General features: G+C 44.0%; 1 protein-coding gene across 1 annotated transcript; it reads left to right on the top strand.

The window, feature by feature from the left end:
- The first annotated feature begins 53,833 nt into the window (after positions 1 to 53,833).
- Positions 53,834 to 226,545, top strand: LOC129709446 (E3 ubiquitin-protein ligase DTX1-like). The gene is made up of 9 exons (XM_055655850.1): positions 53,834 to 54,121; positions 131,958 to 132,639; positions 204,930 to 204,991; positions 206,854 to 207,015; positions 209,704 to 209,765; positions 217,578 to 217,736; positions 221,445 to 221,606; positions 222,966 to 223,055; positions 224,668 to 226,545. The coding sequence occupies exons 1-9, from the start codon at positions 53,863 to 53,865 to the stop codon at positions 224,890 to 224,892; spliced, it is 1,863 nt and encodes a 620-aa protein (XP_055511825.1). The 5' UTR covers positions 53,834 to 53,862; the 3' UTR covers positions 224,893 to 226,545.
- The last annotated feature ends 355 nt before the right edge of the window (positions 226,546 to 226,900 follow it).

The raw sequence follows: 226,900 nt of genomic DNA, 5'->3' as shown, positions 1-226,900 counted from the left end.
AATTCTCCGTCCTGTTCCCATTTTAACCTTCCACGTCTCTTCAACCTCCTCACTTTTCCAACAATGCTCAACAGGAGTTTGAGGAACTGTAGAAACAAAGAACTGCGGGTGTTGGTTTATACCAAAGATAGACACAAAGTGTTGGAGCAACTCAGTGGGTCTGGCAGCATCGCTGGAGAAAATGGACGGGTGACGTTTCGGGTCGGAACCCTTCTTCAGACTTCAGGAGTCTGAAGTGTCAGGACCCTTCTTCATACTCCTGAAAGGGTCCTGACACAAAACACCAACCTTGCTGCCAGACCCACTGAGTTACTCCAGCACTTTGTGTCTATCAGAGGTTTAAGGAGCGCCATTCCATCTTTTTTGGCTGGGCATGTTACAATATTCAAGTCTTAATACTAATTTTTGCAGTTTCTCATTTAAAACTATTGCATTTCTCATTAAATGAGGAGACCAAAACTGACCAAAATAGTTTAGTTTAGTGTAGAGATACAGCACGGAAACAGCCCCTTCGGCCCAACGAGTCCACACCGATCATCGACCACCCATTTCCACTTGGCCTGTGTTATCCCACTTTTTTACACACTAGGTGGTAATTTACAGAAAGCCAATTAACTTCCCAACAAACACATTTGTGAGAGGAAACTGGAGTATCTGGAGGAAACCCACGTGGTCGCGGGGCGAGCCTGCATATTCCACACAGACAGCAGTTTAGTAATTACAAAATCTCCCAACTTTTATACACCATCTCTCTTGCCATAATGCCAGTATTTAATTTGCCCATTCTTTTGTTTCTCCACAAATGTGTTTCTACTCTCTATTTCACTTTGTTCTTTTGTTCTCTGTCTCTAACTACTGTTTGTAAATATAATTGTTGCCTTGACACCTTTGGTCTGCAGTCTATCACAAACATTCCCTTTGTTCTCCTAATCTCACCCACCTTTCTCTGTAATTTAAAGCACACTTGGTTTTTGACTTTTCTTGTGACAAAGGCTCCTTAACGATATTCTGTTTAACAATATCCTTAATTCTGTTTCTCTTCACACTGATGCTGTTTGATCAGCTGAATATCTTCTGATTTTGCTTCTTATTTCCGGCATTTACACTTGTTCATTCCAGAACTGCAACATTTAACCACCTTCACAGATCTGTAACCAACCATATTATCCTATTATATTGTGCTTATATGAGGTCTGAAGAAGGCTCTTGCCCCCAAATGTAACCTATCCATGTTCTCCAGAGATGCTGGGGGTGGGAGATTGCAACCTTCACGTGGTCCGCCCTGTTTCGACGAATGCAATCAACCCGGTGTGCACAATCAAATAAGATCAAATAGAACAAGTTGTCCTACAACTTTAGGCTGTGCACGCCATATGCAAATAGAAGAAGAAGAAGAGACGCTGCCTGACCCGCTGAGTTAATCCAGCACTTTGTGTCCTTTTATCCTATTATTTGCCCAGTATGTGATATATTCAGGTATATAATCTTTACAATATAACACTGGTGGGATAATCTATGTTAGGTTACTGCTGGAAATCTTAAGATTTTTGCTAAATAAGACTCAAAGTCTAGCTTAGTTTATTAATATTATTATTATGACGTGTATTGAGGTACAGTGGTATGCTTTTGTTTGCGTGCTATCTAATCAGAGAAAAGACTACACGTGAATACAGTCATGCCGTCCTCAGTGACTTGAACATCCGGGGGCGCTGCATGATGGCTGCCTCTGCCTACAGTCTGTTTGTTTTTCTATCTTTTTTTATATTTAGTTTGTTTAAAGTATGTTTTGGAGGATTTTTTTCAGTATTTTATGTGGGGGAGGGGAGTAGGATAAGGGGGAAACCGTTTTTCAGTCACTTCTTGGTGAGGATGCGACTATTCTCCGAGTCGCGCCCTCACCCCCCTCCTTGTGGCCTACCAACTGGATTGGCACTGCCTTTCCTGCCCGGGGACCGAACCAGAGCTTCAGCAATGGCGGCGCAGCGTTGGATACATCGGGGAGCGGGCGATGCCTCACCTGGGATCGCCGTTTGAAGCTCTGGAGTGTTGGGCCTGCTGCATCAACATCGCAGAACTGTGGTTTGCAGAGCTCCCAGCGCGGGCGGAGCTGACCAACATCGCGGAGTCCTGGGACCCTTTGCCGAGGGCCGCCAGCGTTGAATCTCTGCCCAGCTCGGCCTGTGGACTTCGGGAGCTGCGGGCTCCGGTCGGAAGTAGCCGATTCGGAGGTCCAAGCCACTGAGGATGTTCTTCCGTTCCGACGTCGGAGTTCGATCATCCCGGCGAGAGGGCCTGAACATCGGGCCACCCGTAGCGGCGACTGCGGGGGGCTCGGGAGGCCCCGACCACAGGTGAACATTAAAGAACATCAAAGAATATCAATGAGGAGGTTGACTGAACTTTGGTGCCTTCCCTCACAGTTGGAAACGTTGATACCGCTGTGGGGGTGTTTATGTCATAGACTATTGTGTTCTGTGCTTTTATTTTTTTTATGCATATGGCTGTATGGGAAAACGCATTTTCTTGTCTCAGTACTTGTACTCTGCACAATGACAATAAAGTTGAATCAAATCAAATCAAATCAGTGCACAGATAAAGGATAAAGTGTACACCAAGTACTGGAGTAACTCAGCATCTCTGGAGACTATGGATAGGTGACGTTTCAGATCGGGACCCTTCTTTATAAATCCACTGTTTTGTTCATATTTATCAATTTTGTGTGTGATTGTGTTTGTTTGTAAAGTTTGGATGATTAATGTAATGATGGGATCCAGTCTTTGCATTAAACACCAGCACAGCCTGGCTAAATATATCAGAGAAAAGAGTTCACGCTGCAGAAACCAATTCCTCTAGTCTGCAGTTTTGAGTGCTGGTACTATTCTGTGTACCATTACGTTTAATCTGTTAACCAGATGTGATTTCACTTTTCATTCCACATCTGGTCTAAATTCATTAGTGACTGTGTCGGTCATAAAATCTCTGCGATTCATTTATACCCCGAGCTTTTCGTGCCCATTATCAACTTGTCCATGAAAGAAAGCCCTCTGCTGGACACAAAGTTGCTGGATTTCCATTTACACAACGTTCAGTAAGTTAACATGCAGTTACAGCAAATAATTAGGATGGCAAATTTTTAGTAATTGGAGTGTAGAGGATTGAGAGCTTTTTTGAAGCATATACAATTCAGAGAGAGCTTGATGGTAGCTTACAACTCAACGGTATGAACATTGAATTCTCCAGTTTTAGTAACCGACTAATAAACATCCCAGGTAGACACAAAAAGCTGTAGTAACTCAGCGGGTCAGACAGCATCTCTGGAGAAAAGGAATAGGTGAAGTTTCAGGTCAAGACCCTTCTTCAGACTGAGTCAGGTGAAAGGGAAACGAGTGATACAGACGGTGATATAGAGAGATACAGAACAAATGAATGAAAGATATGCAAAAAAGTAACGACGATAAAGGAAACAGGCCATTCTTAGCTGTGGGCTAGGTGACAATGCGAAAGACCCTTTTCCGCACTGTATCTATAAACTAAAACTAAACTAAACTAAAGAAGTCTTCCCCTCAAAGGTAGAACTAGGACATAGCTTCAGTATGAGATTAAAATTAGGGATTTTTCTTTCAGTGAATTGCAAATCTTTGGGGGTTTTTTACCAATGAATGTAGTGAAAGCAGAATCATTGATTATGTTCAAGGTCATAGTCGACATATTTTTGATCCAAGAATCGTCAAGGGAAAAAGGAAGGAAAGTGAAACTTTGGACCAAGATTAGATCATTCATGGTCTTATTCCATCACAGAGTAGGTTTGAGAGGTTATATGGCTCAGTTTTACTGCTATTTCATGTCCTAACGTGCATCAAAATTCTCTTAAATCCTTCAATATTCATAAACTGCTTTCCGTCACAGGAAGACTATGCTGCTAACACATTTGCTTTTACTTAAGTTGTAATAATATTGCACGGGTCAGCCATCACTGGTTGCCATATTTTTGCATTTTGAGAACAATGCGTTGCATATTTGAAGTCTGGAAATCTGTGTAAATATTCACATGTCACTTATTGTAAAGTTCTAATTGACAATAAAAAAATATTTCTTGACATTCAAATCTCTGGTCATGGTTTTCTATCAACATTTGCCTTTGTATGTTATGTCAACATTTCCCATTCAATTTTGCATTTTCTACTCTTATTAGATAGTTAGCACTTGGTTAGCTGTGTGAAATCCAAGTCGACATATTTAATGTAACTCAGAGATACAGCATGGAAACAGGCCCTTCTGCCCATCGAGTCTACACCAGCCAACTATTATTCGTTCACAATAGTTCTATGTCATCCAACTTTTCCATCCGGTCCCTACACACCAGTGGCAATGTTAGATAGGATCAATTAACCTACAAACCCATGTGGCTTCTGATGTGGGAGGAAACCGGAGCACCTTGAGGAAACCCACACGGTCACAGGCAGAACGTGCAAACTCCACACCATTAGCAACCAAGGTTCTCTGGCAATGTGAGGCAGCAGCGGAGCCACTGTGAAGTTCCCAAGTCTATATATTGACAGTAAAAGATCCCAAGATGCTTTCTTAGCAACAGCAAAAAATCATAAATATATGAACAAAGATGGCAATAACTGTGATAAATATGCAATACCTGATTGTGAAGCCTTCAAGAGTCAAGAGAGTCAAAAATGTTTATTTGTCATATGTACTGTTTATTTGTCATATACACTATGTGACTGTAGCAGCATAACAGGTCTGTAAATGCAGTGCTCATAGATAACATAATAAACAAACAAATTACATATTTTGTTGTGCTGCAGCAAGCGAGAATTTCGTTGTCCTATTTGGGACACATGACAATAAAACTCTCTTGACTCTTGACTTGAAATTAAAAAAATTAAAAATAACATTAGTGCAAAAAAAAAATTGTCTTTAGTGCAACCAAGACATTTTGTGGTGCGTAGTTTAGTTGGTGTTGATTGTGTTCAAGAGTGTGATGGTTGTTGAGATGAAGCCATTCCTGAACCTGGATTCAGGGTTCTCAGACTCCTATACCTTCTTCACAATGGTTGGAATGCAATGAGAGCGTGGCCAGGGTGGTGGGGGTCCCTGATGATGCTGGCTACCTTTTTTTAAGCAGTGCTTCCTATTGAACCCTTCATTTTGATACAACTTTACTCCAACTATCATAACGTCTCTGAGGGGCAACAAGCAATGAATGCAAGAATAAACCGTGATCAATGTTGTCAAAAGGTCATGTGCGCCATTTGTACTTATTATGTTGTATCACTCACCAAAGGACTGCATTCTGTGTAGAAACTGTCGGTTTTAGCAGCACAAAGCTCCTAGCTTGAGCTGTCAATTTGAATCTGTGTTGGAAATAAAGCTCTGGGAACAAGACACAAGACTAAAAGGACACAAAGTGCTGGAGTAACTCAGCAGGTCAGGCAGCATCTCTGGAGAACATGGATAGGCAATGTTTCGGGTCAGGACCCTTTTTCAGACTAATTGTGAGGGGGGTAGGGAGTTGGTTGGAAGAGAGGAGAGATAGGACAAAATGTGACAGGTAACAGTGAATACAGAATGTAAAATATCAGCTCTGCCATTGAAATCCATGCGGCACTTACAAAAGGCTTTAATTACAGTAGATAGCCCCTCTGCAATGTTGGTTGAGTTTTACGGTGTAGTGTATAATTACAACCCGGTAGATGAAAGTTTCATAGATATTAATATGGAATTTGAATCTTTATAATCACAGGTGGCTCAATTAACGTAACACAGGCATGGTAACAATTATCAGGAAAATATAATCACAATACCAATTACAAAATTAATACTTTATTGATACCTACTGTGTAAGACTAATCAGATGTGATGAAACCCTTAACAGTATTTACTCGTAAGATGAATCACTGCCATAGTGAAATACCTGGCATTGTGTGGCTCTCAGTCTGATTCCTTTCACAGTGGAATCATCATTAATTGAGTAAATTTTATTGCTTAAGGCAAATGTTCCCGTATTTTAAATGGCAAATGCACTATCATGACAATTTTTGGGAAATTGACTGCACGGTTTCCAAACTATGGTTGGTGCATAGTTTGCATGAGATTTTGACTTGAGATATAGAGCATAGAGCATAGAACCATAAAGCACAGGAACAGACCCACAGTGTCCATGCTGAACATGGTGCCAAGTTAAACAACTTTCCTCTGCTTGCACGTGATCCACATTCCTCCATTTCCTACCTGTCCATGTGCCTATTTAAAGCTTCTTAAATATAATAATCACTAGACTAGGTGGGACCCGTTGGGTCCCATTGTCACCCAACGCAATATTCCACCACTCACGCATAGCCCCCAACTGCGCAGGCATGGCTGACGGGTTCCCGTTGTGACACCCCTGACCCACACAAACCTCCCAACTCCACAGCCCATATCTTTCACCCCCCCCCCCACCTCCTCCCCCTCCCTCCCCTTCCCCCCCCCGTCCCCCACTCCCCGCCCTCCCCCCCCAACCCCCCCCCCCCCCCCATCCACTCTTAGCGACTCTCCAGCGGCCCAGCCATTCACGCCCATCGGGTTCCCGTTGTGACGTAGAACACGTAGGTATTACTGCGCAGGCGCAGTTGATAGGCACGGTAAGTGGAAAAAGGATTTATTAAAGCTTAAAATGTGAATAACTCTTAAAATATAACAACAAACCTTACAGACCTGCATTAATCCATTAAAACACTCCAGGAGGTGGTGAACTTCTGTACCTCTGCCTCCACTTCCTGCTCAGGCAGCCACTCTCACATTTGTGTAGATTTTCACCTCAGCCCCCACTGGATGGAAGACTACCAAACAAACGGAAGAGTACGGGCAGCTGGAAATAACTCAATGTCATCAACATTGAATTTTCCAATTTTAGGCAACCCCCATCTTCCTGGGTTCCTCTTTATCTCCCTCCCTCCCATTCCCTTTCATTCCTATCATCCTCCATTCTCCCCATGTAAGCTCCCATCTTGCTATCTCAGATTCTGTCATCAGAGCCCACTTTCATCCCCCTTTCTCCCTTGCTGGTTCCACCCATCTGCTACACATACATTGCACCCACCAGGTCCCATCCTCCATCTTCCTTTCATATATCTCGTTGTTCCTTTAACACCTTGCTCAGTTATCAGGTTCCAGCACCGATGGTCTTTGAGTCCTGTTTGTGTTTTTGTTCCTGTTTGCAGTCTTCGTGAGTCCGTGTTGGAATACCTTTAACATTTGATAGCTCATATTTGGTACGATGGCAGCACCAGCAATGGTTCAGGGCTTTGACTTCATCCTAAACATGGCTGATAATTTTACATGGTTCCAGGGTATGTGAAAAATAGGCAACTATGCAGGGACCGGTGAAATTATAAACAAAATGAATTTACAGGAACAGAAGCTTCCAAAATCAATGATTGATTGGAGTTGTCAAGAATTAGGTATTAAAATTGTCATTTTCCATCCGATCCCTGACATAACGTGTGGCCAGTTAGATTTGATGATGAATAATACAATTTTTATTCTTGAAGATGAAACCCTAATATATAGACCAGTAAGTGTGACTCCAGTGGTTTGATCTAATTGGCAATGGTCCACATATCATGTCAGAATGGGTCGGGCAGGATGGCCCCGTGTACAGTGAGGATGTATAAACACTGGGATCATTCGATTCAACCTCCCCCATTTCACATCAAGGAATTACAACAGAAATGAACGGCATATACATTTATTATTGTTAAGAATATGTTAATTTTAATATTACTACTACTACTCGAAAAAAAGTAAAAAATTAAAACACAGCAGCTAAAAATTAAACATTGCGGTCTGAAGAAGGGTGTCGACCCGAAACATCGCCTATTCCTTCGCTCCATAGATGCTGACTCACCCGTTGAGTTTCTCCAGCATTTTTGTCTCCCTTCGATTTTTCCAGCATCTGCAGTTCTTAAACAGCTAAACTAAAAGATGTTTGCACTCGCATCCTCTCCATCGATCAGCTTCTCTCTCATTTATTTATCAAATTAATGTAGCCAGGTCTCCAGGTACTGAATCCAATTGCAATACATTGCAACTGGATACTGTGCTTCACTGTTCCTTTGAGCACTGATGTCTGCTTTGTCGTGGGTCAGTAGAAGATGGCGGGATTTGGTTTTGGATGCTCATTCGTGGTGGTGCTTTCATCTATTCGCCTTGAAAGTGGAGCGCAGTTCGATGCTGCTCTCCCCAATTGTTGGTGCGTTTGGTCACTGTCCCTGCCAGTTGCTCCACGATGTCACGTTGCTTCCTGGGCTGCAGCATTGGCTCGGCAGAACGTTCGTTGGCTTCTCTCATCTCCAACAGTTCAATGGTTAAATAGTGTACACCAAATGACAGAAAGCCATTCTCAGGCTAACCCTCTGCCATTGGCTTTGATGGTCCTGCCACCTCCTGAGGCATTTTTGCATTGTCTCCAACTGCCGTGTTTTCTCCACTCTCCATTGCTGGATTGCTGCTGCTGGGGAGTGGTGTTGTGCTGTTCAGTACTTGCACCCAGTACGATCTTCCCATCGTCAGGGAATGCGGTTGCTTCACATTCACAGCGGCCATCAGGTACGCAAGCCAAGAGGAGAAAATCATCCCCGATGTTTAGTGACACAGAGCAGGGATGGAGCTGTGTCTGAATGCAGGATCTTCAGCTGTTGCTGCTATTTATTGGTTGGGGAACAATTCCATTGTGATGAAGTTTCACATTGACAATGGTCACCGTTGATCATATTTGGTATTAAGGCATCACCAGCAATGACATTTGATAGCTCATATTTGGTATTAAGGCATGACCAGCAATGACATTTGATAGCTCATATTTGGTATTAAGGCATGACCAGCAATGACATTTGATAGCTCATATTTGGTATTAAGGCAGCACCAGCAAGGGTCAGGGCTTTGACTTCATCCTAAACATATGGCTGATCATTTTACAAGGTTTCAGGTTATGTGAAAAATAGGCAATTATGCAGGGACTGGGGAAACCATCAACAAAATGAATTTACAGGAACAGAAGCTTCCAAAATCAATGATTGATTGGAGTTGTCAGGAATTAGGTATTAAAATTGTCATTGTCCATCAGATAGATCCCTGAAACAAAGTGTGGCCAGTTGGATTGGATTTTTATTCTTGAAGACCAAACCCAAATATATAGACCAGCAAATGTGACTCCAGTGGTGTTATCTAATTGCTAATGGTCCACACATCATGTCAGAATGGGTCTGGCAGGATGGCCCCATGTACAGTGAGGCTGTATAAACACTGGTATCATTCGATTAAGTAACAAACAACCTCCCCCATTTCACATCAAGGAATTACAACAAAAATGAACGGTAAATACATTTATTATTGTTAAGAACATGTTAATATTAATATTATTACTACTATTCAAAAAAATGTAAAAAATTAAAACATAGCAGCTAAAAATTAAAACATGGCGGTCTGAAGAAGGGTGTCGACCTGAAACATCGCCTATTCCTTCGCTCCATAGATGCTGACTCACCCGCTGAGTTTTTCCAGCATTTTTGTCTCCCTTCGATTTTACCAGCATCTGCAGTTCTTTCTTAAACAGCTAAACTAAAAGATGTTTGCACTCGCATCTTCTCCATCGATCAGCTTCTCTCTCATTTATTTATCAAAATAATGTAGCCAGGTCTCCAGGTGCTGAATCCAATTGCAATACATTGCAACCGGATACTTTGCTTCACTGTTCCTTTGAGCACTAATGTCTGGTTTGTCGTGGGTCAGTAGAAGATGGCGGGATTGGATGCTCAAACGTGTCAGTCACTGTCCCTGCCAGTTGCTCCACGATGTCAGGTTGCTTCCTGGGCTGCAGCATTGCCTTGGCAGGACGTTCTTTGGCTTCTTTCATCTTCCAACAGTTCAATGATTGAATAGTATACAACAAATGACAGAGAGCCATTCTCAGCCTGACCCTCTGCCATTGGCTTTGATGGTCCTGCCACCTCCAGAGGCATTTTTGCATCGTCTCCAACTGCTGTGTTTTCTCCACTCTCCATTGCTGGATTGCTGCTGCTGGAGTGGTGTTGTGCTGTTCAGTACTTGCACCCAGTACGATCTTCCCATCGGCAGGGAGTGCGGCTGCTTCACATTCACAGCGGTCATCAGGTACGCAAGCCAAGAGGAGAAAATCATCCCCGATGTTTCGTGACACAGAGCAGGGATGGAGCTGTGTCTGAATGCAGGATCTTCAGCTGTTGCTGCTATTTATTGGTTGGGGAACAATTCCATTGTGATGAAGTTTCACATCAACATTGGTCATCGTTGATCATATTTGGTATTAAGGCATCACCATGAATGACAGGCTGGTTCAGGGCTTTGACTTCATCCTAAACATGGGTTTTCAGGGGATGTGAAAAATAGGCAACAATGCAGGGACTGGTGAAAACATCAACAAAATTAATTTATAGGAACAGAAGCTTCCAAAATCAATGATTGATTGGAGTTGTCAGGAATTAGGTATTAAAATTGTCATTTTCCATCAGATCCCTGAAAAAACGTAAAATAATCAGCCATGGTTAAGATGAAGTCAAAGCCCTGAACCAGCCTGTTATTCATGGTGATGCCTTAATACCAAATATGATCAACGGTGACCATTGTCGATGTGAAACTTCATCACAATGGAATTGTTCCCCAACCAATAAATAGCAGCAACAGCTGAAGATCCTGCATTCAGACACAGCTCCATCCCTGCTCTGTGTCACAAAACATTGGGGATGATTTTCTCCTCTTGGCTTGCGTACCGCTGTGAATGTGAAGCAACTGCACTCCCTGCCGATGGGAAGATCGTACTGGGTGCAAGTACTGAACAGCACAACACCACTCCAGCAGCAGCAATCCAGCAATGGAGAGTGGAGAAAACACAGCAGTTGGAGATGATGCAAAAATGCCTCAGGAGGTGGCAGGGCCATCCAAGCCAATGGCAGAGGGTTAGCCTGAGAATGGCTCTCTGTCATTTGTTGTACACTATTCAATCATTGAACTGTTGGAGATGAGAGAAGCCAAAGAACATTCTGCCAAGGCAATGCTGCAGCCCAGGAAGCAACGTGACATCGTGGAGCAACTGGCAGGGACAGTGACCGACACAAACGCACCAACAATTGGGGAGAGCAGCATCGACTGCGCTCCACTTTGAAGGCCAATAGATGAAAGCACCACCACGTTTGAGCATCCAAAACTGAATCCCGCCATCTTCTACTGACCCACGACAAAGCAGACATCAGTGCTCAAAGGAACAGTGAAGCACAGTATCCGGTTGCAATGTATTGCAATTGGATTCAGCACCTGGCTACACTACTTTGATAAATAAACGAGAGAGAGAAGCTGATCGATGGAGAGGATGCGAGTGCAAACATCTTTTAGTTTAGCTGTTTAAGAAAGAACTGCAGATGCTGGAAAAATCGAAGAGAGGCAAAAATGCTGGAGAAACTCAGCGGGTGAGTCAGCATCTATGGAGCGAAGGAATAGGCGATGTTTCGGGTCGACACCCTTCAGACAGCAATGTTTTAATCTTTAGCTGCTATGTTTTAATTTTTTACTTTTTTTCGAAGAGTAGTAATAATAATATTAACATATTCTTAACAATAATAAATGTATTTACCGTTCATTTCTGTTGTAATTCCTTGATGTGAAATGGGGGAGGTTGTTTGTTACTTAATCAAATGATCCCAGTGTTTATACAGCCTCACTGTACATGGGGCCATCCTGCCAGACCCATTCTGACATGATGTGTGGACCATTGCCAATTAGATAACACCACTGGAGTCACATTTGCTGGTCTATATATTTGGGTTTCTCAATGGGGTTAGGTTAGGTAAGGGGGAGGTGCAGCGAGACCTGGGTGTTCTTGTACACTGGTCACTGAAAGTTGGCTTACAGGTACAGCAGGCAGTGAGGAAAGCTAATGGAATGGTGGCCTTCATAACAAGAGGATTTCAAATTAGGAGCAAAAGAGGTTCTTCTGCAGTTGTATAGGGCTCTGGTGAGACCACATCTGGAGTATTGTGTACAGTTTTGGTCTCCTAATTTGAGGAACATCCTTGTGATTGAGGCAGTGCAGCGTAGGTTCACGAGATTGATCCCTGGGATGGCGGGACTGTCATATGAGGAAAGATTGAAAAGACTAGGCTTGTATTCACTGGCGCTAGAAGGAGGAGAGGGGGCATCTTATAGAAACATATACAATTATAAAAGGACTGGACAAGCTAGATGCAGGAAAAATGTTCCCAATGTTGGGCAAGTCCAGAACCAGGGGCCCACAGTCTTAGAATAAAGGGGAGGTCATTTAAAACTGAGGTGAGAAAAATCTTTTTCAGCCAGAGAGTTGCGAATTTATGGAATTCCCCGCCACAGAGGGCAGTGCAGGCCAAATCACTGGATGGATTTAAGAGAGAGTTAGATAGAGCTCTAGGGGCTAGTGGAGTCAAAGGATATGGGGAGAAGGCAGGCACAGGCTATTATTAACAGCCATGATCACAATGAATGGCGGTGCTGGCTCGAAGGGCCGAATGGCCTACTCCTGCACCTATTTTCTATGTTTCTATGATGTGTGGGACCATTGCCGATTAGATCATACCACTAGAGTTGCTGCCTTAAAGCGCCAGAGACCTGGGTTCAATCATGACTATGGGTTCTGTCTGTTTGGAATTTGTACATTCTCCCCGTGACCACATGGATTTTCCCCGGGTGCTCCAGTTTCATCCCACACTCCAACGACGTGCAGGTTTGTAGGTTAATTGGCTTTGGTAAAGATTGTAAATTGTCCCTCGTGTGCAGGATAGTGTCAGTGTACTGCGATCGCTGATCATCGCCGACTTGGTGGGCCAAAGGGCTTGTTACCGAACTGTATCTCAAACTAAAAACTGAAAAAACTTAGCCTGATACAATATGAGCTCCCAACAGTGAGTGTTGGGAGGTCATATTGTGGAGATCTCTCCAGTCATTCCCAATCCTGTCCTCGACATGATGCCAAGATTAGATCGGCACAGTGGGGGGCAGCTGGTAGTGTTGCTGTCTCACAGCACCAGAGACCCAGGTTTGATCCTAATCCCGGGTGTTATCTGATGCCGTGAGTTTTCTCTGGGTGCTGCGGTTTCCTTCCACATCCCAAAGAAGTGCGGATTTGTAATGTAATTAGGTTCTGTAAAATTGCACCTAGTGTCTAGTGTGGATGTGAAAGTGGAATAGCATAGAACTGGTGAGAATCGGTGATCGATAGTCAGCATGGACTTGGTGGGTGCTAGCGCCTGTTTCCATGCTGTGTCTCTAACTATAATTAGTTTAGCCTGGTATCATGTTCGGCACAGACACGGTGAGCCGATGGGCCCGTGCCTGAGCTGTACTATTCTATGTTAGGCAATGTATGCAAACATGTCAGGGATTGAAGGATCGCCATAATGATGAGGAATCTTGGCTGTATTTTTCTTTCTCTAACTTCAGAGGCCCAAGGGCAATTTATGAAACGCAACACGCAGCCCTGACGAAGCCCAACTAACTCAACCCAGACCAGAAGTAGACTGCAGGGTTGCTTGTCTTGATGCCTTATTGCTACAATGGGCAGGGAGCCAAATGCAGTTAGCATCAGTTTTCCAGATTATCAGTCAGCTGGCACGGTGATGCAGCGGTAGAGTTGCTGCCTTACAACGGTAGAGTTGCTGCCTTGCAGCGTCAGAGACCTGGGTTCAATCCTGGCTATGGGTGCTGTCTGCATGCAGTTTGGAAGTTATATCTCCATCTTCTCTTCTTATTTCTTTTCTTTTCTCTTGCACTTCTTTGTGTACTTAGAGGTCTTTGTCTTACTTTTTCTTATTTTACTTCTCTTTCTTCATTCTCTTTTAATTCTCTCTCTTTCTTTTTTTTTTGATTTAGGTTCTAACGTTAAAAATGAAGCTGTGCAAGCTGTACAATAATTGTATAACTGTTGTGTTATGTTGATCGCCTATCCTTCAACAATCGCTTCTAATAAAATAAATTCCAAAAAAAAAAATTATAAAATGCTTTTATAAGTGATATACTAAAATTTTATATGTAGTTTATGAAGTTTTTAATATGCAATGCCTTTTATGTAACGTTGCCCCTTGTCTGGACCTTGAGTCCGAAATAAAGTTTATTATTATTTATTATTTATTATTTATAGTCGTACTGTATATCGAACACAAGATGGTAGAAGTTCCATCTGTTCGCTATCGGGAGCCACAACCACAAGATGGAGCTCTAACCACAACAATCATTTTAGTGCAGCAATGATGAATGAATACATTAGCTAAAGTAATTTAAAGTAGATGGTCTTCCATGTAATTTTTTTTTGGATTGACTGAAAGATACAGCATGGAAACAGACCCTTCGGCCCACCAAGACCAGGCCGACCATCGGTCATCTGGTCACATTATTTCTATTTTATCCCACTTTCTCATCCACTCCCTACACGCTAGAGGCAATTTACAGAGGACAATTACCTTAAAAATCTGTATGTCTTAGTGATGCGGGAGGAAACCGGAGCATCCGGCAGAAACTCACGCGGTCACAGGGAGAACATGCAAACTCCACACAGACAGTACCCGATGTCAGAATTGAACTCAGGTCTCTAGAGCTGTGAAGACTCAGCTCTATCAGATGTGCCATTGTGCCACACAGTACATTTAGGTTTGTTATTGTCATGAGCCAAGGTACAGTGAAAAGCTTTGTTTTGCATGCTAACAAACAATTATGCTGGCTGCAATTATAAGGCAGCATGAATTTCCCAATTATTAGCATTGCATTTACCTTTGTAATTATGTAGGTATCTCTGCTAACCATTCATTGCTGACTCTCTTTCAATCAGATAAGGAGGACCTTTTTTAAAACAAAACATAAAGTGCTGGAGGAACTGTGGAAGGAATCGTGTTGAGACACTTCTTTGGACTGAGTCCAGTGTAAATGCAAGTCGCAGTAAGTCATGTTGGACCGATATTCTTCTCACACTGCTTCCAAGAATAAAATTCTTCAGCAAAAAACAATGTTTTTTCAGACCGAAACTTCGCAAAATCCGTCATCCATCTATTCCCTTCACAGATACTGCCTGACACACTGAGTTCCTCCAGCACTTTGTATGTTCCTCAAGATTTCAGCATTTGCAGTTCAAGATTCAAGAGATTCAAGTGACAAGAGACATTTATTATCACATGCACCAATTGGTACAGTGAAATGTGTGGTCACCATACAGCCACACGAATAAAAAAGAACACAGCACACGATAGTCTTTAAGATAAACATCCCCACACAGCGGAATCAAAGTTTCCCACGGTGAGAGAAGGCACCAAAGTTCAGTCATCCTCCTCTTTGTTGTTCACCCGTAGTCGGGGCCTCCCCTCCCGTGCCCTCCCCCCCCCCCCCCCCCCCCCCCCCCCCCTGCAGTCGCCGCTATGGGCGGCCCAATGTTCAGGCCCTCTCTCCGGGATGATGGAACTCCGACGTCAGAACGGAAGAACATTTTCAGCGGCTTGGACTTCCAAATTCTCTCCAAGAATCAAATCTGTCTGTTCACTCAAGGTAATAAATTGTAATGTATCATACTTTTTTTCCCCACAAAATAAACTTTATTCAAAATAATAAATACGTACAAAACAAGAACAATGCAAGAAAATTCTTCTGACATTCTCAGCAATTATACATTCATTAGCATTATATTCAAAAGTGCTCACAATCTGTTCTTACACCAAGCATCCTGGCCACTCATTTGGCCCCCTGGGTTGAGATCCGTTCCCTTGTTTGAGAGGTATCTCCACCAGCCCATACCACTCAATGTCCCGTTGCAGAAGGACTCTAGATTGTGGTGCTCCTCCACAGATTAAGGTGTCATTGATGGTAAGACTGCATCCTCTAATACAAAATGATCTGGCTTCACGATCCATTGCAGAGATTTCACTTTTGGGTTGACCTGAGATGAACCGTGTTACATAATTAGAAATCTCTCTTGGTCAGGCAGTATCTCTTGAAAACATGGATAGCTGATGTTTCGGGTAGGGTCTGAACAAGGGACTCAATCCGATATGTCACCTGTCCACATTTTCCAGAGATGTTGCCTGATCAGCTGAGTTACCTCAGCACTCTGTTGGTTTTTTTTTGTACACCAGCATCTGCAGTTCCTTGTACCCTGAGTTTATTGTGATATGCATATGTACGGTGAGGTGCAGCTACAATGAAAACCCTGCTTGCAAGTGTATCATAACCACATAGGCTCAGACAACACTCATAAACATAAATGATGCACAAATCTCACACACATTCTGCAAGACAGTAACAGAACAAGACCGCAAAAAAAAAGAAATGTGTGCAAAACACAACTGGAAAATCAAGACCATGGTAGTACAAGAGATGGTCTGTAGTGTTCTGTTCCTGAGGTAGGGTTGTGGTTGTCATCATAATCATAATCATAATAGTCAGTTTTGCAACATACAGGGAATTTGATTTGCCATACAGGCATACCAATAAAGAGCAACAAGACACCCAAATAATTGTTTAACATGAACATCCACCACAGCGACTCCCCCACATTCCTCACTGTGATGGAAGGCAAAAAAAGTTAAATCTTCTTCCCTTCTTTGTTCTCCTGCGGTTGTAGCACTCGAACCTTCCATTGTCGGGGCGATCGTGGCTCCCGCAGCCAGTGGTTGAGGCCTCCGTTTCGGGGCGATCAAGCTCCCGCATCGTGGGGGGGAATCTCAGCTCCCCCACGCCGGGTGATCGGACCCTGGGTCGGGCCTGGTCGAACCTCCTGCGGCTTGGAGCTTCCCGACATCAGTCTCTACCCGAGACAGCGAGCACCTCGATGCTGAAATCCACAGGCTGCGGTTGGAGCGTCGATCTCAGGCCAGGGATCACATGCTCTGATAGTAAGTCTACGGCCCCGCGGTGGGGCTCAAAGTCACTCAAGCAAGGCCTCCAGCTCCATGTTGTTAGGCCGCAGAGCGACAGGAGATACGATCCAGAAAACAATCGCATCTCCGGCAAGGTAAGTGATTGAAAAAAGTTTCCCCCTCCCCCCCTCCCCCACACCCCACATAAAATAAACCAGAGAACATTAACACATACTTTTAAAACATACTAAAAATTAACAAAAAACACAAAAAGACAGAAAGACTTGACGAGGCTGCCATCGCTGACGTTCGGTTCTAAAACTTCACTTTAGACTTTAGAGATACAGTGTGGAAACAGGCCCTTCATCGCACTGAGTCCACACTGACCATCGATCACCCATATACTAACTGTCCTATACATTGGAGACAATTTACAATTTTAATGGAGCCTATTAACCTACAAACCTGTATGTCTTTGGAGAGGAAACCGGAGCACCCAGAGAAAACCCACTCGGTCACAGGGAGAATGCACAAACTCCGTACAGACAGCACCCGTAGTCTGGATCAAGCCCGAGCCTCTATCGCTATGGCATCAACTGTGCCGCTCCTAAAGAACCTGATGGTTTCAAGAAAGTATCTGTTCCTGAACTTGGTGGTGTGTGACCTCTGGCTTCTGTACCTCCTGCCCAACGGTAGCGGTGTGAGGAGGGAATGGCATGGACGGTAATCTAATGATAGATGTCACCGTCTTGAGGTGACGCACTCATTTAGATGCTAGAAGGAGGAATTTCAAATGTAATGATTTCAAGACAGATTTTCCTGATTAGGAAAGAGTTATATTCTGTGCAAATGGCAATTGGCACTAATATTATACATTTAGTTAACGGCAAGAGTGCTGAGTGGGAGTTGTATCATATACAATTTAACATTGATTAATATACGGCCAGGTTGCCAAAAGTATGGTCAAAGGATTGAGCTTTAGGGAGCATATTAACAGAGGCAGAAGTCAGAGAGGTTGAGGGAGTTGCGGGGAGTTTGAGTACCAAAAGGCATGGGTGCGATAATGATCCAATGAATGTTGGAAATATTGAAGAGGACAGAATTATGCATTTGCATATTCAGAACTAAAACAATTTGTAATTCCTACCCCATTTCCCAAGTGAACTAATTAAATCTTGACTAATTATTAACTTTAAGATTTAGAATCATTTAACGAGACAGTATTTCTAACTTCATTAGACAGGAACTTGCTTTGGAGCTGGAGCCATTACATAACGGAGCCTATTCTGTGATTAGCGTAACATTTAAGAGAGGTTAAATTCAGAGTACATTATGATATTATTTCTTAATTTTTACCTTAAAATTCTTCAATTCTAAAATTCTTCAAGATGCTTTGATTCAGTATCCAAGTAAATGAAAATATAAATAAAGACTTTATTCCTTAGGACTTTATTCCTTAAACCGCAAGAGGCTCAGGAGTGATCTTATGGAGGTGTATATGATTGGGTGTAGATGGGGTGAAAGCACACATTTTTTTACGGGTAGGGGAATCAAAAACTAGACAGCATAGGTTTAAAGTAAGAGGGGAAATATTTAATGAGGATCTGAGGGGCAACTTTTTCACACAGAATACGAAAGATGTATGTAGCAAGCTGCCAGAGGAGGTAGGTGAGGCAGGCACTGCAACGATATTTAAAATACATTTGCACACGTACATGGATAGGGAAGAGGGATATGGGCCAAAGGCAGGCAAATGGGACTAGCCTAGATGGGGCATCTTGATCAGCGTGGACAAATTAAGCCGAAGGGCCTTTTTCATGCTGTTTGACTCCACATCTATGTATGACTTATATATATATATCAGAAGTCACATTATTTACATTTCCCGGTTATCTTTAAAACAAATTCTGAAATAATTATGTTTTTTCAAGAAGATAAAGAATGTTAAGAATAACATCCACTTTTTAAATATATTAGTCTGAAGGAAAACTGGGATAATCTCGTAAAACTTTCCGGTTGTACAAGTATGAAGAATGATCCCTACCCAAAACATCACCTATCCACGTCCTCCAGAGATGCTGCCTGACTTGCCGTGTTACTACAACACTGTGTTCTACTCATTCCAGCATCTGCAGTTCATTTTGTTCCCAGTATCAGCATGGACAACTGACCACCAGTGAAATAAGTCGTTGTTCAGGAAATGGAGGTAACACAAAAGCAAAACGATTAGCTGATGCTTCATTTTTCAATGCATCTGCAAGAAACCAAAACAAGTCATAACAAAGCAACCTGCTAAAATATGCCTGCATAATTTTAGAGCCTTGCGATACAGCATGGAAACGAGCCCTTCGGCCCACCAAGTCCATGCCAACCATCAATCACCTGTTCACAGTAGTTATCCAACTTTTTGTCATCCCCTGGGGGCAATTTACAGAGGTCAATTAACCTACAAACCTGGATGTCTTTAGGATGTGGGAGGAAACCGGAGCACTTGGAGGAAACCCACGTGGTCAGATGGAGAATGTGCAAACTCCACAAAGACAGCACCTTGAGGTTAGGATCGAACCCGAGTCTCTGGCTCTGTGTCAGCGGTTCTACCAGCTGCACCACTATGCAAAAATATTATATTAAATTATATTATATTATATCATATAAATGTAATAATATTAAATATGATTTAATGTTATAGGACAGGATGTTAGTTTTTGTTGAACGGTACATAGTTCAATCTCCTGAATTTCCTTGTTTTGGTTCTGTTATCATGTCATCATGTAACTATGATTCTGTCTTCTGCCCAGGCAGCTTGTTTTGATCGCAGTGGTGCTATCAAGGTGAAGTGTCCAAGTCCTGGCAGGGACAGGTGTCTCTCCACAGGAAGGGAAGGAATATTAGAGGAGCAACCTTATGATGCTTATTCTGTGCTTTATCTGCCAACGGCTGCCTCAAACACGGCATCAGCAGAGGTCTAGGAGTGAAAAGCTTTTCTGCCCTGACATGGCTTGAACAGGAAGGTGTTGAACGAGAGTAAAAATAATTTAAACTACAATCCATGCAAAGCGAAAAGGATATTTGTTTTTCTATTGTGCCACAATGATTATCACAGGACTGTAACAATTTCCTTCCTGGAGCTGATAATCCCGTTCTGCTCTGTTTCCCAAATCTGCCTGCATTTCCCATCACTGGGATGAGTGAACAGGTACACCAGCAGTCCTGAGAAGATTCAGTTGTGCTTATGTGTACATCAATGGGCCAGAGACAGCTAGAAGAGTCAATTCTCCATTGACTGCAAATAGAAAAATAAGGGAAGTCATTTTGACGGCACAACATGCATGGGGTGGGGCAGCAGAGTAGCGCAGTGTCAGAGTTGCTGCCTTACAGCCCCAGAGACCCAGGTTCAATCTCGACTACTGATGCTGTCTGTACGGAGTTTGCACGTTCTCCATGTGATCGCGAGGGTTTTCTCCGGGTGTTCCTGTTTCCTCCCACATCCCATAGACATGCGGGTTTGAAGGTTAATTGGCCTCATTAAAGATAGTAAATTGTGGTTTTGAGGTTTCATGGTCTGAGTCAAAAACTTGACTGGACCCTTACTCAAAATGCAGGCATGTGGTGCTCCCCATTGTGAGACAGAAGTAAAAGAGTTTAGAACACACTCGAAAAGAAAGTCAGAAAACTGCAGATGCTAACAATCCGAAATAAAATAGAAAACACTGGAAACACTTAATAGCAGCATCTGTGGAGAGAGAAACAGTTAACAGTCTTAGACAAAGTAATACTTTTTTTAATGTTTAAAGAAACCATTAAAAACGTTAATACCATGTCAATTTTTAATTAACATTTTATTCATTAAAATTAAATAAATGAATGGCATTTATCTAAAATAGATTGATTTATTTAGCAAAGAATTAGCTGTGGTTGTTTCACAAAAAAAATTATGAGATATAATGTAATGTTGCTGTAATGTTCTGTGTTTGGTCAGATAATTGAGAATAGACCACCTTGATGGTCTGTCGCCATTGTATCTGCAGTGTGTTACTGGTGAATACTAAGTTAATTCTCTGTGAAACAGCCACAACTAATTTGTTGCTACTTTAGTCTAAGCATTGCATGCAACGTGAACTGTGTAGTTTATCATGGTTTGAATACCATGTCAAAAACCAATTGTCTCCACTCTACGTAAACTTAAGCTCATCTGAAACTCTGCACTTTGCCCTTTGGCACTCCTCCCCACCACTCCACCATTGCTGATCATGCATTCTCCAATTCTCAGTCAATGCAGGTACAGCAGGCAGTGAAGAAAGCAAATGGCATGTTGGCCTTCATAACAAGAGGAGTTGAGTATAGGAGCAAAGAGGTCCTGCTGCAGTTGTACAGGGGCATAGTGAGACCACACCTGGAGTATTGTGCGCAGTTTTGCTCCCCTAATTTGCGGAAGGACATTCTTGCTATTGAGGGAATGCAGCGTAGGTTCACAAGGTTAATTCCTGGGATGGCGGGACTGTCATATGCTGAGAGAATGGAGTGGCTGGGCTTGTATACTATGGAATTTAGAAGGATGAGAGGGAACCTTATTGAAACATATAAGATTATTAAGGTTTTGGACAAGCTAGAGGCAGGAACATGTTCCCGATGTTGGGGGAGTCCAGAACCAGGGGCCACAGTTTAAGAATAAGGGGTAAACCATTTAGAACGGAGATGAGGAAACACTTTTTCGCACAGAGAGTTGTGCGTCTGTGGAATTCTCTGCCTCAGAGGGCGGTGGAAGCTGGTTCTCTGGATACTTTCAAGAGAGAGCTAGATAGGGTTCTTAAAGATAGCAGAGTCAGGGGATATGGGGAGAAGGCAGGAACGGGGTACTGATTGGGGATGATCCTATCCTATCCATGCACCTGTCTAAATGTTTTTAAAACGTTGTGATAGTACCACAACTCAACTACCTCCTCCAGCAGCTCGTTCCAGACACCCACCATCACCTTTAACCAATACCCTCTGGTTCTTTATTCCCCAATGCTGGGCAAGAGACTCTGTGTGTTTACCCAATCTATTCCTACCAAATGGAATCTGAATGGAGGAGAAATTTCAAAGATACAATGTCTCAAAAGATCACTTGACAAAGCTTAGAACATAGAACAGAACAGCGCAGGAACAGGCCCATTGTCCCATGAAGTCTGCGATGATCATCATGTCTCATTAGAAAAATGAAACTGCAGATGTTGGTTTACAAAAGAAGACCCAAAGTGCTGGAGTAACTCAGCAGGTCAGCCAGCATCTCTGGAGAACATAGATGGGCAATGTTTCGAGCCAGAACTCTTCTTCAGAAGCAAGGTCCTGGCCCAAAACATCGCCTAGTTCCACTGTGACGCTGCCTGACCTGCTGAGCTACTCCAGCACTCTGTGTCTTCCTAGGATGTCTCATCAGCTACATTAGTAAAAATAGCTTCTTATTTGGTATTGTAGATGTATGCAACAGTAGTTCAGATGATATCACATCATTTTAACTCAGTCACAGGCTGTGACATTAATTATCCAACCGTCATAGTGAATATGAATGTTGCTTAGTCACTGAGGAATATTCCCACTCCTTAATTATTAAAATAAAACACATAAACATATTGATGTAAATATAAAATTAACACTTGGGGAAATTGGGAATCAGAACATGTTCTGGAGAAAGCTGTAAATGTCACAGCTGTCTGGACAAACTGTTTAGACTGACGTGCTCTCTGAAGTTGAAGCTCACAGATTGGGGCAGCACGGTAGAAAAACAAGGGAATTAATTTTGATGGCACAGCATGCAATGTCGAGGGGCGGCACAGTGGTGCAGCGGTAGAGTTGCAACCTTGCAGCGCCAGAGACCCAGAATCGATTCTGACTACGGATGCTGTCTGTACAGAGTTTGTACGTTCTCCCTGTGAGTGCGTGGGTTTTCTCTGGATGCTCCGGTTTGCTCCCACACTTGAATGACATACAGGTTAGTGTACCATGATAGAGATTGCTGGTCGGCGTGAACTTGGTGGGCCGAAGGGATTGTTTCCGCCCTGTGTCCCCAAAGTCTAAATGCAGAGCCCCTTGAGATTTTCCAAATCCTGTTAACACCAATATCCTCCAAGCAAGCAATCTTAAACAAATATAAATCCTAAATGAAATGAAAGATAATGTTTGACTTCAGTCGGCAGACGCACAGCTTATGCAATCCAGAAACCTCACCAAAGATGTTAGTGCAATGGTACACAGGCAGGAGGATGTAACCCTGGGTGTCCTTCAAATTAATTCCAGACCGCAGGAAGTCTCATGGCATGAGTACAAACAGGGGAAAGGGAATTGCATGTTGATTTCCATCTGCAATTCTTATTCCGCTGTTAAATCAATGTTACTCCATGTTGAACAACATTTGGGTCGGGATCCTTCTTCTGACTTCAGTCTGGAGAAGGGTCCCGGCCCAAAACGTCACCTATCCAAGTTCTCCACAGATACTGAAGAAAGACACAAAATGCAGGAGTAACTCAGTGGGAACAGGCAGCATCTCTGGAGAAAAGGAATGGGTGACATTTTGGGCCAAGACCCTTCTTACCAGCGAGAGAGGGTGTTGCAGAACTCTTGTTGGAGAGAGGCGGAGAACTTCTTCAAAGTAAACATACCATGAGGAAATTTCGCAGCGGAGCAGACGAAATGTGTAAACCTGCATCTGCAGTTCCTTCCTTCGCCACAGATGCTGCCTGGCCCGCTGGGTTACTCCAGCAATTTGTGTCCTTTGTTGTAAACCAACATCTGCAGTTCCTTGTTTCAACATAAAACAACAATCATCTGTTTGGCATGCAGCGTCACATACTCGAAATTAACTACGCTCTCCAAAGTTCTTGAATGATACAGGATGAATATAATTTCTTCAATCATCTATACATTAATAGTCACCAACTATTGAATTATAAATCTGGATCCGTATGTTATACCTGCATCTGAAATTGGAAGCTTTAGGAACCACTTACATTTTCAGAAGCTGTAAAATTAGGGATGAATAGCCACTATCAGTCACACTTATCTTAAATGTGAAGAAGTTTAAAATGACCCACTGCTTCCTGTGCTTCTGTTAAGTTTTATAATATTCATAAATTTACATCACGGCAAGTTTATTAAAAAATGAGCTTCATTTATTTCCCTTATCTCTATCTCCAGACTTTGATTAAGGGCATGTATTATTTTAATTCTATAAGCTTTTAGAAGTCAATATAATTAACTTTTAAAATACAATAAGGCATTCATTGTTACTGGTCTTGGTTTATTTGAGTCATAAGTACCGAGGTATAGTATACAACTTTTGTTTGTGTGCTATCCTATTAAACCAAATCGTACAATACTCGAGTACAATTCAGTCAAGTACAAAGGGGAAATTGCCAGACTGCAGAATATAGTGTTTTACCATTGCAGCATTATAGTTGCAGAGAAAAAGTCCAATGTCTGTCATGAGGTAGGTTGGAAGATTGGGACTATGCTATTTTATGGGAGGAACCTTCAATAATCTGATTACTGTGGGGAAGAAGCTGTTCCTTGAGACTTATAAAGTGTACTTTCTTAAACTCTGATTCTTTTAATGCTGCAAAGATCTTCAGTAGTCCCTCTCCATATTTTTTAACTTTCCAAAATACTGGAAAAAGAATCTGTATGTCTGTTGGATAGCTACTGATATGTCAAAAAGAAGTTCTAGGAGATACATTGGTTTAATTTTGGAGACTTGAACAAAGTGGAGATGCTATAATGTTGGATAGAAACAAGGAACTGCAGATGCTGGTTTACACAAAAGGACACAAAGTGCTAGAGTTTTACTCAGCAGCTCAGGTAGTATCTCTGGAGAACATGGATTGGCGATATTTTGTGTCAGTTCCCTTCCTCAGTCTGAAGAAGAGTCCCGACATGAAGCTTTACCTATCCAAGTTCTCCAGAGATGCTGTCTGACCCACTGAGTGACCAGCATTTTGTGTCCTCTATTACGTTAGGTATTTGGTGCCTCTAAATGGGGATAATTTGCACACATTTAATGTGCTGTAAGGTCAGGATACAGTTCTGAATAAGGTGGTGGAAAGCCTTCACAAAGCCTTGCCAAGGTATGCAAAAAACCACCCATAACGGGCACTTACAAAGTTACAAATCCCCCCCTCCCCACCTCCGCGCCAGTTCCCCCTTTGTTTCCCCCACCCACACACACGGCAGTCCACCCATGCCGAGCCCTTCTTTGTTCCTGCCCTTCACAGTGATGTCCGGCAGTGAGGACATCACTGCCGATATAAAATGGGGGCTTGAATCCACATCCATACTTCACGTGTCCATACTGTACTTCTCTATGTTCAAAATGTAAATCACAATATCGAACAGGGACCTGTTTCTAGAATTTCCTGCCAGGCCTTTTGTACTTGTACGAAAAAATACCAGCTTCTTCGCTGTTGATTGATGGCAAAGTCGGACGTTTGGCTCCGTCCCCTCTTCCTCGTCAAATCTGGCAGTGTCGCTGCTTCCCTGATTTCCAATGAGAGAGAAGCAAGAGAATAATTCATCTCAGATTGGCAGTGTGAAACAAGTGATGTGGGTTCAAGCCCCCATTATTATCTCCTCCATATTCAGTTGCGTAGCTGAGGGTTCTTAATTCCCTCCTGTATGTCTTGGCAATGTGGGACCTTAACAAAATTGGAGGGACTCACTCTAGGTTATGGGTGGCCCAATAAGAGTTCCTGCCACATCCCAATGACTTGCAGTTTGGTAGGTTCATTGGCTGCTGACTCTATCACTAATATGATACATTGGCCAAACAAGATAAAGACATTACCGTACCATACGTGGTTTTACAGTCATCAGATTCCTTCATAACTGACAAAATCTTTCTCTTCCAGATTTATTTGCGTATTGGAGAGACCACTCCTGGAGCATGGTGTGTTGTGGTCACCTGGCTTGAGGAAGGATCATGATAAAGCTTGGAGTGTGAGCTGAAAGGATTGACGAGGATGTTATGAGGACTCCTGCACCTATTGTCTATTGTCTATTGACTCGGGCTTGAGGTGTGAGATGAGACCGGTTAGGCTGGTGCATAAGAGGCAGAAGGGTGACCTGATAAAGATACATAAAATCATGACAAGCCTAGAAACAGTAAATGGTCATAGTCTTATTCCCAGGTTAGGGAAGTCTAAAATTAGAGGGTGTAGACTTGAGCTCAGAAGAGAAAGATGAAAGGGGGATCAGAAAGATAGGGTTTTCACATAGAAGGTGGTGAGAATATGGAACGAGTTGCCAGAAGAAGTGGTAGAGGTGGGTACAATTCTTGCATTTTGAGGTGTATGCGCGAGACACAGGCCAACGAGGACTAGCTTAGGTTGACAACTAGATTGGCATGGACCAGTTGGACCAAAGGGCATGTTTCAATGTTGGGTATAACTCTATGATTTTATTTAATGGCCTGAATTTGAATTCCTAACGCTGAATCATGATCACTACGTCTGGATAATCACACCCATACTGTACTCACGTTACCACAACTTACAGGTGTCCATTACTAAGCAAGGGTTTTAACAGTGGTGACAAAAAGAGGTTTGTGTAAGTATTTCTGTGAGAAAAAATGCAACATCTAGCAGTTCACACACATATTTTCCTGAGCTTCTATATCGACTGCGAAACACCATCCATGTAATATCTTATTGATTGATAACAATGACATAATTTTTGGAAGGTTTCTGCCAATATTAATCCAATGGGCAAGATGAAGCATCCATAACATTATTAACAGGTTACATCAACATGCCATGTGGCATTTAAATGATTGATTGTGTTACATTTAGCTTTTTTCCATGGGGATGAAGGGGAATTTCATTGAAACGTTCGGAATAATGTTTCCAGCAGTGGGAGCGTCTAGATCCAAAGGGCACAGCCTCAGAATAAATGAATAGAATGGAGATGAGAAGCAATTTCTCTAGCCAGAGGGTGGTGAATCGGTGGAATTTATTGCCACAGACAGCAGTGGAGGCCAAGTCGTTGGGTATTTTTAAAGCAGAGATCGGTCAGTTCTTGATTAGTAAGGGTGTCAAAGATTAAGGGGAGGAGGCAGAAGAATGGAATGGAGAGATGAAAATAGATCAGTGCTGATCAAATGGCAGAGCAGACTCGATGGGCCAATTGATCTCCCCTGTTCCTACAGTGTGTCTTATGGTGTTATGGTCTAAATGTTTGATTGTGTAATATTTAGCTTTTTCCACAGGGATGCTGATAGCATTTGTTTGCATCCAGAAATTGGCCCACATAAACTGTTCGAACATGGTGCCGTGTTTATTGTGACTCCACAGACAAGAGACTATGTTTCAAACTATTTTCTATTTTTTCACGCTTTGCCAAACATGTGGTGCAGAGCCATTCAATGGAGATTAACTGTGGATTCCTAGTCACCTCCAGAGGCTGAAAATCAATCATTGGCAGCGGAATAAAACAGTGGCAGAAAATTAATCTTCCCCAGAGCCTTTCAGCTAGACATTTAATGATATTCATTAAAGAATCTCAAGGAGTCAATACATACTGTACTGTAACAGATCATATTTTGGAAAATAACACAAGAATTACATTTGGCACCTTCAGATAAAGTGCTTTTGTTATTGTCTACTGCTCTGATCTTGTATTTATGCTGCAATGTGAATTTTTATTCCAGCCAGCTCCTCACTGACACATATTGTTTCCCACTTGAAGATCTTCGCTATCATGAGGGCAATATACAATTCTCTGCTATTACAGTAATAAAGGTTTGCTCCATTCTTCTTCTTCTTCAGAAAATAAGGCTGCAAGCAGCATACAAATGTCAAAATTATATATGTCTTTCATCATCTTTGGCCGTTCCCAACATGAAGCAAGGAGCCGTTCACTGAGATTGCGGTGATTAATGCTTTTACGGCTCAGCTTGTGATATGGTGATGGTGCAATAGTCCACCTACTAGTTGAACTGTTGTTAGACAAATATTGCAGCTGACCGGACTATCAAACTGATCTCCACACCGCGGAAGGAATCTACAGGAGGCGTAACTTCAAAGAGTCAGCCAATGTCATCAGAGACCCACACTACCCTGGCCACGTTCTCATTTCGTAGAAACAAGGAAATGCAGATGCTGGTTTACACAAAAGGACTCAGAGTGCTAAATAATTCAACGGGTCAGGCAGCATTTCTGGAGAACATGGATAGGTGACATTTCAGGTCAGGTCTGAAAATGGGTACCAACCCAAAACATCACCTAACCATGTTCTGCGGGGATGCTGCCTGACCCGCTGAGTTTCTCCAACATTGCTACCATCGGATAGAAGGTACAGGAGTCTGAAAATTTTGACCAGCAGGTTCAAGAACAGTTTCTTCCCGACAACCACCAGACTCTTGAATACTGCACAACACAAACCTCAGCAACTATAACCTTTACAGGACTGTGTCTTTGATCGCACTACAGACTTTGTTTTTGGCACAATTATCATCACCTAGTATTATGGTTAAAGTTTTTTGTATTATTGATTATTAATCTGGTTATTGCATTTGCAAGCCTGTCATATTCAGCAAGGAAGAATTTAGTTTAGTTTAGCATAGTTTAGTTTAGTTTGTTGTCAGATGTACGGAGGTACAGTGGAAAGCTTGTTGTTGCATGCTAGCCTGTCAGCTTGCAATTACAGTCGTGCCACCCACAGTGAGCAGATACTTGATACAGAGAGATTAAGAAGACCGTAGTTAAAGTAAGAAATGATCTTCTGCTGCTATGTCAATGATCTGCCCTCCATGACAAGGTCTGAAGTGGGGGGGCTGTTCGCTGACAATTACACAAAGACCCAGTGGGTCACGGCCTGTCGGGGGAAGCCACCAACCCAGCCCCTGCTCATCATTCTGAAGGCCGGAGAGAAGGAAGCCAGCCACGATGGGCGCGAGGAATGCGAGCCAGGGTTTAGCCTTCGAGATCAGCTGCGGGAGATGTCCCGGGAAACAAAGGTGGATGGGCAACGAGGCATGGACTGGACTTTGGAAATGGTACCAAATCCAGTTGCCTCTTGCCCGCAGTCTCAATGGACCATTTCTGCACACTTTGCTATTCGGAAATTGTGCTTAGGCATGGCAATATGATTGTATGTCAGAAAAGAATTTCACTGTGCGTTTGGACATGTAAGAATCATGCACCGTTGATATTTGCTTCCTGCACCACCACCCATCTCCCTCCCCAGGAGCAGGGCTAACAAGGTGCAGGTGAGTTGATCCAATAGACACTAATTGGACACAGCTGTTTCTCCTCTGACTGTGACCTCAGCTCAGTCCGGGGTTCCGGAGTTTTCCGGCAGCCGAGCGCTGTTTGTGGCGCTGCTCGTATGCTTCTCCTGGCCTTCACGAGCACCTTCCACATCCGTGATCCCCACCACCACCTGCCGGTTCCCCTCCAAGTTGAAGGTAAAATGTTGTTCCTTTATCATTGTTGTATGTAAGTCCTGTCTATTCCCAGCGTGGTGAGAGTGCCTTCACCAAAATGTTTTGTTTAGTTTTGTTTAAAGATACAACGTGGAAACAGTCCCTTCAGCCCACTGAATCCATGCCGACCATCGATCAACCATTCACACTAGTTCCACATTGTTCCACTTTCCCATCCACTTCCCACACACTAGGGGCAATTTACAGAGGCCAATTAACCGATCAACCCACAGGTCTTTGGAATGTGTGAGGAAATCGGACCACACGGAGGAGACGCACGTGGTCACAGGGAGATCGTGCAAACTCCACACGGACAGCACCCGAAGTCAGGTTTGAACCCTGGTCTCTGGTGCTGTGAGGCAGCAGCTCCACCAACTGCACCATTGTGGTGCTCTGCGGTAATGCACTCGCATCTTCTGTAGCTATAGGCTATACAAGCTGTCTTTACCAGCTATGCCTATATCCTGCGAGATGAATAACTTTTTAAAAAATGGTTACTTTACAGTCTCAACATAACCTGCAATTTGAATTTTTGAAATAAAAATTATAGTTGAATAGCTTGCAGAACAGAGTGAATAGTTTTGTATTGTCATTATAATTCACCCACATTTACTTGACAATATTATTCATTTGTTACACATTTTATGCTAATTTCCTATCACAATGGCTGCGGTGATTTGTAAAAATGAGTAGAAAAATGTCTTCCGGGAGGTCGGCAAGACACAGCTGATGTGCACATTGTTTAAAATGGGGGATGTTCGAGGAAAGACACAAAGTGTTGGAGGAACACAGCGGGTCAAGCAGCATCTCTGGAGAAAAAGGATGGGTGATGTTTTGGGTCGGAAGAAGGGTTCCAACCTGAAGGGTCACCCATCTTTTTTCTCCAGATATGCTGCCTGACCCGCTGAGTTACTCCAGCGCTTTGGTATAAACCAGCAATTCTTTGTTTCTAGAGGAATGTTAGGGCAGAAGTGATTCCGATGGGTTTGAGCACATCTGTAAAATAACCACTTTGATTTGTCTTCTGTTACAGTAATTCAAATAGAGAAAACATTGAATCATTCCTTCCAAGCAACTTGAATTGATTTAAAGATACAGCATGGAAACAGGCCCCTCGGCCAGACGTGTCCACACACAGACCATCGATCACCAGTTCACACTAGTCCCTATACACAGAGGCCAATTAACCCACAAACCCTGCAGATGCTGGTTTTTCCCAAAGATAGGCACAAAGTGCTGCAGTAATTCAGCAGGTCAGGTAGCGTCTCTGGAGAAAAGGATTAGGCGACGTTTCAGACTGAAGAAGGGATCCGACCCGAAACATTACCTATTCCTTTTCTCCAGAGATGCTGCCTGACCTGCTGAGTTACTGCAGCACTTTGTGTCTATCTTCAATCTACAAAACCGCATGTCTTTGGGATATGTTTTAACTTTCCCAATGAATCAAGATTTGCTATGGCAAAGTGATTCCAGGAATGTGGATTGATACCATTGTTTAATCTCCAATGACATGACACTTATGGAATCCTAGACTTGAGTAGGATGACTTGTTTCTCTCCTAGCAGTGTATACAGCATGGGTTTTTATCTAGTTTTTTGGTAATCTTTTTGTCATGATGGGATTTAAACTCAGTCATTTAGATCTCAGAATATTAGTTTGACAATTTAACAATGCACTTCCATGGCCCTCTTTCTATCGTCAAGGGTCAAGAGCCAAGAGTGTTTTATTGTTCAATGCTTTGAAAGGGAACAATGGCATTTTTACTTGCAGCAGCACAACAGGACTGTAAATTCAGTGCTCATAGATAGCATAGACTATAGTGATACTGCGTGGAAACAGACCATTTGGCCCACTGATTCTGCGCCGACCAGCAATCCCCGCACACTAGCATTATACTACACACTAGGGACAATGTTACAGTTTTACCAAAGCCAATTATCCTACAAATCTGCATGTCTTTAGAGTGTGCGAGGAAACCAGAGCACCTGGAGAAAGCCCACAGGGAAAATGTACAAACTCCATGCAGACAGCACCTAGAGTCAGGATCAAAGCCGGGTCTCTGGTGCAGTAAGGCAGCAACTCTATCGCTGCTCCACCGTGCTGCCCAAACAGAAGAGACAAAAATAGTTCAGCAAATTTCCAAACACCAATGTTCTTATTTTATTTTTTTTTTAAAACCCAATATTAGTGCATGGAAATTTGTGTTATAACGTCCAGTTAGGATAGGCAAGTTCCAGCACACACATGTGTGGGAAGACTGAAGTAACATTTCAAGTATGATGCGTCTTGTTCTGGTGGTTATACAGTGGAGGACTACTGGGCATTAACATTGTGTTGATACAGCACGTTGCTGTAAAGTTTTGAGAGGGTATTGAGTTCTTTCATTGCAAGGGTGGCACAGCTGGCAGAGCTGCTGCTTCACATTGCCAGAGATCCAGATTTAATGTTGACTATGAATGCTTTCTGCGTGGAGTTTGCATGCTCCCCCTATGACGGCATGGGTTTCCTCCGGGTGCCCCAGTTTCCTCCTACATCCTAAAGACGTATGGGCTTGTGGGCCAGTTAGCCTCTGTAAATTGTGTGTAACAATTGCGTGTAGTCCTTTGTGTGCAGGAAGTGGCTGAGAAAGTGGGATAACATAGAACTAGTGTGAATGGCTGATCAATAGTCGGTGCGGACTCGGTGGGTCAAAGGGACTGTTTCTGTGCTGCATCCTTCAATCATTCAATCAATATTAAATAAAATTTAATCAATTCCCATAACATTTCTTACTTTTCGTTTTAAAATAAATATTGTTTAAAATATTGAATTAAAACTAGCTTGTGCACACGTAACCAAAATTCCTTAGAGTTCCTATCTCGTTAATTCATGTGGTATTTAATAATTAACTCAGTGTGTCGGGAGTGGATGAGAAAGTGGGATAACATAGAACTAGTGTGAATGGGTGATCAATGATCAGCCTGGACGTGTTGGTCCGAAGGGCCTGTTTCCATGCTGCATATTTCAATCAATCAATCAATTGGCCCAGGAGAAAGAGAAATGTGTTCATTAAGACCCATGACAGGTAGTAGAGTATAGTATGCAATTTAGAAACAGAAATCCTGCCAGATGATTCATTACAAATTACACCCTTTAGAAATCGATGTGGCTAATTAAGAATCATCTGTATGATGATTATTTGGATAAATACAGGTGTATCTGAAAATTCTTGAAGTGGAATCCTGAACATTAGATCTTTAAGTCATAAGGTCATCAGGAATAGCAGTAGAATTAGGCCACTTGGCCCATCAAGTCTACTCCGCCATTTAGTCATGGCTGATCTATCTCTCCCTCCCAACCCCATCTCCCTGCCTTCTCCCTATAAAAAATATCCACTGACTTGGCCTCCACATCCCTCTGCGGCAACGAAATTTCACAAATTCACAACCATCTGACTGAAGAAATACCTCCTCATCTCCTTCCAAAAGGAAAATCATTTAATTCTTAGGCTATGACCTAGAGTCCTAGACTCTCCCACTAGTGGAAATATCCTCTCCACATCCACTCTAAGTACCCAGACCTGTCACATGCATGAAGAGGTGAACGGCCAATTTAATTTCAGTTGGAAGGTTACATGCTTTATCAGCCACTACAGAAGAATGTGATCATTTAAGAATCTTGCTTGTTCATTGATATGATTTACACATGGAACAGGAGGTCATAGTAATCGCGATTAAATTGTAGAACAGATGGAAACTTTGATCACACAGTTGACAAGCAAAATGAAATTGAAAATGTTTCACTAATGGCTTCCTCTAGTCTTAATGCCGTCACCCTGTCTATTCCCCCCATGATATTATACAGCTGTATAAGATCACCTCTCATCCTCCTGCACTCCAAGGAATGAAGTCCTTTCCTGCTCAACCTCTCCCTTTAGCTCATAGGGCCAGATGCAGGCAAATGGAACTAGGCCGATATTCCAGTTTGGCCAGCATGAACAAGGTGGGCCGAAGGGCCTGTTTCTGTGCTGTATTGTTGTATGACTCTCTGTCACAGTCAGACAACAATGGGCTGGATGCACAAGGAACTGCAGATGCTGGAATATTGCAGAGAACACAAAGCGTTGGAGTAACTCAGTGAGTCAGGCGGCATCTCTGGAGGACCTATGGATAGGTAACGTTTTTGGTTGCGACCCTTCTTCAGACTGTGCCATTACCAGACAACAATGACAACAATCCATCGACAGACCTGTGTGCAACTATGCCATTAAAACATGTTTTTTTGTCTCCTCTGCCTAATTAACATGACCAAAGTTTAGAGGGCTAAATGTAATAAAAAGGAACTGCAGATGCTGGTTTATGCCAAAGCTAGACACAAAATACTGGAGTAACCCAGCAGGTCAGGCAGCATCAATGGAGACAAAGGATGGGCGACGTTTCTGGTCAGAACGCTTCCCAGGGTTTAGAGGCCTATGGGCTAAATGCAGGCAAATCGGACTAGCCCAATAGACCAACTTGGATAGCATGAACAAAGTGGGCCAAAGGGTCTCTCTCCATGCCGCACAGCTCTATGACTCGACGAAAATGTAATTAAAATACCAAATGTTATAAAACAGTGGTGCCTTGTGAGAGTAGCACAGCTTATAATAAAATGCTTTGTTAATTTATCTCACAATTATTATCATGCTTTATTTTTTTTAACTTTCAATGACAAACAATTTAGTTCAATGGAACACAAAACATGATAGGTGAATGAATATGAAACTGGCAAAACAATCTGACAACAAACATCCATGGAGTTGTGAACCCATTGGCACAAACTGTGTCCTTCTGTTGTACAAAAGGTTTTCTACAAATGTAACGGCATTTTCTCCCTGTGGAAAGCTCCCCTATGTAATTCTCTTCAAACCAATGAAGTGTCCTTAATTATTAAAACCTGTTGACTGTAAAACAAGGGCATGTGATTTATTTTGATGATCACCCAAAGCATTATTTTTGTGTCATTATACAATCAGGAAAATGGAAACAAACATTTCTGAGGTTACAATGTCTACAGTTGATAATTAGCTTCAATGGTGAGGCCTGGAGGTGCAGTTTGCATGAAGTGTAACTATTCATGGACGATGCACATGGGGTCATCATGGAAATTGGATGAAAAGCAACCCTGGATGGGAACACTTTGCACTAACACAAGATGTGAAATCACAAACTATGTCAAATCTTTTCATGTGACATTTTTATCCAAATTAGGTTAAAGAGATGAAAGCCTGCCGTGTCGGGTTTTCCTTTGGAGCTTGAGGCTAAGCGGTGGCCTTATTGAGATGCACAAGCTTGAAATGATGGATTGAAAGATACAGCAGGGAAACAGGCCCTTTGCCCACCAAGTCCACGCCGACCATCGATCACCTGTTCACATGAGTTCTCTGTTATCCCACTTTCCAATCAGCTTTCTACACACTAGAGGCAAAATTAACCTACAAACCTGCATGTCTTTGCTATGTGGGAGGAAACTGGAGCACCCATGGAAAAACCCATGTGGTCACAGTAAGAACCTGCAACCTCCACAATACAAATGAGTCAAACTCAGGTTCAATAGGTAAAGCAAAGAGGAAGATAAAGAGTGCACAATAAAATTCTCAGCATTGTAGTGCACCAGTTCCAGAAACAAAGTCCAATGTTCTCAATGGGGTAGAGGTATAGGTGAATTGGACAGTACCGTTGGAAGGACTAATGGAAGGACCGTTTAGAAGTCTGATAACAGAGGGGATGAAGCTGGTCTTGAGTCTGGTGGTGCAAGCCATCAAGCATCTGAACCTTCTGGTGGATGGGAGGAGGGAGAAGAAGGAATGACTGAGATGGGACAAGTCTTTGATTAAGTTGGCTGCTTTTGCAAGGCTGCATGAAGTGTAGATGGGGTCAATGGTGAGGAGTCTGGTTTGTGTGATGACAAGCCGAGACATAAAATGCTTCTCCAGTTTATCTATTCCAATGGGACAACTCACCTCTGCAGGCATCTTCTACCCTGTGTGAACTCGGTTTTATGCCTCGCAAACTGTTGGAGTTGCAGTAACCCAGGGGGGACTTGTACAGAGGAGGTGAAGAGGCTTCAAGGCAGTATGAACAAGCTGAACAATTGGGCAAAAACAAGGCAGTTAGAATCTAATGTGGAAAGGCATGAGGTTGTCTACTCCAGAGCAGAAAGCAGAAAACCAGAGTATTTTTTGAAGGATTAGAGACTGGGGAGTGTTGATGTTCAATATGACCTAAGTACATTTGTACAAATTGTACCTAGGACCTTTTGAACAGCAGCACTCTGCAGTCTGAAGAAGGGTCCTGACCCAAAACGTTACCAACCCATGTTCGCCAGAGATGTCGCTTAACCCGCTGAGTTACTCCAGCACTTTGTGTCCTCCTCTTGTACGAACATCTCTGAAGGCTGATAATCATCCTCAGCAAGTAATTAGTCAGGCAAACACTATGTTAGTCTCTATCGCAAGAGAATTGGAATAAAGGAGGAAGCAAGTCATACTGTCATTAAATAGGGTGTTGGGGAGACCACATCCAGAGTGATGTGCACTGTTTTAAAATGATGTATTTACCACAGAGGAAGTGAAGATTCAGTACAGTAGTCCCAGGAATGGAACATTTGCAAATGAAGAGAAATTGAGTAAATGGAGATTCCATTCTTCAGAGTTTAGATGAATATGAGGAAATCCCATCAACATTTACACGTTTCTTCAGAGGGCTTGATATGTTAGATGCAGGGATTTCCCCTGACTACATAGTCAAAGAGATTCTGATTGAGAGATTCTGAAATGATGAGGCAGCAGCTGGTAGAGCCAGGAGAAATGTGGGTGGAAACCGGAGCAACCAGAAGAAACCCACACAGTCACAGGGAGAATGTGCAAACTCCACACAGAAAGCACCCAGGGTCAGGATCGCACCTTGGTGGCACTGTTTTAGGCCACAACTCTACCCCCTGCCCAACTGCGCCGCCCTGTGATATGTCGAAAACTCAGACATCAAAAAGAGTCGCAGCATGTTGACAGCAGTCACAATTGATTTTCATAAAATATTTTCATCTTCAAATGGGCGATTTGTCAAATTCTTGACTCCATAAACACATGGCAAGCTTGAGATGTCATAGGGGTCCACTAATACAGACTGTCAATGTGATTTTCCGTACTGGAAATGCTCCAAGATATTTTCTGGCAACAGGGAAACTCCCATAAAAACTGACTGAATTTTCTTTCAATCATTTCTACATATTAAAAACCAAGAAGCTCACCAGGGTCAGAACATTTTGCCCTGGATCCTACGGTCGACAGCAAAGTGATGTGACTTTAAAGAAAGCTGCACACAAAGACCAGGTGACAGTTCTGGCCTGAACTTCTCCCTTCCCGGGTATCAGGGACCATAAGGCATCATTTAAAGACGATCGCAAGCATCAAACATGTTAATGTCTTCAAGCTGGCTGAGAAGCCAAACAAATTCTGCTGCACTGTGGAATTAAAAATCCCTGATGTTCTAACAAAATGACCATTTCTGAGGTATAATTTTAGTTCAGTTTACGTTAGAGAATGTGGGTCAGTTCACATTTGAAATATTGTGAGGAGTTTTGGGCCCCATATCTGATAGGATGCGGTGCCTTTGGAGAAGGTCCAGAGAATATTTATGACAATGATCCCGGAGATGATTTGATTAACGTACGTGGAGTGTCTGTTGGCTCTGGGCCTGTACTCGCTGGATCAAGAGGGGATCTCAATGAAACATACTGAATAAAGAAAGGGCTAGATTGAGTGGATGTGGAGAGGGTTTCCACTAATGGGAGAACATAGTACCAGAGGGCACAGCCTCAGAATAAATGGATTGATTTAGAATGGAGATGAGGAAGAATTTATTTTGCCATTGCCAATTCATTGCCATAGACAGCAGCGAAGGTCAAGTTATTGAACGTTTTTAAAGCGGAGATTGATAGATACTTGATTAGTAAGGGCGTCAAAGATTACGGGGAGAAGGCAAGAGAATGGAGTTGAGATGGAAAGATAGATCAGCCATGATCGAATGTCAGAGCAGACTCGATGGGCCGAATGGCATAATTCTGCTCCTGTGTCTAATGATCATGAGATACAGCATGGAAACAGTCTCTTCAGCCCATCCACGCTGACCGTCGATAACCCATTCACAGTCGTTCTGTTATCCCACTTTCTCAGCCACTCCCTACTTACTAGGGGGAATTTACAGAGGGCATTTAATCTATTAGCCCGCATGTCTTTGGGATGTGGGAGGAAAGCGGAGCGCTCGGATGAAACTCGCAGTCAATTGGTGGGGCATGGAAAATTCAACCACATGTACCCTTCCTCAGTCACTCGTGTGTGATTTTTGCATCTGGGTCACGGAAGATTTTATTTGTAATGATCCATGGACAAGAGGTGGTCATCTCTGGCAATGCCTGCATTTACTGCCCATCTCTTAAGTAAGAATCAAAACCATCGTGAGCTTCTGGTCAGAGTGGGGAAGGGCAGCAGATTTCCCTCCCTGAAGGACATACTCAATCCTCGGACTTTAGACTTTGGAGATACAGCATGGAAACAGTCCCTTGGTCCACGGGGAGAATGTACAAACTTCATACAGACAGCACCCGTAGTCAGGATCAGACCTGTGTCTAGGGTGCTGTGAGGCAGCAACTCTACCGCTGTGCTACCCTAGCAAGGAGACTGTCTGTGTGAAATGTGTACATTTGCTCATCTCACTGATTTGCTCACAAATAAATGGTTCAATAATTCTTTATTATGTACCAAGGTTCAGTTAAATTCTTTATTGCTTACAGATCAATAAGAATATTGCCATACTTAAATGCGATCCCAGATAAAGTATTGCATGCGTAGAAACAGCCTATTGAGTCCAGATGCAATTGGTTTTCCCACCATTTTCAAAGTCCCACGTGTAGTTGTCCATTAAGTGCCGTTGCAAACATTGCCTTGATCTGTTTCACCCCCGCGATCCGTCGTCCCTCTCCACACCCAGCCACCTTCAGCCCTCCTGCCCTGGGGGCACAGCCCGCAGCCGACCTCGTGGGCACGGAAGGTAAGACCCCGGTTACTCATGCCAACCCTTTGTCCAGCGTCTGCCACCATCGGCCTCCAGCCTCCTGTCCGGTTCCCGCTCCTCGTGCGTGGGCAGGGGCCGGGCTGGGTGGCTTCCCACTCCAGGCAGGGGTTCCCAGTTTTGTGGCGGGCAGGCCAGGCCTACTGCCAGGGCATGACCACGGCCCAGGGCCCGTCAGGAGCTTCTGTCCCCACGAGCCAGAGCTCTGGGATCTCCTGGGTATCAGCTAGCCCCTCCACCTTGCTCCCACAACCCAGTGATGTGATGGCAGTGAGTTGGATTCTGTACATTGCATGTTATTGAGCACGAATGGCAAAAGGTTCAAAGTTAATTGTCCTGCTAGTTTCCTCTTCCACAGCCAACAATGGACCATTGTGGGCTCCACCTTTCCTTGATCATCGGTGCCAGCTTAATTTGTTTTTGAATCTTTCTACCTCTAGTTTCCCTCTCCCCCGACTCTCAGACCGAGGAAGGGCCTCGACTTGAAACGTCACCTTTTCCTTTTTCTTCAGAGATGCTGCCTGATCCGCTGAGTCACTGCAGCATTTTGTGTCTGTCTTGGGCATGTGAACAAGGTGGATTGATTACTCAGCTCTGAGCCAGCATGGACTCCGTGGGCCAAATGCCCACCTTGTGTGCCATTACAAGTAAATAACATATGGGTTTTTACAATTCACAAGTTTTATGGTTACCAATACAGTTTTTAGACCGAGTTAACTACTTGAATCTTCATTTCCCCATCTGCCGTGGTGGGATTAAAACCGATCAATGGTCCAGAACTCTGGCTGCTAGAATTAAACCTCCATAGGCCCTACCGGGGTATGAAGCCCCATTTTTATTATGATTTAGCATGAAGGCACAGCATGGATACAGGCCCTTCTGCCCACCGAGTCTGTGCCAGCCATCGGTAGCCTGTTCACACTAGTTCTACATTGTCACATTTTTGCATCTAATCTCTACGCACTTGGGGCAATTTACAGAGGCCAATTCTTTGGGATGTGGGGGGGGGAAACCAAGGCATCTGAAGGAAACCTATGCAGTCACAATGGAGAACGTGCAAACTCCACACAGAGATAGCACCTGAGGTCAGGATCGAACCCAGGTCTCTGGCGCTGTGGGGCAGCAGCTCCACCAGCTGCACCATCTTATGAATAACCCATGCACACAAGGGTTTGGGAGACAGTTCAGCTGGATGGGGATCCAAGTTCTAAGATTTATTCTGTTCATTATTCAAGTAGACTTGAAAGAGTGATGTTATAAGTGAAGCCAATTGAAAGCAAGATTAATTACAATATCACTTTCCAAGGATTTTTTGCAAGATATTATTTATTCCAATGCAATTGCATCCCAAGTGAAATCCGATCTACTACCCATCTGATCTTAACAAATTGCTAATACCTCAGCAGGATTAAATAACCATAGACATTGCAAAGATTACTTTTGCAACATAACTGTAAACAGAATAATAAGATGAAATGTACTGTAGATATTACTGGAGTTATTAATAAGTAATTTTAAGCATAACCAAATTATTAGTCAGTGCATCCATCATCATTGCCAACAACTTTAGAATTCATGCTGTAATTGTTTAACGAAGACCATTTTGCATCGGATTGTGAGCTCAAACTTCCATTTACAGTATTATTTTTACTAATTATTATTCACCACGGATAATACATAACATTAATTTTGGTTAATAGCGCTGTAAAGTGTTTCAAACTTAAACTGTAATGACAAGTTTCTTGTGTGATGAATGAATGACTTTGTCTTTTTCGATTTGGGAAGCTGCTTGGTCTGAAGTAGTTTGGGAAGATAAAACTTTCATTATCTGACTACTATTGATCATTTCCAGCACTTTCCAGTATATACTGTGTCGACAGCTCGTGATTCCAGTAATTCAAAGGTGAACTATCTTCCCTTCCATACATTAAGATGTATTTGGTAAAATTTGGTAAAATGTTATCCTGTCTTCAACTAAATGCCATCTTAGATAAAGGGTAGGTCCTGTTATCAGTCTAATGAAGTGTCTCGACCGGAAACGTCACCCATTCCTTCTCTCCAGACGCTGCCTGTCCTGCTGAGTTACTCCAGCATTTTGTGTCGACTTTTGATTTAAACCAAGATCTGCAGTTCCTTCCTACACCTCCTATTATTAATTAATAGGTTTATTCTTGGCTCAGGTTCAAGTTTAGGTTTATTATTGTCACGTGTACCAACATACAGCGAAAAGGTTTGCTTTGCTTGCTGTCCAAACAAATCATGGATAGATACAATCAGTTTAAACACGTACAATATATAGAGCAAAGATGAAGATACAGAGTGCAGAATATTGTTTCGTTTAGTTTAGTATAGAGATAACTCGTGGAAACAGGCCCGCGGTCCACGCCGACCACCGATCCCCGTACACTAGTTTCTATCCTACACACCAGGGACAATTTACAGAAGCCAATTAATCTGCAAACCTGCACGACTTTGGAATGTGGGAGGAAACCGGAGCACCTGGAGAAAACCCAAGCGGTCACAGAGAGAACGTACAAACTCCATAGAGACAGCACCCGTAGACTGGATGGAACCCAGGTCTCTGGCATTGTGAGGCAGAAATGCTGCTGCTGTGCCACTGTGCCATCCGCGATACGGTGTTTGACTCCTTGCAATGATGGCCGCTGTTCAAATTTGTTTTTTGACCATCAGAAGTGGTGTGATTTGATACCATATAAATGCAGGTTCTATCTTCAGAGTTACGGTTAGCGCACACTCCAAAAACAGATCTACACTGAAGATAAACAGAAGGGTAATATTCCAATGTTAAATTAACAACGGGAAGGGACACAATATTTAAAACAATGTTTTGTTCTTAATAAACTGCAACTAAGAGTAAGAACAACAAGCAAAATACTAAGCGTTCTCTTCGACCTGAGCGGAACAATTTTTCACTGTGATTATTCTGCCTGTGGAATTGTGGAATAGTTTACAGAACCATGAATGCTTAATCTGGAAGATCAAAGCTTCCTAAAACTGAAAAGGCTACATTTAATGGTATATCTAGCAATGACTGCAATGTTCTATCATACGTATACATATCATGTTCTATCATATAATACCACACAGTGTCCATGTGGGTTTCCTCTGGGTCCCCCACATCCCAAACACACGCAGGAATGTAGGTTAATTGATCCTCAGTAAATTGCCCCTAGTGTGTGGGGAGTGGACGAGAAAGTGGGATAACATAGAACTAGTGTGAATGGGTGATCGATGGTCGGCATGCACCTGGTGGGCTGAAGGGCCTGTTTCTGTGCTGTATCTCTAAACTAAACTAAACTAATCTTTAGTCTGAAGGAGGATCCCTGCCTAAAACGTCGTCTGTCCATTCCCTCCCCAGATGCTGCTGGACCCACTGACTTCCTCCAGCACAGTGTGTTTTGCTCTTTGCTCTTTGCTCTGACTCTGGATCGCATTTTTAACAGTTTTGTTTATTAAGAACAAAACAACAGTTTAAATATTGTGTCTCTTTCTGAGATTGACTCAACATTGGAATGTTGCCCTTCTGTTAAGAGTTAAAAAAAAGTTTTGAGTTTCATCTTAGCAGCAACTGGAAACATCAGCTTGTGAGGTAATAGATCCAGTAAGACCAAGCTGCATTGTAGTCTCATTTCTGTACCAGGTCATTATGTTCCTGCAATTCAATCAGTACATAAAGCTACACAGTCATATAGCAATTAAAACTCACCGCGGCTGAAGGAAGCAAATTGTTTCGATGTACGTATGTTAGTTGCCTTTTCAACACTTTGATTAACAATTTATCCTTGATGGGTGTGTTCCTGGAACGCGCTGCCAGGGGTATTGGTGGACGCAGATACGATAGTGGCGTTTCAGAGGCTTTTAGATAGGCACATGGATACGCAGGGATTGGAGGGATATGGATCACAAGCAGACAGATGAGATAAGCATGGCATCATTGGACATTGTGGGTCGAAGGATCTGTTCCTGTGCTGTGTTGTTGTATCTTTTATTTTCTTGTAATACAGATGTGATACTAACATGTGTTCTGTTCACTAAAGCTACACACGAAGAGCAAATAACCTGAAATTATCACAAAAACTTTCTTATAAAAAATGAGAAATGGAAAATCTGAAGAAATGAAAGTTTAAAATATATAATCCTGGCTCATCTTTCATGACCACAATTTACTGTTATAATAGTAAATGCCTCTGAAAGGTCTATTTCAGATTAAAATACTCAGTCCTACATATCTTGTTGCAATATATCTACCACAGATAATTGACCAAAACTCATGAAACAAGCTATTCAGTCTAAAACCCTTGTAACAAGTTGCATAAAGAGATACCTTATCATTAAAAAATCCCATAAGTGCACACACAAACATTGCATTGTTGCCTAAAGCATTCAATGCTGGTAAAAAAGTCGTTATTTGCAAAATTCATGTTGGCTGTTATTTACATTTACAGAGGCAAGGGATAGCTCCACAGCAGGACTATTCTCAGTGGAAACATTGTAATTGCACCCGATACTTTTCTCAGTCCTTCTCATCAAAATGCCACACCTCACTAGAGTGAACAAATCTACAGGACAAATGGGAAACTATGATGCCCGAACTCCCGAACCAAGGCCGCCCCAATTTCAGTCACTGAGCTGACGTATGCAGTCTGAAGAAGGGTCCCGACCTGAAACCTTGCCTTTCCATGTTCTCCCGAGATGCTGCCTGACTTGCTGAGTTACTCCAGCACTTTGTGTTTCACTGATGATGTGTACGTACTGTACATGTTTGGAGTCCATGATGACTTGTTGGCTGAGGCAGATCAAGGAATGGTTCTTCCGCCTGGAGCATCGGTGGAGCCCGAGCCTCATGGGTCAGGGTTGGAGTCGGAGCCTTGCCCGTCGATCGACCCTGGGTCGACGGAGCCGGCGGTTGTGGCCTGTATCGCAGCCGCTGAGGCGTCATGAGGGGACTCGGTGGCGGTCGTGTAGGCGGTCGGTGCAGCGGTTGAGGGAGCCGGCGGTCGAGGACGGGCCACGTGGGAGCCGGAGGTAGCGCCACCGGGAACAAAGGAGGACCCGACGGGGGGGACCACCATGAGGGAGGAGAGAACAAGGGTGGGCCTACTGCGGGATACCTTGTAACTTTCTCAGCTTCCTTTATTTGGCGACTATTGCATACCTTGGCACGGTGTGCAAGCAAAGAATTTCACTGTGACTTGTCACATGTGACAATAAAGTATTCAATTCAATTTACTTCAGGTCAACACTTAATCAGCAACGCAAAGGTTGTCAACCAACTGTTTCCTCTCTCTCACAATATCACTCCGATAATAAAGGTCCATGTTGAGGTCCAGGGAAATGAGAATCACCTCCTATGTCTTGGAAGAAAGACCAATATAGCCAAAGACTCTGTAACTGACAACCACTCAAAATGGAGAAAGAACAATCAGGATGGTCCAGAGAACCTTGTCTTTGTATGGGAATGTGACAGTGCCACCTCTAAACATATTTGTCAGAAGGTGTCAAAATGGGTTCTACTCTTTTTTCCAGAAATCATAAAATTATCTCGTGCTCCAGCTAATGTTCCTTTCTCAAATAGAATCAGCAAGGTACAATACGATACGATACAATAGAACTTTATTTATCCCCGGAGGGAAAATGGTCTGCCAACAGTCATAAAAGACAACAAGATAGATGAAGGTAGATCGATGGGTCATTCATTACATTACTACCTGTGGGATCTATCTATGGATAGCCAGTAGTTCCATCAATCGCCTCCTACTCTTCCTACAGTAGAGTCTGCAAGTATTCCCTCAGGCACCTCAGATCACACAGCATTGGAGTGGCCACTGCCCGGTCCATCACAGGTACTGACCTCCCCACGTTCGAAGGGATGTACATGTGCAGTTGCCTCAAAAAGGCAGCCAGCATCATCAAAGACCACACCACCATGGCCATACCCTCATTTCACTCCTACCATCAGGAGGAAGGTGTAGTCTGAAAATTGTAATGTTCAGATTCAGGGACAGCTTCGTCACAACAACCATGACTTACCAACTAAAGCTGTCTTAGTTGCACTGAGGACTTTTGACTTTGGTTTTGCACGAATAAAGTTTGTTTTTCAATTTATTGAACATTATTGTTTGTTGTGTTCTCTAGGAGTGCTGTGTTGACTGACCCATTCCACTGCTGCAAGTAAGAATTTCATTGTTCCAGTTTCAGAACATATGACAATTAAACCCTCTTCACTCTTGGCTCTCTTGAACCCAAGGGGCTGCCAAAGAGGGAGAGAGAAACGTATAACAGGTCTTTAACCACATAAGATGTCACTGTGGTTACATTTACAAGAAATACAATGAAAATGGTAATAGTAGAAAGAAATCGTCATGAGACAGGATCAAGTAAAGAAGACAAAAGAAGCACAGTAAAACACAAACTTCTGGAGTAACTCAGCGAGTCAGGCAGCATCTCTGGACAAAATGGATAGTTTGACATTTCGGGTTGGGACCTTTCTTCAGACTGATTGTAGTAGGGAGGGGAAAGCTGGAAAAGGGAGGTAAGGGTGGGACAAAACCTCGCAAGTGATCGGTGGATAGACACAAAGTGCTGGAGTAACTCAGCTGGTCAGGAAGCATCTCTGGAGAAAATGGATTGGTGAATGCTGGTCGTGACCCTTCTTCAGACTGATTGTGCGAGCAGGGGGCAGGGGGGTGGGACAGAACTGCAAGCACGAAAAGACCAGGACAAGTCAGGGCCAGCAACAGATAACCTCATGCAGGGTAGTTCCCTGAGAGGCCGATTGTTGGCTGGAGATGGTGTGATCCCAAGTGGGATGCATTGTTACGAACTGTAGAGCTGGTTAACTGACTTATAGTGGAGGAACGGAGGTGATAAGGGAGGGAAAAAGATGGGGAGGGGGGAGGGATTGTGGATACAGGTGAGGCACAGCTCATTGCTTTTACCCCTCCTCTGAATGATGAGGCAGATCATTGCATCTTCTGGGGGTGGCAAGGAGTGTTGGTCAACAGGGCATGTGGGACAACAGAAACTACCCTCCAGAAAATGGTGAGTTTGGCTATAACTATTGTGGCAAATACTTAAACCCAGTCCACAGCCAAGTGAAGGGCAACTCATCCCATGTCTGTTAGGATATCTTGATGGTTAATTACCTGAAGGTACTGTTTCTGTGCTGAATGACTAACTGTTCACACTAGTCCATGGAATTCCACTTTGGCATCCACTCCCGACACACCAAGGGCAATTTACAGAGGGCCAATTAACTGGCAAACCGGCACGTCTTTGGGATATGGGAGGAAACCGAAGTACCCAGAGAAAGCCTGGCTCACAGGAAGAAGGTGCAAACTCCTCACAGACAGCACCAGAGGTCAGGATCAAACCTCGGTCTCTGTTGTTGAGAGCCTGCAGCTCTACCAGCTGCACCACTGGTATCTATAGTGATCGCAAAGAAAACCACTGTTATATTGTGGGCCGGAAGGAGCTGCAGATGCTTGTTTAAAACAAAGATAGACGCAAAATGCTAAGTACCTTCTGACCCGAAACGTCCCCCTTTTCCTTCTCTCCAGAGATGCTGCTGCCTGTCCCGCTGAGTTACTCCAGCTTTGTGTGTCTGTGGTATTGTGTGGGTCCACGTTTTTGAGCCAGTCAGTGTTCACTGGCATTGCCTTGTTTGACTGACAGCATCTTCAGCCTTTCTGCTGATGACAACTTGAACACAACCGCTGAGTTGCCGTCTGTGATGTGTGGTTTGATAACAAACAGTGTTTAGCGTGGGAAAGAGAGTTTGGTCAAACGACTCTCACATGTACCTTCCACAAGCGATATGATTCTACTCGGGTTCAAACACGTATTACCTTCACTCCTCACAGAGTAAAAGGGAATGAGTTTGTAGACAACACTACGTGCTGGAGGGACTCTACATGGACAGGTGACATTTTGGGCCAGAACCCTTCTTCAGACTGAGATCCTGACCCAAAATGTCATTTGTCCTTTCTCTCCACAGATGCTGCCTGACCCATTGAGTTCATAAGCCATAAGAGCAGAATTAGGCCATTTGGCCCATTGAGGGGGGCGGAACAGTGGCGCAGTGGTAGAGTTGCTGCCTTACAGCACCAGAGACCCAGGATGGATCCTGACTATGGTGCTGTCTGTGTGGCGTCTGCACGTTCTCCCTGTGACTGCATGAGATTTCACTGGGTGCTCCGGTTTCCTCCCACACTTCAAAAACGTACAGGTTTGTCGGTTAATTGGCTGAGGCATGTTGTTAAATTGTCCCTAGTGCGTGTAGGAAGGAACTGCAGATGCTGGTTTACACCAAAGTTAGACACAAAATGCTGGAGTAACTCAGCAGGTCAGGCAGCATCCCTGGAGAAAAGGAATAGGTGACGTTTCGAGTCGAAAACCTTCTTCAGACTGAGAGTCAGGGGACAGGGAAACCAGAAGCCTCCCCCACCTTAGTCATCCTGCTGCTTACATTGTTTGCATCCATATATCCCTTCGTTATTACCTCTTCCAAAGCCAACAATGGACCATTGTGGGCTCCATCTTTCTTTGATCATCGGTGCCGGCTCTAATTTGTCCTGAATCTTTTCATACCTCTAGTTTCCCTCTCCCCTGACTCTCAGTCTGGAGAAGGGTCTTGACCCGAAACATCAACTATTCCTTTTCTCCAGAGATGCTGCCTGACCCGCTGAGTTACTCCAGCATTTTGTGTCTATTCTAGTATGTGTAAGCTAGTGTACGTGGTGATCGTTGGTCGGCACGGAATCGGTAGAGCTGTTTCCGTGTTGTATCGCTGAAGTCTAAAGGGCCTGTCCCACTTGGCCGTCATTTGAGCGTAATTTACGCAACAGCATTTACATGTGACACGCACGTGATGCGCGCATGGTGCATGATGACATAGGCAGTGACGCACGGCCGCGCGCGGCATCGCAGGATTTTGTAATGTACAAAATGTTTGCACGGCATCTATGTGACGTGCAAATGACGGCCAAGTGGGACAGGCCTTTACTTCTAAAGTCTAAAGAATTTACACCACCATTCGATCATGGCTGATCTATCTGTCCCTCTCAATCCCATCTCCTGCCTTCGCCCCAACACTTTGTGTTTTGCTTATGATTCCAGCATTGGCAGTTTCCTGTCTCTCCTGTGAGTCAACAGGCAAATGTTTAGATCCAATAGCAGTTGAGAAATATTTTTCTAAATCATTTCAAGACATTTTAAAAACCTCTTTTAGGCTTGTTTTCTTCAACTAACTTTCTGAAAAGTGTGCAAACATCACTGTGATGAAAGGTTCCCAACCGAACTATTGTAAAACTCATTTTTAAAAAAAGGTTTGCTGACACACCCAAGCCCACAGATACATTCACACCCACACATACATTGGCAAAACAGGAAATGCTAGTATTTAAATTATTTAGATTGCCAGCACATTGCAAGCCCATTGTCCATCGAGCTTTCTGTTACAGCAGTGCATTGTAAAATCATGGCACACTTGGGGGACTCATAATCCATGATCCCCTTCCAGATCTTACCTGTAAATCCACATGGTTAGTGTTCCCACAACAATATTTCTATCACTTCTATCCAGGGACCACAATAGTCCTTTCAGCCGAGAGCGAGGTTCACATGCACCTCTCCAAACCTTGCCCGCTGCAGTTGCTGTTCCCAAGCACAGACTAGGCGACCATTTCACCAAACACCTGCGCTCTGTCCACCAAGGCCTGCTGGATCTCCCGGTTGCTAACCATTTTAACTCCCTTTCCATTCACACACTGACCTTTCTGTCCTGGGCTTCGCTATTGCCAGAGAGAGGCCACATGCACGTTGGAGGAACGGCACTTCATATGCCGATGGGGTAGCTTACAACCCAGCATATGAACATTGCATTTTCCAATTTCAGGTGATACCCCCTACCCTCCCCTCCCAGCTCTTTCCCTTCCTCCGTACACTCATCTCTCCCATCCCCAAGTTCCATACTTCCTTTGTTATCCCCCACTTTCCATTCCCCTCGTCCCTTGCTGCTTATATCCCTCACTCAGCATTTATATTTCACTCCTTTCTTTAACTGACCTCCTTTTGTCTCCGTTTCATCTCAAGCCTTTGTCATTTACTTCACCCATCTGCAAATCATCTTTCCCCACCTGTAGAAACACAGAACTGCAGATGCTGGTTTATACCAAAGATAGACACAAAGTGTCGAGGAGTAACTCAGCAGGTCAGGCAGCGTCTCTGGAGAAAAAAAGAATTGGTGATGTTTCCGGTCGGGACCCTTCTGAAGAAAGGTCGGACCTAAACCGTCACCCATCCGTTTCCTCCAGAGATGTTGCCTGACCCGCTGAGCTACTCCAGCATCATGTGTCTACCTTCCCCACCTGTATCCACCTATCACTTTCCCAGGAGTTGTTCCACCCTCACCTCTCCTTCCTAGCATTTTCCCTCCTATTCCATCAGTCTGAAGGAGGGTCCTGACCAGAAACATCACCCATTCTTGTTTCTCCAGGGATGCTGTCTGATCCGCTGAGTTACTCCAACACTTTGTGTCTATCTTTGGTATAAACCAGCATCTGCAGTTCCATGTTTTTCGTGGTGGCGAAGGGTGATTGGCAGAAAGCAGTGAAATATAAAGCTGGAGGGTGGGATGTAGACATAAAGGGGCAAGGGGAGGGGGAGGGTAATGAAGGGATACAAAAAGGAAATATGAGTCTTGGGGATGGGCCCTAGTGCTTTCCTCCCTCACTCCAAAGATGTACAGGTTTGTTGGTTATTTGGCTTCAGTAAAAATTATAAATTGCCCCTAGTGTGTACAATTGTGCTGGTGTATGTGGATTGCTGGCCAGTGTGGACTCGGTGGGCCAATGGGCCTGTGTCCTGCTGTGTCTCTAAGCTACAGCTCTGTATGATCACCCCTCATCCTCCTGCACTCCAAGGAATAAAGTCGTATTGTGATTGAACATTTTAAATTCAGCAGGGAGATTGAGAGGGTTGACTAAGGAGACGGCAAGAAACTGATACCTCAGCCTGGACAGCTTGGAACTTCAGGGACATGGTTGGTCTTGGGGTACGAGCCAAATGCTTGGGCTGAAATGACAAGCAGTTTATTTACTCAATGGATTGCAACTCTTCTCTCTTATGCACTCTAGTCAGATCAGGATGAGTCACTTATTGAATATAATAAAGAATGAGCAATAGATTTTTGGGTGCCAGGAAACATAAGCAGCTACAAGATCGAGGATGAGTTTATTGATTGCTTCAAGGGCCCATTTAACCAACCCCTGTTTTTTTTTCTTCTTGTATTCATATAAAATACGCAGGTGGTTTGCTTCTGACCCATTTACCTAGAATGGATCCACAACCATTGAAGATGTGGAGACTCTTCCATTCTACTTGGCTTTTGTGGACCACAATCACCATTATCATTGTGATCGGTTTTGAAAATGGTGGACTGAAACGTCACCTACCCATGTACTCCAGAGATGCTGCCTGAACTGCTGTGTTACTCCAGCACCTTGTGTCTATCTTTGGTAGAAACCAGCATCTGCAGTTCTTCATTTCTACATTTCAGGTTGCGACCTGAATTGTCACCTGCCCATTCCCTCCACAGATGCTGCCAGACCCTCTAAGTTCCTCCAGCACTTAGGTTCAACATAATAAGTATATATCAGTGAACTTCTAACATCACGAGGAGAGGTCTCGAAGAGGAAGCTTAAGTAGGCACAGTGTTAGACTCTGCTCTTAGACATTCCTGCTGTGATATTCTTAGGCTAGGCTGGCTGACCTCCAATAACCATGGCCATCCTATTTCATGTGAGGTTTGGCTCCAGTGGTTGGGGCAGTTTTCTCCCTCATGCCCACATTCTTTAGTTTTACCGTGCCTCTGTAATCCTGCACATGGTGAAATGCTGCCTTCATCAAGAATCAAGTCAGCAATATGTACCGACAGCAAAATAATGCCATTCATTACTTGCAGCAGCTTAACTGGTCCACAAACACAGTACACGCCGAAAAACATATGAATCCAAAAAATTCAGTACTTTAATAACCTTAATACTGTGCAAAAAAACTTATTTGTGCAACCAAAGACATCGTCCATAGAAGTTCACAATTGGTGAGGTTTGTGTTGTGCAGTGTTTGAGAGCCTGATGGTTGCTGGGAAGAAGCTGTTTTTGAACCAGGTTGTCATGGTTTTCTGACTCCTGTACCTTCACCCCAATTGTCGTAGCAAGGTGGTCAGGGTGCTGTGGGCCTTTGATGATATCAGCTGCCTTTTTGTGGCAGCACTTCCTGTAGATCCCTTTGATGGTGGAGAGGACAGTACTCATGATGGACCGGGCAGTGTTCACCGCTCTCTGTGGTCCTGGACATTCAAGAGTCAAGAGTGTTTTAATGTCATATGTCTAGCAAAGGAACAATGAAATTCTTTCTTGCAGCAGCACAACAGATATGTAACCATATTACTTTGCAAAATCCTTAATAAACAACAAAAATATATCCGATGTATAAAAAAATCAAACAGAAATAAATAGACAATAATAATGCAAAGTCAAACATATGTCCCCAAGTCAACAAAGTTCAGAGCTTATTTGGAGGTTGTAGCGTTTAATAGTCTGATGTTTGTAGGGAATAAGCTGCTCCTGAACCTGGACATGACAGTTTTCAAGCTCCTATACCTTCGTCCCAATGGTAGGAGTGAAATGAGAGTAGGGTCAGGGTGGTGTGGGTCTCTGAAGATTCTGGTGGACATTTAGAGGCAGTGTCGCTTGTAAATACCTTTGATGGTCTGAAGCTCAGTACCTGTGATAGACAGGGCGGTGTTCACCAATTTTTGCAATGTTCTTCGTTCAGGTAGCCGATCCAAGTCAGTATGCTCTCTACCGTACACCAGTAGAGTTTGATGGAGTATTTGCCAACATGCCAAATCTCCTCAATCTTCTAATGCATGAATTATTACAAAATGTTTCAAACCAAGAAAGAATTTACAATATTAAAGCATACAAAGGTTTCTGGAAGAGGTTGCCAATTCAATATCACTGTGATGAATACTGAACTGATTGGTGCTGCAATTTCAGATACTCCAGGAAATGCATCTGGGGATTGCCCAACTTGGTTTAAATTGGAGTCACATATGAACCAGCAGATAAAAGGGATTTTGATCCCATTAGTGAGGGCTGGGCTGGAAGTCCAGTGGCGAATAATATGCTCCTACTCCACTGCAGCATCTATTCCTATCAGGAAATATTTCTGAGTTTTGTATTGGTATTGGTCTATTATTGTCACGTGTACCGAGATACAGTGAAAAGCTTTTGTTTGCATGCTATCCAATCAAATTAGACAAAACTATATAGTACTACAATTAAGCCATGCACAAGTTCGACAGCTGGAGCAAAGAGAAAAATACTTGTGTGCAGAATATAGTTTTACAGCATTGTAGAGTTACATTCCAAAGAAAAAGTCCAATGTTTGCAATGAGGTTGGTTGGAAGATCAGGACCTCACCCTAGTTTATGGGAGAACTGTTCAGAAATCTGATAACAGAGGGGAAGAAGCTGTTCCTGAATCTGGTGATGTGTGTTTTCAATGACCGGGTCTGGTATGTGTCGATAATTGGTTCTCCAAACACTATCTGCAGAACATGGTTCACCATTTCAGCAAATAGCTAATAGAAAAATGTGAATATATTGTCCCCGATTCTTTGATTATTGTACCTCTCAAAAATAGTTTGTAAGGGAAACACAAGAAAAAACAATATAATGTATTTTATGTATATGCTTTCCCATCTGACCTACGAATACACCCAACTTCTGCGGCTAAATTCATTGGAATGTTCCCATCTTTGCTCGTTTGTGCATTTTCTTCAATATTAATTGGAATATTGTCGCAGGGGCTGCAGATGCTGGAATCTTGAGCAAACCACAAAGTGGGTCAGGCAGCATCTGTGGAGGGAATGGACAGGTGACCTATTGAGTTTTATGAACGGTCCCCAACCCAAACGTTGTCTCCCCAATGTGGCTTCCCTCCACAGATGCTGCCTCACCAGCTGAGCCCCTTCAGCACTTAGTGTTTTAAACCAAAATAGACACCTTTTAAGATAATGAGAATGTTGAGCATACTTTTCATAGCGTGGAAACAGGCCCTTCTGCCTAACATGTCCCATCTCCACAAGTCCCACCTGCCTGCATTTGGCTGCGAAACCTATCCTATCCATGTACCTGACCAAATGTTCTGAAGCATTTTGATAGTACCTGCCCTAATTACAACCTCCGGCAGCTTGTTCAATATACCAACCACCCTTTGTGTGAAATAGTTGCCGCTCTGGTTCCAATTAAATCTTTCCCCCCCCCCCCCCACCTAAAACCTATGCCCTCTGGTTCTCCAATCGCCTACTTTGGGTAAAATACTCTCTGCATTGACCTCATCTAATCCTCTCGTGATTTATACACCTCTATGAGATCACCCCTTCATGCTCGTTCACTTCAAGGTATGAAGCCCTAGCCTACTCAACCTCTCCCTGTGGTCCCCAAGTCCTGATTCAACGACAAAGAACCTCCGCACACGATTTCCCTCAAATTTTAAACCCTGTGGAGATCAAAGATCATAGAAAACTTGCTCTTGTATCTTTGGTGGAGATAAGGTCCACTAGCTTTTGCGACCCAAAACAAGCACTTCCACCTTTACGGTGCAAGGGTGATTGGTTTCAAGAAACTCTCGCCAGCTGCAAATAGCACCTGGTTCGTTTAAATCCCCCCGTGGGCTTGCCCCGGCCTGTCTTGATCATCTCCTCTCGGTTTCCCATGACGGAGGCGTATCGGGAGGGGCTCGCTAGCTGGTTCCCCCTCCCTCCACTCTCCCTCCGCTGCTCATTCCTCGGATCCCTGTTGCTACCGCTACGGGAGGAAAAAGATCGACTTTGAGACCCTCAATTCTATTGTCCTTTCTCATCCCACTGGTTTACATCACTGCCTTGCTTTTTTTTTTAAACAAAGACCCCTCTTGCTTTCTCATTTAGGGATGTCTCCTCTGCTTGTTTTGTTTGAAAATGAAATCTCACTCGCTGCTTACTTTGTTGCCAGCGTTGACATACACATGCATCGCCAATCAATTCCACCCGAGGCCCGCCCCGGCGCGTCACATGCGGATCACAGTGTTGGAGACAGAGAGAGAGATAGAGAGAGGGGGAGATGTGCTGGCTCTAGGCTGGTGTGTGAGAGGGAGCGACCCAGGCAGACAGGCTAGAGGACTGTTCTACACGGCGTATTTACACCTGAGAGACAGACAGACAGAGAGAGAGACAAAGGGAAGACAGAGATAGAGAGCGGACCCACCTCCCCGCTGTGTGAGGGACGGCGGCGGGGAGCGGGGCAGCAAAGGGGGGAGAGGGGAGTGAGAGGGGGTGGGGGGTGGCGAGGAGAGGGGGGGTGGGGGGCATGGCTCGCTCCGCCGCCCCGGCGATGCTGTCGGCTAGCGGCTTCGGCTTCCCCCCGCAGAATTTCGCCCGGGTGGTGGTGTGGGAATGGTTGAACGAGCACGGCCGCTGGAGACCGTACGGGGCCACCGTGTGTCACCACATCGAGAACATCGTGAAGTGCAATGCCCGGGGCAGCGTGGTGCTGGGGCAGGCGGACCCGCACCTCTCCCCTTATATCATCGACTTGCAATCCATGCATCAGTTTAGACAAGACACAGGTAAGCTGAGCTTCAAACCTTCCAACCAGCCCCCCCAAAAAAGCCCTCATCCACCTCCCATCCAACAACCCCCTCCCCTTCTAATCAGCCCCCAAGTCACCCCTTCCTCCATCCACCCTTTCCCCCAACAACCCCCATCCACCAGCCCTAAATAACCCCACCCACCTACCCGCCATCAAAGATTGTTTCATTTATGTGTTTGTTGTCATTCGTTTGGTTGTAATTGCACGTCTGTGATTTTTATTTTAGCCAGTCCACACTGTGTTTAAACTGGATTGACAGTGCCAGTGCTGTCAACGGGCGGACAAACCAAATGGTGTCTCACGCACACACACACACACACAACACTCACTGACTGCTCCAGTCTTCAATAGCGAACAGGGCTCCCGGAGCTATCCAGTTGCAAACATGGCTTGCCATAAAAGACACTCACTCCATGGGTGAATGGGCGAGATTTATATCTCCAGTGCGGCAAAATATCAAGTGCCGCTTTCTCCAAAACAATCTTCCTCCCTCTTCCTCAACCCCAATTAAACGCCCCAAACCCGTATGCCCCCACCCCTTCCATCTCACTGCCTCACATACGCACACATACCCCGGTGAAAACCGCGAGCCCTGGTTAATAATGATTCGCATCCAGCCGTGCGCCCGACATCTGCAGTCACATCAACGCGTTTCCACTTCAATTGCAACGCTCTTGCCTGGAGGTGCAACGAATGCAGGGCTCGATAGGCGAGGAGATAATGGTCTAATTGTGTTGCTAGCGTTGCCTAATATCACGATGCCCCGCATTTTTCCCTTCAATAAAACCATGTGTATGTAGGCTGACGAGATTGCACCGAGAATTCCGGGGGGAATTTTATTTTGGAGGGAGGGCGGTAGACAGTCTGGAGCCGTAGACCGTGGCTGGTACAGCGTTACTGGGGCTGGATACATCCTTGAGAAATCTGGCGCAGAGGCACCGCAATGTTCAGTAAAGTCACAGGGAGATTAATTCTGTAGAAGCGGCGGATAATGGTCCGTATCTGACCTCGGTAGCAATGGTGAAGAGGTGCTCACAACAATCCAAGGCGACTGAAAGGAATTGCTCTGATTCCTTGCTCTTCCCATGCACGAAATGGGACACTGTGTTTTCTGGATAATCCACACACTGTCAGAAATATAAAATACCATGCATTCTTTGGACTGAGGTTTGACACTCTAAATATTTGAAGTTCAATCTAAAACTGTTTATATAGATGATGAGTGTGTGTTCCCAATATAATGTACAGTGACGGGAATAAGTCTTCCAAATTTATGCCAACACTTCTGGAATATTTTTGGCAGGGCCTGTTATTTTATTACACAAATCGAAACTGCCCTGTTTACCCCCAATGTAGCCCCCCCCCCCCCCCCCCCCCCCCCCCCCCCCCCCCCCCCCCCATCTAAATACAACAGCAAAACAAAGTGATGTTATTGTGGTTGACCCTTTAAATGCAAAGTCATGTTTCTTGTGCAGCTGGTACATTCAAATAGTTCGCCCACAAACTAAAATGTTGATTATCACATCATGAAACTGATAAAGCAGTGCAGAATGAATCTCGGCCATACAGTGGGTAAAGACGATTTTCATTTGAAGCCTGCGGATTTTGCCCAGAGTAGAGTGAAGTTTGTCCTGGATGGAGTGAACGTGGAGAAGATGTTTCCAATAGTGGGAGAGTCTCGGACAAGAGGGCACAGCCTCAGAATAAAAGGACGTACCTTTAGAAAAGTGATGAGGTGGAATTTCTTTAATCAGAAGGTGGTGAATGTGTGGAATTCTCAACTAAATCAGATGGTTGTAGAGGCCAAGTCAATGGATATTTTATAGCAGAGATTGACAGATTATTGATTAGTACGGGTGTCTAGGGTTATGGGGAGAAGGCAGGGAAATGGGTTGAGAGGGAAAGATAGATCAGCCATGATTGAATGGCAGAGTAGACTCGATGGGCCGAATGGTCTAATTCTGCTCCTAGAACTTATGAACTTATGAATACAAATATGATGTAAATAAAGTGATGAGAAGCCATTCATTTATCAGGCTGGCCATTGTAATGTCTCTCCTGGTATGGTTGGATCGAGTGAATGTGTGGAGGGTGCAGTGACAAACTCACCTTGCATCTTCAGCCATGAACTGATCTGATGTTGTCTCCTAGCTTTCCCTCTCCCCTGACTCTCACTCAGTCTGACCAGAAAGATCACCTATTCCCTTTCTCCAGAGATGCTGTCTACCTGGCTGGCTGAGTTACTCCAGCAGTTTGTGTCTATCTTTGATGTTGCCTGTTTGTTGGCAGCAGTGTGTAACATGCCATCTAAGGGCTAGACTTCACTTTCAACTATACAATATATCCTCACTCAATAACCGGTCTGGGAAGGGGAAGAGGCAGGACAAAGTGTGGCAGGTATTTGAATTAGGGTGCCTTTCTCCTTTGTTCCTCGTTGCCTTGAAATAAAAAAATTCCATCCTTTAGGTTTATTATTGTCACATGTATTGGTTTACAGAGAAAAGCTTTGTCCATGCTATCCAACCAAATCTGGTCGTACTATACATGAGTACAATCAAGCCAAACTCAAGTATAATGGGCAGAGTGAAGGGAAAGATACAGAGTGCAGAATTCTCCGCATTATAGAGCAACAACTTATTTTCTAATCCTTTCATCCACTGCTTTCCCCCATCTCTTTAATCTCCTCCGGCTTTGTAACACCCTGAAATATTTACATTGCTCAACACAAAATGTAATTGTTCAACTATTGACAGCTGTGAGTCTTTAGAAGTCAAGGCACACAGCTGTCCGTCTTCCCTGCTTAAGCCTTCCTGCCCCCACTCTCTCACTCTCTCTCTCTATATATATATATCTATATTTGGTGTTACTTTCACCAATTCTTTCAAGCTCATTCCTCACGCCTTTTATGTCTGAGTTTGCTTTTTGACTGATCCTTTCAAATATTTAGGCAGCTTGTTGTTATGTTAAGGTATGCAAGGGGAAAGTATACAATTAACGGCAAGACCCTTCACAGCAATGATGTTCAGGGGGATTGTGGGGTCCAAGTCCATAACTCTTTGAAAGTGGCAACACAGATTGAGCAGCAAAGAAGGCGTATGGCGTGCTTGCCTTTAGTTGGTTGGTACATTCATTATAGGAGTCAGTCAGTCATGGTGTAGCTTTATGGGGCTTTGGTTAGGCCACATTTGAAGTAATGAGTGCAGTTTTCATCAGTGATGCAAGAAGGATGTGGAGGCTTTGGAAAGGGTGCAGAAGAGGCTGACCAAAATGCTGCCCGGATTAGAGACCATTAACTACAGGGAAAGGTTGGATGGTCTTAGATTGTTTTCTCTGCAACACAGGAGGTTGATGAGAGAACTGGCAGACGGATATACAATTATTTGAGGCATAGATAGGTTAGGCAGTCAGAACCTTTTTTTTCCCCAGGGTGGAAATATCAAAGACTAGAGGGCATAGCTTTAAGGTGAGAGGGCCAAAGTTTAAAGGAGATGTGTGGATCAAAAGGGTGGTGTGGCCTGGAACACACTGCCAGGGGTGGTGGTGGTAAATCCAAGGCATATAAGAGGGTTTTAGATAGGTACATGGATATATAGGGAATGGAAGGGTATGGATCACATGCAGACAGAGGAGATTGGGTTTTCTTGACATTATATTCGGCACAGGTATTGTGGGCAGAAAGGTCTGTTCCTATTTTAGTTTAGAGATACAGCATGGAAACAGGCCCTATGGCCCACTGAGTCTATGCCCACCAGCAATCACCCCTAGTTCTATACTACGGACCTGGGATAATTTTACAGATGTCAATTAACCTGCAAACCTGTATGTCTTTAGAACCAGGGGCCACAGTTTAAGAATAAGGGGTAAGCCTTATTAGAACAGATATGAGGAAAAACTTTTTCACACAGAGGGTTGTGAATCTGTGGAATTCTCTGCCTCAGGAGGCAGTGGAGGCCAATTCTCTGTATGCTTTCAAGAGAGAGTTGGATAGCGTTCTTTAAGATAGCCGAGTAACGGGATATGGGGTAAAGGCAGGAACGGGGTATTGAGTGTGGGTGATCAGCTATGATCACAGTGAATGGCGGTGCTGGCTCGAAGGGCCGAATGGCCTACTCCTGTACCTATTGTCTAATGAAACCGGAGCATCCGGAGAAAACCCATGCAGTCACAGGGTGAACGTACAAACTCCGTACAGACAACACCTGAGGTCAGGATCGAACCTGGATCTCTGGTGCTGTAAGGCAGCAAAACTACCCCAGCACCACTATGCCATACCTGTACTGTTCTATGTTAAAGATAGTATGTAAATTGGTTTCTAAGCTTTCATGTTTCATCAGCTCAAGCTCAAGTAGTGTTCAGTGACCAAACGTTGCATCCTATTGCAGAAGGACAATAAGTTGCAGGGACGGCCTTGTATGTTATTTGGAGGTTAGAACCTGTAAACTCATCTGTTGGGTTACTGTTGTTTGACCACAGCATCCTGATTCCAGCAACATGCCTTTGAAAAGATAATCTGGCCATTTAATGCTTGGAGTGACTTGACTTAAATGCACTTGGTCGTGGTGCATGAAACTAGACCCTTAACCTAACTCATCCATTCCGACCAAATTACTCGACAGAACTAGTCCCACTTGCCTCAGCCTGGCCTGTATCCGTCCAAACCTTTTCTGTCCAAGTGTCTTTTCAATGTTGCAATTAACCTCATTTCTATCACTTTCTCTGGCAGCTCATTCCAGCTCATTCTGTGGAATTCTCTGCCACAGAAGGTAGTTGAGGCCAGTTCATTGGCTATATTTAAGAGGGATTTAGATGTGGCCCTTGTAACTAAAGGGATCAGGGGGTATGGAGAGAAGGCAGGGATGGGATACTGAATTGGATGATCAGCCATGATCATATCGAATGGCGGTGCAGGCTCGAAGGGCCGAATGGCCTACTCCTGCACCTATTTTCTATGTTTCTATACATGTACTCCCTGTGTGTCAAAAGTTGCTCCTCTGGTCTTTTTTAAATCTATACTCTGCAATGTTTAACTCCCCTACCCTGGGGAAAAGACTGTGGCAATTTATCTTATCCATGCCCCTCGTGACTATTTAACTCTATCTAGTCACCCCTCAGCTTCCCATGCTCCAGAGAAATACCACCCATGCTTTCTAACCTCTCCTTATTGCTCAAACCCTCGAGACCTAGCAACATACCCAAATCTGTTTTGCACCGTTTCGAATTTACTGACATCATTCTAGTAGCAGGGCAACCAGACCTACTCCAGGTGTGGTCTTAGTAGCATTTTGGGCAGCTTGATGTCCCAACTCCTGTTCTTAACACTCTGACTGACGAAGGCAGGTGTGGCAAATGCCTTCTTCCCCATCCTGTCCACTTGTTGGAAATGTACACATGCACTCGCATGTTTCTGTTCGACAACACTCCCTGGACCCCTACCACTTACTGTGCAAGTCCTGCCCTGGTTTATCTCACCAAAATGCAATGCCTCTCATTGATCTGAACTAATCTCATGCAACATCTTGCCTTCAACCAAATTAAACTCCATGCAGCACCACATATTTATCTGAATGAAACGCTAATGTTCAACAAAAAACAATTTGCACAGTCTCACTTTTATCTTAAAATTTATACCAAAACAATGAATTTGTGGTATTCACCACTATATTTCTTTAAATGGGATTATCCATTAAGTCACAGATGTGAAGGGGTGTTATAAAGGATTAAATTAAATTAGCACACTTTGCACCCACTTTCTTAAATAAATTGGAAGACGTGCACTGGCGAATTCTCTGCGGCTGTTCGTTGTACCAGGAAACTCAGCACTCAAGATATGATTGGCTTTGGCCAATGAAAAGTAGACTGCAGATTTCTTCATCTCGAAGTCAGATTGGCACATACTCAGCAGATTAGTAGTGATAACCCCTCCACTATCCCTGGAAGAAAGTTGGCTTGCCCAGTTTACTTATCAGCAGAATTTAAAGAGGAAAATGTTCACATCAACCCAAAGCTGTTTAAAGTTCATTATGGTAATCACGATAAGTACTTTGAAAAATTGGTGTTATTTAATATTGTGTGTTGCCATTTCTGAATTGCCCCGCGATCTTTGTAGGTGTTTTGGTGGTTTGGGGTTTTATGTGACATGTTATAGTTAATGCTGGGAATTAGGGTACAATTTGAGCTATGAAGTTTACCCTGAGCAAGTGTAAGGTGTTGCACGTTGGTAGGTCAAATGTAAGAGGGAAGGTACCTGGTTGATGGCAAGACCCACAATGGCATTAATGAGGGATTTCAAGCATAGCAACCTGGAAGTGACAAGAGTAGAAAGAGTGGTAAAGAAGGTACTGCACATGATGCTGCTTAGATTAGGGGGCATTAGTTCTGCGCAGAGGTTGGACAGACTTGGATTGTTTTCTCTGCAACGTTGGAGGTGGAGGGGACACATAGAAACATAGAAAATAGGTGCAGGAGTAGGCCATTTGGCCCTATGAGCCTACACCGCCATTCAATATGATCATGGCTGATCATCCAACTCCGTATCCTGTACTTGCCTTGTCTCCATACCCTCTGATCCCTTTAGCCACAAGGGCCACATCTAACTCCCTCTTAAATATAGCCAATGAACTGGCCTCAACCACCCCCTGTGGTAGAGAATTCCACAGATTCACCACTCTCTGTGTGAAAAAAAATGTTCTCATCTCGGTCCTTAAAGACTACCCCCTTATCCTCAAACTGTGGCCCCTTATTCTGGACTTCCCCAACATCAGGAACAACCTTCCTGCATCTAGCCTGCCCAACCCCTTAAGAACTTTGTAAGTTTCTATAAGATCCCCCCTTAATCTTCTAAATTCTAGCGAATACAAGCTGAGCCTATCCAGTCTTTCTTCATATGAAAATCCTGTCATCCCAGGAATCAGTCTGTTGAACCTTCTCTGTACTCCCTCTATGGCAAGAATGACACATGGTAGAAGTATATACAGTTATGAGAGGCATAGATTGGGTAGACAGTCAGACATTTTCCCCATGGTGATAATGACAAACACTGGAGGGCATAGCTTTAAGGTGAGAGGGGCAAAGTTTAAAGGAGATGTGTGGGGCAAGTATTTTAGACAGAGTGGTGGGTGCCTGGGATGGCCTACCGGGTGTGCTATTGGATGCAGGTATGATAGGGACATTTAAGAGGCTTTTGGATAGGCATATGGAAATGGAGGGATGTGGATCTCATGCAGGCAAAGGAGATTACCTTATCTTGGCATCATGTTCAGCACAGACTCTGTGGGTCAAAGGGCCTATTCCTATACTGTACTGCTCTATGATGTTGCAGTCACAATATTCCATTGGAGCTGAGAATTGAATATTAACTTTATATTAAAATTGAATGTTAAACGTTTGAACAATGCATGTCTGAGGTCAGTATGCTTGTCATTGTTAATTTGGTTTGGAAACTTTTCTGAAGGGCACAGTGTTTCTTCACTGCAAAGTGGTCAGGTCAGACTAGCTTCCAAGATAAACGGTTCCAAAATAATTGTAGTGAGCTCTCACTGTAACAGTTATCAGTGGATTTGGTACGTGCAATATTGCATGCAACATGGTGGAATTACATTCAAAACCAGGGCTCAATTGTTTGGGCCCTATTAATTCTGGATTTGCACTGATGTGATGTTGAATAGACTTAATTACTGATGCTTGAGGAACAGGGAGGCACAGCGATGCAACGGTGGGTCTGCAGTTTCAGCACCAGAGACTCTGGTTCGATCCTGACCAAGGGTGCTTCCCGTTTGCACGTTCTTCCTGTGACCACATGGATTTTCCCTCGAATGTAAAGTCCTATCAAAGATAGTCCGAGGGTCTCTTATGAAGTAGATAGTAGCTCAGGACTCCTCTCTAGTTGGTGGTAGGATGGTGCAGTTGCCTGATAACAGCTGGGAAGAAACTGTTCCTGAATCTGGACGTGTATTTTCACACTTCTATACCTCTTGCCTGATGGGAGAGGGGAGAAGAAGGATGGCCGTGGGTGCGACTCACCCCTGATTATGCATGTGGCCTTGCCGAGGCAGCATGAGGTGTAAATGGAGTCAATGCAAGGGAGGTTGGTTTGTGTGATGGTCTGTGCCTGCATCCACAATTCTCTACAATTTCTTGTAACATTACAAGCATGAATTTAAAGAGTCGGCTGTATCATTGTGAGGAAAGTGTAGAGGTTGGTGTTTTGGCTTGTTTCCCCACTGTTTGAACCCATCATGTGTTTCTCCACGAGTCAACGTCATTGAAAGTGATTGTATCTGGTATGCGAGTCTGCAATGTCAGTCTGTGACTGACTGAACTGTGGAACGGGAGGGCAATCAGCGAATAATTCTCCACATTCTGGCCACGTTAAGAACATTCACTTCTGTAATAAGTTAAGAAATTCTTGAGGATTTTTTAAAACAATTAATAATTGGAGCACTAAGAGTTGAAATCTATAGATAAATGGGATTGCTTTTGTGGAGATAAAGATAGTCTTTATTTATTTTGAAACTGGTGAAAGCAATGCTTGTTGGTTAAATATTAATTATTGTGTATCTTGCGTATCCCAACAAGACCAACTTTCCTTGTTCCTTCCTTATCTGTGAATTTAATTCAAATGTCCCATCACCCTGCACCGTATAGAGGTGTAGAAGGCCATGAAGGGACTAGATGGGATAAATGCACAGTGTTTAACCCAGCATAAGAGAATCAAGAACCAGAGGACATAGGTTTAAGGTGAGTGGGGGAAGATTTAATCGAAATCCGAGGGGCAAGTTTTTTGCACAAAGGGTGATCGGTATTTGGAATAAGCTTCTTGAGGAGGTAGGTACACAAAAATGCTGGAGAAACTCAGCGGGTGCAGCTGCATCTATGGAGCGAAGGAAATAGGCGACGTTTTGGGCCGAAACCCTTCTTCAGACTGGTGGGGGGGAGAAGGAAGGAAAAAGGGAGGAGGAGGAGCCCGAGGGCGGGGGGGGGATGGGAGGAGACAGCAAGAGCTAGCAAAACTGGGAGAATTCAACGTTCATGCCATCCGGACGCAAGCAACCCAGGCGGAATATGAGGTGCTGTTCCTCAAATTTCCGGTGTTGCTCACTCTGGCAATGGAGGAGACCCAGGACAGAGAGGTCGGATTGGGAGGGGGAGTTGAAGAGCTGAGCCACCGGGAGTTCAGGTAAGTTATTGCGGACTGAGTGGAGGTGTTCGGCGAAACGATCGCCCAACCTCCGCTTAGTCTCCCCGATGTAAATCAGCTGACATCTAGAGCAGCGGATGCAGTAGATGAGGTTGGAGGAGATACAGGTGAACCTTTGTCGCACCTGGAACGACTGCTTGGATTCTTGAATGGAGTCGAGGGGGGAGGTGAAGGGACAGGTGTTGCATTTCTTGCGGTTGCAACGGAGAGTGCCCGGGGAGGGGGTGATACGGGAGGGAAGGGAAGAATTGGCAAGGGAGTTGCGGAGGGAGCGGTCTTTGCGGAAGGCAGACATGGGGGGAGATGGGAAGATGTGGCGAGTGGTGGGGTCACGTTGGAGGTGGCGGAAATGACGTAGGATTATTTGTTGTATTTGCCGGCTGATGGGGTGAAAGGTGAGGACTGGGGGGACTCTGCCCTTGTTGCGAGTGCGGGGATGGGGAGAGAGAGCAGTGTTGCGGGGTATGGATGAGACCCTGGTGCGAGCCTCATCTATGGTGGGGGAGGGGAATCCCCGTTCCCTGAAGAACGAAGACATTTCCTATGCCCTGGTGTGGAGGATGAGGTAGTTGAGGCAGGTACTATCACATTATTTAGTATAAGTACTTGGATAGGATGGGTTTAGAGAGATATGGGCCAAATGCAGGCAGGTGGGGCTGTTGTAGTTGGGGCATGTTGGTCAACGCGGGCAAGTTGGGCCGAAGGCCCCGTTTCACCCTCTGGGACCCTATGCCCAATGGCCTTGAAAGATGGTTTCTGGACGTCCTGGAGAAGGTGCAGAAACAGTGTACCAGAATGCTGCTTGGATTAGAAAGTATTTGTTATCAAGAGAGGTTGGACAACTTGGATTGTTTTATCGGGAGCGTTGAAGGTTGCGGGGGAGACCTGATAGAAGTGTATAAAATTATGAGAAACATAGAAAGGGTAGACGGTCAGAACCTTTATCCCCAGGATGGGAATCTTAAAGACTTGAGGGCGTAGCTTTAAGGTGAGAGGGGCAAAGTTTAAAAGAGATGTGCAGGGCAAGTATTTTTTTGACACAGAGGTGGATGCCTGAAATGTGCTGCCAGGGCTAGTGGTGGAGGTAGATACAAGAATGGATCACATGCAGGCACAGGGGATTACTTGAACTTGGCATCATTTTCAACATGGACATTGTGGCCCAAGGGCCTGTTCTTGTGCTGTACTAGAGTCATGGAGTGATACAGTGTGGAAACAGCGCCATCGGCCCAACTTGCCCACACTGGCCAACATGCACCAGCTGCACTAGCCTCACCTGCCAGCACTTGGTCAATATCTCTCCAAACCTGTCCTATCCATGTAACTGTTTCTTATACATTGGGATCATCCCAGCCTTAACTACCTCCTCTGGCAGCTTGTTCCATACACCCACCACCCTTTGAGTTCTATGAACTGTTACCATCTTGGTGTAATTTGAGCAGGTTATGTAGAGGATTCCTGAGATACAAGATGCATCATTAGTTGAATAGTCCCGAGGAATGCAAACATGCGGAGAAAGCCCCGAGAACTACAGAATCAATGTGGAGACTGAGCCTTTGTTCAGAGCTACAGCATAGAAAGAGGCCCTTCAACCCACTGAGACCACACCAACCATCCATCACCCTAGCACTAATTCTACGTTATCCCACTCTCATCCCCCTCCCCTCCCCTCCCCTCACAGTAGGTGTAATTTACAGAGGCCAATTTACCTACAAACCCACATATCTTTGGGATGTGGGAGGAAACTGGAGCACCTGGAGGAAACCCACACAGTCACAGGGAGAATTGCACTGTCTGAAGAAGGGTCTCAACCCGAAATGTCATCCATTCTTTCTCTCCAGCGATGCCACCTGTCCTGCTGAGTTACTCTGCATTTTGTGTCTATTTGTACTATTATGATCTGGTTACGGAGTTTTACTGATTATTAATTTATTGCATTATTGAATTATTGTACATTTTTTTAATGGGTCGTTAAAGCTGCAGCAAATGGGCATGTCATTGTGTCATTCCTGGTACGTACAATTCTTTAGTCTTGACCAGTGCAATTATACTGTAACTATATTGTCAGCCGTTTAGTTTATTGTTGTTTTTTATACGTATAGCGAGGTACAGTACAAAGCTTTTGTTGCGTGCTAAACAGTCAGAAGAAACGCTCTACTTGATTACAATCGAGCCATCCACAGTGTGCAGATACACGATAAAGGGAATAACGTTTAATGCAAGATGAAATTCAGTAAAGTCCGATTAAAGATAGTCTGAGAGCCTCCAATTAGATAATTGGTAGCACAGGACTGCACTCTATAGTCGTTGAGTGGATGGGTCAGTTGCCTGATAACAGCTGGAAGAAACTCTCCCTGAATCTGGAGGTGTGCGTTTTCACGCTTCTTCATTGGTATAACACATCTCCCACCCACCCCATCCCACCTCGCGATCTTCCTCACCTGCTGAAGGTATAAGTTCAATATCTGAACACCTGACAGAAAATACTACCTGTTGTCAGAAATTATAGTGTTTTATTTAAAAGTAAAGCAAGGCATTTATAGGATGTTTAATGAATTGAAACTGATCTTTTTTATCTTCAATTACAAGTTAATTGAAATAAATTAATTGAAGTGAGTAGTATCCTTCCTGGAATTTAATTGTTCAAAGTTCAGATGGAAGATTGCCTTACTTTGTTTTCCCAAAGGATTCTTTAAATTCATAAGGATTATTATAACTACCAAACTACCTTGTCCTAAACTAAGGGAGATCATCCGCTTGGTGACGCAAGGAACTGCAGATGCTGGTTTACCAAAAAAGTCACTAAATGCTGGAGTAACTCAGTGGGTCAGGCAGCATCTCTGTAGAACGTGGATAGGTGATGTTTCGGTTGGAACCCGTAATCTTCTTTAGTTATCTTCTTCGACCTTCTTCAGTAACCCAGGGCAGGGAATGCGCATTCAGTTTTTTGTTGTACTTTTTGTAAATGTCAGAAGAATGCTGACATTTCTTTGCTTCGGTTTAGACAGAATGCACAATAGTATTAATTTGAGGTTAAATTCATTCCCTTTATCTTTTCTGTCTGTTCGTGGAATGTGTTGTCCTTATCATTGTATTCATTTTAAGGTATTATCATTGGTAAAGCTTTGATTTTGGGCATAAAAATTACATCAGGCATGTCTGGCTAGTTCCCAAAATAGTAGACTTCTAAAGTGACTGTTCTATTAATTTCCCTGATAAATTATATTCTTATTTATCTATTTACCATATTTGTTTAGAGGCTCCTGAATAATTATCAAGATATATTATTATTTTCCTTTATTTTCCTATATTATGCTGTTTTTATTTCCCTGATCTTTAACAAGGTGGTCATTAATGTACAATTGTTCTTAAAGGCCTAACATTTCAAGTTGTCAAATGACTTTTGTTTAATGAAAATCTGAGTGTTTTTAGTTTGACATCAACTGAACTAATCGGATAGGATGGACCTTCCTTCATTGTATGTATTCCAGGTCCCTCCTTCTCCAAATCCAGGTCTGTGAGCTCCACTCTCACTGCTTCCCCCACCCACATCCCTTCCCCCCACAATCATTCTGAAGAAGAATCGCCCAGAGAGTGGAATTCTGTGCCACAGAAGGCAGTGGAGGCCAATCCCATGGACATTTTCAAGAGAGAGAGTTTGATTTAGCTCTGAGAGCTAACAGAATCAAAGGATATGGGGAGGGGAAAACAGGAAAGGGGTACTGATTTTGGATGATCAGCCATGATCATATTGAATGGTGGTGCTGGCTCAAAGGGCCGAATGGCCTACTCCTGCACCTATTTTCTATTTTTCTAAGGATCCCAACCCAAAATGTCACCAATCAGTGTTCTCCAGAGATGCTGCCTGACCTGCTGAAGGCAGTTTACACTTTGTGTAAACCAGCAACTGCAGTTCCTTGCTCCAACATTTAGACCAAAATGTTTTTAAACTATGAAATTGCAAAATAATTAATAGTAGTATTGTTGAAAATAACATTTCTTAGATTTAGGTTTATTATTGTCACATGTACCGAGGTACAGTGAAACGCTTTGTTTTGAACGCTATGTAAATAAATCAGATACGCCATACATAAATACAATAGATTGAGCAAAGGGGAAGATACAGAGTGCAGAATATAGTTCTCAGCATTGTAGAGTATCAGTTCAAGACAAAGTCCAATATCCGCAATGGGATAGGGGTGAATCGGACAGTACCCTAGCTTAGAAAGTGAATTGGACAATACCCTAGATCCAATTGCTTTATTGTTGATCTTAATCTGTCTTTACAACGTTGTCATATGAGATTAATGGGGAGTTGGATGAAGTCAAGAGGAAGAAAGAAAGAATATGTTGTGTCGTCAGATTTAGTTGAAGAGCAGAGCAAAGAAGTGGAGCATAAATTCATGTGGGTTAAGTGTCCTAATTCTGTGCTGCATCATATAAGGTTGATAAATGACCTCAACTCCTTTCCCTTATCTGCTGGGAAACTCAAATGCAGGCCTTCCCCAGGTAGTCAAAAGTCAAGCATGTTTAATTGTCATACCTTCCACAATGAGACAATGTCATTCTTACTTGCTGCAGCTGCACAGGCCCAATAATGCAAATGCACACAAATCAATATACAATAATCAATAATACACTAAATTAATCATTAGTGATACAGGAAATTGGACCATAATAGTCAAAACTGGTCCATAATGAAACCAAAACAAAGTCCGCTAGTGCTGAGGTCGGGGTGTGGTTAGACAATAGACTGGTTAGTGCAATTTGCCAACAAACGGGCTCCATTTTTACAGATTTTCCAAAAGTTGATTTATCCAGAAGTTTTTTTTAAGGTGGAGATTCACTGAAAGTTTATTAGTAATGGTGTCAAGGGTTATGGAGAGAAGGCAGTAGAATGGGGTTGAGAAGGATCAGCCATGTTTGAATGGTGGAGCAGACTTGATGGGCCAAATGGCCCAATTCGGCTCCCATGATTTAAGAACTTTTGAAGTGGGAAAATACACACCAATCACCTTAAAATGCCAGAATCCCTGGTTTGATCCTGACCTTGGGTGCCACCTGTATGGAGTTTGCACATTCGACCTGTGACCGTGTGAGTTTTCTCCAGGTGCTCTGGTTTCCTCACACACTCCAAAAACGTACAGGTTTGTGGATTATTTGGCATCTGTAAATTGTCCCGAGTTTGTGGGATAGAACTAGTGTATAGTTGATCGCTGATCTGTGTTGACTCGGTGGGCCGAAGGGCCTACGTCCACGCTACATCTCTAAACCAAATGCCTGGTATATTCCAATACACCTATACATTAATACACCAACACATTAAGTATCATGAGAAACTTTCTGGTGAATCCATTAAATTTAAAGGAAGCAAAGGAAACGGGTTCCCCATGAGTTGAAAGGGAGAGCATAATTGAAAGCAACTGGGTCTTGGTGAGTTTGAACTGAACGCAGGAAACAGTATCTGGTGAGTCAGATGCTGAATCATCAGATCTTTGATGGGATAACAGATTCAATTATACTTCCTTGTCCACACATGTACCTAGGTACAGTGGAATGCTTGTTTTGCATACAACCCTGTTAAGTCAGATCTCACCTTGGCTGTACACAAGAGTCGCCATGTTTCTGGTGTTTTGCGGATGACACCATGGTGGTCGGATTCATATCAGGAGGAGACGAGGCAGCCTACAGAGATGAGGTCCTGAAGCTGTCAGAGTGGCGTTCTGCGAATAACCTGGCACTCAGCATCAGCAAAACAAAGGAAATGGTCATCGACTACAGAAGGCACAGAGCGGACCCTGCCCCACTCTGCATCTGTGTCGAGAGGATTTCCACCGTCAAATTCCTGGGAACGCACATCGTGGAGGACCTCTCCTAGACTGCCAACACTTCAGCGGTGGTAAAAAAGATGCAGCAGCGATTGCACTTCCCTGAGAGTCTAGAGGAGAAGCTGCTGGTGGCCTTCTACAGCTCCACCATCGAGAGTGTGCTGGCATATTGTATCACGGTGTGGTATGCCGGCTGCTCAGCACCAGACAGGAGAGCCCTGCAGAGAGTGATCAAAACTGCCCAGAAAATCATCAGCTTCCCTCTGCCTTCCCTGGAAGACATCTCGAGCTCTCGGTGCTTCTGCAGAGTCAGGAAAATAATCAAAGACCCCTCCCATCCTGGACAGCTCCTGTTCAACCTCCTGCCCTCTGGTAGGCAGTACAGGTGCGTCAAAAGCCGGACAAACAGACTCAATAACATTTTCTTTCCCTGGGCCATCAGAACTCTAAATTCCTCAAATATCCACACGACATGAGAGATGCTGTCATCCATTCCACTATAAAACAGACCACACAGCTAATATTTCTTTTTTTTAATTCTTTTAAAGTATTTATTATATTTTAAAGTGTAATATTCTCCCAGTGCAATGTTCTACCTAGTTGTGACAAATATAATTTATCTACTATTTTTAGCAGTTAAATAACGTATTGGATGTATTGGTTGCATTTTTATCTTGTTTTAACTTGTTTTGGTTGCACTGATCAGGAGTAGCTCTCCTAATTTCATTGTATTTCTAAGTACATTGACAATAAAGGCTTATTATTATTATTATTGAGAAAGTTACAAAAATAATACTGGAGCTTTTCTGTACAACATTAAAAATCACAGAGGTCATATTCAGAATCATTGGGGTAGCCCTCATCATATCGTTTGGCCTAGTTGTTCAATACTTTTAAAGTTTTATCATATCAAGGCAGTGCATCATTACATTTTGTGGTTGCAATGATTATGTTGTGGTTTTCTGTCATTATTTTACCAGCTATGTTGCATTGTTTTCATATTGCCCCAGTCGTAGTCAGCAATATTTCTATAATAATCTTGAAGTTCTTTCAGCTCTTTTCACATAGTCTGTCCCAAATTATTATGATGTACCACTGTAACAATATTGTAACAGCATTTCTGTTTTTATGGCAGATTTCTAGCATCTGCATTTTTTCTAATTTTCACAACCAAGTAACTCGTATGCAAATAAATACTCCTTTATTCATTGCCTATTTGCCTATCCAAAGCAACAACACAATGTATCAAAAATTATAAATGAACTTGATATTAATCATCTCTATTCTGATTCGTGTTTTTTCTCACTATTCTTTTATATGAAGGATTATATGCAGCTTCTTCTCATCTGTATCGAGCGACTGAACCATCCTGTCAACAACTAGGGAGCGGATACTTAAACCCCCCACCACCACAGTACTTTGCTTACAATTGTCATGCACATTTTTAATGTTGGAATTATATGTTCCAGAACTTCATTGCCATTAACGGCCTTATTCCACACACAGTCCCATCAATAGACAGCTCCAGGTGGTCTTGTGTTGGGCTACAGAGAGGACGTCTGAGTGACAAGTTGACTGGGACTTGCAGTCTCTCAATTCCCATTGTAGTGTTCACACTGCAAGATGGTGTAATTACAGTGTGACTGGTTCACAAAGGCGGCTTGTATTGTAGATGTGGACATAGTAATTTAGAATGGGGACGATTGATGGGAAATGAATGCTTTTCTAGATCTTGTTGTTCCCATCAGTTTTGTTCATATTTCTATTCATGCCTTTTAAATTCTGCATTTGTGCATTAAGATTAGTAGATTAAAATGCCTCCATATATCTATTAGCAATGTTAAAAACAATTGCTATTTCATACCAAAGATAGACACAAAAAGCTGGAGTAACTTAGCGGGATAGGCAGCATCTCCGGAGAGAAGGAATGGGTGACGTTTCGGGTCGAGACCCTTCTTCAGACCATAGCTCTCCTTTAATTTACTCCAAATAATCCAATTTCTACCACAAAGCATATCAAATGAGCACTTTGACAGTTTTGCACTTGAATAGTTTCATGTTTGAAAATTGTTCCTGGAAACAGTTTTTTAGTATAAATTATACATTTTTGCTAGCCTTGAGCTTTCAATAAGGCAGTATTAATATTGCAGCAAAGTAACATGCATTGTATCATTTATGAATTCCTGTAATTACATCTGTCTGAATGAGAAGTGTTATTTATTATGTATTGCTAAGAGCTGGGACAAAGACTTATAACTATAACTGCAGAAGGCACACAGTTGATATACATGAATTTGAGCCAGTAGTTAAAGCCATAAGGATAATACATCAAGTTGAAATTAGTATTTTAAATTAGGGTTTAATTTGTAATTTCATAAGCCCTCACTACAATAAACACAAATAATTTATGTATTATTTTCAAAAACATTTTCATTCAAACCTAGAAAAATGATAATTTAGTCCAAAAGTGTTAATACTTTATTCTTTGTGATGTATCTGTGGAAAATCGTCTTCTGGGTATGAGACTACTCCCTCAACTCGCCTCCATTACCTCTCTCACTGCTTGGCTTGAGCAATAATTGGCAAATGGATTTATGAATGTAAAGATAGATTTAAAAGCACCAAGAAATGACGTGACTGACGTTTTGAGAAGTTGAGGAAAATCAAATGTCTCCAAGATACAAAATGATAACTTTTGAATAATAACTGGGTAATACAGATACATAAACACATTGTGGATACACAACAGAAAATATTGATGATAAATATATCTGGACTAACTTGTACATAGTTCTAGAAGCCCACATAAACTGCTTTTGTAAACAAGCATTAGAACATTCCTTCAGTCAATTAAAATAGTTACATTGCCCAACGTTAACATGATACAATACACAGGCTACATCCTGGTTAATATCATTAAACTTTTTTCTGATATGTGTATATATATATTTTTTTTAACTGTTCATTCTATTTTTCCGATCAATTACATCTTGATAACTTTACGGAAGTACATTCAAAGTGCGTTGGATGTTCCTTCTGAGATATTACTCACCATTGCGGCGTGTTGTGTGTTACTTGGGTCGAATATTAGGCACTGATTATGTAACTGAATTGATACTTTCACCACGATAGACATCCTAGCATCTTCCCAGCTGTTATCAGGCAAATTAACCATCGTAACGCCATCTAGAGAACAGTCCTCATCTACCTTATTTGAGACCCTTAGACCATCTTTAATCGGACTTTACTGGACTTTATCTTGCACTAAACGTTATTCCTTTTATCCTGTAACTGTATACTGTGAACGGTTTGATTGTAATCATGTATAGGGAGGTTTCACGACAGTCGTGTCACGACCCATGACCCGTACTGTTGCTACGCTACTCCAAATGGATTACACGCGATGAACTGCAGGTAGGCACTTACCATTGTTTCCAGCGGTGCGGGCCTGTTAAAACCCACTGAAATTGTCAATTTTTGCACTGTAAATAATTATGGAAATCGGGATAAGCGTGTGAGACATTTAGCCTACTTCAGAATTCCAAAAGTGAGGAGAAATGATGGTAGATAGAAGCGAGAACTGAAGGGACAACAACAGCCAGTGTGCTTTGCGAACATTGGCCGTTTGCTCACTGCATTTTATCAACTAAGGCATTATTTGTGTTTTATCTTGATTCCTTTGGCATCTAAAAAGTTTCCGAAGTGATAAATCTGGCTGTAATTTTTTTAAATCGCCCATGGTTCCCAAGTGGGTTTTTGCATACAAAATGAAAACGCACCTGAAGAAAAATTTACAGCCAGATTTATCACTTCTGAGAATTTTTAGATACCAAAGGAATCAAGAAAAAACACAAATAATGCCTTACTTGATGAAATGCAGTGAGCAAACGCGATAATTCCCAATATTTTCAATTCCGATATCTGCACGGCCAATGTTTACCAAGCACTTTAGCTGCTGTTCTCCCTTCAGTTCTCGCTTCTCTATACCTTCATTTCACTTCACTTTTGGAATTCTAAAGTTGGGTACATGTCTCCAACACTTACCCCAACTTCCACAATTTTTTTCAGCGCAAAAATTCAACATTTTGGCACTTTTTAACAGGTAGGAAAGTACGCATTTCTAGCATTAATAACATATACCAAAGTGACGGATGTCCTCCACATGGATTGAGCGGCTCCGTGCGTCAAGCTCTCTGACCCAGTGACCTTACGTGCAACCCCCCTATAGTCTTCCTGCTGACTGGACAGCACACAACAAAAAAGTTTTCACTGCACCTCGGTAAAAGTGACACTAAACTAAATAATGACATTGTGACCAGGGAGACGGTTGTTATAGAAATCTAAAACATTAAAATCTGTATGCATTTACATCTTTAGCATCCTCTTCAATAGGATTTCTCACCATTAGAATGATTTCCAAGAAAATAATGAAGCTGAAAGATTTTTAATGGGAATGGACTCAAATAAATAACTTGGGAGAAACACAAAGTTTTATTGTGGAATATTTGATGCATAACTTAATGCAAAAAGTATTTTTTTAAATGTTGCTTAATTTCAATTCCAAAATTGTATTGTGGACTAATGACAGTCTAACGCCCAAACACAACCTTTTGCTAAACCTGGCAAGTTGTAATCACCGCGTTTGTGGGAGTTGATGGGTTTTTTTTTGTCCCAGTCATGCAATGTTCAGGATTTTTAGAGCATTATTATTTCTTCACACGTGGACGTTTGCATTTCATGTATTTTAACAACAACACAGGAAGCTGTTTGTTCCTTATCCCATAGGATCTTGCAAATTCCCGTGCATCATTGCAATAAGGAAAAAAATAGCAACGTTGACAGGACCAAAGCAAACAAGTTGTAATTATACTGTTGAGTAGATGCCTTGACTCTGCCGGTTATGTCTTATGCCCATTCAGTTCAGCAATGATGACTTTGTAGGACTGAATGGTGTGTGGCTGGGGAAAATGCAACTGTAATTAGTAGTATTCCATTCACTAACACCGTTCTTTGCTTTCTTGAACTACAAATTGGAAAGATGGTGAATTTGCAATCAAAATTAATTAATAAGTTTATTGTTGTCACTTGTACAGAGGTACATTAAAAGTAAAAAAGCGTTGTTTTGCATACTATCCAATCAGATCAGATAATGCTACACATAAAAACAAATCAACGTCAATCTCTCGTACAATAGATGGGAGGAAGATACCGAGTACAGAATATAGTTCTCAGCATTGTAGCGCATCAGTTCCAGAGACAAAGTCCAATGTCCACAATGGGGTAAATGTGAATCAGACAGTACCCTAGATTATGGAAGAACCCTGCAGAAGCCTGATAACAGAGGGGAAAAAGCTGTTCCTCAGTCTGGTGGTGCGCGCTTTCAAGCTTCTGTACCTTGTGCCTGACGGGAGCGGGGAGAAGGAATGACCTGGGTGGGGACGTCTAGTTTATCGTTGTAACTTTATTACATAAAACAAACCACTTTTATTACTAATCGAGCTTTATTTACGCCAGGGTTACAGTACCGAGCATTAAAACTGCTTACAAGTGTGTGATGGGGTCTGAGTTATGTGTGATAATACTGGACGGCCTAATTAACGGGCATTTGTTAATTGATGATGAAAGATTGATGACAATCTTTCAAAAATAATGCCTGCTCCATGAATAGGAAAGAGAAACCCGGCCAAACAAATAAAACATGGTTTTAAATACAACAAGGTTTCGTCAATTTGCCTTCTTTACACCCTGATTAAAAATTCATGAATGTGCAGATTTGATTTCTGCACTGCGCCACTTATAATCACTCTGGTTATGGGTTCTCTGCTTCTTGGACACTGTAAAACTGTTCATTTGTCTTTTCTGTCTCCATGCTTCAGTGGGGTCCTGGCAACTGATGCTACTTAGCCTGTTACACTCTCACTGTTGTGCAGTGTTTGAACACTGATTGATCCAAAATTCTTATACCTAGTTTATTGTAAGACGAAGTGTGCGGGACTTGTTGCACAGTAGAACTATTTAACTATTCATTGCCTGTTTTGTTTGGAAATACAGCACAGAAACGGGCCCTATGGCCCACCAAGTCGACACCGACCATCGATCACCCATTCACACTAGTTCCATGTTATCCCACTTTCACGCCCACTCCCTGCGCACTAGGCGCAATCATTTTTTTTGCAGAGGTCAATTAACTTACAAACCCACAAGTCTTTGGGATGTGGGAGGAAACCAGAGCTCCCGGAGGAAACCCATGCGGTCCATGCAAACTCCACACAGACACCATCCCAGGTCAGGATCGAAGCCCTGGCTCTCTAGTGCTGACAGGCAGCAGCTTTACCAGCGGTGCCACTATGCTTCCTTTAATTGTCTAGAATATTTGTGCTAATACACTATTACAATGTCTCACGCAGAAACTTGGCTATAATGCATCAATGTTCTTAATTCTGAGATCTGTATGCTGGTTTTCCAAATGTTCAATTTAGCTAATTTTAATAACCTCAATAGTAAAACCTTAATACATCAACTGTATGTTAATGGGGGGACTATGTATAAACATAGCTGTAATTTCTACATGGTGAAACCAAAATGTATAAAAGTGGCCTTCAATAAAATCTGACAATGTGCACTTTAACCACATGTGATTTATTTCTATTACAAATCTCAAATTGTGGAGTACAGATGCAAATAAATAAACGATGAGTGTTTGTCCCAAACATTATGGAGGGCACTGTATATGTGGGTGTTTATGTGACTTGATTCTTGATTGTATTTATACCATAGATAGACATGAAGTGCTGGAGTAACTCAGCAGGTCAGGCAGTTTACCACCCAGCGGCATGAAAATTGAATTCTCTAATTGGAACAATCTCCCCTCTCCTCCCCCTTGTCCCCTTCCTCCCCAAGTCATTTTACCAGTTCCACATTGTTTCTCTTGAGGTAACACCTTCCCTTGACATCAATGGACCTACCAGGCCCCGCCCTGCCCTGACCTGTCCCGCCCTGCCCTGCCCGACCCTGCCCTAGGTCATTTGTGTCTGGCTCAGATTGATCCTGGTCTTTTCTCACCTCTAACACTTCGTCCCCACCTCCCCCCATCCACTGAAATCTGAAGGGTCCCATACCGAAACGTCACCTATATTTTCCCCCTAGAGATGCTGCCTGACCCGCTCAGTAACTCCAGCACTTTGTGTTTCTCTTGGATTACAAACAGTGCGCTGGAATGGAACCCTGCCGTAACCTGGAGACCTGCTGTATTTCTCTACTGCTCAGAATTGATGCGGTCAGAGTTAAGTTTGCACAGGAGTCCAAAGTAAGTATTTAGCAATGAGTAGTTCTTTGAACCGTGGTCTAACGTAATCCTCCAGTAAACATGAATTGTGCCGTGCGTTGGGAAGGGCTGTCCTCTGCTTAACCTACAAACCATCAGTCAGAAGTAAGATGTAGCCCAGACCACTACTCAAACTAACGTCCCTTCTTCTGACTCCATCTACACTTCATGCTGCCTTGACAAGGCCACACACATAATCAAGGGCCAGTCTCACCCTGGTCACTTCCATTTCTCCCCTTTCCCATCAGGCAAGAGGTACAGAAGTGTGAAAACACACACCTTCAGATTCTGGACAGTTTCGGCCCAGCTGTTATCAGGCAACTGAACCATGTTCTTTCATCTGACTCTTTCCCCCCCCCCCCCCCCCCCCCCCCCCCCCAAACCAAACTAAACTAGGTATTTGTCTACCTTTTTGTTGATTGGCATTGTGTAACCTCTACAGTTTGGACATAGAACAGTACAGCACCGGAACAGGCCCTTCGGCCCACAATGTTGGTGCCGAACATGATGTCAAATTAAACTAACCTCATCTGCATTATCCTACTTGTGATACAAATGGTGTCATCTGTCTTCACTGTGGGAGTGATTAGTGCATCCTAGTGCAAATACTTGGATGGTTCTCGGATACCTGCTCTCTGTAAACTCTTGAGGTGGCCGATCTCAACCTCATCCGGACTTCTGCGGCCGATTGGTGGGTTGAATTTGCTCCCTGCGGCTGGGGCTCTGGAACTTAGTCCTGACCGGAGCCAGCAGATCTGTTCCCATTGCCGACTTCCGAGGCTGACTATGCGGGCCGGTATCTCGGTCCCTCGGTGGACCGACCCCTCTCAGAGTCCGTGATCTCTGCTGGTCTGCAAAAACAGATAATCCAGAAAGGCTCTTGAACCAAGGGTGCCGGAAAAATGATGGTGGAGCTGTATTGCCTCTCCTTGATGCTGAGATGTTTGCTCAAATCCATGCTGGGATTTAATAATTGGGCCTCAAGTTAAAGTGCGAAAATGTATGACCTTGTTGTGAAGCTCCATGGGTTAATATAATTTTATGCTCAGTTACAGAGAGATGGGCAGGGTTAAAATTGGTCAGCGTTGAATTGTGTTCTCATAGCAAGATGCTTAGCGATCACAGTCAACCATACATGCCAGTAAAATTGGCTCTAAATTGGAAATGATCTATTTTGGTAAACATTTCCAGAATTTTAAAAGTGGTTTTGGACAGCTGGACATTTTAGCAGGCAAGATATGTCTTTGCACAGCTTTAATGTCTTTTGTATAGAATGCAATCCTATTTAGGATTACAGACTCCCAATAACATTTGCTTGAAATCTTCATTCCTTGCATGACACACTGATAGCAATGCTTATTAGGCAGCATTCTTTCAAGTCACAGTTTAATACGTTCAGGCAGATTAATTATGATTTTTGTTTGAACTGGTTTTAAGGACGTCTTTTTCCCAGAATGTTGTTTGTGGTTGACACTTCTGTGTTTGTGTCAGTGGGCTAAGACTCGGGGAAATATGCAATATAGAAGCCGGCGCTTCGGCCCACCTTGACCCTGCTGACCAAATAGGCATTCTCAACTATGCCCCTTTGGCCCACATCCCTCTAAACCCCTCATATTCTTGTAAGTCATTAACGCAGTTGCATCTTGTAGGCATCTGCTAATGTTTTTGTTAGATCTGTGTGAAATGGTTCTGACATAATCCATTCAAACTGTACTGTGATCTCCAATGTATTTAAAAACTAAAAGGTTAGGTTAAGTTAGAAGCGGTGGAAGAAAATATTCTGCAAGGGAAGATTACTGGATTTAAAAATTCAGAATGGGCAAAAAAGACCCTGATGGTTCTGAAATGTTATCACATGATCTAAACATTTAATTGGATCATTCTGAAGTTGTGGTTTAAAATGTAGTATTGGTATTGGTTTATTATTGTCACTGAGATATAGCAAAATATTTAGTTTGCGTGCTATGCTACTAAATCAGACTATACAATGTATGACTGCAATTCAATCCAAATGCAAGGTTAACAGATGATGTAATGATTATAAACAATTTAAAAAAAAACAGTGTAGAATACAGTTTATGGCATTACAATGTTGCAGTTCCATAGAAAATGTTCAATGTCTGCAAAGAGGTAGGTTGGAAGATTGGGACTGCACCCCAGTTTACGGGAGGACCATTTGGTAATCTGACAACAGAGAGGAAGAAGCCATTCCTGAGTCTGGTGATATGCATTTTGAAGTTTTTATATCTTCTACCTGTTGGCAGAGGTCGGAAGGAGCAATGACCATGGTGAATCGGGTCCATGTTTATGTTACCTGTTTTCCTGAAGCAGCATGAAATGTAGACGGAGTCGATGATGGGGAGTCTGGTCTATGCGATGGAATGGACGGCAACTCTCTACAATGTCTTGCTGTCTTGAGCAGAGCTGCTCCCAAGTCAAGCTGTGATGCAACCCTCGAGAATACTTTCTACAGAGATTGAGGAGTTGTTGGAGTCATGTCAAACTTTCTTAGTCTGACTAACAGAAAATTCAGGGGTTTGCCAGCTGACATGATGCCAAATGTTGCACATAAATGTGTCCAATGCTGCTTCAGTAAATGAGGGATCATTGCTGAGGCTTGACTTGTTCAATAATTTGGATGAAGTTGGCTGATGATGCGAAACTGGGACATCGTATGAGAGAGTGCAAGTACAACTTGAAGGGACTTGGAGACGGATGAGAGCACGGGTGATGGAATATTAAGTGGAAAAATATGGTCAACTCCTTTGTTTTGGAAAGAAAATGGAAAAGCAGAGTATTATTTTTCAATTCTGAGAGTTTGAAAAACATTGGCAGTCAGCTGGGTGTTATGGCATAAGAATAATTCAAAGTTAACAAGAGAGGTCCAGTAAACAACTGGGAAGTCAAAGATAGTAACTCCGAGCGGGTCAGGCAACGTCTCTGGTTGGGCCAAATTGACCCAAAATTTCACCTATTCTTTTCTCCAGAGATCCTGCCTGACCTGCTGAGTTATTCCAGCATTTTGTGTTGGTCTTTGGTGTAAACCGGCATCTACAGTTCCATCCTACACATGGGCCTGTTTCTATGCCGTATGACTCCATTAGGATATATATGTTCCACTGCAGTTACGTAGGACTCGAGGTGGACCCCAGCTGGAATATTGAGTAAAGTCTGGTCTCTCCATTGAAAGAATAGTGAAGAGCAACCACGCTTCACCACATTGGTTCCTGGGATGTGAAGAATTGTTCTGTGGGGTGACATTGAGGAGACTAGGGCTACTATACTCCTTTGAATTTAGATGAACGAGCAATGATTTCATTGTCGATATGCTGAATTCTTGTGTGATTTAGCAGGGATAATTCTTTGCCCCAGCTGATGCACCTAGAACCAGTATCAAAATGGGGAGTTGGCAATTCAGGACTGATATGAAGTAAAATTCTACACCCAGGTAGTAATCCTGTTCTTTTTGTGTCTGTATAAGGGTCCCAACCAAAAATGTCTCCTATCCATGTTCTCCAGAGATGCTGCCTGAGTTATTCCAGCACTTTGTGTTTTGCTCAAGATTCCAGCATGAGATGACAAAATACTTAATCACTCTTGAGAATTGCGAGTTAAACTTGTATTTTTGGCAAGCTTGGACAACCAGTGGCTACCGTGGTTTTTCTTACAGAGTCTACAGACCAATCCATTGTGTTCATACTTATGACTTGATCCAAATCTGAGGTGGTCTCGTTAATCTCTTAAACCGCAGCTGTGTATATTTACACGCCTCAAACATAATGAATAAGATCTTCTGCAGTTGATTTCGAACTTGAGATCAAAAAGGCAGATTGGACGTGGCAGGTTTAGTGACATGGGTGCACAGCGAGTTGGCAAAAAGCAAACAGTTAGCAGATTTGAAGGAGCATCTGAATGCTTCTGACACACTTTCCTGGAATAAAATGTTGGCGATGCCTTTTATTAAGGATTTGCTTCTTGCCACTTGGACTCCCTCAATAAAACACTTGCGTGTGACACTTCAGCGAGAGGCAGCAACTAGGATGGAGAGTATTTTTGAAAAATCAGAACAAAATTGACATTTATTCACAAACGCTTCTTTCACTGCAGAAAGCATAAATAATTTCCTATTTGGCAAATGTTCATCAAAGCCTAGCAGCTTCTCCAGAGAAACTGCTCTCCGAGAGCTATCATATGATGAGCAGCTGGGGGAATCACTTAATTAGGTCAAGCAAAGAATAGCAATGAGTGATAGCCGTGGAGAAAGTCCACCTCCTGAATTGATGATGGGGTGAACTAGTTTCAAGGTGCATGCTTGGGAAGCTGACCGACCAGTAACGCACGTGGACTGTGCACGGCACCATCTCCTGCTGCCATCATTCAATGGAGAGGGTGCAAGGCAGGGCCACTTCTAATCAAGCCAATGACCCCCCCTGAACTGCCCTCTGAATGATACCTCTGCCTGGTCCCAAACATCCTGTGTGTTTTAAGCAGACACATCGAACAGCAGATGCTGATATACGAGAAAAAGACCAACTCTTTGTGTTTTTTGTAAGTTTGATTTAGCTTGGATCAATGGTTCAACAGTACATTAATGTCGCATGTTCCTAGGTAGAGTGAAATTCTTTTTTTTGCATCCAGTTCAGTAGTTTAGTTTAGAGACACAGTACAAAAACAGGCCCTTCGGCCCACCGAGTCGGACCGTCTAGTGATCACCCCTTACACTAGCACTATGCTACACATTAGAGACAATTTACTATTTTACTGAAGCCTATTAACCTACAAACCTGCATGTCTTTGGAGTGTAGGAGGAAACCAGAGGTCCCAGAGAAAACCCACACGGTCACAGGGAGAACATACAAACAGCACCGGTAGTCAGGGTCGAACCCGGGTCTCTGCGCTGTAAGTAACAACTCTAGCGCTGCTCCACCGTGCAGTTAGACAATATACATAAGGACAACCATACTTAAGTACAGGGGAGTTGGAATGATAGGTCACACTGAGACAAACTTAATTATTAATTAGATATACGGCACAGAAACAAGCTCTGTAGCCCATTGAGTTCACATCGACCAAAAACCTTACACCAGCACCACCCTGCACACTAGGGACAATTTACAGAAGCCAATTAATCTACAAACCTACACATCTTTGGAGTGTGGGAGGAAACCGGAGATCCTGGAGAAAGCCCAAGCGGTCACAGGGAGAATGTACAAACTCTGTGCAGACAGCACCCATAGTCAGGCACAAACTTGGGTATTTGGCGCTGTAAGGTGGCAACTCTACCACTGCGCCACCTCCAATGGTTCAATGGTACTTTATTGTCACATGTACACAGGTACATTGAAATTCCTATTTTTGCATACAGCTCAGTAAAAATCATTTTACACTGAGAAAAATGTAATGCAGCCTAAAGCCATAGGATGGAAATACTGATTGTAATTTATATTTTAATAAATAGTAATTGAATGCTGGCCTTAGCTACTTTATTCATACTCAATTTATTTATAATTTAACCAAAAGGCTCTGGGCCATTATTTTATTTTTGTTTTAGAGATACAGCACGGAAACCGCTCTTTGGCCCACCGAGTCCACGCTGACTATCGATCACCCTTTCACACCAGTTCTACGTAATCCTACTTTCATATCCACTCCTTATACACTAGGGGCAATTAAGCGAGGGCCAATTAACCTACAAACTAACACGTCTTTGGAAAAATAGAGTACTCGAAGGAAACCCAGCACAGTCACAGGGAAAACGTGCAAACTCCACGTAGATAGCACCCGAGGCTGGGATTGAACCAGTGTCTCCGGCACTGTGAGGCAGCAACTCTACCAGCTGCGCCACCGTGACGCCCAAAGGCATTGCCTGTAAAGGGACTTGATATACAAGGGAATGTATCACGAGAAGATAAATATGGCAGATCTAACTTATTATAGTCCTGTGGTATTGGATGTACCAGCAGTCAGACAGGGCCAGCACATCCTTGCGATGACTGTGGCCTTCCGATGGTTCTTTAGATACTTTCCTACTTGGGTCATCTCTCTGTAACTCAGAGTTTGCAAAGGTCTGAAAATAAAAGCCCAACGTGAGCGGCGTTTCCATTTACAGGAGTCAATGTCAGCTTGTTGTGAAGTGGGGTCCTTGCCAAGACTAGGGCTGACTGCCTGATAACTACTTGTAGTGGAATGAAAAGCTCTATACAAACATCAAATCAACAACTGCATGGACAAGGTCAGAAAACAGAAGAAGCCAAGGCTTGCGGTTTGTAACTAATTTAAAGAAAGAGATGAATGGGCCATTATCATTGAGTTATTCACCTACATCACCTCAAAAATTATTCACCCACTGTTACAGTTCAGGAGATTAAGGGCAGCACAGTAACGCAGTGGGGTCTTCTTCTTTCGTGTGGCGTGTACAGCCTAAATTTGTTGGCCAACTTGTTCTAATTGATCTTCCGTTTGTGCACGTCGAGTTGATTGCATTAGTCGAAAAAGGGCGGACCAAGTGAAGGTTGCAATCTTCCACCTCTACAATGGGGTGCGCTGCTGCCTCACATCACCAGACAACCGGATTTGATCCTCAACTCGGGTGCCATCTGTGTGGAGTTTGCACATTTGCCCTGTGACCGCTTGGGTTTCTTCCGAGTGCTCTGGTTTCCTCCCACATCCCAAAGACGTGCTGATTTGTTGGTTAATCGGCCTCTAAATTGAGGCAGGGGCTCTAGCAGCTGCCCCTCTATTGCCCTTCATTCTAAAACTGTGCCTCCTGATGCTTAGACCATCTACTGATGGGGCCAAATGTTCTTTGCTTACTCCGTCATAAACCTCTTTATGATCCAGGGCTCTACCAAATCTTATCTTCATCATCTTATGATCTTGTATCGCGATTACACACGCCCTTCAGAAACGCCGAACCACATGCACAGCTGGACGATTGACAGGGGTAACCAATTCTACATTTTGCAACCCAAACTCTTCTGACATTGTGCTAAACAGTTGTTACAGAAATCGTGGACACTGACAATAACATTGAATTCCCATGATCCCTTCGGAAATAGTACATTGCTGTGATGTTGCTGTAAATTAATAGGTAGTAGCATAAAAATCAAATAATATCAGTGAGTAGTTGTTATTCATTGGGATCATGTTTGGGAAATAATATTGCTGTTGCCATTTGCCGAGTTGGGAGGTTTAAAAAAAGTTCTTCACAGCAAATGTTCACTAAACCTTTGAGTGATTTATTTTGTGATAGCAATATTCATGTAATTAGTTTTGACTAATTATAAATTACAATAACCCTCCCTTTGTCTGTCATTTTATTCAGCTCCACAACCCTCTTTTGTGTCTCTTTAAATCTACCCATTGGGCCTTCCTCTATTGTAGGTGGTTGACCATTGATGAACCGTGCCTTCAGCTGCCGAGGATTTGAGCTACGGAACTTTCTGCTTAAACCCTTCCATCTCTGTTCCTGCGTCAAGTTGTCCTAGAACTTTGACCAGCGTTTTGGTTGTCGGACCCAATAACCCAATAACTCCTTGTGTGGGGATATTTTGTAATAGCTTCTGTGAAACGATTTCTTTGCAATGTTAAATGTTTCTATAAGAACACAGCTGTGTTGAGCAGGGTAGCCTGAAGAAGGGGCTTGACCTGAAACGTCACTTGTTCATTTGCCTTCACAAATGCCTGACCCACTGATTTCCTCCAGAACTTTTTGTTTTGCTCAGGATTTCAGCATCTGCAGTTCCTTGGTGAGGGTGGTGGGGGGAGGTTAGAAGAGGTGCACATGAAACTCTTTCTCACCTGGAAGGACCTGGATGGAGGCAAGGGAGGAGAAAAAGGAACAGGGCAGTTTCTTGTATCTCCAGATGCATTTTAGATGTGGTCAGTCTATTGAGGGAGGGTGGACTGTGAGAAGGCATCGAAAGAGTCGGGCTTTGAAATAACAACGGAACTTTTGAAGTTGCCCGGATCAGGTGGACTAAGATTGGGTCAGAGGTGTTACAGAGGATGATTTGGGTGTTCAAACTGGTGCGCTTGTTTTTATGCTGTATCTCTAAACTAAATTAAACTTGATTCAATCATTGTGAAAACAAGGAACTGCGGATGCTGGTTTATACAAAAGGGCACAAAATGCTGGAGTAATTCAGCGCGTCAGGCAGTATCTCTTGAGAACATGAGTCGGTGTCGTTTTGGATCTGGACCCTTCTTCAGACTAATGCTTGTGATTGGATCAGTCATCAATCTTCTGTACTCAAGGAAGTGCATGCCAAGTGCACAAATTGCCCCCAAAGCTAACCCTTCTAGCCTTGACATTGGGTCGAAACAAAAAAACTGCAGATGCTGGTTTATACCAAACGTGCTGGAGTAATTCAGCAGGTCAGGCAGCATCTCTGGAGAAAAAGGATGGGGGATGTTTCGAGTCAGAACCTAAGGTCTTCATGAATAACCAAGCCCCGTCACTCCACCACATATCTCAGTCTCACACCTAAGTTCTGATGAAGTGTCCCAGTCCGAAATGCCGCATTCACCAGGGTGGTGAATTGGTGGAGATCTTTGCCACAGAAGGCGATGGAGGCCAAGTCAATGGATATTTTTAAGACGGAGATGGATGGATTCTTGATCAGTATGGGTGTCGGGGGTTATGGGAAGAAGGCAGGAGAATGGGGTCAGGAGAGATCAGCCATGATTGAATGGCAGAATACACTTGATGGACCAAATGGCCCAATTCTGCTCCTATCACTTGTGACCTAATGATTTCCATGTTCTCCAGAGACGCTGCCTGACCTGCTGACTTACTCCAGCAACTTGTGTCTATCTTTAGTCTTGACATCATTCTGGTGAATCTGTGCCACCTTCTCAAGACTCCAGGTCCCCTGCCTGAGCAGAGCTGTCCGACACATTGCTACTGATGGAGTGTGGTCAGGTCACTACCACTGAAACATCCCTTCCTCCCCCTTTGCATGTCAGTGTCCTTGAAATAAAGGTCACAGTCATTAGCCTTTCTGATAGATTTGTACCAACCCACAAGCTTTTAATGGTTTTTGTGTGCATGAATGGCCAAGCCACTTCACTCCACCGCATATGAATGAATAAGTTTATTGGCCAAGTATTCACATACAAGGAATTTGCCTTGGTTCTCTGCCCGCAAGTGACAACATGACATACAGTGACAGTTAATAAATGATACATAAAACATTAAACATTAATAATAAAACATTATTGATTAAGCATGTGAATTAAATGAAATACCAGAGCAAAATATCAGAGCAACAGATTTTTCGTTATTTAGTGGAGCTACTACTCGTGGGGGAAAAAAAGCTGTTTTTATGTCTGGTTGTGGCAGCTTTGACAGTCCGGAGTCGCCCTCCGGAGGGAAGTGATTCAAAGAGTTTGTGACCAGGGTGAGAGGGGTCAGAGATGATCATACCCACTCGCTTCCTGGCTCTTGCAGTGTACAGTTTGTCAATGGAGGGAAGGTTGCAGCCAATAACCTTCTCAGCTGATCGGACGATTTGCTGCAGCCTCCGGGTGCAATGCTTGGTGGCTGAGCTAAACCAGACCATGAAGGAGAAGGTGAGGGCAGACTCTATGATGGCCGTATAGAATTGGGCCATCATTGCCTCTGGTAGATTGTGCTTCCTCAGCTGCCGCAGGAAGTACATCCTCTGTTGTGCCTTTTTGACTGTGGAGTCCCAGTCTCTCACCCGTTAGAAATTAACTCTGATCTGCCTGTTATAGATCCACAGTGGAAGACTTGGCTGGTCCACCTTAATCTACACTTGCCACAGCTTGGCCCCATTGTGTCACAACTCCTGAATTTCCTGTCAGCAACAGGGGAATTTGGGAATTTAGGGAAGACTGAGCTCCTGCTATATGTAACAGCGGATTGTAATATTCTTCCACCAGTTAATTGTCAAGATTGCATATCAAGAATCAAGAGTGTTGAATTGTTATACGTTCTGGTGACGGAACAACGAGGTAACATGTTGCAGCTTTATAGAGCTGCGTGACACCATGATGCCAATCTAAACTACTCTTCAGCATATTTGCTACCTTTATCCCTCCATTCTTTGTCTAAAGGCCTCTTTAGTGTTGCTATATTTAGTTCAGTTTATTGTCATGTGTACCAAGGGACAGCCAAAAGCTTTAGTTGCGTGCTATCTAGTGAGCGGACAAACTATACATGATTACAATCCACAGTGTACAGATACATGATAAAGGGAATACCGTTTTGTGCAAGGAAAAGTCCGATTAACGATTGTCCGGGGGTCCCCAATAAGGTAGATAGTAGCTCAGGACCGCTCCCCAGGATGGATCCATTGGCCGACAACAGCTGGGAAGAAACTGTCCCTGAATCGTGACAAATAATCCTGCTGCCTGACCCGCTGAGTTCCTCCAGCAGTTTGTGTCCAAGCAAAAGATTCCGGCACCCGCAGTTCCTCATGTCTCTGGTTTTTGTGCATCATTCGGTTTTGTTTTGATGCCTCTTTCCTTCGCGTATCAGTGATACCATGAGCCTCTAAGGCTGTAAAACTACCTGTTCAAGACCCAAGCCTTAGTTCTTCCACTTGTCTCCATATATTCCTATCCCTGACATCAGACTCTTGTTCCTACCACCTGACAGACCCTCCTCTGTCTATTCCCAGATGGATCTTCCTGGCTTCCTAATGGATCTTCAAGGGTTTGCAGGTGCTGTTTCATTATTGAACAAAGATTCCTAACAAGTAAATCGGATTCTCCAGCTCACGCATTAACAACTAGCTTGCCCTTTGCATAGCAACATCTTCACATCCGAATGGATCCCAGATGGATTGTCCTGACGAACCTTCCTCCCTGTCTCTAATGGAGCGCCACTTTGTTTTTGACTGCTCTTGTCCACTACCTTCCTGATGTCTCTGACGTTTTCGCCAGCCCACACTTAGTGCCAGAACATGTAATCATTAAATTCCCTCTCAATTAATTTTCTAGTTACATTTGGCAATCTTCACTTTCCAAAGTTGGTGAAAGTATTTTCTGTTTTGCAATGAATTTTAATAACTACTTAAATGTTATTCAGGCCTGCTTTTGGGTTGATCGTAATGATTTATTCAGATTTTCATTGTGCATGACTCTTAAGATTAATTTCTGCATTTCCCACCTAAATATATTCCTAAATATGTTAAAGTTACATTAAGACTCAAATAAATTCTATTTGGGTTTATTTTAAAATGCATTTTTATAATATATCAAGTGGATATATTAAGTATTTTGTTTGGAGTGTTAATATGTAGCTAGTAATTTTAGAGAGGAGAGATTACCACAAAACATTTCAGGCAGAAGTCTAATCAAGTGACGTGCTGGCACAAAATGAAATATTTATGGAGCTGTAATGAGAAAAGAGGTACTAGGCAGTGAAATGTGAATTACCTGCCTACTTTTCATACTCAAACAATAATTCTGCTGACAATATAATCTTCAAAGTAGGGACTATCTTTACAACTTGCCCTGGAATAACCCCTCTAAATCCAAATACTCCCCCACTCTACTTTCGTGGAAGTTTAAATACTCTGAATACTTCTACAGCGGCACTGCAGAAAGTATAGTTCGGTTCGGCAATTCCAACGCACAGGAACGCAAGAGGCAGCAGAGAGTGATGAACTCAGCCCGGTCCATCACCGGCACAGCCCTCCCCACCTCCAAAGGCATCTACATGAGGCATTGCCTCAAGAAGGCGGCATCTACCATCAAGGATCCACCATCCGGGCTGTGCCCTCTTCTCCCTGCTACCATCAGACAGGAGGTACAGAAGCCTGAAGTCTCGCACCACCAGGTTCAGAAACAGCTACATTGCCACAACCGGTTCTTGAGCCAACCTACACAACCCAAACCATGTCTCAACATTGTAACACTACCAACCTCTTGGACGACTACAGACTTTCTTTCCTTTCTAATTATGTTTTGCATTGCCGCTTTTTTTTTTTGCAGTCCTTTTGACTTTAGAGATACAGCGTGGAAACAGGCCCTTCCTGCACTCTCCCTCCCACTACTGGAAACATCCCCGCCACATCCACTCTATCCAGGCCTTTCGTTATTTGGTAGCTTTTCAATGAGGTCCCCCCCCCCCTTCAACCTTCGAAACTCCAGTGAGTACAGGCTAAAGTTCTCTCTTAATTCTTTCTATTATCAGTTCCATATGACAGGGAAGAATGTGCAATGCTCAGTAAATTTATCTCGTTAAATTCTTCAGAGAGCCAAGTCAATTTCAGATTGATTGTTGTGCTCTTGTTTCTCCCATTCCTCCCACTTCTTCTCTGCTCAAGTGTTGCCGTGCAATGAGGGTACTGTTCGACCTACATATCATCCTCTGCGCATGAATGTTGAAACGCTCCACTGCTGTTTCCAGCCTGGAAGAGCATTGTCGATAGCATTTACCAGAGTGTTGTGCAAATGTAAATTGCTGTGGTGTTGCTGACAGCAAGTTAATAGATGTACCTAGGTGCGGTTAAATCAATTGCAGGCAATGAGTTAATAGCAGCCAGTTTATTTATTCCAGTGTTATTTAATGCTCCGTATTTTTTTTTTTTTAGAAAACCATCTACATAACTTTTTCCAATCTTTTCCCGAAGGTGTTGTTACTGCTGAAACGAGGGTTTTTGTGGCTGTCAATCTCTCTCTAAATGTGCGTGGTGGAATGCAGGGATTTGCTTCATGTACAGGCAGAGGCGATTCGTTTAACTTGGCATTATGGTCAGCGCAGTCATTGTGGGCCAAAGGGCCTGTCCCTGCGCTGTACTGTTCTATGTTCTTTGAATGTTGATGGCACTCCGTTAACATGGGGGTCAGCTCAGCGGGAAGTCTGTTCCTATGTTCAATCAGGTTCTCCTGGTCATTGAAGTTCATACCAGCCGACCAGCGAGCACCTGGTACACTAACACTATCCTACACACTTTACAGCTCTCCAAAGCCAATTTGCCTACAAACCTGTACGTCTTTGGAGTGTGGGAGGAAACCGGAGCACCCGGAGAAAACCCACGCAGTCACAGGGAGAACGTACAAACTCTGCACAGTGAGCACCCGCGGTCAGGATCAAACCGGGTCTCTGGTGCTATGAGGCTGCACCTTATCGTCTCTCTCTGCAATCATTGTAGTCTCGGCCAACATTCTAATTGGTGCTGGGGGGAGTGAAGATACTGCTATGCAGAGCAAGCTTGTTCTTAATGTGCAAGCTGAAGAATCCAATTTACTTGTTAGGGATCTTTGTTCAATAATCTTGGCAGAGAATAGATTAGTTCTACCTCGAGTGTAATAGAAATGTTAGATATCTGTAAACACGATTATCGATATATTGATTTCCCTTCATTCTCGGCTTGAGTTATAGTTCTAATTTTCCTTGCTGGCGAAGGCTTTGTTTAGCCTTGCTCACGCAGCCATGGCTCATATGGAATACTTCCTCCTCTGAATAGGATGACTACGTGTTTAAGTCCCAGTCTCTAGACACTATGATCAGTTTTACACTGATATTGGAAAGATCTCGAAGCTGGGCCGAGCACTGAGAAGATTTACAAGGATGTTGCTAACATTTGAGGCCCTGTGCTATCGGGAGAGGACTTTATTCCGGTTAGGACTTGGCTTGCATGAGAGTGAGGGTGAGGGTGATCTTATACAACGGTATAAAAACATGGCTGGAATAGATAGGGTGAATGCCTATTTTTTTTTTTTACCCCCAAGGATAGGGGAATCAAGATCCAGAGAACTTAGGTTTCAGGTGAGAGGGGAAAGATTTATTAGGAACCTAAGAAGCAATCTTTTCACACAGAGGGTGGTGGGTATATGGAACGAACTACCAGAGGAAGAGGTTGCGATTGATACAAAATGCTGGAGAAACTCGAACAAGTCGGGGAGCATCTCTGGAGAAAATGGATAGATGCTTTTTCTTCAGAGTTAGTTGAGGCAGGTACAATAACAACATTTAAAAGACATTTGGACAGGAACATGGAAAGGAAATGTTTAGAGAGATATGGGACAGTCACAGTTAAGTGGGACAAGTTTGGATGGACAAGTTGGGCCATTGTGTGTCATTATGACTATATGAACTTAACATGGCCTTATTCTGCATTGCAGGAATGCTTTAGGATGTCTTCAAACAGAGGTTGTATTTGTGTGGTGTGAATGTAAAAGATATCAGGCAGAGTATTGACATGTAGAACTATGTGTTATCAGTAGGCAAAGTAAGAAGGCCTCCAAATGCCAAACACATCCAAAGTTCTCAACTAAAAACATTCAAAACGTTTAAAGCCAAGTCAACGTCTAACATATGATGAGCGTTTGAGGGGTGAGGGGGACCTCATTGAAACTTACCAAATAGTGAACGGCCTGGACAGAGTGGATGTGGAGAGGATGTTTCCACTAGTGGGAGAGTCTAGGACCACAGGACATAGCCTCAGAATAAAAGGATGTACCTTTAGTAAGGAGATGAGGTGGAATTTCTTTAGTGATGAATCTCTAGAATTCATTGTCACAGTTTGGCAGTGGAGGCCAAAGCAATGGATATTTTTAAAGCAGAGATGGACAGATTCTTGATTAGTAAGGCTGTCAACGTTTATGGGGAGAAGGCAAGAGAATGGCGGTGAGAGGGAAAGATAAATCAGCCATGATTAAATGGCAGAATGAACTCGATGGGCTGAATGGCCTAATTCTGCTCCTATGATTTATGAAGTTATGAAGGTCATTACTATTTGAGTTTGAGGAAGGGCCCCAACCTGAACCGTCACCTGTCCAGATGCTGCCTGACCAGCTGAGTTCCTCCGGCATGTTGTGTTTTGCCCTGACTATTTTAGCTTCATGTAGAATATACCACGGTGCACAGCACTGCAAACCTTCCATCTGATTTATCTTTAGACAGCTGCCTCTGCAGACCGACAATTTACTGTTTATTAAGCGTGGACAAAACGTCAACAAAGGGTGAAAATCTCAGCAGCACGATGATTGAAAACTGGAACAAATGCGAAGCTTTAGCTCTGAGCTTTTTGCATACCCTTTTTGCTTCATTGCTTTTTGCAAACCCTTTCCAGCATCAAATGCAAAAGATATATTGAATTGGATGCTCGAGTGTTTACAGAGTTAGCTGGAAGAAAGGTTTGTCATGCAGATCACATTTTTATTCAATTAGTGATAGAATCAATACCAGGGAGAATGTCCTTTAATTAAAATAGCTGATTTCATCAATCACTTTGGGAGAGAGAACTATTTCGTTCATTTTGGGGGACATCAGTGCAAAAGCATTTTTACCCAGTGATGGGTCATAGTATAAAGGGGCAAGATTGTATTGGGGTTATGTCACAGAGCCGGCAGTCTGGAACATTGAACTAATAATCCCTGGCTTCAGAACATATCACGGCAGTCAGGCGATTTGAAATGAACTAAGGAAATGAGGAAATAAAAGCATAGAATGGTGCTTTGTTTATGAGGGTAAACAAATGCAAGACTGTCAGCCAGACTCCCCTACCCCCTCACTTTAGAGTCATAGACCCATACAGGCCCTTTACCCCAGGTTGCCCACTGACCAACATGTCCCATCTACACTAGTCCCATTTGGCCCATATCCCTCTATACCTATGTGATCCATATACTTGTCTAAATGTTTCTTAAACATGCGTTAGTACCTGCCTCAACTACCTCTTCCAACACCTCATTCCATACACCCACCACTTTTGAGTGGAAAAATGTACCCCTCAGGTTCCTTCTAAATATTTCACCCCTTACCATCAACCTATATCCTCTGGCTCCCCGACTCTGGGCAAGAGACTCTGTGCATCCCCCTAATCTATTCCTCTCATGGATTTTATACACCTCTGTAAGATCACCCATCATCCTCCTGCACTCCAAGGAACAGAGTCCTAGTCTGCTCAAGCTCTCTCTATTGCTCAGGCCTTTGAGTCTTGGCAAAATCCTTGTAAATCTTCTCTGCACCCTTTCCAGCTTGACAATATATTCCCTATAACATGGTGCCCAGTACACAAAACTCTAATTATTACTAATATTACACATTTCTCCTACCTCCCCCATGCTGATGCTCTCACACACACACACACACACACACACACACACACACACACACACACACACCTCCCATCCACTCTGTTCCTTGCCCCCCCCCCTCCCCTTTGTACACTAATTTCCCATTCCTGTCCCCTCTTTCCCCTTCCACCCACATCCCTCCCTCCGACTTTACATTTAATTAATTCTCTTCTTTCCGTATCTGACCCTCTTTTGTCTCCTTTTCACCTCCAACCTTTGTCACTTACTCCACCCATCTGCAAATTAAACCCATCACCTGTATCCACCTATCACTTGCCTGGCTGTGTCCTGTACCCACCTCTATTTTCCAGCTTTCTCCCCCTATTCCAACAGTCTGAAGAAGGGTCGCGACCCAAAACATTGCTTAGCCATTTTCTCCCAATGCTGCCTGACCCACTGAATTCCTACATCACTCAGTTTAGAAACACGGTATGGAAACAGGCCCTTCGGCCCACTGAGTCCGTGCTGAACAGCGATCACCCCGTACGCGAGCATTATCCTGCATACTAGGGACAATTTACACTTTACAGAAGCCAATTAACCTACAGACCTATATTGGATGTGGGAGGGAACTGGTGTTCCCTGAGAAAGCCCATGCGATCACGGGGAGAACGTGCAAACTCCGTACAGGCAACACCCTTACTCGGGGTTTAAACTGGTTGTTCAACACTACTGCTGTTGATCCGCCCTGCACACAATAACCGTGTCACCACATGCGCAATACCACCAAGATATTGTCTCGCTGTCAACTGCTTGTGTCTCCATATAGCGTTGACAAGTCCCACTCCTTAATTCGGAATGGTGCTCTGGCATTAAGTATAGCTCCGTGCAGTGGCAGAGCAGGTACATCCACCCTGTCCCATCACTCCCTTCCCCGGCTCCGCCTTCTCCACCTCTGCAGGCACCCATCACTCCCTGTGTTTAAAAGAAACTTGCCCCGTACATCTCCTCTACACCTTGCCCCTCTCACCTTGTATTTGATATTTCCATCCTGGGAAAAAGGTTGTGAATGTCCGCCCTATCTAGCCCTGTCAAAATGTCATAAACTTTTATCAGGTCTCCCCTCAGTCTCTGAAACTCTGGGGAAAACAGTCCACATCTGTCTGACCTCTAATTACAGCTAAGAAAACTTTTTGTTTTGGCAAAAAACAAATGTGTTTATGATGGCAAACAGGATAATTGAATGACCCTGGGGCATTGTGGGTCTTCTCTCTAAACCCATAGAATGATTTCGGACAAGCAGTTCTATTTTCAGCTGCTTAAAAATCAGCGATAATTAGACTTTAGTTGGATCTAAAGTGGAATAACTTAGAACTGTGTTCGACGATTAGCATGGACTCAGTGGGCCAAAGGACGTGTTTCCATGCAGTATCTCTAAACTAAACTAGTTAACTATACACAGGGTAAAGACCATTGAAAACTACAGTGCAGGAACAGGCCCTTCGGCTCACAATGTCCATGCTGAAGATGATACCAAGTTAAACTGATGTCTGCCTGTACGTGATCTATATCCCTCTGCTCCCTGCATATACATCTGCCTACCTAAAAGCCTCTTAAACGCCATCCCTATTATATCCTCCTCTAGCACTACCACCTTGGCAGCACGTTCCGGGCATCCACAACTCTGCGTGTTCAACATAAACTTAAGGGCCATAATTCACAACCTTTTTTATTCGTGGACATTTTTCATCAGGCTAGAAAAACGGCCTGACCTAATTGATGCCACGAGTACCTACGACTAGCATCATGACCTACCTACGACCTCCTCCGACCTCATGACGGCCATGCTGCAAAGAGTAGGAGTAAACGGGTCTTTTTCACAATGGCAGGCAGTGACTATTGGGGTACCGCAAGGCTCAGTTCTGGGACCCCAGCTATTTACGATATATATTAATGATTTGGACGAGGGAATTGAATGCAACATCTCCAAGTTTGCGGATGACACGAAGCTGGGGGGCAGTGTTAGCTGTGAGGAGGATGCTAGGAGGCTGCAAGGTGACTTGGATAGGCTGGGTGAGTGGGCAAATGCATGGCAGATGCAGTATAATGTGGATAAATGTGAGGTTATCCACTTTGGTGGCAAAAACAGGAAAGTAGATTATTATCTGAATGGTGGCCGATTAGGAAAGGGGGAGATGCAACGAGACCTGGGTGTCATGGTACACCAGTCATTAAAAGTAGGCATGCAGGTGCAGCAGGCAGTGAAGAAGGCGAATGGTATGTTAGCATTCATAGCAAAAGGATTTGAGTATAGGAGCAGGGAAGTTCTACTGCAGTTGTACAGGGTCTTGGTGAGACCACACATGGAGTATTGCGTACAGTTTTGGTCTCCTAATCTGAGGAAGGACATTATTGCCATAGAGGGAGTACAGAGAAGGTTCACCAGACTGATTCCTGGGATGTCAGGACTTTCATATGGAGAAAGACTGGATAGACTCGGTTTGTACTCACTAGAATTTAGAAGATTGAGGGGGGATCATATAGAAACTTACAAAATTCTTAAGGGGTTGGACAGGCTTGATGCAGGAAGATTGTTCCCGATGTCGGGGAAGTCCAGAACAAGGGGTCACAGTTTAAGGATAAGGGGGAAATCTTTTAGGACCGAGATGAGGAAAACTTTTTTCACACAGAGTGGTGAATCTCTGGAATTCTCTCCCGCAGAAGGTAGTTGAGGCCAGTTCATTGGCTATATTTACGAGGGAGTTAGATGTGGCCCTTGTGGCTAAAGGGATCAGGGGGTATGGAGAGAAGGCAGGTACAGGATACTGAGATGGATGATCAGCCATGATCATACTGAATGGCGGTGCAGGCTCGATGTTTCTATGAATCGATGGCAAACTTTAGGTCGTGAAAGTGGGACAGGCCCTTTACCCTGCACATTTCCTTTAAACTTTGCCCCCTGTGAATTTGCATTCACTAATGTTAGATTGCAGTGGTGATAGGTTAAGGTTTATCTACATTTTACTGAGAGAAAATGGACTCCAAAAACATCTTGTGCATGAGTAGTTAATAAAATTCTGTTTAGTTCCTTTAATCCTTCCCCCAGAAAAGAAGGCTAAATCTCAAACTAATACCCAATTAATGAATGAAGGATTAGACCCAATTTATATATCCTGATTGCATATATTTTTTTTCAACTGACCTTGACACATTTTTTAATTGCTGGATTAAATGACCAGAGCGGTGAGTTGCATTGTTTGTATTGGTGCACTTCAAACCTAGTCCTGATCCAAACTCACTCTAATCTGTGAACACTTGAAGGGTTCTGCCTGATAAATAAATCTGTACTTTTCTCTCTCTCTCATTTTCTGGATTAGTTTCTAGACATACTGTTATTTTTCTGTAATGTTCATTTTTGTGGGGAAACAGAACGCGTTACAACTCAATCGCTCACAAGTTGGTGACACGGGACTGGTGGGAACAGCAAGGAGCAAGGATTTCGATTCTGGGAAAGAGGTTTAAGAAAAATGTTTTGCCAGAAGTTGAAAATCAAAAAGGAAAGGGGGGAAAGTTTAGTTTAAAGATACAGTGCGAAAACAGACCCTTTGGTCCACTGAGTCTGTGCTGACTAGTGATCCTGAGTACTAGCACTGTCCTACACACATGCACACTAGGGACAAGGGACCTGTAGGTCTTTGGAGTACGTGAGGAATCCAGAGCTTCTGGAGAAAACCCACACAGTCACAGGGAGAACGAACAAACTCCGTACGGACAGTGCCAGTAGTCGGGATCAAACCCGGGTCCAGGTCTCTGATGTGGTAAGGCAGCAACTCTACCGCTGCACCACCGTTCCGCCCCTAAAGTGATTATGACGTGTAATGGCCTTTCACGAGAATTTGTATTAGCAGTTGGTGATGGAGAATAGGATGATGACTTTTTGATATTTCAGCTGAAGTAATGATTCATTCCCTGGAAGAGCTAGTGCTATTTTGTCGAGAGAGAGTTTGTCGAATATGCTTGATGCCATCTAATATGATGGATATATTGATGGTTTAAGGAAGTGGGAGCAATGGGATGAGCAGAGATAAACATTTGTAGAAATAAAGAACTGCAGATGCTATTTAATACACAAAAATGAGACAAAGTGCTAGAGTGACTCAGTGGGTCAGGCAGCATCTCTGGAGAACGTGGATAGGAGATGTTCCAGTTTGGGAAAGCTGGAAAAGAGGTGGGGAAAATTCTGGCGAGGGATAGGTGGAAACAAAGTGCTGGTGTAACTCCGCGAGTCAGGCAGCATCTATGGAGTACGTGGGCAGGTGCCATTTCTGTTGAGACCTTTCCTCAGACAGCAGAGGTGAAAGAAATCGTAAATCTTCCTTTGCAATTTAACAATGCATTCCCGGCTAAGATTATCAACGGATATATGTTTACAAAATTATGAGAGCAATAAATAGTGTAAACAGTCAAATTCTTTATCCCAGGATGAAAATGTCAAAGTTTAGAGGGTATAGGTTTAAGGTGAGAAGGGCAAAGTTTAAAGGAGATGTGTGGGACTTTTAGCCAGAGGGAGGTGGGCGCCTGGATCTTGCAGCCAGGGACAGTGGTGGAGATAAGTTGGATAGTGGTGATTATGAGGCTTTTGGATAGGCGCATGGATATGGTGGGATATGGATCATGTGCAGGCAGAGGAGATTAGTTTACCTTGGCATCATGTTTGGCACGAACATTATGTACTGATAGGCCTGTTCCTGTGCTGTTCTATGTTCTAAAGGATGTTCTACTCAGTAATGTCAGAGTGAGTCACATTCAATTTATTATCAGTGGAAATCCGGACTGTTTTTGAATGTGACTGGTAGAAGGTTTTCGCAATGCCTTTCGTTTAGAGATACAATGCGTGGCCCACCGAGACCATGCTGACATGTACACTAGTTCTATCCTACACACACTCGGGACAATTTACAAAAGGCCATTTTGTCCTACAAACCTGCACGTCTTTGGATTGGCAGGGTAGGAGTAAACCTTGTCAAGGCCTCTTTGGTCACATGGATGCTGCTCATGGAGTCCACTTTGCTGGGAATGCCAATAAATCAGTGCACAAATGCTCATGGAGAGTTTAATCCCATGCCCTATCAATGAAAGTTCAAAAATGGAAATAATCTTCAAACTGCACATAATAAGCAAATCGCATGCCTCAAAATACGTTCAGGAGCAATGATTAATTCCATGTGTTCCTACTTTAATTCATGGGTATGTTTTATGCCAACAACAAATGGGAGTGGCAAGTATTGAAGTATTTCAGCTAATTATGACTTTCCAAACTATTTTCCAAACTATGGTTGTAGTTGCAGAAGACACCCCGTGACTGCGAGAATAGGGACATGTACTTTTTCCGTTCTCTGGTACCAATTTGTGAGCATTTCCCACAGCAAGATTTTGTATATTCCATCCAATGGATGGAGGCAAAACGCCATTTAATCCACATCAGTAAATTGCTTGATTTACCATTGAAGGGAATTACAGGAGGCGCTGCCTCAAAATGGCAGCCAGCATCATCAAGGACCCACACCACCCTGGCCACATTCTCCTCTCCGGAAGCAGGTTCGGGAGCCTGAAAACCATGACCTCTAGGTTCAAGAACAGCTGTTTCCCAATAACCATCAGGCATTTGAACACGGCACAACACTAACCTCAACAACGATGATCATCAATGCATTGTGTCTTTGGTTGCATTGCAGACTTTGGTTTGCCACTATTATAGTTACCTGGTTATTCATTTATTGTATTTATTTATGTTTGTTGCACTAGCACCATCTTGCACACCAGGGACAATTTACAATTTTACACAAAAGTCAATCGACCTGCTAACCTGGACCTATTTGGAATGTGGGAGGAAACTGGAGCACCCAGAGAAAACACACACAGTTGCAGGAAAAATGCACAAATTACGCGCAGACAGCACACATCGTCATGATTGGGTCTCTGGCGCCTGTAAGGCGGGAACTCTACCACTGCACCACCCCTGTTGAATTCTCATATGTCCCGACAAAGGAACAATGAAATTCTTGCTTGCTGCAGCTTTCAGGACCATAATCGTGATAAGATCGAGGTTACATATAATTTAGAAGAACTATAAGTTGATGACTGTGATACGAGGTCACCGTGAAAGTAGCAAAAACAAATTCTGTAGCTTTCCAAAGATACAGACCATAGAAGATCACAGTAGCTGAGGTAGTGGTTAGTGTTGTGCACAATTCAGGAGGAGCCTGATGGGAAGATGCTGTACATCTGTGGAATTCTCTGCCACCGAAGGCAGTGGAGGCCAATTCACTGGATGTTTCCAGGAGAGAGTTAGATTTAGCTCTTAGAGCTAAAGGAATCAAGGGATATGGGGAGAAAGCAGTAACGAGGTACTGATTTTGGATGATCAGCCATGATCATATTAAATGGCGGTGCTGGCTCGAGGGACCAAATAGCCTACTCCTGCCCCTATATTCTACGTTTTTAAGATGCTCTTGAACCTGGGATCATGGTCTCCAGGCTCCTGTGCCTTCTTCCAGATGGTAGAAACTGGATGAGAGCATGGTCAAGAGAGAGTCAAAAGTGTTTAATTGTGATATGTACTGAAACAGAACAATGAAATTCTTACATTCAATTACATTGTTGTGCGTTTTTGATGCTGTTAGCTGCCTTTTTTGAGGCAATTTGAGGGCCATTCAATTGTGGGGAGCCTGCAATAGAAACATAGAAAATGGGTGCAGGAGTAGGTCATTCGGCCCTCCGAGCCAGCACTGACATTCAATATGATCATGGCTGATCATCCTAAATCAGTACCTCCTGCTTTCTCCCCATATCCCTAGATTCCATTAGCTCTAACGGCTATATCCAACTATCTCTTGAAAACACCAGGTGAATTGGCCTCTACGGCCAAGAATTCCACAGATTCTCAACTCTCTGGGTGAAAACGTTTTTCCTCATCTCAGTCCTAAATGGCCTACCCCTTATTCTTAAACTGTGGCCCCTGGTTCTGGATTCCCCCAACATCGGGAATTTTTTACCTGCATCTAGCCTGTCCAATCCTTTAAGAATGTTATATATTTCTATAAGATACCCTCTCATCCTTCTAAATTCCAGTGAATATAAGCCCAGTCGATCCATTCTTTCATCATATGTCAGTCCCGCCATCCCGGGAATTAACCTGGTGAACGTATGTTGCAATGGACTGCAGCGTCTACCACTCTTTGCCTTCTTTGTTCCTGGTCTTTCGAGTTGTTGAGCCATGCAACCAGTCGGGTGTGCTCGCTACTGTATGACTGTAGCCAGATCAAGGTGAAGTCGGGAGGCAGGGGCATTTTTATTCATAGAATTACCACACACACCGTTTTTTCACGAGCTTTCTATACTTACACCTTGGGTAACAGTTGTAATGAGCAGTGGAATGTATGAATGTCAAAATCAGTTCAAGCAGGGATCTGAGATAACCTCAGTAGATGAGGTTATGGACAAGCTCGGGCCTGTGAATTAATTGGGTGTGTTTAGGGTGGTTTTCTCCACAACATGTCCAAGAACGAACCAAGAGGCAGGGCTTTTGGTTTGGGAACACGCCAGCTTTCGTTAGCAAGCCAAGTGTGTGCAACTGTGTCGCTGATAGCGATCAATGTATTGAGTTTGGCACAGTGAAAAAGCATAAAACAATGCCTGTTGCTTAGATATCGGACTTATTTGAAGGTGTTTTTTGTATCAATAGTGCGTCAAAGAGATTGTTTGTACTATTTAAGCCTTTATGCACATTTCTGGTTGAGACAGTCATGCATGAGGAATTTGGACAGTGCACCTCACCTTATCCCAAGTTGTCATCGAGTTATTCAGCGTGGAAACAGGTCCTTCTGCCTAACCTGCCCGCATCCACCAACATATCCCATCTACACTAGAGCCACCTGAATGTGTTTGGCCCATATCCCTCTAGACCTGTCCTATCCATGTACCAATCTAAATGTTTCTTAATGGGTCTTTCCCTGGTCTATTTCATGTACTGGACTATCCCATCAATGTGTGTTGCTTGGACACCCGAGGAACTGCAGGTGCTGGAATCATCAGCAAAACACAAAGTGCTGGAGTAACTAAGTGGGTCAGGCAGCATCTGTGAAGGACATTGACAGACCCCCACAGATGCTGCCTGACCTGCTGAGTTACTACCACTGTGCTGCCCACTTATTAACCAAATGGTCAGTTTCTGAAGTTTCAGGTGTAATTTAGCACACAAATTGGCTTGGTTATAAATGTAAAATTGTCCCTAGTGTGTTAATGTGCAGGGATCACTGGTCAGTAGGGACACGGTGGGTCGAAGGGCCTGTTTCTGCACTGTATCTCTAAACTATAATAAACTAAACTGTAGCAATCCAATGATGTAACACTATATGCTACACTGGTATTTTTACATAGTGTTACATTTTTGCTTTGCACACATCCTGTTGTACGTGTGTGTGGCTTGAATTGTACTCGTGGTATGATTTGACTGGATAGCATAAAAAACAATATCTTGGTACAATTATACACCAATAGTTAATGATGATGGAGAAAATTAAAATGTGACAGTAAAATAGCAAGACGTATTTCATCAGATTTTAATAAATAGGTTGCAAAATGAACAAGGGAGAAATTGAGAGAGGGATATGTAACTAATGGAGACCATGAAATGTCTCGTGTATCTACGTTGTAGAAAATTCAAAGAACAAATTGAAAATTGTCCGTATCAAGGGTCTGATGACAGTAACAGAAGTGACACTAATAAATTCTGAATTTGCTCCCTATCTCACCTTCCCTCCTTCTTTAAAGTCCCTTCCAAACCACTCTATTTAACAAGGTATGTAAGAAGGAACTGCTGATGCTGGTTTAAACCGAAGGTGGACACAAAAAGCTGGAGTAACCCGGCGGGACAGGCAGCATCTCTGGAGAGAAGGAATGGGTGACATTTCGGGTCGAGACCCTTCTTCAGCCTGAAGAAAGGTCTCGACCCGAAACGTCACCCATTCCTTCAGCCTGAAGAAAGGTCTCGACCCGAAACGTCACCCATTCCTTCAGCCTGAAGAAAGGTCTCGACCCGAAACGTCACCCATTCTTTCCCTCCAGAGACGCTGCCTGTCCTGCTGAGTTACTCCAGCTTTTTGAGTCTATCTTTTGTTTAACAAGCTGTTGAATTAATTGTCCTAATGTCGTCTTTTCTGGCTTTTTTTCAAATTTTGTATGATAGGACTTCAAGTGCATTGGGACATTTCTCTCTGTGAAATGCGCTGCTCAAAAGCTGGTTTTTATCTTGTGTTCACCAAATGAAAAAAAGGCAGCGGAAATTAATGGGATGAAAGGAAACGACGCAAATGGATCTGACGTCCTACATTTTAGGATTTTAACAGAAGTGGCTGCAGAGATGGCAATTGCTTTGACTGTAATCTTACAGAATCCCTTGTGAACAGAAAGAATCTAGTAGTTTGGAAGATAATAACCGGTTAAGAAAATGGAAGCAAAGAATGAATTCGAGACCAGCTGGCCTGACCTCAATAGTGGGGAAGATGCTGGAACCTATCATTATGTCATCTTGTTAATCTCAGGATGTCAGTGTCTCTGCAGAGTTGCAGGAAACCTCCACAACAGAACTCTTAGTCTGTTAAATATCGCCGGCACTGTATTGAACGTTTCGAGCATTGCACGAGTAACATGTCGATGATCATAGCCAGTTTACCGATTGAGGTTGGGTTTGCATTGGGTAAAGATTAAGTAGAAGTGGCACGTCGTTGATACTGAAACAAAATTGACATGAGATTTAATAAGATTGATTAAAGCAAAACAAGTGTTACTCACCGTGGGGAAACTGTACCCATGGAGATTGAGTAACATATGCTCAGCACTGGCTTTACAGTGTGACTCGACATGTACTGAGCCTGTAACACTAATAGCTACAATCGAAGAACTTTAGGGACCTCAATATTCTGCCAATACATTGCTAATTGAACAGCACAAATATCATGTGCCTATCACTGGGCAGCACAGTGGTGCAGCTGGTAGAGCTGCTTCCTCACCATGTCAAAAACGTGGGTTTGATCCTGACCTCGGGTGCTGCCTGTGTGGGGTTTGCACGTTCTCCACTGTGGCCAAGGGTGTTTCATCCAGGTGCCCCGGTTTCCTCCCGCATCCCAAAGACGTGTGGGTTTGTAGGTTAATTGGCTTCTGTAAATTGCCCCATGTGGATGAGAAAGTGGGATAACATAGAACTAGTGTGAACGGGTGATTGATGATCGGTGTGGACTCGGAGGGCCGAAGGGACTATTTCCGTGTTGTGTCTCCGAAGTAAATTTAAAAACTAAAGTCAATTACCACAATCCATTTATGTTGTAGATGTGTGATTAAGACTACAGTGCGAGAGTTTTACCGTCAAGTGCCAGAGCACACAGAGTATACCCTATATCAAGAGTAAGACTCGGGTATCTGAAGAAGGGTCCCGACCCGAAATGTCACCCATCACTTTTCTCCAGAGATGTTGCCTGACCTGCTGAGTTACTCCAGCACTTTGTGTCTATCCATAGAGGAGCAAAACTATCATAAATTGTGACGGTAAATCCTGCGAGAGAAAAGATTATAATGTCTGTCTAAACCATGCTGCGGCATTTAATCAATCGATCTGTTTCTTAGTATTCTCTGAAGCTATATGTGTATTTCCCAGATTTATTTGCCTTTTACAATGTCCTGTTTCCTACTTTGTTGCCTGCAACTATTTTATTCACTCGAGCCATTCTTGGCGTCATTAGTTCATTGTTGTTTTATTGCAGTAACTAACTGGAAACCTGATTCAGGTGAAAAGCTTGTTTCATGGAATCTATGAGAAAATACTATGACAGTCGAAAATAGAAAGATTGCTGGGTGTGCTAAGGAGGTAATAGATACAGCAATATTAGTGATAGTGGGAGATAATTGAATCTCTCCACAGCCCGCTTGTATTTTTAAACTTCACTAATGAACACTCCCAAAATACCGCAGAACTGCTGGGCGGCATGGTGGCATAGCAGTAGAGTAGTTGCTTCACAGCGCCAGAGACCCGGGTACAGTCTTGACCACGGGTGCTATCTGTATGCTCCGATTTCCTCCCACATTCCAAAGGCGTGCAGGTTTGTAAGTTAATTGGCTTCGTTAAAATTGTAAATTGTCCCTAGTGTGTAGTAGGATAGCATTCGTGTACACGGTGATCGCTGGTCGGCATGGACTCAGTGGGCCAAAGGATCTGTTTCCGTGCTGTAGAAGTCTAAAACAGGGTTCCTCAGCCTAAGTGGGGCATTGCGTTACAGTCGTACATGACGTTGGTCAGGCCGCATTTGGAGTCGTGTGTTCATGCTGTAGGAAGGATGTAATTAGGCTGCAAAGAATGCAGAGAAGATTTACGAGGATGTTGCCAAGAGTCGAGGAACTGAACTACAGGGAGAGGTTGGGCCGGCAAGGACTTTATTGTTTGAATGCTGCCTTGAGTAGATATTGAGTAGTTAATTTAAAAATATCAGAACAATAAACTGGAAGGCAATCTTCAAGGAAACGGGGAACATTTAGATGTGAGAGAACATACACTGTAGATACTATTGGGTAGAAAATGATGACGTTTGTTGCATTGGTGCAGGCAGCAGGCTATGGCATCCATCAGATCGTGTGATTATTGACAATAACTATTGCATAATCTAATTTAAAGAATGATTCTGCCTGTGAAGCCATCAAACCCAATTTATTAATGTAAACTTCCTGCTGCAGCTGAGGGCAGTGGTAACCATTGATGAGAATAAGCTGAAGATGGACACAAATTGATTGAGTAACTCAGCGGGTCAGGTAGCATCTCTGGAGTACATGGATAGGTGATGTTTCAGGTTGAGACCCTTCTTCAGACTGAATCTATCTGTGACTATGTTGGATGGGAACGGTTTAGAGGAATGTGTTCCAAATGCAGACACATGGGAGTAACTTAGATGGGGCGATTTTGTTGACATGGACGGGTTGGGACCTTTCAGTCAGATTGGGGGGTGGGAGAAGGGAACTGGAAGCACTGCAGGTTGTCTCCATTGTGCAGATGAGTGGTAGAATCTGGGAAGTCTTGAGGGGAATATGGGGGGAATTTAATGCGATTGGTATAGGATTCCTATAAATGGGTGCTTAATGGTTGCCATGGACCCGATGGGCTGAAGGGCCTGTTTCAATGCTTTTTTAACTTTAATGTACAGCGTGAAGAGTTGATAGATGTAAAATTTAAAAGTTGCTGGATGTTATGGCAGGAGGATAGAATTACAATCTAAAATTTGTGAAGGATGTTTCCATTAGGAATCTGAAGGTTGGATTTCTCAATCCAAACAGTGACGCTGTAGTTTAAATACATGCCATCATGATCAAAGTCTATAAGATCGTAAGTTTGAGCCATTTCAACTTTTTTTTTATACGATAGATATTATTGCTAAACTTGGCTTTAAACAGAGCTTGGCTTCTAAACAGAGATATAAACTTGGCTTTTAAACAGAGACTTAGACTTTAGAGATACAGCAAGGAAACAGGCCCTTCAGCCCACCAAGTCTGTGCCAAGCAGCGATCACCCCATATACTAGCATACGCTAGGGACAATTTACACTTTTATCAAAGTCAATTAACTTACAAACCTGTGTGGGTTTGGAGAGTGGGAGGAAACTGGAGCACCTGGGGAAAGAACCCATGCAGTCACAGGGAAAAGGTACAAACAGCACCCGTAGTCAGGATCGAACCCGGGTCTCTGCCGCAGTCGGGCAGCAACTCTACCGCTGCGCTACTGTGCCGCCCTTAGCATCCTACTTGAACAGGTGATTGATGTAAAATTATAAAAGTTGCAGGACATTTGTTCCAAGGGAACAGGTTGAAGGATTGGACCAGTAGAACAGGAAAAGGGCTCACTCGTCTGTTTATTTGAAAATCAGTTTTATTGGCAAGGCCGCGACTCAGCCCGTCGGTGAACCCCTCTCGTACATGAACTTGAACTAACATGGCTTACTGGTCCCTGCCTTTATCAGGTGTTGAAATAGCCACCTGTAAGTCCTGCTCCCAAATTCAAACTATAATCAATGGCAGGGGACTGCATCCCAGCAAGCCCTCCCCCCCCCCCCCCCCCCCCCCCCCCCCCCCCCCCACACAAAGCGCTAACAGCTGCAGACTGACGCGCAAATCAATACACACAGTGCTACAGACTTGGCTCATAAAGGTGATACACACAGCGTTGCCGGTTTGGCGCACAAAGGTTTAAACAGAGCGCTGTCAGCTTAACGCATGGGAATTTAAACAAAGAGCTGTCGGCTGCAGCGATATGGGGTTTAAATATAGTGCTACTGGCCACGGTGCTATGGGTCACAGACTGTTCGGGAAAATACTCGTATAACAACATTGGCATCAAATATTAAAACATTTCCTCCTAAGAATTTTCATTTTTAAATGGACGACATCATTAATCACCTCATGGGAGGGCAAGTAATAATTGATATGATAAGTCATTGTTATTGTAGCCTGCAGTCAGTGAGAGTGCTGGGAATTGCTTCTGACTACAGGAGTGATGGTCATGACTAAATATGCTGCCCTTTACTTGACTGTACGTACAGTCATTTGTCGTCTTTGAACCTATTGTACAAAATTTGATCCACCTGACGATGCCAGAATGAATTGGACGGTGCAAATAATTTATTTGTGTCCTTTTCAGCTGAAAGCTAAAATCCTAGATGCAGCAATGTAGTTCTCTCTCCATCACCCCGAAGGACATCAGTTGACTTGGGTTCCTCTCTTTTTCACAGAAAGCCATGCAGGTCCACCACTGATTTTCCTGCAACTGGTGGTCCAGCATCTCTTTTAATCCAGACAAAATTACAAGAGCGCACTCGAAATCCAGCTTTTTGTGTCTATCTTTGGTTTAAACTAGCATCTGCAGTTCCTTCTTACACTGCTTCTCTAACCACTCATTCCATTACCCACCACACCTGTGTGAAAACGTTGCCCCTTAGGTTCCTATTAAATCTTTCCCCTCTCACCTTAAACCCATGCCCTCTAGTTCCTCTATCCTGGGTGAAAGACTCTGCGCTGTTCCGCTCGTGATCTTATCCACTTCTATAAGATGACTGTGTGAATCTTCAGTATTCTGGAAGTCCAGAAGAAAAGTCAAACATTTTTTCTGAATGTTGAGGTTTGTCAGGCACAATCCTTGCTTTGAAAATCTCCACTGAATATACTTCATATTTATTCCTGCACTGGTATCTCGATAACTCATTTGCTCTGTTTTGCTTCTTGGGTACGTTGATTGTTGCTCAGTTGGATGATACGTAATTGGATAATCAGGATGGGGAAATTCGAGGCAACCAAGCAGAAACAAAATGAGGTTAGGACAACAGAAGAGGAACTATTTATGTTGGGCTGCAAATGCTTGTTGGAGATGTTTGATCTTCAGGAAGTCACCAGCGCATGTGCAGGAGCATAATGGCTTTATAGTTTTATAGGCTCATCGAGTCCACTCCGACCATCGATCACCCGATCACTCCAATGTTATCCCATTTTTTCATCCACTCCCTTCACACCAGGAGCAATTAACCCACAAACCCGCACGTCTTTGGGATGTCAGAGGAAAGCCATGGGTCACAGGGAGAACGTGCAAACTCCACACAGACGGTACCCGAGGCCAGGATCGAACCCGGGTCTCTGGTGCTGTGAGTCAGTGGTTCTATCAGCTGCGCCGCCTTGCCGCTCCTGGTTAGTTTGGGGAATTTTATGTGGAGACGGTGGTGCTTGTAGTGTGGCATCTCCCACAGTGAGTATTCATGTGTGTTTAATCACTTGTGTTGCCTTGACGACTGTTACAAAGATGTAGCAGATGTACCGTCTGTTGGAGAGCATGCAGGGCAACAGCGGCATTGCCATCTCACTCTATTCTCCTCACTGTATAGTTTAGCTGTTTCACAGATGACGGAAGTCCAGGGATATAGTTAATGAACTAACGCAGATCTACCTGTTCTTTGTTAACTGCAAGCTATTTAAAATACCTGAGCGTTCGTGGTAATATCATTCGGTTCAGTTGCATCTGAGCTACAGATGATATTTTTTGTAGAGATTCCTTTCCCTGTGAGAGCCTTTCTCAAAACAATAACATGGGTAGAATTGCAAGCACTGTAAGGAAAATAATGATTATTCCTGTGATGTTGCACATACTGTGTTTTTCCAAAATGTACTGTCCTTTCCTTTAACATATTATTTTATTTGGGGAGTTCTAAATGCAGCCGACAGAATCTAGGACCTTTTTCACCCTGGTCATTTCCTCTTCTCCCCTCTCCCGTCGGGCAAACATTTGAAAGAGTCAGCATTGGGATAATAAGATGAATGGCCTTTTGTTCTGTAAGATTCTTGCACCTCTGTCTAACGTTGTTAAGCCAAAAAACGACACAAAGTACTGAAGCAGCTCAGTAGGACGGGCAGTGTCTCTGGAGAACATGCACAGGTGACGGATTGGGACCCTTCTTCAGACTGATTCCACGGAACTCCCGAGGGAGAGAGGAGAACTTCATCAGAGTAGACATACCTTGAGGAGATTTCCCAGTGGAGCGGACAAAATGTAGAAACGAGGAACTGCAGATGCTGATTTACAAAAAAGGACTCAGCGGGTCAAGCATCTTCCTTGGAGCAGTTTCCAAAGATGCTGCCTGACCTGCTGAGATACTCTGCCACTTCGTGTCATTTTATGTTAAGCCATATTGCCATGGGAGATTTATTTTTTGAAGCATACCATCCATGGGTAGGATTGGCTTTCTTTACTTTAGAGATACAGTGCCTAGTGGAAATAGGCCTGAACCTGGAGAGTGGAATTAAAAAAGTTACCAATTACAGACTTTCCCTAAGTTTTAGTCCTATTTTCATTCATTCCAATGTGTTACACTTAAATTGAATTTAAACATACTGCATGGAAACAGGCCCTTCGGCCCACCGAGTCCGTGCCATCCAGCGATCCCCACATACACTCGCACTATCCTACATACTAGGGACACTTTACAATTAACAGAAGACAATTAACCTACAAACCTGTCCGTCTTTGGAATGTGGGAGGAAACCCAGAAACCCGGACAAAACCCATGCGGTCACAGGGAGAACGTACAAACTCTGCACGTACAGCACCCGTGGTCAGGATCGAACCTGGGTCTGGCGCCGTAACTGTACTCTGTTCCTTTGGCAAGAGCGCTGAGGGATGTATGAAGTAAGCAATTGCTGGTTCAAAAGTAGGATGGGGATTTGAACATAACCCCTGGAGATCAGTGGGAGCATCCTTCTTGCTACAGTGGAAGGAAGGAAGGGACAATGGCAAGCAGTGAGGAAGCATCTGTTTGCAAAAGTTACGTATCTATGCAGCTCGGCAAGAGCGTTCTCATGTTCGCACTTAGCCCACGATTGATTTTGCGAAGGCGCATGATACCCATCCAACATGTGTTGTTTCCAAACAAGTGTCAATATGATACAGCAAATAGGATCTGGTTTGGCATCAAAGTCCACCGGGGCCTGTTATTCTGAATTGCTGCCCCGCAGGTTATGCCGTTTGTCATGACCAATTGTGCCCAAACCTTGCCAACCCACAAAAGCTGTTTAGTCATGAAAAATAAACCTGGCCAATAGTTCTGGCAGCTTCAATACTACAGCAGCCTGGCAATCTCTTGGCTATTCAAACCAAAATGAAACTGTATTGGAACTATGTTGGAAGGAACTGCAGATGCTGGTTTAAACCAAAGATGGGCACAAAATGCTGGAGTTACTCAGCGGGTCAGACGGCATCTCTGGAGAAAAGCAATGGTGACTTTTTGGGTCAGGGCCCACATTTATTCCCACATTTTGCTGGCCTTGGGAATTACATGCAGTTGGAATACAGGATAAAATCTTCTGACATTAATGCAAATTAGACATGTTTGTTGTCAAAACCATAGGAAAACTTAATTTTTTCAAAGAACCCTTAGTCGAAAGCTGTGGCTGTGCTGTGTTGAATGTATCAAATTCACGTGATTTTGTGGGTAAATTTGAAAACCCTTCAGTGTTCGAGAATTTACCAAACATTTGGAGGATTATTGTGTTATCTTGGACATAAGACGATAAGTCCACTCAACCGAAAGAGCATTGATTTGGTGGAAATGGCCGAGGATTTCTGGTTAATCCAGATACAAGTTTTTAAGTGGTGCATTTGACCCTCTGCCACTTCAGATCTGCTGAGAAAATGTGAAATTGTGGCCTGAATTAATTTACCTTCCACAATGGTCGTACGGCAGCAACACCGTATAGCAAACTAGTGGTGGGGATGTGTGAGTCAGAGGGTACAGAATATGGGCAGCGATACTCTGGATGAGTGAGAGAGGAACGAGCAATGGGTGGCACAGTGGAGCGGCGGGTAGAGCCGCAACCTCACAGCGCCAGAGACCCGGGTTCGATTCTGAACTCGGGTGCTCTCTGTGGAGAGTTTGCACGTTCTCCATGTGGCCTCGTGGATTTCATCCGGGTGCTCCGATTCCTCCCACATCCCACAGACGTGTGGGTTTTTGTGGGTTCATTGGCCCTCTGTAAACTGCCCCCCCCTAGTGTGTGGGGAGTGGATGAGAAAGTGAGATAACATAGAACTAGTGTGAACGGGTGATCGATGATCAGCGTGGACTCTGTGTGCTGAAGTTTCCATGCTGTACCTCTCAATCCAATCAATGATTGCTGTATCATGTCACTGCTCGGCTGATAGAAGGTGTAGCAAACCATCGCGTGTTTCCTTTTCTCGCAGAGTCCCTCACGTATCCTCATTCACCTCTTCACTGGCTATTTTGTGGCAGGAGATATAACTGAGGAAAGAGGTCTGCTTAATCATAACTACTTAAGCATGCCAAATATCAGCTCTAGAACCGCAATTGTAACTGTTTTTGCCAAACAAGTCAACCTCTTAGGAAGAAAGGCTTCACACAAATCATTAGACTACAATGATGTACATGCGATAAATCCGGTAATTATTTTTTTAAACACATGAGGACATCAATGGAACAGTGAACAGTGTGTTGATTTCTCAGTGGAAAAATCGACTCACCACCGACGAGACTGTCTCTACAGAGGAAGGTGGCGCTGACCCGCACCACCCCTGGATACCGGGCCGTCTGCTCATTAATGGCACTTGGAGCTAAACAGCAAAGCATTGACTGAAAGAGGTAAAATCATGGCATCACCGCAGTTTGTGAGCCGCCTTTGTGCGCTGCGGATACATTTTAAAAAAAACAGTCTGCTCGAACTTCACTTTGCTTGAGAATTTGGAAGATGTGCCTGGGTTCGTTCACATGCTTCAAAGATGCCTCAGTTGTGAGCGGCAGAAAGGCAGCTTCCGCGCACAATGCAGGTCGCAACTAGGGGTCAGCACGCATTTCTGGCTGTCAATCATCCGTAATGAGTTGGAAGGAACTGCAGATACTGGTTTACACCGAATATAGGCACAAAATGCTGGAGTAACTCAGCGGGACAGGCAGCATCCCTGGAGAGAAGGAATGGGTGAGTGAAGAAGGGTCTCCAAGTCTGAAGAAGGGTCACGATCGTGACCCTTCTTCAGACTTCGAGACCCTTCTTCAGTCACCCATTCCTTCTCTCCAGAGATGCTGCCTGTCCCGCTGAGTTACTCCAGCATTTTGTGTCTATCCCTAATGAGTTGTCAGGCTGCGGCAGTGTGCAGTTGTTCCCTCGTTGACTGGAGCCCTCCGTGACACTGATGCCGACTGCAGTCGGGGAGCTCAGCCTCCCTCTTCACGGAGTGTCAAGGGACAGTCCCAGAAAAAATTACCACTGTTTCCCCACTCTAGTCGAGAATGTAGGGAATGACTTCAGACTTCAGAGATACAGCATGGAAACAGGCCCTTCAGCCCACTGAGTCCGCGCCAATCGGCGATCACCCATTCACACTAGTTCTATGGTCCTTGAGTCTATGGATTTGAGTATAGAAGCAGGGAGGTTCTACTGCAGTTGTACAGGGTATTGGTGAGGCCACACCTGGAGTATTGCGTGTAGTTTTGGTCTCCAAATCTGAGGAAAGACGTTCTTGCCATAGAGGGAGTACAGAGAAGGTTCACCAGACTGATTCCTGGGATGTCAGGACTTTCATATGAAGAAAGACTGGATAGACTCGGCTTGTACTCGCTAGAATTTAAAAGATTGAGGGGGGATCTTATAGAAACTTACAAAATTCTTAAGGGGTTGGACAGGCTAGATGCAGGAAGATTGTTCCTGATGTTGGGGAAGTCCAGGACAAGGGGTCACAGTTTAAGGATAATGGGGAAATCCTTTAGGACCGAGATGAGAAAAACATTTTTCACACAGAGAGTGGTGAATCTCTGGAACTCTCTGCCACAGAAGGTAGTTGAGGCCAGTTCATTGGCTATATTTAAGAGGGAGTTAGATGTGGCCCTTGTGGCTAAAGGGATCAGGGGGAATGGAGAGACGGCAGGTACAGGATACTGAGTTGGATGATCAGCCATGATCATATTGAATGGCGGTGCAGGCTCGAAGGGCCGAATGGCCTATTCCTGCACCTATTTTCTATGTTTCTATGTCCTTGATTATGCTGGTGGCCTTGCCGAGGCTGCGTGAAGTGTAGATGGAGTAAATGGAAGAGAGGTTGGTTTCTGGGCTGCTTCCACAACTCACTGCAATTTTGTGCGGTTTTGGATGAAGCAGTTCCTGAACCAGGCTGCGGTGCATCCTGATAAAATGCTTTCTACAGCGCATCACCGTGTTCTTTACTCAAGATTCCAGCATCTGCAGTCTCCTGTGTCTCCATTTTGCTGTCGACGATGCCTCTTTATTAAGAGCGAGTGATTTGTGAATAGCTGCTCTTCCCCTGCTTGGGAAAATGGAGAATGCAGTCAACTGACAACAGTGAAGGAGAACAACACAGAATTGTCAAGCAGAACATATTTTGTATGGATGCTTTGCCCCACTTGGATGCTGAAAGAACACTTTTATTTTATCTCAGCTGCCTGTTCTGTACAGAGACATGCAAGTGTCTCCATGTTATCTTGGTTTGGGAACCCATTCCGTCAATCACACTTGCTCCAGAAAAGCAGCTTCTTCAGGGAATAATTGTCCTTCTTGGAGATTTCTTTGTTTATTTGTGTTCAGGGTAAAATTCTTCATGCTCGGGCTGTGAATGCTCATGTACAGCCAATTGCAACGAGCTCCGTGCGAGATTCATATACCTCAACCAGATTCGACCCTGTGTAGCTGCCTGTGCATAACCCATCTGCTGGGGGAAGAGATGGGATCTGCTTTGATGCACAAAAAGACACAGAACACTGGAGTAGCTCAGCTGGCCAGGCAGTATCTCTGGAGAACATGGATTAGTGACATTTCAGGTCCGGATCCTTCTTCAGATCTGATTTTGATGATCAGCTAAATTAATTTTAACAGAACAAAACCTGGATAAATGCTTTGTCATTATATTTCCAATGCTTCTCTTCTCCCCTTTAGAGTTTAGTTTGGAGAAACAGCATGGGAACAGGGCCTTCAGCCCATCAAGTCAACACCGATCATTGATCACCCTTGCACACTAGATTTATCTTATCCCACGTTTTCAACCACTCCCTACAAACCAGGAGCAATTTACAGAGGGCCGACCGACTAACCCGCACATCTTTTATTTGGGATGTGGGAGGAAACCGGAGCACCCGGAGGAAACCCACATGGTCACGGCGAGAACGTGCAAACTCCACATGGACAGTATCTGAGGTCAAGATTGAACATGGTTGTGGCGCTGTGAGGCACCACGTCAACCAGCTGTGCCACTGTGCAACCCTAAACATGGCACTTGGCCATGTATAAACCTGCCACTAAGTTGACCATTCTGTTGAGGGCTGGGAGATCGCCTTTCCTATTTATATTACCGTTCTCGTTAATTTATTAGCAGATCAATTTCTGAAAATGTTAATTGGTAAATGAAATAGGATTAACCAGCATTGTTCCAACATGGCCAAGAGTTCGACACGAGGAACTACAGATGCTGGTTCACAAAGAGAGACATTGAGAGCTGGAGTAGCTCGGCGGGTCAAGCAGCATCTCTGGATAAGATGTATAGGCGACCTTTCATGTTAGGACTGAGGAACAGTCCTGACCCATAACATCACCTATCCATATTCTCCAGAGATGCTGCCTGACCTGCCGAGTTACTCCAGCACTTTGTGTCATGAACTAGAGGCAAGTTGGATGGAAAATCTTCTGGATCCATCAGAAAGTCGGATCTCAGATTCGAACTTAAAAAAATGGAAAAAATCAATGTTACAATCTATTTATGTTTATGAATTGGTCCTAATCAAGGATATAACTGAGTGAAAATCATAGAGAGAAATCAAAGACAGGTCTGTAAAGTTACCTTTAAGTTTGAAGATATCCCTCTGAAGTGTCGGAAACCATCTGTGGTGTTTTCTTCTCTGTAATTACTCATGCTGAACATAAAGCAAAGATCTATTTGAATGTCATTTTATTCTGAATTTCTTTTTGGTTAAAATCCATCCTTTCCATGGTCAGAATTAAACCTTTTGATCCTGAATGATGATGAATGTTGAGGATTCTTCAAAGGCTGTTTTCTCATTAATCAAAACGGAACCCTCACAGCTAATGAGAAAAAGTAAATTTAAAAGTACCAGGTGAGAGTGATTTTCCTGAGAGCTGTTCAGATTATACGATCAGGGCCGGATTTAGATGAAGAGAGGCCCTAAGCTATTTCACTTGTGAGGACCCCCCCCACCCCCACAACTAAAGGGCCATGACTAGCCAACAGTGACAGTGTGACACTTTTAGATTCTACTGTATGTTGTCATTAAACAGTTGGTTCTAAAATACATATTGGATTCACCGCGGAGTGGACGATGCCTTACCTGGATCGCCGTTTGAAGCTCTGGAATGTTGGGCCTGCGGCAGGGATGGGGGTTGGGGCCGGAGGAAGGCAGGTGAGTGGACTGAGGCCGAGGCGATGTCTGGTGGAGGGGTGGTGGGTGGTCAGGGGGTATGGGGGTATGAGGACTGTAGTGTGGGTGGGGAAGAGCTGGGGTCACATGGTTTGAGGGGAATGGGGAAGACCCAGTGGAACAGCCGCTGAGGTTGCCAGGGTTGGGGGACTAGCACTAGGACCCAGCGCAGTCAAACCCGGGGGAGTGGGATTCTGCAGCGTGGAAACTTCAGGCCCGGTGCTGCGTCCAAGCTGCAGGTAAGGGCGACGGCTGCTGGAGGGCGGTGGAGTGGCCAGGGTCAGCGGGCAAAGAGTAGGAAGTCCTGGTGGGCGGATGGTCGGTGAGGCAGCGAGGTGAGTAGGCCCCCCTAGATCTCGAGGCCCTAAGCCTTACGTACTTGTCTAGCTTATACGTAAATCCGGTCCTGGTGCCACTAGTTGCTGCCTTGCAGCTCCAGAGACTAGAGTTTGATCCTGACTATGGGTGCTAATGGAATGGAGTTTGTATTTTTGTATCTTGAATTTTTCGAGGATGTAACTAGTAGCGTGGATAGGGGAGAACCAGTGGATGTGGTGTATCTGGACTTCCAGAGGCTTTCGACAAGGTCCCACATAAGAGATTAGTATACAAACTTAAAGCACAAGGCATTGGGGGTTCAGTATTGATGTGGATAGAGAACTGGCTGGCAAACAGGAAGCAAAGAGTAGGAGTAAATGGGTCCTTTTCACAAAGGCAGGCAGTGACTAGTGGGGTACCGCAAGGCTCAGTGCTGGGACCCCAGCTATCTACAATATATATTAATGATCTGGATGAGGGAATTGAAGGCAATATCTCCAAGTTTGCGGATGACACTAAGCTGGGGGGCAGTGTTAGCTGTGAGGAGGATGCTAGGAGACTGCAGGGTGACTTGGATAAGCTGGGTGAGTGGGCAAAACAGTTTGGAAGTTGAGCATTAGCTGGCAATGTGGATAAATGTGTAGCCCCAGTTTTGGTGGCAAACCCCCAGGAAAGCAGACTATTAGCACAAATGGTGGCCGATTGGGAAAGGGGGAGATGCAGCGAGACCTGGGTGTCATGGTACACCAGTCATTGAAGGTAGGCAGCTCTCGTTTTTCATGCAGGTGCAGCAGGCAGTTTTAAAGAAAGCAAATGGTATGTTAGCTTTCATTGCAAAAGGATTTGAGTATAGGAGCATAGAGGTTCTACTGCATTTGTACAGGGTCTTGGTGAGACCACACCTGGAATATTGCGTACAGCTTTGGTCTCCAAATCTGAGTTTAGGAGATATTGCCGTGAGGGAGTGCAGAGCTGTTCACAGACTGATTCCCGGATGTCAGGAATGTCCCATGCACTAGTGGATATCTTTTTATACTCTCTAGAATTTAGAAGATTGTGAGGGGGGTTTATAGGGCCCCATATTCTTAAGGGGTTGGACAGGCTAGATGTTGGAGATTGTTCCCGATGTTGGATCAAGTCCAGGTGGAGGGGTCACAGCTTAAGAACAAAAGGGGAAATCCTTTAAAACCGAGATGAGAACAACTTTTTTCACACAGAGAGTGGTGAATCTCTGGAACTCTCTGCCACAGAGGGTAGTTGAGGCCAGTTCATTGGCTATATTTAAGAGGGAGTTAGATGTGGCCGTTGTGTTTAAGGGGATCAGAGGGTATGGAGAGAAGGGAGGTACGGGATACTGAGTTGGATGATCAGCCATGATCTATATTGAATGGCGGTGCAGGCTCGAAGGGCCGAATGGCCTAGGAAAGCACCTAATTTCTATGTTTCTAACGTTCTCCCTGTGACCGCGGGGGGGAGATCCAGGTGTTCCGGTTTCCTCCCACACCTCACAGTCTTACAGTTATAAGTTAATTGGTTTCTGGAACATTGTAAGTTGTCCCTGGTGCGTAGGATAGTGTTAGCGCACATGGTGATCGCTGGTGGGCACGGACCCGGTGGGCTAAAGGCCTGTTTCCGTGATATATCTCAATCCCTACCTCTAAAAGCATATTTGGCGTTTGTAGTGAACACGAGTTCCAGGCACAACTGTGTGCAGTGTGAATGTGGCCGTGCTGTGCAGCGGCGTGTGTTAATGGCCACAAGGGTTGTCAAAACAGACTGGAAGTTGAGCATTAGCTGGCAAAGTGTGTAAGGCTGTAGCCCCAGTCACGGCTCCACACCCCCGGGACCAGCTCTGGAGCACAGCCCAGAGTTCACAGGCAGACCACTGCCTGTTCAGTGACCTCCGTGGGAGCACTAGCTCATCTAAGGGACCTGGAGACTTTACAAAGCTCTCGTTTTTCCAAGAATCAACATTAAAAAAACAATGAGCAATCATTTCCTCTTCATTATTCTTTGCAGCGCAGCTTACTTTCAGAGTTTTCTACTTGGACGCAGAGAACAACTTTCTGTTTAGTTTTTAGTTTAGAGATACAACGTGGAAATTTCAGCCCACGGTCTGCGCCGGTCCACAATCACCCATTGCACTAGTTCTATCTTATGTACAAGGAGCATATTATAATTGTGAGCAGTTTTGGGCCCCATATCTGAGGAAGGATGTGCTGGTGTTGGAGATGGTCCAGCCTGGATCAAGTCAATGTGGAGAGGACACAACCTCAGAACAAAAGGATGTATCTTTAAAAAGGAGATAAGAAAGATTTTTTTTTTAGTCAGAGGACGGTGAATCTGTGGAATTCATTGCCACAGATTGATAGATTCTTGATTTAAAATGGTGTCTGGGATTATGGGGCAAAGGCAGGAGAATGGGGTTGAGAGGGAAAGATAGATGAGCCATGATTGAATGGCAGAGAAGACTTGATGGGCTGAATGGCCTAATTCTGCTCCTAGAACTTTTGAATTTATAAACAATTTCCAGAATCCAATTACCCTACAAACCTGAACATCTTCAGAGTGTGGAAGGAAGCCGGAGCACCCGGAAGAAACCCACGCGGTCACAGGGAGAACATACAAACATCCTATAGACAGCACCAGTAGTCAGGATCGAACCCGTGTCTCTGGCGCTGTGAGGCAGCAACTCTACCACTGCACCACTGGGCCACCCTAAATTTATACATTTGTTTAATTCATATCCTAGGAGCCAGGAATTAATTCCAAAAAAAACATTACTTCACATTTAAGGAAGTAAAGGTTGATTGTCACTCTAGAGTGGTGATTACAGGTAACATATGGTCTTGTGACTTTGAGGTGCATGGCAGTCTGAAGTTTGCATTAGATCTCCAATGGTCTTCAGTGTTGCCACCTGAGCTGGCTGCGATCTCGCTGCCTCTCCATCCTGGACTGGATCACTTGGACAGTAAAAACACGCATGTCAGGCTATTGTTCGTTGACGACAGCTGACTTCAACATTATCATCCCCTCAGGGACCTGGGTCTCCGCTCATCCCTCTGCAACTGGTTCCTCGACTTCCTCATCAACAGACCACAATCAGTACAAATTAACAACAACTATTTGTCACCGATAACAATCAACACAACTATTTGTCAGTCGGATACAGTACCCATACCATTTATTTAATGGAAGCCTGAGAGACAGCCGTTTCACACAGAACGTGATGGGTATGGAATGAGCTGCCAGAGGAGGTGTTGAAGTAGTAACTATAACAACTGTTGGACAGGTACATGGATAGGATAGGTATAGAGGGGTCTGGGCCAAATGTGGGCAGGTGGGACTTTGGTAGGTGGGCAACTTGGTCGGCCTGAGCTGACGTTGAGCTGAAGGGCCTGTTCCTTACGAGTTGAAAATCTTGAGTAAAACACAAAGTGCTGCAGAGGGTCAGGCAACATTTCTGGAGGACATTGGCAGGCAACATTTCGGGGTTGGGACCATTTATACGGGCAATATTATGGGTCGGGATTCTTCTTCAAACATGTAAAGAGTGATGGAAATTTGAAACTTTATCAATTTTAATGTCTGCAATGTGCTAAATTAATAACTGTGTCAAAGTCTCTACTATTTGATTACAATTCAGATAGCAAGGCACTGTAGTGCAAGTACATGAAGCAAGTTTCTTGTGTTTGTGTGGCACAGTGGCAGAGTTGCTGCCTTACAGCGCAGAGACCCAGGTTCGATCCTGACTGCAGGTGCCGTCTGTATGGAGTTTGTACTTTCTCCCTGTGACTGCGTGGGTTGGCTCCGGGTGCTCCGATTTCCTCCCGCACTCCAAAGACGTACAGGTTTATAGGTTAATTGGGTTTGGTAAAAAAAATTGTAATTGTCCCCGCTGTGTAGGATGGTGTTAGTGTGCGGGGTGATCGCTGGCCAGCGAGGACTCGATGGGCCAAAGGGCCTGTTTCCATGCTGTGCCTCCAAGTAAAGTCTAAATGTTTCTGTCGTTTGATTGAGATTCAGATAGCAAAGCAGACCCAGCACTGTGATGTAAGTATATGAAGCAAGTTTCTTGTTGTGGTTGGGAAGAATGCTGCATGTTCCTCGGGCGAGTAATCCAATACCAGCTGAGTGAAGAAATGAATTGGGCCAGTCATTGCCGTGTGCCCCGGGAGGCGTTCGTCTTCTCTTGTCATGCCAAGTCGAACATGTGATTTCCACGGGTTGTGAACGAACTGCTGCAAATGGAACATAAACCGATTTGCTCCGTGATCTCAACAGTGCTAAAACCCATTTGCTGATTTACACTGTCATCCGACCAAACGGCATTGTTATTCTTGGCCGATAACAAGAAGTTATGTATTTAAAATCTACTGAGATAGATTGCTTTACAAACTTGCCAGTCTTGACTTGAAGGGCTGTCGTCACTCTGTGGATTGGGAATGGAGGCAGGAACAAGCTCGCAGGAGATTAATATTAGCTGCTGCGTAATAATAATGTTATTAAACACATGAAGAGAAAAGCTCTCCAAAATTATAACAGAGTTGGTGGAGTAATTCAGCAGGTCAGGCAGCATCCCTGAATAACCTGGATAGGTGACATTTTGGGTCGGGACCCTTCTTCGGGCTGATTATCGGGGGTGGAGAGAGGGGGAGGAAGGAATGCTGGAAGAAAGGACAGGATAAATGTCTGAAGAAGGGTTTCGGCCTGAAACGTTGCCTATTTCCTTCGTTCCATAGATGCTGCTGCACCCGCTGCGTTTCTCCAGCATTTTTGTGTACGTTCGATTTTCCAGCATCTGCAGTTCCTTCTTGAACACCAGGACAAAGCTTGGCCGGTAATAGGTGGATACTGGGGCAGGCAGATTGACGAACAAAGGCCAGAGATAAAAAGACAGAAGGTGTGAGACACAGGGTTGAAGTTGGTTTGCACCGGGTGCTCCGTTTCCCCCCCACATCCCAAAGAAGAGCAGGTTCGCTTCTGTAAATAGCACTGAGTGTGTGGAAAGTGGATGAGAAAGTGGAAAAGATAGAACAAGTGTGAACGGGTGATTGATGGTCGGCGTGGACACGGTGGGCCAAAGGGCCTGTGTCCATGCTGTATCTTTCAGTCAATCAATTCAATCAAAAAAATCACGACTCTTAATTGTTCAATTTCCATAAGGATATTGACATTTGATGAGAGTAGCTTCTAAACAGGAGAAACGATGAGCTGCCAGCAACAAAGCAGGCTCGATGAAGAGATTGGCGTGTCCTCTCATCGACTGAATCTCCCTGTTCTCTATCTGCGCTGATCTATTGCATGAGCTGTGGATTGCTGATGGGCCAAGTGATGACTAGTCCATCACATCTCCTCTCCATTCACGGTTCACAGTTAAAGAGAAAGCTGGCAGCTCCATTTCCCAAGTGCTGAAAGTGTAGCCACTTGCCGTTATCAAGTTGCATGAGGGGAGGAATATTTCCCGTCGAGATGTGCAGCTCAGTGTCGGCACTAAGGACGTGAGAACAAAAGGAAATGGTATTGGTCTATTATTGTCATGTGTAGAGGCACAGTGAAAAGCTTTTGTTTGCGTGCTATCCAGTTAAATCACACCGTACATGAGTACAATCAAGCTATACACAAGTACACCATGCAGTGCAAAGAGAAAAACTCCAGGCTGCAGAATATAATGTTACAGCATTGTAGTGTTACAGTTACAGAGAAATAGTTCAAGTTTGGCAATGGCACACTGAAAAATGCGTACAGAATATTCAGTAACAAGTTTCTGTGATCTGGAAGCTTCCTGATCTTTCCTCCCTGGATACGTTCGTGGAATTTCAAATGCAGGATGTAAACTACATTTCAGATAATGTTTGGGGTAGAGAAACAGCATGGAAACAAGCCCTTCGGCCCATCGAGCCCATGCCCACCATCGATCACCCGCTCACATTAGTTCGATGTTATCCCACTTTCTCATCCACACGCTACACACTTGGGGGAATTTCACAGAGTCCATTTAAACTACAAGCCCGCACGTCTCTGGGATGTGGTTGGAAACCAGGGCATCCAGAAGAAACCCACGCTGTCACAGGGAGAATGTGCAAACTCCACACAGACAGTACCAGATGTCAGGATCTTGTTTCCAGAGATGCTGCGTGACCTGCTGAGTTACTCCAGCATTTTGTGTCTATCTCCAGTATCTGCAGTTCCTTCCTACACAGGTAACGGGTGAGGAAGGGTTTTTTGACAGGCAGATGGTTGGACAAAGGCCAGAAATGAAAAGAGAAGGTATGAGACAAAAGAATTGAAGAGTTGTGAATTGTGAAGCTAGAGGAAGGAATGGGAGGGGGAGGGGAGAAATAGTTACTGAATATGGTCCCTGCCCGAAACGTCACCTATTAATATTCTTCAGAGATACTATTTCGCTTGTGCAACTTACAACCCAGCGGTATGAATGTGATTTCTCTAACTTCACTAACCCTTGTTTTCTCTCTCTCTCCATCCCTCCCCCACCCTAGTTTTTTGTTTAGTTGCAATGTCCTCTTGATTAATTTTACTGTTTGTATGCCTCGTTGTCAACTTCCCCAACAATGAACCATTTTACATTTTCTTCGATCATCGTCTGCTTTTATCTGTCGTTCTCACACCTAACCCTTCCATATCTTTAGTTTCCTTCTTCCCGGACTCTCAGTCTGTAGAGGGTCCCGACCCGAAACGTCACCCATTTCTTCTCTCCAGAGATGCTGCCTGACCCGCTGAGTTACTCCAGCGCTTTGTGTCTGTCCTTGGAATAATAGATATGCTCATTAATAGATGTCTGTGGCTGTATGCATGTTCTGTTAGAAGAATTAGTCTTTTGCCTATCGTTGAGATTTATACAGCTGCAAGAGTACTTTGCTCCGGACTGTCGTATCAGACTCACCACTCAGATCAGATGCATAATCGCAAAGTGTGGACCAGAATAATTGAGCTGGAAAATAATCTGGTGCGAATTATCTCACACATGTTGAAATAATTGAATTTAATAAAAATGTCATTTGGAGCTTTCAAACCACTACTTGATAGCCTTTTGTTGGATAATGGATCAAGGGATATGGTGATGTGGAACATAAAACATAAAACAGTGCAGCAAAGGAACAGGCCCTTCGGCCCACCATGTCTGTGCCAAACATGACGGCACGATGAACTAACCTCATCTGCCTGCATGTGATCCATATTCCTACATTCCCTGCATATCAATGTGACTGTCTAATAGCCCCTTAAACGCCACTGTTGGATCCGCCACCACTACCTCTGTTCTGTGCTGTTCTATGTTTAAAGGAAGGAAGGACGGCATGGTGGCGCAGCGGTGGAGCTCCAGTGACCTGGGTTTGATCCTGACTACGGGTGCTTGTCTGTACGGAGTTTGTACATTCTCCCTGTGACCTGTGGGTTTTCTCTGGGTGCTCCAGTTTCCTCCCACACTCCAAAGATGTACAGATTAATTGGCTTGGTATAACTGTAAATTGCCCCCAGTTTGTGTAGTTAGTGCAAGCGTGCGGGGATCGTAGGACATGTTTCCGCATTGTATCTTTAAACTAAACTAAACCAATGACTGTATGCAGATGCAGCCAGTGGATTCACACAGCCTGCCGTTAAACTGTCAAAACAGGATCTGCGAGTTTGTTTCCCACTGTCTCTTGAACACGGAAAGGCACATCCTGTTGTCTTCAAGTTGACACTTGAAACATTGCACTTCACAGCTGTACAGAACATTCGCTGTGTGATGGGCCAAGCCAAACAAGGGTGATGATGGCAGAAATGGAAAGTGTTCCAACTCTGCTCCGGACGCAGTGAGATGAGCTCATTCCCATCGCCCGCTAAGTTTATTTGATAAAAAGCATTGTGTACTCGTAACCCGTGGCGACTCACAGCCAATAAAATAAGTTCCTGAGGGAGTTAAAGCATCAGGAGAGGAAGGTAGACACAATGAACTGCAGGTGCTGCTTTACATTAATAGATACACGGTTGTGGAATAACTGGTGTGCAGTGACGCAGCTGGTAGTGCTGTTGCCGCACAGTGCCGGAGACCCTGGTTCGATCCTGACCTCGGGTGCCGTCTGTGTGGAGTTTGCACGTTCTCCCTGTGATCGCGTGGCGTTCCTCCAGGTGCGCCGGTTTCCTCACACATCTCAAAGACATGTGGGTTAATTGGTCTCTGTAAATTGCCTCTAGTGTGTAAGGAGTGAACGAGAAAGTGAGATAACATACAACTAGTGTGAACGGGTGATCGATGGTCGGCGTGGACTCAGTGGGCCGAAAGGTCTGTTTCCATGCTGTATCTGGAAGCTAATTTCTAAACTAAACTAAACCCATCAACAATATCCATGACTAGGAATCCAAGTCGAGATCCCGGTCTGGAGAAAACTCTGGTCTTCATCAACTTTTCGCTGATGATTGTTTGCTGTACCGTCCAATTAAGTCAGCTGATAATGAAGATGCTCTTCAAAAGGATCTCGATACTATGGTTGAGTGGTCACAACAATGGGGCATGCAGTTCAACCCTTCCAAATGTGAAACTATGCGTGTCACCAGAAAGAGGAATCCAGGCGAAACATCTTACAATATACTTAGTGCCACCCTTGAAGAATCCAAACAAACCAAGTATCTTGGCATCAAATTGCAGAATGATCTGCGTCGGAATGGTCAGACGCATCATGCAACGGTGAAAGTAACAGGTGTCCTAAACTTTCTCAGGCGCAACTTTCATCATTGTTCAACTTCTGTCAAGGAGAAGCTATACTTCACCCTCGTTAGACCTCATTTGGACTACGCAGTTGCAGCATGGGACCCATACACAAATAAAAACATTTCTTCCATCGAACGTGTCCAAAGACAGGCAGCTCGATTTGTTACTAACACCTATGTGAGAGAGAAGCGAGTGTCACCAAACTTCTGAATTCTCTGGGGTGGGACCCTCTCCAAGACAGACGTGAAGCTCACCGTTTGACCTGTTTTTACAAAATGTTAAATGGTCAGATCGACATAGACTACAAGACCTACACCAAACCCAAACCAATTAGGAGCAGACGAGGGCATTCAATCCAATTTGTGATCCCAGCTACAAAGACAGATGTGTACAGCAATTCGTTCTTCCCCCGCACAATTAAAGCATGGAATAATCTCCACCCAACTATCGTTACCCAACCAGATGCAACTAAATTTAAAGTAGCTCTTTCTTCCCAATAACCCTTTCTGGCTTAAGCCCTCCCTTCACCACCTCCAGTTTAAATTCCATTTGGAATATTTTGGAGGACCAAGAAACCAAGAACCAAGAACTTTGGTCGGATTGGTGGTGCAGTGATAAATTGCTGCCTCACAGTACTAGACCCGGGCTAGATCGTGACTACGGGTGCTGTCTGTACGGAGTCTGTACGCTCTCCCTGTGACCCCGTGGGTTTTCTCCGGGTGCTTCTGTTTCCTCCCACTCTCCAAAGACGTGCAGGTTTGTAAGATAATTGGCTTTGGTAAATTGTAAAATTGTCCCGAGTATATAGGATAGTGCTAGGGTGATCACTGGTTGACGTGGACACGGTGGGCTGAACGGCCTGTTTCCGTGCTGTATCTCTAAAGTTTAACGTAAACAGAGTCCAATGATCGTTAAACACCATCTGAGAGAAGATTGGTATCTCATTGAAAAGACTACACCCAAGTCGTGCCATCTATTCCCTTCTCTCATTGGGCAGAAGATGCACAAACTTGGAAGTACGTACCAGCAGATAGCAGTACAGTTTCCTCCTCGTGGTTATCTAACTACTCAATGGTCTTGTCATAAGTTTAGGGTGTAATCCTGATCTCCGAGCCCTTGCACTTTTTTAAATCTGCTTCCTGTCTGTAAATATAACATTACCCTCTGTTTATATGCCTCTTTGTACTTATATACCTATTGTACTTGCGTATGATTTGATTGTACTTATGTATGGTATGATTTGCCTAGTTTAGTTTAGAGAAACGGTGTGGAAACGGGCTCTCTGACCCACCGTGTCTGCGCTGACCACTGATCACTCGTACACCTACAATTAACCTACAAACCTGCACGCCCATGGAATGTGGGAGGAAACCGGCGCACCCAAAGTAATCCCAATCGGTCACAGGGAGAACGTACATACTCTGTACAGGCAGCTTCCGAGGTCAGGAATAAATCCGTGTCACTAGTGCTGAGACAGCACTCAATACAAGGTTTTCCACTGTATTTTGCTACCTGTGTCAATAATAGCCCAATACAATCCAGTCAAGGAAAGACACAAAATGCTGGAGTAACTCAGCGTGTCAGGCAGCATCTTTGTTTAACATTGATAGGTGGCGTTTCTGGTCAAGCCCCTTTTTCAGGGACTTAAGAAGGGTCCCGACCCGAAACGTTCTCCAGAGATGCTGCCTGCCTCACTGAGTTACTCCATCGCTTTGTAACATTGCATGGTATACCAGCATCTGCAGTTCCTTGTTTCTACATTTTTCTGTGAAATCTCCTCAAGGTATGTCTACTCCTCCCCCCTCACTCTGAAGAAGGGTTTTGATCTGAAACATCACCTATCCATGTTCTCCAGGGATGCTGCCTGACCCGCTGAGTTACTCCAGCACTTTGTAACTTTTCTTGGTAAACTAGCATCTGCAGCTCCTTGTCACTAAGATACAGTCAAGGCCGGGATGGATTGCATGCAGGGATCGGACTGGACTTCACAATCTTCTGAGCCGGAATCTGGAGTGCTTCCAAGTGAGCCACAATGACACTAATTACAGAGACGCACTCTATCAGTTATATCTGCTCATCCTTCGGACTGACAGTCAGCTCATGTGGGCCATGCCTGGCGGCAGATCAAACATTCCCACAACTTAATCACTGGCCTCAGGATGCCACAGCATGTTAATTCACCAACACACTGTGCCAAAGGGCTGACACTGGTTAACAAATCCACTGAGCTTCAGTTCAGATGCCTTTATCACACTCCAGTACCTGCCACTCACTCCTTGTACAAGTAAATAGCTAGTTGTACTCACATAATCACACCAGTCTGATTACCTTCGTACTGTTAGAAAATATACTTTTAATTAAGTATTAGTTTTATGAAGATTAGAGGGCATAGTTTAGTTTATTGTCATGTGTACTGAGGTAAAGTGCAAAGCTCTTGTTACGTGCTGAGCAGTAAGGGGAAAGACTGTACATGATTACAATGGAACCGTCCACAGTGTACAGATGTGTCGTAAAGGGAATAGCATTTAGTGCAAGATAAAGTCCGAATGAAAATAGTCCGAGCGACTCCAGTGAGATAGATAATAGCTCAGGACCGCTCTCTAGTTGTTGATAGGATGGTTCAGTTGCTTGATAACAGCTGGGAAGAAACTGTCCCTGAATCTAGAAGCCTTAAGGTGAGGTGAGCAAAGTTTCAAGAAGATGTGCGTGGCAAGTTTGTTTTTTTCTTGCCACTGAAGCTCGATCGTCGGCTGCGGATGGTTCGACCCCCCCCCCCCCCCCCCCCCCACCGACCGCGGGAGGAAAGGAGATAAGACTTTATTGCCTTCCATCACAGTGGGGGAATGTGGAGGAGCTGCTGTGGTGGATGTTTATGTCAAATTGTTATGTAGTTGTGTGTCTTGTTGCTTTTTTGGTATGACGATGGCAAACCAAATTCCTCGTATTTTGCAAAACGTATTTGGCTAATAAATTATGATTATGTTTAAAAGGTGGTGGTGTAAATCGCTCGTTCTAAGCTTCCCCCCAGTCTAGTTTCAGTCAAAAAACACTGATGAATTGTAATGTTTATGTTGGCCTAAAATAGGACTTGATCTTGTCCTCTTGATCTTCAAGAGTTGAGAGTCTTTCCTTTGAACATCACAGAGGACACTATCAAGGACTTGGTCTTGCACTTGATCAACTAATCCATTTTAACAAAACATAATTACAGTTCAACTACGGTACCTATCCCACCGCGGGTTCGATCCTCGTGTAGGGGAGGATTTAAACTAATGTGGCAGGGAGATGGGTACAAGAGCAGAGAGGCAGGGGGGTGTAAAATGAGGGTAGAAGCAATAGGTAGCAAGGTGAAAAGTAAAAGTGGCAGGCAGACAAAACCAGGGCAAAAATCAAAAAGGGCCACTTTTCAACATAATTGTATAAGGGGTAAGAGCGTTGTAAAAACAAGCCTGAAGGCTTTGTGTCTCAATGCAAGGAGTATTCGTACTAAGGTGGATTAGTTGAACGTGCAGATAGCCATTAATGATTATGATATAGTTTGGATCACGGAGACATGGCTCCAGGGTGACCAAGGCTGGGAGCTGAACATCCAGGGATATTCAATATTCAGGAGGGATAGAGAGAAAGGAAAAGGAGGTGGGGTAGCGTTGCTGGTTAGAGAGGAGATTAACGCAATGGAAAGGAAGGACATTAGTTTGGAGGATGTGGAATCGGTATGGGTAGAACTGCAAAACACTAAGGGGCAGAAAATGTTGTTGGGTGTTGTGTACAGGCCACCTAACAGTAGTAGTGAAGTAGGAGATGGTATCAAACAGGAAATTAGAAATGTGTGCGACAAAGGCAAAACAGTTATAATGGGTGACTTCAATCTACATATAGATTGGATGAATCAAATTGGCAGGGGTGCTGAGGAAGAGGATTTCTTGGAATGTATGCGGGATAGTTATCTAAATCAACATGTAGAGGAACCAACGAGAGAGCAGGCTATTTTAGACTGGGTATTGAGTAATGAGGAAGGGTTAGTTAGCAGTCTTGTTGTACGTGTCCCCTTGGGCAAGAGTGACCATAATTAGGATGGAGAGTGACATCGTTAATTCAGAAACAATGGTTCTGAACTTAAAGAAAGGTAACTTTGAGGGTATGAGACGCGAATTGGCCAAGATTGACTGGCAATTAATTTTAAAAGGGTTGACGGTGGATATGCAATGGAAGATATTTAAAGACTGCATGGATGAACTACAAAAATTGTTCATCCCAGTTTGGCAAAAGAATAAATCAGGGAAGGTAGTGCATCCGTGGATAACAAGGGAAATCAGGGATAGTATCAAAGCGAAGGATGATGCGTACAAATTAGCCAGAAAAAGCAGCCTACCAGAGGACTGGGAGAAATTCAGAGACCAGCAGAGGAGGACAAAGGCCTTAATTAGGAAAGGAAAAATAGAATATGAAAGAAAACTGGCAGGGTAACATAAAAACTGACTGCAAAAGTTTTTATAGATATGTGAAAAGAAAGAGTTTAGTTAAAACAAATGTAGGTCCCTTGCAGTCAGAAACAGGTGAGTCAATCATGGGGAACAAGGATATGGCGGTCCAATTGAATAACTACTTTGGTTCCGTCTTCACTAAGGAAGACATAAATAATCTGCCGGAAATAGCAGGGGACCGCGGGTCAAAGGAGTTGGAGGAATTGAGTGAAATCCAGGTTAATCAGGAAGTGGAGTTGGATAAATTGAATGGATTAAAGGCTGATAAATCTCCAGGGCCAGATAGGCTGCATCCCAGAGTACTTAAGGAAGTAGCTCCAGAAATAGTGGATGCATTAGTAATAATCTTTCAAAACTCTTTAGATTCTGGAGTAGTTCCTGAGGATTGGCGGGTAGCAAACGTAACCCCACTTTTTAAGAAGGGAGGGAGAGAGAAAACGGGGAATTACAGACCAGTTAGTCTAACATCGGTAGTGGGGAAACTGCTAGAGTCAGTTATTAAAGATGGGATGGCAGCACATTTGGAAAGTGGTGAAATCATTGGACAAAGTCTGCATGGATTTACAAAAGGTAAATCATGTCTGACGAATCTTATAGAATTTTTTGAGGATGTTACTAGTAGCGTGGATAGGGGAGAACCAGTGGATGTGGTGTATCTGGATCAGAAGGCTTTCGACAAGGTCCCACATAAGAGATTAGTATACAAACTTAAAGCACACGGCATTGGGGGTTCAGTATTGATGTGGATAGAGAACTGGCTGGCAAACAGGAAGCAAAGAGTAGGAGTAAACGGGTCCATTTCACAATGGGGGGCAGTGACTAGTGGGGTACCGCAAGGCTCAGTGCTGGGACCCCAGCTATTTACAATATATATTAATGATCTGGATGAGGGAATTGAAGGCAATATCTCCAAGTTTGCAGATGACACTAAGCTGGGGGGCAGTGTTAGCTGTGAGGAGGATGCTAGGAGACTGCAAGGTGACTTGGATAGGCTGGGTGAGTGGGCAAATGTGAGTGGGCAATGGACATTGTCTACAGCACTGGTGCGCTACAATGCTGTGAACTATATTCTGCACTCTGTATCTTCCCCTTTGCTCCACCTATTGTACTTGGAGTTTGACTTGGTTGTATGAATATGTAAGGAATGGAGGGATATGGATCACGTGCAGGCAGAGGATACTGGCATTCTGTTCGGCATGGACATAGTGAGCTGGAGGGCCTGCTTCTTTTCGTATAGTTTCAGGGATACAGCTCAGAAACAGATCCTTCAGCTCACCCAGCCCGTGGCAACCAGCTATCCCCGTGCACTAGCACTATCCTACACACTAGGGACAATTTACAATCTTTACCAAGCCAATTAACATACATACCTACATTTCTTTGGAGTGTGGGAGGAAACTGTCGCACTCAGGAAAACCCACGCGGTCACAGGGAAGAACGTGCAAACTCCATATGTAGGTAGTCAGGATGGAACACTGGTCTCTGGAGTTTGTAAGGCAGCCACTCTACAGCTGTGCCACCGTGCCACCCATGCTTCTCTTCCATACCTTCCTATGTTTGAAGGAAGGGAGAGTGAGTATATAAGCAAAGAAAAAGATAAGTGAATAGGATCCCTCAAATGTCAAGAGCATAGACTTTGTATTACAAAATGAGTACATTTTCCTCTGGATACATCTTTTAAAAGAATAATAGTTTAAGAGGATCATTTCCAGGTGCATCTTTCCAGCAGTATGTTTAGTTAAATAAGATCCACTCGATATTGTGGCAGAACTCCACATTGTATGTGCAAAATGCATTAGTGAAGTTAAAGGCGGTTTTGTAACTCCCATGACTTTCATTTATCTTGGAGAGAGATTAAATGCGTTGCCTTTTTTACAGTTCTGCAAAGTCAGATTTTACCTCTCACTTTCTTTTATATCTTAGTTCGTGATTAAATTTTAAAAAACAAACAACCCAGATCTCTGCTCTCTACTCTCTCTGGCATCATCAGGTCCAATACGACACCTTGCATTTTGTTGGACTTTGAATCCAAATTTCACTTTTATGCTCAAGTCCATCAAGTGCGGAAATATTATTCATGGTTCCTGAACTTCAGGGGAAGAGAAAGATATGCTGATGCAAAACTAAAAGAAGTTTAGATTTTGCACAGTTGATTATTTTATAGCTTATTTTGAGATTGCTCTTGTGCGACTGGATGTTTATTTTTGAGAGGGATGAGCAATGAATCGAACTGATATGTAGTATAATAGATCAGATGGGGTGGGGGCTGAGATACCGGCCCACAATGTCGGCAATGGAAGTTGGCTATGGGGACGGATCTGCCGGCTCAGGCCAGGCCGGAGTTCCAGAGCCCCCGCCGTAGGGCGCAAGTTCGACCCGCCGATCAGCGCGGAAGTCTCGATGAGGTCGAGATCGATCGCCTCACCTGGCCTAGCTGGGGGGGGGGCGGTTGAAGAAGGGTCGGGACAAACAGTTGCCGGAAAGTCAGTGGTGCACCAGTAATCCTGTAATTTTTAAGAATCCACAACCTGTTTGTGGATGGGAGCCTGTCCATTTCCAGTCTAATTGCAGAGGTGAGGTAGAGCAGGAAGTGTTTGGGATGTACAATATTCCCACCTTTGGGACATGTCCGACAATCAAGTATGATTGGGGGACATACACGAGAGGAACAAATGAAGGACGCAAAGGGCATCTTGAGTGGTGCAGCAGGTAGAGCTGTTGCCTCACACACTAGAGACCCGGGTTCAGTCCTGACCTCAGGGCTGTCTGTGTGGAGTTTGCATATTCTCCGTGTGGCCTCATGGGTTTCCTTCGGCTGCTCCGGTTTTCTCCCACGTCCCAAAGACTTGTGGATTTGTAGTCTCCAGATACAAGAAGGTGCAGACGCTACTGTACAAAAAAAATGTATAGTGCTGGAGTAACGCAGCAGGTCAGGCAGCATCTCTGGATAAAAAGGATGGGTGATGGTTCAGCTCGGGACCCTTCTTCAAACTGTCCCACTGTGTTACTCCAGCACTTTGTGTCCTGACACGGGTTATTCTGCCTCACACATTGAGTTATCCAGCATTTTGTGTCTATCCACCTATCACTTGCCAGATGTTGTCTCAACCTCTTTTCCGGCTACTCTAATCCATCTGAAGAAGAGTCCTGACCCGAAATATCAAGTGTCCATTTCCCTCCACAGATGCCGCCTGACCCGCCGAGTTCCTCCAGCACTTTGTGTTTTACTCAGACTTTAATGCATAGATTTGTTAACTAGCTTCACTTGCACTAAAGCAGGAGTATTTCATCATCATTAAATATGAGCAGTTTGGGCTCCATATCCGAGGAGGGATGTGCTGGAGTTGGACAGGATTGAGAGAAGGTTTACGAGAATGATCCCAGGAATGATTGGGATAACATCTGATGAGCGTTTGACGGCACTGGGCCTGTACTCAAGGATGAAGGGGGGGACCTCTTTGAAATATACCAAATCGTGACAGGCCTGGATAGAGTGGATGTGGGGAGAATGTTTCCCCTTGTGGGAGGGACTAAGACCAGAAGGCATAGCCTCAGAATAAAGGGACATACTTTTAGTAAGGAGATGAGGAGGAATTTCTTTATTCAGTGAATGGTGAATCTGTGGAACTCATTGCCACAAATGGCTGTGGATGCTAAGTCATTTGGGTATTTTTAAGGCAGAGATCTACAGATTTTTGGTTAGTTAGCATGTCTAATTCGCGTGTTGAAGGCAGGAGAATGGGGTGAGAGGTAAAGATAGATCAGCCATGTTGAATGGCGGACTGGACATGATGGGCCGAATGGCCTAATTCTGCTCCTATGTGTTATGAACGTGATTATTTCTCTGCCTGTGTGGATATTTAAACAAGAAGCACCTGCTGTGTCTTTTGTCTGCTATTGAGTAAACTCTGTTATTTTCCTGTGTTTTGTTTCAGGAACCATGCGCCCAGTTAGAAGGAATTTTTACGACCCTTCTTCAGCTCCGGGGAAAGGCGTAGTTTGGGAATGGGAAAACGACAGTTGTTCCTGGACTCCGTACGACATGGATATTTGCATAACCATCCAAAATGCGTACGAGAAGCAACATCCGTGGTTGGACTTGACCTCTCTGGGCTTCTGTTATATTATTGACTTCAATAGCATGTGCCAGATGAACAGACAGACACAACGTAAGCGACGACTGAGGAGGCGTATGGACTTGGCCTACCCCTTGACTATGGGCTCCATCCCCAAATCTCAGTCCTGGCCCATCGGCACGCAGTCGGGGCAACCGTGCAGCTGCCAACAATGCGTCCTGGTCAACAGCACCAGGGCAGCCTCCAACGCCATCCTGGAATCCCAACGGCGCAAGGTCTACGCGGCAGCCAACGGCACACTGACCGTGCGACAAAGCAACTCCTACAACGGCCCCGCCTTGTGGTCAGCGATGAGCAGTGCGGGCACCATAGCCCCCAACCCCGAGCAGGCCCGCTCGCCCACCACCACCACCCAACTCTCACCTATCTCGCAGAGCCAGAGCACCACCACCACCACTCCCATCCCCGGCCAGAACAACCTGAACAGACCCGGGACCCAACGATCTGCTGTCGTCAGCACCAGAGCCTCCATCCCCCCTGGGTAAGCTCAAATACACAAAGTATCCTCACAATGGTCCCGTTGAGTCATGAGTGAAAATAGCAAACCAATATGTATTGCTTTTAAGTCTTTAACTCCCTGAAATTGAGCACATTGAAACCATTTTACACCACGTGCTCGTATATTAGTTCATTGCTTTCACGTTGGTTTATGAGTTTATTGTTGTGGCTGCTTATGACCCGATCTGCTAATCAATTCAATGATGTTCTTGTGAATGTGAATCTCTGGCACAGGCACTTATGGTCCTATCAAATCCAGCCCTTCGAACGTAGCTCTGTGTGGATTGTTGTGCTTCATGTCTACGATCCTCATTGACTGACCAAACCTGGTGCCGTTCGCTGCTGTGGTTTTAACACCATCCCACCCTTCCCCCGAGAATAACCACAGTGACCCTTCCTCCTGACCATGAACAAGTAGATATAGTGGTACAGAAGGGGTACAGTGGTGCTTCTTTGGTTGGGGAACTGAGTTCAAGTGTCAGGAAGATGTGTTGGAGCTCTGTAGGACTTTGGTTGGGTGGCATTTGCAATATTACACGCAGAATTATGAGAGGCGTAGATTGAGTTTTATGAGAAGCTTAAATAAGCGAGTTTAGTATTCCAACCACGCATGCCCAGGTCAAAGGTCACTATGCATTAACTTTGCTGGAAAGCAGTGGAGCTGTGTACATATACAACTTAATTTATTCATTTTTTTCCAGCATTGATTCTTCTAGGTAAGAAAATACTGCTTTCAAACTATGAATTAGTTATGTTAAAATTTTGTTAAAAGCTCAGATTATTTTGTCGTTTTTATTGCTTTATGCTTTGGTGAGTGAACGAGATCGTGCTGGCCCGTGGTTGGGCCCGGTTCTCCGGCGCTGTGGGCACTGTTGAGTTGCTGCTGGGCCGTCCCCTCCCGGGTATCCCGTCCCTGTCTGGGGCTTGCAGCCGGCGTGGGGAGGGGGCAGCTGAGTTGCTGCAGCACTTTGTGTGTATCCCCGTTGATGGCCAGTGTTCAGGTTTCAGCAGCGCCGGGGGTGGGGTTGGCTGGTGGCCGGTGGCGACCCCCAGCACGTCGGGGAGCGCGACCCTCTGGAGTTGGAGCGGGGTTGGGCTGGATTTGGCGCGCTTCTCCGGGTCTGTGTGCGCGCTCTCCCGCTGCCTGTTCCTTTGGGGGGGATAAGGAATTGATCATTTATGAGAATCTCTCTGGAATCGAGAATTTCATTGCTCAATCGTATTCATGGGTGAGAAAGTGAGATAACGTAGAACTAGTGTGAAAGGTGATTAATGGTCAGCATGCTCTTGCTGGGCCAAAAGTTTCCATCCACTCCCTACACACTAGGGGCAATTTACAAAGGCTAATTAACCTTTGGAATGTGGGAGTACCCGGAGGAAACTCACGTGGTCACAGGGAGAACATGCAAACTCCACACAGACAGCGCCCGTAGTCACAATTAAACATGGGGCAGCAACTGCACCCCTGTGCCACTGTGCTGTGGTCTTGACATCATGTTCGGCACATATATTGTGGGCTGTAGGGTCTGTTGTGCTGGACTGTTCTATATTCTATTTTCCGCGTTCAGTTCCATGGATGGTTGGCTTTGCAGAACCTAAAACTAAAGTTCCATATAATTGAAAACCAAAGGAGCCGGGAGAAAAGAAAGCTGCAGTCTGATACATTGGATGAAACACAGATGTAATCAGTCAAACTGTTCACAAAGCACTTGAATGGGCCACACTGGCAGGTCAACAAATCGGTAGATTGAGATTAAACGGCAGGGGCTAATGAGTTTCAACTGGCCCAGCAGATTCAAGGAGATAAGGCTCATTTATTGGCTTTTGTCTGTAGCAAAGGGTCATAGATAGATAGATAGATCCTTTATTGTCATTCAGACCTTACGGTCTGAACGAAACATGCATCCAAATGCAGGGTTTCCTATTGTGGGTGGCATGGTAACGCAGCGGTAGGGTTGCTACCTCACAGTGCCAGAGACCCGAGTTCAAACCTGATCTCGGGTGCTGTCTCTGCAGAGTTTGCATGTTCCCAAGTGGGTTTTCTCCGGGTGCTCTGTTTTCCTCCCACATTACAAAGATATGCGGGTTCGAAGATTAATTGGCTTCTGTAAATTGTCCCTAGTGCGTTGGATAGAACTAGTGTAGACATAGAATCAGTGGACTGAAGATCCTGTTTCCACGTTGTATCGCTAAAACTAAAGGCTTTACACATGTCCTCGCATTAATCCTTTGCTTTCACCTGTATGACTGAGGTCATTGTTTTGGCTGCTTATGAGGGGTGTAAAGCTTTCAGTGTATCAGTCCCTGGTGGAATGTTCATCGGGCGGGTGGCATAGCGGCACAGCGGGTAGAGCTGCTACCTCGCAGCGTCAGAGACCCAGGTTTGATCCTGACCTCGGGCACTGTCTGTGTGGAGTCTCCACGTTTTCCCTGTGACCCCATGGATTTCCACCGGATGCTCTGGTTTCCTCCAACACTCCAAAGACGTGTGGGTTTGTACGTTAATTGGCCCTCTGTAAATTGCCCCTAATGTGTAGGGAGGGAGTAGATGGGAAAGTGGGACAACACAGGGCTCTCGCTTAACTTTTTTTCCCTGTTGCCAGCCGGGCAACCTTGACAGCTTTTTAGGTTGCCAAATGACATTTTAGGTGGTCATTTAAGACGGTTTGCATGAAGCGTGTGCTAATGTGCTTGGATGAAGTGTGTAGTTACCAGTTGGAATTATGCTCAATGAAGCGTTCACATATTATGTTCAAGAAGGAACTGCAGGTGCTGGAAAATCGAAGGTAGACAAAAGTGCTGGAGAAACTCAGCAGGTGCAGCAGCATCTATGGAGCAAAGGAAATAGGCAACGTTTCAGGCCGAAACCCATCAGTCTGAAGAAGAGTTTCGGCCCGAAACGTTGCCCATTTCCTTCGCTCCATAGATGCTGCCGTATCCGCTGAGTTTCTCCAGCACTTTTGTCTACATTCACATATTATTTCTGCTTCAAATTAAGTCACAAACTAAACATATTCACCAATCAAGATTATAATACAGTATCTCAACTCTTTTTACATATTGCAATTAATGCAAGCATGTTTTCTGTGAAGGACCGAAAATTACCATGACATGGCCATAGCATGGGTCGTTATTGCTATTGGCACAGAAACACTCTCGCTTCCCACATAATTTATTCACAACAAAATATACAGGTTGCAAGGAAATTTCTAAAGGCATTTTATGATAATAGCTGTTAAAACCGACTATACCCATCTGACAGGTTAAACATTACACTAACTGACAAGAGATGGCCAAAGGGCATAACTGCAGCAAATGTTCTTTTGGTAATATGTTTAAAGGTGTCAAAACAAATAATAACATTGGGAATTAAACACATTTGATTGCATTCCGTTATCAAACATAGTCAATGTTCGCTCTGAAGACCATGAAGCACAATAGGGTCAGGGGGTGTGTGAATCAGTGTGGGGTGGATAGATGGCGGGGGGGGGTTTGAGAAATCAATCGGTGCGGAATGGATGGATTGAGGCAGGTGAATTAGTACGTGTTGGTTGGAGTATGTAAAATTGTGAGGGGTCTGTGCAGGTTGAATGGGGGGTTCAGTACGGGAAGGATGGGGGGGGGGATCAGTACAGGATGAATGGGGGGATCAGTACAGGATGAATGGTGATAGACAAAAATGCTGGAGAAATCAGCGGGTGAGGCAGCATCTATGGAGCTAAGGAAATATGCAACGTTTCGGGTCGGGGACCCTTCTTCAAACTGTTCCTCCCATTCTTCTTGAATGGGGGGGTCAGCACAGGATGAATGGGGGGGATCAGTACAGGATGAATTGGGGGGTGGGGGGTCAGGACAGGATGGATCGGGTCTGTGCAGGGGGAAATCACTACAGGATGCATGAGGGGAAAGGGGATGAATGGGGGGATCACTACAGGATGGATGGGGGGGGGATTGGGCAGGGGGAATGGAGGATGGGTCATTACGGATGAATGGGAATCAATGCAAGGGGGGGTAGGGTGATGAATAGGGGGGAATGGGAGGTCAGTACAGGGGGGGGGGGGAGGACATGGGATTCAGTGAGGATGAATTGGGGGAGGAGGGAATCGGGGGGGGGGGGGGGGGGGGGGGGGAAGGGTGGCAGGAGAATCAATGCAAGGTGGGTAGGGTGATGAATAGATTGGGGGGGGTAGTTGGGGAGGGGAGGACATGGGATTCAGTGAGGACTGAATAGAGGAGGAGGGAATCGGGATCAGTGCGGGATGGAGGGGAAGTGGCCCAGAATAAGAGGGGTACAAGAGAGAGAGAGAGAGAGAGAGGGTGGGGTGGAAGGTCAGCGCTCCTGGGACAACATCGCCCCGCTGCCTTGGCTGACTCTGTCCAACGCCAAAGTGCCGCCGCCTCCACGCCGCCGCCTCCCTCCTCCGCCAGCCGACAGGAAGGTGCGGGGCCGAGCGGTGCAGCTCAAAGATCCTGTAGCTATAGGATCTGACGTGCAGCTGCTTCAGACGGCGGAAGGAGGCCTCCGCCTCCCCCTCCCTCTCCTCCCTCCTCCCGGCCTCGGCGTGCGGGAGGGGTTGTGAAAGCACCGTTGGCGGATTTGCGGCCGCTATCAAAGGTCTTATATAGCTCCGCTATAAGATCTTTGGCCGTTATCGCCCTGATAACCGGCACTGCTTGCAAATCCGCCAACGGCGCTTTCACAACCGTTCCCGCACGCCGAGGCCGGGAGGAGGGAGAGAGAGAGGTTCCTTTCGCCAGGCGGGGTGCGGGAGAAGGTGGCGGTGTAGCCGCAATTGCTGCCGCTGTTGCCACTGTTCAGAGCCCGTCATTCCCTTCGACCCTTCGCCACCACGCACCTAGTGACTTTGCCCCATAATCAAAGATACTAGACGAATACAGCCGCCGACACGAAACGTCACGTTCCTTTTCTCCAGAGCTGCTGCCTGACCCGCGGAGTTACTCCAGTTTTTTGTGTCTATCGGTATAAACCAGTATTTGATTGCCAAGCCGGGCAAAATGAGTCGGCTTTTAGGTTGCCCGGCTGCACTTTGAGTGGTCAATGGCACCCGGGCAACCTCTTATTTCGAGCCCTGCAACATAGAACTAGTGTGAGTAGGTGATCAATGGTTGGTGCGTACTTGATGGGCCCAAGGCCTTATTCCCGTGCTGTAACTAAAATAAACCAAAAGAGAATCGAGTGTATGTTTCTGATTTTATAATCTTTTGTGAGTGTTTGTCATGTCTCAAAGACTGCCTCGGGTCTAATGAATGGTCGGAATATCCAAAGATGGTCTTCTTCTTCTGGCGTATGACGTGCACAGCCTAAAGTTGCAGGACAACATGTTCTATTTGATCTTATTTGATTGTGCACGCCAGGTTGATTGCATTCGTCGAAACAGGGGGGACCACGTGAAGGTTGCAATCTTCCACCTCCAAAGATAGTCACATACAAGGAACAGCAGATTTTGTTTGTTTTTTACAAAAAACGTAGACAGAAGTTCTGGAGTAACTGAATGAATCAGGCAACATCTCTAGAGAACATGGATAGGCGACGTTTATGATATCACGGCATGTCAATTAACCTACAAAAATCTGCACATCTTTGGGATGTGGGAGGAAACCGGCACAACAGGAGAAAACCCGCATGGTCGTGGGGAGTACATGCAAACACTCTGTGCAGACAGCACCTGTAGTCAGGATGGAACCCTGGACTCTGGCGCTGTAAGGCAGCGGTCTATCGATGCGTCACTGTGCTGCCCTATATTGTCAACCACAGCATCCCACGTTGTGGATTATCAGTTTTAGCAACACCTGCATTTAGGATTTTGTTTATTTTATTATCCATGGGGATTTCCTACCCAAAATGTAAGCACAAAGATCAGTTTGATCTGAATATTCCTGTGTGTTTTGGTCTGGGGCTTTCTGCTGATAAAGCACCAGCAATAAATCCTCAAGAACTAACAGCATAATTTATGATCTCTATAACATTGGGAAAAACAAATCATTTGGAATCCAATAATAATCCCTCTCAAATTCTGGCCGTTATCAACAATAGATTTCATACTTAACAGGTGATAGCTCTTGTCCTTTCCTTGCTCAAGGCCACACTATATCACAGCAGAATAATTGCCAGAGAAAACTGCTGCAAATAAGTGATAAATGGAAAGGGGAAATCAAGGTGAATAACTTTGATCCTGACCTCGGATGCTGTCTGTGTGGAGTTTGTATATTCTCTCTGTGACCGCGTGGGTTTCCTCTCACATCCCAAAGATGTGCAGGTTTGCAGGTTAATCGGCCTCTGTTAAGAAAATAACTGTGTAGAGAGTGGGTGGGAAGGTGGGATAACATCACTGAGTTACTCCAGCACTTTGTGTCCTTTTGTGTGTTAACCAGCATCAACTGAACAGGTGGTCAGTATGGACTCGGTGGGCCGAAGGGCCTGTTTCTATGCTCTATCTCTGAACTAAATAAGCCAATCCAGATAAAATCAGAATTATAATAACACTTTATTGGCCAAGTATGTGTACATACAAGGAATTTGACGTTGTTCTTTGCTCGCACATGTTAAAAACACAATATACAGCAGACCCCAATTAAAAATAAAACATTATAAATTAGGTCACATTACCAAAACAAAATGGAACAATGGCCCGGATTCCCTGCTTCCCCCTACCTGACTATCTCCTGGGTTTCATTTCATAAAACAAATGGGCAAAAGTTGAGATAAATACTGCAGAGATGGACAAAAAAAAATGGACATTATATCTGCTGGCAAATCACGACTTTAAAGGTCATGTTGCTTCCTCCAAAACAAGAGCATTTCATCGTCTATATACTGAGACCAAACCAAGGTAGAAGAAGTCTGGAGAAGGGTTTCAGCCCGAAACGTTACCTATTTCCTTCGCTCCATAGATGCTGCTGCACCCGCTGAGTTTCTCCAGCACTTTTGTCTACCTAATATTGATGCTATTGATTTGTCTCTATATTCAATTCATAGTGTCATTTATTATAGCAATATTGCATTTCATTGATAACATTTTATTCCAACATAGTGATATTTAATGCAATTAGGCATTGTTAATATTTGCATAAGATAATTGGTGATGCAGCATTCTACTTAATGAAAGGTTTATTTGTTTCATTTTACATGGAGCCGCACAGATCCCAGTGCGCAATTTGGCAGCACTGCACTCCATTTTCATGGCTGAACTGTTTTTATGAGCATGAGTACATATACAATGCAGTTCAATTAATCAAAGATAGACACACAAAGTGTGGGAGTAACTCAGCGAGTCAGTAGCATCTCTGGAGAAAAGGAAACAGGTGACATTTTGGGTCGAGACCCTTCTTCAGGCTGAGAGCCGGGGGAGCAGGAAACTAGAGGTATGAAAAGGTACAGCAAATCAGAGGCTGTACTGATGACCCGGGGAAGGCAGAGCCCACAATGGTCCATTGTTGGCTGTGGGGGAGATTATAACGAAGAGATGCGAATAGTGTAACTAGTAGTACAATTAGGGTGGGGGAGGACACGGGGAGAAGGAATACAATGGTTACTTCAAATTGGGGAAATCAATATTCATACCGCTGGGTTTTAAGTTGCCCAAAAGAAACATGAGGTGCTTTTCCTCCAATTTGCGTGTGACAGTGGAGGCTGCCTAGGGCAGAAATGTCAGTATGGAAATGAGAAGGGGTGTTAAAATATTTGGCAAATGGGAGATCACTTAGGCCAAGGCGGATTACTTGTCTCTAGAGATGCTGCCTGATCCGCTGAGTTACTCCAGCATTTTGTGTCTATCCGGTGTAAACCAACGTCTGAAGTTCATTCCTAATCAACTAATCGAACCGTTTTAATTGAGGATTATTCCACTCTGAGGAGGTACAGGGAGAAACTCATAAGGCCTGTTCTTGGGTCTGAAATGGATGGCTTTTTGACAAGAGTAGTCGAGGATAATGCCCTTTGCATATCCCTCCCTCTGATTTAACATTTCATTCCCCTTCACTCCATATCTGACACTTGGCTCCTTTTCACTTCCAGCCTTTGTTCATGTTCATACGTTAAGGGAGCAGAATTAGGCCATTGGGCCCATCAAGTCTGATCCGCCATTCAATCAAGGCTGATCTATCTCTCCCTCTCAACCCCATTCTCCCCATAACCCCTGACACCCTTTACTAATCAAGAATCTGTCAATCTCTGTCTTAAAAATATCCATTGACGGCCTCCACAGGCTTTTATGGCAAAGAATTCCACAGATTCACCACCCTCTGACTAAAGAAATTCATCCTCATCTCCTTTTGCCCTTGTTTTCTGAGGCCATGGCCTCTGGTCCTAGACTCTCCCCCTAGTGCAAACATCCTCTCCACATCCACTCTATCCAGGCCATTCACTATTCGGTAAGTTTCAATGAGGTTCCCCCTCAATATCTGTCAATGATGTCTGTAAATATCTGCCTCTGTCAATATCTCCACCCATCTGCCAATCACCCCCACCCTTCACCTGTATCCACCTTTCACTCACAAGGAGACAAAGTAACTCTGGAGTAACTCAACGGGTCAGGAACATCTCGGGAGAACATGGGTAGGGGATGTTTCAGGTTGGGATCTCTCTTCAGACCCTCCAGATTTTCCAGAGATGCTGCCTGACCTGCTGAGTTACTCCTGCACTTTGTGTCCTTTGTTGTAAACCAGTATCTGCAGTTCTTTGTGTCTCCACCTATCACTTTGTCCCACCCCCACCTCTATTTTCCAGCTTTCTTCCCCCTTGCGTCAGCAGCCTGAAGGAAGTCGACAAGAAACGTTGCCTATTCATTCCCTTCACAGATGCTGCCTGACCCGCCGAGCTCCTCCGGCACTTTGTGCTTTTCTCAAGTTTCCAGCATCTGCAGTTCCTTGTGTCCTCCAGCCCTTGTCCACAAAATCTCCCATTCGGGGCCATGAACCTGCACATTTTGGGTGTAATTGAGATCCCGCATATTGCATCTTAACCAGGGTCAGAGGGTAGTGGAGTAGCTGCAACTAAAGGAGCCAGATTTCATCATATCATTAAGCAGTGACCCAGATCTTCTTTCATTAACTCGATAGTGTACCACTTGTAGAATGCTGCATCTCTTTCTACTGACTCTGCCAGCCAGACATTAAATACAATGTTTGCACAACTAAATGTTTATCATCGATTTTTGTAAAATCAATGACCAAGTTTTGCTGTGAATAAATGTTCCGTAACTTTGAAACTGGACAGTTTCTAGATGTGAAAAGAGAAGATAAATATCACTGACACCAGTTGGATTTCACAGCAGTACCAGGGTTACATTCTTATAAAGGTCATCTGAACTAAATATTGAGTACCTCATTAATTAACTAGGTAGGAGTTCCACTTTATGGACTTTTGATTAGGTGAGCACAAGCTTGTTTTTGCTCCAATATTTTAAACCATGCCTTACAAACAATAAAACTTGTGCAGATCATTGGTATTTTAATTCATATTGGCTGATGGATTGGAAGATGGAGCACGGAAGCACGCCCTTCAACCCACTGGCTCCACGCCCACCATTTATCTGACGTACATGTATGTAGGAATGTTCTATCCTACACATGAGGGACCATTTGCCGAGGCCAATAAAACTAGTAACTTCACGTCTTTGGAATGTGGGCAAAACCCACTCGGCCGCAGGGAGAACGTACAAATACCGTACAGACAGCACCTGGGGTGATATCCCTTTCCTTGTTTGAGGGATGTTCCCACCGGACTCTGCTCCTCAAAGTCCAGCTTTGGAAGGACCCCAGACTGTGGTCCTCCCCCACAGAGCCTTGGCGTTGGCTGCAGCGAGCTTCAGTGCGCCCCACAGCACGTCCTCCTGCAGCCTGGAGCGGGCCAATCGGCAACATTCCCCGACGGACATCTCACTCTGCTGGGAGACCAAGTTTCAGGCCGACCAAAAAATTATTCTCCTGTTCCATTACATTAGCTTGTTGAATGGAAATGGCAAGTACAATACCCTGAAACTATTCACTACAAATACTTTTGGCACAGCTGGATAAGAGGCAAAAAGGGGTTAACTCCTAATTATGAAAATGTTTTTTTTTTTTAATTAATTCTTTATTTCGAACAGAATAAAAGAATAAAAAGCAAGTGTGAAACAGCGTACAAAAAACAAAACAAGAATATTTATAGTGTCATAAACAATATCTATAAATAAATGAAATTGTATGTGTCCGAAAAAGGAGCAGGAAGAAGCCAAAGCTTATTCATTCCCACCCCTTATTCAACTGCTTATAATCATCTTATACAAATTTAGCAGCTATATGTACACCATATGTTAGCAATGTTACAACATTTTGAGATTTAAAAAATCAAGTCTGTAATTTATCCCATCAGATAAAGCATAAAAAGAAGTTTAATTTGACACCTAATTCACTTTCATATCTTCAGTATTAAAAAGGTTATGGCCATTTTCATACTTGGAAATAAGCATCTTGTTCCCTATTGCTTTTCCATTGACTGAACACAAAAGCTATGATCGAGGACAGTCAAAAGCCTATAACTTTATTAAAATTTAAGAGAACTGAAAGAAATTTTCAGTTATTATAGATTGAAGCATTTTGAAACAAATATGAAACAATCTTACTTAGATGACTTGAAATTAAAACATATAATTAGTTAGTTATCTAATTGTAGCTAATTACAAAATTCAATTACTAGATCTAAACATCTATCAATTTCTTAAGAATAGATTAACATTTTTAAATAGCTTAAGTGTCCAAATAACATTCACACAAGAATTCACAATAAAACATGTTTTTAAAATCTCATTGTCATGGATTTATAGGCCAAATGGAAGGAATTTAATGTTTAATACCTGCAAATTAATGGCCATTTAAATCATCTTGCGAGGGGGATTTTTCTGGAACGCGACCATTTGGAATGTTGCGGTTGAGGTGATTTTATACCCCCATATCGGCATGAAAAACACTGCCCGTTCGCATGGGGACTAAATCACCGTTTCGCAACTTAAAATGTAAACTAAAGGCATCTTATGAAACACTTTTATACATAAAAATAAACGACTTTCTTTTACCTGTCACGTACATGAAATTGGTCCTCTTTGTCGGCGTTGACGGCTTTAGAAGCTGGTTTTAAAATGACTCCAGCGCTGAAATTGTCGGGCGATTAAAAAAAAAAAAGACACAGAACGGCCGTCGGAACAATTCTTCAGCAAAAGCTTGCATTCCAACCAAATATAACCCAGGACAAGTTAAGAGAAAATCGCATTTTGAACCCCCCCCCCCCCCCCCCCTCAAACGCGCCAAAATCACGCACACGGCCAGTGGCAGACTGCAGCGCTGCTGAAGGTAAGTATTGTAACATACCTACATATGTACACCAGCAGCTATATGTACACCAAATTATTTACAAAGCCATACAAAAAAAGAGAGAAAAAAAAAGAAAAGAAAAAACCTTCATATACAGTATCTTAGTCATATATACAACCCATCACCCTATAATCACCCTTCCCAATACAATCAGTATAACAAATATCCCACAGTATAACAAATATTCAACACAATGTTGAATTAACTAGCACTGCTGAAGGCTCAATGTTACGTTGATCAAAGGCGATTTAAGATGGGAATAAACGGCTTTTTATGGGGATATTGAATGTAATTGTAACATCGGCACACTATCTTTGAAGTTATGTAAATTGCAAATTATAAAGCTACATAAAACCCAAGATAGACACAAAAAGCTGGAGTAACTCAGCAGGACAGGCAGCATCTCTGGAGAGAAGGAATGGGTGACGTTTCGAGTTGAGACCTTTCTTCAGACTGAAAGTCACGGGAAAAGGAACCTGTCCCGCTGAGTTACTCCAGCTTTTTGTGTCTATCTTCAGTTTAAACAGTTCCTTCCTACTACATAAAACCCTGTCTACTGCCAAGTGTGAAGATTGGAGGGTCTTTAATGTATTTGCTTGATAAAGCAGTTCAAACACCAATTGCCGGCTTCTGTAGCCTGTAAAAGATTACCTTTGTTGGCCTTTCACATGCAACAGGCAGCTATAAAACGACAATACCTGATGTATTAAATGCTAATCAGATAGAATAATGCCTATGCAGCTGTTTATAAAAGAGACTCGACCAACAGAACATGCCCGCTGCCTTCTGCAACTTGCTGATAAGGAGGAGAGATTTGTTTCCTTGTCACAGAAGCAAAACAAACGGCGGCCAAAAGGCATCCAGACTGCCTTGGTTATGATTTGTGTTGTGAATAAAGCTCGGCAGTGTTTGTTTCTTGCTGGCCATTCCTTAAAATGGGATGGGATGGGATCGCAAACAGCAACAGTGACGCAGCAGGTAGAGCTGCTGCCTCAGTGTCAAAGATCCTTGTTCTATCCTGACCTCGGGTGCTGTCTTTATGGCGTTTGCACGTTCTCCCTGTGGCGGCGTGGATTGCCCCAAGTTGCTCCGGTTTCCTCCCACACCCCAAAGATGTGCGGGTTTGTAGGTTTATTGGCCCTCTGTAAATTGCCCCGATTATGTCAGGAGTGGATGAGAAAGTGGGATAACATAGAACCGGTATGAATGGGTGATCGTTGGTCTGTGTGGACTCACTGGCCATAGGGCCTGTTTACAAGGACTATCACAAAGCTAAACTAATCTCTAGTTTTACATTTCACTCCTCCTCTCTTTATCTGCCTCCTATTTATTTTCTTTTCAATTCCAGCCTTTGTCACTTGCTCCACCCATCTGCTCATCAAGCCCCCCTCACCTGTATCCACCTATCACTTGCTGAAGAAGGGTTCCGGCCCCATTTCCTTCGCTCCATAGATGCTGCTGCACCCGCTGAGTTTCTCCAGCATTTTTGTGTACCTTCCACCCATCACTTGCCAGGCTTTGCCCCAAACCACCTCTCTTTCCCAGCTTTCTCCCCCTCCTCTCCCATTGTACAATCAATCCAAAGATTCCCAACCCAAAACCCCACCTGACCACCCTATCTACGGCTCCCATAATTTTATATGCTTCCATCAGGTCTCCCTTACGACTTCAGTCTGAAGAAGGGTTCCAACCCGAAACATCACCTGTTCATTTTCTCCAGAGATGCTGCCTGACTCGCTGAGTTACTCCAGCAGTTTGTGTCTTTCTTTTATATATACTAGCATCTGCAGTTCTTTTCTACTCATAAACTGAACTAAACATCCTGCCTATAATGGAGCGACCAGAACTGCACGGAATAAACTTGCCGTGCACGTTAAACTTTGCTTTAATTGGAGACAGCCTTTCGCCAAACCCTGCCAACGCATAGCCCTGCTGGAGATATCATCTCCATGTCCAACTGATCGCTCTGTCGACCTCTGACTTACGGGCGACACAAGATCGCCCCTCAGGCTGACAGTCACACCCATCCAGCACGATTATCCCAGTGTACCTGCAATGACCTTTCCTGCAGATTTATTAAAACTGAATTGGTCGAGTGATATGATATTTTGCAAAGCAGACAAGAAAGGCCTTTGAGCGTTGCCGAGTCTTGCTGTCCTGGGACTCAGTCCAAGTCTCCTTGGAAACGTGCCAAGCTTCTCAGCTGCTCCCTTTTCACATGAAGATACCACAACCTTGTTTCTATTTGTTCCCCTTCAGTGTTCAGTGTTGTGATAGAGACAAGAGCCAAGGCAACTGTATACACATGAAGTGTACAGTTTCCAATCTTAGTCTACAAAAGGCAATAGGAAATATTATACGAGGACTTTATAAAGCTGGTTGGATGTGATCCTTGATTAGGTTCTGATCTCCCATCACCCAGTTTCTCTTAAAACTTTACTTCAGAGATATAGTGTGGAAACAGGCCCTTCGGCCCACCGAACCTGCGCCGATCAGCGATCACCCCGAACACTAGCACTATCCTACACACTAGAGACATTTAACTATTTTACCAAAGCAATTAACCTACAAACCTGGAAGTCTTTGGAGTGTGGGAGGAAATCGGAGCACCCGGAGAAAGCCCACGTGGTCATAGGTAGAACATACAAACTCCATACAGACAGCACCCGTGGTCAGGACCGAGCTCCGACCACTTAGTGGCCACTCCGTGAAACAATGAGTTGTTTTCACGTACAAAATTATTTTTAACCGATAAAAATGTATTTTTATTGCTGCAAGCTAAAATGTTAATGGCTATTCGTTACATTTTGTAATAGAATTAAGTATCGATCGAAGCAATTGCTTGTCAATTTCTATGCCTTCTTGATTTCAATAGCCTCCCCAGTGTAACTAGCAGCCTGTGTTCTTAAAGGGACAGTCCGCTATAACCAAAATCATTTATAGAGAGGTCTGTAATAATGTTTACTCTCTTTGTAAAATCCTTATTTGTTGTGTTTTTGCCTATCTTTGCACCGTCTTACAACTCAGCAATCAACTTCTCTGGCAGCTTGTTCCATAAACCCACCACCGTCCGTGTGGATAAAGCTGTCCCTCAACTTCCCCTCTCGCCTTAAACCTATGCCCTTTAGTTCTTGATCTATCTCTCCATGACACGAAGCAAAAAATGGGGGCAATCGCCAGGAGGATCAAAGGAATTGCAAAATTATTTCTATCCGGTGTCAGAAGTCATCTGGAGCTTGCATTTACCAAGAGTCTGGCTTGGCACTGGATGTGAAAATCTCGATCCAAACGTCACCCATTCCTTCTCTCCAGAGATGCTGCCTGTCCCACTGATTACTCCAGCGTTTTGTGTTTATCTTGGAGGAATGAGTGCTGGGTGAGGTTGGGCACAGGGTTCGCTTCATTCAGATGATGCTGAACTAATGAAGGATGACCTGGAGTTTTTGACAGTGTTTCCATTTATGTTTCCTTGGACTGAGAAATCCAGAGCTAAGCGCTGCAATTTCAGGCTAAGGTGTTGGCCAGTGTTTAGTTTAGTTTAGAGATACTGCACGGAAACAGGCCATTCGGCCCACCGAGTCCCCAGTAATACCCACACATTACCGCAAGCCTACACTCACCAGGGCCAAATTTGCACCAATTAACCTACAAACCTGTGTAGAAAAGAACTGCAGATGCTGGTTTGAGTCGATGGTAGACACAAAATGCTTGAATATCTCGGCGGGACAGGCAGCGACAAACCTGGATGTCTTTGGAGTGTGGGAGGAACTCGGAGATCTCAGAGAAAACCTACACGGTCACAAGGAGAATGTACAAACTCCATACAGACAACACCCGTAGTCAGGATCAAACCCAGGTCTCCAGTGCTGTAAGGCAGCAACTCTACCGCTGTGACACTGAGTCACCGACAATGTAGGGACAGGCATGTGGGGAAATCACTACTTTGTCGGTGTATGTCTTCGGATGTTTGCATCCCAGTAGCGAGTCCATGATCATTGAGTGTATTCACGGTTGGAAGTCCATAAAAAGGTACAAGGAAGTGCAGGTGCTTGTTTACAAATAAGGACACAGTGCTGGAGTAATTCAGCAGGTCAGGCAGCATCTCTGGAGAACATGGATAGGCAGAAACAAAGAACTGCAGATGTTGATTAATACACAAAAGGAGACAAGGTGCTCACTATTAATGCATAAATGATTGAAGAAATATTATTCATCCTGCATCTTTCAAAAAATTTAGAGGGAATGTATATCATTGTGATTATGTGGTGCTGCATGCCAAACAGATGCCAAAACAAGTAACTGCAGATGCTTGTTAATACACAAAAGTTCACAAATTGCTGGAATAACTCAGCAGGTCAGGCATTATCTCTGGAGAACATGGATAGGTGACGTTTTGGGCCGAGACCCTTCTTTTGAAGGATCTCGCGTGAAGAAGGAGCAGGACCCGAGACGCCAACCGCTGATTGTTCTCCAGACACGCTGCTTGGCCTGCTGAGTTACTCCAGCACTTGGTCTTTCTGAGCATGGATATGCAACGATTCGCGTCCAGACCCTTCTTCAGAAAGTCAATAGATCTTTGAACAGGTTTGAACTTTGACTCTATTTATATGTTCTCTGTTGTTTTTTAAGTTATTGTCTGTAACTGTGGAACTGTGCTGCTGCCTGTCTTGGCCAGGACTCTCTTGTAAAAGAGATTTTTAATCTCAATGAGACTTCTCCTAGTTAAATAAAGGTTAAATAAAAATAAAATAAATAAAAGATAGAACAAACTGAGGTTGTTCTTCTCAAAGCAGAATGAAAATGTGGTAGAGGTGTACTGGAAGATGCTTTGCTTCAATAGGGCACTATATTAGGACAGTCACACACACACAAATGTCCTCACTTAATGGGGAAATCATCATGGCAGCCAGCATAGCCTATCCCCGCACCTATGTTGAATGCCCTTATTTGTATATTATATAATAGGTACACGGAAGCAAATTTAAAGCTACAATCTAATCTCTAAGCCTTGGATGTTATTTTTATAAAGTGCTTGGACTTTGTTTTTATGAAGTTTTTATTTATTGTTACAGGATAGAAGCTTGTTGGTCACGGGTAGCTGGATGTTCTCAGATGCAGCTGAAATTAACTGACAAGGCTGTTGCTGTCAGTATTCAAGGAGCATTTATATATTTTCACTCGTGACTTAGCCCACTTATTTAAAAAATAGACTCCAGACAAATGATCTCTCAACCAGAGTCTCAGAGGGACTACTACTTCGTATAGCTTGTTCAGCAGCTCCGAAGCACAGGAGCTATTGGGAGTATTGTCATTCTGTTCAAGGCCACTCTAAGAACTGCAACTATTTTTAAACACAGGGTTTTCATTTTAAAATAGAGCGTGTTGTGAAACCAGGTTTATTTTTATTTACTCATTTTTTGAGATCTGGGAATTGCTGATGATGCCTTAAGCTTATGTCCTCTGGTTCTCGATTCCCCTAGTCTGGACCAGAGACTAGGTGTGTCCCAATTGAACCTATATTCTTCCTCCTTGCAGTTTATATTCCTTCCTCTGGCTTCACAATTTGCACATTATCTGCTTATCTCACACTAACTGTTTTGTTTCACCTCTGGCCATTGTCCACCCATCTGCCTATCAAACTCTCCCTCACCTATATCCACCTATTACCAGCCAAGCTTTGTCCCACCCCCACCTTATTTCAGGCTTTCGCCTCCCACTCCAATCAGTCTGAGGAAGGGTCTCGGCATGAAACATCAGCCATTCCTTCTCTCCCTCTGTCCCGCTGAGTTCCTCCAGCATCTTGTGTCCATCTCCAGAGATGCTGCCTGACCCATTGAGTTACTCCAGCACTTTTTGTCTTTGTGAACCAGCACCTGCAGATCCTTGTGTTTCCAAAGTAATATTTCAGTTCAGTTCGTATCTCACAGCCTTGAATCTTCTTCTCATCTCTGGCCTGTGTCCACCCATCTGCCAATTAAACCCTCCCTTGTCCTGTATCCACCTATCATTTGCGAGGCCCCCCATCTCTCCCAGCTTTCTCAAACCTACCACAGTCTGTCTGAAGAAGGGTCCCAAACCAAAATATCATCGGTCCACTTTTTACTGAGCTGCTGAGTTACTCCAGCACTTTGCGTATTTTTCCAGGTCACAACCTCCTCTCATAGAGTCATATGAGACTCGCAAGGAGAAAGACACAAAGTGCTGGAGTAACTCAGCAGATCACACAGCATCTCTGGAGGAAAAGGATGGGTGACGTTTTGGGTCGGTACCCTTCTTCAGACAGTCATGCTGTGTTACTCCAGCACTTTGTGTCCCAACACGCCACCCATCCTTTATCTCCAGAGAGCCCACCGAGTCTGCACCACCCAGTGATCACCCCGTACACTGGCACTATCCTACACACTGAGGACAACTTTTACAATTTACCAAAGCCAATTAACCTACAAACCTGCACATCTTTGGCATGTGGAAGGAAATCGGAGCACCCGGAGAAAACCCATGTGGTCACAGGGAGAACGTGCAAATTCCGCACAGACAGCACCCGAGGTCAAGATCGAACCCGGGTCTTTGGCGCTGTTAGGCAGTAACTCTACTGCTGCACCACTGTGCCGCCCTTATTGGATGAAATAGGCTTTAGGTGTTGAAAGTGGCATTGACCCATGACAAAACTATAGGGCCCTTCTCTCTTTGGCTTGCTCAGTGAATGGTTCACTGTCACAATGACTCCCGGAGATATGGTTTGGATTCTCCTTTGACACAGTGGCATAGCGGGTAGAACCACTGTCTCACAGTGCTGGAGATCCATTTCTGACCTTGGGTGCTGCCTGTGTGGAGTTTGCACGTTCTCCCTGTAACCATGTGGGTTTCCTCCCACATCCCAAAGACATGCGGTGTTGTAGGTTAATTGGCCCTCTGTAAATTGCCACTAGTGTTTAGGGAGTGGAGGGGAAAGTGGGATAACATAAAACAGTGTGAACCGGTGATCGATTGTCGATGTGAACTCTGTGAGCCGAAGGGCCTGTTTCCAGCTTTATCTTTCAATCAATCTTACTGTGAAAGTAGTTACTGTTATTTTGTAGGCAATGTTAATACAGCGATTTCTTCAATAAAGTGCAACCAAGAAATTGCAATGTTGGGTGCTGCAGAGTTTGGACTAATCTGTATGTGATTAAGCCTTTGATGCATTTCCATACTAGTGGAGTCATTTAGCTGCAGGATGTTCCATTTGTTGTTCTGTGGGAAAATCGTTTTGTTGACGGCAAAACCTCCAGATGTAATTAAATCAGGAGAAAGTGACTGAACAATGCGCACCAAATAATAAAGGCCATTAAAATCCTTTGCAACGTTGATTCAATTGAGTAAAATAAGCGGAAGATGAGGTAGGACGTAAGCAGGTGTGTAGTACAGAGTGGTCGGGTTACTGTACCAACACCTGGTGTTGTAAGGTAGCCACTCTGCCGCTGTGCCACACTGTGACGTTGGCAAGATGCCAATGTCGATAATCAGAGGAAAACCTAATCATTTAGAAAATCTGAATATAATCAAACATAGTTCATGTGGATGAATGAGAGCTGAATTATGTTGAGCAACACAAATTCTTTGAGGATGTGATAGGGGAGAGATGATAGAAGTATATACAATTATGAGAGACATAGATTGGGTAAACAGTCAGAACCTTTCTCCCAGGGTGAGAATGTTAAATACTAGAGGGTGTGGCTTTAAGATGTGAGGGGCAACGTTTAAAGAAGATGTTTGCAGCAAAGTTTTTTTTACACAGAGGGTGGTGGGTGTCAAGAAAGTGCTGCCAGGGGTGGTGGTGGAGGCTGATCCGATAGTGGTGTTTAAGAGGCACTTAGATATGCAGCGAATGGAGGGATATGAATCATGTTCAGGCAGAGGAGATTAGTTTATCTTGGGTTTCATGGACATTGTGGGCCAAAGGGTCTATTCCTGTGCTGTACCTTGCTAACTTCTATGTCCATGCTGATCAAAATGCCGCATCTAAGCTCAGCCCATTTACCCACCCCCCCCCCCCCCCCTTTGAACTGCATCCTTCTAAAGCTTCCCTATTCATGTGCAACGTTCTCCATCATTTCCAAATCTTTAATCTATAGATAGATCCACCATCAATTTTCCGGCAACTGGTAGTCTGACACCTCTTTTAATCCAGACAAATGTACGATAGTGCACATGAAACCCCCCCCCCCCAGTAGTGCCCCCGAAAATGTGGCACTTGGGCCGGGTGAGACGGCCAATCTCGACTTCATCGGAACTTCCGCTGCCGATCAGCGGGTGGAATTTGACCCCTGAGGCCGATGGTCTGGAACTCTGGCAAATGCATTCCCATAGCCACCTTCCAAGGCCGACTCTGCGGGCCGGTATCTGCGGCCTAGGTGGACTGTTTCATCACCGTTGGACTCCTCTCAGAGGGCGTAACCTCAAGAAAGGCTCTGGAATTAAGTGTGCTGGAAAATCACTGGTGGACCTATATAACGAACAGTTATTGGCCCTTGTCTGTTCCTCCACGCCGCACAGAGGGGAGGAAATGTACAAAACTCACCCGGAACTCAGGTCAAATAAAGTTTCAAAGATAGACACAATGTGCTGGAGTAATTCAGTGGGTCAGGTAGCATCTCTTGATAAAAAGGGTCTGAACACTTTTTCAGATTGTCTGATGAAGGATTCTGACCAGAAACATCACCCATCTGTTTTCTCCAGGAATGCTGCCTCAGCGCTAAGTTACACCAGCGCTTTGTGTCTATCTTCTGTATCAACCAGCGTCCGCAGTTCCTTCCAGCAAAGAAAATTCCAAGCAGGGGGTGCGGTGAAAAAAGTGGCAGCGTTATTCTAGTTTTCAAGACTTTATTTGCCAACACATTTGACTTTCATTTTGCAAATGAGCAGAGAGTTGACAAGAGGGAGGGATGGGGAGATTGTGGTTTTATGGGGAGTGGTGGGTGGGGTCTGCTGGCTGCTCTGGTTCCTCTGTGTTACCGTCCTGGCTTTGCCTATCATTGTACAAGTGACGGGTTCATGCCAGCACAACAGTCCGAATTGAAATATCTATTTGCCCTGTAGCTTCGGTAGAAAATGCCTCATCTGTTTCAAGCATTGAGGAAAGTATGTGGTCTTTTGACTGCTGTTTTGTACAGAACCAGCCAATCACAGTTGGGGGGCGGTCGGGAGGTGGATGATGATAATGGAATTGCAATGGGCTTTGACTAGCCTGAAGCTACAGAGCAGAATGGTGAATTACTGGTACTGAATTTTAATGGCGAATTACTGGTATTGAACTATAAGAGACCCAGATGCAGTAAATAGGAAGGAACTATATTTTACTAAATGTAGAGTCAAAGACTAGGGAATAAAAACATTAGGTAGAAAGGAAATATGGAAAAGAAGATGCTAGGGGTCTGTAATGCTTTGCCTGAAGAGGTACTAGAGACATGCTCACATTTAAACAGCAGAGCAAAACACCCAGTGCTGGAGGAACTGCAAAGGCTGGAATCCAGAGCAAAACACCCAGTGCTGGAGGAACTCAACAGTCCAGGCAGCATCTAAGGTGGGAATGGACAGGCGAAGTTTTGATTAGGTCCCTTTGTGTGACTCTTTCGGGTCCTGATCCAAGATGCTGCCTATCCATTCCTCCACAGATGCTGCCTGACTTACTTAAACAGTGAAATACAAAGTACTGGGGTAACTCAGCAGGACAGGCAGCATCTGTGGAGGACACGGATTGGCGCTGTTTCTTCGGGACCCTTCTTTAGACTGGTTGTGTTAGTGGGTAGAAAGCTGGAAGAGAGGTGGAGGCAGGACAACATGTGTAGGAAGGAACTGAGATGCTGGTTTAGTGGCATAAAAAATCCAGCAAAGAGCACTACAAGCAACACAAGGATCCTGATCCATGTTCTCCAGAGATTTTGCCTGACCCCCCCGACTTACTCCAGGACTTTGTATCTTTTCTTGGTCTGACGCCTATCCATGTTCTCTAGAGATGCTGCCTGATCCGCTGTTACACCAGCAATTTGTGTTTTATTCATATCTTCGAATTATCATTATTTTCTGCAGAGCAATCTTCCCCCTCCAACACATCTGTTTAAATTGTACATTATTCAAAATATTCGCATTTCCATCTAACAATGATAGCTTGGGAATCTAGAAAAAAAAACAACTGCAGACGCTGGTTTACAAAAAAAATTGCAAAGTGCTGGAGTAACTCAGTGGGAAAGGCAACATTTCTGGAGAACATGGATAGGTGACGATTTGGGCGAAACATTTCTTCAGACCACCAATTGGTGTATTTTATGTAGAGCCTCGGAATACTTGTTATTAACTTTGTTTTATTCCATTACCCTTTCAAAATTTGTTTACCAGATGACGTTTTTGTCCTCAAACCACATCATGACCTCAAGCCCAAGGAAAAAAGACTTGGTGGAAAAAGATTTGAATTGCATTAACAATGCTTTTAGTTTTTTGGTGTAAGAGACAAACGGTGGAAACAGGCCCTTTGGCCCACCGAGTCCGCACTGACCTATCCACCCTAGTTCTATCCTACGCAGCAGGGGCAATTCACAATTTACAGAAGGCAATTAACCTACAATGTTTTATTATTATTAATGTTTAGTGTTTTCTGAGTCACTCGTAACTGTCACTGTATGTCATGTTGTTACTTGTGGGCGGAGCACCAAGGCAAATTCCTTGTATGTGAATACTTGGCCAATAAATTTACTTACTTACTACAAACCTGTACGTTTTTGGAATGTGGGAGGAAACCGGACGCACCCGGAGAAAACCCACGTGGTCACAGGGATAACATGCAAACTACACACAGACAGCACTCCGAGGTCAGGATCGAACCCGTGCCTCTGGTGCTGTGAGGCAGCAACTCTACCGCTGCGCCACTGTGAGTCCTGTGAGAATGCTGCCGAGAATTCTAGTCTAAACTTGAAAAAATTGGACCCGGACTGCGAATGATGAGTTGAGAGAAATATGAGTGGGTCGGTAGTTTGAGGTGCTCAGACATGTTTCCTTCGCAGACTGTTGAACTTTCCTTCACGTTTCTGGTGCGGCTGTAATGTTTCTTGCCCCCCCACAGATTCTGGCAGTAGGATCCTATTTCAAGGCTCAATTTGCTGAGTTGCGTAAGATGCTTCAGAATTTGCCGTCAGAACAGGAAGCAAGCCGTGAATCTTTAATCACTTTTATACTATCGTGTAATTTGTCTTATTTTAAATACATTTTTTCCAGCTAGTGAGGCAGCTGAGGCAATTGAAGGTTTGTGGAGGTCTAGGAATAGCCCGTCGATTGCAAAGTCCAAACTCCAACCAAAATCTAGTCATTTGCAAAGCTCCTTTCTGGTCACCTGACAATGTTTTTTTTTCTCTGTTTTATGACTTGGGTCAGAAACGTTCTGTAATAGATATTTCTTGGCCAATTCTTGTGACGTTGATACTGTGAAGGTTTTACAGAGCTGAGGGTGTCATGAAAGGGAATTAGAGTGCCTCTTGGTGGCAAGACATTGCTGGCTCTCTGCTAAAGGAGCTCGGTGGTGGGGCTTGATTTTTATCTCTGTTCTTTTTAAATAATCAACCTAATTTTTTTCAAATCAGTTAACTTGTTACTTTAGGATCAAGGTTTATACCAACGTGAGAACCAATCTGCTTGAGGAGGTCGTGCAGGCAGCATTTAAGTATCAAGCCGAACACTTCAATAGCCAAACACTAAACGCTGGGGGAACTCGCAGGTCAGACAGCATCTGTGGAGGGAATGGGCAGACGATGTTTCAAGACCGAACTGAAGGATCTCAGAAGAAGAGTCCCGATCCAACATGTCACTTGTCCATTCCATCTACAGACCCGCTGAGCTCCTCGATGGGTTTGAGTTTAGCTCAAGATTCCAGCATCTGCAGTTTCCTGTGTCCAGACTGCCCCATGAGCCTACTCTGCACTGTAAGCCTCATCATTGACTCCATGGTCCATAACCCATAATACGCGATTCTATTCATGGTGCAGTTGTTAGTCTTTGGTCAGGCCACATTTGGAGCATTGCGTGCAGTTCTGGTCGAGAAGGTTTACCGGAATTCTGCCTGTTTTGGAGGGTTCAGCTGCAAGGAGAGGTTGGATAAACTTGGGTTGTTTTCTCTGAAACGTCAGAACTTGATAAAAGAAGATATAATTATGAGGCATGAACAGAGTGGACAGTCAGAACCTTTTTCCCCCAGGGTGAAATGTTCAACACTAGGGGGCGTAGCTGTAAGGTGAAGGGGGGGAGGGGGAAGTTTAATGGAGATGTGCAGGGCACGAGAGTGGTAGGGCCTGAAACGCATTGCCCAGGTGGTGGTGCAGGTAGATATGATAGTGGCGTCTTAAGAGGCTGTCAGATAGACACATGGAAGTGCAGGGAATAGAGGGACAAAGTCTGTAGGAAAGAACTGCAGATGCTGCTTTAAATTGAAGGTAGACACAAAATGCTGGAGGAACTCAGCGGGACAGGCAGCATCTCTGGAGAGAAGGAATGGGTGACTGATCAGTCTGAAGAACTCTTGACCCGAAACGTCACCCATTCCTTCTCTCGGAGATGCTGCCTGTCCCGCTGAGTTCCTCCAGCATTTAGTGTCTCCCAGGGAACAGAGGGATATGGATCATGTACAGGCAGATGAGATCAGATGAGATCCTTTCGGTGCAAACATTGAGGGCCGAATGGCCTGTTCCTGTGCTGTACTGCAGTGAAACCTGCACGTCTTTGGAATGTGGGAAGAAACGGAAGAAGACACACATGTTCAGTCTCCACACAGACAGCACCCGAGGTCAGGATCGAACCGGGGTCTCTGGCGCTGGGAGGCAGCAATTCTACCAGTCACACCACTATGCCTCCATGTTCTAATGAACTGGTGCGTCACAATGCTGAGAATTATATTTTGCTCTCTGTATCTCCCCCTTTGCTTTATCTATTGTAGTTGAGTTTGTCTTCATTGTATTGATGTGTGGAATATCCGATCTGCTTGGTCAGCATAGAAAACAAAGCTTTTCACTGTACCTCGCTCAGTACGTGTGACAATGATAAACCTGAACCAATCAATAAGAAGTCTGATGTGGCTGGGCATTGAGTTTGCCTTCACTTATGTTTGGCCGCATTTCACGCTGATAGAAATTAGATTCTCTGGCTGTGCCCGTTCCCCTCCCCCCCTGTTCCCCTCCCCCCACTTAAATTATTCGGCAGTGCGATTTACTTGTGTTGTGTTTGTGGCACAAGAGTATGTGACTGGAATCATTCCTTTAGTAAGAGACCCAGAACAATTAGGGGGAGGGGTCAAAATGTCTCCAAGCTGCTAAAATAATGGAGTCTGCATCATTTTGCGAATTACTTTGGTGAAGAGTTCGGAACCTTTGGCCCATATTGCATCTGCAAATAATTACAAGACTATGACAGATTCCATTATTCCCCAAAGGACATGCATTGGGTAAGCACTGTGCTTACTATTGCTATTTTTCATCTTGCATAGCCATAAATTAATGTTGTGAAAACTTCTTTAAGACACTGATGCTTGTACCCCTGGGAGATGTCTAGCATGTTTACATGTGCTTAATAAAATTAAATAATTTCCAAAGGAAATTAGATTTTAACAGTTTGTGGACATAAAGTGCTGGAGTAACTCAGCGGTTCAGGCAGCATCTCTGGAGAAAAGGAATATGTGACGTTTTGGGTCGAAACCCTTTTTCAGACCCATTTGTGCAGGAAATGGCTAAATTTACCAGCTATTAAAGAAAGACCCAATTTGTTTCAAAGTTGTTGATTTTTTTCCTGCAAATTTGAAAACAAAATAGATTATTTGCTGCAAAGAGAGACAGGCAGTCTTTCATTTAAAAGCAAGGATTGTGGAACTAATTTCTCAATTAGTCTTGAGGTCAAAAAGCAGAGGGGGGAGGGGAGACTGATGAAGATGCTTGAGCACAACACAGAGTGCTGGGGGAACTGCGGGAACTTGCGCAGGAATGATTGTGGTGGGAATGAACATGATGTTTTGAGTTGGGACCCATTCTCGTTGCATCAGTGGGGAGTGTTGTGTGACTGGACTCAAGACACAGTATTGGAACAGTGGAGGAAGCTTTATTCTGCAACAGTCTTGCACAATAAAACCAATATACTGCCATCTTTGGGACTTTGTGCTGGATGAACAGATTTCCTTGACTATTGGATGTTACTCCAATTAATATCATATACATGTTTCTATTTTGCACAATTATATATTTGTAAATTCAGTAATACAGTAAATAAATTTACAGTTTGTAATCCAATGTTTATCATATAAACATCGTATTATTATACATATTTGCATGATAAATTAATAATATAGGATGAGGCAAGAGCTAATATATGTAACATTATGAGATTCATTGATAGGGTAGATGGTCAGAACCCTGTTCTCAGGATGGAAATGTCACAGAGCAGCTCGTTCAAAGGTTCCCATCTACAGTGAAAATCCTTTTTGCTTACAATTCAGTAAAACTCTTATTATTCACAAGCATAATTATACTTTTGTACAAAACTTTTGACTTTTTAGACTTTTTAGAGAAACAGCACGGAAACAGGCCTTTCAGCCCAACGAGGCCTCGTACATTAAAGCCCCTGAATGGAAACCTCTGGTGACCTTGCCCGCGACCCAAGGTTTCCATGAGGTCACTCTCCCTAATGGTCGAAAGTGGTTTCCGCGTGGTCGAGGCTTCTTCGAGGTTGCTTCGATTGTTTCAACATGATCAAAACCAGCCTCAACTAAAAATAGGTTGCCGTTTGGTCGAAGCCAGTGGAGTGGGGTCGCTATTTACTTACTTTCAAGTTTCAAAGTAATGGTTTCACGGTGAATGGGACAAAGTTTAAAGGAGATGTGTCGGGCAAGTTTTCTTGCAAAGAGAGTGGTGGGTGTGTGGAATGAGTTGCCAGGGGTGGTGGCAGACACGGATACAATGGTAGCATTTATGAGGCTTTTACACAGGCACATGGATATGCAGGAAAATTAGTTGAGTTTAACTTAGGCATCATGTTCAGCACAGACATTGTGGGTCCAAGGGCCTGTTCCTGTGCTATTCTATTTTCAAATATCAAAGCTATAAAATAATGCCCCTCGTATTAGAGTCCATTATGAATGGAGATCGCTGGAAAATACAAAAATACAAAATCAAATAAACAACATTCTGCTATTCACTTTGCTTTCAATAGGACATAAAACAGTGAACTGGTCTGAAATAGGCCTGTTGTGTTACTGATATGAATGAGTCTGCCTGATGCCAACTATTGGGGTCTCCAAGCACTTGGATACAGGACTAATGCTGTATCTGGAATTGGTGGCTGTACATACCAACGTATTTACAGGATAGTTCATCTCTATCGCTGGACATTGACTGAAATGACAAAATATCCGAAAACCACGAACCACTGTCCCTCACTTTGATGAATCCAGAAATGCAGAACGGAATGGGGCGGTATGGTGGCGCAAGAAACGTGGGTTAGATCCTGACTACGGGTACTGTCTGTTTGGAGTTTGTCCGTTCACCTTGTGACCACGTGGGTTTCCTCCGGATGCTCCGGTTTCCTCCCACATTCCAAAGATGTGCAGGTTTGAAGGTTAATTGGCTTCTGTAAGTTGTCCCGTGTGTGTAGGATAGAATTAGAGTAAGGGTGATGATTGGTCGTTGCAGATTCAGTGGGCCAAAGGGTTGCCATGCTGTTTCTCTAAATTAAACTAATATGAAATGTACATGGAAGAAACATAACATTTGATAGACACAGAATGCTGGTGTAACTCAGCGGGACAGGCAACATCTCTGGATTAAAGGAATGTGTGACGTTTTGGGTCGAGACCCTTCTTCAGAAGTCTCGACCCGAAACGTCACCCATTCCTTCTATCCAGAGATGCTGCCTGACCAACTGAGTTACTTCAGCATTTTGTGTCTATCTTCAGTGTAAACAAGCATCTGCAGTTCCTATGCATAACATTTGGGTTAAAATATAAATACAATGATGGAGAATTATAAAAGACGGGCCATTAAGACAGAGAATCGCTGATTTATGATGTGCCCTGTCATATTGCTCAGAAAAGTATCCAATGTCTGGTGAATTACTTTGTGCTACAATCGTGTGATGATGAAGCCAATGTCGTGCTAATTCCCCTGTGATCTGTCAAGGCAGAAGGAACGAGAAATGTTTCATTCTCAGAATGAAACTGTCAACCAAAGAGTTCTTCAGATGGTGCTTTACATCCTAACCGTGTTGTGCCAATGGTATCATGAGTTCAAAGTAAGGGGCAGAGAGGAAATCAGGAGCAGTAATTGTACTCTGGAAAATGTACATTTAATCCAATTGTCACAAAATATAAAATATCAATTAAATAGGGCTCTTAAAGATAGCAGAGTCAGGAAATATGGGGAGAAGGCGGGAACGGGGTACTGATTGTGGATGATCAGCCATGATCACAGTGAATGGCGGTGCTGGCTCGATGGGCCGAATGGTCTACCCCTGCACCTTTGTCTATTGTCAATTTCACAATAAGCTAAATCCCCATGTTCCAAATATATTAGCTATTAACCCTGATCATGCAATTTACATGTTCTCCCTGTGACTGTGTGGGTTTCCTCCAGGTGCTCTGGTTTCCTCCCACATCACAAGGATGTGTAGGTTTGTAGGTTAATTGGCCTCTGTAAATTGTTCCTAGTCTGTAGGGAGTGGATGAAAAAGTGGGATAACATATAACTAGTGTGAATGGGTATTTGTTGGTTGGCGTGGACTTGGTGAGCTGAAGAACCTGTTTCTACTTGGTGAGCTGAGTTTCTCCAGCTTTTTTGTGTGACCTGTTTCTATGCTGCATCTCTAAACTAAGCTAAACTAAAGATCAGTCTGAAGAAAGGTCTCGACCCGAAATGCCACCCATTCCTTCTTTCCAGGGATGCTGCCTGTCCCGCTGAGTTACTCCAGCATTTCGTGTTTACCTTTGATTTAAACCAGCATCTGCAGTTCTTTCCTAAACTGAACCCAACACAGTTTCTTGCAGTGAAGTGGAGAATAATCCCTATTGGGTGTGGACTTGGTGGCCTGAAGGGCCTGTTTACATCCTGTATCTTCCAATCAACCAATCTTCTGGAGAAACTCGGTGGGTAAAGCTGCATCTGTGGATGGAAAAAAATGTTTGGGTTGAAATCCTGCATCTGATCTCAGCAATTACAGACCATTGTGCTTCCATTTATCCTTAGCTTGCTTCAATTTGTGAACTAAGAAAGCATGCAGTTTCATTAAATTCATGTTATAGAAAATAGGTGCAGTAGGCCATTCAGCCCTTCAAGCCATTCAATATGATTATGGCTGATCATCCAAAATCAGTATCCCGTTCCTGCTTTCTCTCCATATCCCTAGATTCTATTAGCCCTAAGAACTAAATCTAATTCTCTTGTGAAAACTCTCTTTCCCTTACTTGAAGCCCCCCCCATCCCTCGCGACCATTAAACCTCCTTCAGACAGGAATGTTGAAGCAGCTAACATTCTCTGTAGGTCGCACCTGCAGCATGCCTTTGTATACAGCATCCCATCTGTGGAAGACCCCCTCAGTAACTGGGATAAGTGAATTTAAACAATTGATAATAGCCAGCTCTGCTTTTGTTGCTGGGATATTTATTGAGGAATGACAGATTGCCAGAACCCCTCTTACTTAACCTTCCAAGTTCCCAGGAACAATGAAGGTCAAATTTATGATGAATTTCTAATTAACGCTGGGGTTTTTTCTCATCAACTCCTCCTGCCGACCTGCTTGAAGAGGAAGGAATAATGCTGTTTAACACTGCCGCACATTTATTTAATAGAAAAATTCTTTCATTTCTCCAGCCGTATTTTAAAGAGATGTCATTTTTGATGAACAACACACACTATAACGTTAAACTTTTTCACCGAATAACTCTAGACGTGGGCATCCATTCATTCTATTTCAGTTCACTCAACGAGAAAGTCCCTGGGGCCCCTCACTGTGAAATCGACTTCATTTGCAAGTAATTCAGGAAGTTTTGTTCCCATACTCTCGCTGGTGGTCTGTTCCATACATTAATTACCCCGTGTCTAAAAGGTGTAATAACGTTTTAAGAATCGTTAGTTTCTTTAGCTTGAGCCTGTATTCTCTCAAGCTATTCCACAATTGAGTTGAGGAAGTATTTTTCACCTTTCCCTTGTTGTGAAGATTTATGAGATGACGGAGTAACTTCTGCTGGCTTCTGCTATAGTTCCACACAATTGGAATGGCAATAAGCAATAAGCAAGCTCCTTGCTCGTACCATTTTGCCATTAGCATTCAAGTCGCTTAGTGAGTGGAACGGGGCAGAGTCCTTAGATGCAAGAGTATGAACAAAGCCCCACACATACTGTCTGGGTGTTGTGGACTTTCCTCTGACGAGGTTTCCATCTTTAAGCTGGTTGATTGCTGCTTTCAGCTGCTATCCTTATTTGATGGTGAATCCATTGAGACTTCCTGCATCTCTTTAAATTCCTCCCATAATCATTTTCATTGCACTAAGCCTGCATCTGCTGAAATTTTCCTCCACCTGGTTTGGTTTGGTTTAGTTTAGTTTGGTTTGGCTTGGTTTGGTTTGGTTTAATGTAGTTTTGTTTCGGTTTTGTGGTACAGCATTATAGACAATAGACAATGTGCAGGAGTAGGTGGTTTGAGCCAGTACCGCCATTCAATGGGATCATGGCTGATCATCCCCAATCAGTACCCTATTCCTGCCTTCTCCCCATATCCCCTGACTCCGCTATCTTTAAGAGCCCTATCTAACTCTCTCTTGAAAGTATCCAGAGAACCGGCCTTCGCCGCCCTCTGAGGCCGAGAATTCCACAGACTCACAACTCTCTGTGTGAAAAAGTGTTTCCTCATCTCCGTTCTAAATGGCTTGCCCCTTATTCTTAAACTGTGGCCCCTGGTTCTGGACTCCCCCAACAATGGGAACATGTTTCCTGCCTCTGGCGTGTCCAAACCCTTAATAATCTTATATGCTTCAATAAGATGCCTTCTCATCCTAAATTCCAGAGTATACAAGCCCAGCCGCTCCATTCTCTCAGCATATGACATCCCGGGAATTAACCTGGTGAACCTATGCTGCACTCCCTCAATAGCAAGACTGTCCTTCCTCAAATTAGGGGACCAAGACTGGCCCATCAGGCAATGGAGGGAAGTGGATCACGTGCTGGCAGATGGGTTTAGTTTAACTTGGCACCATGTTTGGCACTGACAGTGTGGGCCACTGGGCCTGTTCCTGCACTGTACTGTTCTATGATCTAATGATAAAACCTTAAAAATAATATCCCTCATGTTAGAATTCATGATGAATCGGATACAGTTGGAAAAAATAAAAGATATGATGTAAAATGATCAATACTCGGCTACTAGTTTAGTTTTACTTTAGAGGTACAGCCTGGAGACAGGCCCTTCGGCCCACCGAGTCTGTACCGACCATCAATCACCCATAGACTAGTTCTATCCTACACACTATGGACAATTTACAGAAGCAAATTAACCAACAAACCCACACACCTTTGGAGTGCGGGGAGAAACCAGAGCACCCAGAGAATACCCACGTGGTCACAGGGAGAACATAGAAACTCTGTACAGACAGCACCCATACTCAGGATCGAAACCGGATCTCTGACGCTGTAAGTCAGCAAATCTACCGCTGTGCCACTTTGCAGCCCTGTGTTCTGCTCACCGAAACATTTGCAGAATTGTATTTTCCAAATATGCACTCTCTTTTGCCTTTGGATCTATAAATTTGAGAAACAAACGTTGACCATTCTTTTCACACACAAATTTATGAGGATGTTGCCAGAACTCGAGGGTCTGAGCAACAGGGAGAGGTTTGGGCAGGCTAGAATTTTATTCTTGGAGCACAGGAGGCAGAGGGGTGGTCTTATTGAGGTGTATAATTAATGAGGGGAATAGATATGGTGAATGCACAAAATCTTTTACCCAAGGTAGGAGAATCATGTACCAGAGGGCACAGGTTTAAGATTAAAGGGCGATTTAATGGGTAGACAAGAATGCTGGTGAAACTCAGCGGGTGAGGCAACATCTATGGAGCGAAGGAAATAAGCAACATTTCGGGTCGAAACCCTTCTTCAGAAGGGTCTTCAGAAGGGTTTCGACTCGAAATGTTGCCTATTTCCATCGCTCCATAGATGCTGCCTCACCTGCTGAGTTTCTCCAGCATTTTTGTCTACCTTCGATTTTCCAGCATCTGCAGTTCCTTCTCAAACATGATTTAATGGGAACATGAGGCAAGTTTTTTACACAGAGGGTGGTGGATATATGTGTCGTTGAGGCAGGTACCATAACAACATTTAAAAGACACATGGACAGGAAAGGTTGAGAGGGATATGGGCAAATTGCAGGTAATGGAACTAGCTTGGATGGAGCATCTTGGTCAGCATGGATAAGTTGGGCTAAAAGGGTCTGTTTCTGCGCTGTATGAGTATGACCTCTATGAATCTATGGGGTGGCGCTGTGGTGCATCGGTAGAGTTGCTGCCTCACAGGGCGAGAGACCTGGGTTCTGGCGCTGTCTACAGGTGCAGTCTGACGGAGTCTGTACTTTCTCCCTGTGGCTTCCCCATGGGTTTCCTCTGGGAGTTCTAGTTTCCTACCTCATCCCAAAGACGTGCAGGTTTGTAGGCTTATTGGGTTCTGCAAATTGTCCCCAGTGTGTTTGATCGACCTAGTGTATGGATGATCATTGGTCGGTGCAGACTCGGTGGGCCGACGGGCCTGTTTCCGCGTTGTATCTCAAAACTGAACCAAGCAGGAAACAGAGTGTGAATAACCAGCGTAATTTTGGACTGGGTGGTTGTAAATGGTCAAACAAGTAAGAATCAATACTTGGGCCTCAGCTATTTACAATCTACATCAATATTAAATGGGTGTAATGTATCCAAGTTTGTTGATGATACAAATGTTGATGCAAAAGTTAAGAGATGCAACAGGTTGGAAACTAGCAGATGGAATATAATATAAGTGAGATGAAATTATGCACTTGGGCATGAAGAAAGGAACAGCAGGGAAGGTGCTGCAATTATGTGAACCTTCGGTGAAACCACAGCTGGGGAACTGTGCAAGGGGCAATGGGTCTGTTTCCACGCCGTATCTCTAAACTAAACTAAAGACCTGATGGACAAAGGTGTCAAATGCGAGAGAATCATGACATGGGATAAACTCACATGATTGTATCCTCATCAAGCTGTGTCTGTCCAGTGACCCTCACCTCTGCCATGAACCATTTAATGCCATGAAATGCAATCACTGTTGAGATGTTGTCTCGCTGGAGATCTGGGTACATCTTGGCTAGGTATGTTTGGCATGCTCCACTGCACCATGGTGGGACCCTGATTTGATGTTAGGCGGCAGGTACGTCAAGCCCACAGATACTGAATGCAAAAGACGAGAGAACATAGCTTGAAGGTGAGAGTTAGTTTAGTTTATCATTGTCACATGTACTGATGTACAGTGAAAAGCTGTTTTGTTGCGTGCTATCTAGTCAGCGGAATGACTATACATGATTACAATCAAGCGTTCATAGTATGAAAGAGTTAGTTATTAAGTTATGATTGTTGTCATCTTTAAGCTTTCCTGTTGTGAAAAGCTAATTGTATTGCATGATGGGATTTGGCAAAATCATCATGACAAGGTTTTTTTCTTACGTAAGTTGAATAGTTCACAGCTGAATAGTTACAAGTTTTTTGTATAAGTTGAAGAGGTTAATCAGATAAGAAGGGGCCAGGGGATGCCATTGGGATGACTGGCTTTTGGTAAAGAGTGAAAAACAACTCCATATTTGGAGGTGGCTGATGGTTTCTGGTACATTACCTCATGCAACTGGTATTATGTCTGTAGGTATATTAACCCTGGTTTTCTGTCATTTCTGTGTGTGTGCTGCTGGAGTATTCAGACATAAAACTGTTGACTCTGGGTCTCTAGGTCCACACCCATCAGACGTTAAATTAAGGCTTTGCATGGTCTTAAGAATTTGTACTTTGTCTATCTTTTTAAGTAAACTTTTACATGTGTACAGATACAGGATAAAGGGAATAAAATTTATTGCAAGGTAGACACAAATGCTGGAGAAACTCAGTGGGTGAGGCAGCATCTATGGACTGAAGGAATAGGTGACAATTTGGGCCGTGACCCTTCTTCAGACTTTGGTAAAGTCCGATTAAAGATAGTCTGAGGGTCTCCAATGAGGTAGATGGGAGGTCAGGACTTCCCTCCAGTTGGTATTAGGATGATTCCGGTGCCTGATAACGGCTGGGAAGAACCTGTAATCATGCAATTGAGGGGCAAAGTTTAAAGTTGATGTGTGCCGCAGGTTTTGTTTACAGAAAGACTTTTTTTGGTCAAAAAGGCTTTTGGCACATTGGCCTTCATCAGCCAGAGTATTCAATATAGAAGTTGGGAGATCATGTTGCAGTTATATAAGATGTTGGTGAGGCCACATTTAGAGTATTGTGTTCAGTTCTGGGCACCGTGTTATAGGAAAGAAGTTATCAAGCGGGGAAGGGTACAGAGAAGATTTACGAGGATGTTGCTAGGACTAGAGGGTCTGAGCTATAGGCAGAGGTTGAATAGGTTGGGACACTATTCCTTGGAGTGCAGGAAGATGAGGGGTGGATAAGATATTATAGTGGAGAAGATATGAGAGGAATAGATCGGGTAGATGCACAGTCTCTTGCCCTGAGTAGGTGAATCGAGGACCAGAGCACACAGGTTTAATGTGAAGGGGAAGAGATTTAATAGGAATCTGAGGGGTAACTTTTTCACACTTTGTATGGAACAAGTTGCCAGAGGAGGTAATTGAGGCTGGGACTATCCCAACATTTAAGAAGCAGTTAGACAGGTACATAGATAGGACAGATCTGGAGGGATATGGACCAAATGCTAGCAGGTAGGACTAGTGTAGCTGGGACATGTTGGCTGGTGTGGGCAAGTTGGGCCAAAGGGCCTGTTTCCACACTGTGTCACTCTATGACTCTTAGAGGGGTGTGCACCTGGAACAGGCTGCCAGGAATGGAGGTGGGCGCAGATAGGTGAGTGGCGTTTAAAAGGCGTGTGGAGGGATATGGACCGCGTGCAGGCAGAGGAAATTAGTTTATCTTGGCATCGTGTTCAACACGGACATTGTGAGCCAAAGAGCCTGTCCCTGTTCTGTACTGTCCTATGTTCTGTGTTCAATTACATAACCATCCTATTATTGTGGTCATGACTTCTAATCTTGGCTAATGGAGTCACACAGCATAAAAACAAGCCCCCAGCCCAACTCGTCCATGTCAACAAAATGTCCCCATCTAAGCTGGACCCGTTTGGCCCACATTCCTCTAAACCTGTCCTGTGCAAGATAGAAGGTAGACACAAAATGCTGGAGTAACTCAGCGGGACAGGCAGCATCTTCGGAGAGATGGATAGAGCCATAGATACAGTCAGTCTAAAGAAGGGTCCTGATCTGAAACATCACCTGTCCATGTTCTCCAGAGATGCTGCCTAGACCCGCTGAGTTACTCCAGCACTCTGTGTCCTTTAGTGTAAACCAGCATCTACAGTTCCTTGCTTCTTCATAGAACTGATATATGACCTGGGCTTAGAGATGAAAAACGAGCAGATTCAGCGAGGTGACAGAGGGCTGCTGGAAGCTACAGAGCTCCAGCGCAGTCGATGACGGCGAAGAATCTATTCACGTCTATACTGTCAGTGAGTCATGGAGACAGAAATTTAGAATTGGCCCAAGGGGGAAAGTAATATAACATTAACTGTTCTGGGCCAGGAGCTGAAGACAAACGAGGTGGAGGAAATTTACACTCTGCACCGCAAGCTGTGTAAATTATGGAAATAACAATCACGGAAATGAAAGATTTATTTCATGGTCTGTATCTCTGCACGGCTTATATAATGAGGTAATAACGCAAGGACCAGAGGCACTGTGACAGAACAGTACGGTGGTAACTTGAGACATTGGAGAGGCAAGTTACAATGAGTTATCGCAATGTAAGGACGTCGGCAGAATCCCCGCCATCCTTCGCTCTTGAAAGACGGTAAAATTAACATTTATAGTTTTTTGATGTCAAAGCAATCCAAACGGTTAAACCGTTAAACTGAATTCCAGAGTAAAGCACTGTGGTAACTGAAGAAGCTATTAGCTGGTCATTAGTTTATTGTCACGTGTACCGAGGTACAGTGAAAAGCTTTTGTTGCATGCTAACCAGTCAGCGGAAAGACAACACATTATCCGATTCTTTTCCTCCAGAGATGCCGCCAGACCTACCGTGTTAGTCCAGCACTTTGTGTCTATCTTCGGTATAAACCAGCATCTCCAGTTCCTTCCTACACATTGTAGTTACTCAGCAGGTCAGGCAGCATCTCTGGAGAACACGGATAGGTGACGTTTCAGGCCGGGGCCCTTCTTCACTGCAAACTTAAGTCCAGTATTGCCATTGGCTAGGTTACATAACATAGCGTAGGACAGCACAGGCTCTAGGCCGATTGGACCGATTTTTCCAAATTGGGCCCCGCGTTAATTTTCCGTATTTCATATGGAAATAGAAATTCGCTTTGTTAAATAAAGATGAAAAAAAGTCATTCGCCATACGGATTTTTTTACAAAACTTATATGGTTTTGTACATGGAATACAGGCGCTGTATGGCTATCAGACACAAACGATGTGTTAACGACTGTAGCACTTGTGTTAACAAGTCGTTATCCAATGCGTCATCAATGCACGGATCCGCATTCCTCAGTAAATGTGTAATTGTGTTTTAGAAGAAGTATTAATGACGGTGCGTTCCTTTGAATACAATTCACGCGGCGTCATTAACACTTCCTCAAAGCATAATTAGATTTTACTGAGGAATGTAGATTGATGCATTAATGACACATTGAATTTCTTAAAACTCACCATCATGAGCAAAGATCTATATAGCTCCGCTATAGGATCTTTGATCATGAGTGAGAACTTCTTCTTGGTCTGCAGCAGGTTAGTCATTCAATTTACCTACCGACCCACGTTGTGTCTCTCTGTCTTTCGCTCTCTCCCTTCCTCTCTCTCCCGTGCGCTCTATCTCTCCCGTGCGCTCTCTCTCTCTCACTCTCCCGTTCCCCACCTCTCTCTCTTGCTCTCTCGGCATTCTTTTATAATAATAATTTATAACAATTACAGCACGGAAACAGGCCATCTCGGCCCTACAAGTCCATGCCGAACAAATTTTGTTCCCCTTAGTCCCACCTGCCTGCACTCGTACCATAACCCTCCATTCCCTTCTCATCCATATGCCTATCCAATTTATTTTTAAATGATACCAATGAACCTGCCTCCACCACTTCCACTGGGAGCTCATTCCACACCGCCACCATTCTCTGCGTAAGAAGTTCCCCCTCATATTACCCCTAAACTTCTGTCCCTTAATTCTGAAGTCATGTCCTCTTGTTTGAATCTTCCCTATTCTCAAAGGGAAAAGCTTGTCCACATCAACTCTGCTATCCCTCTCATCATTTTAAAGACCTCTATCAGGGGCTCCAGAGAATAAAGACCTAACTTATTCAACCTATCTCTGTAACTTAGTTTGAAACCCAGGCAACATTCTAGTAAATCTCCTCTGTACTCTCTCTATTTTGTTGACATCCTTCCTATAATTGGGCGACCAAAATTGTACACCATACTCCAGATTTGTCTCACCAATGCCTTGTACAATTTTAACATTACATCCCAGCTTCTATACTCAATGCCTGATTTATAAAGGCTAGCATACCAAAAGCTTTCTTTACCACCCTATCTATATGAGATTCCACCTCAAGGAACTATGCATTTCTGTATTCTTCAATTCCCTACTATCTACCATGTACGATTTTGATTTGTCCTGCCAAGGTGTAGCACCTCACATTTATCAGCATTAAACTCCATCTGCCATCTTTCAGCCCATTTTTCCAAATGGCCTAAATCACTCTGTAGACTTTGGAAATCCTCTTCATTATCCACAACACCCCCTATCTTGGTATCATCTGCATACTTACTAATCCAATTTACCACACCTTCATCCAGATCATTGATGTACATGACAAACAACAAAGGACCCAACACAGATCCCTGAGGCACCCCACTAGTCACCTGCCTCCAACCCGAAATCATTGACGTTTTGCTGTAGACAAAAATGCTGGAGAAACTTAGCGGGCGATGCAGCATCTATGTAGCGAAGTAAATATGCAACGTTTCGGGTTGAAACCCTTCTTCAGACCCGGCTATTTCCTTCGCTCCATAGATGCTGCCTTACACCCGCTGAGTTTCTCCAGCATTTCTGTCTACCTTCGATTTTCCAGCATCTACAGTTCTACAATTCTTTCTTCGACGTTTTGCGGTGATGACTTCATCTGCGGTTCCTTTTTGGTTGGGGGGGGGGGGTCCTGGCCCGTGGCGGCTCCTGATAAGTGATATGTTCCCTCCGCGGGTGCTGCCTTGCCCGCTGAGTTCCTCCAACACTCTGCGTTTTTTGTTTGGCTCTGAAGTTGAAGGTGGACCCCCCTGTGTCTACCTTCAACTCCCTGCCTGTGGTGGCTCAGCGGGACGGGCAGGGGCTCTGGGGAGAGGGTTGCGTTTCAGGTCGAGACCCTTCTTCAGACAAACACAAGTACTCTCACCGACGAGAGTTCAGTTCAGTCTGAAGAAGGGTCTTCTCTCCAGAGATGATGCGTTGCCTGTCCTGCTGAGCTACTCCAGCTTTTGTCTATCTTCAATTTCCGAGAGATAAAATTGCAGGCTTTTTCTCAAAATTCTCAAAATTTTGTAACATTGCTGGAAAATGTACCTGCATCTTGGAGGCTGAAGGCTAGGTTGTTAGCCAAGAAGGATAGACTTCGTTATCCCTTAGTACAGCAACATCAAGAACGATGTTGCTGAACTGAGGTATAGCCAAGTCTATCCCTCATTGTTAGCAGCTGATGGGAAGCGGCCACAATGTGGTGGCGCCCGCAGCGGTGAGTGAGTGTTACTGGCATGAACCCGACCCCCTCCTTCTCAACGCTCATTCCCTCCTCGCAACTTTACCCCTGGCTAGACTCCCCACACGCTGTGAAAGGAAGTCTCCCCCGAATTGTCATGTTACTCACGACATGTGACTCATTTATAATTATTTATTTATATTTCAACGAAAATTTTTCCCAATTGGGCCCCGCACCTTCTAAGGCCGGCGTTGAGCACAGGGCTCACAATGTTCATGCGGAACATGGTGCCATTCTGCTCTGTCTACATGTGACCCATACTCCTGCACTTTCATGTGCCCATCTCAAAGCCTCTCAAACTCCACTATTGTATCTGCCTCCACCACCATTGGTACGGAGCTTTTGCATCTTTCGGTTTGAAATTGTGCAATCTGGTGCATACTGTAGTGAGTCTTTTAACTTACACTTGAATGCAATATTTATGCTTTAAATTGGATTAGCTATGAATAAGGTTAGGCTAAATTACATTCCACAGTGATCAACAGGTGCAGCACATGAATTATCTTAGTATATGCATGTATGGAAATCAGATTATTATCAAACACTTGGCCCATGTTGACCAACCTGGGTCTCACTGCACACCTGGTACTACCCTGACTCCAGTTGCATACCTTCTCTCATTCCTGACTCTGAGTCCAGCCTTACACCTGGCCCCCTATTCTGCCCTGATCATAGCTGCTTACCTGCTTAGGTTCCCAGTGCTGAACACTCCCATTGTCCCAGCTTTGACTGCACACCTAGTACTATTCCAGACCTTGACTTGACATTGATGCACTCTTGGCCTTGCTCCTAGCCTCTCTGCACTGACAATATATCTGGCCCACACATAAAGCCCCATATCTGACCCCCTGGACTTAACCTATTACGTTCAAGTCCACAGGTGCTTATCTAATGCGGTAATATTTTATGGGGCACTTCACAGACATCAATTGGCTTCCTTGTTATTTAACGTGCTAGTTACTTTGTCAAATAAGTCATCAATTGGTTGAACACAGTTTCTCATGCATAATATTATACTCACCCAGCTGTGTAAGTATGCTGTTACCATTTCCATCATTTTCCTAACAAACTGACCTGAAGTAATTTTCACACCCAATATTTTCAGTATTTAGCTGTCTTCCTCTCAGCTGGGACTTTTCCGAAATGCAAAGTCCAATAACTATATATTTAAGCAATATTATTCTATTAAATGTGATCTTGAGAGTACATTATGTATTCTGTGGTATTCATAACATAATAATGATAAAAAGATCTTTGTTTTGATTGCACCTACCAACATGCATACATTATTATATTACAGTTAATATGTACTGAGGGCAAATTTTCAAAACATAGAAAATAGGCCATTCGGCCCTTCGAGCCAGCACCGCCATTCAATATGATCACGGCTGTTCATTTAAAATCAGTACCTCTTTCCTGTGTATTCCCCATATCCCTTGATTTCGCTAACCCCAAGAGCTAAATGTAACTCTCGCTTGAAAACATCCAGTGAATTGGCCTCCACTGCCTTCTGTGGCAGAGAATTCCACGGATTCCCAATTCTCTGCAGAAGAGAAAGTTTGTCTTCATCTCAGTCCTAACTGGCCTACCCTTTATTCTTAAATTGTGACCCCTGGTTCTGAACTCCCCCAACATTGGGAACATTTTTCCTGCAGTTACAGTAAGTGAAAATCTAGCAGGCAAGCAGGATGCTTTCTCTAACCACCCCCATTTGAAGGTCACTATCTTCCACTGCCAATACCCAGTGCTTGGTACTTACTTCCAGCAGACACTGGTTGTCCTCCAGGATGCACTGAGCTGCAGCCTGATCCATGTTGGTAACCTGGGCGAATTCGGCACAGAGACTCTCACGGCAGCGGCGCAATGCCTCCGATGGTCCGGGACTCTTGCACTGAGGCTGCTCCATGGCCGGAGCTGCAGCGAGCGATTCGCCAGCCCGGCAAACACTCGCCAGTCATGCAAACACCCGCCAGCCCCGGCTCCCTGTCCGCATCTGCCCCCGCCGCTGCTTCTGCTTCCAACCCTCCCTCAGCCCCGGCTCTCCAACACCTGCGGCCCATGCCGTTGATATGAGTTTTGAAGTTTTTGTTGATCACAGAATTTCTCACGACAGAGCGTGGGAAATTTGAGATCAGTGTGAGAGCGTGAGAATTTGGCCAAATGCGTGATTCTGACTCTCAATGCGTGAGAGTTGGCACCCCTGACACATGTTTACGCTGCCGATGTGGTGGTAGGAGTGAGATGGAAGTGAAACTGTATTGCGAAACAAACTTGTGAAACTGTGTTGTGTCACAAACATTCCCTTGTCAGGGACACAGCAACGTTCTAGTGGTCTGAGCACCTCTGCTGCCACTGAATTCCCAACACACAGCACTGCCACACTTGCTTTAAGTCCTTTCATTGGATCGTTTGGTGTGAAGGAGATGTGGGGGGCAAGTTCTTTATCAGAGGGTGGTGGAGGCCTGGAATGTACTGCCGGGGTCGGTGGTGGAGGCAGATCCGATAGTGGCATTTAAGAGGCTTTTAGTTAGACTCGTGGATCTACTGCAGTTGTACAGAGCCTTGGTGAGACCACACCTGGAGTATTGCATACAGTTTTGGTATCCTAACCTGAGGAAAGACATTCTTGCCATAGAGGGAGTACAGAGAAGGTTCACCAGGCTGATTCCTGGGATGGCAGGACTTTCACATGAAGAAAGACTGGATAGACTCGGTTTGTACTCGCTAGAATTTAGAAGATTGAGGGGGGATCTTATAGAAACTTACAAAATTCTTAAGGGGTTGGACAGGCTAGATGCAGGAAGATTATTCCCGATGTTGGGGAAGTCCAGAACTAGGGGTCACAGTTTAAGGATAAGAGGGAAGTCTTTTAGGACCGAGATGAGAAAATCATTTTTTAAACGGAGAGTGGTGAATCTGTGGAATTCTCTGCCACAGAAGGTAGTTGAGGCCAGTTAATTGGCTATATTTAAGAGGGAGTTAGATGTGACCCTTGTGGCTAAAGGGATCAGGAGGTATGGAGAGAAGGCAGGGATGGGATACTGAGTTGGATGATCAGCCATGATCATATCGAATGGCGGTGCAGGCTCGAAGGGCCGAATGGCCTATTCCTTTCACCTATTTTCTATGTTTCTATATGCAGAGAATGGAGGGATATGGATCATGTTCAAGCAGAGGAGATCAGTTTGTTATCATGTTTGGCACAGACATTGTGGGCCGAATGGCCTGTTCCTGTTCTACATTCTATGATAGGTGTTTAATTCCTATTTGGTAAATTGTTAATAGCCAGAAGTAAAAAATATGTATGGTTTGCTGGCTAATGTGGTGGCTGTAATCTTAATATTATCTCCAACTTGAATGAAAAAAAAAATTACGTTTAGTTCAAAATAGGGTGCAATGTAAAATATTAGAAAATTAATTTAAGCAGCCATAACATAGGAAGGAACTACAGATGATGGTTTATAGTGAAGATAGACACAAAAAGCTGAAGAACTCAGCGGGTCAGGGAGCATCTCTGGAGAAAAAGAATGTCACTTTGTCACCCATCCTTTTACTCCGGAGATGCTGCCTGGCCCGCTGAGTTACTCCGGCATTTCGTGTATAACATAGGAATTTGGCAAATGTTGGTTTACAAAAAGATGTTCAAACTCAGTGGGTCAGGCAGCATCTCTGGAGGACATGGAGAGGTGACGATTTGGGTCAGCACCACTCTTCAGACTGATTCAATTGTTCTATGGGGCAGGAGCAGGCAGAAACAATGGTTCTGCTAGGGCAGACTTGTTTGTGGATTTTGGCAAGGAGGTAGAAGCAGGCAGTGCGGGGCTGGGGAATGATAAGGTTGGAGGCAGTGGAGAGGAGATTGCCTAAGTTTTTTAGTTTTAGTTATAAAGATACAGTGTGGAAACAGGCCCCTCGGCCCAGCCAGTTTGCGCTGACCAATGATCACCCGTACACTAGTTCTATTCTACACACTGGGGACAGTTTTACAGAAGCCAATTAACCTACAAACCTGCAAGTCTTTGGGACGTGGAAGGAAACCAGAACACCCAGACAAAACCCCATGTGGCTACGGGGAGAACGTGCAAACTCCAGACAGCACCCGTAGTCAGGATCGAACCTGGGTCTCAGGTGCTGTGAGGCCGCAAATCTGCCACTGTGCCACTCTGGCGATGAGGAGATTAGTAACAGTCTGGGAGTTGGCTGCCTGGTGTTCACATGTAGGGTCAAGCAATGGGTGAGAGGAGGTGTCTGAGAGCTGGCGTCTGGCCTCAGCAAAGTCAAGAATTTGGTTTGTTGTAATTAAAATTGCATTGTTTTATGACACTGCATTGACTACCTCTGAGAACATAAACATATTACAGAAAGTAGAAGGCAGGGTCTCATTTATAGTAATGATCAGGACACACTGCGAATTGTAATGATGCCATATGGTGCTGGTATTTATAAAATATCGTTGGCATGTACACACTGTGTATGATCTAGACAAGAGATTATAGGCGGAAAATAATTGTATTTGTCACCTCTCCACAACAAATATATTTTACAGTTCTGATTCGGAGGGCACATTGAACTATTCACAGAATTATATACGAGAAGCTAATCTTATAATCTAAGCCCTTCTCCACTGCTCTTTTCAGTTATTTTTATTCCGTGGGAGTTTTCAAAATATATAATTTATTTTCTGTTGCCATGACAACAATTGATTTTCATCATCTATGTTTCTATATAGCACAATTGACCTGTCCTTTAGACTTTGGAGATCCACATTGTGGAAATAGGCGCTTCGGCCCACCGACTCCGCACTGACCAACGGTCACCCCGTACACTAGCACAATCCTACACTCGCACATCATTTCCTTTCCATTCACCTGAACCCTAAAATGATCCTTACGTTTTTCATTAAATGCATTTTAGCTTTATCTTGGTATATCAGCCCCCCCCCCCCCAAGGCGGTGACCTTTGTTGGTCCGGCAGAATGGAGAATCCAGAAAGGTTCTGGAACCAAGGGTGCTGGAAAATTGGTGGTTGACCTGTAATTAGTCAATGGTTCTATATATGTTGCAATAAAATAGTTTTAAGAAGTTTGAAATTGGGTCATTCAACAGTTGGTGGGCTGACATTGTGATGAATGTTATTTTGCAGTGAACCCATTTTCAGTGGAAGTTCTCACATTACACTTAGTTAATAGTTTTGACAAAATATTTTTTAAATGATTCTTAAAAAGTGTAATCCTGTTTTAAAAGTGCTGCCCCTGGTCAAGGCTGTGCAAATGTGTTTGGGCAGAAGCTCAAGAATTAGTGCTGCTACCTTGCAGGTTTGGAGTCCGGGTTCAATCCTGACCTTGGGTGCTGTTTCTGAGGTGTTTGCATGTTCTTTTAGTTTAGTTTAGAGATACATCATGGAAATAGGCCCTTCAGCCCACCTAGTCCGTTCCAACCAGCAATCACCCCACAGGCTAGCTCTATCCTACACTCGGGGCCAATTTACAGAGGCCAATCATCCTTGAAACCCGCAAGTCTTTGGAGTGTGAGAGGAAACTGGAGCACCCGAAGAAAATCCACAAGGTTTCATGAAGAACGTGCAAATTCCGTACAGACAGCACCAGAGGTCAGAATCAAACTCTGGTCTGTGGCACTGTGAGGCAACAACTCTACTACTGCGCCTTGTGCCACTCTAAATGTGCCATCTTATTATGACTGTGCGTTTACATCCACGCCTCAAAGATAATTGACGTAGGCTTTACAACCCGAATGCTAACTCTTTCTACACAGATGCTGTTCGACTAGCTAGGTGCCTACAATATGTTCCCTGTTCCCTGTATTTTGCAGTTCTTTGATTTCCATGTGGGCAGGTTAATTGACTACGGAAATGACCCTGTTGTGCAGGAAAGTGGCAAAGAGAGACAAAAGAGTTAATACGCATGTGAACAGGAATGTTGCAGGACCACATGGGGTATTGGACTGTTGGGATTGTTCTGGTAGGAGCTAGCATCGAACTAAAGGACAGAGTGGCCATCCTATTTGAAATATTAAGCAAGTAACCATCTCAAAATAGCTAAAATTATAAAGTTGGTATAATATTAAAATGATAAATTAGACCAAAAGCTTCCAAAATAGAAACTCAACCCCTGGATGTCAGGTTTTGATTAGTATTGACCCAGGTTCTCTAGCCTTTCATTTGCAATTACTATGTTTTTGCTTATTATTGAATAAAAGAAAACAGAATTGCATCTGTACAATTTTTTTTTCCAACTTCAGGATATTCCCAGTTGCTTTAGAATCAATGAAGTTATTTTGAGGAGACTCGAGGAACTGCAGATGCTGGAATCTTGAACAAAGCACAAAGTGCTGGAGCAACTCAGTGGATCAGGCAGCATCTGTGAAGGGAATTGATCATAATACCATAAAACATAGTAGAATTAGGCCATTCAGCCCATTGAGTCTATCCTGCCACTCAAACATGGTTAATCTATTTTTCACTCTCAAACCCATTCTTCTGCCTCCTCATCATTACATTTGATGCCCTTACTAATCAAGCACCTATCAATCTCCACTTTAAAAATACCCAATGCCTTGGCCTCCACAGCCGTCTGTGGCAATGAATTCCACAGATTCACCACCCTAGAGAAATTCCTCCTCATCTCAATTCTTAAGGTACATCATTTTATTCTAAGACCGTGCCCTCTGGTTTTAGCCTCCCCCATCACAATATTCCAAATGTGGCATCACCGGTGGCTTTTAAAGCCTCAGCATTACATCCTTGTTTTTATATTCCAGCTAGCTCAATGAATGCTAACATTGCATTTGCCTTCCTTACCACTAACTCAACCTGCAAATTAACCTTTTGGGAATCCTACACCCAGCACTCTCTAAGTCCCTTTGCACCTCCAACTTCTGAATCCTCTCTCCATCTAAGAAGTAAGTTATTCAGATTCAGATTCAGATTCAATCTTTATTGTCATTGTGCAGTGTACAGTACAGAGACAACAAAATGCAGTTAGCATCTCTCCACAAGAGCGAACATAGAATAATGAGCAATAAATATATATACGTACATAGAGTAGTAGTAGTGCAATTGTTCTGGGGGAAGTAGTGTACAGGGGGGGGGGGGGGAGGGGGTGACTGGCAATCATCAAGGTGCAGAGTTAAGTAGTGTAACAGCCGCAAGGAAGAAGCTGTTCCTGGACCTGCTGGTCCGGCAATGGAGAGACCTGTAGCGCCTCCCGGATGGGAGGAGGGTAAACAGACTGGCTGGGGTGAGAGCAGTCCTTGACGATACTGCGCGCCCTTCACAGACATCGCTTGCTTTGGACAGACACAATGGAGGGGAGTGAGGATCCGGTGATGCGTTGGGCAGTTTTCACCACCCTCTGCAGTGCTTTCCGGTCGGAGACAGAGCAGTTGCCATACCATACTGTGATGCCTTTATTAAATTTGATAAAAGTTATGCCTTTATTCCTTCTACTAAAGTGCACTGTATTCCATTAGCCACTTTTCAGCCCAATCTCCCAACCTGCCCACGTTTTTCTGCAGTCTCCCCGTTTCCTCTACACTCCCTGCCCCTTCGCCTATGTTTGTACCATCTGCAAACTTGCTCGCAAAGTCATCAATTCCAGGTGCCATTTGGTTCAGGAATCTGAAGAAGGTTCCCAATCTGATAGATCGTCTAAACATTTCCTTCACAGATGCTGCCTGACCCGCTGAGTTCCTCCAACATTTTGTGTTTTAATGCCGGTAAGTCATTTTGGGGCATAGTTAGCTACTTTCCTGTACACTTAACGAGGGCACCGTCCCCTACCTTTGGGCAATCGTTAAGTGGAGTTTACTGGGCTTTATCTTGCACTAAACATTATCCCCTTCACCCTCACTGTGGATGGCTTGATTGTAACCATATGTCGTATATTGTCACTGTACCTCAGTGTACGTGACAATAATAGACTAAAGTAAACTAAACTAAACCCGTTGCAAAACTTTCAACCAAAGAGTTTGTGGGGAAAAAAAGGCCTTTGATATTCCTCTGACTTAAGGGCCTGTCCCAGTTTCATGACCTAATTCACGACCTCTGCCGAGTTAGCCCTTGACTCATACTCGCAGCATGGTTGTCACGAGATCGGAGGTAGGTCGTGATGCTAGTCGTAGGTACTCGTGGCATCAAGTAGGTTGGGGCGATTTTCGAGCATGATGAAAAATGTCCACGAGTAAAAAAGGTCGTGAATTAGGTCGTGAAAGTGGGACAGGCCCTTTAACCTGCAAAAATAACAAACCTGTTTTCTCAAACTAGTTCGTAGCATTGAGGTCAGCAGATAAATATTTGTTGTGTTGGAACGACATTTTAACACTGAGATTAACCTATTTATTTTAAACAGGATAACACCACCACTAAAATAGTCGATCTATTAAAGCCAGGCAGATGCATTAAGTTTAACCACCAGTGTGGTCACTGATAATTTCTAGGTCAGTGTTTTTTCTGGCTTAGGATGCAGATGGTCTCACGTTCGTTATAAGTAGATAATACAAACCTGAACATTGTTGCTCGGGTAGTAATGAGAGCGCAGCATTCCCAGCCTCTTACCTCTACACGATCAAGATCGTTGTTAAAATTTCTTCTTTCGTTTTGCTGTAGAGAAAACTCATATCACTGGGTGATCCTGGAACGTTAGATCTGACAGGAGATGGACGTACCCTGTTGTTGTAGAAATGTCCATCCCTTTCATCAAACTAAACCTTCTTGAAATTTATATTTTAGAGTTTTAGTGATACAGAATGGAAGCGGGCCCTTTGGCCTAGAGTCTATGTTATGCCGAGTTCTATGTTATAGTCAAAGAGTCATACAATGTGCAATCAGGCTCTTCGGCCCAACTTGCTCATGCCGACCAACATGTCCCATTTACACTTGTCCCACCTGCCTCTGTTTGGTCCCTATCCCTCTAAACCTATCCGATCTACCTGTCTAAATGTTTCTTTAACGTTGTGATAGTACCTGCTCACTTTAGTGTTTCTGCCACTTTCTCATCCACTCTCTGCACCCAAGGGGCATTTTTTTATAAAGTCCAATTAACCTACAAATCCAGACAAAAAACACACGAAGTGCTGGAGTAACTCAGCGGGGCAGGTAGCATCTCTGGAGAACAACGATAGGTGACGTTTTGGGTCAGGACCATTCTTTGGACTCTGAAGGGTCCTGACCCGAAACGTCATCTATCCATATTCTCCAGAGATGATACCTGCCTTACTGAATGATTCTAGCACTTTGTGTATTTTCTTTTATAGACCAGCATCTGCAGTTCCTGCACAACCTACAAATCCGCATGTTATTGGGACGTGGGCAGAAATTTGAGCACCCAGGAGGAATCCCATGCGGCCACAGGGAGAATGGGTCGGTACCCTTCTTCCAATTCAAGATAGTCTAAAGAAAGGTCTCGACTCAAAACGTCATCTATCTATTCCCTTCGTAGACAACACACAGACAGCAGCCAAAGTCAAGATCGAACCTGTGTCACTGGCTCTGTAAAGCAGAGACTCTACCAGCTGCACTACTGTACCACCTCACGATTACTGTAGTGATAGAAAAATTAATCCCCAAAAGGCACCTATCCATGTTCTCCAGAGATGCTGCCTGACCCACAGAGTTACACCAGCACTTTTTGTAAACCAACATCTGCCTTTTTATTCCTTTTCACGGTTTTATTGAGTTCATGGAATGTAGACAACGCTGGCACAAGCAGCAAGACTCAATGACAAAACAACAGAGATAGCTTATGTAGCCCCATGAACCCGAACCACCATTCATTAATACTACTGAGGGTGGTGGGCGCCTGGAACGCACTGCCAGTGGTGGTGGCGGAGGCAGATATGACAATGACATGTCAGGCATCTGGAAAGGCATCAGGATATGCTGACAATAGAGGAATATGGATCATGTGCAGGCAGAGGAGATTGGTGTAACGGCATCATATTTGTCATGGGTGTTGTGGGCCAAAGGGTATGTTCCTGTGCTGTGCAGTTCGGTGCTCCTCCCTCCCTAACTGCTCTTTGGTTCTCCCATTGTATAAAAACATCTAGAGAAGAAGACACAAATGCTGCATCTTTGGAGAACATGGATAGGTGACCCTTCTTCATACCTGGTCTTGCGTCTGAAGAAGGGTCCCAATCCGAAACTTGACATCCATGTTCACCAGAGATGCTGCCTGATGTGCTGAGTTACTCCAGCACTTTGTGACTTTAAAAAAAAATAAAACAACATCTGCAGTTCCTTGTGTCCATCCTATCAAAGTGTCCGGGTTGCTGCATGTCATGGTATGCTGTCGGCTGTGCCGTGTGTCATGTGTGTGTCGGTAAGTCATAGTTTTCCATCCATGTGTAGCGACATGCTCTCAGCGTGTTAGGGCGGGTGCTGTCATTGCATTGTTGGGACATCACTGGGTGAAAATCCTTTCTGCCTCATTATCCCACAACCGTGTCACGCTTTGTCTTGTCCCTGCCAGGGTCTCTGGAGTTGTAAGGCAGCAACTCTATCTGGCACGCCACTGTGCCGTCCAGCCTTAAGATGAAGGCAGTGCTTGTAATGAGTTAGAGGCCAGTGGACGTCCGGTGAAGAGAATCTTTGTTACATATCCATTGGAAATTGCATTGAATTGCACTTTCAGTCAGCATCAAACAACACTGGCAATATTTATCATGTAGTATCATCCTTAATATGATTTATACTGCTATTTCTTTGCATTACTGCCATCTGCAGAGAGTCATATCCTTAATGATTCATACATCTGAACAAATCAATTCTGATGCAAGTAAACTTCAGCCTTGGGGGCCTGCTGTTTTTCTTCCACTCTTGCCCATAAGAATGAAGAGCCAGTAGTTGACGCTTTCTCCATTTTACCGTGGGTTGGATGTCGTAATGTGTGTGAAATCGACCAGCAATTTTCACCTTTCATATTCTTCTTGCCACTTTTTGTTCAAACCTTCCAGTCATCTTCCCACCCGAAACGTTGTCAGTCCATTTCCCTCCACAGATGCTGCCTGATCCACTGAGTTCCTCCACCACTTTTTTTTTGTTCAAAAAGATTCCAGCACCTGAAGTTTGTTGCATCTCATTGTTAACATTTTTGTTAATATGGGCCTACTTGTGGAAGAAATCAAGTCTTCCAAGATTTTTGCTCTTCTGTCTGGACTTGTCTATTAAAGCAGAGGCAGACACAAAATGTTGGAGTAACTCAGCGGGACAGGCAGCATCTCTGGAGAGAAGGAATGGGCGATGATTCGGGTCGAGAACCTTCTTCAGACTGATGTCAGGGGAGGGGGAGGGACAACGATAGAATATAAGCGGAGACAGTAAGACTGGTGGGAGAACTGGGAAGGGGATGGAGAGAGAAAGCAAGGGCTATCTGAAATTAGAGGAGTCAATGTTCATACCGCTGGGGTGTAAACTACCCAAGTGAAATATGAGGTGCCGATCCTCCAATTTGTGCTGGGCCTCACTCTGACAATGGAGGAGTCCTAGGAGAGAAAGATCAGATTGGGAATGGGAGGGGGAGTTGAAGTGGAGATCAGGTAGGTTAAGACGGATTGAGTGGAGGTCTTCAGTGAAACGATCGCCGAGCCTGCGCTTGGTCTCGCCGATGTAGAGAAGTTGACACCTAGAACAGTTGTCTATTAAAGCACTTGCATACTATGGAGTCTCCAACGCAGAAGGTAGCAATTGTGTACTTAAATTTCTCTTTGTTGCTTGGTTTGTCTGCTTGCTCCCATTTTTTATTTGCTCTAATCTAATTTTGTTATCTACAACTTAAAATGTGGCATAGTGGCGCAGAGATTGCTGCCTTACTGCACCAGACACCCGGGTTCACTCCTGATTACTAGTGTTGTCTGTATGGAGTTTGTACCTTCTTTCTGTGAGCACATGGGTTTTCTCTGGGTGCTCCGATTTCCTCCCATACTCCTAAGGCATATAGGTTTGTACGTTAATTGCTATTGTATGGGGTTGGCATGGACTCGGTGTGTTGGACCTTTTTCCATGTTGCATCTCTAAAGTCCAAAGTAACTTCCCCAAATTTTGAAGCACGGTATCAGAGTCTGTGTGAGTGTGTGTGTGTGAGGTGATCAACTACATTTTTAGTTTAATTTATAGCGCGGAAACAGGCCCTTTGACCCACCAAGTCTGCGCCGACCAAACTAGTTCTATCGTACACACTGGGGACAATTTTATCGAAGCCAATTAACCTACAAACCCGCACGTCTTTAGAATGTTGGAGGAAACCCAAGCACCAGTCACGGAGAACATGCAAACTCTATACTGACAGCACCCGTAGTCGGGATCGAACTCGGGTTCCAGGCGCTGTAAGGCAGCTACTCTACTGCTGCGTCTCTGTGCCGTCCTAAATTAGAACCATGAAAGATATTGATCTTGGACCTTGCATCTGTCATCATCTAATTTCTGTAAACTGCTGCACCCAAATGTCAATAAATCCATTTGACGCCTTTGTGCAATGAGGTGATGAAATGCAAGCCTGAATTTTATTTTGATATAAATATATTCTACTCAATGGTTGGTGTCTGCACACTAAAGCAGGTGGATGCTAGTTGGAAATTTGCAGCCAGTCGTACGATGTCAGTACGACACTACTGTACGAGGACGTGTAGGAAGGAACTGCAGACGCTGGTTTATACCAAATACAGACACAAAGGATGGCTGGCGTTTCGGGTCGGAACCCTTCAACTAAGATGAAGTAGGGTCCCGACCCGAAACGTCACCAATCCATGTTCTCCAGAGATGCTGCCTGACCCACTGAATTAGTCCAGCACTTTGTGTCTTTTTGTATAAACCAGCTTTTGCAGTTACTTGTTTCTAGATTTTGACCTCCACTATGAAATCTCCTCAAGGTATGCCAACTTTGAAGAAGTTCTCTTCCTCTCTCTCCTGACGAAAGGTCCCAACATGAAACACCCCTATCCACCTCCGCCAGCAATGCTGCCTGACCTGCTGAGTTACTCCAGCACTTTGTGCCTTTCAGTGAAAGTAATTGCTGGCTAAACGTTGAACACAATCAAAGCACAAAATGTTTTTCATTATCTTTGCAACGGGGAACTTTGTGAGAATGCTATGTAGGCACATGACAGGAATTTATACTGATTAATTGATTGAATGATACAGCATGGAAACCGGCCCTTTGGCCCACCGAGTACATACTGGCCATCGATCATCCATTGTGCATCACCTGTTATCTATTCCACGATTCCCTCATCTCTACAGAGCAGGGAGGGATAAACCAGATGGAGCTACACAGTATCATTTACATCTCACCCATGGAACGTTTGATGTAGATCAGTTGAAGTGAACTGCTTTGAGCAAGCAAGTTGCTATTCATGGAACAGTTTTGAAGACAGTTTGATCGAATCGTTTCATGCAAATTACCTTCATTTTCAATAAAGCTGCCGAGCCACCTGTTCCAAATAAAGCTCTTGTTTTATTGAAAACCTTCTAATGAGATTAAATTATTACCCATTTGGAATTCTGCTGCTTAAAAGGTAATGGATTCTGAAGAAGGGTCTCGACCCGAAACATCACCCGTTCCTTCTCTCCAGTGATGCTTGCTGCCTGTCCCGCTGGGTCACTCCAGCATTTTGTGTCTATCAGTGGTGGCTACAATGTCCTGAATGGTATCAATGCTCTCTCTTTGCATAAAGGCTGGCAATGTTTGATGCAGGAGTCTTGAAAAGGGGAAGGCCGTGAAATTGCAAACCACGACACATGAGTGGGCTGGTGTTCAGATGTATCTTGACCATATGGCATGGACTAAAACACACAGTTCATGTGCTGACCATCCATGTCACTGTGACCATGTATAGTTTGGGCCCTCCGTGGGTATTTCTGCTCATGGTTTTACACTCTTTGTTATTGTGTGACATAGAAAATAGGTGCAGGAGTAGGCCATTCGGCCCTTCGACCCTGCACCGCCATTCAATATGATCATGGCTGATCATCCAACTCGGTATCCTATACCTGCCTTCTCTCCATACCCCCGATCCCTTTAGTCACAAGGGCCACATCTAACTCCCTCTTAAATATAGCCAATGAACTGGCCTCAACTACCTCTGTGGCAGAGAATTCCAGAGATTCACTACTCTCTGTGTGAAAAATGTTTTTCTCATCTCGGTCCTAAAAGATTTCCCCCTTGTCCTTACACTGTGACCCCTTGTTCTGGAGTTCCCCGACATCGGGAACAATCTTCCTGCATCTAGCCTGTCCAACCCCTTAAGAATTTTGTAAATTTCTATAAGATCCCTCCTCAATCTTCTAAATTCTAGAGAGTACAAGCCGAGTCTATCCAGTCTTTCTTCATATGAAAGTCCTGACATCCCAGGTGACACGTTTATGGAGCCAGAAACCGATAGGATGAATGCGCAGTCTTTTACCCAGAGTAGGGGAATCAAAAACCAGAGGATGTAGATTTAAGGTAAGAGGGGAAACATTTAACAGGAACCCCTGAGGGGTGACATTTTCACTCAGAGGGTGGTGGGTATATGGAGCGAGCTGCCAGAGGAGGTAGTTGAGGCATGTACTATAAGGACAGTTAAAATACAATTTAAAACTTGGATAGGTTCAAAGGGAAGGTTTACAGGGGTATAGACCAAATGTGGGCAAATGGAATTAGCTTAGATATACATCGTGATCAGCATGGATGAGTTGGGCCGAAGGGCCTGTAACCGTACTATATGACTCCATGACACTGTTTCTAGAACATAGAGCAGTACAGCCCAGGAACAGGCCATTCGGCCCACTATGTCAGTGCCGAACATGATGGTAAATTAATTTATTCCCCTCTGCCTGCACATGATCCATATCCTTCCATTCATTGCCTATCCAAAAGTCTCATAAATGCCACTAGTGAAACTTACCAAATAGTGAGTGGATGTGGAGAGGATGTTTCCACTGGTGGGAGAGTCTCAGACCAGAGGGCACAGCCGCTGAATAAAATGATGTACCTTAAGAAAGTAGATGAGGAATTTCTTTAGTCATAGGGTGGTGAGTGTAGCATTCATTGCCACAGAAGGCTGTAGAGGCAAGTCATTGGGTATTTTTAAAGTGGAGATTGACAGGTTCTTGATTAATAAGTGTGTCAAAGGTTATGGAGAGAAGGCAGGAGAATGGGGTTGAGAAGGAAAGATAGATCAGCCATGATTGAATGGCTGAGTGGACTTGATGGGCTTATGAACTTATGAGAGTATGACTGGAGAATTGGCGTATTCAAAATGACTCAACAACATCTCAGGCCTCCAGTATCTTTGTCTTTAGCCACTGCCTTTGCAAATGAGTTGCAGACAGGAGCAGTGACTGGTGCTGCTAGTTTTCTCATGTACTCGAGACAGGACGTGGTTTAACCTCTACCACCGAGCTACGTCAACTGATTCTCTCCAGTGTTTGTAAATAACCAAGAAAACGACTTCCGCCAGCCCGCATATAACCCAAAGCCTTCGAAGCACCGGAGGTTTTCTTCGCACGGTTGAAAAAAGCACGCGCGGCAGTGTGGGCTGCAGTGGTTTGCAGCAAGCTCGCCTCCCCCGCACACATGCAGTCGATCCGTGCACACATTTGCATTGACGTTTGCTGGGAGCAGTGGAGCCTGTGATCATGATGTTCTTAATCAAAGTTTCAAATTAAAGTAGCATGGCATGTAACGGGCTGCCGGGGTGTTAGAGCCAGATACGGTAGTGGCGTTTAAGAGGCCTTTAGATAGGTGTATGGATATGCATGGGAGTGGAGAGATATGGATCATACAGCAGAGGTGATTAGTTTATTTCAGACATTGGACTTTTAAGGCTATAGACTTTAGAGATACACCGCGAAAATAGAACCAGCGATCACCCTTCACACTAGGGACGATTTACAAATTTTCTGTAGCCAATTAATCTACAAATTTGGAGTGTGCAAGGAAACCGAATCACGCAGAGGAAACCCACGTTGTCACAGCGAGAGCATACAAACTCCGTACAGGCAGCACCCGTAGTCAGGATCGAACCGGGGTCTCTGGCGCTGTATGGCAGCAACTCTACCGCTGTGCCGCCCCTGTTTATCTTGGGTTTCATGTCGGGCACAGACGTTGTGGGCTGAAGGGCATGTTCCTGTGCTATACCGTTCTATGTTCAGTCTGCCCCTTTTCCAATTACCTTCACACTGAAGCGCTGGTCAAGAAAGCGTGCCAGCATATGGACTTCCTTGGGCGTCGGGCAAGATTTGGCAGGTCCAAGATAATTCTCTTGAATCTCTCCATCTGCGCTACAGGAAGTATGCTGATAGGATGATTCGGGGCCTGGTGTGGCAGCTGTCTACTCTAAGCCGCCAGAGCTTAGTCCATCATGGACACGTTACTTCCCTCCATTCAGTCCATCTTAGTACAACAGTGTAGCACAGGAACAGGCCATTCAGCCCACAATGTCTGTGCTGATCATGATGCCAATGAATCCTGAGAGTATGTCCTGACACCAGCCACAATACTTGATTGAATGTCAAGAGACACCTATTTTTCATTAATTTAGAATGAACACAGAACAGCGCAGCACAGGAACATGACCTTCGGCCCACAGTGTCTGTGCCGAACATGAATCCCAAGATCAACTAATCTTCTCTGCCTGCTTGTGATCCATTTCACTGCATTCTCTGCATATCCACATGCCCATCTAAAAGCCTCTACTATTGTATCTGCCTTCACCACCATCCCTGGCAGCGCGTTTCAGGCCCCCACCACTCTATGTAAAAACTGCCCCCCACACATCTCCTTTAAATTGCCCCCCCCTCACCTTAAAGCTTTGTCCACTAGTCTTTGACATATCCACCCTGGGAGGAAAAAAAGTTCTGACTGCCTACCCTATCTATGCCTCTCATATTTTTATATATCCCCATCAGATCTCTTGAAGAAGGATGGAAGTATCATTCCCTTTTCTCTCTTCTAGCTTCTTGGAGAAGATACAGGAGGTTGAAAGCTTCCCCATTGCTAGCCGACTCCTGAACCAATCCCCTCTTTCACACCCCATTCCCAGAGATGCAGCCACATACTCTTCTTCTTTCTGAAGAAGGGTTCTGACTCAGAACGTCACCTAATTTTGTTCTCCAGAGATGCTGCCTGACCCACTGAGTTACTCTAGCATTTTGTGTATCTGTTCTTACTCTACCTCATTCGCTTATTCTCTAATTGTGCTTTAGTATATCTGTTGCACTACTTCAGATTCTGCTGTTTGTGCTGCTTATATTTATCACTCTCTGAGCTTCATGCAAACAAGGAATTTCCCTGCACCCTGGTGTAGATGACATTAAACAAATCGGAATCATTTGCAATCTGCATTGCATCATGAAGTACAGTTGAAAGACAATTACTTGCAAGAAGACAAAACTAAAAGTACAGTGGGAGATGACAAGTCTGAAGAAGGGTTTCGACCCGAAACATTGCCTATTTCCATCGCTCCATAGATGCTGCCTCACCCGCTGAGTTTCTCCAGCACTTTTGTCTACCGTGGGAGAGGACAATGTTGGCAGAATTGTGGTTTCACACCAGAGAGCTCTGGGCCGGTGGGGGGGTGGGGGGGCGGTGGAAGAGAACGTGATGAGCTGACGTCTGGTCAGTCAGAGGAAGTGAAGCTTCTCGCTGTTGAGGAAGTTGTTAAACCACAAGTCATTTGGTTTTGAAAACTAGCAGCGTTGGTTGCTAGTGGAAGCACAGCGCCAGGGGTCTGCTGAGCTGCTCCCTCACTGACGATGGACGAGATATTGTAAGTCCACCTCTTTATCTGACTGTGAGGGTCTCATCAGGTGTGTGTGACAAGTTGCGAGAGAACAGGGGCAAATGTGGCTATCAGACTGCAAAGCTTTGGGCGCACACGGTGTCGCTTGCTCCACTGTTGCACCCACCGATGTTTGCAAACTGTGCGGCTTTGTGAAAGAAACCTGGGCTGGATGACCTGTGATCATCTGAGATTGTGGCAAGGCTGGAATGTTTTGTAACACGGATACCTCTGTCTGAAACCGGAAGAATTGCAGTACAGTCAAAGCGAGATGGAGAAAAAAGTTGTACACTATTGGTTGACAAATAATTTTTAAAGGATGTATTTTCTTATTGAGAAGCAGGGAACTGCAGGTGTACACACAAGGGACTGCAGATGCTGGTTTACAAAAATTAATAAAAAATGTTGGAGTATCTCAGCAGGCAGGTCAGGCAGTATCTCTGGAGAACATGGATAGGTGACGTTTCGGGTTGGGGTCCTTCCTCGGACTCAAGAAGTCTGAAGATCCCAACCTAAAACATCAGCTATGGAGTTCAAAGAGGGGTTCCAACACAAAACATCACACGTGGAGTCTAAAGAAGGGTTCTGACCCTAAACGTCACCGATGTAGTCAGAAGTCTTGTTTTAAGCAACTGCAGATGCTAGTTTACAAAATAAAAGACACACAAGTGCTGGAGTAACACAGCGGGTCAGACAGCATCTCTGAAGAACATGGATAGATGACCTGACCTGAAACATCAACTTATCCATGTCCTCCAGAGATGCCGTTTGATCTGCTGAGTTTCTTCAGCGCTTTGGGTACTTTGCACAAGTTTCCAACATCTGCGGTTCCTAGTGTCTACAATGAAATTCTTACTAGCTGCAGCTTAACAGGCCTGTAAATGCAACAACACACAGATAAATATATAATTATCAATAATACTATAAATTAATAACCGTAATACCAGGTAACCATTATGTTGCAAAATCGCAGTCTGTAGACCAACAATAGACATGGTCCATAGAACACAGTTGCTGACATTAGTATAAGGTTATGTTCAAGAGCCTGATGGTTGTTGCGGTAAAAGCTGTTCTTGTACCTGGAGGCCACGGTTTTCAGTCTCCTGTATCCTCTTCCCGATAGTAGTCGTAGAATGAGAGAGTGACCAGGGTGGTGTGGGCCCATGATGATATTGGCTACCTTTTTGAGGCAGCACCGCCTATAGATCGCTTCGATGGAGGGGAGGTCCGCGCCCGTGATGGACTGGGCTGTGCCCACCACTTTCTGCCATCTCCTTCATTCCTGGGTTTTGAGTTGTAGAAGAAAAGGATGGTTTTGGAAAAAGTCATAGAATTAACCTTTCAGCTCAGACAAGGTTAACTATCATTCTCTTTCCAGAGATGAAGCCTGCCAAGTCTTTCCAGCATTTTCTGTTTTTATTTCAGATGTTCAGTAATTGTATTTTTTTATACTTATCCAGGAAATGTTTACTTTGAATGGCTGAAGGAAATCATTTATTCCACCAATCCTAACTAAGGGCTGAGGGAGCCCATTTTGCTCCTTGTAGTTGATGGTCGTGCCCAGCTGTTAGTTGAGTCATAATTACCGACAATCTGATGAATTTTCAACTTGTGTTTTCACCAGAGCACTATTAAACAGAATCAATCTTCTAAGTAGTGATATTAACACTTCCTTAGCATGAGGCGGTGAAGATGGGAGGAGGTTGTAATGAAGCAATGAAGTATCAGGTCCATGGCAAGACTGAGGAATTATAGAATGAGCTGCCTGAGGAACTAGTTGAGGCGTGTACAATAACAACACTTAAAAGTGACACAAAGTGTTAGAGTGACTCACACAATTAGACAGCATCACTGGAGAACATGGATAGATGATATTTTGGGTCCTGACTGCTCTTCAGACTGATCAAAGCCTAAAAGATGTTTGGACAGGTACAGGGATAGGTCAGATTCGGAGGGATATGGGCCAAAATGTGGGCAGTTGAGACTTGCTTGGATGGGACATTTTGGTTGGCATGGAGGAGTTGGGCCGAAGGGCCTGTATCCATGCTGTGTGCTTGATTATAACCATCATTGTGATTCCCTCTCCACTACTTTAACATTGTATCAGCACGTCACATCTCAAGGATCACGATTTGCTGCAGAAGTCACTGCCTGATGAACAATTTTTGATATTGACAGTGGCATTAACATTCACGTACTAATAATAAAGAGAAATGTACAATGCTGAGATGGAGCTGATATCGTAAGTAGGTCAAAACATCCCATGCACACACAGAGCACAAAGGCAGCGTAGTCTGTATCTCGTAGTCAACAATGCTGTGTGAAACCTATGGTCCACAGCTGTTACAAAGTCCAGAATAGTTCCTCAGTTTGACCTGAGCCTTACCAGAACCTTAAGGTACAAACAAATCCCCTTAAAGAGCAGAGGACTCACGTGCCCTTGGTCCCATGTTTGGTGCTGTGTGAAGTTAGTCACCATGTTAGCAGAAAGCAGAGCATATTTAGTCAACTTCAGCCAGGCACAGTACCACATGCTTCAGCTTTCATTATTGGTTTTAATTTCAGAGATACAGCATGGAAACAGGCCCTTCGGCCCACTGAGTCCACACTGACCATCGATCACACTAGTTCTGTGTTATCCCACTTTCGCATCCACTCCCCACACACACACATACACACACCAGGGGATGTTTACAGAGTCCTATTAACCTACAAACCCGTGCATCTATGAGATGTGGGAGGAAACCCACGTGGTAACAGAGTGAGCGTGCAAACTCCACACAGACAGCACCTGAGGCCAGGATCAAACCCGGATCTCTGGCTCTGGAAAGCAGCTTCTCTACCAGCTGTGCTGCTCACATTTTGTAAAACTATAGAATGTGGAATAATATAGCACAGGAACAGGCTCTTCAGGCCACAATGTATGTACCGAACACAATGCCAAGACAAACCCATATCTGCCTGCAAATAATCCATATCCCTCCATTTACTGCATAATCCATGTGCCTATCTAAAGTCTCCTAAATGTTGCTGAGGAGTCATGTGGACTGCTCTCCAACACAAGGTCAGGATGATCTTGTATCCGGGCACCTAACGCTTAAATCTATCCATTGCTGGGCTTGGACCCATTGAATGGTGACACTGTGAAAAAAACATTAGTTAAGTTTGGTTGAGTTTGGAATTTGGATACAGCTTGGAAACAGGCCCTTCAACCCTGTGCTGTCTCTGAATCTGAATGTTTTAGGTGTACTTCAGAGTGCTGCACCGGTCCAACTTGTCCATGCCAACCAAGAGGCCCCCATCTCAGCTGGTCCCATTTGCAGGATTCGTGGGATTTGGGCCAAAGTCGGGCCTGTTTCGGTGCTGTATTACTCTCTGACTCTAGAGCAGACACAAGTAGCATCCCAGAATTAGCTGTGAATCAGGAGTTAGAATGGAGGGAGGAACTCAGCAAAACTGCACACACCAGCATAGGGGTGATTAAGCAAGTCTCTGGAGGCTTAGAGCTATGTGGGTCCTTTTGAACTATGTTCTGGGGTCTTAAAATTAACCCATGGGAAGTTGATATGTTAGTTTCTTCGTAAATTTAAAATCACTAGTTTTGGAAGCGGCTCCATTAGATTATGACAAATATTAACTGTAACTCCTTTACCTGTGAAGGGAGGGTGACAGAATACCTCGGCAGTGGTGAATCTGTGGAATTCATTGCCACAGACGGCTGTGGAGGCCAAGCCATTGGGTATTTTTAAAGCGGAGAGGGACGGGTTCTTGATTACTCAGGGTGTCAAAGGTTACGGGGAGGAGGCAGGAGGAAGGGTTTGAGTGGGAAAGATCAATCAGCCATGATTGAGTGGTGGAGTACACTCGATGGGCCGAATGGCCTAATTCTTCTATGACATGAATTTATAAAGCAGAAAATAATGGGACACAGGCAGCAAATCTGAAGAACATGGGTTTAAGGTGAGGGGGGAACGATTTAATAGGAACCTGAAGGGTAACTTGTTTGCACAAAGGATGGCGGAAATATGGAACGAGCTGTAGGAGGAGATAGTTGAGGCAGGTAGTATCACACCGTTTAAGAAGCATTTGGACAGGTATATGGGTAGGACAGGTTTTGTGGAATATAGGCCAAATTTAGTCAGGCGGAACTAGTGTAGATGGGACTGGTTGGTCGGTGTGGGCAAGTTGAGCCGAAGGGCCAGTTTCCACACTGTATGACTCTGACACGTGAAAAATGTAGATACTTAACCAAAACACAAAGTGCTGGGTCAAACAGCTGGCTGGTCAGAATGCTGCCTGACCCGCTCAGTTCCTCTAACGCTTTGTTTATTGCTCAAGAATGAATGGGGAAGTTAGCTTGTCATCTGACCAAGAGAAAATGTAGTATCATCGTTATTAAAGATGATAGAGCAAGTTACTTGGTAACATTCAAGTTATCAGGCAATGTTTACATGGGTTTGAGAAAGGTTAATAATGTTTGACCAATTTATTGGATTTCTTTGAAGAAGTAGTCTGCTCATGCAGAGTACAACGATACTTGGATTTCCAGAAAGCATTTGATAAATTACCACATCAAAGGTTATTGTGAAACTGATTTTCTGAAACAGTGGGTGAATCTATAACCAGGGAGCTTTAAAAATGTAGACACACAGTGCTGGAGAAACTCAGCAGATCAAGCAGCATCGAAAGAAGAGGCCCGACCTGAAATGTTACGTATCCATGTTCTCCAGAGATACTGCCTGACCCGCTGCGTTACTCCAGCACTTTTTGTCTTTCTTTGGTACAAACCAGCATCTGGTGTTCTTTGTTTCTACATCTAAGCTTTAAAAATGTGGTGCCCATTTAAAAAAACGATAAGACAGTTTTGTGTGGCAAGATTAGTGTGAGTGTGAAATTCTCGCACTCAGAAGCACACCTTTGCATATTTTTACGGGTAGATTGATCCCTGATGGACAGGGGGTGAAAGGTTACTGTGGGTAGACTAAAAGCCTGAATTCAAGTTACAGTCAGATCAGCCACGCTCAAAAGGCCAAATGACTGCGAAATGTCATGTTTTACGTTTGTTGTCTTCAAAGCTCCAAGAGAAAGTTTATACAATGTCGCCTTGGAATTGAATCTATGAAATTCTGGTATCTTTCTGGTAAATCTATGCTGTTGTTTCAATATGGCTAATTGATCTATTTGAAGGTCTGATGTACAAAACTGGATGTAGTCTTGGTTTGTCTTATTGTCACATTTGCACAGATCAGTGAAATGTTTGTTCTGCCTGTTACCCAGTCAAATCATACAATACATGCGTGCATTAGTTCCTCTTTTGAATTTAGATTTTAGAGATACAGTGCGGAAAGGGGCCCTTCGGCCCACCGAGTCCACACCGACCGGTGACTATCCCGTACACTAACGCTTATCCCACACAATAGAGACAAATTATAATTTAAGCAAAGCCGATTAACCTACAAACCTGGGATGTGGGAGGAAACCGGAGCATCTGGGGGAAACCCACGAGTTTACAGGGAGAACGTACAAACTCCACACAACAGCACCCGTAGTCAGGATCGAACCCGCATCTCTGACCTTGTAAGGCAGCAACTCTGCCACTGCGCCAACGTGCCCACCCTCCGGAACAGCGCACAGAGAGTTGACACATTTCAGCGCCATTTTCAACTCTCGGGTCTATCCAGGGCTGTGTGTAGCAGTAGTATAAATTCAGCTTCCTTCTCATTAGATATTAACCATACTGTTCAATCACACGGTTAATTGGGGTAAAAATAACAGAGAATACGTTTCCTTTCTGCTCTGTTTGAAAATTGTTATTAAATCTACCCCTGACACCCTGTTATGCAAAAGTCTATTCTTGATAGTAAGCAAAACACAAAGTGCTGGAGGAACTCAACAGTTCAGGCAGCATCTGTGGAGGGAATGGGCAGGCGATGTTTTGGTTTAGAACATGTCTTTGCACTTTCTGCTGTTATTTCCAATCATTCCTGACCCAAAATGTCCTCCGTTCATTCCCTCCACAGAGAGGCTGCCTGACCTATTGAGTTCCTTGGTAGTTTGATCAAGATTCCAGCATCTGCAGTCTCTGATATCTTGATTGTAAGAACTCACTGCACAAAAATGCTTTATTCAAACATTTTAAATCTGCATTCTTCAGTGTGGGTAGGCAAACGGAATAGCAAATGCAGGTTTACAAAAACACACATGAAATATTGGAGTAACTCATCTGGTAAGGCAGCACCTCTGGAGAACATGGGTAGGTGACATTTCTGGTCGGGACCCTTATTCAGACTAATTGTGGTAGAGAAGAGAAAGCTGGAGGAGAGCTGGGCCAGGGCAAAACCTGGCAAGTGATAGGTGGATACAGGTGAGGGGGGGGGAGTGGGGGATGATAGACATGGTTGGATAGACAGAGATGAAAAGACAATAGGTAGAACAATTTTTCTTGGAGATAACATCTGTTTGAATCTGATTTTTCAGCAACTCATGATTGATGGTATAAACATCAATAATTAATCATAGTGAAACCATCTTTCATACAAAGTCTTGAGTCCCATGAATAAACTTCTGTTTTCTGAATTTGCATATAAACAACCAGATCTATATCAACTCATTTTTGCACATAATTGGAGTGATGTTGTCTCAATTATTCATATTGCAAGTTTTAGTTCATTGTTGTCGCATGAACCGAGATACAGTGATAAGCTTGTTCTGTGTGCTACCCAGTCAAATTATACCATACATGAGTGCAATCAAACACAAGTAAAGAAGTGAACAATTGTAAGCAGGTCGATTTCTGGAATACCACGCAGAGAGTCGCCACATTCTGGTGGAATCTTGCAACTTTGCTATTCACCTCTACCCATTGGGGACACTGGAGTTTGTCACAGTCATACGGCATGGAAACAGGCCCTTCGGTCCAACCTGCCAGCGCCGACCAACATGCCCCCTCTATCTACACTAGTTCCACTGGCACGGATTCGACCCACATCCCTCCAAACCTATCCTATCCATGTGCCCGTCTAATTGCTTCGTAAACTTTTTGATAGTACCTCTTAAACTTTGCAATAGTACTTTGTCTCTGGAACGGAGGCCCTGCAACGCTGAGAACTATATTCTGCACTTTGCATCCTCCCCTTTGCTCTAACGATTGTATTTGAATTTGACTTGATATTATCTAATTATGGTATATGATCTGATTGGATAGCATGCAAAACAGAGCTTTGCACTGTACCTCGGTTCATAAAACTAATCTGAAAAAAGTCTCTGAAAAGAGCGATCTTGGCTGAAGGAGGTATGTCATTTCTTATTTTCTCACCAAGGCAGGACACAGAAGTTTATTTGACTTTCAATGAGGAAGTTGTATGTCCTTCTCTACGTCAATTTCCCCCAGCTACTCCTCCTGCCCCGCCAACAACATTTGCTTTGAAACTTGATCAATCTGTTGCTGACTGTACATAAGGAAAGGTTTGCCATTTTGATTTGAGGCACTGCAAGAGACCAAGAATGGGATGGTCAGGTGGGTGTAAGGAACTTGAAGGCTACAGCAAGCATTGAGTGGATAGGGGAGGAATATTGTGTTTGGTTTGGTTTAGTTTAGTCATAAAGTCACAAGAGACAGGAGTAAAACTAGGCCATTCGGCCCATCACATCTACTCCGCCATTCAATCATGGCTGATCTTTCCCTCCTACCCCATTCTCCTGCCTTCTCCCCATAACCTCTGACACTTGTACTAATCAAGATTCTATCTATGCCTTAAAAATATCCACTGGCTTGGCCTTCACAGCCTTCTGTGGCAAAGGATTCCACAGATTCACCACCCTCCGACTAAAGAAATGTCTCCTCATTTCCTTCCTAAAAGAACGTCCTTTAATTCTGAGGCTGTGACCTCTAGTCCAAGACTCTCCCATTAGTGGAAACATCCTCTCCACATCCACTCTATCCAAACCTTCCACTATGCTGTATGTTTCATTGAGGTCCCCCCTCATTCTTCTAAACTCCAGTGAGTACAGGCCCAGTGCCGACAAACGCTGATCACAGATTAACCTACTCATTCCCGGGGTCATTCTTGTAAACCTCTTCTGGACCCTCTACAGAGCCAACACATCCTTCCTCAGATATGGTGCCCAAAATTGCTCACAAAGTTCCAAATGCGGCCTTACCAGCTCCTTATAGAGCCTCAGCATTACATCCCTGTTTTTGTATACAAGCCCTCTTGAAATAAATGCTAAAATTGATTCTGCTCTCTTTACTACCGATTCGACTTGCAGATTCACTTTTTGGGAATCCTGAACCAGCACTCCCAAGTCCCTTTACACCTCCGATTTCTGGATTCTCTCCTATTTAGAAAATAGTCTACGCCTTTATTGCTACTACCAAAATACATGACTCCACATTTGGCGACACTACATTGCATCAGCCACTCCTCTGCCCACTCTCCCAACCTGTCCAAGTCCTTCTGCTGCGTCCCTGCTTTCTCTACACTACCTGCCCTTCCTCTTATTTTTGCATCATCCGCAAACATGGCCACAAAGTCTTCAATCCCCTCGTCCAAATCATTAATATACAACGTGAAGAGTAGGAGCCCCAGCACCCACCCCGGTAGAACTGTGTCAGTCACTGGCAGCCAAACAGAAAAGCCCCCTTTATTGCCACTCTTCTGCCATCCAGCCAACCTGCTATCCATGCTGGTATCTGCCCTTTGACACTGTGGGCTGTCATCGTCCTTAACAGCCACAGTGTAGTAGGGTGTGGTTTGGTTTATTTCGGCATGGCTTGGTTTAGTTTAGTTTAGTTTAGATTGGTTTGGATTTGTTTATAGAACATAGAGCAGTTCATCACTGCGGAAGGAATGGGCCGTTCAGCCTACAATGTGCCAAAACATGATGCCTAGTTAATTTTGGGTCGGGAGGCTTCTTCAGACATCTGATCACGTAATAAGCAGATGTTTTAATGCACCAGGTTGGAGGAAGTACAGGTGACCTGGTGTCACATATGTATTGGTCACCTATGTACAGGTTGTCCCATGTGTGGGGAACCTGGCTAATGAATGGATCTAAGATACAAGCTGCATTGTGGAAGATTTGAATCAGCCAACACCATCTGGCGTGTTTGTTTATGTTAGATTTTCCTGAATGGAGATCCACAGTTGTTTTGGTCTGATGTGTAGCTAGTATTTCGCAATGGAAAAGCCGCATCTGAGACTAAAGCCTTGGGGATCTCTCCGTGAGTGCGGGCTTTAATACCTGTGTACGTGCCTACAGGAGCAGGTTGTTTACGAATGAACGCCCGCTGATTCCTTGTTAATCCGTGCAGGTGCCACATTACGCACACAGATAGCGGTGATGTCAGTGAAGTTATGGTGATGGATAGGATTAAACTACTTTATAAAACTAATCAGGGCACACAGCCAACGACTCACAGGGCGATTCATTTCATACCTGCATCCACTTCAGAAAAGAGTAACGTCTAAAGGGGAAGGTGACAACACAACTCCAGTTGCTGGAATCAAGAAGATGCAGATTTCTTTCCTAAGGGGGTAAGTGTCTGAAGAGGAGACCACTGGTGTTTACCACGGCTAACTGCAGAGGATCGATCTTGCATTGTTTCAAGCTGACAGATTGCTGCTTGATGAGAGTTTATTATTATTGCCAGGTGTACAGATGGACAGTGCAAAGCTTTTGTTTGCTGGCTCTCCAGTCGAAGACAACACAATCAAGACATCCACAGTGTACAGATAAAGGATAGCGGGTACAACATTCAATGCCAGATATAACATTGAAGTCCAATAATGTCCAATTAAAGATAGTCCAAGGGTCTCCAATGAGGTAGATGGGAGGTCAGGATCACACTCTAGTTGGTGATAGGATGGTTCAGTTGCCTGATAACAGCTGGGAAGAAACTGTTCCTAAATCTGGTGGTGTGTGTTTTCACACTTATGTGCCTCTTACCTGATGGGAGAGGGGAGAAGAGGGAGTGACCAGGGTGAGACTGGTCCTTGATTATGCTTGTGGCCTTGCCCAGGCAGCGTGAAGTGTAGATGGCGTCAATGGAGAGGAGGCTGGTTTGTGCTATGGTCTGGGCTACTTCCACAACTCTGCAATTTCTCCAATGGAGAAGGTGATAGCACAGTTCCAGTGTCTGCAACAGAGAAGATGATTTATTTACTATGGGGGTAAAAACCTTCATGTTGTGTCTTCAGGAGTGTGTGGTTGTTCAATAATCAGCTTCAGTCTGATTAGAGATCGTGGGAGATTACTTTGTGGTAATAGTAGAAAGCATGCAGACAAACCCAGAGAGCTTGTTTGTTGAGGACTATTCTTGCCATCTTTAAAAGAACAAATATGTTGATTTCCTGTCAGGTGCGAGAAATAAACATTGATATATCCTTTGCCAAGAAATTGTCTGTATGAATGAGGATAATATGTGGATGAGGATTTTTTGCAAGCTTCTTAAACTTACAAATATCTTGCCCAGTAATATTGCAAACGGTTTCAGGCACGAGTTATCCTATGAAAATTGTCAGAGCGTCAAGTGTCTAGAGAAGGGCATGGAAACAGGTCCATCGAATCCACGCCAACCATCGATCACCTGGTCACACTAGTTCTTTGTTTTCCCACTTTCTCATTCATTCTAGGGACAATTTACAGAGGGCCAATTAACCACAAACCTGTACGTCTTTGGGATGAGCGAGGAAACCCTCAAACCGGAGCAAATCCACAGGGTCAGAGAAAGAACGTGCAAACTCCAGACAGACAGCAGCTGAGGTCAGGATCAAACCCTGGGTCTCTGGTGAAGTAAGGCTTTACCGCTGCGCCACTTTGCCACCCATTCTTGTCCAACTCCTGCTTCCTTGGCCGATCCCGTTCCCACCAAAACCATGTCCCAACATTACTTTCCTTGACTCCCCTGTCAGCTAATATCACCTCTCCTCTTTGCCTTGGAGTAGCCGGAGGATGAGGGGTGATCTTATCGAGGTGCATAAAATCATGAGGAATAGATTGGCTAGATGTACAGAGTCTCTTGGCCAGAGGGCATTGGTTTAAGGTGAAGGGGAAAAGATTCAATAGGAATCTGAGGGGTAACCTTTTCACACAAAAGGTAGTGGGTGTAAGGAATGAGCTATTGAGGCAGGGACTATCCCAACATATAAGAAACTGTTAGACAGGTACATGGATAGGACAGGTTTAGAGGTATATGGACCAAACGAGGGTAGTTGGGACTATAGCTGGAACATGGTGGCTGGTGTGAGCAAGTTGGGCCAAAGGGCCTGTTTCCACACTGTCACTCTATGACTTTAAGTGGAGTGTGTACCTGGAACATGCTGCCAGGAATGGAGGTGGGCCCAGATGGGTGAATGGCCTTTAAGTTGTGCCGAAGGGCCTGTTTCCACAGTGTGCCACTCTATGAAGGGCCTGTTCCCACACTGTGTCACTTTATGACTCCATGGACCTGCACTGGTTGGGTTGCACTCTTATCTACTCAAAGAATCACCCACATTGACCTCATCACCTGCTTTCCCACAAAGATCTAGCCTTGCCCAGCCCTCTCCATTAGCTTCATAGAGCTGCACGGCTCTGAAACAGGCCTTTCAGCTCACATCGTCCATGCCGACCAAGTTGGTAGGACTACCCTCTGAGTGAAAAAGTTGCCCCTGAGGTCTCTCTTAAAACTTCTCCCCTCTCACCTTAAACCTATGCCCTTTACTTTTAGAATCCTTTACCCTTAGGAAAAGTTGGTGAGTGTTCACTTTATCCGTGACCCTCGTGGTCTTGTACACCACAATAAGGTCACCCCTCAGCCTCCTACACGCCAAAGAATCTGCCTCCCATTTGCTAGGCCAGCCCACACATAAACACGGACATTCTTTCAATCTGCCTGCTGTGTTTGAAGCATCGTACAACCCGTCCCACACCCATACAGTGGAAGCAGCTAAATGCTGGGAGCAACTATGTACTGGGAGGACAAAGGCCATTTCTGTTGACCTCCATTACAGATCGCTCCCTCATGACTAATTACATTCTTCTCTCATCCCTATTAGCCATAGGTCACCGAAACAGACTGTTTACAACCTTGCTCTGCTATTTGACTCTCAGATGACCTTTAGCTTAGCCCATGTCCCTACCTTCACTCCTATTTCCAGCTCTTCATTGATGCCTAGTCGCTTCCTGTCTCAGCTAATCTGCTGCTAAGTTAAAACACCACAACAGTAACACAAACGCTTGCTGAAACGTCAACTCTGTTTGTCTCTCCACTGACTTACTGAGCTCTTCCAGCATTTTTTTGCTTTTGTCTCAGATTTCCAGCATCTGCGATTTTTTTATGTTTATCACCAATTCCCACTCACACATCATCTCTGCTCATCAAACTATTCAGCAGTGCCTCAGTGTGAAAATGATCACTACTTTCAAACCCACTTTGACTGATAAGTTATCCCAATTAGCATCAGCAAGTCCTTCTTTAAAAATTAATTCCATCGGCTTCACTGAAATTAAATTTGGATCAGAGCACAAGGTGCCAACATAAGCCGAGAGCATAATTAATTAGCCTAGAGAAGAATTTATAGTTTTCCCAATAATAATCTCTAAACGCACAGCCCCGTGAGACATCGGACCGGCTCCCAGGTAAGAGGCCTTTGTGTTCCTGTAAATGGCCTTGAAAATGTTTTAGTTCAGACTTTACTTTAGAGATACAGTGCGGCAAACAGGCCCTTTGGCTACCAAGTCCACGCTAATCCGTGATCACACCGTACACTAGCATGATCCTACTCACTAGGGACAATTTACAATTTTACCGTAGCCAATTAATCTACAGCCCTGTATGTCTTTGAAGTGAGAGGGGAAACCGGAGCTCACAGAGAAAACCCATGCGGTCACAGGGAGAACGTACAGACAGCCCCCATAATTAGGATCGATGCTGTAAGGCAGCAACTCTACCGCTGCGCACTGTGCCGACTCGATTCCTTACTGCAATGCAAGGAAGTTTATAGAGTGTGTTTGTAAACAGCTGCCATAACTGCCTCTGTGCCAACTTATTTGTTAGGACATTTCAGAGGGTAGCCAAAAGTCATCTTCAAAATGGAAGTCACCCTTGTGACTTCAGCTAAAGAGTTAAGAGTATTTAATTATTATTTACACTGGTCACAGACATTTCCAAGAAAACATATCTAATGGCTGCAATGAGCTAGGCTGGAAAATAGGGTCAATAGCCTAGCTTATGAAAGGATTGTTTAGAAGCCTGATAACAGTGGGGAAGAAGCTGTTCTTGAGTCTGATGGTGCACGTTTTCAAGATTTTGTATCTTCTGGCAAGGGTGGCAGGGAGAAAAGGGAATGACTGGGGTGGGTCAGGTCTTTGATTATATGTAAGAAGGAACTGCAGATGCTGGTTTAAACCGAAGATGGACACAAAGAGCTGGAGTAACTCAACGGGACAGGCAGCATCTCTGGAGAGAAGGAATGGGTGACGGTTCAGGTAGACACCCCTCTTCAGACTGGTTCGGGATAAGCGAAACAAGAGATATAGACGTGATGGGGAGAGATAAAGAACAATGAATGAAAGATATGCAAAAAAGTAACGATGATCAAGGAAACAGGCCATTATAAGTTTTTAATTATCTGTTTATGTTGGCTCCTTTCCCAAAGGCATTGTGAAGTGTAGATGGAGTCAATGGTGGGGAGTCTGGTCTGTGTGTGGGCTGGGCTACATCCACAACTCTCTGCAATTTCTTGCAGCATAACCTAAAGAGGGAGTTTTTTTCACCTTCATTCTCCCGATATAAATGTATTTATTTTTTATTTTAACGGGGCTGAGTAATATGTTACAATGATGTTGCCTGGACTCGAGGCCCTGAGCTATAGGGAGAGGTTGAGCAGGCTAGGACTCTATTCCTTGGAGCGCAGGAGGATGAGAGATGATCTTAGAGGTGTACAAAATCATGGGAGGAATAGATAGATAGGAAAAGCCCAGAGTCTCTCACCCAGAGTCGGGGAATCGAGAACCAGAGGACATAGGATTAAGGTGAGGGGGGGGGGGGGAAGGGGGTAAGATTTAATAAAGAACCTGAGGGGTAACTTTTTTTACACAAAGAGTGGTAGGTATTTGGAACAAGCTGCCAGAGGAGGTAGTTGAGGCAGGTACTATCGCAAAGTTTAAGAAACAATTAGACAGGTACATGAATAGGACAGGTTTAGAGGGATGTGGGGCAAATGCAGGCAGGTGGGACTAGTGTAGATGAGGCATGTTGATGGGTGTGGGCAAGTTAGGTCAAAGTAGCGTTACCTGTTTCCTTCAGCACGGACGACACTACTGATGGTTCAGTTTGATGGTTCGTTAGCACACCATACACGATGAATAATTTTGTGACTTCAAATTGTTTCTTGAGAAATTTGCACGCAGATTTTGTTTTAGAAAGCTTTAATGTCCTCAGTGTTGTCTGGAGCACACTTTGAGCAATTTTGGAGATTGCCTTAATTAGTTGTACTCTGATAGTTATTCAGTACGTTGGTGGACCATACTCTCGGGATGAACCGAGGACGGGCAGAGTGATATTATAATGGTTGTTGTATTTGAACCACGTTGGTTGGCCAAATGTTGTAAACTGAAGATGGGACTGGTTGGCAATAAAAGACTCATTAGTAGTTCTGTTTGCTATTTCAATGTTAAACTGTTTGAATCCCCCTCAGATCTCGATACATTTCCTTGCAATATTTTTAAGAAGTCCTTTGTACTCGCGGTAGACTCTGGAGTGCCCTGCACTGCAATTTCAAAGTTCCTCCCAGCATTCTCCTGCAGTGTAGTTAGACGGGGAGTGGCTGGATTCAGACCCAGCAACAATAAGCAATGTGAAGACTGCAGCTGTGACTTTTCCTTGCCCTCCATCCCCGCCTTTCACAGTACGGTCTTTTATTGCCAATCAGTTACGGCTCCAGAGACTTTCTTTAAAGCCTTTGTGACGTTTTACGAGTCTCTTTATCGGGCGGCAAGTACTACGAGAGATCTCCAACTCGGCTCTAAGTAACCAACAAGGGCATTCAGTTCACATGTATTCAGGCGTGGGGAACTATTGATGGATGCTTCCTCAAGGATGGTGCTTCTCCTTAGACTTCAATGTGCAACGTTTGACCAATCAGAAGGTTGGTGCTCAAACCCTGCCTCAATAAATTCTTTAGTTTTAGAGATACAGCATGAAAACAGGCCCTTCAGCCCACCCAGTCCGCACCGACCAGCAGTTTGTAGGTTAATTGGCTTCAGTATAAATAGTAAATTGTCCGTCGTGTGTCGGATGGTGCTAATGTACTGGGTGATCTCTGGTCGGCATGGACTCGATGGGCCAAAGGACCTGTTCCTGTGCTGTATCTCTAAACTAAACTGTGTACACTAGTTCTATCCTATACACAAGGAACAATTTACAGAGGCCAATTAACCTACAAAGCTACACGTCTTTGGAATGTGGGAGGAAACTGGTACATCAGAGATAACCCATACAGGTCACGGGGAGAACGCACAAACTCCTTACAGACAGCACCCATAGTCAGGATCGAACCCGGGTCTCCGGCGCTTAAGACAGAAACTCTACCGCTGCACCACTGTGCAAAATCTTCTCAGATTTAAAATGTCAAAATGCACAGAAGCAATTTTGAAATCTTAGCATTGTAGACTGCCAAAACAAAAATACATTAAGTGGGAGTTACGAGAATAATGCCTGAATTGGGAATTTTCAGCTACAGGGAGAGAGGTTGGACAGACTTGGATGCAGTTGAAACCTCCTAATCAGACCAGATAGAAGTATATAAAATTATGTGAAAACTGTCCCTGAATCTGGAGGTATGTGTTTTCAAACTTCTGTACCCTCAACCTGATGGGAAAGGGGAGACGAGGGAGTGACTGGGATGAGATATCACAGCAGATACAATAATGGTATTTAAGAGATTTTTGAATGCAGCGATATGGATTATGTGTAGGCAGATAAGAAATGGTCTTGCTATCTTGTTTGGCATAGACATTGCTGGTCGAAGGGCTTGTTCTTGTGCTGTACTGTTCTATGTTATGCTCTACAGCTAACGATCTCTGTCTGGTTTCTTCCAGGGTTCCTGCTCTTCCAGTGAAAAACCTAAATGGGTCTGGCCCAGTTCATCCAGCTCTTGCAGGTAAGCTGCCAGGTGATCATAAGGTCATAAGTGATAGGAGCAGAATTAGGCCATTCAGCCCATCAAGTCTACTCCACCACTCAACCATGGCTAAACTATCTCTGCCTCCTAACCCCATTCTCCTGCCTTCTCCCCATAACCTCTTACATATGTACTAATCAAGAATCTATCTCTGCCGTAAATATATCCACTGACTTGGCTTCCACAGCCTTCTGGGGTAAAGAATTCCACAGAGTCACCAACCTCTGATTAAATATATTTCTCCTCATCTTCTTCCAAAAAGAACGTCCTTTAATTCTGAGGTTATGACCTCTGGTCCCAGACTCTCCCACTAGTGGAAACACCCTCCCCACATCCACTCATTCCCAGCCTGAGTGTTCCCCATTCACTCTTTGTGAGAGTAGTCATAAACCTGTAGAGCACGAGCAATGTGAGGCACCTGCAGCATCTGATCCTGCCAGCAAGCAGCAATGAAGCCAGTAAGAGGCAGCACAATCCACTCAAATATTTTAAGCCAAACACAAAGTGCTGGCGTAACTCAGCGAGTCAGGCAGCATCTCTGGAGGGAGTGGATAGGTGACATTTTGGTTCAGGACCGTTCTTCAGGGAAATATTTCCAAAAGTACTCTCAATGTTGGGGTGGCACAGTGATGCAGCAGTAGAGTTGCTGCCTCACAGCGCCAGAGACCCGGGTTCCATCCTGACTACGGATGCTGTCTGTATGGAGTTTGAACGTTCTCCCTTTGACTGCGTGGGTTTTCTCCAGGTGTTCCAGTTTCCTCCAACGTTCCAAAGACGTGTGGGTTTGTAGGTTAATTGGCTTCTGTAAATTATAAAATGGTCTCAAGTGTGTAGGATAGTGCTAGTGTATGGGGAGTTTGCCAAAGGGCCCATTTCCACACTATCTCTGAGGTCTGTAAGGTGAGATGGGCAAAGTTTAAAGGGGATGTTTAAAGGCAATTTTTTTTTTACACATGGTGGTTGAGGCAGATACAATAGTGGAATTTAAGAGTCTTTTGGATGAATATATTGATATGGAAGGATGTGGGTTATATGCGGGCAGATAAGTCTTGGTGTTGGCATCATGTTCGGCACAGGCAATATGGGCCAAAGGGCCTGTTTTTGTGCTGAACTGTTCTAGGTTCTCTCCAGCCCTCAACTGAGATTAGGGAAGGGTACACACTGACAGAGGAAGTTCCATTTTCTAAACAGCTCATGATTGAGAAACCCAGTTCACTGCTGAGCAAAGAGGGAAGCAGAAGCAGTGTGTTAATACCGGAACATGATTGCAGAACTATTTGCAACGTTTATATCTGATGCCATTGCAGTGTTTCTAAATGACTGTGTGGATTTTCATTCAGGAAGTCGGGCTTAAGCAAATCCACAAAGGATAAATCTTGTGTCTGAGTGACTGTGTAATCTTCAATATTAAGCAGGATTTTAATTGCTACGTCAGGAATAATAAGCAAGTGCCCTGATCAATGGAAATGGTATTTTAAGAATTATTTGTTTCATGTGATAAATTTAGCTGGGATGTGATGGGAAGTCTTGGATTATAACATTTAAAATTTGTGGAACAACTAACAGTATATGAAGAATTGCAGATGCTGGTTTATGCCAAAGATAGACACAATGTGCTGGAGTAACTCAGTGCGTCAGGCAGCATCTCTGGAGACATGGGTAGGTGACTTTTCGGGTCCCGTCTGAAGAAGGGGCCCGACCTGAAATGTCACCCATCCGTTTTCTTCAGAGATGCTGCCTGACGTGCCGAGTTACTCCAGAACTTTGTGTCCGGCTTAAACATTATATGTAGTGGCCTTGAAGATTGACGATTAGATTTCCTTTGTTGGCATTCCCTGCAGGAATGACCGGGATCCTGATGTGCGCAGCTGGACTTCCCGTGTGCCTGACCCGTGCTCCGAAACCCATTCTTCACCCTCCGCCTGTCAATAAGAGTGAAATAAAGCCAGTGCCTGGGATATCAGGTATCTGCAGGAAGACCAAGAAAAAGCATCTGAAGAAAGGTACGTGGACAAACTTGTGCAGACCCCCCATAGCTGAGCTAGAATAGTCAGCAGAGAGGCTGGCACGGTAATAAGAGTTGCTGCCTCACAGCGCCAGACACCCGGGTTGGATCCTAATTATGGGTGCTGTCAGTGTGCTGTTTGCAGATTCTCCCTGGGATGATGTGGGTTTTCTCTGGGTGCTCCATAGACCCCCTGCCCTCAGTGAAAAATATGAAGCCCCCTTTAAAATCTTTCCTCTCGCACCCTGAAGATTTTTGCATCTGGACAGGTAACATTTTAGGTCAAGACACTTCATGATGGAGTAGGGTTACATTTTGAAGAAGGGTCCCAAACCGAAATGTTGTCTGCCTGTTCCCTCCACAGATGCTGCCTGACCTATTGAGTTCCTCCAGCATCTTGCTTTGTATTTGAAACAGATTTAAGTGTTGTATAGAATTAAATGTACATCTTGTTTATTACTGTAATGGTTTCCTGTGGCTGAGCTGGAAGGTGTCCAGGCCTTTTGGATGAGGTTATTATTGACATTTTCATATTGCTGGCATTCCCCTATGCCATGTAGGACAGAATTCAGCAGATTATAACCCTTCGAGGATTCTATTGACTTGCAGCCAGAAAATGGCAGCCAATATGATGCAATGGCACATTACTAAATGGTCTGAGGAAGGGTCCCGACGCAAAACGTCACCCATCCATGTTCTCCAGAGATGCTCCCTGACCCACTGAGTTACTCCATAACTTCCTGTCTTCTCTTCCTAAATGTGCTTCTCTGAAAGAAATCACCTCCTAAATATAACCTTAACTTTCATTTATATAGCATCTTTAACCTCAACATGCAACATCAAGCAAAGGTTGACACAGTCACAAGGAGATAAAATGACATCTTCAGTGGTATAGTTTTTTTTTTTTAAAAAAGGAACATCTTAAGAGAAAGAAAGAGGCAAGAGGTTTTGGAAGGGAACTCCAGGGTTTAAGTTGGAGTGACACAGCAGTAGGGTTGCTGCCTTACAGCGCCAGAGGCACGGGTTCGATCCTGACTATGGGTGCTGTCCATATATGGAGTTTGTACATTCTCCCTGCGACCGAGTGGGTCTTCGGTTTCCTCCCACACTCCAAAGACCTATAGGTTTGTAGGTTAATTGATGTCTGTAAATGGCCCCTAATGTGCAGGACAGTGCTAGTGCATGGGTGATCGCGGGTCAGCGTGGTCTCTGTGGGCCTGTTTCCATGCCACATCTCTAAAGTTCAGAGATACAGCATGGAAACGTGCCAACCATCAAACTGTATCCCACTTTCTCATCCACACACTGCATGCTACGGGCAATTTACAGAGGCCAATCAACCTACAAACTTGCACATCTTTGGGATGTGGGAGAAAACTCACACAGTAACAAAGAACGTGCAAACTCCACACAGACAGCACCCGAGGTCAGGATTAAACCTGGCTCTCTGGCGTTGAGGCAATGGCTCTATCAGCTGTGCCACCAGAGAGCTTGAAGCCTTCTTACGGTCATAGGAGTAAAATTAGGCCATTCGGTCCATCAAGTCTCCTCCACCATTCAATCATGGCTGATCTATCTCTGCCTTCTCCCCATAACCTCCAACACCTGTACTCATCGATCTATGACATCGCTTTAAAAAATATCCATTGACAACCTCTACAGCCTTCTGTGGCAAAGAATTCCACAGATTCACCACCCTCTGACTAAAGACATTTCTCCTCATCTCCTTCCTAAAAGAATGCCACGGGCTCACTAAGCAATGGAGCAGCAATTCAGCACTGATCAAGCGTCCAGGATTAGAGATGCAGATGTCGGAGTAAATTAGCGGCATAGAGAAGAGAAGAGTGGAAACCATGATACAATTAACAAAAATGAGAATTTCAAATCTCAGCATTGTTTAACCGAAACCCAGCATAACACAGTTAGTAGTTATAGGTAAACAATGTTGGTTTGAGCCATTTTGATCCAATCTGCCATGGATTTTTACTTTGCTACACTTGATTGACATCAATAACTTGTCCTTTACCTGAATCCCAGGATTGACATCAATAACTTGTCCTTTACCTGAATTAAACTAATTGACCTATAGTTACCGTTTGTTTCTTCCGGTCTTTATAAAACAATGCTATAACATTAGTCACCTTCTTAACCCCCAACACCACTGTTGATAGTCAGTAGTAATTAAAAGGTTCCGGACTTTTTTTTCCATCTGGGTCCAGTAAGTTATCCATTGTCAAAGGTGTTAAATCCATCTTGTTATGTCTGTCTCATTAAATACTTCTGCAAACTTGCTAATCATACCTTGCATATTCTCATCCAAATTGTTGATGTAGATGACACAGATGGTCTAGGAGGGAAAAAAAACAATGTTATTGGAGAGTTTGCAACAATGGAAAAGACAGGCAAACTCTCTGGAGCCCAATTCCATGCTTATTGGATTCTGTAATCATTGCAGACAACTAACAAGGTTATGGTCTACGAGGCACACATGCAGAGTATAATCAGCCCTGTGGAAATTAATTTGGAATCCTCAACCTTTCGTCATCCTTCGAGTACAAGTTGTTTCCGTCGCAGTGTTCTGCTAATGATGTTGCTGACCTCTGTTCCGCACCTGAAATTTTGTTTCTGGGGATTTTTTCCCCCCCATGTATAATAACGATGTCCAATATTATTCTATCTCTCACAGGAAAATCTCCAGAGGACGTGGTGCGGAGATACATGCAGAAGGTCAAGAATCCGCCAGATGAGGTGAGCGTCCTCTTTCAGGCAATCCCTCAGTCAGATTACTACAGAAAGCCCAGGAGGTGATGGAGTGTCTGGGGGCAATTGTTCATTATCTCAATCTAACAGAAAGATCAAAGTCGATGCTCATTAAAACAGCAAATCCTCACTGTGATTTCATTCTTTCCTTCCTTTCAACCAAAAGCTGCTTTGTAGAAAACTGACCCAAACGAAGATTGTTTCTGAGTTTAAACATCTCTAATTGTAAGAGTGTGTGTGTGTGTGCGCGAGTCTTTCATTCATCGTATTTTTCATTGGTCCTTCATGTCATCTGGAACTGGTAATTCTCTTGCCTGTCATGGTTTCAGAACTATCCCCACTATAAATTACCTGATATCCAGTCTTGGATGTAAATACATTAAATATTATTAAAGATGAAGCCTTTGATTTTGAATTTTGACACAAATTTGTTCCCTCAACACATATGCCATCGCCTACTCTGATATCAGTTAAAACCTGATATGAATACCAGACAGTCCACAGATGCAATGAGCTACCAGAGGAAGCTATAGAAGCTGGTACAATTACAGCTTTTAAAAGATATTTGCACAATTATATGGATAGGAAGGGTTTAAGAATGCTTTAGGCCAAATGCAAGAAATTGGGACAAGCCCAAAACACCAGCTTGGTTTGCTGAAGCTTGTTTCTGTGCTGTACTACTCTGCAACCTGTCCACCATTCTGCCTCCACCTGCTTTAAGACATTCTATAAATTCTTGGACCAACGTTTGGGTCATTTGCTCCAACAATTCCTTGTGACCTGATATTAATTTAGATCTACAACTGTGTGGTAGACGGTAATATCAATACAATGATCTCTGGTGTATTGTCTGTGTTCATACTCCTGTCCATCTCTGTAAATGTCTGGAATAGTATGCATTTTTATAATATGATTTCTTACAAAACTGAAAATAAAGAATACAAGTTGGTGATGAAATTCCACATTCCTAGTCTTCCCATCCTGCTGATCCCACCAAAGGAAGATCCATTCTGTATCTAAAATAATGCTTCTCACAATAAGGTGTAGCGGTGGAGGTGCTGCCTTACAGTGCTCGTGACCCGGGTTCAGCCCCGACTAAGGATGCTGTCCGTACGGAGTATGTACATTCTCCCTGTGATCGTGTGGATTTCCACCGTGCGATCCAGTTTCCTTCTACACTCCTAAGACGTTGGGCTTATAGGTTCATTTGGCTTTGGTAAAAATTGTATATTGTCCCTAGTGTAAGGGATCGCTGGTCGGTGTGGACTTGGTGGGCAAAAGGTGTATCTCTAAACTAAATTAACCTCTACACCCCAAAGCCAGCTGTCATAGCCAATGCAGTTTTGTGGGTGGTGGGTTTAGTCATAACTATAACTTAAAGGAGAAAATTTGGCCACAGGTATTTCCACTCCTTTGGCTTTTCAATATTTTAATAATCATCATGTTCAAAGCCAGTAGGGGGTCTATAATTTAATCGAGGCCATGTGAGACCAATGGCCTACTCCTGCACTCCTGATGTTGGCCTTCAATCCATGGGCCTGATATTTTTACCTCTGTTGGGTTTGAACCTTACTAGGTAGATTTCAATCAGCATGGAAACAGGCCCTTTGGCCCACTGAGTCCGTACCGACTAGCAACCCATAAACCAGCACTATCCTACACACTAGGAACAATTTCACAGTTTACAGAAGCCAATTAAACCAGAACACCTTTAGAGTGTGGGAGGAAACCCATGCCGGTCACAGGGAGAATGTACAAACTCCACACAGACAACACCCGTAGTAGTCAGGATCAAACCCGGGTCTCTGGAGCAGCAACTCTACCGCTGTGCTGCCCTAAGGTGACGGAGAGCATCAGTTTTGCATCAGTAGTCTACTTAGCAATTGCCAAGTTAAGTTTTCACCAGATCCATTCGATCCAGATCTCATCACAACCTTTATCCTAACGTGGACTAAGGAGGCAGATTCCACAGATGGGTTGAGAGTGATGCCCTGCGTTAGAGACTACCTGTGTTGGCTGACCAAGTTGTCCTGGTGAAACTACAGTCAATGGACATCAAGGGAAAATAGTTGTAGCCATGCCTCACCATAACCTTCACCATCTGCAGGTCCCTCGGGTTACACCACACTGACTGCGAACGATGTTACTGTTTCTTCATCATCAAATCCTGGAACTCCCTTCCCAACAGTTAGAAGGATGATACTGGTTCAAGAAGGCTTCACCCTCTCTGGGGTAGTAAAGGAAAGGCAATGCGCACATCCTGAAAATGAATAAAACAAAGAAAGTTGTCAAGAGTGCAGGGAAGGAGAGACGGGAGCGCCTCGATGCGGTTTAGTTTAGTTTAGAGATACAGCATGGAGACACAGGCTCTTCAACCTACCGAGTCCACTCCAACCATTGTTCACCAGTTCACACAAGTTCAATGTTATCCCACTATCTCATCCACTACCTACACATTAGCGACAATTTAGAGGCCAATTAACTTACAAGCCCGCACTTATTGGGGATATTGGAAGAAACCGGAGCATCCAGAGGAAACCCACGTGGCCAAAGGGGAGAACGTGCAAACCCCACACAGACAGTACCCACAGTTAGGATCGAACCTCGGGCTCTGACACTGAGGCAGTGGCTCTACCAGCTGCACCAAATGCCAACCTTGGGGAAAAGGACAGTGGGCCTTGGAATAAGTTTATTCGCGGAGGTTGAATTACTTGGTACGATTTGTGCCATTTGAAAGCACATTGCTTCCAATATTTTGACATTTGTGGAAGGCTATTAGCTGGTTGCAATTCACTTAAAATGAATTCAAATTAAAATTGATGCTCTTTTGCACATCACAGTCCAGCAACGTGCTGTCCTAACTAATTGCTGTCCTATGTACTTCACGTACATGTATTTCTGTGATAAACATTAAACCTTTACCAACTCATTTGACAATGTCTCACTTTTTATTATTTTTACTTTCTTAATTTCCCGTTTAACTACTTTACAGTCTCCACATGCTGTCATGAACAAGCACGAGTTACATTTCCGATGCTAGGCAGGGGATTGGAACATAACTGCAAGAAATCAAAATTAAAATGTTTAGGATCTTAGAATATAGAACAGCACAGGTACTTCGGCCTGACTTCCCGTGAAATCTGTAATTCAGACGCTAACAAATGCGCGTTATGTTTAAATTCAATCATCCATTGATGTCCCCACCATGGGCATGTTCTTAAAGGAATTTCAATTGAGTCGGAAACAAAGCAAGGGGCGATTAAAACCTGGCCTTTCCCTCATTAACATGATTAATGAATCTGGCTTTTCATCATGGAACCGCTGTAATTTATAGCACAGGGGGATGCCACATGGGAATTGCCTCCATGCCAAGTTGGGGATATCTTGGTCTGTAGACTGGCAGGTTACCGCAGTGAAGTGCACATTCAATGTGTTTAAATGTTCAAGGTTTCTGTATCCCCCCCCCCCTTTCAAACCAATCCCCTCTGCCTGCACGTGATCCATATCCCTCCATTCACTAAATATTTATGTGCCTAACTAAAAGCCTCTGAACTTCCACTATCGTATCTGCCTCTACCACAACCCCTGGTAGCATATAGCAGGCACCAACCATCCTCATTATGATATTTTTTTAATTTTTAAATTTGCTCCACACATCTCCTTTAAACTTTGCCCCATCACTTTGAAGCTATGTAGGTATGTTACAAAACCTACCTGAATCGTCATTGGGAATCTGCCCTCAGCCATGGCCGCGATTTTGGCGCTGTTTGGAGGGGGCGGGTTTAAAATGCGATTTTTACTAGGCTGTACTAATCGCACATGTTCAGCCTAGTAAATCATTAACGAAAAATCGCTGCAAGACCCGGTCGCAAAAGGTATTATTAGTTTTATAGGCCTCGATAATATAGTTCTAATAGTTTTAAAATTACTGTTTCATTCCGCGACCTCTCGCAGCCCCAGGGTTTTATAGAGCAAACAATTAAAGGTATGTACCTTATTTTTACATTAAATGGGGCATATATATAACCCTATATATCAAGTCATCTATAGCGAGTAGCTCATTTTGGGCTTTTTATATCCCGCAGTATTTTTCTCGGCATTTGAGGGCACTAATCCAGCGCTATGTCAACGTTCTAAACCAGCGCGTTCCACATGAACCCACTAGAAAGCCGATTTAAATGGGCATTTATTTACAGCAATTGAACACTAAATTCCTTCCATTTGGCCTATAAATTAATGTAAATTAGATATAAAAATCATGTTATATTGTGAATTATTTGTGAATAATCTTTGGACACTTAGGCTATTTAAAAATGTTAATCTTTCCTTAAGAAATGGGCTTTTGATTATCCAAGATCACAGCTTTTTTGTAATGTCCATTGAAAATCAATAGGGAACAAGATGCTAATTTCCGAGTATGAAAATGGTCATAACTTTTTTAATACTTGAGATATGAAAGTGAATTTGGTGTCAAATTAAACTTATTGTTATGCTTTATCTGATGGGATAAATTGCAGACTTGATTTTTTAAATCTCAAAATTTTGTAACATTGCTAAGCTATGTCCTCTAGTCTTTGACATTTCCACCCTGTGGGGGGAAAGGTTCTGACTGTCTACCCTATCCATGCATCTCATCAATTTAGAGTTAAGGGGGGGGGGTCCCATTGAACCATACCGAATAGTAAAAGGCTTGGATAGAGTGGATGTGCAGAGGATGTTTCCACTAGGGAGACAGTCTAGGACTAGAGATCATAGCCTCAGAATTAAAGGATGTTCCTTTTGGAAGGAGATGAGAAGGAATTTCTTTAGTCAGAGGGTGGTGAATATGTGGAATTCTTTGCCACAGAAGGCTATGGAGGCTGTATATTGATATTTTTAAGGCAGAGATTACAATCCAAGTCTGTTCAGCCTCTTCATATGTCTAATACTGTCTAATTCAGGCAGCATTCTAGTACACCACTTTGCATCTCTTTAATTCTTCCACCAACGACTGCTGTATGAAATAGTCAGGGTAATTTATCTGACAGTTGTTAACATTTCCTCACTGAATAAATAGAACAGTTTTAATTTTTAATTAGCAGTAGTATTTGGCATCTTTCTTTTCCTGAATGGATCATTAAATAAGCAGAAAACTACAACATTGTGTCTATTACATCCTTATTGATTTTTTCAAGGCACAAACCACCTCATTTTGTTGGCTTCCCATCCCTTCTCGTAGTTTTCTCTGAGAAACTGATTCCCATTTTAAAAAAAAATAGACTCTGGTTCTAAAACATTTCTCTTTCTAATTTCCCCTTTAATTGGATTTGTAATTATTTTTCAACAGTGCCCTTAAATTTTTATGGCTTTACTCACGGATTTAAAAAGATGACATGCTGGAATCTTTCAAAAGGCTTGGGCAGGTGGATGTATAGGAAAGATTTAGAGGTATACCAGACCAAGTAGGACCCGTTGGGTCCTGTTTCCCCAATGCAATATTCCATAACTCACCCGTTCCCCCAATGCAATTTTCACCAGCGCAATATTGCACCACTCACCCATAGCCCCCAACTGCTCAGGTGCTGCTCATCCCACCCCCCCCCCTCTTCACCCTCCCTCTTTTTAACCTTTAAAAATAAATCCAATTCCACTTGCTGCCTCTGCCTGTTAGAAGCCGCTTTGTCAAGGTCCAACAATTTGCAATCCCCCCCCCCCCCCAACACTTATGTTGACGATGTGGTATCAGAAAGGAACTTACTTCACAGGTGGCCACCAACACAATGCAATAGAAGTGTTGTCAATTCCAACATGAAGCTCATTCCAAATTTGGGTGTGAGGGGCGGCGCAGTAGCAGAGCGGTGAAGAACTTACTCACAGTGCTAGAGGCACTGGTTCGATCCTGTCTGTAAGGCTTTTGTATGTTCTCTCTGTGACCGCATGGGTTTTTTCCAGTTGCTCCGGTTTCCTCCCACATTCTAAAAACGTGTAGGTTTATGTAAATTGGCTTCTGTACATTGTCCCTAGTGAGTAGGATGGAACTAGTGTCTGGTTGATCGATGAGGACTCGACGGGGAAAAGGGCCCGTTTCCACGCTGTATCTTTAAACCTAAAACTAAAGTCAAGCAGGCATAACGAGTGCCTCTTTCTAAATAGTATTTTCAGTGGAAGAAAATGAGTTAAAGTTCATGCTTATTGTCACATGCACGGGCAATGCCAGCCAATGGTAGGATGAAAAATCTAAGTTGCAGTAGCATAAAGGAACATGTACTCAGACACACAAAAACCAAATCATCTATAAATTAGTTTAGTTACACAGTATAGAAACAGGCCCTCCGGCCCATCAATCACCTGTTCACACTAGTTCTATATTATCCCACTTTCACATCCACACCCTACACACTAGAGGCAATTTACAGAGGCTAATTAACCTACAAAACCTGCATGTCTTCGAGATGTGGGTGGAAACCGGAGCACCCGGGGGAAACCCACGCAGTCACAGGGCGAACATGCAAAATTCCACACAGACAGCACCCGAGATCAGGATCGAACCCAGGTCTCTGGCGTTGTGAGACAGCAGCTCTACCAACTGCGCCACCATTAAATGCTGCCTGACCCAGTGAGTTCCTTCAGCACTTAGTGTTCAGCTCATGATTCAAGCATCCACAGTCCCTTGTGAATCCATAACTCTGAATGATCATGGAAGAAGTTGTTATTTCTTGAAACCCAAAGTTGGAATCGATTCTTTTTAAGGGGTGGTTAAGTGAAATAATGTTCTATTGCCCGAGACGATGAGGACCAAATAACCTATTGTGGCCTACAATCACTTTCCCTCATTCATGTGGATTTGTATCAAGTAGCAGCAAATACTAGATCCAAACATCACCAGCCGATTTCAAAACACTTGGCCTTTGAAGACTGGGCTTTTGATTCATGAACTAATAACTGCCAACTCCCCAGATTCTAATATTAAAGCAAGTTATCAATAGAAATATGCATCTTTGATAAACAATGTAAAATCTGCTGCAGCAATGATTTTTGTAGAATCTATAAATCTGTGTAGTTTTCAAAAAGTGGATAGACTTGTTTGAATTCACAAGGACACGACAATGTGCTGCAAATTACTTTTTGGTGATCTTGAAATCTATTAGTGGCTCAACAATCATCTATAAACTAGCCATATTATTTAGACTTCAGCAATAGGTATTAGATCTTAGGGACTTGTTAAATTGAAACAACAGAGGCGAGGGGTAGAGTTGCTGCCTTGCTACGCCAGAGTCCTGGGTTTGATCCTGATTATGGTTGCTGTCTGCACAGAGTTTGACAGAGCACAGAAACAGGTCCTTTAGCCAATTGAGTCCACACCGTCCGGCGATAACCCCATACACTAGCACTATCCTACACACTTGGGATTATTTTACAATTTACCAAAGCCAATTAACCTACAAATCTGCATGTCTTTGAGTGTGGGAGGAAACCGGAGCACCTGGAGTAAACCCACGCGGTCACAGGAAGAACGTGCAAACTCCGTAGAGACAGCACTCGTAGTCAGGATCGAACCCAGGTATCTTGCACTGCAAGGCAGCAACTCTACCGCTGCGCCACCGTGCTGTTCTTTGACTTGAAACACCCTTCATTATGAACATTGGTACATGACCTGTACAATTGCCAGTTTAATTTCAGATTGTCTACATCTGAGAGTTCTTGATTTCCATGTACCAAATAGTCTCATGTACCAAATAGTCTCATGTACCAAATAGTCTCATGACTCTTGAAATCGGATTTGTGTCCCGGCTTCTAACTGTGCCTTTGCTCCCTCACCAGGATTGCACCATCTGTATGGAGAGGCTGATCAGTTCCTCAGGCTATGAGGGGGTGCTGAATCTGAAGGGGGTGAAGCCTGAACTGGTGGGAAGGCTCAGCAAATGCAGCCACATGTACCATCTCCTGTGTCTGGTGGCCATGTACAACAATGGCAACAAGGTAAGGCCAACCGACCAGCCAGCCAGCCAGCACCACCCCCACCCCTACCTGAAACATTACGAACCTCAGCTTGTAATTACCTAAAATTAAACTTACTTGTGCTGCAGCCAAGAAACTCTTTTGAGGAGACACAAGGAACTGCAGACGCTGGTTTACAAAAGTAAAAAGACACAAAGTGCTGAAGTAACTCCACAGGTCAGGTAGCATCTCTGGAGAACATGGACAGATGACATTTTGGATAGGTGATTTCGGGTCGGCATCCTTCTTCAGACTGATTGGAACGTTGAATAACTGTACACACCTGCAATTTATTTATTTAGATGGCAGAAGGGGAGTAAGAGACATTACAAGATCCTGCGATCACTGTCCATCAAAACTGTGTTGATCCAGCAGTCTATTGCCCGGACAGACTAGATATGGAGAGGATATCACCTTTGTGGGAAGATCGAGAGCTAGGGGCGCGGTCTACAAACAAAGCTTGAGACTGGGGTCAGGTGAATTTTTCCTGAAGATCACGAGTCGTTGAAACTCTCCTCCATCCAAAGGCAATGGAAGTAGAGTCTTTGAAAGCTTTCCGGTAGACTTGGATAGATTTTTGGTAACTCAGTGGGGCGAAAGCTTCTCAGAATTTGCAGGAATGCCTGTTTGAGATTCCCCATCAGATCACCTATGTTCTTGTTGAACGGGAAAGCAAGTACATTGGGGCCGAATGGTCTTCAACTCCTCCGAAATCAACCTCCGTGGACCGCGTGATTTAAAGTCACCCTTTAGTCGAGTTTTGTTTGCCTGATGATTTACGATAAGAATATTCATGTTTTATAGTTGCATCCATTTGCAATCTGGGTAACAGGAATTGAAATTACACTACGATAGAGCTTTGTTGATCCCAGGAGGGAAATTACCCACCAAAGACCCACCGATCAAGCGTTAGATAAAAGTTAATTATGGGCTTACATTGTTAGAAGGTTCAACAACCCTGTGGAATTCTCTGCCACAGAAGGTGGTTGAGGCCAGTTCATTGGCTACATTTTAGATGTGGCTCTTGTGGCTCAAGGGATCAGGGGGTATGGAGAGAAGGCAGGTACAGGATACCGAGTTGGATGATCAGCCATGATCATATTGAATCTTTCACCTATTTTCTATGTTTCTAACAAGGGGCATCAGATGATAGCGCAAAAAGCAGGTGTCAGTCATTAGTGGGTATGGTCCGATTACAGGCCGAGCATTAGTAATGCTGGAATCAATAGCCAGCAGAGAGGAGGGGAGAAAACTAATCTGGTAGTGTGCAGAGAGCGGTAGAAAGCCAATAATGTGATGTTTGAATCGCCCCAGTAGGTGACAGGAAAATATTTATTCAAACATTGCAATCTCGATCTGATTTTTCCTTCCACTTCACTCTGTGAAAGATTCACATTGAGAACAGCAAACGTGTTTATCAATAAATTTCAAACAACGACAGCAAAGTGGAGAGACTTATGGAATAATATGAACAGATTTAATATAAAGTTCCATTAGGCCTGTTACTTGGCCCATGAATTTTCAAATTACCGTAAATCAATTCTCACAAACAGAAATTCTACATCATTAGCAAAACAAATGTTGCAATAGCCAATCCTCTGAGAAATACCAGCAATATATTAAAATCATACGCTCTTGTAATTCTCAGAGTAAACCCAGTCTGACGTATACTCTCTGTGTGGTCACCATTTCCCAAGGTGTCTGACTTCAGAACTATGTAGGGTGCTTAGATTAGAGATAGGAATGGGTGACGTCTCGGGTCTCGAGTTGTCCCACTGAGTTACTCCAGCATTTTGTGAAACAGGCCCTTCTGCCCAACAATTCCACGCCAACCATCGAACACATGTTCACTCTAGTTCTATGTTATCCCACTTTTTCATCCACTCCCTGCACACTAGGGACAATTTACAGAGGGATAATTAACCTACAAACCCACATGATTTTGGGATATGGGAAGAACCCGGAGCACCCAGACGAAACCCACGTGGTCACAGGAGGAACGTGCAAACTCTGCACAGCTGGAGCCATAGTCAAGATCAAACCCAGGTCTCTGGCGCTATGAGGCAGCAACTCTACCGCTGTGCCACTTGGGCCTTGGTTCTGAATGCTAGTTGTCGTGCAACCTAGAAACTGATGGAGCACTACACGAACAGTTTCAACATGCCATCGAAAGAAGAAATGCTAGAAATACTCAGTGCACCAAACTCACAGTAGTTTCAACATTTTCTCTTCGATTTAAGTTCTTTTAGCATCTGCAGCCTTTTTGCTTTTCTACATGATCTCCTCCAATCTATAAACAAATGATTTAACAATATTCAGTCTGAAGAAGGGTCATGACCCAAAACATCCTTTGTCCATTCCTTCCACAGATGCTGCCTGACCTGCTGAGTTCCTCCTGCACTCTGAGTTTTGCTCAAGATCCCAATGTCTGCAGTCTAATGGCCCTATTTAACAATATTTGCACCAATTGACTGGGTGCATTGCCACATCTTAAAGATTTATTTGCTTCACCAGTAGCTCATAGCGGCTGCCATCTCTGAAATACTATACGGTTACTTACTCAGATCATTCCAAGAACGTCTCTGAAACCCATAACCCCACCATTTGCAGCTCCTTCTCCAAATCGTACATCATATCGATTTTACTGTTTCATTATCATTACACAGTCTCAATCCTGGAACTCTCATCCCAACAACTGGGAGGATGCCAGTGGTTTACAACCCTTCATCTTCTCAAGGCCATGAAGGGAAAGGCAATACCCACATCCTAGAAGTCTGAAAACCACCAGGTTCAAGAACAGCTTCTTCCCAACAACCATCAGGCTCTTGAACACAGCACAACACTAACCCCCAACATGAACTATGGTTGTCTTTGGTTGCACAAAAGACTTTGGGATTTTATTTTCACTAGTATTGTGCCTATTAATTATCAAATTAAAATCAATAAATAATATTCTCTACGTGTATTGCCTTCACAGGTTTGTTAAGCTGCTGCAAGAAAGAATTACATTGTTCTGTGTCAATTATATCAATTAAACACTCTTAATTATTCAATTTTGATTTGGTCAAAGATGTTTAATTGTCATATGTACTGGCAACAGAACACATATCTAATAGACATGTCATGCATATATATGCCATGTAGAAACAAGGAACTGCAGGCATGTTTACAGATGAAGACACAAAGTGCTGGAGTAACTCAGCAGGTCAGGCAGCATCACAGGAGAACATAGACAGGTGGCCTTTTAGGTTGGGACCCTTCTTCAGTCTGATTGCAGTAGGGGGAAGAAAGCTGGAAGACTTTGTCCCATCCCCACCTCTTTCACCTTTCCTCCCCTTCCTCCACCCGCCCCACTACCCACCACAATCAGTCTGAAAAAGTGTCCCGACCTGAAATGTCATCTACCTCTGATCTTCCTGAGATGCTGCCTGACCCGCTGAGTTACTCCAGCACACCGTCTCTCAATATCTATGCCACATTTAATATGACAATGAAAACTTGACATATTAAACAGCAATATGACACCAAGAGAACTTATCTCAGAATCAGAGACCTTTGTAAGCATTTGGAGTGAAGAATGTAACGTTATATAAATCCCAAGCACAGAAGGATATTGAGTAGATTGGCTTTGCAAGTGAAAAGGGTGTGGATGATAATGTGATTAACGGTAATGTGATTTCCCGTGTTAAGGACGGCAGCCTGCAATGCCCCACCTGCAAGGCTATCTATGGTGAGAAAACTGGAACACAGCCACCTGGGAAGATGGAATACCATGTGATCCCACATTCGTTGCCAGGATACCCCGAGTTCAAAACAATCCGCATTGTCTACGACATCCCAGCAGGACTACAGGTGAATAATACTTTTAACCTTTTCACATCTTGGGCTGGTTTGTTTAGCTATAGAGTCACACAGCGGGGAAACAAACTCTTCGGCCCAACTCATCCATGCCGACCAAGGTGCACCATCTAAGCTCGTCCCATTTGCTCGAGTTTGCCCCAATCTTTTTTTTAAATCCATTTACAAATATTGTAAATCAAGAATATCTTATTTGAGGGTAGTAAAAATGAACTGCAGGTGCCGGGTTATTAAAAAAAAAGTACAAAGTGCTGGAGTGACTCAGTTAGTCACTCCAGCACTTTGTGTCTAACTTCAAGTTTCAACTGAAAGAGTAACTTGATCTATGCAATAATAGCATTTCTTTGGTACAAGTTGTACACACACATTCTCCATATTTAGTACAAAAATAAGAGAGATTATTGTGCTCAGTTTTGGTCAGGAAAGATGCCATTGATCTAAAAAGGGTGCAGTCAAGATTTAAGAACATGTTGCCAGGTCTCAAGAGCCTGAATTATAGGGAGAGGTTGGGCTGACAAGGAGTTTATTCCTTTGAGCGCAGGAGGCTGGAGGGCATAGATAGGGTGAATGCACAGGGTCCTTTCCCCCAGGGTAGGGGAATCAAGAACCAGAGGACACAGGTTTATGGTGATAGAATAAAGATTTAATAGGAACCTGACAGGTAAGTTTTTCACAAAGACAATGGTCGTTATGAAACGAGCTGCCTGAGGAAGTAGTTGAGCTAGGTACAATAACAACACAAGGAACCTGGAGAGGTTCAGGATAGAAAAGGGTTAGAGAGATATGGACCAAATGGGGGAAAATGGGACTCGCTCAGATGGGGCATCTAGGTCGGCATGGACAGATTGGGCCGAAGGGCCCGTTTCCGTGCTGTATGACTCCGATATAGAATACAAAGCAAACAAGAATGATTCAGCCACTGGCTCTTCTACATATCCTGACCTTCGGCCACAGAGTCCACGCCGCCCAGCGATCATCCGGTACACTAGCACTATCCTACACACTGGGGACAATTTACAGAAGCCAATTAACCTACAAACCTGCACGTCTTTGGAGTTTGGGAGGAAATCGGAGCACCCGGAGAATGTATACACTCCATACAGATAGCACCCATAGTCAGGATTGAACCCGTGTCTGGAGCTGTAAGGCAGCAACTGTACAGCTCCGCCACCGTGTCACCCTGTTAATTTTGTCATTCTTTTACAACAGTACTCTTCTGATGTGTAATGCTCTGTCTTGGTGGATGAGACTCACTGCAGGCAACGTGAGGATGAAAAATCATCTCAGTTGCTCCATTACTTGCATGATAATCATGATCCAGTTTCCTTATCGTTCCCTTTTAATTATGCACAGGGCGTTGAACACCCTAACCAAGGGAAGAAGTTCACTGCCAGAGGATTTCCACGGCACTGCTACCTGCCCGACAATGACAAAGGACGCAAGGTAAGAGACGGTCGTCTCCTTGTCTTTGCACCAACGTTACCAAACACTCAACTCATCCGGGTGAACTGAATTTGAAATCTAGAATAACAACCAACGCTTTATATGTCATCAAGATTATTGAACTAAGCTCTTGTCCACCTGTTGGCTGCAGGAGTCTTGGAATCACAGAAGAGACACCCCAACTCACGCTGCCACAAGCAAAATCAAGGACCGGTCTCACGCCGGTCACTGCCCCGTGTTTCCACTTCCAGCAGGCAGGAGGTATAGAAGTGTGAAAACACACACCTCCAGATTCAGTTACAGTTTCTTCTCAGCTGTTATCAGGCAACTCTCACCAATTAGAGAGCATCCGTGACCTATCAGCTACCCCATTGGAGACCCTCCAGCCATCTTTAATCGGACTTTACCTTGCACTAAACGTTATTTCCTTTGGCTGTACACTAATTGTAACAACGTACAGTCTTTTCACTGGCTGGATTACATGCAAAACAAAGCTTTTCACTATACCTCGGCATGTGATGATAATAATCCTAAACTAACGAAAAGACGTGAGCTAAGTGTCTCTGGCAGTCCAACAATTAACCAGGCAGCCAGATCGTACCGCTCTGCACCGAGTCCCCAGCTCTGCATGTCATTGCTCATTAATTACGCACCCAACCCAACGCACGCAAATTGGAGAAACAGCACGTCATATTTTGGTTGGGAAGCTTACAACCCAGCAGTATGAATATTGATTTTGCTAATTTCAAGTTACCCTTGCATTCCCCCTCTCGCCATCCCTCCCCCACTCTAGTCATCCTACTAGCTTCACGGTTTGTATCCCCGCGTTATCACCTCCTTCACAGCCAACAATGGACCATTGTGGGCACTTTGGCTGTCAGGGCCAGCTCTGATTTGTTTTGAACCTTTTCATACCTCTAGTTTCCCTCTCCCCTGACTCTCAGTCTGAAGCAAGATCTCGACCCGAAGCGTCACCTATTTCTTTTCTCCAGATATGCTGTTGACCCGCTGAGCTACTCCAGCTTTTTCTGCTATATCTTCCAAAAATCAAGTTCTAATCCTTTCAGTGATATGTCCGGGAATATTAAACTTGTTAGTTTCAAGATACAGCATGGAAACAGCTCTTCAGCCCGCCAGGTCGACACTGACCAATGATCACCAGTTCACACTAGTTCCATGTTATCCCACTTTCTGATCCACTCCCTGCACACCAGGGGCAATTTACTGAGGCCAATTAACCAACAAACCCGCATGTCTTTAGGGCAGCAAACAACACCCAAGGTCAGGATGGAACCCATGTGTCTGGCGCTGTGATCAGATGCTCTACTAACTGTGCCACTTTATCACCTACTTGTGTACCCCTAGTTGTGAGTCTGTGGAATTCTCAGCCTCAGAGGGCGGTGGAGGCCAGTTCTCTGGATACTTTCAAGAGAGGGCTAGATAGGGCTCTTAAAGATAGCGGAGTCAGGGGATATGGGGAGAAGGCAGGAACGGGGTACTGATTGGGGATGATCAGCCATGATCACATTGAATGGCGGTGCTGGCTCAAAGGGCCGAATGGCCTACTCCTGTACCTATTGTCTATTGTCTAACTGTAGCTGTCATTTTGTAGATCCTGAAGCTGCTGATTGTGGCGTGGGACCGCAGGCTGATATTCACCATCGGAACATCCAACACCACCGGTGAAACGGATACAGTGGTGTGGAACGAAATCCATCACAAAACAGAGTTTGGATCAAATTTAACTGGACATGGCTACGCAGATCCCAACTATTTGGACAACGTGCTGGCAGAGTTATCTGCCCAAGGGGTCATGGAGGACTGTATAAAGGACTGAGGAAGGGATTAGAAGCAGCAGCCGATAAGGACGTTGGCCATTGAAGATTACACCCTGTAAAGTACGTTACTAGGGTTCAAATATGCTTTGCTTGACTGCCTTGGCCACTACTTTGTTAACTCCAGTTCGGGCTAGTTAAAAGCAGACTGCATCAGCCTGATTCAGTTTATTGGTGGCAAGTTACAGTGACATACTGTGCAAGTCTGCATCTGTTATTCCTTGTGGAAAGACCCACACAACATTAATAATTAGGGGGGGGGGGGGAAGGTAAATCAAGAATAAGAGAACAGAGAGGGCCGTCAAGTTGACGGTCGCTTGCACTGGTCAATCCTTACAAATAAAAGAACAGAGATGCTTTTTCGTGCGGTTGGATTGTACACTGTGCACTTCCTGCAGTGTTGCATCCACTGTGCACAGAGGCAGAAATACTAAGCACTCCTGGTTAGCTGTAGGAACTCTGGCATCAGCCAACACTTCGCTTTCTAGAGGTCACAAGCCCCGTGTGTGAAACATGCAGTATTTTTCTTTTCATAAGCAAGGTGTGCACATCTCTCAGGGATGTTGGTCTTTTTGCTTGGATGTGTCACTGTAAATGGTGTACAGTGGGGGGCAGGAGGGAAAAGCAAAGAAGCTTTGCATGTGAAAACTGTATGGCTTTTAAAAAAAAAGTGCCCATTATCTTATTTTAATCACAGAGGACAGCAACACCATGGAGCATTTAAAAAAAAAAGTTTTGACGAAGGTAGTTTAAAATTTAAAAGACACTGCTTATTAAAGTGTTTTATTCGGAAATAACTAAGGGCTTGTTCTGTGTTTTAAGGTATGTCGCGTTACTACATTTGTCCAGCTAAGTATTAGTGTCCTGGTGGTTCATGCTGCATGTCAGTAGCAAATAAATACATACCTCCTCGGATGAGGCTGTTTATTTAAAGTTAACTTTTCTATCTATAGATGTTGCTATACTTCAGAGCGAACTACATCAGTGTCTTATCTGCATCATTTACGTCTACTGTGTTCGAGGCTCTTTCTTCTGTTTATGAGGTTTGCGGTGAATGCATCCAAAGCCAAATGATACTTTATCTTTAGATTCTTTCTCCCTCCCACAATATGGATATTCCTGTTTTCAATTTCATAAAAAGGACTCCCGAGTTCTCAATATACTTATTGGTCAGATTGTGCAAGAGGATTACTTCACTGGGGGATTTCCAGGATAACAATTATTTTATTTAAAAAAAGGACGTCAAAAGATACAAGAGTTATACATCCAGCCCAGAGACGGAAACGTGACAATATTCCTGCCAAATGCAGTCACTGGCTCGGTAAATGAATGTCTACTGACATTCGGGCTGGGTTGTTCTCTCAAAGGGAAATTAGCTGGGATATTACAGAGCTGTGAAGTGTTTACAGAATGATGATTGCTGTAGAAATATTCAATATTACCCTGACAACTGCTGTCAAATCTATTATGTTTATAGTCAATACTGGCAGAAGTAACACTCAGCAATCGCTGTTACTGCTGATTACGTTCTGGTGGCTGACTTGTGTGGTGTTCAACTTATGAGATTTATTGCCAAAAAAAAAAAAAAATTTTTTGAAGAGGAAATAAAATGCAATTGGAAGAGGAACGTGACGGTCCCTTTAGGTTTTGTTGCAGGATGCGAGTCGTCGGTACAATAATGATGAACAAAACGTGCTCGGTAGTCAAAGTGTTGGAAAGGCACGGGATAGGATGGTAATCTCTCCTGTTTTATAGGACAAATTGGAAAGTAAATTTAAACTGTTATTCAGCTATCTGCATTTAAATCAAAACTGGAGAACACTGAAGTTATCAAGTGAAAAAAAGTCTCAACAAAACACGCTAAACAATAAATTAAAATATATATATTTTAGAATAGAAAGGGCTGTTCGTGTATAAACAGGAAAAGTAATACAACACGGGAATAGGTAAAAGGTGGGCAATGTAGGAATGGACAAACAAAAACACTTGTTGCAAGAGTTTGTTCATTAA

The sequence above is a fragment of the Leucoraja erinacea genome, chromosome 25, assembly GCF_028641065.1.
Source record: "Leucoraja erinacea ecotype New England chromosome 25, Leri_hhj_1, whole genome shotgun sequence".
Taxonomy (NCBI): domain Eukaryota; kingdom Metazoa; phylum Chordata; class Chondrichthyes; order Rajiformes; family Rajidae; genus Leucoraja; species Leucoraja erinaceus.
The sequence above is the reverse complement of the archived record's forward strand: the minus strand, read 5'-3'. Positions and strand labels throughout refer to the sequence as shown.

Bases quoted from the DNA above. Each gene is read 5' to 3' on its own strand.
- LOC129709446 (XM_055655850.1), top strand. From the start codon at position 53,863: ATGGCTCGCTCCGCCGCCCCGGCGATGCTGTCGGCTAGCGGCTTCGGC. The intron at 209,766-217,577 runs GTGAGCGTCCTC...CTCCCTCACCAG, and splicing joins TCAAGAATCCGCCAGATGAG to GATTGCACCATCTGTATGGA. The intron at 217,737-221,444 runs GTAAGGCCAACC...TCCCGTGTTAAG, and splicing joins TGTACAACAATGGCAACAAG to GACGGCAGCCTGCAATGCCC.